Consider the following 288,358-nt stretch of genomic DNA (forward strand, 5'->3'; position numbering starts at 1 on the left):
GCATCTCCCCTATGGTCCCTTCCTGTCCTCTTTCTCTGCTTTTGGACTTCCATGAGCTGGGTGGGCAGCTTTCCCTCACTGAGCTCTTCATTCTGCCTTCAACTCGGGGCCAGAAGAATGGAGTAAGTCATCTAAGAATGGAGACCTCTGGACCCAAAAGCCCCAAATAAACTTTCCCTCCTCTGTGTTGTTCTTGTTGGGTATTTTGGTCATGGTGATGCAAAAGCTGACGAATCAGCAAGACACTGGGCATAGGGAAGACAAAAAGAGACAGAGGTTTCTGCTCTTAGGACATATTTCTCCTATACATGGTCAGTGTGATAGAAGAGTCTCTTGAGCCTATAAGGAAGTCGGGAATATTAATAGAGACCGTACAGTCGGTATCCATGTCGTGAAAACAGCTATGATGTCATCTCATGTAGTTGGGATGACTGACCATCAGTCCTCACTCGTATTTTTGATGTTTGTTCTTATTTGATAAGTAACTGCTTTCTGAAAGGCATTGACAGACTTGAAGGATTGAAATCATTTTATTATACTAGTTTTCAATTGTCCGTCTGTCAGCCCTCACACCATTTGTCCAGGGCACTTGCTGTGTACTATGAGCTCGGTTGGGCTAATAATGTAAAAAGAATTTGAACTTTCAACAGTCAATATCTGCTAGATAACAGCAGCTGGATGGATGAAGTCCAACTCTGGTGCCTTGAACATCCTCTCCCCTGCCAAACACTTTCATCCAATGGAGCACAATGCAGAATTCACTTCATATCCAAGAAGCTTTTCCTGACCAAGCAGATTTGGATTCAATACTCTTATCTCTCATGAAATGAAATATGTTTCTCCTAGTCATGTATGCATGTGTATACATATAAAAATTAGACATTAGCAAGAAATTGATATGAGCTTGCATATATACTGGCTGCCTCAGTTAATGACAGTATTTATTCATTCATCTTGACTCATTCTGAGTAGAAACAGTTCTATCTCAAATTATAAACATCTTACCCATTTCAGGGTGTGAAGGAGCTGGTAGTACCTCAACAAATACTTGTACACGATTATGACTTCCCAATCTCTGTTTTTTGGCAACCAACATAGAATCAACTGAAGTAATTTTACCATGTTTATAATTAAGCATGCAGAAAAGTGAAAGAACTGAACTATATATTTTATGATATTTCATACAGTAATGTAGACATCAAGGTCATTTTTCTATTTTCTAAGCAGTAATTCCATGAAGTCACAAAACACTTCTTCCTTTTTTTTTTTAATGAGAATGGTTTATTTTCCAATAGATAAGATAGGAAATTCATTGGCTTCAGGTTATGTGAGGTGAGGAAGTAAGGGGAGACTATCCTATTTAAAAGGATAAGAATGTGAATAACAAAAAATAGCTCAAGAGTCCAGGTTGTGGTTGGCACCACTTTTATCTAGTGTATGATAGCAGGACATAGGGTGGATTACAGTAGGTCTTTTTTCAGAAGGATTGAAAAAGCACATTCTTGTCACTTTCTACAGATTATTGGATGCTTTGTTTATTTTCTGCTTCTTTCTACTTTCTACTTATTTCTAATTTTCAAGACTTCTTTTTCTCCTCTGTTTCCCACAAGGTGGTGGTCAACATATAAGAAATTCCTAAAGATGGCAAATGTAGCTATTTTTCTAATTATAGTTATCAGAGTAGTTGTTGTTACCACTGTAAAGATACTGTTGTCCAGATACTTCATATTACCACAGAGGCTCCATTATTATCAAACTTGGGACTTCAGATACCTCTCCCTTTGAAATATTAAGTCAACTGAATTAGATCTTCAGCAACTATAGAGGAAATAAAAACAAAACAAAACAAAAATAACAATGACAACAAATCCATAATTGTAGAAGAGTGTTCCAGTGTCTTGCATTTGTATTTTCAGGCAGCATGAGTAAATTTCAGTTGCTTAAATTCAGTTTGCCTCCAGAGATGGTTAATACCTTAAGCATCTATGAGACTGGAGAGAGTTTGGCTCAGCAGGAAGGTTCCTTATGCCGCCTCCCTACTCTAATGTGGCAGTCCTTGGGTAACTGTTTTTTAAACACATAGACATCCACATCATTTCTCTGTCTTGTTTTTGTGGCATGAACATAATTTGAGACTTTACAGTTTTATCTAGTAATTAATTCAGTGTCTGGAAACATTTTTAACGAATGTTTTCCACAAAACTTTTTTAAAGAGAGAAATTCAATTGCTTTTTGAGGAGTGAATGTTGAATACACTTAGATCATCAGCCAAGATATATTTTCCAATAGCCAAACTAACATCTCCAGACAAACCTGCTGATGTCCAACACGTTAAAGGAAGGCATCACGTTCATTGACATTGTTTGTAAGTTGGGAAGCTGATTTTATAAGGATTGGATTTTTTAAGCACTCATATCTCAGAGAGTCCTTGGAACTAAATATAGTCATATCAGAACTGAAAGTGTGGCATTATTCAGAACACTTTATTACTAGATATAATTTCCCATGTACTTTGGCTTATTGAGGCAGAGGTGCTCTTAATATCACCACTTTTAATGAGAGAATAATACTGGTGACATTGTCATCTGACTTCTCATTACAAATCACCTACTTTTCAGCATTCACAGGTTGGCTGGGGTCTAGAGTCCTAAAGGCCAACCTGTGATTTTCCTCTATGTTCCTTAGTATAAACTCAGTGATCACTAACAGAAGCCTTGTTTGTGATTTTGGTTACAAGGGTGGCTTTGTACTGCCACCTCGAAGCTGGAGGAGGCATTGGAGTGGAGCAGAAACAGTCAAATCAGGGTGGAGCCTTGATGGACAGCACACAGAGTACAACGTTCTTCTGGAAGTGAAAGAAGGAGTTGAAGTTTAGCTGTAGTACAGAAGCACTAGAATCAAAGAGTTTGTTGACAAGGATCCAGAAATGACCCACTATTTTTATCATGAAGAGGGCTCAGTATGTGGATCAAAATTCCTGGTAAGATTATTTGGGGTGCAGAAATGGCTCCCAGTCCCATGAAGTGAAAATCATAAGAAGAATATAGATGATACATGTGGGTTTTTTTGGGCAATATAAAGCCCTTCCTTGGACAGGAGAGTATATTTCCTATTCCTGGAGGTTCTACAGAAAGAATAAATAAATAAGTCTTTGGAAATTTACACTTTTATCTTGAACATAGTGCTGATTTATCTTTATATTTGTTATCTTAGTATTGGCTGTGTGTTTTTGTTAAAGTATATGTACTACTAGGGAGAATTTGGTACATAAAAGAATTCCTTGAGTTATTTTAAGTGTGTTCAGAATTTAAAATGTATGATTAAGCAATTGAGTTTTTATCTGAAATATTGAAATGTGTAAAATAATTTGACTCTTTTCAAGTATTGGTTATAATTCGCATGAAGGCTTATGGAAAATTGGGTTTTTGCATTTGTAATTTTATTTTTATTTATTTATATTTTTACTGGTGCATTATAATTACACATAATAGTGGAATTTGTTGTTACATATCAATACATGAAGCACAACATAATTTTGTCAATTTCACATCCTGGTGCCTTCTCCCTCCCTGCCCCAAAACTTTTCTTTCTCTCTCATCCCTTTACTCTACTCTAGTGGTCTCCCTTCTGTTTTTATGAGATTTGTTCCTCCCTCCTTTTCTCTTTTTCTTTCCAGCATTTGTAATTTTAATAATTTGAAAATTAATTTTAAAAATCTGGTGACTAAAAGACTACAAGTAAGTCATGGTCTCTGTGTACCAAAAGGACAATTTTAAGAAAAAAACAAAACAAAACTAGTGACACTCTTCACAGATGCAGAAATGGAAGTCCTGTCCATCTAGAAAATGCTTTCTTCCTTCTCTTGGCCCTTGCTTGCCACCTTCTCTGGAAGCCACCCCACACACACTTGCATCAGGTACGTTTTCTCTTAGGTCATATTTACCTGCAGCACAATTCTCTAGAGTTTTTTTTGTAGTATATTATGCTTTGTTTTTATTTTTATCATTCATGTTACCCAGAATCTTCTTAAGGTTATATTCATGTTTCTATCCACCTCCAACCTACCAAAATTCACGTTCTGTTCTCAGCATTGCACTAGTCCTGCTTCATTGTTATGGGAGACCTTTTAAAGTGATATTGTTCTATAACTCAAGAAGCTTTACAGGCCAATTTGAGAGCTAAGCTTTCCCATGTGAAGCAGCAATGATTACCCATGTCCTACATTGCTCTTAGGAATTCTGTTCCAGTTTGGATTGGACCTCAGAAATCATCATCTTTAGGAAATCTCTAGAAGATTCCAGTGTTGCATTCAGGGTTGTCAATGGTTAGATTAAAGGGAGATGAATAGAATTGGGACAACTAATTAGAAGGCACTGAATGTTTTAAGTTAATATGCTAAATCCATGTTTAGAAGACAGATAGTGGATACAATAAAGGAAGGATTGTGGCTTGACTACAAACCCTGACCTTCCTTGCCCAACCCTCATTTACAAGCCTCCTTTGGTGACTGCAGGACCCTATAGGTAGGCCCTTGGTTTCTGGGAGTCTTGCTACAGAGAATGATGGCAGGCTTTCCCCTATGGTCTGGTCAAGGGTTTAGAGAATAGCAACAGGGAGCCTGGGGTGAGGTCCAGAAGTAGCAGATCCTGTGAAGAACTTGGCTCATAGAAATATGATGATCATTGTGCCAACTACAGCTCCATGGGATAGTACTGGGTTTTTCTGGCCTTCAGGAAACCAAGAAAGAGGTGAATAGGTGCAGATTATCATTATCTCCAAGAAGACCAGGGAACTCAGAAAGGCCTGGAAGGCTTTTTGCTTCTGTGCATGTGATTTTTAAGAGAGAGAGACCACTTTGCCCTTCATGTCATGCAAGTATACTGTAGTCTTTCTTTTCTCTACTGAACCACATTTCTAAGCAAATACAAGTTTCTTACAATATCACAAAATGGGGGAGATCAGTCATATAAAACACAAATAAGCCCAGAAAAAAAATGCTAAAGCTGACAACATGATTTTTTCAATGAAAAAATTGACTCCTAAGCAAAAGATGTGATGGTCACAGTTCAAACTCAACTTTGAAAACTAGAAATTTAAGAAGATGAAATATCTCAAAATAGAGCACAGTTATAAATAGATGTAGATAATTAGGGGGGAAAAGGCATTTTGGTGGGAATAAATCCACCATTAAGCATAAAACATTACATCATGATAGGGGAAATATCTGATAGCTTATTTTAAAAAATGTTAGGAAATATATGTCTAATTATGATTGCTAATTATTCATGAAATGGAAAGTATATAGTAGAATATGAAAATTAATAAGAGTAAGAATTGAACAATTAGTGAGAGTTAAATTAACAAAAGTAAAGAAAATTAAAAGAACTCAACTATTTGAACTACTTTAGCAATTATAAAGTAGGGCAAAAAATATATAATTAACTATATTAGCCATTGTGGTATATGCAAATGGCTGAATGTTCATTAAAGATGACTTTTTTCTGTATTATTACACACAATCTGTTATACGCTATATAATAATTACACTTAAAACAAGCAAATGCAGAAAGCTTGAATATAAATTTGAGAAGAGAACAATTTTAAAAAGGACAATGAAGCCAACAACAAATCTATAAAAAAATCTAAAAAGTTAAAGTAGGAAAGGTAATATATTACTATCACAATATCAGCTAATATCATAATAAATTGCAATAATAGTTTTGTACTTAAAGGTAAGCACTAGTGAAAACAAAGAGGGATACTGAGTAATGATAAGAACTCTCACATTCCCAAGCCATTATTGATCAAAAATAAAGCCACTCAATAAGCAATCCAATAACTATGCAAAATCTGTATCTGATAAGAACATGTTCATAACAGGTAACTTTAATATCTTTTTGGAAAATGGACAGATCTAGTAGACACAATAAATTGGCCTTAGGGAAACTGAACAATAATAAATGAATGTGCCAATCAGCTTTCTGTTGCTTTGAAAAAACATCTGAGAAAATCAATGGAAAAGGAGAAATGTTGTGTTTTGGCTCATGGCTTCAGAGATTTCAGTCCATGATTGGTTGGTTCTGTTGATTTGGGGCCTATGATTAGGCAGTACATCATGATGGAGGTGGGGGAGTAAAGCTCCTTACCTCATCACAGCTGGAAAGAAGAAAAGAAGAAGGGACTGGAGTCCCAATATCAACTTCAAGAGAACACATTCTCAGTGACCTGACTTCTTCCAGTGGTCCCATCTTCCAAAATAGTGCCACAGGCTGTTGACCAAGACTTTAGTATATGGGCCTTTGGGGGAGCATTTCAAATCCAACCCCTAACAATCAACAGACAAAATCACAGCTGCACACAGAAGTTTACATTTCACAAATTGAGGTGATACATTTTTGGTATGACTTTCACACAAAAACATGTTCATTATTTAGCCATAAAAAATAACTTCATAAATGGAGATTTTTAAGATTACTTTCTTTCGGTTAGGAGGACCCTAATAACATTTTACTACATGAATATTAAGAAACACACTCTCATAAAATCTTTGAATCAAAGGCTGAATAAAAAGGAAAATCACAAGCTCTCTAGAAAGCAATAAGGAGAAAGCACCACACCAAAATGGGATGGGGTGCATCTAAACTCAGGGAGAGACATCGCTCAGCTTCATGTATTTGGATATTAAGGAATGACTGCTAACAATTTTAAAACTAAGGAATTAGAATACAAAAAGCAAAGTAAGCCCAAAGCAACTAGGAAGAGAAAGTCAATAAGGATCAAAACCAAATTTAATGAAATAAAAAATGCAACAACAAAAATTCAGAAGGGATGATTAACCCCAAATTTGCTTGTTTCAAAAGATCAGTAAAGTTGAATTTTGTATCATCTTGATTCATGAAAAAGGAGAAATTTAAAAAAGCAAAAAGAAACACGCTTTGGCATTGCAGTGATTATATCTAGTCAGTTTAAAAAAAGAAATTATAAAAATGAAATGAAGTAGAGTATATTTCCTGGCTTAAGAAGCAGTAAACACTGACTAAGGGAAGATAATTAAAAAAGAGAAGACAGGAATTCTGCTATCAATGAATGAATCTTTCAGACTTTTCTAGCTTACAATATCTTATGATGATTCACTGACTTTTGCTGTACTTTAGTTTAAAGCATCTTAAAAACTTGAAAAATGGAGAGTTGATTTATTTGTATACAATAGTGACATTCAGTATAATTGTTCTTGGTAAGCTACATATTCAAGCCCTTGATAGCTTCAGAAACCAGTAATGAAAAGTTATTTTAATGTCACCTACAATCCACACTCCAGAAATTTCCTTTCAGTGTGTGTTTATGTTTGAAAATCTTGCTTACGTGGGAGATAAGACTAATATCAGTCCATATAAATATACAAAGCAGAAAAATAAGATGTATTTTTGCAATATAAAGGGTCTAATACATAGGATTTCTTTTATTTTGAAAATAGTGATAGCAAAATAACTTGGAACTGGATAAACACGCATTTTGTCACAGTTCAGTAAAGCAATGGTTGTTATAAATATTTGTGATTTTTGTTCTAAAATTGGCATTTATTTACCTAAATGTTCATATGAAAAATAAGATGTTCCCTTGAAAAAATAAGACTGCCTTTGTATAACTTAAAGATGGACTTTTCTTAATTGGCAGGTTTCTGATTACTGATTACTAATTTAGTCTTTGTGCTTATGGGAGGTCCTTTGAGATTTTGTTGACTTTTTATTTTCTTGAGTTGGCTTTGATAATTTTTGTGTGCTTAATTGCTGGTGTTGCAGTTTTTAAAATTTCTGTAAAGTTGACACTACTTATTTTAGTTACTTGTTCTCGTTCATTTTCTCATTTGTTCTAGCTAGACATATGACAATTTTTTAATGCTTTCAAAGAACAAACTTAAGAATTTATTAATTCTATTGTTTTTCTATTTTTTCTTTTTTCGCTAATATTTATTATTTCCTTTACCCTACTGACTTTGGGTTTAGCTTGCTCTTCTTTTTCTATCTCCTCAAGTAGTATAGTGAAATTGTTGATTGAAGGTATTTTTTATTTTCTAAATTAGGCATTTATAGCTATAAATTCTCTCCTGCATATTGCTTTCTACATATTACATAAGTTTTGTTATACTGAGTTTTCATTTTAATTGTTCAAAGTACATTCCAGGTTCTAGTGATTGATTTTTTCTTTGACCCATTGGTTACTTAAGTATATGTTGTTTAATTTCTACAAGTTTGTAAATTTTCTAGTTTCCCTTCAGTTATTGATTAGTTATTGATTCCTAGTTTCATTCCACTGTGCTTAGAGAAGATATTAGTCCTTATTTTTGTCTTTTAAAATTTCTTGACAATTGTTTGATGGCCTAACAGGTTTTATATCTTGGAAATATTTTATTTGTACTTGTTGCCAAGAATGTATACATATTCAGTTTGGTGAAGTGTTCTGTACTTGTTTTATCTAGTTGGTTTATAGTGTTTTTCATGTTGTTTACTTTCTTATTAATCTTCTTTCTAGTTAGTCTATACACTGTGGCAAGTTTTGTGTTATAGTCTTAACTATCATTATAAAATTGCTTATTTCTCCCTTCAGTTCTTCAATATTTGCTTCATGTTCTTGGTTCTCTGTTGTTTGCTGCATGCATGTATAAATAACTTCTTAATAAATCGATCCTTTCATTAATATTAAATGTCTGTCTTTGTCTCTTGTAACAATTTTTACTGAATATTAATTTTTCTGATAATAGTATGGTTATAGAATCCATTTGGTACTATTTTGAATGACTATCGTTTCTATCTTTCCCTTTTCAACTTGTTTCTATTTGGGGTCTAACGGTAATCTTCTATAAGCAGCATGTAGTCAAGTTGTGTGTTATCTATTTTGCCAATTTCTGTTTTTTAATTTGTAGTTTTAAACCATTTACACTAAAACTGATCACTGGTAATGATGAACTTTCTTGTGTTATTGTGTTTTTTAATATATCTAAACATCTTTTATTGTTAATTTTCTTAAATTCCTCCTATATTATCTTGTCTTGCATTTGATTTTTTTTCTAATATGCCATTTTGATTCTTTTTTCATTTCATTTTTGCCTAGGTTTTAGTTATTTTCTTAGTGATTACAAGGGGACATTAGTTAACATTTTAAAATTATATTAGAATTGATACAAAATTAGCTTCAATAGCATTTATTGACTCTACTGTCATCCCTTTTTATGTTGCTATTGTTATTAATTTTATCTTTATATATTATTTGCATTTGTCTCAATTCATATAGGAAACCAAAAGATTAATTACAAACCAAATATATAATATATTATACTTATTGTAATTATTATATTATACTTATATAGTTATCTTGATCAATGATCATTATTTCTTCATATGGTTTTGAGTTACCATCTAATGCCCCTTAGGTTCAGCCTGAAGAATATCCTTTAGCATTTCTTGTAGGGCAGGTTTGCTGGTGACAAGAACGCTTACTTTTTGCTTATCTTGAAATGTTTTAATTTTGCCTTCATTTTTGAAGGATAGTTTTCTTAGCTATGAAAGTCTTGGCCTTCAGCTTCAATTTCAGATCATTAAATATATCTGCCTTTTGGCTTTCATAGTTTCTGTTGGAAATTGTCATCTCATTAAGAGTCCTTTGTATATGGCAAGTTGCTTCTCTTACCATTTTCAGAGTTTTGTCTTTGCTATGGCTTGCAAAAGTTTGAACATCATGCTAAGTGAAATAAACCAGACTCAGAAAGTTAAGGGGAGAATGTCTTATCTCATATGCTATATCAAAATAATGAAGAAAGTGGGTAGTGAGTATCTCATGGAAATAGAAGAGCAGTCAGTGGAGCAGAGGGAGGAGATTGAGTGGGAAGGAAGAAAGATGGGACAAGGGAAGGACAGGGGAATGAAATTGACTAAACTTTCCTATGTACATATATGAATGCACTACAGTGAATTTCACTTTTATGTATAATGTAGCAAATGCATTAATTAAAAAAACTATAAATAAAGAGAAGAAAGTCTGGTAGAATAGAGAAAAGGGAACAGGGAGCTAGAGGAAGAGAGAGAAAGGGGAAGTACTAGGGACTGAAGTGAAGCAAATTAATTTTCATGCTTGTATAACAATGTCAAAATGAACCTAAATGTTATGTACAACTATAATGCACTAATAAAAAAATTTAAAATGTTTAATTATAATGTATTTTTGGGACCTCTTTGAGTTTTTCCCTATTTCAAGATGAATTTCTTCCATGTGTTGACTAACATCTTTGATCTAATTTGAGAAGTTTTTGGCCAAGATATCTTCAAATAAATTTGTGGCCCCTTTCTCTCTCTCTCTGTCTTCCTTTTAGGACTTCCATAATGGGTATGTTGGTATACTTAACAGTGTGCCCTATGACCCTCAGGCTGTTTCTTCATTCTTCTTTCTGCTCTGCAGACTGGGTAATGTTAATGAAGCTGTCTTTAAATTCACTGAATAATCCTCTGTCTGCTTGAATTTACTTTAACACTCTTTGATTTTTTTTCTCATTTTATTCTCAAATCCAATTTTTTAAAATTTCTATATCATTCTTTTAAAATAATTTCTGTCTCTTTATTGATATTCTTTGCTTGTTCATATGTTGCTTTCTCGATTTTCCCTTTAAATTTTTTTTGTTTGTGATTTCTTTAAATTTTTTAAGAATATTTGAGACAGGTAATTTAAAGTCTTTGTCTAGTAAGTCCAGTATTTGAGACGATTTCTATTAATTTCCTTTTTGCCTGTGAACAGGCCCACTTTCCTGTCTCTTTATATGCTTTATAATTTTGTGTTGAGAACTGGGCAATTTGAATATGGTAATGTGGTAACTCTTTGAATAAGATTATACCCCTTGTCCATGATTGCTGTTGCTGTTCAATGACAGTCAGAACATCTGTTTGTTTACTGAATTTCTCAAATTATTTTTGAAAAGCTTACATTACTTCTCATGTGTGGTCTGTGGAGTACCTGTTATCTTTGCAGCCGGTCAATGATCTGACAGTGATTTCCTTAAATACCTGGATCCAAGAAGAAAATTTAAAAAAATACATCTGTCTTTTAAAAAATCCCCTCTGTTTTATGCAGTAGGACAAGCCAATTTCGCCAGTTTAAGTTGAAGTAGCATCCATTCTCTTTGTTGGTCTTTTTATTTATTTACTCTGTTGCATTTTTAAAAATTTGTTCTTTTTAGATATACCTGGCAGAAGAGTGCATTTTGACATATTACACGTACTTGGAGTATAACATATTCTAACTAGGATCCCATTTGTGTGGTTGTATATGATATGAAGTTTCCCTGGTCATGTATTAATATATGATCATAGAAAAGATTATTCCTGATTCATTCTTGGATCTTGAATCCAGGTATTTAAAGAAATCACTGTCAGATCATTGACCGGCTGCAGAGACAACAGGTACTCCACAGACCACACATGAGAAGGAATGTAAGCTTTCCAAAAATAATTTGGAAATAAAAAATAATTTGCCCCCTTGTTCTGTGTCAGCATCTGCATATCAGACACATTGGACCTTTTGATTTGGGGGATTGGTTTATTTCACTTTGCATGACAGTCTCCAGTACCAGATATTTACCAACAAATGCCATAATTACATTCTTCTTTATGGCTGAGTAATATATTAATTGTGTGTGTGTGTGTGTGTGTGTGCACACGCAACATTTTCTTTGTCCATTCATCTGCCAAAGGACATGTAGGGTGGCTCTATAGCTTAGCTATTGTGAATTGAGCTTCTATAACATTGATGTGGCTGTGTCACTATAGTGTGATGATTTTAAGTCCTTTGGGTATAAACTGAGGAGTGGGAAAACTGAATTAAATGGTGATTCCATTCTAAGTTTTCTGAGGAATCTCCATACTGCTTTCCATAGTGGTTACACCAATATGCAGTCTCACCAGCAACATATAAGTGTATCTTTCCCCCCACATCCTCACCCATATGTATTATTACTTGTATTCTGACTGAGGGGAGATGGAATCTCAGTGTGGTTTTAATTTGCATTCCTCTAATTGCTAGAGATGTTGAATATTTTTCATAAATTTGTTAACTGATCATTTTTCTTTTTTTTGAGGTGTCTATTCAGTTCCTTAGCCTATTTATGATTGATTTATTTTTTGGGGGGTGTTTTTTGAGTTTTTTATATGTCCTGGAGATTAATATTCATTCTGAGGTGGCAAAGATTTTCTCCCATTCTGTAGGTTCTGTCTTCACATTCTTGATTATTTCTTTTGCTGTAAAGAAGCTTTTTAGTTTGATATCATCCCATTTACTGATTATTGGTTTTACTTCTTGTGCTTTAGGAGTCTTGTTGAGGAAGTTAGTTCCTAAGCCAACATGATGGAGAATTGTGCTATGATTTCTTCTAGTAGGCACAAGGACTCTGGTATAATGCCTAGGTCCTTGGTTCACTTTGAGTTGAGTTTTGTGCAGGGTGAGAGAGAGGGGTTGAATTTCAGTTTGCTACAAATGGATTTCCAGTTTTCCCAGCACCATGTGTTGAAGAGGATATCTTTTCTCCAATGTATGTTTATGGCACCTTTGTCTAGTATGAGGTAACTGTATTTATGTCGGTTTCTTTTTGTGTCTTCTATTCTGTACCATTGTTCTGTGTATCTATTTTGATCCCAATACCATGCCATTTTTGTTATTATAGTTTTGTAGTATAATTTAAGTTCTGGTGTTGTGATGCCTCCTGCTTCAATTTTTTTCCTAAAGGTTGTTTTGGCTATTCTGGTCCTCTTATTTTTCCAAATTTCATGACTGCTGTTCTATGAAGAATATCATTGGAATTTTAATAGAATTGCATTAAATCTGTATAGTGCTTCTGATAGTATGGGCATTTTTGTCTGGTCCTTTTATGTTCAAAGCAAGTGATCAAAATGCATAATTCCTATTTTGAGAGCAACAAGGTCCCTATTGCCCAATCTGTCTGCAGTTAGCCCCACTATGGGTACCATCCTCATCCTAACTCCACAGGGCTTGGGGATACACAGTGCTAGTCAAAAAAGAAGTTACCAGAATTTAGTGAAATTTATCGGCCTCTTTCTTCATTAAGTACTTCCCTAGGGGCTGAAAATATTTGTCTAGTTTCCAGAGTTTGGAAATTACTGCTTCAGATATGTTTTGCCAGTTCAGTAGTGCTTTTTTTTTTTAAATTTTGTATTTTGTTTTTATTGCTGGGTTTTTGGGAGAAGGTCAGAGTCTTGGAGCTTCCTATTTCACTGTGTTTTGTGATAAATTTTCTAGTATATTACTTTTATTCTTTTCTTTAGAGAAGAATCCACAGCAATGTTTAGACTCTTAGCCTAGGTATAAATGACTCATATACTAATTTTCCTATTTTGTTGCTATGGATTAGGGAGTAACAAGTGGAAAGCTGGAAAATATATCAGGATTTTACTCAGCAAATGTGGATAAACTAGTCCACTGTTCTCCAGAACCTCCAGAGGACTGTAGGGAAATAGGGCAATTCTTAAGACTATCGTGAGAAGGCAAGCAGTATATTCTATTTTATTTAGCCCTATTAAATGACTTAGTGAGTAAAGAAACACTGTACTATTTAAGAGCATTACATGTTATGGGAAAGAGGAAAAATTAAACAGTGATTATTGAGAGAAACAACTTCATAATCATGAGTAATATATTCAAGATAAATTTCAAATATGAACAAAATGCTATTATAAAATATTTCTTAGAACAATCCAAGCAAGTTATCTTAGAAGCTTGGGAAATGACAGGTGATAACATATTCAGTATGAAGCTTTTCTATCCTGCAGAAATACTGCTCTCTCCTATATCAGCAAGCTTCTTGACAGGAGGAGTAATAACACACAAATGAAACTGTGAGTGTCTCCACTGAAGTATACCCACTTTCTGAACTTCCACTGTCTGTAAATAACAACAACAACAACAACAACAACAGGTTAATTTTGTACTTATCAAAAATTGCCAAATTTTTAGTAGAAGAAATGTTGACATATACATTTTTACTTTGTGATACTTATAAGTTTTCATGACATAAACTGCTATTTTTTTGGTTATTAACAGGGCTTACCCAGATCAATTCTTGATCTAGGCCTACTAGAAATGGGTTTAGGGAGATCAATTCAATTTAATAGAAAATATATTTTTTCCTAAAAGAGGAAAACATTGAGAGATAATTTAATCAAATTCTCATATTTTATAATGAAACTCTAGAATACCAAACAAATAAGGATCCAGTTTTAAGTTTTGTTGAGTAAGAACATGCTAATTTTTTCATCATTCTAAATTTAATCACAAAGTAAGCCATATATTTTCATATATAAAACACTAACTTTTATAAAATTTCTAATAATTTTGAAATCATGTCTCAATTGAGTTCTTTCTTCTCAATTAATATATATAAGTTTGAATATTAAAATTTCATTGTACATCCACAATAATGTAGTAGATTATGATTTGAAAGCCATGCCAGTAATAAGAATAATAGAAAACAAAAATTGTTGGCACATGACAGGTCAGTTTTGGAGCTCTAGAAATAACAGAGTCTTGTTGTATATAAACAACTTGATAATATTGTCAGGTTTCCATTATGTTGTCAGCATTTCAGAGGAAAGAAATTTTGATGAAAGCCATATTGCATAAAAAAATAGCTTCTTTATTCATTATCTCTTTGGAAGAGCAAATATTTTTCTTAAGGAAATATTTTTTTTCCAGGTAATTATCCATCTGACAAAAGCATCTTGATTAATTCTATGACTTGAAATATTTTATGCATCTTGATAAATATTATACTGAATACAAATAGTCTTATATATTATAATAAAAACTTTATTTCTGATACTTGCAAACTGTTTTCTACTGAGTTTTGTGCTACTTGGAATGCTTCAAAATTTAAAGAAAATTTGTAGATGTGTATAGTGTATCTATAATATTATGCACACATGTATGTGTATAATTTATATTCGCTTTATATAAAATGAAGGGGAATGTTATAGTTGATTAATGAAAAATACAATTATTCTATGATGTTGACAACTTTCTAAACATCTCACTGGGCAACATGGTGGATCTTGTTCAACCACTATGTGGCATGAACATCTGCTTACATGCCATATTGATTTTGATAATGGTAACCATAAAGGGAAAAATCATTTAAATAGGATACTATGCATCTCAGTTTGGATGCTAATTTTCTAGCTATTGCAAAATGTATTTTATTTTCTTTTTTAGGCATGCCAGGCAATAAGCAGATCCAGCATTAACAGATTTGTAGAGCTTGTCAAAGTTCATTGCATTTCTCAGAAATTCTACTTTTGCTTTTTTGTTCTTGACTGATTTTTATGATTCCCAGAGCTACTTTCGGTGCTTTCAAATTTTGTTTTGGTTCCGTCATCCTTGAAACCTTTTCTTCTCCTTTTCTCTCATTGATTTACAGTTTCTTTCTTTGTTTTAATTTTTCTTTTCAGTTGGAGATGAATACAATACCATTATTTTTTAAAAATGTTTATGTGTTGCTGAGGATTGAACCCAGTGCCTCACACATGCAAGGCGAGCACTTAAACACTGAGCTACAACTCCAGCCCTGATTTGCAGTTTCTTAAGGAATTCCTATGGCTTTCCCTTTTCAGCATGTCCATATCCAAGATGGTAGCCATGGGCCAGCCACAGCAACCTCAGCAGTAACTCTGCTCTGGAATGTGCACAGCTGCAGGAATCTGGCTGCTAAAAGGAAGGGATTTTGCAGTTGCTCCATTATGTGATCCAGTGAACACACAAAATATTTCAGTCAGGAATTAATACTGCTTTAAGGAAAACTTAGAAAACAGGTGAGACAAGATGATCCAATCTAATTAAAACCATTGGAGTTTTCTTCCTTTTTTAAAAAAATAATTTACTTCCTAACATATCATGATATGACTTTCTCCAGCTCGAATGTGACATAAGGGTGTATTTTCAATTTATATGCACTGTGAGGTGCCAAAAGCTCACTAAGGGAGTCTGTAGAATATTTTTTTCCTCAGAGTTTCCTGGGCTCAATATGGAGAAATTTTTCTGGAGGAGAACTGGAGATCCTAATTGAACTATAGGGTCTCTTCTATGACTTTTATCAAAAGTCAAGTGGGTTTCACTGAAAGTCAAATCACAATCGGAACTCAGGACTAGTTTCCATGAATGGATGTAAAGTAAAATCTGCTCTGTCTTTGCTCCTCTTTCTCTTTTTGTTTCAGCTGTCTTTTCTTTGTTTACTGTTTTTGTTCCTTCTTCTATTTCCTTTTGCTTCCGTTTCTCATCTTAACAATTTAGAGAATATAGCCTGTTTGTTTTTTTATCTTTTCCCCATTTTTGGACCCTCTGACCCTTTTCTCCAAAAATTTGTGTTACATTTATGTACTCATTGCTTTTGGAAACTGACTACAGTTTTTGACATAATGTGTTGAATGTTACTGAAGGAATATGCCAAAGATGTGGTTAAAAAGGAAAATAATTCTCTATGAAAGAATCTGGTAGTGCTCATGGACCATAAAATGATAATATTTGTGAAGTCCTTTCAAAAAGGCACCTCAAGGTCAGAGTTAGGATCTGGAACTAAGAAAGAGTAGGTGAAGGAGGAATTGACACCATTCCACCTCATCTGTCCTCCAGGCAGGAGGCATGCTACTGTGACAGCCTAGAAGGGCTTCACAAAGAGTAAGGGAGGGGCTGGGGTGTGTGACTTCACAGCAGGGCATGCAAGGTAGAGAGCTCCTGGGATTGCCCAGAGTTGAGGACATGATAGCTTTGAATTGATGCCACTGTGAAGTAAGGGTCTTGAGCAAGAGCTAGTCTTAATAAATAAGCTATTTGATTTGGTTTGTGTCTTATCTGCGTGGAGCAAGCAGCTTATTTTGATTCCTCTCAGTGTTGTTTGTCAGAGGCCGGAAAGTGTTTTGAATTCATTGTTCAGCCTGCTGGACTTGCCATGCATGCCTCTCACTTTGCTCTATCACTGTTGTTTACCAACATGCATTTCTTTTCCACTAGACTGAAAAATTTATGACTCATTAGTTTTTAGCATGATAGATAAATTTCCTGGTAGCAGTTTTAAGTCAAAATTTGAAGTGAAATGGATCATATAATAACAAAACAAAAATCAACTTGACCTCCCCCAGCCCATAATGCAATCTCCTCCAGCCCACCCCCATTCCTCTGCTTTTTAACCCCCCCATCTCCTCCTCCACCCTGCCTGCACCCCACAGTTCACAGTGTCACACAGATGACCTGCAGCACTTGGGCTTTCTTCTGGCAGCTGGATGGACTGGCAGGATTTAATAGTAAAAATAAAATTTTTGCTATGGATGTGAATGAACCACAAGTGATCGTTTTTTGCAAGGATGCATTTTATCTGAGGCTGCTGCTTTTATTGTTGCAGGCCAGCTGTGGAAGAGTCAGCTGACTTCTGCTGATCTTAAAGGCTAATGCAGGTGTATTTGTGTTAGCCTTTCTGAAATCTGCATGCCTTTGCACAAACTCAGGTTTTTGTAAACTGTGCTAACTCTTATCATTTATTCAAAAACAACTATGGAAAGACTCAGTCAGTTCATTAATGACATTGATCAAATATTTATTTTTCAGGGCACTGTATCTAGTCCTTGAAAATTAACTACAAAGACAATTTATGGTTCCTAAATTCCAGACATTCCAGATTTTATATTCTAAGGCAAAGAAAATATATACAGTTATGCAACACATAGAGGCATTTTGGTTAGTGAGAGATCTAATATATGATGGCGGCCTCAGACAATTATAATGGAATGAAAAAATTTCTATCACCTAGTATTTTTGTACCTTTTCTATGTTTAGATATGTTTAAGCATATAAATATTTGTCATTGTGTTACAATACATACAGTATTCAGTACAGAAATATGCTGTACAGGTTTGTAACCTAGAAGCAATAGGCTCTAACATATAGCCTACTGTATAAAATTTGAATAGATAGACTATACCTTTTAGGTTTGTGTAAATATACTCCATGATATTTGCATAAATATGAAACTGCCCAATATTTCATTTCTTATAACATATCCTGGTCCTTAAGCAATGTATATCTATAAGCAAAATAGGTTAGTAGCTTAGAGTTAGGTACTGAGATTTATTTTTCAAAAGTAAATGTGACTTATTTTTTTCTTGGCAAACTGGGACCTGTCCTGAGTAGCATAACCACAGTGCTGAGTGGGTCTAGAAACTTATGATATGAAGAGCAGGTGAGAAAATTAGGGATGTTAGCCTGGGGAAGAGAAGACATAATGGGGAAAAGATAGCTGTCTTTAAACATTTGAAAAGCTGTCAGATGGGAAAAGGATTAGACTGATTCTGAGAAACTCCAGAGGGCATGAATAGGGGTGGAAGTTTTAAGGAAGCAGGTTTAAGTTGAAAGAAATTTCTAACAATTTGAGCTATAGCTAAAACAAATGATGTGTTCTAAAACACCGTAGGGTGTGTTTAAGGAATTTCTGCACCAATTAATCCATAGGCGTTTGGATTAGTTGTCCTCCAAGGGAACTTTTAACTCCAACGTTCTATGGTTCTTGGATATAAAAACTCCACTTTACATGAAGAGTTAGTTTGGTTTGGCTCCATCCATCACAAAAGCACACTTACAGATATCCCAAGTTGCAAACTTGAACATAGTTTACAAGGACCTTAGAGGCTGACCTCTGCCAGCATTTTTGTCTTCATCCAATACAGGTTGTGCATCCTCAATCCCCCAATACAAGATCTGAAATGCTATAAAAATACCCAATTTTTTGAGCACTAATATGACAAAGACAAGTAGAAAGTTCCATATTGTGAAATACTTCATGCACAAAATTACTAAAAATATCATAAAAATTATCTTCAGGATATGTGTAAAATCTATACATACAGTATCAATAACTTTCATGTTTTGTTGTGGGTTCTGCTGTAGTTTGTTCCCCAAAGGTTTGTCTGCAGAAAGCCTGGTCTCAGTGTGGCTGTGTTGAGATGGTGGAGTATTTAAGAAGTGGGGCCTGGTGGAGGGTGGTTAGGTCCTTGGGGGTACTGTGCTCAGAAGAGATTAATGTGGCTCTTGAGGGACCCCAGTTAGTTCCCTTGAGAGAGCGAGTTGTTCTAAAAGAACAAGTCTGACCCATGAATCTCTGTGTCCTTGTCTTGCTTTGTGATCTCTCCCTCTCTCACCCGTGCTCCTGCCATTGTGCTAGCGAAGTGCAATGCAGCCAACACGGTTCTCACCAGAGCTGCAAAGATGGGCCATCCAGTCTTGGACTTTTAGCTTCAAAAACCATGAGCTACATAAATCTCTTTATTTTAAGAAGAATTCAACCTCAGATATTTTGATATAGCAACAGAAAATGTACTAATATACTCATTACACTCAAGATGCAAATATCCCAGAATCGTAAAAACTCTGAAATGCAAAACACTTCTAGGCTCAATCATTTGGGGATAAGGAATAATAATCAGCTTGCAATATTCTTCCTCACTCTCCACTTGCATACTTTCTGGTGGGTCTAGTCGTCGTCTTCTCCTTCTCCTTCTCCTTCTCCTTCTTCTTTTTTTTTGGTCTCAGGGCTAGCACACTGGCTAGTCCCTCTGCCTAAAAGTTCTTCCTTCCACTTTTCCCTCAGCTAACTCTCTCTCTTAATGTAGCTGACTCTCTTTCTGCAGGAAGTCATTCCTGACCTTAGCTTTCCCCGTGAAGGGGCTGTGTGGCATTGAATGCTTCCCGTTGCATACTTTTCTCTCATTTTTTTCTTTATCTGTCTTTCGTACAGGACTTGAAGTTCTATGAGGGTGGGAAGATGTCATGGTTCTTGACTGTACAATCAGTGACTTAGCACACTTCTGAGCACAAGGTTTCTTGATTAGAAATATTTGCTAGATAAAGTTACTCTGGTACATTTTTAAAGGTATGTATAGATACTGGATTTACATTAACATTTTTCAGAACTTATGTGGCGTGTGTGATGTCCAGAATGTTTCTCCAAGGGTAAAATGAGCTAGAAAGATTCAGGAATTGGAAATCTTTTGAAAAATATTTTAAAGATTTTTGCATCTTTACCATGTTGAGAGATTTCTTCTCCATGGCAATGTCTTTAGAGCTCTTGGAACAGTTCTCCACACATAGCACCACAATTCTCTGTCTAACAGAAATAAAATCATTAGAGTTTTGCACAGAGTGAGCCTTGGAGGAAAGGAAATGCTAATAGCAAGGCCCAATGAAGAGATGGTAAAGAGGAAAGGCAACAGTGGCTTTGCACACAGTAATGCTTGGTTTACTTCTTCTCAGCTGAAGTGAGAATTTAAGATTAATGCCCCTTAATCCCCACCCCAAACTCTGCTGACCCCATCAGCTAAACACACAGGAAAAAACGTTTGGCTGGAGCCTCCAGGAGGGAAATTTATAGTATTTTATTGCAACCCAGTGATACTTGCCCTTTTTGTGGTCTGAAAAGCTGTTCTTTACTATCCTGCTGGTTTTGCCTAAGAAAAGTTAGCTTTCTGTTTCAAAGAGATTTTATCAATCTCTTGGCAGGTGTTCACACCAGTTGGCATGAAAGATCACTGGTCACTTTTCATGGTGGTGCTTGGATCCATGTTTATCATTCATGATTCATTAGAAGCGGTTTTCCCTGAGCTTCTTTGGTAGTTGTCACAGTGCAGGGGATTGAAATCAGGGTCAAGAGAGCTAGGCAAGCTCTCTCTACCACTGAGCTACATGCTCAGTCCCTGGTAGTTTTAAGACCATATTGAAATGAAGAGGGTTTTTGTTTGTTTGTTTGTTTGTTTGTTTGTTTTGTGTGTATGTGTGTGCGTTTGTGGGACCATAAGAAATAATTTGCTTCCTGCTGTCTACCCATCCTCTTTTTGTTTTTACTCTAAGACAATAACCTTGATTTTGGCTAACCAACTATCCTCATAAAATTATGAGCCCTTTATTAGGCAATTAAATGGACTAAAGACATGGCCCAGATTCACATACAATATTATTAAGGTTAACAGATGCTGCTAGAAGTTATTCTTGCCCAGGGAAGATAGTTATTGTTGGGAGTCTCCCCCCAACAATCCCACTCTAAAGACTACCTTCCCCATCCCCCTAGAAGAGCCATCCAGTGGTGAGCCCTACTGACTCACATGATCCTTACCCACCAATCAGAAAGCACCCTGTGCCAACTGTCAAACCCTTAAATCGTTAAACTGTCATAACTGTCAAACTGCCCCCTCCCCCTGCTCTATAAATATGCAGAGTTGTTCCTCAATAAACCGGCATTTTCTCTAATGACGAGTTTTATTAGTTCTTTCACTTATGAACCTGTTCACATCAAATGCTACCATCCTTGGAATCAGCATGGAATTATTGCTCTAGTAGTGAAAAAGAAGAGTAAAGCATATGAGCAACTGTGGTGTGTATAGTCCAGGGCGTATGGGTGATCCAGTAGTCATAGGGAATGGAATGTAAGTTGTTCTTTTCCAGAACTGAAGGTGTGTTTCTGATGAGTCATCTTTATTCTCCTCTGGCCGTGTTCAAGTTGACAAATATTTCCAGGAAAAAAATGTAGAGGAATCCTAACTTGAGTAAGGATCTGACATCAAGAATATAAGGGGGGTTAAAAGTACAAACTTATGGGGTCTGTGGAGCTCATTGCACTCTCTGGGGACAAAAGAGTCGGATTTGTGCTGTTACTCCCATTAGTAAGACACTCAGGTCAATAGAACCAACAGATGTGCATGTGTGTGTTTGTATGAGCACGTGCATGTATGAGGGTCTAAGTCATGAAATAGAACAATAATTTGTGTTTTATTTTAAAGCAGCAGGTAAAACATTGAAGGGGAGCTACCAGAGGAAGTATTGTTGAGAAAGTGCCCTTTGGTTGGTAGTTGATAACAATTCTATTCTACAGAGCAAGTCAGATTGACTATTGGAATCTAAGGACTTAGATCAGCAACCCCTTGGATCTGATAACGTAAAAAAATGCAACAACATTCTATAAGAGGGGTAGATAGATAAAAATTGACCAGTAAGAAGATTATCAAAATAATTGTCCTTGCAAGAAAAAGATAAACCTGGCTTCCATCCGTGGAATCAATGCCTTTGCTGGTAAACTCTTCCCTGGTGGGACCTCAGCTACTAGGAGACACTGTGGCTGCCCTGATCGCAGGGTGGCCCTTTCCACATGTGTGCCTTCATGCATTTCTCCTAAAGGCCACAGTGGCAGGGATCCCTGTCCCTTGCTGCCTGTGACTATGAAATTCTAATCTCTGGGACTGTTAGAGTCACATGTGATAAGTCTTAAATTTGAAAAGGAAAAAACAAACCATTCACAATCAACCAATCTGCAGCAAACAGAGCTGCGATAGAACATGTGCGATACCACTGGCCTCTGTCTTTCTTTCTTTCATTAAAAAAAGGCTTCATCCTCCACAACTACAACTTCCTTGGAAGCCTTGCATGTCTGTAGCTCTGCTGCATTGCTAATCCTCGCAAAGGAACAGGAAGGTCAATTGAGACTGATCATAGTCATGCAGGGAAACTTGGCACCAAATTGAGAAAAAAATCCTTCAATCCTGTGACCAGCTGAGTCTATTACCATGTAGGATCTGTCCACATGGAGCCTTTCTATGACCCTCAAGGACAGCTGCATAGCCCTGGAAGAATGCCTTGTGCTGGTGGAAGAGCCTTTTAAATCTCATTCTACAGCTTAAGATCTGTTTCATTTTTTAAAAAAAGAAAATCTTTGCTATTGGTCTTCCATTACTGAATGAAAATAAGAACATATGCGAGGAAACTATAATGTAGAATAAGAAGTCTGTCTGTTTGGGGGCAAGTTACATTTTCAAACCCTGTAAGATTTCTCCCAGAGGGTGACTCCCACCTCAAGATCCCCCTCCTGATTTTGATGACTTCAAGCACATCAGAAGGAAGAACATTTGGGACATCCAAGAAGGGATGTGTGAGAATGGGGGAATTTTCCACGAAAGCACAGCTTTCTATAACTCACCCGTGAGGCCTGAACATTTGGGAATCAGCAACATACATGTTTGAAACAGTGAGAACAAGACCAAAAGAGCTGTTGAGAAAAGGCTGACAAGTCCATGTATTTTACAGAATGAAGCAAAAGTCCTCTGTGGTAATCCTACCTGAGGCAAAAAATAGAAAAGCAGATTTAGGCTTCTTTATTGTATTAAGCCAAATGTACCCTCTGTCTTCCAAGAAAGAAATTTAAAAAATTTCATCAGGAAATTGGAGTACTGATGTTACTTATGATCCAGAATATGTGGGTACTTTTTGATTTATTTTCTCAATATTTAAATGTAAATAATTTCATGTATGGTCTATCTACCTCAATAGGCACCATACTGATTAAGAAGGTAAAATCACAATTCTTTCTCCCTTCTTAGAGGGTGTTGATGATCCCTGTCACAGGGAGCATCCAGGGTCTCTCCTCCTGGGGTGGTCCTGCCCCCTACTACCCCCAGAGGGCCTCTGGGATCAGGGAGGTGACCTGGCCAATCAGTCAAGGCCAAGAACAGAGTAGGAATGAGCCTGTTTCCTTCTCATCCTTCCTATTGGTAGTTCCCTACTGTTAACAATAGAGACATTATTAGAGTTATCTCTTGTGCCTCCCATCTCCACATTGTCTCTGTTTCAGGCTCTACCTCTGTTAAATTTCCTCAGTGTCCTTTTTCTCCAAGTTTAGACCCTGGCTCTTGTTGCTTTCCCCTCGATCCTGTGCTTGGTTGTGATGTTTCTAGTGCTGAGTCACAAGCCTCCTCTGACTTAGATTGTCTGATAGAGATCCAAAGCCTCAGGTACACCACGCCAACTTGGAAGACCTACAGTGCCTCAAAGTCAGTGTATCCAGCATCAAACTCATTCCCATATTTGTCTATCCATAACCTGCCCTGTGGCAGATCCAACCATGAACATCCTCAAGGGTAAAGCAGTTCGAGCACTGCTTTAGAAGCATGGGCTTTAAGAAGGGAAATTTTAAACTTTTTAAGCTATTATAAACTTTGGCAAGTTACAGAAGTTTTCAAAACTTTAATTTATTCATCACCAAGAGGGAAAATAACATTGCTATCTTGAAGTGCCATTGCAAGAATTAGAGGTGATAATATTTGAAAAGTATATAAAACTACATGGTATATAATTGAGATCAATAAATATTGGTTATGAAAGTGATGTGTTAAATTATATGAAAATGACTATTCCTTAGTGAATCAGGGATGATTTCCTAGAAGATGAAAAGCAGTCACCAAGCTGGGATGAGGGAAGTGCACTCCATTCCCCCATTTGTGGAGGCATGAGGAGTTAGCATGAACAGCATGGAGCATAATGCCAAGAGTTTGTGGGGATGGACAGTGGGGATGTGGGGATGGAGAGGTAGAATGTGTACAGGCATCACATCATGATGTACCCTGTGTTAAGCTAGAGTTTCAATTTTATCCTGGAAGCTATGGGGAGCCACTAAAGGAATTTAGGCAGGGGAATGACATGATCAGATTTGTGTTTTAGAAATAACACATTGGCAACTGTGTGGAGTAGGGATTGGAGTCCTGCCAGGCTGGAGCAGTTAGGAGGCAGCTGCAGTAATACAGGCAAGAAGTGATGGGGGCCTGGATTAAGGTAATGGCTTTGGGGATAGAGAGCATGGCATGGGTATGAGTGGATATTAAGAAGGTAGAATCTGTAGGACTTGGTAACTTGATTTGAAGGCTAAATGAGAGAAAAAAAAAGAATCTGGGATGTTTGCCAAATTTCTGCTGTGGGCAAGTGCACCGATAGATGTAGCATCATGCAGTGAGATATAAAAGACTGAAAGAAAAACATCTTGATGATATATACCCAGTTTGGGACTGAATGAATTTATTTTGAATGTATTTAAAGAGACATGTCTAATGAGGTCTGGGCTTTTCTTCCAGATATGAGGAACCAAATGATGTAGTGTTGTGTCAGGAGAGTCAAAGGCAAAGATCTGGAGGACATGGAAATTTAAGGGAAGGAAAAAGATGAAACAATGATATCACGGTACCAGATTGACAGATCATGGTACTCCAAATCAGGAATGCTCAATTGATGTCACAGAAGGAGAAGGACAGGGGCTTCCCATAGTCAAAATTCACAAAGAACAAGTTAGAGGAGAAGAGAAAACCGACCACTGGGTAGGGGAGCATGGAGGACGTTAGTGTCATTGGTGAGAGCAATGTTGCTGTAATGGTGGGAAGAATGGTGGATCGTGGCACATTGGAAGGAACATGGAAAATAAGAGTGAATATTCAATACACTATGCTGCTTTAAGATTCTTCACTATGAAAAAGGGAGAAGAGAAGAGAATGGAGTTTGGAAAGGGATTTCAATTTGAAGCAAGTGAATCACAAATTTTTATTAATTTGTTTTTGAAATATAAATTTGGGGGGACACTGTGTGTGTGCTTGATTGTGTGTGCGCGCACGCGTGCGTGTCTACTGAGAGTGGACTTCAGGAGAAGCAGGAGGATGGAAGACAGATTAAGGGAGAATAAGTGAAAGAACACCATCTTTGAGATAGAAGAAGAAGGATTTCAGAGCACAAGTGGTGGCAGGTGCCCCTGGGAGAAGGGTCACCTCCTTCATTTAGTCAATAAAATGAGAAAAGATCAGTGAAAGCATCAGTATATATATATATATATATATATATATATTCTTTTTTAATTGGTTGTTCACAACATTACAAAGCTCTTGACATATCATATTTCATACATTAGATTCAAGTGGGTTATGAACTCCCATTTTTATCAGTATATTTTAATGGAAGGAGGAAAGATTTTTGCTTGATATAGTATATTTGTTTCTGTTGAATAGGGGACAAATTTACTTGTTGAAAATATGAAGTATGTAGGCTTGAGGATAGACAGTATTTTTTTTTTATAATTGTTGGTCGTTCAAAACATTACATCTAATTTGATATATTTCACAGTTTGATTCAAAAGGGCAATCGGTTAGCGCGCGGTACTTATTAGACAGTATTTTATATAGCTCTTTAGAGGAATGGAAGAGGAAATCGTTAACGTTTACCAAGTGCTTACTGTGCTTCAACCAGTGTTTTAATTACTTTAAATATATTCACTATTTTAATCCTCATAATAACTCTGTAATCCACATAAAACAACCTCCCTTAGTTTACAGATGAGGAAACTAAGGCACAGGATGAAGTATTTTGCTAGAGGCAGGTTTGAACCCAACATTTTGTATCTATAACCCGTTCTTTTATGAATTAGTGTATCTATGAAGCACCAAAATTTCACCAACTTCTTCAACAAATGTCAGTCAAATATTTTGCATGTGTCAAGCACTGATTTGAGTTTGCAAATCAGTGGTGATTCTTGTGTTCATATATTTTTTAAACAAAAACCTACTGGTAAGAAATGGAATAATTACACCAAAAAGTTTGCAGTAGATGATAAGCAGTATAGAGAAAAGAGAAAACACAGAGCAGGTTCGGGGGCTGAGGAAGGCACAAATATAAGTAGTGCTAGGATTCACCTGAATGGTAAGGTATGAGCAAAGACTTGAAGGAGGGATGAGATATCACAAGAAATAGAGCCCTGTGGATATCTGACAGAAGAGCTGTGGGGTCTAAGGCAGGACCGTGCTCTACAAATTGAAGGAACAAGGAGGGTCATATGGCAGGTGGTGAAGGGGAGACATAGGAGGTGAGGTCACAGAAGATCCTGGGGAAAGTGCAAGGCACTTTGACTTTAGGAGAAATGGGGAGCACTGAAGAGTTTTGAGCAAAGAAGTGACAGGAACATTCTTTTCATTTTTTCTTTTTTAAAAAAATTATTTATTTTTAGTTTTTTTTATCATACATAGATGGGATATAATTTCTCATTTTTCTGAGTATACATATTGTAGAATCACATTGGTCATACAGTCACATACATACATACAGTAATAATGTCTGTTTCATTCTGCTCTCTTTCTTATCCCCACATCCCCTGCCTTCCCCTCCTTTCACCAGAAGAATCCATTTTGATATAAATATGCAAGCATGGACTATATCTTATTCTAGTTAGAGTCTCATTCTTATGAACGTACATGGTGGTGGGATTCACTGTGTTGTTTTCATGTCTGTACACGGGAAAGTTATGTCAGATTCGTTCCACTGTCTTTCCTTTGCATATCCTCCCTTCCCTCCCTTCCCCATTGTCTAATCTATTGCACTTCTGTTCTTCCCCTTACCCCCGTCCCCTACTATGGATTAACTTTCACTTATCAGATAAAATCTTTGTTTTGGGGGGACTGGCTTACATTACTTAGCAAAGGTAGTCTTCAGATCCATCCATTTACCAGCAAATGTCATAAAGTCATTCTTCTTTATGGCTGAACAATTCCCCATTGTGTATATAAACCACATTTTCTTTATCCATTCATCTATTGAAGGACATTTAGGTTGGTTCCATAGCTACTGTGAATTGAGCAGCTATAAACATTGACATGGCTGTGTACATATTGAAAAGACAACTCTGTTGATGTATTGTGAACAAATAGACCAAAGAGAGAGCAACAGAAAAAGCAAGGAGACGAGATAGGAGACCATGGGCATGATCAAAGTGAGGAGGCCAGGGCTGGGTCCAAAATGGTGAGATTAGTAGTATTAGAGAAGTGGTTGGATTCTGAATAAGCTTCTAAGGTATAGCCAAGAGAATTTCCTGATGCATTGCAGGCAAAGTGCAGAAAAAGAGAAGACAAGGGTAACTTTTTATGTGTGTGACCGCTCTACCTTGTGAGGATACAAAAAGGAAACTGCCATTTACGAATCGGGAAGTGGGACCTCACCCGACACCAACAAATCTTTAGGCTCTTGATCTTGGACATTCCAGCCTCCAGAATTGGTTGAAATAAATTTCTGTTAAGTCACCTTGTCTCTGGTATTTTGTTATAACAACAGGAGAGGACTAAAACCATCAGTTTTTATTAGGAATGGGGTGAGTATAATGGAGTAGGAAGAAATGAAGGATTACAAAGAGGTGTGAGAACACGTTTTAGGATTATGGATATGTTCGTTATCTTGATCATGGTAATGGTTTCATGAAGGTATGCTCTATTAATCAGTTTTGTACTACTATCACAAAACATTTAAGGTAACCAATTGTTTATTTAGAAAAAACATTTAGCTCATGGTCTTTGAGGTTCAAGGGCATGGCACTGGCTTTGGCTCAGTTCTGGTGAGGGTGGTCGATGGTGGAACGTCCTGTCAGGAGCATCAGTTGGAGTGAGCACCCACATCTCAAACAAGAGCTGGAGGTGGGGAGGGGTGGAGAGAACAGGACAGCACAATCCCTTTCAAGGGAATGTTGCCAGTTACCTAAGGACTTCCTACTAGACCCCTTGCAGTTATCAATAAAGCTGAAAAGTAAGGGGTCATTGCTTCCACTTCCCTTCCATAAACTCTCAGTTACCTTCTAGACTTGGCCATTGCCTGGAGCTCTTCCTATTCTGAAATTTCAAATGTAATACCTTGGTTTTCTCACATAACTTGTCATTTCAATTTACTCACCTTCCTTTGGTCAAGACTCCTAAGCTTCGCCACTTTCAGACCCAAGAACTAGGCTTTTTGTAATTTTCTAGTTTTGTAATTTTATTTCTTCCTGATCCCACTCATGGATCTTCACTGTCTCTACAGCCACGTGGGAGGACACAGATACTCCATGGAGATGCCAGTCCTATACTCCTATATGTCTCAAAGTAATGTCTGTAGACATTATTGCCTTCTTTAAGTTTTAATTTTCTTTCCTATGAATATTAGACTCCTTAGTCTGTTACTTTGAGCAATTGTATGACTTCCCAATGTCTTGTGCATTATTTTACTTCAAAATATCTTATCCCTAGTCTTTTCTTTGGATTGACTTTGTAAGTGTCCTATTTTTGATCTATCAATCTCTCCAATATTCTTAACAATGTTTTTGGAAGATACAAGGATTTAATTTGGATGAAAACCAAATTATAGATTTGTTTTAAACTTTGTGACTTTTTTGGTCTTATTGATGATATATTTGCCTAACCCAATAACACTAAGATTTTTCTTCTTTGTTTTCCTCTGGAAGTTTTATAAGTTTTAACTTTCCTTTCAGGCCTTGGATTCATTTGTACACCTTGTGTGGTAAGTGTTAAGGTGTTTTTAAATATTTTAATTTTATTTTTTATTTTTTGCACTTTTAAGCACAGTTTGTTGAAAACATAATTATCTCTTAAGTGAACTGCCTTAAGAACCTTTGTTGAAAATTAATTGATTATATTTTTTGGAGAAAAATTGATAATTTGTCTTCCTTGGGACCTATCTGTCATGATTATTATGTCCTATAATAAGCTTCAAAGTACTTAGGAAAGTATCCAACTTTGTTGCTATTTCTTAAAAGTAGTTTTGACTATCTTAGGTCACTCACATTTTCATTTAGAGTCAGCTTGCCTATTTCTGCAAAATCCCTCTGGGATTTTGATTGAAGTATTTGAACCAGGGATCAACTTAGGGGAAATTATCTCTTTAGAATTGTTTCTTAGGAATCTTGAAAAATGTATTTCTCTATTTAGTTGATGCTTTGTTTTGTTTTGCAAAACATGTTATATTATGTTGCATGTTGGCTTCAGACTCCTCTGAGTTTTTCCCCTGCCTCAGTCTCCTAAGAGCTGGGATACAGGCATGGGCTTTTCTCATCAATGCCTTGTAGATTTTAATAAGCAGGTCGTCAACATATTTTGTTCAATTTATCACTGAGAAATTAATATTTTTTCTTTCGAGTTATGTCTTTATTAATGAACTTTATTTTTAGATCAGTTTTGGATTTTGAGCAGAGAGTTCAGAGAATTCCCAAATATCCTCCATATATAGTATTCTATTACTAACATCTTATATTAGTATATGTAATTATTAATGGAAGGCCACCATTTATTTAGATTTCTTTATATTTTACCTGGTTTGTCTCTTCTGTTCCAGTATCCCATCCAGAATACCACATTACCGTTGGCTATCATAGCTCTGTAAGTTCTGCTTGGTTGACGTTCCTCAGAATTTCCTTGTTTTGTGGATCTTAATAGTTTTGAGAAGTAATCATAAGATACATTATGGGATGCCCCTCTGTTGGAATTTGCATGATATTTTTCTCATATTTAGTATAGGGAATAAAGACCACAGAAACAGACACAATTTTCACCACATCATATCAAGAGCACATACTATTAACATGACTTGTGGATGTTGACGTTGACATTGATATTGGTTAAAGTAGTATTGTCAGGTTTCCCACTGGAAATTGGTTTTTATATCCCCTTTTCATACTCTACTCTCCGGAAAGAAGTCACTATACATAGCCCATCCTTAAAAGTGGCAAGTTGTGCTGGTTCCATTCCAAGTTTTCCATACTGCTTTCCAGATTGGTTGCACCCATTTGCAATCCCACCAGCAATGTATGAATGTACCTTTTCCCCGACATCCTCCCCAACACTTATTGTTGCTTGTATTCCTAATAGCTACCATTATGACTAGAGTGAGATGAAATATTAGAGTAGTTTTAATTTGCATTTCTCTAATTGTTAGAGATGTTGTACGTTTTTTCATAAATTTGTTGATTAATTGTAAATCATCTGAAAAGTATCTGTTCAGTTCCTTGATCTATTTATTGATTAGATTATTTGTTATTTTGGTGTTAAGTTTTTTGAGTTCTTTATATATCCTAGAGATTAGTGCTCTATTTGATGTGCATGTGGTAAAAATTTGCTCCCATTCTGTAGGCTCTTTCTTCGCTTCACTGATTGTTTCTTTTGCTGAGAAGAAGCTTTTTAGTTTGAATCCATCACATTTATTCTTGATGTATTTCTTGTGTTATAGGGGTCTTGTTAAGGAAGTTGGGACCTAATATGACATGATGAAGATTTAGGCTTTTTTCTTCTATTAGGTGCAGGGTCTCTGGACTGATTCCTAGGTCCTTGATCCACTTTGAGTTGAGTTTTGTGCATGGTGAGAGATAGGGGCTTGATTTCATTTTGCTACATATGAATTTCCAGTTTTCCAAGCACCATTTATTGAAGAGGCTATTTTTTCCCACTATATGTTTTTGGTGCCTTTGTCTAATATGAGATAACTGTATTTATGTGGGTTTGTCTCTGTGCCTCTATTCTATACCATTAGTCTACAAGTCTATTTTAGTGCCCAATACCATGTCGTTTTTGTTACTATTGCTCTGTAGTATAGTTTAAGGTCTGGTATAGTGATGCCACCTGCTTCACTCTTCTTGCTAAGGATTGCTTTGGCTATTCTGTGTCTCTTATTTTTCCAGATGAATTTCATGATTGCTTTTGATTTTGATTGGAATTGCATTAAATCTGTATAGTGATTTTGGTATTATGGTCATTTTGATAATATTAATTCTGCCTATTCAAGAACAAGGGAGACCTTTCCATTTTCTAAGGTCTTCTTTAATTTCTTTCTTAGCATTCTGTAATTTTTGTTGTAGAGGTCTTTCACCTCTTCATTAAGTTGATTCTCAAATTTTTTTTTGTTTGTTTGTTAAGGAAGTTGGGACCTAATATGATATGATGAAGATTTGGGCCTTTTTCTTCTATTAGGTGCAGGGTAAATGGGATAGTTTTCCTTGTTTTCCTTTCAGAGGATTTGTCATTGACATACAGACATGCCTTTGATTTATTGGTGTTGATTTTATATCCTGCTACTTTGCTGAATTCATTTACTAATTCTAGAAGTTTTCTGGTGGAATTTTTTGGATCCTGTAAGTATAAAATCATGTTGACAGCAAATAGTGATAGTCTGAGTTATTCTTTTCCTATCCATATCCACTTAATTTCTTTCATCTAATTGCTCTGGCTAGACTCTCAAGAACTATGTTTAATAGAAGTGGTGAAAGAGGGCATCTCCGTCTTGTTCCAATTTTTAGAAGGAATGCTTTCAATTTTTCTCCATTTAGAATGATGTTGGCCTTGGGCTTAGCATAGATAGGTTTTACAATGTTAAGATATGGTTTTTCTACTGTTTTGAACATGAAGGGGTGCTGTATTTTATCAACCACCATTTGACCCAGCTATCCCACTCCTCAGTCTATACCCAAAGGACTTAAAAACAGCTTACATCAGTGACACAGCCACATCAATGTTTGTAGCAGCAAGATCACAATAGCTAAATTGTGGATCCAACCTAGATGCCCTTCAATGCATGAATAAGTAAAGAAACTGTGGTATATATACACAATGGAATATTAGTCAGCATTAAAAGATAATAAAATCATGGCATTTGCAGGTAAATGGAGTTGGGGAATATCATGCTAAATGAAGTAAGCCAATCCCCCAAAACCAATGAATGTTTTCTCTGATATGTGGATGCTGACCCATAATGTGGGTTGTTGGAAGAGCATGGGAAGAATGGAGGAACTTGAGATAGGGCAAAGGGAGGAGTGGGGAGGGAGAATGGGGGTAAGAAAGATGGTGGAATGATATAGATATCATTACCCTAAGTACATGCATGAAGACATGAATGGTGTGACTCTACTTTGTGTGCAACCAGACACATGAAAAAAAGATGTTCTATATGTGTGCGGTAAATTGAAATGCATTATGTTGTTATGTATAACAAATTATAATAAATAAATAAATTTTGAAAAATAGCAAAAAAATAAAAGTGGCAAGTTAGGTTTCCCTTGTTTTAGGGTAAAGTATATAATTTATTTGGAATTGTTCTGCAAGGGAGATTTGTTTATTTTTCATCTAAGACTTTATTCCTCAATCATATCAATATGCATTTAAGGATTTATTTTAGTTTTTACACTATGTAAAAATACTAATTAGTTAATTTTGCTGGTGAAAATGTTACAACTTTCAGATCTTCTTTGATTCATTTTATCAATATAACTGTTATTGTGTCTTTAATTTCAAAATCGAATGTTGATATCTGGTATAAGTGAAAGTCACTTAATTTTGAATATTAACATTACATCCTAAGAACTTGCTATAATCTAGAAGTTACGTGTGGGGTTTTGCTTTTGTTCTTACTTTGTCAAATCTTCAGCATTTTCTACATAGAAAAAAGGAAAGTCTTATTTCTTCCTTCCTAATCTATATACCTTCTATTTCCTTTTTTGTCTTATTGCTCTAGCTAGGGCTTCCAATATAATGTTGAGTAGGAGTGGTGGGAGGGGGAATCCTTAACTTGTTTCTGATCTTAGAGACAAAACATCTAGTTTCTAAGATTAAGTAAGATATCATCCTGTAGGATTTTGCAGGTACTCTTCACCAAATTGAGGAAGTTCCCCTCCATTTTCAGTTTGCCTGGAGATTTTATTCTAATGACCAATAGATTTTATCAATTTTTTTCCTGCATCTACTTTTTAAAAGAACTATTATGTGATATTGAGAATGTTTGAACATTCTATTATTTTATCTATTATTATTATTTTGTTTATTCTACTTAGTTGTACATGACAGCAGAATGCATTTCAATTCATTGTACACAAATGGAGTGAAACATTTCAATTCTCTGGCTGTACATGATGTAGAGACACAAATTTGTGCAATCATACATGTACCTAGGGTAATGTTGTCCATCTCATGCCACCATCTTTCCTACCCCATAACCCCTCCCTACACTCCTCTTTGCCCTACCCAAAGATCTTCCATTTTTCCCATGCCTCTCCTCCCCATTGCAGATCAGAGAAAACATTCGACCTTTGGACTTTTGGGATTGGCTTACTTTGCTGCTCTGTCCATTTACCTTCAAATGCCATAAATTAATTCTCATTTAATGTTGAGTGATATTCCATTGTGTATATATATATATATACCACAGTTTCTTTAACTATTCATGCATTGATGGGCATCTAGGTTGGTTCCCCAGTTTAGCTATTGTGAATTCCACTGCTATAAACATTGGTGTGCCTATGTCACTATAGCATGCTGATTTTAAGATCTTTGGGCATAGACCAAAGAGTGGAATAGCTGGGTCAAATGGTGGATCCATTCCAAGTTTTCTGAGGAATCGCCATAATGCTTTCCAGAATGGTTGCACCAATTTGCAATTCCACCAGCAATGTATGAGTGTACCTTTTTTCCCACATCCTCGCCAACATTAATTATTGCTTGTATTCTTGATAAATGCCATTCTGACTGGGCTAAGATAAAATCTTAGAGTAATTTTGATTTGCATTTCTCTAATTACTAAAGATGTTGAACACTTTTTCATATATTTATTGCTTGTATATCTTGTTCTGAGAAGTGTCTGTTCAGTTCCTTATCCCATTTATTAATTGGGTTGTTTGGTATTAATTTTTTTGAGTTCTTTATATATCCTAGAGATTAGTCCTCTGTCTGATATGCATGTGGTAATAATTTGCTCCCATACTGTAGGCTTTCTCTTCACCTTAATGATTCTTTCTTTTGCTGAAACAAAGCTTTTTAGCTTGAATCCATCACATTTATTGATTCCTGATTTTATTTCTTCTGCTTTAGGAGTCTTGTTGAGGAGGGGCCTAATCCGACATAATGAAGATTTTGGCCTACTTTTTCAAAGAGATATCAAGAAAAGAAAACTTCAGACCAATATCCCTGATGAAAATAGACACAAAAATTCTCAATAAAATCCTGGCCAACATAAAAAACATATTTAAAAGATGGTGCACCATGATCAAGTTGGGTTTATCTTAGGGATGCAAGGTTGATTCAACATACAGAAACCAATAAATGTAATATATCACATCAATAGACTTAAGGACAAGAATCATATGATTATCTCAATAGGTGATGAAAAAGCATTCAATAAAATACAGCCTCTCTTCATGTTCAAAACACTAGAAAAACTAGTAATAGTAGGATCATACATCAACATTGTAAAAGCTATCTATGCCAAGTCGAAAGCCAACATCATTCTAACTGGAGGGAAATCGGAAGCATGCCCTCTAAAAACTGGAACAAGACAGGGATGCCCTTTTTTACCACTTCTATACAACATAGTCCTTGAAATTCTAGCCAGAGCAATCAGACATACAAAAGAAATTAAAGGGATACGTATAGGAAAAGAAGAACTCAAACTATCACTATTTGCTAACGACATGATTCTATATTTAGAAGATCCAAAAAATTCTATCAGAAAACTTCTAGAACTAATAAGTGAATTTAGTAAAGTATCACTATATAAAATCAATACCCACAAATCAAATGCATTTCTATACATAAGTATTGAATCTACTGAAAGGGAAATTAGGAAAAATACCTCATTCAAAAAAAAAAAAACACTTGGGAATCAATCTAACAAAAGAGGTAAAAGACCTCTACAATGAAAACTACAGAACACTAAAGAAAGAAATTGAAGAAGACCTTAGAAGATGGAAAGATCTCCTGTGCTCTTTGATAGGCAGAATTAATATTGTCAAAATGGTCACACTACCAAAACTGCTATACAGATTTAATGCAATTCCTATTAAAATCCCAATGACATTTTTCATAGAACTAGAAAAAGCAATCATGAAATTCATTTGGATAAGCAAGAGACCCAGAATAGCCAAAGCAATCCTTAGCAAGAAAAGTGAAGCAGGATGCATCACAATACCAGACCTTAAACTATATTACAGAGCAATAGTAACCCAAACAGCATGGTATTGGCACCAAAATAAACATGTAGACCAATGGTACAGAATAGAAGATATAGAGACCACCCACACAAATACAGTTACCTCATACTAGACAAAGGCGCCTAAAACATACATTAGAGAAAGGATAGCTTCTTCAACAAATGGTGCTGAGAATACTGGAAATCCATATGTAGCAAGATGAGATTAAACCTCTATCTCTCACCATGCACAAAACTCAACTCAAAGTGGATCAAGGACCTAGGAATAAGACTAGAGTTTCTGCATCTATTGATATAATTTTTCTTTTTTAGTCTCTTAACATGAGGTATTATGTTAATTTATTTTTGAATGCTGGCGCAGCCTTGCATACCTAGAACAAGTTGGTTTAATTTATTTTTATGTTACTGAAAATGAATGTCATCACATATTTCCTCTTATGTCCTACCTGAATCACTAGCAAGTTCATTATTTCCTACTTTAGAGGCTCACACAAAACATTTCTTCTTTATTACAATACTTATCCTTATATATTGTTTTGATATGCTTTAAATTCTATAACTACCACTGTGAGTATCTGAGAAATGAGTAGTTTGTTTTTAAAAATTCTTTCTTTGTAAATGTAGCCCCCCAAATGTTACTATTTCATGATAATTATCCTCTTATTTTTTCCACCTCTAGTGCTTAGTATTCTGCTTGACTCATGTGCAAACTTATAATAAAAGATTGTTGAAAACAAAACAAACAAAAAATAATCAAATCCCAGATATACAGCATATTCCAAAGTCCAACAGCAGAATGCTGAAATATTTTATAACATAAATCTCGTGCTGATGATGACACATAGAAAGGAATCCTCATTTATTTTCAGTGACATTTTAAATTAATAAGCTGGTTGTCTTTATCAGTAATGCAGCTACAGATTCCTGACCTTTGGATCTCTCCAGACTAGGAAGGGCAGAGAAGGCAGTATTGGGGTTTTATCACTTGTCTGGCCCAAGGGAGATAGAGATTAGATGTGTGTACTACTCTATAAACATGCTAATTTGCACAAGATTTTCAGGTTGCTTCCACCACCTTGAGGTCAGCTTTGAGGTCATCTTTGAGGTCAGCTTCTCTTGTCCAATTTCTGACCTGTTCTCTATTTTCTTAGATGGAAAGGTCTAAATAAGGGGATATATGGTTGTGTAATTTTTGGAGGCTGGAGAATCCTAAAATAAGCAGCACCATTGCAAGCCTACAAAAATGAGTCAGGGAGGGGAAAATGAACAAAACTAATCTCTTTAAAAAGTTTCTATAAAATTATGATAAAAAGAAGTGACAATGTTAGGCCTCCTTTAGTTTCATTTTTTGTGAGTCAAAAGTATAGGAGACCTTCTGATCCTTTCTACTCTCAAATGAAGATGCCTATAATAAAACATTTATCTCAACCAAGGGTGATGGCCATGTTTCCAAAACATCCTTTACTGTCTGAGTGTGCAACCCATTCAGATCTTGCTGTTATCATTGGGAAGGTTTATAGCCCTGAAAAAGTCATGTAAAAAACTGTGCTGTATAGGGTAACTAGAGCCACAATGATTTCTGATGTTTCAAAATAACTAGAAGAGTCCTAAAGTTCTCAACACATAGAAATAATAAATGCTTGAAGAGATGAAACTGGTAATTACTCCAATTGGATCATTTGCACATTGTATACAAGTATCAAATTATCATACTGTGCTCCATAAATATGCACAGATACCATGTCAAGCAACTTTAAAACTAAATTTAAAGGTTCATATTTGGGCAGTTTATGTGTTTAAATTTACCTCAATAAAATGAATGATTCATTAAAAAAAACGAGCTTCATAAAATCAAGCACATGCACTCCCGGGCTGTTGTCAATATTTATCAGTTTCTTGGTGATAACTTTCTCTCCAGTGTAGCAGAACAAATTTGAAAACTGGTTTGCTAATTGCAGTGAATTGCTGAACAGGGCTATTTTTGTCTTAAGAAACCACTACCCTTGCTGGATGAGCCAGGCTGTTTCTTCCTGAAAAACTACTGTTATCTTTTTATCCTGGTTCTCTTCTGCCCTCTTTGGGTAAACTACATTCTAACCATATTTATTGGTATTCTCACTTGAACATTTAAGATTTACCAAAGTTTTAAATTATGGATGAACTCAATACATAATTACTGATAATGCAAGTATATGGGAATATTGCTGCAGGTATTTTTACTTTTCATTATCTCAACCCCCATGAGATGAAGGATAAGAAATTGAAGATTAATGAGATGATTTTTAAGGCCACACATTTATTTGTAAAGGTAAAACCTAGACTTCCGATCTCCTAAACTAGGATCATTCCAATAGACTACAGGGTATTGGACAGTTAATATGTGCCAGCCATTGTGCAAAAGACTTTGTATATACTAATTCATAATTGTGAAATAATATTATGGCACTTTTACATATGAAGGGAGTGAGGCTTGGAGAGAGAAAGCCAGTTACTCTAGGTGATATGGTAATTAATGAACTGTAGAACTGGTTTATATCTAGGCATAAATGAGCTCAGCCTTTGAGCCATGTTGTAATGCCTATGTAGCTTGGTCAGAGCTGGTTTTCCATTACCAAGGTCACTGCAGTTGGTTACAAAGGCAATGCCTGCACAAAGGCACCTGGCTTTTGATATTAGCAAAGCTATGATCAGCCCAAGCTTTGCTGGATGGATTCTTGGACTGTGGCAAGAGGCAGTCATCAGGGAGAAAAAAACTGAAATTAAATTATAACTTGAATTGAGGACTCTCTCTTACCTGACTTGTTGCAGGGTTCCTTTTCTGCTTCACTCAAAGATACCATTTGTGTCAAATATGAGCCTATCTGGATCACTCACACAGAGGTCCATAACCCTTAATGTCTTATCCAACACACCTGTGAAATGGGCCTGGGTTACAACCAGGTCTCAAGAGTCCAGGAATTCCAAGGTTAGTTTATAACTTTTTTCATGGGGCAAAATGTATTTTCACTGGAAATAGTGTTGCCTCTTTATTTTAGGCAGGTAGAACTCAATACCTTGTCTTGAGATTATGTGCTTTTATGAAGAAACTTTAGAGCTCATTGAAAATGTTATCAGCTACCAACTTGCTACTGATAAAAAAAAAAGACAACTATCCTATTAACTAAGCAGTTAAAGTATCAGGCTACAAACTGAACTTTTCTATTCCTGATATTTGATGTTTCTGTTGAAACTCAATTCAGTGCTTAAGATGATCCTTGGAAAGTCCATAAAACTTCAAAGATCTATAAAAAGTCAGCTTAACTACCTCAAATATGCCAGCACCCCAGCATTTGTACTTCAGCTTTCCCATGTGTTTACCGAGAAAGAAAACTCAAACCATCCACGGCAGAGAGATCGGAAGCAGAGTGGCTATGTGAACTGGGGAGTTCTGAGCTTCTAATCCCGTCTGTGGAATCAGTGGGTGACTGGATTATCCTGAAGTTAGCCTTGGGTTTGTTTTCAGTCAAAGCCATGAGCCCTGAGGACTACTTTGGATAGAGAATAACTGAAACAAGTGTTATTTGCATGGAGAGGATAATGATGAGCCCAACTGGTTTGAAGTCAAGAAAAGCCAGACAATGAAGGGATGAGAATGGGGCCAATGATAGCACAGAGAAAGCGGAAGGGAGAAGGTGGAGAAGGGTAGATTGGTACCATCAACACACAACCTAACGTGTGTATGAATCCCATCAATTCACTCAATCGGTCTGTGTTAATAATTATAATAATAATTTTTAAAAAGTAAGAATCAGGGAACTCAGTAGCTGACTTGGCTATCCTGTATTTGCATCATGCCATTCAATTTCACACCTACGGCAGGAATGGAAAATGCTACCCATGCAGGAATGTCAGCTGCTGTGCAAACTGTTACTGGGAATTTATTGATGTGGGTGTGTTGAAGGTTTTACCTGTTGCTTCGGCATGTTTGATGAAGGTATGCAGGGTAGAACTCCTGTCTCGCTTCCAGATGAAGATCAATCGAACTTTAAACATTTTTTTTTCTTTTCCCCTTTACAGGTTCTCTGGAGCTGTAGAACACTTTCAGAGACTTTCATTCTGGCTCAATAGTTCCAGGTCCCTTGGCCTGACTTAGAAAAATACATCAGTTTGTGTCCGACTCACAAAATGGAGACCCAAAAGGAAAAATAAATTCCTTGTGAGGTCATCCCTCCAGTCTGAACACTATCTGGTAGACTCCTTGAGCCACTAAAATGGCAAAGATCTTGGCTGTCTGTCCCGCCGTGTTGGAGAATATGCAGTAGACAAGGAAAGTAGCCAGGAGTAGTGGTGCCTGAGAACACGGAGCCTGAGCAAGAAAACAGAAGACCCAGTGACGCAGCCTATTGGTTACATTTGCTAATATATGGGCAGAGAAGAGCAATTGCCCTGTGTGTGCATGGGGGTGGGGATGGGGGTGGGGTGGGGTGTGTGTAGGAGAGATGAAAACCTTCCAGAGAAAAATAAAACATGGACTCATTTCTTTACAGATGTTGAATTACAGACGAGTTTCAGGGGAAAAAAAAATTGCAAGAAATGTGGCTATTTGCTTTTTTGTGTTTGGAAAAGTCCAATAAAAAGTTAAAGGAGTTGAATAAGTAAAGGCAGAGCTGCCATGTTTGTAAGCTATATTTGGGAGAGAGATTTGGGTGTGAGTGTGGATCTGTGACATCGAGCCTGGTTCCCTAGTGCTCACACTTCCTCAGTCTGCATTTGCAGCCAGCTGTCTGATGACTGACCTTTATAGAAATAAGTCCAAGCTGGGGGAATTTCAGTAGTTTCCTCCCAAGCTTGGCTGGGGGCATCCTTCTTTTGACAGTGCTGTTTTTTTCAAGCAAAATGTCTATCTGAAAGAAAGTAAGAGGTCTAGCAACTCCTGAGTTCCAGTCTGTGCTTCTGAGATTTGTTTTCCAATAAGCTTCTTTTCAGGCATTTGAGAATATTAAAAACATATCATAACGATTATTTGATTTGTTTTTTTCATTTTTTCCCCCTAAAAGCAATGTGGTACATTTGTACTTCTCTCTGGATAAAATCACAGGAAATTATTTTATATTGCTTGACAGATTGCATTGCTAACCCTTATCATATGTAGTATGTGTGTCAGAAATGCATTGAATACATGCACACTTATTGGTCTCACTGTAACCTCTTCAAATATGCTCAAAGCTGATGTAAGCATCAAAATTTCTCTGTTCTCCGAAGAGCAATAGATATTGAGTTACTGGTTGTTAGTTCAATGGATACAGTTTAAACACATACTTTAAATAAAAGTACACATAAAACAGAACCCATTTTGGGTCACCTTTGATCTATAAGAGGTATCAAAAGGAAAAAAAAAGGAATGCATTTTACTGGAAACAAACCTATTCTCTATCAAGTTGGTTGGCAATTCACTTATTTTTATGAAAGATAAACATTTTACACATCCCTTGGGATGAACAGCATTTCCATAAAGGTATTTCAATTCAAGTGTTTTTTCTTAAAACTCTGGCTTGCTACAACCCTTCATGCCTGCACAATTTTCCTCTATCCTATTTAGGTGAAGGCCTAATAGAGGCTAAGATTTGTGGGAGAACATTGATAATTCATGAACTAAGATTCCGTGGAGCCAGGCACGGTGGCGCCAACCTGTAATCTCAGCGGCTTGGGAGGCTGAGGCAGGAGGACAGTGAGTTCAAAGCCAGCCTTAGCAGCTTAGCAAGACCCTAAGCGACTTAGGGAGACATGGTCTCAAAAATAAAATTAGAGGGCTGGGGATGTGGCTCAAGCGGTAGCGCGCTCGCCTGGCATGTGTGCGGCCCGGGTTTGGTCCTCAGCACCACATACCAACAAAGATGTTGTGTCCGCCGAGAACTAAAAAATAAATATTAAAAATTCTCTCTCTCTCTCTCTCTCTCCCCTCTCTCACTCTCTCTTAAGAAAAATTAGAAAATAATAATTAAAAAAAAAGATTCTGTGGACACTGCCTTTTAGGATGAAATCTTTGTTGGTCTGAGTTAATTTTAAATAACACAGGAATATAATATGGAAGGGTTGGCTGGGCCTAGCTTTCTAATTTTTCTTTGCTGAGAATATCCATAGAAATTGATATCTTTAAGATGGAGAAAAGAATAATTCCTAATATTACATAGTCTTCTGAATACTTTCCTGGGAGTACAAACATTTCTCTTCCCATACTTCATGGTGAGAGTTAAACTGATTCAGTCATCATTCCAAAAAATTATGTGATCTATAAATATTTTAAAATTATACGAATCTAAGATTTTACATATCTATAGCTAAAATTATATGTCTAATGCTAAAACCATTTATTCATATTCATACATACATAAATCTGAAAGAAATGGTCTATTATTAAGAAAAATATTTTGATTGTCATTTTGGGAGAAAAGTCAGGCTCCCTGACAGTTTATTAAAAAGAGAGTCATGCAGAGAGGGAATTGAAGGTGAGTTGAAATAAGCAAGCACATTTTTAAGAACACATAATTTTATTATACAAATATCTAAGTAGTTTCTTTTGTCCTGATGTAAAGTTTGTGGTCCATTAAAGCTTCAGTAACTATGGCTTTTTACTCAATGGAAATCAAATAAAAAGGGGCTCAGCTCATGGAGACTTAGAGCCCAAAGTGCGGAGAAAAAACATTTCTTGTCCAAACTGCCAGATAAGCATCAGTTTGTGGATCATGATTATGTTTAGTCACTTTAATGTATATAGACAGGTTTCCATATGCAGGAGAAAAAGAAACTACCTTCCATGAAAATGAATTTTTCTGAGAGAGTTCTTAAATTCATGAATGTAATCACATTGACCTTTCGCTGGGGTACTTAGAATGCGGTTATGCATCTGTGTTAAATTAGATTTGAGAATTTTTTGCTACTATAACAGGTTTTAAAATATAGGATGCTAGCATTTTTTATTTCAAGCTGATTTTAGACATTAGTTCAGGGTTTTTATTGCCACCAATATTTCACTCAATTGTTTTTTTAATCCCTTCTGTGCAGTTAGATGTAATTGTTTTCATTAAATGTGATAGAAATAATGTTTTAAATAGCTTTATGAAATTGGTCATAAAGCGAGTCCTTGTTTGTGGAAAATATGTCATATAAATATATATGGAGAAAAAAAAATTTAATTTGCAACACACTGAGTCCATGGAGAAGTCTGTGTAAATGTAATGCTGCAACATTTAGTTACAGCTTCTTTCCAATAAATTATGTTAGATTTATAGATTTCTGTGGTAGGATGGGAAGGTTGCTGTGTAGATATTAAATCATATTTCTGTTCAGAAGGCTTCTTAATTAATTAGATTTTAGAAATATGCCAGATTGATGGAATTTCTAATCTATGTTACTGGAGAAGTATTTAAAAAATAGATTCAAAATCAATTACATAAATTGAAGTACTGAATTGAATTGATCAATTGGATGACAGTACAAGTAAATACAAACAAAGCACAATACTTGAGTTACTAAATAATTGAATTTATAAAGGGCTCCTGGTGACTGTTCAGACATTTTGTTCTAGTGTGCAATCATATTTTGAGCAGCACTCAGTGGGCAGTGGATACTATTTATTGAACTGATGATCCATTGTTCACATTGCCTGTGTTCCTTTGCAGTGGTTCTCTGTGTATTAGAACTTCTGAGGGGAAGACTCATTACTAAGGATACTGACTTCGTTGGTCTGAGGCAAGATTTTCTTAGTACATTTTTTCTAAAACTCCCCAGGAGAATCTAACAGGCCACCATGGCCTTAACCTGAGTGGTCTCAGTGGGAGTGAAGGACGGGGCTCTAAACTAAGCACTGAAAGACATGAAATTCAGAAGATCCTGTAAGGGTATTATCATCCTAAGAACAAAGGAGAAAAACGTCACTGGAGAGGACCAGACATAGTATTTTATAATGAAATATCACTCAGAGGAGGAAATGGAGACCTGGAAATGGAGACCCATATTGAGCTTATAAGAAACAGTAGGTATTTTCTCCCCCACCCAACAGATGTAACTGCCAAAGAATGCCGTGGACAAGAACTTTGATGATGCTTATTTAATGTCTAAAGTTTAGATAAGAACATTACCGAGGTGTACACTAAATTTGGCAAACCAAAATCTATCTAAGATTATAAACTTTGTCATAGGTAGTATTTTTTTCTGTTATGCTTTCCTGCACTGAAGTCATAAAATATCTGATTCGAGATAGTCTAATATTATCACTACTAAACTAGGGAGGTGGTAGAGGTTTGTTTGCTCTCCATTTGGGCCAACATTAGGAATCATCATAAAGTGGCTGTCACTTAGTGAGGATTTGGTTAGATCTGGGCACTGTGCCAAGTGCCACCATACTGGCTTAAACAAAAAAAGGACATTTATGAGCTTCCATAACACTCATGTCCCCTAAGCTTATCACTTTGACCAGGGAAAGAGTGAGTTGATGGGCTTACACTTGGGGAGTTGAAGCGACAGGCAGAGCTAAGCATGGGGAAGTAGATCTTCAGGTGGATATCAAGGGCAATTGTCAGAAGAAGGAGTCTCATGGAGGATCAGAGAGTCACTTGACCAAGTGAGAACCTCTCCAGTGTGGCCAGCTGCCCTTGGGAGGAAGCATGGATGATGGAAATGCAAAGTCAAGGCGACTCTGTGGGTCCAGGGATGCCTCTCATCATAATGGTGAGATCACAGAGCCTGGGAGGAGGGGAAAGCCAGCAGCCTCTTTGCTAGAGTCTGGTTCTTTGAAGGCCCCTCAGAAGCCCATGTGTTAAAGGCTTAATTTTGTGCTTTGTGCTTTTTGGAAGTGGTGGAACTCTTTTTGCAACTTGTCACATTTGAGCAGCTGAGCTCTATGGATGCTCTCATGATGTGACTGCTTCACCACAGGCCCCAGAGCAACAGGGCCAATCCATCATGGACTGGAACCTCCAAATTGTGAGCCCAAATAAACCATTTTCTTGGCATCAGTTGATGATCTCAGGTATTCATTATGATAATGGAAAGCTGACTAACAGACTCTCTCCCGGATCCCATTCCTCATCTCTCCAATCACAAACCCATATTTTCAAAGGGAATTCTATGAGGCACACAGATGTAAAGACTTGATTATCAGTAAACAAATTTATTATTAAGAGTTACTTCTCTTACAACAGAATTAAATAATTGGTTCAATTATGGTCCCCTTTGCTACCACCTCTAAGAGGCATAACTGGCAGTAGGTTACTATTTGAAATATCTTCAACCTTTCAACAAATACTCTAGCATTATTCAGTCAAGAAGAAGGAAGAAGGGCATTTGTGTGTGTGTGTGTGACAATCTTATAATATATTCTGGAAATGCTTGCTTTGTGCAGACAGAGCCTGTAAATATAGGCTTAAGGATTGGTTCTGTGCTCCCTGGTATGTTTCTTACTTTGAAACAATTGGGTGTCTTCTGTTCCTCCTTCCAGCTGGTTTTCAGATGTCAAACTTTCCCTTATCCTAGTCTGTGTATCATATGTTTCATCTTTCCATTGCCTCTGGAATAGTTGCATGTGTTAAACTGCTCACCAGAGTTTTTTCTACTTTTTGGACTTTTTTTAAAAAATAAACTCATGTTAGCTATAAATTCAAATTTCAATCATAGACCGATTTATAATCCACAGTTCCTCACCTTGTGTGCTATTGCTCTATTTCCTTATCAATTAAAAGACTGAAAATTCTGCTCATTCTTGTTCTGACTTACTTTCTTGTTTCCACCTTGTCTGCAAATTTATGCACTTGTTTGTGATTATAGTTACTTTCTATGCCATTGTCTTTGTTTATCTAATTATTTAGCATTGATTATTTGTTTAATGACAATCAGATGTTTATACAGATTAAAAACATGAGTGTGGTTGGGAGAAGACTAAGGATGCCAGGGTATTGCTTCCCAGTACCATGGAACTTAGTCTTATCAGAGAAGAAAATTTTGAAATAGGAGAAAGAAATGTCTGGGCCTCTTCGGAAGAGATCCATGAAGCCTAAAGGATCCAGGCTCCTTGATGTACTTGTATTTGATGAAAAGAATCAAGTACAAGAGAAAACAAGAACTAGCCAGGCTTTGAACTTCAGTGAAACACACACATACACACACACACACACACACACACACACACCCACACACACCCACCCACCAAAGATGGAAAGACTGAGAGAATCTAGTAAAAGAGCTACTAGGCCTTCTCCCAAGGAAAGTAGGATCTATCCAGTAAATAGCACCTCTTGATAATAATCCTTGTATCTTCATCTTTTCAACCTTTTTAAAAACTTCATCTTAGAGTAAGGGAAGGCATATGAGAAAAAGGGCATGTGAGGAGATGACTTCAACCTCCTACCCACAGGTAACCACTTTCAGTACAGAGCCATGGAGAGGAGAGAATAAATAGAGACCTGATCACATTGTTGTATCTTGTACATTTATTTGTGGTGCTGGAGAGTAAACCCAGGGCCTTGTGCATGCAAGGCAAGCACTCTATCAACTGAGCTATATCCCCAGCCCACCCCCTCCTTTAATATATATATATATATATATATATATATACTTCTTTGCCGATCTGATGAAGAAGCCCAAGGCTTCTTTCGCAGAAATGTATTTTTAAATTCATAAAATAAATGAAAGAAAATTAAATTGGAAGTCAATTCTATGGAAATGCAGACTTGAACCGGTCAATCTTTTGGCAGAGGGGGTTTCCAGGGGCCCCGTTTAAGAGTCAATGTCAGATAGTACAGGACTTCAATCAGCGTCTCTGCAGGAAATAGGGGACACAGTCAAGTCAGGATCATTAGAGGATTTCATAAGCAGTTATTTACAACGTGTGGGCAGAGTGTAGGACAGCCTTGCAGAGGAGTGATGTACATGTTTCCAGAAATAAAGGGAGGAAGGCAGGGCATTACCTGCCAGGGGGAGAGAGAGGAGACACAGCCCAGGGACTGGACCAGCCACAAGTGACCTAAGGAGAGAAGGAGCCAGAAGCATACGTGTCCTGACCTCGCTGCCTCCTCCCTCCGAGATGCCATTTGTGAAGCAGAGACATGGCATTTAAAAAACATTAACCAATTGAGATTCCAATTGTCATATCCAAGAGTCAGAGAGAGCCTCCACCTGTTGACGACCAGGCTGTCCAATGCACTGATTTTGTGTTCTGTTGTCCAGGGGCACCATCAAAAAGTAGCTTAAGAAGTAGTAAATTACCGTGCACAGACGATGTTGGCAAAGATGTCTCTTTCCTGCTACCTAACCTTATTTTCATATTTAAGAAATACTTTAAACTATTCATGCAATTAGCACAATTGATTCCCCCCTCCCGTCTTTATTAAAATAATAATTCTGTGATTGATTTAAAGGAAAAACACTCGTGATGAATTCCCCAGGTCCCCTTATTTTTTTGCAGTTTCCCTCTCAGCATGCTATCAGTCTGTGCTAAAGGAGAAACACTTTACAAGTTTAATCTTGAGAAATGGTTAAACTCACCAAATTCTTTGGGTGCAGTTTTGTAGTCTTTGAAAATAAAGGTGGAGTTCTAGGAAACTATTTGAAAGTCATTTGTATTTGTCATTCTACAAATTATCCGAAACTAAAAAAAAAAAAAAAAAAAAAAAAAGAAAGAAAGAAAGAAAAAAGAAAGAGTACAATGATTATCTACCCATGGAGATCTGTTGAGAATGTGTACTCAATGTTCTTTTACAGTTTTCCCTTTTAAAATAATAGAGGATTAATGAAAATCTGAGCCTGCACGTCATTGGCCCAGAAAGAAGAGGCATGTGGCCAGCCACCTTGGTACAAAGGTAAAGAAGCTACAGAAAGGGAAATCTTTGTCTCTGGGAGCTCAGCCAGCACCACTGTTAAAAGATTTGCATACGGGGGTAGCAGGAGTTCCCAGAACTCATTCCTGTGTGGGGTGTTCGCCTCTTCAGTTTCTACTGCAGGCTGATTCTGACTCTGTTTGGGTATGTCTCCATGTGTCATAACGTTTTAAAATACACAAAGTTCAAGAAATGTTGCTTCCTTAAAAGCAAGCTTGGTGATTCCATATGAAATACTGAGCTCTTTTCCATGGGGATTTTTTGTTGTTGTTGTTGTTGTCATCATTGGTTTTGTTGGATTTTGAACTGCAAAGTAGTTCTGAACTTGATCTCTCCAAGCCAAGGGTGGATTGAAGATTCTCTGTAAAAACTGGCTTTCCTAAATACCCAAATTCCAACAAAGGTATCCTCTTTGTTTATTCTCCTTTTCCTGGAGATCTTAATGTGGTAGGTGACTTGATGACTAGAGAAGGTGTTTACAGATGGGGATATTTGCAAATTGTTCTTTTTTGCTCCAGCTGTGATTCTCTGCAGAAAAATTTTCATGTTTTTAATGAATTCTCAGAGGCCGAAGGGAGATGAAAAGAGAGGAACAGCTGAATGTTTCTGCTAGTGTTTTGACCAGAACAGCCCTAAAACATTGTTTATTAACATGGGGGAGAACGGTTTGTGTAAGGTTAACGTTGGAATCACTTAGCCTGGTCACTCCTTCTTGTAGAGCATCTGCATGAATTAGGAAAAGCTGCCAGGTTTCCATCTGTTAGCAATACAACCCCGGCCACAAACACAACTGTCGTGACAACCACACCGAGTTAGTCTTTCAAATAAAACTTGTTAAAAGCTACTGCCTCCAGCCTCCACCCACTGCAGTTAACTGTATTAAATCACCCCCTAACTAGTATTTATTTTCTTAGGCGTTCCTGACTTGTGCAGCTGTGGGCATGCCAGCCTTTGATTTAAAATAACCCCACCAGGATGAGCATTTACAGTCCCTGAAGGTCAGGATGTGTTCAAAATGATGTCTGAGAACTACAGCCCACCTGAACTTTCTCAGGCTGCAGGGCCTGCACCTGGGGCCCCCTGAGTGTCCCCTGTGTGCCCTGGCCTTTGAGTCTGGGAACTGATGGATCAGCAGATTTCTTCCAGATGATGGCGAACCATGAACACAACTTTGGAGAAGGGCTTTATTTAAAGGGGTGGAAAACTCACCTTTGAGCCAGTATTCCTCCCCAGCTCCCCAGTTAGCACGTTTTGATAAACTTGGGTGGCAAAGAAAGTTTGGGTTCATTTCAACTCACCTGTGAGTGGACAAAAGAATCGAAGCTATAACTAAGTCCAGTGGCACTGGCTTTTCTGTGGCATGCTTTTTATTTTTATTTATTTATTTATTTATTGTAATTTATATGTTTAGAATCTTAAGAGACCAAATGGACCAGTGACCCCTGGTATCACACTTTTATCCAAAAGCAACTTAATGTCCTCAGTATACTCTCTTACTTTTAGATCTGTCTCTAGTAGAGAGATAGCTTTCTATGTATGGGTCAGGGTAGGCCTTAAAAATGGCACTCAGTTAACAACAAATGGTGAGGAGAGGAAATTGAAATGGTGTTGAAACACATTGTATATTTAAGTACTCTTTGTACATTTTGGAACTGAAAAGGAGGAGACCTCTTTCAGATTGTTGGGAGAACACTCTGAGCCCATTGCTTATACCTGAACAAAGTGGTTAGAAACAAATCTGTAGGAAAATATTTAGGCTCAAAACAAAAGGCAACTCCTGGCTTTTTAATACCAAATTCTTTCTGCACACTGAAGTAATATAGAAATTGAGGAAGCCTATAGTGCCTGCTATACACTGGTCATTCAGCAGTGCTTGTTGAGTGGATGGGGGAATAAATAAATGAGAAATGATGGAGATGTTGATGCTAGCAATAAATTACAAATTTTAAAAGAGAGTGAGATCATGACTTGCCTACAAATATATATAATTAGCATGAGTCAAAAATTTTAAGTATGATTGACAAAAAAAAATCCATAAGATATAATTACAGCCAGTTCACAAATAAGCAGTTCATTTATAGTCTGATAAGGAAAGCTGAAATGAATTTAAAAATGACTATAAACTGGCAAAACTGGTCCTTATCTACAAGGTGATGTGAATTGCCTTCCATGAAACATGTCATTCATTTCTAGGTTCAAGAATAATTTGCATAGCTACCAATTTTCTAGAATTTAACTTGTATCTCTGCAAAGTTGGAAAGTAGCCTAGTCAAAGAAAAATGTGCATGCCCTATACAAGGTAATAATCTCTGTAATATCAACATTCCAATGAAGAATAATATCCAACAATGCCTTGGACCCATTTCAAATCTCCCATAATTCTTCCCTATAGTAGCTAACACACATATAGTACATATTTTCCACCAGACATTGTTTTGGGTTACAAGCTTTACACAGTCATTTATCTGATCTTCACTATAACTGACCTGAGGTTACAGAACAAGTAAACAATTGGCCAGGACTTGGACCCAGTTTGTCCAAGCCCACCATCTTCAGGCTCTTACTGACTCTGCAAAACTGTCTGAGGTTGGATGTGATCAATGTGTATCAACCAGCTGAGGACAGAAACTAGTTTCTACTGTTACTATTTGCCTTTCATTAGCATAGGAAGTCATGGGGGAAGAGTAGGGCAGTTGAGGTCATACTGGATTCTCCCTGAGCCTTTGACAATAGAAATGGGTACATTGTCTTCAGTCATTTGCCTCATCAAATCTACACTCAGGCACAGCATGTTTAATCTCACTGTGATTTGCAAGTCCACAAGCAATAGTTATGACTGAATGACTTCATTTGAGCAGGTTGAGTAAAATTGAGTAATTACAGCTAGATAGATGTCATTACAACTCCAAGGAGTAAGAGGACTTGGGCTAAATGTTGGTTCCGATGTGTTTGCTTTGGGCATACCCAGTGTTCGGGTCTGTTCCAGTCATCCAGGCCTACCATGAGGCTGCTAGTAGGCTCTGCTCCTGTACATGGAATCCACAGGAGACCATGTTAGTACTGTAAAATGGAGTGTGGCAAATAGTTAGTTGTGAATTCCCCGACTGGCAAAAATTCTGTTCTATTCATTTTCTCCCCTGGTTTTACTGCTTTCTGTTAAAAAAGAAAGTCCAGGAAATATTTTGTACTGTCATAGAAGATCTGTGTTCTGGGAGCTTAAGACTTCACCATCTTTGGCCTTCTTCTGTCTCTTAACCTCATACGCCTTGGCCCTGGGGAGATTATTCTTGGGATGGGGCAGGGGGTCACCTATGAATTGTGTCTTTTGTGTTTGCAAAGCTCCAGGAATAATATCTACAAAGCTCACCTTCTTATTTGGTTTCTGCCTTCACTGAGCATACTCTATACTTCAATGGTCCCCAAGAGAAAGAAATTATGTCAGGTTCTCCTTCATTGAGTGTAGGGTCAACTGTGCTTTGGACAAAGCCAGAGTAAAGTAAGTCATGTAAAGCATTTATGGTTTGGGGAGAATGTGACCTTGGGGGCTCAGTTTTTGTTTAGAAATGAGCTGTGTTCCTTCATAGAAGCACAGGTTGATCAGGAGTTGGTAGTGTATGATGATATAATGATGATAACAAATATTTTCAACTCTATCACTTTTTGGTTTTTCATTTGTAATTTCTCTGAAGATTTCTTCTTCTTCTTCTCTCTCTCTCTTTTTTTTTTTTTTTAGTACAGTGAGTTAAACTCAGGGGTGCTTAACTACTGAGCCACATCCCCAGACCTTTTTTGAATTTTATTTAGAAACAGGGTCTCTATGATTTGCTTAGCACTTCACTGTTGCTGAGGCTGCCTTTGAATTTGCAATCCTCCTGCCTCAGCCTCCAAATCTGCTGGGATTACAGGCATACATTACTGTGCCCAGCCCTAAAAACTTCTTTATAAGAGATTTGTGAAGGCGTGTTTACTGTGTCACATTTTCCCATAAGGGGAATTGTCAGACAGGAAGCTCTATGCCAGCAGGAATGGATAGATAATGGTTGATTTATTGATTTACCCAGTGTTGTGCAGAAGCCAGAGCTGACTGTGCATATTGTAGGTGCTCAGAAATTCACCATAGTGGGGAAATTTATACCATGGTAATTGGTAAATGCCATAGATCAAGACTTTCTTGTACCTGCCTCTGAGAATGCCAGTTAGTTATTAAATATTTACCAGCAAACCACTTAGCATATTCCAAGTACCTAGAATGGAGCTTGGAATATAATTGGTGCCCAAGAAATATTTGTTGAGGAAATAGATAAATAAATTTGACATTTATAGGAACTTATGTAATTTCATTTTGGAAAAATAAATAATATCTTTAGGGTATCAGCTTAAAATATTATTTTATTTTTATTTTTTGCTGAGGATTGAACCCAGTGTCTCACACATGTGAGGCAAGCACTCTACCACTGAGCCACAACCCCAGCTCTTAAAATTTTATCTTGAATTTCCTTAATGATACAATGTGTTGTTGGGTAGGCAATATGCAAGCTGCTTTTCATATTTGACTTATTTTCTAAACACCTTATACAAAGGAAGAATAACTCACAGAGGAGTTGGAGGTTCATAGTAGCAAAGTGTCACTTCACTATTAAGGGGCAGCATCTGCATTCAAATCCAAGCCTGTTTGATTTTAAAGCTGTAGCCTGGCCAGGAGGGCACACAGCCACTTCTTAATTTTAAGGGTACCCATGTAGTGCAATAGAACACAGGCAGTGTTAGGACCATGAACTGCAGGAGCTATTTCAAGAGCTCCACAGCCCTTATTTCTTGAAGAGGAAAATCAGTGAATTGCCAGCTCAACACACCCTTTCCTTAGTCCTTTTGGGATTGCATATCAGTAGACCTTGATGGTCATGATGCATTTTGGACTCAGAGCAGCAAAATCCAGCTTGCTGGTTTCACTTGGGACATTTTTGAACAATGGATAGCAAACACATTGGCTGAGTACAAAAGATGCAAGAATATAAACTAGCCAGTGTTATGTGTGACTGCAGTCCCAGGTGCCCAGAGTGAAATGCTATTTATGAATATTAGTATTTTACTTGCTACAGAGACTTCCATAGGCAACCAAGTCTGCCTCTGTGGTTTGACATTTTGGATGATTGTTGGGCGATAGGAGGGGGCATGAGAGAAGCGGGTCTTGCCTCTTTGGATATCTTCAGTGAAAAGCCTGAGATGATAAAGGTATTTAAAGGTACTTCCATCTGCTACCTGCTGCACCTAGCTTATTCTGCTGTTAGGGATAAAAAGGCAGCTGCTCACTTGTCTGTTGTCTCTTCACTAATTCTCCTTCTGGGTCTCTTTACTTGCCCACTTGCTGGGACTAAATTTCAGTCTGGACATGGAAAAGGAAATAATTGGGAACCATACGATGCCATGGAACAAGGGCCTGTTGTGCAAGGGCCCGTTGTGCCAGGCTCACCTTCTATAAGAAATAGACGAATAACACAGCTGTTGCTGGGCAAACGAAAATGCTGTGGAGGAATACAATAATGAGAATCGTGCCTATTCAGTTGTATTGAGTGCATCTGAGCTAAAATTAGGACTGCAGGCAATCAAGGGCCATATTGTTATAGTCTCCTTTGAATAACACTCAGGAGCTGCAGTGAAGTAACCTAGGAGGGCCACTTCCCTGCAATTTCAGTGCCTTCCTAAGAAGGATGTCTGCTCCTGCTATCTCTAAAGGTGCTTATTTCTCAAACTTTGTTTCTCAGGTTCCTGGATTTGTGGTTCATTCTGTAGCTTCTACCCCTTGCTCCAGGTGAGTTCCCTCCCAGGGGGACCAGCCAGGTAAAGCAGGGCAGGTGCTTCCACTCTGCTGAGGATGAGGAAGCATCAGGAACAACTCCTGATGGGTAATTTGTGCTGTTCTGTGAGAGTGCGGAAGGCATGGCTGTTTTAGTCCCACGAGCCAGAATCTGGGATATATTTCCAATATATCTTATAGAAAGTTAAAGCCGTAACTATGCAAAGTGCTCTTACAAATAATTAAATTCACATCTATATGTCTGTGAGAACTAAATGCCTGGGATCCATGGAAGGACAAGGGGGACAGACTGGGACTGGCTTGCATAGCAGTTTGTGGGGCCCGTTCAGGCATTTTGACTTCATTCTAAGTGCAGGGTCAGTGAAGGGTTCTGGAGGGGCTCTAGAAATGCATGTGACATGGTGAGAGTTGCATTTCCAAAGCCTTTCCTGTGGAGAACAGGTTGAAGAGGCTGGGGATGATGAGCTTTGCCAGGGAAATCAGGAGGATCCAGGAAAAGATCATGAGAGCTGGGAAAAGCCTGGGAGTTGTGGCCTTGAAAGAAAGGAAATGGAATCAATTCATTTTTTGAAAGGAACCGACAGAGATGGCTTGGAAATGGGGATCAGGGAAAAGGAGGTCGCAAGGCTGACTTGTGAGTTTCTGCCTGGATCAGGCAATACTGCAGCCACGGGACCACTGACAACTGACAGGCCTGGGAGAGGCCAGCATTGTTGCCTGGACTGCGGGGAGGAAACAGGAGGAAGCAAGAGTTCCGTGTGCTCCATGTTGGTTTTGAAGTTCCCGTGTGGTCACTTGGTGCTGTGACCTGAGATGGGAGGACTCAGCTTCAGGTATATGTTTGATATTTATCTGGTAGAGTTTAGGGGGCATACAGAGACTGAACCTTATAGAAACTTCAGAATTAAGAAGATGACAAAGTTGTAAACAACCCAGAAAAGGATCATCCAGAGAGACAGGAGGAAAACCAGAAAATTATTGCATCAAAGAAAGGGGGAAAGAACATCATATATCAAACATTCTCAATGATGCAGAGAATGGGCCGACTGTGTCTGTTGGGTCCAGCCCCATGGAGCCTATATGTAACCCTAGCAAGAATTGTTAAGTCATAGCAGTGAGTAGGCTGAGCAGTGAGAGGAAGCTGGGAAGAGAGGACAAGGAATAGACAGGATTTTAGCTTAACTGTGTGGAAGAAAGGGCATGAGAGAGAGAAAGCTGTAGCAAGAGGAGGGAAGAGTTGCTGTTTGAAAGTGAGGGGGTAAATATTGAGGACACGAAAGAGTCAATGAGTGAAAGAAGTTAGGGGAGTGGAGCAGACAGACCCCAAGGCACAAGTGTGTTCTGGTTATGTCTGGAAGAGAAATGGCTTCCCTTGAGAAAGGGATTCTGGGTCCGCCTGCAGACAAGTAGGAATCGTCTGAATGGTGTCTGGAGATGGTGGGAGCTCCCTTTGGCTGGATTCAGGATTTTCTCAAAACAGGTGACTGGTGCTGATGAGAGGGGAGAAGGACTGAACAATCCTCGTGCAGAATGAACAAAAGTCATGGTAGAAAATCTTCTCAAATCAATGGCTGTCCTGACTCTGCTACAGACTTTTGCCTGCATGGAGTTAAAAGGTAACTGTATTGAATAGAAGTGGTGAGAGAGGGCATCCCTGTCTTGTTCCAGATTTTAGAGGGAATGCCTTTAACTTTTGTCCATTCAGAATGATGCTAGCCTGAGGCTTAGCATAGATAGCTTTTACAATGTCAAGGTAAGTTCCTGTTATCCCTAGTTTTTCTAATGTTTTGAATATAAAGGGATGCTGTACTTTGTCGAATGCTTTCTCTGCGTCTATCGAGATGATCATATGGTTCTTATCTTTAAGTCTATTGATGTGGTGAATAACATTTATTGATTTCCGTATATTGAACCATCCTTGCATCCCAGATGCCCTTCAATAGATGAATGGATAAAAAAAAATGTGGCATCTATACACAATGGAGTACTATGCAGCAATAAAAAATGACAAAAATCATAGAATTTGCAGGGAAATGGATGGCACTAGAGCAGATTATGCTTAGTGAAGCTAGTCATTCCCTAAAAAACAAATACCAAATGTCTTCTTTGATATAATGAGAGCAATTATGAACAGAGCAGGGAGGAAGAGCAGGAAGAAAAGATTAACATTAAACAGAGACATGAGATGGGAGGGAAAGGGAGAGAAAAGGGAAATTGCATGGAAATGAAGGGAGACCCTCATTGCTATACTAAATTACATATAAGAGGTTGTGAGGGGAATGGGAAAATAAACAAGGAGAGATATGAATTACAGTAGATGGGGTAGAGAGAGAAGATGGGAGGGGAGGAGAGCGGGGATAGTAGGGGATAGGAAAGGTAGCAGAATACAACAATTACTAATTGGGCATTATGTAAAATTGTGGATGTGTAACCGACGTGATTCTGCAATCTGCATTTGGGGTAAAATTGGGAGTTCATAACCCACTTCAATCTAATGTATGAAATATGATATGTCAAGAGCTTTGTAATGTTGTGAACAACCAATAAAAAAATTAAATTAAAAAAAAAAGGTAACTGTAGCTAGGACCCAAAACCAGGTAAGGTAGGGTCTTAGTCAGTTAGAGCTGACAAACAAAATACCGTAGACTGGGTGGTCAAAAAAGAAACACTTATTTCTCATGGTTTTGGAGGCTGGATGTCTGAGAACAAGTCTTCATGGCTTGCAGATATGCTCCTCTTCTGCCGTGTTCTCAAGTGGGCTTTTCTCCAGGCAAAAACAAAGACAAGTTTCCTTGGTGTATCTTTTCATAAAGACACCAGTCAGACTAGATCAGAGACCCCCGACCCCCTCACCTGCCGTGACCTCACTTAACCTTACTCTCCTTACAGGTCTTATCTCCAAGTACAGTTACCTTCCTAGGTACTGGAGGTTAGGGCTCTAGCACATGGAGTTTGGGGAACACAGTACAGTTTATCATAGGTAGATAAAGATGAATTATTCACTTTAGAAACTGGCAGTGCCTTACTTGGTATCTTTAAAGATTTTTTTTTAAGGATTCTGAGTTCTTGCTTTTTAAAAATGTCATTTTATTACATTCTGAAGTCTAAATGTACAGTTTTTACTTTTTAGAAAAACTTATTTCTTACCTGTTGAAGTACCAAATACTTCATATAAATTTTCCATACTTTGTCTTGATCCAAAAAGAATGTTTGAGTCTAAATGGCAAGTGAAATTCATCTGATTCTTTTCTCAGGAGACAGAGAGATGTGACATTGTTTTTTCTGTTTTCTTAAGAATCCTTTGGAGTAGCTTTGCTCTAAAACAGTTTCAAAATAAGCCAAATTAATTTTTTGCAACAATCAGTTTTGTAGTAAAACTAGAATTAAAAAGTATAGATTTTTCTTTATTTCTTTTTTTTTACTGTAAAAGTGAGATCATTTTACCATTATTTTTTGAAAAAAAATTTCAAAATACCTACTTCTCTTAGAAAATTCTGACAAAGTAAATGGAATGAATTGTTTAAAGTTTAAATTTGGCCAATTTCTCTCCTTTTTAAAACTTATCACATTTTTTTATAATACATCACCCACTTTACTCTTTCCTAGCTCATTATACTCAGAGGTGAAAGTACTTATGGCTTATTAGGATATCTGATGTCTCAATTCAAATTATGTTTATCTGTGAGTTGCAAAAATCTGAAAAACTGTACATTAAACAGGACAGGGACATTTTTATTTTTCATGTAAATCCACTGAGAGCAGGTTGCCTCAGGGAGGTGCCTTCACAGCCAATGGGAATCCAAGCCTTTTCCAAATCTCTGCCCTAAGATGCCTTAGTTAAAAACAACAACAACAAAAACATAAACCAACAACAACAACAACAAAAACCACCTCCTCATAGTCCAAGGAGGCTACAAGAACTCCAGTCATTTCATCTGAGACCTGGTCCTGACCAAAAGTGTGAATGAGGGAGTTTAAGAAAAAAAAAAAAAGTCCCAGTCTTTCTTTTTAAGGAATGGAAGTTCTACCCACTTACATACATATCTCACAGGGCAGAATTTATAAGTAGAATTTCTGGAGCCTGGAGAGTATGATTCTTTAGTATACTGCAATGCCATCCAGAATAAATCCAGAGATCTGTTGCTAAGGAAGAGAGGAAGAAGAGGTGCATGGTGTTTCCAAAGATCACCAAGTTCTCTGCATACCTTGTGTATTCTGTGATTGTTCGACAGGACATTCATATAAGGTGACTGACTCCCTTGCTCAGGGCAGACGGAGGCCTAGACCTCACAAGGACAATAACGATAGCGATAAACACATAAGCATTGCTTTGCAGTTTGCAAAGCCTTTGCAAAACCACTGTCTTCCTTGGTCCTTGCAATGATGTTCAGAGGTAAACATTATCTCCGTGACTCAGATACTCATGATTATTCTGTAAATTATCTAAAATAGTATAATCCGTAAGGTAAGTCTCACATTCCAGAATTTGATTTAAAATCCCTGTGCTGGCTGCACAGCCTTGGCATTCCCAATGACAACTTAGTATTCTGTCTGGCTGCTCCTGCAGGGACATGGGGATCATCCTGGACCCTTCCCTTTGCCTCACCCTCCTGTGTCCACACTTTGCAAATCCCATGATTTTCTTCTGCTAATATCCCTTGAATCTCTTTATACCCTCCTTCTCTACTTACTACTACCCTTGGATTGTTGTTTTGCACATTTTTCCTTTTCCTTTTTTTAAATCCTCAGACTCCCTTCCAGTCTCTTGAAAATGCAAATCCAGGCACATCACTTACCTTCTCAAGACTCTTGCATGGCTCCTCTTGTCTTCGCAGTGGAACCCCACCTTTCCCAGCCTGGACTCTCCCACTTTTGCCCTATCTCTTACGGATACCTTTTCTCACATGCTTGGGTTTCCAGCAGTTTTGAGCAGTGTTGATTTTCCTGACCAATCCCCTCCCTCTGGGTCTCTGGCCTTCCTGCTTCTTCAGCCTAGACGTCCCCGTTTCCCTGACGGGCTCCTGGCTGTCCTTCAGAGCCCACTCCAGTCCTTTCCTTAGTGAGAAGCTCCGACCTTCTGCAGCCTGGCCATGGGCCTTGACTTCCAGCTCACCTGTGTTACACTTTCTATTCCTCGTCCACCTCCCTAGCCAACAGTTGGCCCTGGAGGGTGACATACTAAGCATGTTGCTCTATCTTGACACTGGCCCTGGAGGGACTGGCTCTTCCAGGCCAGCCAGTGTGTAGGGCTGTCAGGACTCAACTTTGCACTCCCCTTCACAAGCCACGGCTCATTCCCTCCCCCTCCTTATGGGACTTCTGGACTGTGGGTCACATTTCCCTTCCTCAGTCACCTCAGGGCCAATAACTAGGGACAGTGTTTTGCCCACATCCTGCTGAAATTATTATAACTAGCCAATCCTAAACCTGCTTCCTGCCTGGTCTGTTCCTTCCTGCTGAAACTACAATAAAGTCTCTTGTCCATATTTCCCCCTCATTCTTTCTGCCTCTTGACTGACCCTGGTGCTTCCTTCCTCTTGTGTGGCCCCCAAAGTGTCTTGCGCCCCTTCCTCATGAGAACATATTATCTCTCTCTTTTTTTTTTTTTTTTTTGTACCAGGGATTGAACCCAGAGGCGCTTAACTACTGAGCCACATCCCTAGACATCCTCCTGGCCCTGCTTTTTAAATTTAGAGACAAGGTCTCCTGGGTTACTTAGAGCCTCACTAAGTTGCTGAGGCTGGCTTTGAACTCATAATCCCCCTGCTTCAGCCTCCTGAGCCACTGGGATTATGGCTGCGTGCCACTGTGCCTAAAACATTATCTTTTTAATGGCACTCATCTTCTGGGCTTTTGGCCCCTCAAACCTGAAGAGTAATAAAGCCTTCTTTTAGAAACAGGTAAGGTAAGGGCTTTGTTTCATTCCCTACCACCCCCCTGCTCTGGGTCCTCAAAGTGCATTCTATATGAGAACTGTTCATATATTATTAGATACAGTCATTAAGTCACCAATGGAAGAAAGAAAAGGAAGTTTAGTTTGGGAGAATACAGGAAGGATTCCTAAAGTATTTGAACAGTGCATGAAGGAGAAGCAGGACTCAGCAGGCACATATAAGTGGGAAGGACATTCTAGTAGGGTCCAGAGCTGTTGCCTCTGCCTGGAAGGCTGCTGTCCCACCCACCCTTTCCTAATTGTCCACATATCTTTGACACTTTAAAACACTTCATGTTACCATGAACTTCCCTCAGTCATACAAACTAGGTAAAAACACCCAACTATGTGCAGCTTCATAGTACTTGATGACTCATCTTTTAGCACCAAGAACAATTTATGATTTTATATTTGCTTGTGTAAGCTGGAGGCCAGAGGTGGTTAGCCCATGAGGGCAAGGGTTATGTCTATCTTTGTTTAGTATTGTATCTCCATCCTGAGTGACATGCTTCTTTCAACAAATGTTCAATAAATATTTGTTTTGTGGATGGATACATGAAATCAGGACATGGAGCTTGTTCTGGGGGTGCCTCCTGTCTATCGTACCCACTGGGACATACTAAGTTACACCCAGGAAAGGCAACCTGGGCTGGGTGGGGTACCTCTGCTCAGTATTTCAGTTCTGCAGCCACTGCTTTGGAAATGACCACCTTAGAGATAGAAAACAAGATACTCAGTGAGTGAAAACGAAGGAACAAGATAAACACGTGGGAAGGCCTCCGAAGTAGGAAAGTGTGTTCTGGAATATGATTTGACAACTCTGATCCCAAGCGAGGAAGTGGAGATTGACCCCTTATTCCTCTTGTCCAGCCTCAGCTCCACTGCTGTGACTGAGCCTAAATGTGCACAAGCTCATTTGGGCTCCCTAATGGCATCACCTAGTTCCAAGGTTCAGTCATCTGTGTTTTTTAAGCTCACAGCAATTTCTCTTTAGTGCCCCCACCCCTTTTCTTTAGCCAGGAAAGGCACACAGAAGAAAAATGTGGATCATTCTAGAAAAGTAAAGGCAGAATGCACAGTCGCTTTCCTTTGGCTTATTAGTGGAGCTGACTGGTGATGTCTGTTAGTAGATTGAAGTACAGGCATGCCTGCTGTTCTACAACACTCTTTTGTTATCAGGTTTTAAAATTGGACAGGAAAACTTATGATTCTGGTTTTTCTATTTGTGATTTGAGAAAATACTAAAAAAAAAGAAAACTTAAAAGGGCAGAATCTTGAATTCTTAAATCTCTGATCTCACACAGAGAGTATATCTACATCACCCCCGCTCTCCTTGAACAAAGAAAGGCCAGCGTGTCACAGCTCCTCTTGGGGAACAATTCCGTGTTATCTCTTCACTGGAATGGACTTAATAACCGGGGGACTGAGAGCCATTGAGATTTGATGACCCTTTAGTGGCCTCAAGTTATAGGACAAAAACTACTGAGGAAATGTCTTCTGAGGACTTTGCTTTGGTGTTTTCCGTAAATGACTCCACTTTAAATTGCGGGGATTGTGTAGCCTCCTACAATTACGGGTGTTCTAATTTCCTGGGACTAATTTTAGAGGGTGGAAGGTTTTAATCATGGAAAGGAATTGTTTCCATTGTTCAGACGAACTTCGGAAGCAGAGTTGAAAGCCGGTGCCCGAGCAAGCCCCCAGAAAATTCCACAGGGGCCATCCACTTGACTAAACCAGGCAACCCTCCAGGGAGCCAAGGCTTCTATGATTCTCCCACTGAACTCTTGCCTCTCACTGAGAGAGAGAGAGAGAGAGAGAGAGAGAGAGAGAGAGAGAGAGAGAGAGAGAGGGAGGGAGGGAGGGAGGGAGGGAGGGAGGGAGGGAGGGAGAGAGAGAGAGAGAGAGAGAGAGAGAGAGAGAGAGAAGTTGCAGACTCTTAAGAATTTAGTGAAGAATGAGTTTCCTCCCCCAAGGAGCTTTAGAGAGTGACACCTTCATGGGACAGGGTAGAAGGAAGGCTGAGAGGGATCTGCTCTTTGCACAGAGATTATCTTTTCTCTCCCCGGCCTGCTCTTCTGCCCAGGATGAGAGACACGCAGAGCTGGGAGCAAAGTGACCCTCCTTCCTGTTAAAGGCATTAAAGAATTTTCCTTTACACACCTACCTGCCCAGCAATGTGGCCTCCTCATGCTTGATTTGCTTGTGTCTCTTCTGCTGGTGTACCCCTCTACCTCTCATGGGCATAATGGAGTTTCAGATGTGGGGTCTATGCAAAAATAGTGTTTAGTTAATGTCACTACTTACTAAAGGTTCAACACACCTTTAGCACATCGGGTGGTGGGCGGAGCCAGACTGCCCATGTTTGTGGCTCCTTTCCATGCTTGAATTGCAGAGTTCCGTGGCCCCTTGACCTCATTTCATTTGGAAATTCATTTGGAAAATCCTCAGCTGCCTTCTTGCCAGTAGAGCACCCCATTTATGCTGTGAGATCTCCAAGGAATACTACAGCATCAAAAAAAAAAAAACATAATAAATGTCAGTACATACAAGTTAAGAAGAAAACTTCTGCAAGGGGAAAAGGGGGGGGTGTCAGAAAACATAATTAGCAAAATTTGCCATGATTGAAAAATAGGGAAATATAAACATTATTGATTATATGTATTTTTACTAGGTATATGTGTGTGTATACAATGCATAATAACATATTATTATTATGTATATGTACATATATAATATGCATAATTGCTATATATTACTATAACATTGATGTAATATAATACATATACATGTATAGATATTATACACATACATGTATATGTTAAAGCAAAATTATGTGTATTATAGATACATATATGTATACATATGTGTATTTACTATAAATATATGTATGCATATGAACATAATAAACACATATATATCATCAATAGTGTTTATTCCTAATAATTGTGTTAGTGGTCTATTTCCTTCTTTTTGTCTTTAATTTTTCTATGAGAAAAATTGAAAAAGAAGGCATATAAAATCATTTGGCCCATGCTGGTTCAGGGTGTTCATTCTGTTAAGATGACCCTGGTCATAGGATCTGGGCTTTTGAAGAAATAATAGAGGTTTCCAGTTCAGGCTCCCATCTAATTCAAGCATGTTTCCTGTGTACCACTGGAGAGCATGGTTCCACCCTACCTGAGCAGTCCCAGTTGAAGAGTGGTCACTACCTCACTAGGTCACCGTCCCTTCTTGAGCACCCCTATATTTAGAAAGAATATAAAATAGAAGTGGAAGAGGAAGTGTGGAGGGAGAGGTATAAAACATGGATGATTATTTGCATTTGACATTCTGGGGATCTCTGGGTACTTGGTCTGGATTCCCATCTGCACAGCACAGAACTGGGCAAGCCCTTCTTTGGCTGGACGCCCTTTCCACTATGAAAGCCAAAGCATGTTTCCCCTTTACTTTACTGTTCTACACATCCTCAGTTCCTTGAATTCTTCATTAGATGGGATTGCTTTTAGCCCCATACCATTTGAGCTAGCAAATTGTAGTAGTCAAATGCTCCTTTAGAAGGGCATTTCCCATGCAAATGAAAACTACACTGAGACTTCATCGGACTTTAGTCAGAATGGCAGTGATCAAGAATCTGAACAACAATAAATGATGGCGAGGTTGTGGGGGGAAAGAAATATTTATACATTGTTGGTGGGGCTGCAAGACTAGTACAACCACTCTTGAAAGTAGATTGGAGAATACTCAAAAGACTAGGGATGAAACCACCATACGACCCAGCTATCCCACTCAATGGTATTTTCCACAAAGATTTCAATTTGGCAGACTACAGTGATACAACTACATAAATGTTTATAGCGGCACAATTTACAATAGCTAAATTATGGAATCAACCCAGATGTTCATCAGCAGATGAATGGATTAAGAAATTGTGGTATATGTATATACTGGAGTTTTACTCAGCCATAAAACAGAATGAAATTGTGGCATTTGTGGGTAAATGAATGAAAATGGAGAATATAATGCTAAGTGAAATCAGCCAAACTCTGAAACTCAGAGGTTGAATTTTCTTCTCATATGCAGAAGCTAGAGTAAAATAAAGAGAAGGAAGAGGGAAAGATATAGGACAGCATAAAGAACCAATCAAATATTAATTAATAGGTGAGTGAAAGGAAGTCTAGTAGAGTAGAGGGAAGGAGAACGGGGCTGGGGGCAGGAGGAAAGGGAAGGAAAGGGGGATCATGAACAGAAATTGATTTCCATGCATATATGAGTTTGTTGGGACAAACCCAACTACTATGTATAATAATAAAGCTCTTTTTTTTTAAATGCTTTTCCTGCACTCTGGAGGGCATCCTGAGGTGGATGTGAGCATGCACTGCATCTCTGCCTGGTACAACTGCTCCTTCTTCCCATCAGGTGCCATTGCGTAAAGGTTTGCAGTTCAAGGCAACAACGCTAGCATTGTCACTGATTATGTCACACAGATAATATATACAAAGTTTGTCATCATCTCAAACCCATGCTCCAATACCTAAAACTCATCAGGTGAGGGAGTTACAACTGAGGGAGCTGGGGCCAGGCTTTGTGTCTGTGCTCCAGGTACAGAATTGCAGGGTATCAGGAAAAAGAGCCCCCACGCAGGATGGTGGGTCCCCGGAGAGTAGCCAGTAGGAAGGAGACCCTCCACAATAGAACTGAGGGTAGTGAGGTCTATCATATCTGTTAGGAGGTCTCTTTGGGGCCCAGTACCCTGGGGTAGGTACACACCTGGAGGAAGGAGAAACGCTCCACTCCTAGTGGTTCACACATCTCTGCAGAGGGAAGGCAACCTGGGAAACACAGCCCGTCTGATTGGGAGGCCTGCAAGGGAGGGCATTGTTGTGGTGTGTTGGGTTTAAGGCAAAGAGGAGGAGAGGACAGAGGTGGGCACAGGGCAGCTAGGGGCACTGCCACTGTCTAGAGAGGCACAGGTATTCTGGAGCCCTGCAGAGACATGAACATGGCAGTTGCTTGAGTCTAAGGCAAGGACTGAAAGGCATTTCTCAGGACTGTAAGAGCCTCCTGCCATATCTGGTGGGCGGGAGAAGTGGTGGTATAGTCCAAGGCCATAAGACACTTGGCTTGGGCAGAGGCCACCCTTTGCTGTGTGGCTATTTGTCTTCTAAATGATGGTCTGGAAGGAGCTCCAGATAGTGCCAGGATCAAAGCCACCCTGGAGATAATACAAGTAGTAGGCTACAGTGTTTTTGAAGTAGATATCTCTGTGATTTCCAGTCCAGAGAGAAGCTGGAAGGAAGATGTTGAAGAGGGAAAGATGAGGTTCTGCCAAAGTCCATGAGAACATCCGAGTCTGTAGATGGGACTGAGAGGCATGGATAACCAGGTCTGGGAGTCTCCAGGTATTTTCTTACGCCCGGTAGCCATCTGGACATTGGAAAAAAACTGAAGCTTTGTGGAGAGAAATAAGGCAGAAGAAAATAGCTGCTTGATTCTGTGACTTCTTGAGCTGAGCCATGTCCAGGATGAACCTGTGTGTGTGTGGACTGGGTGGATCCTGGAGCTCTTAGTCATTCTATTCACTTCCTGCTCTCAGTAGTCCCTGGATTCCCATGGCAGAGCCCCACCCAGCCCCCCAAGCACCCTGAAAGAGAAAGTCATTTGAAGTCTAGAAGACTGAAACTGTTTGGTGGCCAGATCAGACCACACAAGATATTTAAACCTTGGTTAAACCTTTACAGGTTTGAGACTACATCATTTTTACAACTTTAATTTTCGACTTAGTCTTGTGGTTTCCATATCATTTAAATGGAACTTCCATCATGCTATGAAGTGGGGGAGAATTTCAGGTGAGATGTTCCTGGTTCATATTTCAAAGCATAAATCCATATCCATAAAATTAGGCAACAGGTAGGGTCACCCAAAGATATCTACTTCATGAGGCTATGACAATGTAGGGACCCCGGGGGGAACTCGCTTGATTTATCGACGTATTTCTTTCTTGATGAGGATATACAGACCTGATGAACAAGCTTATTTTACAAATCTATCAGGTTGGGATCTGTTTTAAGATATGTGGAACATTTCTATTGGGACTTCTTTGGGGAAAGATTGTTGATTAATAAGCCTGGGACTTTCTTTTTCTCTCCTCCCTTTTATTTCGTGACTACCTTAACACCGATTTTACTATTATTTTTGTGTTTACGGGATCGTGACCCTCTTAATGAGATTTAAATGAAAAGTTCTGAAACACCCCATCTAGGCTTCATATTGAGCCCACATGGTTGGCTAGGGCAGGTACCACACCAGCAGGGATCCCTCGCTGTCCCAGCTGCAGCAGCCTCCTAATTGCCTGTGACATGGTGCTGCCTTTTGATCTTGACCATGTTCTCCTAATTATTTAATCTTTGACAACACGAAAACATGTTTAACCACATACCATGAATAAAGATCCAGCATGACTTTTCTCCTGAGGCCTAGTTTAGGCTGCGTATTCTGTATGCCAACAGCTGCTAAGTGGAAAAAAAATATATATATTTCCTGTGCTGGATTGAAGGGGTACTTGGTGATGGGGTGGCCTGGGGGAGGGAACATCTCTTCAGTCTCCCCCACTCTAGACTTCTGAAGGTATGTTTGCTGTAAGTTCTGAAGTACTCCTAGAGCTATCAAATTCTCAGTGGCGCTGTTCTTGGGTCGACATTGACTGACAGTTTTTCCTGGCCCTGGGAAGACAGGCCGTGGGGGCTAATTGTTAAACAGACAAAAGAAATGAAAACTTGATTCTGGTGTTTTATACTTGTGGCCTTCTTTTCTATTTAGGAATATTTGTATTTTTGTTTTATTTCGCTTATGCGTCTATTTCCTTCCATTGACTAACCTGCTTGCTTACTAGTTCATCTGTTATCCATACTTAATAAATATTTGCTGAATGAATAAATGAGTAAATTAACTATGTTACGAATGAATGCATACTAAATTGCATTTGTCATCGGGGGACTTAACCATCATTGTACAGAGAGGTATCCCACCAAAACACTCAGAATAAACACATCTTCTCTTAACTGCAGCAACATATACTCACATAAAAATTTCTGTCCTGAATCTCAACAGTACAGTACAACTTTCTATAACCGATAAAGGCACTCATAACTTTCTTTCGGGAGTTGCATAATTTTCTTTAATTCACCAATAGCCAAAGTTTAAGCTTTCCTGAATACTTCATTACATTTATTTCGCATGTGCTAATAGTGTTTATTTCAGCTTTTGAACTGTTGTTATTTCCTGGCAGAATTGTTTGCAAAAGTAACAGGTTACTTATGTGTTTTGTTTAATACCTATGCAGACAGGTTGGGAAGATGGTCATCCAGTGTTGATGGGGCCCTATGTGGAATTCAAATCAAGCCACTTAGCATGGTTCCACAATCTAAAACATGTTGGAATCCTCACCAGTGGTTTGGCATTCACATACCCTAGGGGTTGCAAACTTTTTTTCTGTAAGGGGCAAGGTAATAAATATATTACAGTTTGTTTCTCTTTGGGTCTCTGTCACCACTCCTCCATTCTGGCGTTGTAGCATAAATCAGACCTAGACGACATACATGTGCACAAATGGGCATGCCTATGCTCTGGGAAGTCTAAAATCTGAATTTCTTGCAATTTTCCATGTCACAAGTAATTCTTCTTTTGATTTGTTTCCCCAGATCTTTTAAAGATGTAAAAAAAAAAAACATTCCTAGCTTATGGGCTGTATTTTGCTGGGACCCTGTAATGCATACAAAATGCACACTTACTGTTCTAGGCGGAACCAATCTAGAGCCTGAGATGAGATGGATCAGGATAATGACAGCACTCCTACTGGCAGAAATTATCTAGCATGAATGAACAGCATTGTTGATTACCCTTTCAATCGATTTCAAACGAATTTTTGATGGTTCTTAAGGCTGCTCCAGGCTTTAGCACTTTGCCTTTGCTTGTGTTATCCTCTGATCCTCCACGTTTTTTTTTTATAGGCTACAAGTCAAAACTCTGAAGTCCTGGTGTCTTCTCTGTGGAAGACATATTGTTGCCAGTAATTTGCTATGTCACATGACATTGTGACTCTTGTGCCTATTTTGCTTGTAGGGAGGAGTTGCTTTTGGATTGGAGAACATTATCCTGTGGCATCTCTATTAGTCCATTTTCCATCACTATAAAAAATGCCTGAGTTTGGGACTTTTATAAAGGAGGCAAGGGAGTTCTGGAAGTTCAAGGGCATGGCACCTGGATCTGCTTGCCTTTGGTGAGAACCTCATGGTAGATGGCATCGCAATAGTAGAAATTCGTGTAAGAGGGTGAGACAGGGAGACAGAGTGTGGGAAAGGGCTCTTTGATAACAGCTCACTCTCTAAAGAACCAACTCAGAGTCCATGAGAACCACCTTAATCCCTTCTGAGGCAGAACCCAATGACCCAACCAACTTTCACTAGGTCCCACCCCATAAAGGTCTCACCCCCCTCCCTACATTGCCACACTGAGGATAACATTTCTGCAGCACACAAACCCTCGGGGTATATACTCAAACAATATCCAAACCATAACAGCATTTGCAACACTGAAAGATCAAAGCCCGGCTGTTGGAGAGGAGACTGAAACAGGCCAGTCCAGCTAGGATTCTCTTTGTCCTCTTCAGATGTCTTCAATGTCATAGAGTTCACCTGCACACTTTCCTGTCTTTTCCAGTCTTGGTGCAGGTTGTTGGATATACAATTTGTAGTAATAAGGGATAGGAAAGGGTAACAGAGGTTTAGTTTAGTGTTGTTTTCCCCTTCACATAACAGCATTTTTTTCTGATAGTAATGACTGAATCAAGCAATTCAGGTATTCCCCAGGATTTTTCCATTAGACTAGCTAAAAGTCTGGATGTCATACCTGGCTAGGTTTCTGAGAGAGCAATCCTTGAGACTTTAGCCCTTAATTTTTTTTTTTCGATTTTACTTTTGAAAATGAAATGAAATGTAGGGAAAATACGACTTTGAATCATCAGAAACCAACTTCATCACATGGCATTTTAATTTCATAGTATTTTTCTGGAACTCATTCCTGAATTGGGCCAAGAAGTGGGATAAACCTAAGGAAAGATTTATCCGCATCCCCCCCGCCCTTTAGAAAGCCCCCTGTCCCAGCTCCCATTTGTTACACAGAGCCACACTGTCTGATACTTATCTTTGCAAAATAAGAACAATGCATTCACATATAGATGGAAAGTTATTTTCTGAGAAATTCAAGGAGCTAAATCAGCTGTCAATAAGCTTTTGGAAGGAAAGTACAGGATTGCTAGGAATGTGAGTGTCATGGAGCATTTCTAGTAATATTTCAGTCACTATTTGCAACACCTGTCCTAAACTAAATAAAACATGAGAGAGCGCATGGGGAGAAACTTCATTCCTTTCACACCCTGTGTGTGATCACGGGAATACGGACACACACATCTTCATATCGTTACGGACACATGTGTCAAATTGATCATACTCCAAAAAGTATATGATCAAAACGTTCTCAAGTAATTTTAGTCCTTGACATAATCCACTTCTCAGTTTCAGGACCTTTTAAAACTGTTTCCATGAATGCCGATTGAAAGTCACCCATGTGTGCAGAATGAAGAATGGAATGAGAAACATCACACGGCCTCAGAATGCAGAAGGGGCTCTCATTTCAAAACAAAGCCAATATTTGGGTTTTCCTTGGCTGCACAACTGTACTTTTGCACAAGTGTCATTGCAGGCGCAGAGCTCTTTGATTCAAAGGTTTAGAGCCGGGGTCAGGGTCTGTGCCGATTTTATGGTTCGATTGTCAAAAATTTGTAAGCTATAAGGAAAAGATCATTCTAACTCCTTTACGCAATTTTTATACATAGTTATTTATTCTCGTCATGGCAGAAAAATGTACTTCATAGTAATCATTTATTCTACACGGGCATCATGTAGAACCGTGCACATAAGTAGATCCAGTCCCACGCAGATCCAGCTTCCATAACCCGAAGGAGACACACAACAATGCTGGGAGACAAAAAGCACAAGGAGGCACAGGATGGCTCTCCTGCTGTGATAGACCTCCATTCTAGTGAATCACTTTCTTCATCTTTTCCTCTTACACCCTTTCTCTATGTAAAGTTTGTAGGAAATAAAGTCCAAGCCACATTTCAAAGACGTGTTTTTTTTTTGTTTGTTTGTTTGTTTGTTTGTACTGGGGATTGAACTCAGGGGCACTCAACCACTGAGCCACATTCCCAGCCCTATTCTGTATTTTATTTAGAGACAGGGTCTCACTGAGTTGCTTAGCAGCCTTGCTTTTGCTGAGGCTGGCTTTGAGCTCTCCATCCTCCTGCCTCAGCCCCCAGAGCCGCTGGGATTACAGGTGTGGGCACGGAACCTAAGAAGTGTGTTTTGTTTTGCTTTGGTATTTTTGGTGCTGGAGATGAAACCCAGGGCTTCCTGCCTACTAAGCATGTGTGGAGCTACCACCTCTCCAGTCCCAAGAAATGAATAGTAAGGAAAGTTACAAAACAATGATGAGGACTGACAAATGCACATTTTCTGTGAATTGCTGTGAGGGAGGAGTTATTGAGTGTGGAGGGTAGACTCACATGATGTGGGAAGGTAAATCTGCCTTGGGATATAATCAGACAGAAGTACTTGATGATGGAGAAAAAACTGAGTCCCAAACATCACTGTTCTCGGGACCGGACAGGTAAACTGACTGTGAGAAGGGATCAAATCCCACACACAGTGGGCAGGCAGGCTTGCGGCAATCCAGAGAACATTTTCCCGGCTCCAGGGACTGGAATTCAATATTTAAAGAATGAATGAATGTACAGACCTTATGAAAATCAAGGACTATGAGTTTGCAAGTCCTGAGCCAAGGGCTCCTTGTGGGCAGGGTGTATCCCAGCAAAAGAATAGCACAAACCCAAAGCACAGACAGAATGTTTGAACTCCGTGTGGGGAACAAAGGACTATAAATAGCGCTGAGTTCTTGAGTCACTGATGAATCTTGGCAAAGATTTTTCAAGATCACAATCAGAGAAGGAGAGCATTCACATCAGCAAGGGGAGGAGGACAGGCTGACAGTACGAGTGCTTCAGAAAGGTGGGCAATTCCTTGTTTATCCATTCGTTTACTCATTCATTTATATTTTCTAAAACTATAAGGTGGTTTTGAGTCCTATGTTGCCTGCTTTTATTATGTAGAATTCTTGAAAGTCAAGGAGTCATTTTTCCAGGAGGATGTGGAAAGAGAATAAAAATGGCAAAGATGATGTTCGGGTCATCTGCACCATGTCACACTGGGTTCACGCCTTGCTTTTCTGAGGGCATTTGAGAAGAGAGTCCTTAATTTATTTCTTTATTATTTTTTATTTTTATTGTTGCAGCATCTACGGGCTGGTGGCGCTCTGGGGACACAGTGTTGGCATATCTGTCTCAGAAAAGAAGAGACCTTTCTTACCCTGCATTCGGTAAGGAGCAAGGCAGCTCAGTCTGTGATGGAGGCCACGGTGGCGTTTCGGATGTCAGGTGGGGGACTGCTCTGATGGCTCCTGGAGATACGGTTGCCACCTGCCAGGACTTGACAGGCTAAAGGATGAGGAAAAAAAGGGGAAACGGATGTGTAAGGTATTTCTTTTTTACATAAAGAAAGAAAATTGTGTGGGTTCATCCTCTCCACACCAAGCCTGAATCATGCCATGTGTCTGATAAAGGTTCCCTGGATGCTGCACAGAGGGATGGGACAACCATGAGCCACAAAGGAGACCAGGACCCAATCTTGGAGAACCCTGGCCCCTCAGGGAAGATGTCATTTGTGATGGGAATGGCTTCACAGCTGCAGCACCGCAGGCTGGAATGGCATCTCCTGACTTTGATCTCCCTCTACTGACATTCTCTTCTTTTCCTGCTCTTTCCTTCTCTTTTATCCCCCAGTTTTCTTTCCACTTCCTGCTGCTTCCTAGGAGCCTCTGGAGACTGGACACAGAGTCCTCACGAGGGATTTTTTTTTTCCCACCCTGTTCCTCTGATTCTCTCAACCCAGGTCTGGAGACCACCTTGAGGGGTGACAGGGCAATTCAATTTCCAATCCCCTTCCATTCTTGGTCTTTCAGTAGAGACTACCAACAAGGCACCAATTAGGGGAAACAAGGGGCCAAAGGGAAACAGAAGTTTGCTACTGTATTGCCTGTGTGTGTGTTTTTTAATTTAGTTTGAACTTCAACCTGGCCTGTGCTCCTTTGGGAGCTTTTAAAAAGAAATAAACTTCGACTCATTACCATCAGATACAATGATGGAGGAAATGGGCTGGAAAAATCCTGAATCTTTTCTGAGCCCTATTTTGCGCTCACAAAGGGAAGGGCAAATTCTTGACTGCTGTGCTATTCAGCTATTATGTTTAACAATCTAATTAGAAAGGCTGGGTAGCCTATTCCCATTGTAAAAGCTAAGACAGTACACACAAGCAAATCCAATTAGACAGCTGTCCTTTACAGATCTGAGCTGCCCTCCGGCCAGGTTCTAATGAAGGACCCGCCACCCCCACCCCTCCCTGCAGCCCCCAGGAGATGAGTTTTGTCCATAAACTGGGCCAGATGACAGTGGCGGCACATTCCCGGCTGCCCACCCTGTGACAGGCATCTGCAGTAACCTGCTTGCTGGCACGCAGTAGGAAGCCTTCCCAGGGGCTGTGGTCCGGCCATGGTCTAATGCTCCCTTGGCCCACCAGACCTCAGCTCCTGCCCAACTCTAAGCCCTGTTCTCCTGCACCATGATGCCTGCCCTGTTCAAGCAGGTCAGAGTCATGCTAACAGGTGGCAATAAATCAGAACCGTTGCTTTCCCTTTTATGAATGTTACTTTCTGTACGCCAGGGACTTATATAACTTGAAACAGACCAAAAGCTATACATTGAGCAGCATGCTTGCCCTGCCTTCGTTTTTCACTACGTATGGCTTAAATTAAGGCACCCCGTGTTGAGCAGATTGCTTCTGCAACTTAGTCATCTGTTTAGTGTTTGGCATGTCCCACAAGGCAGTTATGGTTATTCACAAGTCTATTAATTAAAAGGAGAACTGGTAGAGAGACGACTAAATAGGCTGATGGACCATGCAACCACTTCAAATAAGACATAGTGTGCATTCATACTCTGTGAGTTCCCTCTCTGGTTGATGTGCCCTTGGTAGTAATTGTTAAAACTCAGGTGTGAAAAGCAAAATGCTTGTGTCATCACGACACCCAAAGGAGAAGTTGAAGGTCAAGTACGGGAACATTGTGTTTAAATGGACAGAATTGAGATGGTGTCAAGGCTTCCATTTTTTAAGGTGCCATCTTTGACCCATTGAAAAATATCCACTTGTGTTGAAAGTGGGTCTTATCAGAACAGAAAATACAAAGGATTTTAAATTCTGGGAGGCGAATAAAACATGCTGTCTATCACTTATAGGTCCCGATGGAGATGACCTCCATGTTTCTCAGTGTCTCAGAGACGAAAGTGCTGCACACATCATCTTATTTATTCCCAAAGTTATGTCACAGGAAACTATGGAATGAATTTGTTTTGTCCATGAGAAACATGTATACTTACCTCCAAATCACTGTGCCATTTTATACTCATTTTATACTCCTGGCAGATTTGAGAATTATTAAATTGTAATAATCACTTGCTTATAAATTATCAATCTCAAGAAGCCTTTTAACCAGGAATAATTAGATTTTGAATCTATCCTGATAAAGTGAGTGTTGGAAAATTTGGCAATCATTTTGTGAAAATAGTGGTTTGTTTTTGCAAAGATGTTCTAGATGGGATTGTTCCTGGAAAGACTAGGTAAAGTGAGTGCAGATTGGCTAATAGGTATATAAGATGAGCATCCTAGCAGATCAGACTGTTATTACCATTAGACAGAAACAAGGACTGTTTCTATGGTTTGAGAAGTCCAGGGGTTCAGGAGCAAGTTGTAAACACTATTCTCACAAAAGGCAGACAGAAGAGGGAAAACCATTGGAGGAAACTGAGGGTTGGTTTTACTACCAAATTGATGACAATTCAGTGGCAATCGGTTGATTATATGTACTTGGCTCACTTGGTTCAATAAATGTTTATTGAGTACCTATTTTATGGAAGGAAGGAATGTATACAAACTTATCTGTGGCTTCTAGAAGTTTATAATCTAACTGGGGATCGAGATATTTGACCTTGAAAATGTAGCCAATTATTTTAGACTAACCAGCTATACATTCACTGCAAATGGAAAGTATGTTATATAATGTTTGATATGGCATGAAAATGCACAATATTTTTTTAAGGGTTTAAAGTCATTTCTTTTTTAAACAAACGGAGTGATGAGCAGTGTATTTATCAAGTTTGCAATAGCATAGATTTTTTAAAAAATATTTTATATTTTAGTTGTAGATGGACACAATGCCTTTATTTTATTTATTTGTATGTCATGCTGAGAATCAAACCCAGTGCCTCATACATGTGAGGCAAGTTATCCACCACTGAGCTACAATCCCACCCACAGCATGGATTTTAAGGTATAGTTTTATGCTGGATGAATTAATAAGGGTCTAAGAATAGTCTGAGAAGTTGAAATGATTATTTTAATACTGCCAAAAGTAATGGAAATCAAAACAAAGACCTAAAACTTAGATCCTAAAGTATAAATCCTAAATTACCAAATGAGGCAAATGTGACTTAGTAGCCTGTTTTAAAATGAATGCTAGATAAATGAATAAAGAGTAAAGGAGATGAAAATGAGTGTTTTCTGAGCAGCTACTTCTGTGCCCAGCATATGAACAAGTGCTCTACTTGGGTCTTCTCACTTCTCCTTACAGCAATGCTAGTGCCATTATTAAGCATCATGATCCGTGACCATTTTATATACATGGTATTCACATTTCTGGATCATCTTGCCTTGTGGATATCATTTTTACAGATAGAGGTAACTGAGGTACAGGAGGGTAGGTGAGTTGCTCCAGGTTCTACAGGTAGCTAATGATAGGAAGTGAGATTTTCCTTAAAGTTTCTGTTTTTTTTTTTTTTTTAATCCATACTACCCTTTTGTTCCAGTGTGGCTACATAGACACACATTGCCCAGCATAAGGAAAATAACTGTTCTGTTCTGTTGGGAGAAGGGTGGATCTTGGTAGTAAACACCTGGAGGGGGTATGGCATGGCTCAGTTTTCTACCTCAGTTCTTCTATCACTGTGGTTTGAATATGGTGAATTTGACTCCCAAAGCTTCATGCGCTGGGAGCTTGGTCTTCAGGTTGGTGATGCTGAAAAAGGATGAACATTTAGGAGGTAGGACCCAGCAGTAGTGATTAAGTCATGTGTGCATTGCTCACAGACTGGATCACTGCTGGTTTCTCAGAGTGTGTTAGTTTCCTGGAGAATTCGCTGTCATAAAAGAGTAAGCCTGGTCCCTCCATATTCTCTTGCTTCTTCTCCTGCCACGAGAGCTTTCTCTCTCATACATTCTGCCACCACGTGATGCCATCTGCTGTCATGCCCTCACCAGAGCCAAGCAGATATCCGTGTCATGATCTTGGACCTCCAGAACTGTGAATCAACCTCTTTTATTAATCAAGTATACAGCCTCAGATGTATTGCTAATAGTAACACAAAATGAACAGCCTCAGAAATATTCAGTAACCAAAGCTATACCTGTTGATTCATGTCTAGTGTAACTTACATTGGTTTCTAAAAGGAAAATTGAGGGGAAGGAAAATATGACAATCTCTATTGATGTTTCTCAAGAAAACGTGATACCTGGGATCCCCTGACATGGGAACTGATAAGCCTGCTGTCACCTATACCTTTTGGTAGTTAAGCATCTGATAGGCAAACTGACTTATGGTTCTCCACTCTGGCTACACATTAGAAATCATTGGGAGACCAATTGGTACTGGGTGTTGGTTTTAAAGTTCATGGTGTTGAGAACCATCGTCATGTGGTATAAAGAGAATTTAGGTGGCAGATCTGTGTGTGTATTTGGGGTGGGGACAGGAATGGAAATCCTGTTTATGGGACATCTATCAGTTGTTGCAATCCCTGCTATGTTACATGGGAGTTTACAAACTCAAGGATTCCCCTCTCTTCATGGGTCACTGGAGAAGCAAGTATATTGGGTGCTTCTCTCTGGACTCTTGCTTCTTTTGTGGTCCCAGGTGGGAGAAGCAGCAGCAAAATAGCAGGGATTTGGGGTAAAGAGTTCCTCCTGGACCCTGGATACAATGAGATTGGCCTGAGTAATAATAATAAGAGTTTAGATGGAGTGTCTCCCAAAAGCTCACATGTGAGACAATGCCAGAAGGTTTGGAGGAAAAATGATGGGTTCTAGCCTTAGCCTGATCAGTGAATTAATCCCTGAAGGGATTAATCGAGTTGTAATTGGAGGCAGGTGGGGTGTGGCTGGAGGAAGTGGTTCATGGGGGATAGGGCCATGAGGTCTATATTTTGTATCTGGAGAGTGGGGTCTCTCTCTGCTTCCTGACCACCATGTAAGCTGCTTCCCTGGGCCCCGAGCAGTGGAGCCGGTTGTCCATGGACTGAGACCTCTGAAACTGTGAGCCACCAAATAAGCCTTTTCTCCTCCATGATTGTTCTGGTCAGATCCTTTACTCACAGTGGTGAAAAAGCTGACTAAAACAGAGTTTTTAGAGGCAGTGGCCGAGGCCAGTGATTTATGTGTTGTTTGCAGTACCTTCAGTCATCCCAGAGGGTGGGTTCTACTGTTAACTCTGGGGAGCACCACCTTTGAGACTAATCCTCCAGGCTGTTTCCGCTGTCCGTCCTGCAGCCTATCATAGGGAGCTAGGCCTTCTTTCCCCATGCAACTCCCTAAAGTTAGGGAACAATCTCTGCTCCAGAGGTAAATGGAGGTGTTCGGGAAAGCATGCTCTCATGCCACCCTCTCTTAGGTGGACACGCATGCTAAGAAGTTTCCCTCAAGGGTGGAGCCTTCTGGTCTCAGTGCCAAGTGCTGTCACAGAGATGCCCTGCCACTCTGAGCCGGGCAGCTGTGGGATGCTGGGCTGGCATTTGGGCCACTATGTAGCACCTTAGAGCAGGAGTGAGGCCGTGCAAGATTCTCCTCCATGTCTAGGAGCCCCACATGGCTCAGAGAGCAGAAACTCAGGACTACATAAGTTTAGCTAGGACATCTCGTCCTTTGAGGTGCATATGTTCGAGTTTTCTACGATTTTGATTTTATAACTCAGCACTTTTGCTTGGGGGGGACTTTGTTTAGCCTACAGGGATCAGAAGCAAACATTCTTCAGGAGCTGAGGGTTCATCTTTGTTTTTCAGTTTTAATATCCTTCTCTTGCGGGCCCAGCCTTTCTCTCCTGTGCTCACACCCACCAGAGGCTTGCAGGCAGAAAGCCAATAGCGCTCTCTTGGGTAACTCTGTCTGCTTCCAAACTAATCTTTCTCCAATTTAGACACATTTATTGTAGTCTCTTGAATAGTTGATCTCTTTTAATTAATCTTGAGGGTAATCTCCATTCCAACTGCCTTATGTTGATAATAATGTAGCATTTTAAAATAAACTAATTTGCACATGGAGACATAGCTAAAAAATCCACCAGTTATAATGAGTGTATATATATTATATATATATATATAATATATATACACACACACACAGATATACTGTACATACACTTCCACATTTATATGCAGCACCTTCTGGAAAATGCTACTTCCAGGCTCCATCCAAACCTTGTCCACTCATGTCAAAGAATGACAGAATGGCTAAACATCTTCAAGCCCCACATTCTTAATCTGTGCCTGGAGACAGCTACACAGACACAGTATTTAAATGCTGGCTCTTGTTATACAAATTGTTTGCATGAAAATGATCACAAAAATCACTTTATTGTATATAGGAAAGAAAAATATCTTTAGTTTGGAAAGGCTTAATAGAATAAAAGTGACTTTCTAGTTCTCATTGTTCAAACAGGAGCTTTCCATTTTAGATGTCGTTGTAGAAATAATTTCAAGATATGCAAGTGGGTGCAGCCAACTAATTATGTTATAATGTATTTGATAAGTAGATCATTTCCACAGTGTAATTTGGAAATGACTTGCAAAAATGCCTATTAGAATTGGGAGAAAATCCTATTGTGAAGACTGTTTATGGTCCACATAGTCCTTATCATAACTGATGACATGTAAAGAGAAATCCTTGTATGTCCTTCAGAGGCTGCCCTTGAGTCTCTGTTCCTGTGGTCATGTGGGCGTGGGAGGCTATGAGCCATATTCAGCACCCCTCCCAGAAAGTCCTTGAATGTGTCTCTCACCAGGACTGAGTTTTCTGGAGAGCCACTCCCATTAACATGAAATGAAATTATGTTGAAGCAGTGAAGGAAGAAGAGGCATCTAAAATAATGTCCTCGTAAAAAGGCCAAGAGGACAGGCCCTTATCTCAGGTATGCACATGGACACATGTTATCTCCTGCAGTGGGCAACTGGATGTTCAGGCCTTGGGATTAAGGACTAAAAAGAATTTATTCTTAATCATGCCAGAAAATGACAGGGATTTTTCTTGCCTCATGAAATAAAGTTAATTTTCTGAACTAAGAAATAATGAACAGGAATAAAAAACTGGCAGGCAGACTGTGGGGCTCAGACAGGTGCCTCGCTTGAATCTGGAGAGCAGCGAAGAAGCATCTGCTCATGGAGGAGAAAGTAAATTGCCATTTGTTACACCAACCTTCTTATTAAAAGACTGGAGTAGGGACATGATTAGGCTGGGGTGGGGAATGCATGTGGATAAAATAGCAATTGATTGGAGATGTGCTTTAATATTCTTTTGCTTAAGATCTGAGGGTAGCATTGAGGATGATGTTAACCCTTTAAGAGCCACCTAAACAGAGACACAAAGGGCATTTTCTCTAAAGATGAATTGGTTACCCTTTGAAAACCAGTCACCCCAAACAATTCCTTGGTTTTTTTTAGGAGGCCATGATATACTTAGTCCACACTGCCTTAAAGGGGTTCATATCTGGAAGGAAACTTCATGTAGTTGCATGTGGCTCTTAGGATGGTGCTTTCCAGTGGATCAGGTCAAATCTTGTATCAGTAATGTTGCTGTATAACGGCAGCTGAAACATAGCCAAGTGTGGAGTAGCTTCTTGATTAATATTGACTGAATGCTTGGGTAATTTAATAAATGATGTTCAGGTACATCAATCTCCTTTTGACCTAGACTTCTACACAGAAACTTGAAAACATATCTCGCTGGACACTTGGGTAGATTTGTTTCAATCTTCCATTACTGTGTTAATCAGTTTTCAGTCACTATGACAAAATACCCGAGATTAAAAGGTCTTAAGAAGAGAAGTTTTGGCTTACGGTTTCAGAGGTTTCAGTCCATGGTCAGTTGTCTCCATTACTTTTGGGCCTGTGGTGGCACAGGGCATCGTGTTGGGGAGTGCATGGCAGAGGAAGGCTGCTCACCTCACAGTGAGCAGGAAGCAAAGAGAGGAAGGGGACTGAAGTCCCAATATCCCTCACAAGGACAAGCCTCCAGTGATCTAACTTCTTTCCACTAGGCCCCCCCTGTTAATGGTTCCACCACCTCCCAATTGTACCACAGGATGATGACCAATCCTTTAACATGGAACTTTGGGGGACACTTAAGATCAAATAATAATAGCCATTTCTCCCCTTTTCTTTAACTTCTTACCAGTGATCAGGCCTTTAGATAATTCAGGGAGGCACTGAGCTTCGCAAATCCTGATTGCTGAGATTTGCAAACCTGATGTGAGCAGTCTCTTCATATTCCAGTTCCAGTCATCATTATGTCTAAGACATTCTGAAACCCCAGAGGAGCAGTTGTGCTAGGAAAACTAGGACTAGCTAAGGAGAGAGTGGAGAAAGGCTGTAGATAATCCCATAATATTGTTTGGTCTCAGCTCAGGGATGACAGTGGAGCAATGTCTCTGGGATGTGCCCAGTGGTTCCTGAATTCTGAGTCCTGCCATCTACGTTGGAGCAGTGTGTCTCCACTTTTAATGTGCTTGTGCATCATCCAAGGAGTTTGTTAACATGTGGATGCTCTTCTACCCACTCCCTGATTGTGCGTTTCTGACAATTACCTGCGTGGTAATAGTGTTGCTGAATCTCAGACAACACCAAGGGCCTGTGGAACAAGTGGAGGACAAAGCCAGTCTCCCTTGAGTTCTGACATCAGTGCATAATCCCAGCACATTTCATGGGCTGCGTGGTGGTGAAGGCTTTGGGACTGACACTCATCATGACCACCTGCAATGTGGCTCTTTGAGGACCCTTACTTCTCAATGAAACTTATACATGCATAGATGCATAATTGTCTAATTGTTTACTGGACCTGCCAACACTATTCTTGTCAGTGCACACACATGCACACGTGTGCACACACACACACAGACACATACACGCACATTAGAAAGCTCCAGCCTGTTAATTAAGCCAAAATATCCACTTTTTGCAGGTAGGACCCACTTTCATAGGGCAGGTTTGGCTTCTTGAAGAAAAACCTCCATTTTAAAAGAGACAAGCAACTTAGGAAGACGTTGAATAGGATGCCACAGGAGAATATCCAGTCTGTTAAAAATACAAGTACATGCAAGATCTTTGCTTCAGTAAATGATGCATCGTTAACATTACTTTTGGTCAAACTATTCTAGTTAGGAAACTTTGTGGAAAAAACAAGGAAGCAAACAAACAATGAAAGACACAGAATAGGAGGATTCCCTTCCCTTTCAAATGAGTACCACTCAGCATGGTCAGCAGGGATGCCCTGCCTGCACTGAGGGACAGGCTTACTGGGAACTCAGGCTGCAGGGACGCCATCTCCAGACGTGGGAGACTCTATCTCTTTCATGTCATGTGAAGATAAAAAGCAAGAATGTTAAGAAGTGTGAGACAGAATTTCTACTCAAGAGCCCATAACCCTCCACCCAGAGCCCATTTCTTCTGGGCTAGAATCCCCAGTGTCCTGAGTACTGTGTTGCCCAGAGTCGGTTTTCCTTCCTAGGCCTCTGATTACCCACAGGTCTCCCCATTCTTCTTCCTTCAGCAGGAAAATCATTTTAGCAACATTTTAAAGTAGATTTCAAGACATTGCCTAAGCTTTCAGGTGCGCAAAAATCAGTAAAGAATGTGTATGGAACACTCACCCTCTCAGGATGTGATAAAAGGTGGATTTGGCCTTCTGATGTTAATGAAGGAAACTGCAGTGTTGCTGAAAGAAGAGTGGGTTCCTAGCTCAGAATCAAGGTGCTAGCATCCCCAACCACCATGCAGAGAGGGCTTCCAGGTAGGAGTGGGGGCTCCTTTAAACCTACAATATTGATTTTCCAAAGCACAGGCTCACAGGCCAACCTATTTGGCTTTCAAATGTCATTACAATGAAACATCACTTGAAAACCTCCATGATTTTGACAAAACTGGAACAAGTGATATGAAATAAAAGGTCAGAAAAACTGTGTATGACAGAGCTTAGCTGGCCTGGTGTAGATTTCTTCAAAGACCTCCTTTTGCTTACCACTAAAGCCAAGATGATGTGTCAAAGTTGTTTAAGACAACGATCAGTTTTAATGAATACGACCTTAGCTTTCCAAGGTGTTTAGGTCTGGGAACACTTAAAGTACATCTGTTATTATTTTGATTGTGCTGAATTTCTTATTTTATATGGTTTTACTTCAAGGGGAACTGTTTAAGGGAATGTAGAGGTAAGCTCTTGTCACCATATTCTCATTGAATGTTTCAGGTTTATTTATTTCTCTAGTTCTTACTGACTGGTATTTCTTGCATTTATAAACCAGCCTTCTAGTAGTAATTCTCCTTTGGCATTTTGCTTTCAAATTTGTGATTGAAACTAATGCAAATTGTCTCTTGATGGCATAATTAGTAGTAGATTTATCATTCCATCAAACTCTCAATTTTGAACAAAATCCATGTGGTTTTTACACTCATTCCTTTATGGAGCGAATTCAGAGACCTGGCCCTGTCACCTGGGATCTTATAGGTCGAAAGTAATAAAAGGGAAACAAAATCAATTTACATAGATGGTAAACCTGTAACTGTAGAATAAGTGAAGTCAGTCCATCCATTCATGCACCCATCTATCCATTCATTCACCTACCCATCTTTATAAAGTGGTCCACAGAACAGAAAATACTTGGGTATTGTAATATGTAACAAAACTTCTTATAGCCTCAAGTGTCTTTGATCTGATTTGGCCAGATCAAATGGTTATCTGTAACAATAACCAGATGGGTTCTTTTACTAGGTATTGCATAATGGAACTAGTTGAATGATTAGCCAGGAGAACAAAATCGCATAACTATAATGGTAACTTGAGTTTTGTTAGGGGTTCTGAAGTTCACAGTTATTTGTTTAGACTCACCAACCAATTGTGAAAACCCTCAGCCAAGTTTGGTTAAGGAATTGGACTTCTGATTTGGTGAAGGTTCTGCTTTCTGGGTGGTCTAATTTATGCTCAAATTGTTTTTATCCCACTGGGATGTTTCTCTTTGGGTTTCAAAACCCTCACCACTTTTTGCAGATGATCTTTAATTTCTTTAAGTTCCCTTGAATTCCAAATCTTTATCAATAATGTACCTCTGGAAATGGTTCTTCTATGATGCAATAAATACTTGATGCCGATGTTGCATTACCTGGCAACCGAGTCTTAGCTGGCCTCTTCTTTCTGGGCTCTGTGTCTAGAGTGAGCAGGCTTGGCTTCACTGTGTTTGCTTTCTGTGCCCTCTTTCTGGGAAGAAGGAGAAGGTGGTCTATTTTTTTTCCTGTTCTCATTCACTTTTTGATTATAAAGTCATTTCTTTGAGTGAGGTCTGAGCTGAAGAGGATTCCCTGTCAGATAAACTCAGTGTTAGAGCACGGTCCATGGAATACTGTTAAATAGCCTTAATGATACAAGGAGTTTGGGTGGTCATTGTTTCAGAGTTTTCATCTGTTTAAGAGCTGTACTGCAAAGTTCTTGCTATAGTTTGGATCTGGAATTTCCCCAAAGGTCCATGCATGAAAGGCTTAGTCCTTAACCTGGAGCTGTTGAGAGGTGGTAGAAACTATAGAGGTCTTCAGGTCATTGGGGGTGTGTCCTTGAAGTGGATTGTGGGACCCCCGTCTCTTTCTCTTTCTTGTCTCAGCCAGGAGGTGAGTGACTTACTCCACCATACCTTCTACACCAGGATGTACTGCCTCACCACAGGCCTAAAAGCAACGGGATCAACTGAATCTAAACTGAAACCCCCACAAGTGTCAGCCAAAATAAACTTTTTCTCGTCATAGGCTAATTTCTCAGAGATTTGTTATAGTAATGCCAAGTGGACTGACATGTTTTCTTAGTTCTGCTCAAAGTCCAGCCTCCTGAGTCCCGCCTGTTCTTAGCCTGGGTCTTTTCCCTTTGTTTTCAGGAAGTGCATTTCATCTAAGCATGGCTGGTTTCTGCAGTCTGGTCAGGCTGGGCTCAGCTGGTCCATGGACAGTGACTGCCCATACCAGTTCTCTTCTAGCTAAAAATTCTTTTCTCTTGTCTTTCTCCTGTCTAGAGACTTTTCTCTGTGGATCCATTCCTTTAAGGTTTAAAAAAGTCATGGATGATTCTCTCATGTAATATTCACTAGAGGGATATATGTTTATTTAGATACTTATAATGGGAGCTGGAATCTAACTCCTCCAGGTGTTTTAGGTATAATAGTTTCATTTTGGTTTAAGATGCTTCTCAAAATGCTGTTTTTGAGCAGTCTGGGGGAAATCTGAAATATATAATCATGTCTGAATGTATCAAATGTCCTTGTTTACTTTCATTTAAAAATTATGGCATGGGACTGGGATTGTGGCTCAGGGATAGAGCGCTCGCCTAGCACAGGTGGGACCCAGGTTCGATCCTCAGCACCACATAAAAAATAAAATGCATTGTGTTGTGTCCATCTACACCAAAAAAATAAATATTAAAAAAATTATGGCAGAAAAGCCAACTTAGTCAAGCAAGCAAGCAAACAAACAAACAAATGAAAATCTGAACTCAAAAGCTCCACTGTGTTTATGACTCAGGGTAAATTTCTCAAACTTGCCAGACCTCTGATTCCCATACAATAAATGGAAATTACACCACTTGATACCGTTTAATGAAGTGCTGTTGGATTAAAAAGCACTTTAATACTATTTAACAATGTGAACACACTCTTAATTTTATTATTTGTTAAAGCATGCAATTAAACTTTTCTTTATGGTTGGCCATAATCTACCTGCTAAATTTTTACCCACCTCTTTATTTATAATTTTGAAAGTAGTTGTCTATTTTATTAAGTGTGTGTTATCTAGGCTAATGCTTCATTTAAAAATATGTGCTTTCTAGTCTTTTCATTTTGATCGAGTTTATTCAGGGACTAAGTGGTCAATTATAAAATACTATCCTAGTCTCTAAGTTTGTTCTTTCTAAAATTTTCTGAGAAAGCATGACCTTATCCAGGTTCAAACATTAAGGAAAAAAAAAAAAGCAAAAGCAAAAGCAAACCAATATAGCTTCTTGATAAAAGCTGTCCCTTCCTTCCTGTGACACATTGTTGTTGCCTGTATATAATTGTTATTTAAATATAACTGAGTCTTTCAAAAGAGCTATATGCTTGGTCCCCAAATAATCGGCTCTATCGAAAAATTTTCTGACTCAACATGTATGCTTCCCCATATAATTACAATTTAAAAGTGCAGTTTTCAGTGGCAGAAAACTTCAAAAACATCCTTTACAAAACCAGATTCTATATGACACAAAACCCTGGCAGGTATACAGTGCTTCCAGATTATAATGTCCTTTCACTTAATCATCTTAACATCCCTGAGAAGGTAGATTTCGATTTTAAATACCCATTTGATAATACTCAGACAAACTTGAGATTTGTAGAAAGTTACTCAAGGTCACAGAACTAAGTGGAAGGAAACCACCGGTACTAACCCAAATATCCAACCTTCAGTCCTAGCTTTCCTTTTATTACAACCCCAAAGAGAGACAGTTTATGAAATTTCTTTATAGTTTATTATAGAGAATTCTGCAAGACTAGCCTGATTTCTAGGCATATGTTAAGTTATTCTAAATTATACAGAGGCCAACAAATTATAGCTTAATCTTTTTAAGGCCTGTATCAGATTCTGGAAGACTGCTGTCTGACCGCGTCTATGGAGGCTTTAGTTCTGGCCACTCTTTATAGAAGCTTAAGACACTGAATTACGTATTTTAGTGTTACAGGAAAAGGTTTGTTCCGGAGAATCTGTTCATTTTAACAACTAAGGATTAGAATCTGGTAATTTATGCTTTGGTGCTTCAAAGGTTTATTTTCTGTTCTCATTTACTCCCTCTCACAGCGCGCCACCTGAGTGCTTGGGAGAACACATGGCTGTTTTGGAAGGTTTGGTTTGGCACTTTCTGCATAGACATTGCGCTGACTGTAGCAAGTACATAATCCACAGCAGATTGAATGCAGTTATTTTTTTTGGTCATAAAGGGCCAAATGTTTTTGAATCTATGATGATTGTTATTAGATCTGTATTTGATGTCATTAAACCAGAATCCTTACCAGGCATCATCATGGTTCATAAGAACACATCCTTCTATTAAATTCCCCTACGCACAAACTTTTGGACAAGACTGTTAGGGTGTGTGATTTCCATGAGGATGTTTCTAAGTCTTCCACAATTACATTTCCTCGGAGCTGTGTAGCCATCCAAAATAACTATTTCTTTTCTATGTGGATGGCCACTGTGGGAAGAGGATGTGCTGACACTAGAATATAATTATTCTCCCCGGCTACCTCCAGTGTGGTCAGTCAGCCTTCTTTAGATTTCTAGTGCATATTCTGCAGTCTGTGGTATTTTATTTCTGAATGGACCAGCATTTGTTTTTGTTGAATTATACAATTCATTTTTTCATTACACATTCAAATACGTTTCTTATTTTCCAGCTTATTGTCTTCATTCACAACATTTCAAAAGATTTTTTTTTTCCCCTCTCAAATCCCAACTTCTACTTCTTCCCTCTCTCTCATTTGGACCTTTCCATGTCAAATAGATGGGATTTTACATGTGCAAACAGAAATACATCCATGTCTTTGTAACCATTCAATCAGAAGTCAACAAACCTACTTGCAGTTGAGAATTGCTTTGAAACAGTCAGATGCAGGCTGGGGTGGAGAGGGGGTACTTTCCAATTACTGTTTCTCATCAGCCTGACCACCCTATGCCATTAAGCCACTGTAATCCTCTTGCTAATTTGATTTCCTGCACATAAACAACCTTGGCTGTTCTTTGAAGTTCTCGAGATAGGTATGAGGAGTTTCAAATTGCAATAATTCAACTCCAAGCAGAAGGCTAATTCATCTTTTTCTTTTTTTTTTTAATAAATCAGTAAAACAGAAGTTAATTAAAGTATAAACAATGGGCAGCATTGTGGCTGAGAGTCTCCAAAAAGGAACCTTTGAAATTCTTTGTGTAATGGATATTACCTGATTACACTCAGAGAAGGGTGGGGTTTAGGAAAGGATCAAGTTACAGAGCCCTTTCTCCTCTTCTAGATCCTTAAAAAAAAAGAAAAGGAAAAAAAGACACAAAACCAACAACAACAGATGCTTTTATTTTTTGAGTCACAGAGGAATTGGGTGACAGCTTTTTAAGCCCAGGCTGCTCTGGACACTAGGGGCTTCCTTCCCCTGGGAAAGGCCCTGACATTGCAGGCCCTTGTTAGGGCTGGCTCTGTGGGGGGCCGAGTGGGGGTGGTGGAAGAGGGGTTTCCACAGCAGCTCTGCAGCTCTGCAGAGGGGATGTCACCACCATGTGATGAACAAAAAGTCAGGTGATACAGAGGACACAGGTTTTCAGTTTTTCATCCCTAAGGGGTAGATAGAACTATGCCAGTAGCACAGAGAGGAGCAGCCCCCACCTCACTTCCAAACTGTAGGCTTTTCTGAGAGAGGTGCAGGGGAGGAGAATGTGGCCAAAATAGCCCAAACTCCAGACTTCTCGGTAGGGATCCTCTTGTTTTTGATCTTCAAGTGAATACAAAGAAAGATGTGGTAGGAAGTAAGACAAAATTTTCGACCATCCTGGGGAGGAGGATTCAGCTCCTCTGTCTGCAGAAGTAGATCCTTTCCTACATAGAACCTGGTCACTGCACTCAGGCTTTCTTTACAGGTCAGATGGAAAAACATGATGAAATATTTTGCTTCAGAAGCAAAGTCCAAGGAAGAATGAAATGTCACTCAGGTAATGCACTCACGGGTGGTACCTGCTGACTTTCTATAGCACAGATCACTTGCCTAGGTGTGTCTAGCTGTCCACGTGTGTGTATGTGTGTGCATGTATTTGCATGTATTTCTACATAGGTGCACCTGTTGAGGGGGCACGCTATGTGGTGCTAGAGTAGGTGTGTGTGTGAGGCATAGGTGGTCCTTCCTTGTGAAAGTACATTCTAAGGTCCTGAGATGTCTCCCTCCACAACAACCCATTACAGTGCATCCAAAAATTCTTAATTTCACTTTTCCCCAATGAAAGTTTTATCAACCAATGATCTAATTTTACAGATAACCAGATTCTCTTTTAACAGGCCAGCACTCCTCTCAAGTGGCTCTAAGCCCTCTCTATCTTAGAATCAGTCTAATGAAAGCTTTCTTTAGAACATCAAACCAAAAATGTCGGCTTCATGGGGGAAACATTCAGCAGAGTTTTTAAAGCATAGAGGTGTGATAGGGATGTGGACATAGGATAAGGGCTCTTGGCAAAACAAGGGGCTACAATTTGTAATAAATGGGAGAAGAGTGAAACAGAGGGACTCAAGAAACATGTCATTTATTTACTGGTTTTGTCAAGGTTGACCCTGGATATTGGGCAGCTGAACCAAGGAAGAGTTCTCAGACTGATGGCTAGCAGAAGAAAATCTCTACCACTCTGGCAGGAAAAGGTGCTTTCCTGTGGACCTTCCACTACTCTGAAGAGTGTGTAATGGAGTCGATAAAACTCTCTCCAGAGTTGCTGAAGCAACCAGGGCTCCCTCCAGCAGTGTGTGTCCATGCCTTCAAGCAAGGCTGTCCCAGAAAGGATTCTTCACAAAGCCAGTAGACCCCAGGACTTGAGGGCCCCTGGCCACCCTCCAGAGTCACCTGTGTGTGACTATCTTCCTCCAAGACTAAGGATCCTAGGCAATTTGTGTTTAAAGTGACTTTTTAAATATTCTAAACTTTATAAACTTATGGATCTAAAAGTTTATCTCCCAGCAAGTTTTTTTTCTTCTTCTTAATGACTCATCCTTGTTTGCAGAAGTTACTGCAGGCAGAAGATGGTAGAACCACATGTATCAAAGGCCTAGTATATCCCAAGTATGTTAGAAGTATCATTTCATTTAATGATCCTAACAACTCTGTCAGGTTAAGTATCACCAGCTCCATCATATAGATGAGGGAAATGAACTTTAGAGCTATTAATCGTTAAAGCCAGTGTCAAACACAGGTTTGCAAAACTTCCTGGCTGCTTTCCTTCCTACTCTGCTCTGCTGCCTAGCTAAGAATTAATGCCTAAAATATAATGCACACACATCTAATCTAAATGTTGGCCATGCTTTAGCAAACATGGGCCATTCTTGACTATATACATATATATGAATGAAGTAAATCCACTCTTCTCACCCCCTTTTTCTCAATCTACAAACTGAGAACTGAGACTCACTTAGAACCATATGGAATCATAGAAATATAACTGAGCAGTGCATCTCAGTTTATCACCTGGTGGCACAAATAGTCCGTTTACTATTCAGTAACTCTAAGCAAAACTTGCAGTCTCTCACTTATTTCTTCTTGGGTAAAGATGAAATGTAGGATACCCCCGTCTCCCTCAGGAGGAGTTAATAAGCTGAAAGTATGGCTGTGGAGACAGACTACCTTTTGTTCATGCTTTTGTTTTTTTGTTCTGAAGGATGGACCCTTACAAGTAATCAATCTTTAATAAAGAAAAGTTTGTCTTCAACGATTAGGTGCTGTCTATAGGCCTAGAAATGAGGCTGATCTTGGCTCTGTAACAATTGCCCAGGCAAAGGGATGCCAAATGCACAGGAAGTGCTTGTGAACAAGCCCACTCTGGCCCCATTCTTCCTAGAGTTTACATTCTAGAAGGAAGGACAAGAGACAAGCACATAACTAAACGAGTGAACAATAATAAAACATGAAGATGCTGGGAAAAGGGACAACTCTGTGTGTGTGTGTGTGTGTGTGTGTGTGTGTGTGTGTGTGTGTGTTGGGGGATTATACCAGTGTTGTGGTGGACAGTGCATTTTGGAGTAAGCCTGCCACCTCCACATCTGAGCACTGCCATTTAACTTGTTATATATGATCTCAGTTTTCTCATGTGTAAAATAGTGATGATGCTGATAACTGATTCATAGAGTAGCTTTAAGAATTGAATGAGTTAATAGATAAATTTCTTAGGGCACTGCTTAGCATAAAGTGAGTGCTACAAACATTTAGCTAAGGAGACCTAAGGATGAGAAGTTGGCCTCATGGCAGGTGGAGGGAGGGAGGTCACAGGTAACAAGAAAGGGATTCCTGGAGTGGAAATGTGGACTATTTGAAAAAGTAACTTTTTTTTTACAGTTTTTTAAAACTTACTTATTTAAGTAGCAACATTTTTATCATATTGAAAGATAGTTACAATTTTTAAAAACAATTTTTCCTATCTACATAAAAGTCCTATGCATTATTTAGTGATATTTCTTAACTACTCATTCTTGAAAATTATTGAACTATAACATCAATAAGATTTAGGGGCCGGATGTTTCTTAAAGTAAATGGCCTAGGATTTTAGCTTTGAGAATTAATTATCTTATTTTATCTTTTCCCTTTCTCTGTTCACATGGCTCTAAGTTGTTCTTTTTTTTGTTGTTGTTGTTTCTTTTTGCATCTTTTAGCATGTCTTACTGTAGAACATGAATCCCTTCTCATATTCTGTTTTTAATGTGCTGAGAGATGGGAAAGCATGTAACTCCATTTGTGTTGAGTGTCAGGAGTCTGTAGAATCTGAGTGAGTGTGGGAGAGACTGGCATCACCACTTAGCATCACTTCTGCTGTTTTTCCTGCTGAGAACTTATTTTGGGGTTCTTTTTTAGTTTTGGATCCATTTGAAATAGATGGAACCATATAAAATAGAGGCTTTCCTGTAATTGGAACATTATTGTGTAAATTCAATGCTATATGGAGCTTTTGGGACTCCAGCCGGAATGGTTACTCTCCCTTACTGAATAAGCAGAGCTTTGAATTAGGAAAGTTGCACTTCCCTCTTGAGAATCTAAGAGTTTTAGAGCCAAATGTAATTGAGAGGCATCCAATTCCATCTCTTTCATTTCCATATGAGAAATTCAAGGTTAAAAGAAGGGCAGGTGACTTACTCAAGGCCACATGATGTAGCATCAAAGTGCCAATATGACCATGAACTTCAGTTTCTGGGATTTTCTGACTCACTGGAACTGCTTGATCAGCAATCTCCCATAAGAGTTGGATCTGAAAACCTTTTGCCTCTGCCCCAGAAGAATGAGCCCTGGTACTTGTAAGAATAGGTCCCTTGAGCTCATGGCCGGCCCATAGCCTTTGAGCCACCTCCTCTATCCCACCTTCCCAGTGTCTGAAACAGAAGATAAAACAAAAGAAGGAAAAACAGTCTGTGGGTTTGGAGTTTAAATAAACAGGGAGGTTAACCAAAAAGCTGGTTTCAATAGATCAGAGGCAAAAGGGATTCCTACAGCTGGAGGCAATTAAATAAAACTAAAAAAAAAGGATTCTCACACTCAAACGACTAGACAAATTCTAGAGACGGAGGAGGAGTTTGTTGAAGTGGACCAAACCTGACATTAGCTCAAGACAGAGAGGAGCAGAACTTTTGGAATGAAAAGTTTTTTTTTTTTTTTTAAATGGTTGCCCCTTTAGTTATTAAAATTATAATAGTTCTCAGAGGAGATATTAACTCTCTTAATAGGCTCAAATTATGCCAAAACAGAGCAGTATAGAGTTGGAAGGGACATTAAGATCAGTGGAATGCTGGTAAATATTACACAACTAGCTCTCCAAAAGTTTTAAAGAGAAAAAGCCCTGATGTGTGGTATTTGAAAATTTCCATGGTACAAATATGTTACCATGACTGATTTTAATCTGCCAACATGAAGTCATTACTCCTCTGATTGTGAAGTTGGGAAGAGATCAGCTATTGTGTAAGGTACAAGCCAGCTCAGATCTCCAGTGCTGATCATGTGAGAATGACAGAAAATGGTCGTGTACCCCTGTAGAGAGGGAAAAATGGAATATAAATGTATGCATATTGCATGACTTGAATTCTTTCTATGTATCTATTCATCCATCCATCCATCCTACACCTATCTTCCATTCTCCATCATCCATTGTCCATCCTTCATCATTCATCTTTCTGCCTTTCATCCATTCACTCTACTCACCCACCTACTTTCCTTCCTGTCTATTTTCTTACTTCTTTTCCTTCTTAATTTAAAATTAAGTGTGGAACCAGATAATCACTAAGGTCGTTTCCGGTTCTAACATTTTGGGATCCTACTCATGATACTTTTTTTTCAAATAAGCACTCGATTCCTGGCTTAACAGAGCAAGTTTAGTTTACTTTTAAAGCTGCCTAACTGAACCTATCACCTCTCAACATCTTAGGTATTTATTTGATATTACCTGTTTTCCCCAGAAAATGAATTCCTTGAGGATAGGGGCTTTCTTTTGGTCACTTCTGTGTCCCAGCATCTCAACAAGACCTGGTGCATGATAAATGCCCATGAGGTGGCATGTGTTGAATGAATGACATAATCCAGACTCTTCTATTCTTAAGGAAATTGAGGCTTTAAGCAATAAAGTGATTTCCTTGAAGTCATGTAGCAGAACTAAATGTAGAACCTAAACCTTGTGATTCAGTTCTCTTTCTCAAATTATTCTTTGGCTTATTTCACAAAGTCTGGGGCCTAAAAGAGGTACACATATGTTTCTAGATTGCAAATTGCAATTTGCTGGGATTAAGTGGAATCAAGAGAGTTGAGTGATCAGCTTGCTCAGCTCCACACACTGTCATACCTTCGCTTTATCATAATTTTTTTCCTCTTCTAATTTTTATGCCTGTGGGAAAGGTGGGCAACCCTAACCTACTTATGTAATCAGAATAATTTGTGTTCTATGCACATCTTGGATTAGAAGGAAACCTGGGAGCATTTTTTAAAATTATTGTTTTCTACTTGAAGACCCCTTCTCTTTAGTCCCCATTGTCATCAGAAGACCTGCTTTTTTGGTTCCAGCCCCAATTCACTTCAGCAAATCTTGGTACCAGGCACTACTTTAAGTACTGCCTTTAGTTTAGGAGACACAGAAATGAGAAATAAAGGTACTTTGTCTTTAGGAGTCAACAGTCTCCTGGGGGAACTAATCAAAAAAACAAAAAACAAGAATAAGAATAATATCAGTTTAATGAAGGCAAGGGCACATGTAAGGACAAAGAAAATGCTTAATGTTCTGAAGCTTTGAAATTTAATGGAGAACTCAATATAGATGATTGAATTTTTTTAAAGGGCTATTTGGATAGCTAATGTTCTGACTTCTTAATAGTTTTTGCAACTCTAAGATGAAGATTTGGGGGAAAACTAAAGGTGTACCCACATGTGCAAGGTTCTTCCAAAGAGTGAGTCCTATTGGCGTGCCTCTTCATTATTCTCCTTCCAGAGTCTATTAGGTGGTAGACCAGATAGCCCTGGATATCAGGTGCTACCTGATGAGTCATAAGTACTACCTTAGGGGCTGTATGGAGAAATGGACGCCTTAATTTAAATTAACAATGATCCTGGAAAATGGCAGTAGCTCATTAAAATATCTCAACTTGATTAAAAAAATGCCAAATGGAAATCCAACTGACTCAATCATTAACACTATTTAGTCACCACTAAATTATTTTAAGCATGGAGTTATAAAAAGTGACTAGTTTTACAAATTATTGAGGATCTTCAGGTCCAGGGCTTTAAATAAATGAGAGATGGCATAAAAACAATTTTGCTCTGGGTCAACACAGATTTTAATTAGACATTAGAGTCAAGCATGAAACATCTTGGGAGACTTTCACTAAGTAGCTTCCTTTCTTGATGGCCTTTAGTCCTTTGAACTTGTAATGCAAATCCACAAACCAAGATGATGAAATTAAGAGGAGTTTGGTGCTTTGGGAATCTCAGGTAGTGGTGCAGGAGGAAAATTGTTTTTGTCTCAGTTCATTGGTAATGGATGGAAGTTACACCCACTGGGATGGGTGCCCCTGTGTTACCTGTTGATGATGGAAAGGGAACACACAAACATTGACTTATCTGACTTAATGAATGTTATCATGTGGAAAAGGTAAATCAACAACGGCCAAGATCAAACATACCAATCTCCTTTTGAACACACAATGCCCTCATTTATATAAATCTTAGGCACTTGACTTTTCGCCCATTTGAGCGCATGCGCTGCTGGCAGAGCTGAGAGGTGTTCCATCTTCCGGGCTGGTGTCAGCATCTCAGAAACTTTTAAGAAGAAGGAGACTGACTGAAGAGCCAGCAAAGCTGAAATTCCAGTGGTTTCCTAATTAATGTGTTAATTGAGAACTAGAGAAGAGGAGGGTTATTTGAAGTGTTTGGTTCCTGCCCTCCCTCCCCTCCTCCCCAGCTCCCCAGCATCATTTCACAGAAAGGTTAGAAGTGGCCTGCTGGTGACCCCAGGCAAGGAACAGATTGTGATCTGCTTAATTAGGCTCCTCTGTCTTATTCTTACACCTCCAGTTTTAGCATTGTTTTCCCCTGCGGGTATGTTTCTGTGTGAAGCTGTGAACGGTTTTAAAGAGAGGGTTTTCAGAGTTGCTGGCTAGGTTTTCAACTTTCAAACATCTCCCAGTAGTGGGTTCCCTCTGAACTCAGCGCTGCCCTTCCTTCTTCCTCCTTCATGTTCTCTCCCTTGTCTGCCCTCCTTGCTGAGGTGTTGGGCCGGGAGAATGGGACTCAGGTCAACTGAGAGAAGCCACTCAGTGGTGGCCCAGTGCCCTCTGGCTTTATTAATTCAGGAAGAGTGTCCCTGTTTCTGTTTTGTTCTCCTCACCCTCACCGCCCACCTGAACACCTGCCTACCTGCCCACCCTCTCACTCTCCTACCCTCCCACCATCTAACCCTCCACACGTTTTCCAAACCTGCCACTCTCACAAGCATAGCAATTGCAACTCTTTTTGGGTTATTGTGATCTGAGCAGAAGATGCTTCTGTTTTTCATTTTGCTTGACTTGGCTTTGCCCCTCACACCAGGGTCCTTAGGATATCTCTGGATGCCCTTTATTGCTTTGTTCTGCAAAGCAGGTACTGACTGCACTGAGAGTTTTATTGTAAGACCCCAGACAGGCATTTGAATAAGTTTCTTTTTTAAAAAAAAACCTCTGTTGGCAAATTATGAAGCCTTAATCTCCTAAGGTTTTAATAAACACTGAGCTTGACTTGTGATAACTGTGGCACGCTCAGTTGCTTTCCTCTTCTATACAAGAAATGTGATGCATTTTAGAAAGTAAGATGGTGACTTTTGGCTAGTTTTCTGTGTTTCTGTGGCATGTTCTCAAAAAAAGTGCATGTATGCATTCATGTGTGTACATATTCATTTGTGTGTAGACATGTGCATATGTGCCTGCATATGTTTGTGAATGTATGTGTGTGTACACTCATGATACTAGTTTGGGTTTGATACATCTGTAATTCCTATTTCCTTATACTTCTCTGACCCTCAATTCACTGCAATTGTGGGTGATGGTTTTGAAATACTTTAAAACAAACAAAAGAACTTTAATGCCTCAGGATCTGGGAGGAACTGAAAAGCTATCTATAGACCTTCATGACAGTTCACAGTCATATTTGAATTATCCTTAAATTCCTGGGAGAAGTGGGGGTACAGGGGGTGGTCAGCAGTTTACCTACTAAAGACCTTCAGTAGAATTCACCTGCTCAGTGCCTCTCAAAGGCTTTGAGGCCTAAAAGTAGATTCACTAAGTTTATTATCCTTACATTAAAATATGGATCTGGCATCAAATTCCATTGATTCCAATTCCATAGGTGTGGTGCATGGCCCCAGAATCTTATAAACCACCTCTAAATTCTGAAGCCACATTGCTCTGAGAAACTGAAAAAAAAGTGTCACTTTATGTTCACCTTATAAAAATTTGAACACATTTAAAGTGAGACTTCATGTATGGGTTTTCTTTATGCATTATTCAGAATCGTTCCATTTGAAAAACAGACACAGACACATACACATATATATCTTTACAAGAAACTGTTGATTCAAATCATGATAATAACACTTACTAGTCTGCCTTGGAGCCTGAACATAACCTATCTCGGGACCTGTGAATGTACAATGTAGCTCTGTAAGCTGCCGTGCTACTCATAACTTGTCATATTTCCCTGACTGGATGGTTAAAATTGTGGTAGATCTACCTGATAGCGAGGGGCCTCAACAACTGATATGGGGACAATTTTCAAGTGGAAACATTATCATTTCTTTGCTGGTAGATATTAGTACCCTTCATCCAGGATAAGCAGGACCCCTGCCTATCTTGTATTCACCTCCCTTTTCCCTTCAAACTGCTGTGCTCTCAGGCTTTGCAGTGTTTACACATAGAGGACACTTTTTCCGGACACTTGTGCATCTCTGTGTCCACCTGCCAGTTCTTTCCCAGATTGGAAGTGGCAGTTTAGACTAAGCATCCTTCCTTCTCTTTACTCCATTTCCCTGCTACCACCCCAGAGAGGTGCCAGCTCTACTTCCTTTGCACCCCATAATAGACCTCAGATGGTGTGGGCTCATATCTCTGCCATCCTGGGCTTCTCAATTCTCCGAACATAGTGTCTCTGAGGCTGGGTTTCTCTCCCCAGCAGCTACCATGGGTTGGCCAATTCATGTGTGTTTAATGACCATTCATTAGAATAATCATTTATTGATGGCATTTGGAATGCACCAGGGTTCAGAGTCTTTCTTCTGCATAAATACCTCAACTCTCAGTTGTCCTTGGTCAGTTGGAACTGCTATAACAAGGTATCATGGATATAGCCATATAGCGTAGACAACAAGTTTTTAGTCTCATGGATCTGAAGGCTGGAAATCTGAGATCAGGGTGTCAGTATGGTCAGGTTCTGACAAGGGCTCTCTTCCAGGTTGCAGACTACTGTCCTCTGATTGTTTTTTCCATAGTGGAAAGAGAACCAGTGCTCTCTCTGATTAGTTTTATAAGGACACTAATGTTATCCACAAGAGCTCCAAGTTCCCTAAGGACTTGCCTCCTAACATATCACAGTGGCCATGAGGGTTTCAACATATGAATTTTGAGCAGGCCAGGGATTCTTTATTTTTTAATCCATAAAATCAAAACTGAACTCACAAACGTTCTAAGTTTACAGAGTTGTCAATGAAGCAGAAAGCATAAATAACTCAGAGCTATTATTCCTCAACTAGCCCTGTAGCCAGAATGAGTGGGAGGTGTCACTAGTGACAGCCAGTAAGGTTGAGTTAAATGACGTGGAGTCTCAGTTTTGGACAGCACATAACTAGCTCTGTAGGGACCCAGGCTGTTCAAGTGACTTGCTGTTATTGTCCAATTAGATGAACAAAGTCTTCCAGGAGTCCTTTCTGAGTTTGTTCCCTAGTGTCTAGCATTCATAATGCCATTCAACTATTTATGGAAGAAAGAAGTATGGTTGAATACTGAGGGTGTGTGTATGGCTGTGTGTGTGTGTGCAAGAGAGGGAGTGCATATGTACATTCATATTTATACATACACACAAAAATATAATATTTTTCTCTATATACAAATTTTAAGGGAACAGCTATTTCTATTTTTAAAATCTTTTTTTTTAAGTAATGACCTATTTTTTAACCCAATATTGTACTTTGGGGATACTTAAGGAAGAAGATCATTCTTGCTTTCTAGCAGTCATGGTTTAGGGAGATAACCTGAATCTAAGTCAATTTTTCCTTAGTTTTTAAGGCAAGAACAATGAATTAGAAGCATTTCTGTGCAAATAATATATTCCTGAAATCATCCTCTTGTGGAATAATGATCCCTAGTGTGATATGTTTCAGAAGGATTTTAGTTTAACTAGAAATCCTCACATTTAAGTTATGAGAACATTCTATTATGTAGCCTTTGGAGATCATTAATGATAACAAGAGCACTACAGACTGCTCATTTCTTTTAGCACAAAAAAATTAGAAAATTTCTCTAGATAAAGCATCCTTCATCTTTCCCTAATATCTGATCATCTCTTATAGTTTAGGTAATGAGTTAGCAAGTCTCCCATGTACCACCAAACAGATGGTGCACTGCACTGACCAGGGAGCATCATCATACAGACATCTACGAGAACAGCACCTCTGGCACTTGTTCATCGTGTGTTCTGCACCATCATGACTGTTGTTTGTTTGGCTTTCTTTTTGGCATCTATCCCTTGTGTGGAGCACAGTCCACAGGCCATCTATGGACTTTTAAAAAAGTGCCAAGTCTATGACCTCACTTCTAGTTGGCTCTTATCTCCTTGCCCCAAGCTAAAGTCCAGGAATAATCAATCAACGGACTACTTGGGACCTCCAGGTGGAGTTTAGGGTCACCTGCGTATTGGTCACTTTCCACTTTTCCCATACGATGATTTGAACGTGTTCTTCTAATGTTCACGTTAGAAATTTAATCCTCAAGTTTACATGTTGATGGTATGTGGAGGTGGGGCTTCAGGGAGGTGATTAGGAGGAGGTCTTGGGGATTCCTGTGATGGGACTAGTGGCTTTATCAGAAGAGGAAGAGACCTGAGTTTGCACACTCCCATCTCCTTATCACGTGGTGCCCTCCACCATGTTGTTAAGCAGCAAGAAGGCCCTCACCAGATTCTAACCATGCTCTTGGACTTCCCAATCTCTAGAATGGTAGGAAAGAAATCTTTTCTTTATACATTAGCCAGTCTCACACATTCTGTTATAGTAACATCATGGTCAGATTTTGGTCAAAGAGAAGCACTGGCTGGTGAGCAGCGAGAGTTTTGGGCATTCATTTCTACAGATTTTTCCTGTCAGGTTATGATTTTGGAAAGTAAGTGCATTTTTTAAGCTCCAAGACGACTGCCCCTTTCCCAGGGCTATTGCTCTTGGAGGTTTACGCCACCTCCCCCCTGATGTCCTAGGTGGCAGAGGCTTCCCATTGCCATTTTCTCTGGGTCCTCCTATCTCTTTCTGCTTTCCTGAAACTCTTTCAGTCTCCCCATGGAGATTGTTGTATATTTTGTTCTGGAGCCATGACTGATAGAATCTGCTATTTTATTTTGCTTCCTCTTATCCACTTACATCCTTGATGTGGATCTCACCAAAATCAGATCATATATCATCATTTCCCTTTGGCCATCCTATGGTCCATGACTAGTTCTGTAGCCAAATTAAACCTCCTTATTCCACACTCACACTGGAAGATTTTAGCATATTCATTACTAAAGTCTCCTAAGGTGAGAGCAATCACTGTGGGAAGAACCTCCTCATCGCTTGTTATTAATTGATACACTCCATGAATGAAGAGGTTGTGTATACCCATCTTTGTGTTCTCAATGTCACTGGGAAGAACTTTTTTAAAGGTTGCTCAATATATTTTCATGGTACTCAGTGACATTTGGGAATAACATTAGCAAATGTGGTGCATCTGACATCACACATTACCATGGGGCACTTTTCTTCTTTCATATGAATCTTTAAAAAATGTTGATTCGAATGGATTTTACTATGTATAGTTATCTGTACCTGTTTTCATTCAACAATATGTAACTTGAGAACTGTGTTAGTATGGGAGTATTAGTCTCCTTATTAGTATTATAATCACTGTTTTTCTTAAGTATGGTAGTAGTTTGTGTGTGTGTTTGTATAAAATTTCTGAAAATGTATCTTTAATAATAAAAATTTCAGCACATAGAAAGCTTTGAAAATAACCTAAGGATTTCTCACCCAGATTTAACTGTAAGAATTTTGTTAATTTTTATTCAAATCATTTTTTTAAATGAAAGAAAAGAAAGTTGAAAATTTCTTTGTCTTTATCTTTTATCTCACTCTTTCCTTCTTTCTCCCTCTCCAAAAAATGCTCATTATTCCAAATATAGTGATATCCTCACTCATGAGTTGAAAGCTCCTAATACCTTAATATGCATGTACCTTAAAGTTTAAAATGATCACTAACTCTATTGTAAACCATCTTAACATTTTAAAGCTTTGTATTAATTGAAAAAGAAAAGTTATGTAATCTGAATAATCAATTCCCATATACACTTAACTCATGTTTGCCAGTTTTTAATGTTCTGTCACATTTTTAAAAATTATGATTTGTTATATATGACAATGGAATGCATTACAATTCATATTACATATATGGAGCACGATTTTTCATATCTCTGATTGTATACAAAGGATATTCACACTATTCGTATCTTCATACATGTACGTTGGATAATCATGCCCATCACATTCCACCATCATTTCTAACCCCATGCCTCCTCCCTTCCCCTCCTACCCCTTTGTGCTATCTAGAGTTTGTCTATTCCTCCCATGCTCCCCCTCCCTACCCCACTATGAAAGAGCTTGATGCTGGTTGTTTTAATGAATCGTAATAATAGTCATTATTTATCAGGTGGTTAGTATATGCCCAATACTGTTAAAACACTTCATGAACTAGATTCTTTTTAATGCCATATTTGTTCAGATATAATTTATATATGGTACAATTTACCCCATTTAGTTTTATAATTATATGAATTTTGATCACACAAATATAAAATAACTATAGATAGATAGTACTACTGTCAAGATACAGAATGTTACCTTGTTCTCCTAATTTTTTAAACAAATAGAGAAATTAATTTTAATATATTTTCACTTAACCCAATGGATTACCAACATAGTTTGCAAATAAAATAATTGTTAGTAAGGTATTTCATGCTTGTTTTCTTTGTCCTAGTAATTCTTTGGAATCTAATGTCTATTTAACACATAGCACACCTCAATTCAGACTAGACATATTTCAATACTCAGTGGCCTAGACACATTTCACATACTAGACACATTTCAAATATTCATGTGACCAATGGCTGCCATATTGGCTCCTTTCTCCATCTTTCACCTTTTGGTGACACATACGCTGTAGGTTGCATGGTAAGTCCCCTTGTTATGTGGTTTCTTGTTGAGTTCCATTAGAAAGGGACACCAAAGAGATAAACTTAGAATACACAAGAGTAGAGTGAGGTGTTTTATTCCTCCCTGTAACACTCTATTAGACCGTGAGTTGGTTTCTACATGCTTTGGTGGGAATAACTTCAAGGTCACTTTCTCCTACAAGTTCTTCATAATGGCTTTCTCTTATTTCACCTCCTACCTTTCTAAGTTTACAGAAGGAAAGATGCTTCACAAAATTTGTTAGTTACCCTCAACCTTGCCCTTACCTTTATAAATACCTTATTAAACAATTTTTACTCCAGTTGATCTTTTCCACCCTTGAATCTTGAATAATGGATTTTAAATTATAAGAGAGTAAGAGAGTAAAATATACCTACCTCATCTCATATCACAGACTATATATATATATACACACACACACATACCAGATTTATTATATATTAAAATGTAATGCATAAAATGCTAAAAATTTTAAAGAACATATTTGTGTAACTTTGTGAAGAGAAATGGAAAACAAAAAAAATATGAAATAAACAACAACCTGAAAAATTAGATGATATTGTAGTTAAAATTTTTATGTGTAAAACTTTATCAAAAAGAGTTGAAAGAGACATGAATTATATTACAGGTCATTTTTTTTTTGTCACAGAACTATTCTCCACTTCAGCCTTCAAAGTTCTTATTTAAATATTTTCTACTACCACCAAGATCTGTACCTGCAGCAGCTCCACCTGGGGGGTGCCCTAGGCTTCAGGGCTCACCAGCAATGGCATAGGCTCTATGAATTGCTTTGGCCCCTGTCCAGGTCCCCTGTGTTCTGACTGCCAGTGATGGCCAGGTGTGGGTACCACGCTCCAGCACCATTCATTTTCAGGGCTAGTTGATTCAGCAGATGAGTTGTTTTTGTCACATTTTTATCATATATAATATATATATATATATATATATATATATATATATATATAATACACACACACACACACACACACACACATATATAGTCACACACATATGCTGCCCCATTATATGTCATATTTTTAAAAACTTTTTGAAAGTGGGTTATATACATTATGTGTCTTGATATCTTAATATGTCAGTATTTCTTTTCTTTTTTAAAACAAGAATAAGTATATTATCAAATTTAGTAAAATCGACATGGATACAATATTGTGTCTGTATCAATTTTATCATTTGTCTCAATTATTTCTTTTATAAGAACACTTTCTAATATGCAGTGTATCCCAAGATCATGAACTTCATTCTCACATCTCTTCATCTCCTTTATTGTGAATATTCTTCAGGTATTTGTGGTCATTTATTGTTCTGGCATTATTTAAAGCATGAGGGTCAGTTCTGATATCAGATATTTATAAATTAGAAATATTTTAATTTCCTCTGATAACATTCAGTATTTTGGCTGCAGTTTTAATTTGGCAATATGTATTTGAGAGATGTCTATAGGACAACAGAATAAAATAGACATTATTATTGCTGTGTGTGTATACGTGACTGCATGACCAATATGATTCTGCAACCTGTACACTCAGAAAAATGAGAAATTATATCCCATCTGATTCAAATGTATTATATGTCAAGATCATTGTACTGTCATGTGTAACTAATTAAAACAAATTTAAAAAGAAAGATACAATAAATCAAATAAAAAATTCAGTATTCCAATCTATTGGAAGTATCCAATAGATTAGACTATGTAGAAAACAGAAATAAAAAAATATTGAATTTTTAGTCTTTATTAGTTTAATAGCCTCTTTTTCTGAAATATAGTAATATTTTATATATACCTTTTGAAAATCTCTTTAATAATAAAGACTTCCTGCTAAGAGAGTGCAATACAAAATGTGTAATACCACGTATTAAAATTATCAAAAGATCAGTCTACATATCACTATTGCTATCTATCCACTTAGTATCCATACATCTGTCTACCTACCTACCTATATTTATATACCAAGTCTTTTTTTTTTATTTGTGTTTTATTCCTTAATGTTCTTATGGACTAATTAAATTTACATTATTCCTCTTTTTATTTATATTTGTCCAAACTTTTTCCCTCCCATTTTTGAGTCTTTTCCTTTAAGATCTTAATATGCATGTGGCTTAAATTCTTATTATCTCAATTTTGTGTAGTAGTCTTTTTACTTTTAAAAAAATATATATTTATTTATTTTTATGTGGTGCTGGATGGAACCCAGTGCTTCATGTGTGGAAGGCAAGCACTCTACTGCTGAGCCACCCCAGTCCCTTGACTGACTTTTTTTTTTCTTTCTCATTTCTGTTTTATTTTTAAATTTTAATTTGTTATATGACAACAGAATGCAATACAATCATATTACACATATAGAGCACAATTTTTCATATCAATTTAGTCGTTTTCAGAATGAAATAACATAGTTTACATTTCTAATATTTTCTTCTATGGAACGTACTTCAATCTGTAACACCTCTGACCCATGTTCACCAATCAGCTCATCCAACTTACCTACTAGTTAGCTAGGGAATGGAGCTCAGGGTGCAGGGTACTGTTTCTTCCTTTCCTCCTCTTGGCATCTAGCTTCCCCAAATTAGGGCCATTTTGTTCCCTTTTCCATGGGAAAGAGGGATTACAATAGTGGATAGGTACAATTCTTGGGTTCAGCATACAAAAACCTATTGTAGTCTCTATCTTACTTTCTTAATTATCAAGTTTTTAAAAATTGATTTTAGTAATAAAAATAATATTTGATTGTCAATTCCCAACTCTTTTGTCTTATTTGTTAAATAGTCCAGTGCTTAGTGTAAGATGTGCATGTAATTTATTGACCCTCCTAAACTTCACTTCATAGTCATTGTCTGAACTAGCATGATTGAGACTTTAGGTTTGATCCCCAGCGCTAAATTGCAAACAATAACATCAACAACAAAAAACCCCAATAAAAAGCCATTGTTATTGTTATGATTACATTTATATTTGTTAATTATTTTAACTTAATTTGATATGTATATATGATTGTCATTGCTTTATTATGATTAATCTGTTTATTTTTGCTTCTTGAATCTTAATTCTTTCTTCAGTATTCTATTGTTTTAGTTAGCTTTTTTATTGCTTTGACCAAAAGACCTGACAAGAACAATAGCAGAGGACAAAAAGTTTATTTGGTGCTCAGTTCATAGAGGCTGACTCGATGATGCTCTGTGCCTGAGTGTGGGAGAACACCATGGTGAGATGGTGTAGTGGAGGAAGTCAGCTCAGAAGACGGCAAACAGAAAGTAGAGAGAAAGCTACTCATCAGAGACAAAATATAAAGACCAAACGGATGTTGCCATTGACCTACCTTCTCCAGTCACACCCACTTGCCTACAGTTACCACCCAGTTAATTCCTATCAGGGGATTAATGCATTGATTAGGTTAAGGCTCTCATAACCCAATCATTTTACTTTGAAACTTTCTTGATTGTCTCTCACATGAGCTTCTGGGGACACCTCATATTTAAACCATAACATATAGCTTATTTAAATGCATTTTTTTTTGGCAGTGCTAGGATTGAGCACAGGGCCTCACACGTGCTAGACAAGTGCTCTACATCCTCAGCCCCAAGAACCAGAAATTCTATCCATTAATTTTTGTACCCTTGGTGCAAAAGTCAGTAAAATAAAAAAGATATATGGTACCCTGGCGTTAGTATAAACATGATTTAACCTCCCAGATCTCATGATAAGACCGAACTTTGAGCACTGTTGCTCTTGAACATTATAGAGTGCTATTAAAATACTATAAGTTTAATAACAAGGTCTACTACTTTGTTTCCCCTTCAGTTCTCATACCAGCAAGGAGTTCTCCAGAGTTCTCTAGGTAGTTTAGTTGGTCGAGTGTTTTTCTACTGAATTGGAAGGCCTTTAGTGTCCTTGTGACTTACTAGAGGCAGTGGAAAAAGAGAATACATGATTACTGTTATACTCCCTCCAAGAGGAAATAAGGACTTTCCTTCCACCCAAACCTCTGGAACAGTCTAATTGGTCATAAAGGCTCCAAATTTATTTAAATGGGAAGGATTTGACACTTGTTTAGCATAAACTTCTGAATTTTATCAGACTTTGCAAGATCTATTGAAATATACTAAGAGACCAGTGCACCAAGCACTATTGAAAAAGGGTGTCATGAAATTAGATTTAGAGGTTTGACTTGGTGCATTGTTGGAGTATCTATTTATTCAGAAAATAGATCCTATTCACCTTTTATATATATGATAAATACAAATGAGCAGTATCATTCTTGCCATCGGGTAGGATGATATTCTTGTCATACTGTTCAGTAGATATACTAATAAATACCAACACCAATGAAGTAAGACTTTACAGAAACTATGGAAGTAAATATAAGACATAGAGTAGACTCAGAGATGAGAGTGTTGAGTTTCACCTGGAAGAAGATGGCATCCAGCAAACCTCAAAGAGGAGCAAACACTTCCAACTGAACCTTAATATATGACTAGATATTTTCCAGGCTGGAGAGGAATTACAAGCAGAGTAACATCTTGAGAGAATGCAAGAGTGTAAAACTAGGTTTTAATGGAATATTGGTATGGCTGGAGTATCCGCCATCTAGGGAAGTACAGGGAAGTAAGAAAGACATGCAAAGCAGGCAGAGGCCAAGGAATTGATATGGAACGCAGGGAATGCAGTCTGTCCTAAAATGGATGAGGAACCACTTGAATGTTTTAGGTTGAAGGTGAAATAATGAGGTGATGTTTTAGGAAAGTCACCAAGACCATGAGGATCTTGGTGGTAGAGGGACAACTCTTGAACTAGGGTCTGAGCTAGGAACCATCACAATTGGCCAAGACTTGTGATGGAAGTTGTGGGAAGTAAAGAAAACAGAAGAGGTGCTTTAAAGATTGAGAAATCTGTGTTTCCCTAATTGTAAGTGATTGCTGTAGTTTGGTCGTTGAGTGTCTCTGGAAAGCCTACTTGTTAAGGGACTAGTCTCCAGGGTAGCACTGGAGGGAGGTGCTGTGGACCTTTAGGGAATAAGGACTTCCAGATTGGCCCTAGGTCATGGGGGTGTATACCCTGGAAAGTAATTGGGGGGACTCCATTTCTTCCCCTTTTCCTTGGGTTAAGGTGTGAATAGTTTTCTCCAACACGTGCTCTAGTCATAAGGTGCTATCCTTGCCTCAGCACCAAAGTAATGGGATCACCCAGTTTTGGACTAGAACATCCAGCACTAAAGCCAAAATAACCCTTTTTTATTTATAAGTCATTTTTTTCAGATATTTCATTATAGTAATGATAAACTAATACAGGGATATCAAGCATTTTTCATGTTCATTGACCATTTGTACATTTTTTTGAGAAATGTTTGTTATTCAGGTCTTTTGCCTATTTTAAAATCAATTATTTATATTGTTTCTATTGAGTTATTTGAATTTCTTTATATTCTCTATAGTAAACTTGTAATTCTTGTCAGGTTCAATTATTTCCTTCCAATCTGTGGAAACAAGTTCTCATCTTCTATTGTACAGTGGGGTGACCTTAGTTATCAATAATAATTCAAAATAGCTAAAATAACTAAACATTCAAAATTTCGAATGTTCTTAATGCAAAAGATGATAAATGTTGGAAGTGATGGATATGTTAATTGTGCTATGATTTGATCAGTAATAATTTATGTATCAAAATATCATACTATACCCCCATAAACAGGTACATATATTATTTGTCAAAAATAAATTTATAAAAGTAAGTTACAAAAGGTTTGGGGGCACATGGCTGTTTGATCATTTCATTATAAATGTGGCAAAATGCATCATTAGTGTAATTAAAATTATGAAATCATTCATGCACAACTAATTTTGTGACACCACATGTACTGTTTTTGACTCATTGACAGCCTGAGTTGGAGCTGAACCTATTAGGGTTTTGTGGCTGGAACAAATCAGTTTCTGTCTACATAACTGCCTATATTGTTGGGGTGATTTCTGGTACCTTTGGATGGAGAAATAAAGGACAGACTTTAATCTTTGTTGCTTATGTCCTATGTGCAAAATTCTTAATCTCTATCCCTGATCTTTATAATGCTCTCTATAGTACATGCCAAGAAATGTAACAAGAGGCCTTTTTGGTCTAGGAATTTTATTTCTTGTATTATGTCATACTAGAACCTATAATCACAAAATATCTTTCAAATTACTGACTTTGGAATTAAGAATTCACTGAAATGTTGAAATACAAGTTCCACTCACATAAAGCAAACATTCTTGTGAAAGGCACTTGGAATTTATTTCTTACATTTGTTTCTAACTTTTGAATTGTAACCTCAGGTGTATTAAATAATATGCATACATCACTATATAATATAATTGATATAGACTTCAATTTCTTGGAAACACTTAGTGCCATAGGCATCTGAGAAGTGGTTTCCTGGCTGTTCCATTCTTAATTTTCCATCAAAGTTTCTGTCCTTGGTCATTTTACTCTGTGCATTGAGGCTAAGGTTTCATGGACTGATCACAAAATTGTCTGGATGTTTGCTTCTTTTCAGTTCCATCAAAACATGTGACACATGGAGAAATCCTCTAATTTCTGTATCACTCTGCCTGTGGAAGCAGCCAGGCATTTTTAGGCCATGTTTCTTTTCTTATTACAACAAATGTTTACCTTTATATGCTGTTCCAAGGATGTGAATTAGTCGTCAAGTTCTATACATAAAACTGCTTTCTTGTCTTAAAAAATTATTTTATTCACTTTATAAAAAAATCAGATGTGGTGAAATCCTTGCTTCCCCCAGTGAGTAATGTTTTTATTAGACATTTTGCTTCCTGACAATAAAAAAATTAGATGTTGCTAGAAAGAGTCACAATTCATTCATTCGTCACGTCTTCATAGTGTGACTACTCTGGGTAGTGCTATGTGAAGTTTTGGCAAGTTTTAATAAAATCATGCTCTCTTACCTTTAAGGATCTTCATGTCTAATACAATAAAAAGACATCTCTGTACTGACCTGGAATGTGATGAGTGTCAAAAGTGTCACAAAAGAGGTAGAATAACAGAAGTGGAATCAGGTTAGGACTAGCTTTAAAATGAAGAGCACAAGCCGCATCAAGACAAGTTACGTTACATGTATGGTTGACTACTTCAATTATATTTGAGAAGGGCTACAGGATGATTACCATTTGTTTTAGGGGTCAGGTTTTTCACCATTGTGACCTAAACAACCGACTAGAACATTTGTAGAGGAGGAAAAGTTTATTTGGAGACTCAAGGTTTCAGAGGTCTCGGTCCGTAGACAGCTGGATCTATTCCTTTGGGCTTGAGGTGAGGCTGAACATGATGGAAAAAGGGTGTGGCAGAGAAAAGCAGCTCACCTGATGATCAGGAAGGAGAGAGAGAGAGAGAGAGAGAGAGAGAGAGAGAGAGAGAGAGAGAGAGAGAGACTGACTCCATACTCCATATACAAAATATGTACCCCATAGCCATGCCCCTAATAAACCACTTCCTCTATTCACACCCCACCTGCCTCCAGTTAAATCCCAGAAGGGATCAATTCACTGATTAAGTTAAGGCTATAACCCAATCATTTCTCCTCCAAATCTTGCATTGCCTTACTCATGAGCTTTAGAGGGATACCACATCGAAACCAAAATACCATTTGATAAGTATAGGCATCGGCTCATTTCAGAAGGCATTAGGAATATTGTACATGCAAATATTGTTAATACTAAGAGTAATATGGGTAACATTATTAATAATGGATAGCTCTTATCTACCAGGTACTTGCAGGATACTTTATAGAAGTACCACATTTGATCTGAGAAATAAAATCATGTGTTAGAGAAACAGCAGAGCATTGTGGTTCATGAAAAGGATGTGGAATCAGACATCCTAGATCCAAATCCTGGTTTATCCAAATGACTCATGTGACCACATGCAATTCACTGCTCCAAATCTTGTATTTTTTTCCTCCCATAGCAGAACAGACCTTACTGAGAGGATAATTATGAGAAAAAATAAATTAGTTTACTTAGTACAGTAAATTAGCATCAGAAATGTATGTTATTATTTTTTAACAGATGGGAAATCCTAGTTTAGAGAGTTTACATAACTTTTCAAATACAGTTGATGCAGTACCTAAAGCTGAGATTTAACCCAGGTCGGTACTCTCCAAAGCCTGCATTGTTTTTTATTTTGTTGTATTAGAAATAAAAGTAGATTTCACTTCAACCTTTAGATTGCAAAGTTAATAAATTCAGTTTCTAATATGGTTAGGAATAATACTTTATCTTTACTTCAGTTGCATAATTTTATGTGGTTTAAAAGTTTGCAAGTGTAAATCATCCCATTAACTGACATCAGGTTGGGTTTTGGAAACTTTGTGTCATGACCACAATGTGTAGGAGCTGATGCACTCACACATATAGAGTCCCCTTCCTGGCAGCTGTGACAGTGGTGCTGTCATTGGTTTTATTAATTTTGGAACTGTTTGAAAAATGTGATAGAATACCTTCATAGTGAAACTAATATTTAAATAATGCTGACACAGCCTCAAAAAAAACCCAAAAGTCTCTAATGATGCTGTCATCATTAAAATGAGCATATTAATAAGTGAGAATTTGAAAGCTAAGGCAGAATGGCAAGGTTTGCACCATGAGGGATATGCCTCAAGCTGAAAAATTCACAAAACTGCATTCATGCCAAATATGCCTCATTTTTCTTTGGATTTTGTTCTTTCATTTGAATGTACAACCTCATGGCATCAACCCAGGCATCAAAAGGGCACTCTTGTTCATTGCTGGTGGGACTGCAAATTGGTGCAGCCAATTTGGAAAGCAGTATGGAGATTTCTTGGAAAGCTGGGAATGGAACCACCATTTGACCCAGCCATTCCCCTTCTCGGTCTATTCCCTAAAGACCTAATAAGAGCATGCTACAGGGACACTGCTACATCGACGTTCATAGCAGCACAATTTACGATAGCAAGATTGTGGAATCAGCCTAGATGCCCTTCAATAGATGAATGGATAAAAAAAAATGTGGCATTTATACACAATGGAGTATTACTCTGCATTAAAAAATGACAAAATCATAGAATTTGGAGGGAAATGGATGGCATTAGAGCAGATTATGCTAAGTGAAGCTAGTCAATCTTTAAAAAACAAATACCAAATGACCCCTTTGATATAAGGGGAGTAAACAAGGACAGGGTAGGGACTAAGAGCTTGAGAAGAAGATTTACATTAAACAGGGATGAGAGGTGGGAGGGAAAGGGAGTGAGAAGGGAAATCGCATGGAAATGGAAAGCAATCCTCAGGGTTATAAAAAATGATATATAAGAGGAAAGGAGGGGTAAGACAAGATAATACAAATGGAAGAAATGATTTACAGTAGAAGGGGTAGAGAGAGAAAAGGGGAGGGGAGGGGAGGGGAGGGGGGACAGTAGAGAATAGAACTGACAGCAGAATACATCAGACACTAGAAAGTCAATATGTCAATCAATGGAAGGGTAACTGATGCGATACAGCAATCTGTATACGGGGTAAAGTTGGGAGTTCATAACCCGCTTGAATCAAACTGTGAAATATAATGTATTAAGAACTATGTAATGTTTTGAACGACCAACAATTAAAAAAAATCTTAAGATTTAAAGAAGAGAATCACATGTGTACGTCATCATGTCCTCTCACAATATTCCTCCATGATAGAAGGTGTGTCAGGTAATTACTGTGACAAAATATTTGAGAGGATCAACTTAAAATGAAGTAAGGTTTATTCTGGCTCACAGTTTCAGAGGTTTCAGTCTATGATTGGTTATTCTGTTGCTTTGGGCCTGGGGTGGCAGCATTGTGGTGTGGGTGTGTGGCAGAGGAGGACTGTTCACCGGCTGTGAAGAGAGAGAGGAGAGAGAGAGAGAGAGAGAGAGAGAGAGAGAGAGAGAGAAATGGAGGTGAGTGGGGCTTGGGTCACAATGTACCCTCCAAGGGTATGCACCTAGTGATCTAACTTCCTCCACTAGGTGCTAGTTCTTAAAGGTTCCACTATCTCCTACTAGTGTCACAGGCTGATAACCAAGCCTTTAACACATGGCCCTTTGGGGGACATTCAAGATCCAGACTTAGGAAGGTATAAACTGAATTTTCAGACTTTTTTATAGTTCACTCATGAATATATTAAGTGAGGATACATGCAATTCAATCAACTAATAGGATAAATAAAGTTCTATATTACACTTTTACCATATAAAAATGTAATATAGAACTTTATTTCTGATTACATAAAGTATAAAAGATGATACTTCACATAGAAACATTATTTAAAAATACAGAACATGGTCTCCTTTGTGCCCTTTATCTTTTATGTAAGGCAGAAGAAAGATCATGGTTGGACACTGCTATTTATAGCCTCCGAATCCAAATCAACTCTAAGTGTTCACATTCTATCTTGAATTTTAAGTTTTAAATTTAATTGATTTCTTATCTTCTTCCTTTTGATAGCATTGGGTTTATTTCCCTGTCTGTCTAGGGTCCTATAGAAGCTTAAATTATTTGTTCGAAATATTTCTCTTTACTAATATGAGCATTTAATTTCATAAAATTTCTTCTCAGTGCTGTTTTAAGTATGTCCCATGAATTTTGATGCACTATATTCTTATTTTCATTCAGTTTGGTAAACTTATTTTTTAAAGTTTCACTTAAGACTTCCTCTGTGACTTGTGAGTTTTTAGAAATGTATGTTGTTTAATTTCCAAATATCTGGGGCTTTTTCCTGTTATTATTTCCAATTTGATGACATTATTTATAGTCATAAAACACCCTTGTATGACTTGACTTCCTTTAAATTTTGAAGTTTATTTAATGGCCCAGTTGATGGTCTCTTGTAGTATGTGAGTTGATGGTCTCTTGTGGTCTGTGAGTGTTGGTAAAGAATGTGTCTGGATGAGGTGTTCTATAAACATCGATGATATTCTGTTGGTTGGTATGATTTTTTTGAGTTCATTTAGATTTTGGTAGTTTTTTTTTTTAACCTCAAGTTGTTTTATCAACTGTTGAGAGAGGTATATTGAAGTCTCCAATTTTCAATGTGAGTTTTTTAATGTCTCTCATCAGTTTTATTGGTTTTTGCTTCATGTATTTCATAGCCTTATTTTTTGGTTTACACATGTTTAGAATAGCTCTGTTTTGGTGGATTGATACATTTGTACTTATGTAATTTTCTTCTCTGACTCTTAACTGTCTTTTCTATGTAGCCTACTTTATGTGATATTAGTATAGCCACTCCTGATTTCTTTTGATTAATAGTTGCATAATAGAGTTTTTATCCATTCTTTTACTTTCAGGCTATTCTTATTATATTTGGATAGAATTTATTGTAGAAAAAATATAGTTTGGTTGTGTTTTCAAGTCTGTTCTCCTAATCTTTGTCATTGAATTGATGTATTTGGACCATTTACATTTAATGTGACATTAATATGTTAGGGCTTAAGTCTGGTATTTTATTATTTTTTCCACTATGTTCCTTCTGTTCTAACTTGTTTTTTTTTTCTTTTTCTTGCCTGCCTGTGGGTCACTGCAACATTTTTTATAATACCATTATGATTTTTCCATAGTGCTTCACAGACTATTGGTGTTAACATTTTAACAGTTCAAATTAAATATAGAAATCCTTACTTCTGCAGGGGGCAGGGGGCAGGGGGTTAGCAATGATGGTGGAATATGATAGACATCATTATCCAAAGTACATGTATGAAGACACGAATTGGTGTGAACATACTTTATATAGAGAGATATGAAAAATTGTGCTCTTTATGCATAATAAGAATGGTAATGCATTCCACTCTGATGTATTTAAAAAAATAAAATCAATTAAATATTAACAAAAGAAATTCTTACATCTCTTTACATTCCTTTGCCTTCTTCTACTTGTCATAAATATTTTCTATACAACATTTCAGAACCACATCAGAAGGTTTATCATAACCTTCAACATTATTTAGAAACTTCGAAGTTGGAAGAAATGTATTTGCCCATATTTTTGCTCTTTCTTATTCTTTCCTCCTATTTATTTATTTATTTATTTGGTACTGGGGATTAAACCCAGGGGTGCTTCACCACTGAGCTATATCCCCAGCATTTGAGACAGGGCTCCACTAAGTACCTTAGGGCCTCACTAAATTACTGAGGTTGGCCTTGAATTTGTGACCCTCCTGTCCAGCCTCCTGAGTCACCAGGATTAAAGGTGTGGGCCACCATGTGTGGTGTCTTTCCTCCTTTTTCTTTTTGGTGGTGCTGAGAATTGAACCCAGGGCCTTATGCATCTAGGCAAGCACTATACCAACTGAGCTATATCCCAAACCCCTTTCCTCCTTTTTAATGTTCTGAAATCCCTTCTTTTATCATTTCTTACTTATTGATAAAAGTGTCTTTAGTCTTAAAGTTCGATCGGCAGGTAGCAAATTCTATTAGTTTTTTTTTTTTCACCTAAAAGTCCCTTGGTTTCCGTTCATTCCTGAAGATGATATTTTTCACTGGATTGATTATTCAGGACAATTAGAAAGATGGGTTACTGCCTTCTGACCTCCATAGTTTACAATGAGAAGAAATGTGCTATCATTGAAGTTACATTTTCCTTAAGGAAAAAATGGTGTTTTTTGATTTTTAAAACACTTTTCCCCTTTTCTTCATTTGTCAGAAACTGAATATGCTATGTCTTGGGGTAGATTTCTTTGGATTTATCCTTTTGGGAATTCTCTTAGTTTCTTTAAATGTAAGTTATAGTTTTTTGCCAAGTTGGGGAAGTTTCAACCATTTTATCTTTGAATACTTATCAGCTTCTCTCTCTCTTTCTTCCACCTTTTCAAGATTCCAATAAGAATGTTAGATCTTTTGTTATAGGTTCTTATGTCCCTCAGGCTCTGTTCATTTTTTTTTTCATTTTTTCCTATCATTAATATTAGATAAATTATGTTGTTATACCTTTTAGGTTAATGATGTTTCCTTCTGTTCCTCTCATTCTTGTGTCTAGTTTTTCTGCAATAACAACCAGTGTGGGGATAGTTGTCCCATATCTCCATGCTCAAGTGGGACTTGGGTTTTCGGGAATTTAAGCAATTATGTTGACATATCAGCTACTGTTTTGCTGTGAATAATAACATTCTTTGTCTCTGATCCAAGAATCTCATATCTTCTGTGGTATCCATGAAATCACATCAGACCAACTTCTTAGCTTATAGGTAAATCTCTGGTCCCTCAGTTTTGATCCCTCAGGTCCACTCTTGCTTCCTCATCTGAGTTCTCTGGGAATGCAGCCCACAATTAGAAGAGTAAAATTTGTACTTTGCTTTCCTTTTAATACAGGAAGAATTAAATTAGCCCATTTGACTCCGAGCAGAAAAATTCCTTCTTCATTCAAAAGCATACATTTTATGGTTCTGCCTATGTAACATTATCAGAAATTCTTCCCAATTATAGCAGTTTAGTATTTCACCAGTTCATCATCCATGCCCACAGCCCCAAAGACTAAATTGGTCATTTGGTAATTTATTTCATTATAATATTATCTCCATCTAACTATCCCAGAGAAACCTCTTGCAGATACAGTCTAATGGTATACACTTTGTTTGATCAAGTCAAAAAATAAGTGAAAATTAAAGAAAAGTGATAAAAAGGAAAAACTCTGCATTTGAGAGATGATGGAATTCTAGAAAATAACAAATAAATGAAGTGAAATCAAAGTGGAACATACTCATTTGAAAGTTATTACTTTAGACACAATGTAGGCAATGCTTTTATTTGATTTAAATTTCTATTTTGCATCCCAAGGCTGAACCTTCTATGTGCTTATCTAAGATGACAGATTGTTCACCTGCATATGACTCAGTCCTAACTGGGATCATCTAAATTAATGTCTCCAAACATTGCATTCAATATTAAATGCATGACACATGGCCATAATAAAATGTAAGAACTGAGCTCTCCAAACCATGGTGCAAGGTTTGCATGGAACACTTAGCTGATGTTTTGTGAAGAATGTTTTGGGTATGTGGTAGAGTGTGTGTTGTCTGGAAAGGAGATCCTGGAAGAAATATGAAAGCAAAAGAAGCTAATGACACCCTGGAGTAAGGTTTAAAATGGTTGGAAAATATTAACAAATTGGCAAAAATATTCCTTTCCCAGTGTTAAGTCTTCCAGCCCCCACCCCCCCACACACACACTTTTCACACATGCTAAAAGGTTAAAAGTGAGAAATGTTATCTTCTAAATAACTTAAATACAAGCTATGTGTCCTTCTAGAACCCCAGACAAGGTAGTGATGAACACAGGCCTGGAGTGTAAAAAGTTTTAGTTAAGTGTTTCCAACTCAGTTATTTCCTTCTTTGAGTGATATTTGATATAATGGCTAATTCCTAAAGGTAGAATGCTATGGAGAAAGAGATGTATTTTCTTATTTTTCTACTTGCTGCTCCCTTTGTTCTTGATGTCCCTTGTCATCCCACTTTCTAAATACATTCTCCTATGCTGTTTTCCTTTTTTTCCCATAGTTTGCTAACTATGCCTTTTAAATGTCCCCTTTTCTTTAATTTTCTTTCTTTTTCCTCCAGTTTTTGTTTTTGTTTGCCTGATTTTCTGGGCAGTAAGCCCAGTCTGGTTTCTATTGCTTTGTGTCTACTATATATTCTTTTCAAAATAAGTCCTTCCTTTATGATTATTATTCTCATTCATTTATTTTCTCATCAAAGAATTGACTGGTATATAAAAGGGACCTCCCAGCCATTCTTTCAGGGAAAATATTTCCCTCTCTGTTTTTACAAAATGTTTTCATGATGTTGGAAGATGGGGCTGACTGCCTTCCTTACCCCCTTTGCTTGACCAGGGCTCACTTTACTCTCCTTTTTCTTACTGAGTCACATGGTAATTGTGTGCATCTCTCTGGGTGTTTGTATGCATGGGTGTAGTGTTATTTCAAAGGAGAATGTCCTGTGAGCATTTGTGTGTCTGTGGGTTTGTGTGACAGCAGTGTATAATGCAGAGTAGATGCACACTAGAATGCTTGGCTGCACTTTGGCATGTTTATTTTGAAATGTCATTTCCAATCAAATCTAACATTTATAACCAGCCTCCCTTCATGGTTTTCTGGGCCACAGTTTAAAGGCCCAAGAATAAACATGTGAGCTGTAAATGGAAGATTATGGCAGCAACCAAGACAGATCGCCATCTCATCAGCTGCTTAAAAATTAAAATTTCTTCTGTGGTTAGACTTGCTTACAGCTATGTCTATGGCTGTGAAGAAAGCAGATCTTTTAGTAGAATGAACAGGCTACAGGACATAAGATGTTAAAATCACTCAAACTGCCTTGTCTGTCAGTAAAAGACAGCTATAGAGAATACCAAGTTGAGCCAAAATGCTTTAAAAAAAAATTCTCCCAAACCCCTAGTGATTCTAGAATCTAAAAAGATTACATTTTCTAGTGGGATATGCACTATAGAGACATGGGAATCCAGATTCATATATTCATGTGTAAGCATGCAATTTTAAATATGTCTAGTTGCAAAAGAAGTGTAACATATGTTTTGGTTTTCTATTTGAATGTAGACTGTTTTTCACAAGTGACTGTACCAAACTTGCTGACACATTCTCCGGATATCGTTGAGTAAAATTGCACAGTGTCAGGTGTAATTTGCCAGTGTCTTCAATCGGTATGAATTTAATACATCTTTCAAATTTAAGAAGCCAGCAGAAGCTGTCAACTGGCCAAATGAAGAATGTCCCACTGAGTTGGGTTAATATTGTCAAATGAATGCAGTGCAACGTTACTACATTGATGATGGTGTATTGTGATTCCATCAGAGGCTTTCATTACTACCCACTCTGGCACTTTCTTGGCTTATTACAGAATATATGGATCCCTACCCTGTTTTCCTACAGATTGAGGGAGCTCACAAACTAATCAAGTGGATTGTTGAGCATGGAACTCTGGCTTTTATTGATATCTTAAGTTTGAGTTTCTCACCCAAATTAGACAATTGTCTGAATCCTCTCATAAATAATCAGATAGAAATTTATATCTTTAACAATGAAGATATAAATTGTTGTTGGAGTTGGGATGGTGGCAAGAGTGAAGCATGCTGTGCTCACAGACCCATCATCATGGTCCCATGCTTTGGTCTTCGAGACCAGAGAGGAGCAGCTGCTGACCTCGAAAGGTGGATCAGTGCCCATGTCTATAGGTTGGATTAGTTTCCTTGTCTTTGCAAGTTGGGCCTATGGGGTTTCAAAGCCAGTTGCCTTTAATAGACAGAGCACTAAAGGGCACAGCCCATGAAGGAGTTACTAGGTATTGCTTACCTCTGCTCCTCTAGCTTTGCTTATATATAGGAAGCAAGATGGAGATGTACTAAGATTGATGTGCACAGCTCCAACAAGGGACAGACTACAGCCCATGGTAATTACAAGATGTCAATATCTTTGTTTAGCAAGTGCTTAGTTTGTTAAGTGATTGTTTAAAAAATGTTGTTTCCATGTATTAAGCCTGAATTGTCCTTAGATGAATAGCAGGAAATTATGTCTGTCTTCTCTTAAATATAATGTCTATGGTTTACCCAAACAAAATGAAAGGAAAAATTGAAGCTTTATCTGTGTGAGTTAAGTCCCTAACTTATTTGATCAGAAGGTCACCAGAGAAAAATCTTGGTGCATAGGATTGAAGCCTAAATTATCTGAAGAACTGATTTAATTCCCCCTTTACTTTCTTTCTAAATTGGTATAACCTTTATGACATGAATTTTACACAGTAAATTAAAAAGGAAACATTATTTAGCAAATAATACAAAATTGACAGTAAAAGCTGCATTATAATTGTCTGAAAGAGATACTGACAGGAATTAATAGTCTTCCATCAAAATCTCAACTGTTACCAATCAGACATCTAGCTGATGTTTCTTTTCCCATAAAATTTGGACTCATTGATTTCTGTAGTGTCTACAAGGCAATAATTTCACAGTTTATAAAGAGGCCACATTTCATATTGCCAATGTGCTTCTAGATAATTTTTAGTGTGTTTTTGTGGCACTTATGAATACACTAGTACTTTTCCTCCCATGCTTGCTTCAAATACACAATTAACCAGGGTTATCTAATGATAAGTATTTGACAATCCTCTGGTTATGGTAAATTTCACACATGCTGACATTACTTTGAGGAAACTGATTTGTTTCCCCACTCCCATCCCAGGAGAATGTTCTTACTATCTGAGTAATATCCAGCAGATGATTTTGAGATATGGGTCAGCTGGTAAGCACATGTGAGATTATAATGAAAATTGGCCTGAAACATCTCAAATTCACAAATACACCATACCATACATGGTATTTGATTTATCAGAAATCTTAATAAACACTTCCATCATAATTCTCTTCAAAGTACTCTTGGCACAGCTTGGATTTCTTACTTCTTGTGGTCTTTATAACTCTTCATGCACAAGCTGTGATATAGCAGCAGTTTACTGAGAGCAGCTAGTCACTTTGGTAACACAGAATACCATGCCTGGATTGGTATTAATAGCCTGCGGAATATTCATGGTCAAATAATGGATTCACTCCCTGATTAATGGCTTCAACAAAAGAAATTTCCCCATTGACTGGCTTAAGATCTTTCTTTTCTTAATTTGTATTTTTATTAGGGCATGATAGTTTTATATGATTGTAGGGTTCATTTTGGTATATTCATAAACACATATAACATAATTTGCTCCATTTCAATCCCCAGTACTAACCCCTATCCTTCCTCTCCTTCCTCTATTCTATTGATATTCCATCTATTAATATAATTTTGACATTGGTGCATTATATTTACGCAGTAAAGTGTAATTTACTGTGGTATTAAATTGGTTAATTTTATTCTGCAGTTTCTTCTCTTTCCCATTCCTCCTCCCTCCCCTTGATTTCCTCCTTCTACTTCCCCATTTCCTTCCATTTTGTTGAGATCCTCTTTTCAAAATATTTCATATTTCTCCCTAGCTTCCACATATGAGAAGAAGCATTCGACCCTTGACTTTCTGAATCTGGCTTATTTCACTTAGCATGATATTCTCCAGTTCTATCCATTTACCAGCAAATAACATAATTTCATTCTTCTTTATGGTTGATTTGAACTCCTTCATGTATATATACTATATTTTCTTTATCCATTTGTCTGTTGAGGGACACCTAGTCTGATTCCCTAATTCAGCTATTGTGAATTGCACTGTTATAAACATTGGTAGGTATGTATCATCAGAATATGCTCTTCAAGGAGCAAGTGAAAGAAGTCCTATACATTAGAGAGTAAAGAGAAGGAGAGGTGGACTTCTAGCACTTTTGCAGTGTGTGAAGTCCACTGTATTCCCTTTATTAGTATCTAAGACTTATTTATCAATTGATTTACATGTTGGGAGCATTGGCAGGTACTCTTTATTCAAAGTAGAAAGTATAAAAAGCAGGTGTCCTTTTTCCTCAAAGAAAAAGAACAGGTGGAGCTCTTTGTGTGGAAACTGGAAAATTTGAGTTTATCTGACTCAGAAAGATCCTGGCTCATAGTGAGAAACAAAGTAAATCATGCATCATGCATACCTAAGATCAGTCCTCATTTATGGACATAAGAAATTATGTAGACTGGTGGTAACTGCAGGCAAGTAGTGTGTGGAGCCATAGGAGATAGATCACTAGGGGCATGACATTGGGTTTGTATTTTGTCCCTGGTGAGCAGAGCTCTCTCTGCTTCCTGGTTGCCATGTCTTGAGTGCTTTTTTCTGCTAGACCCTTCTGTTGTGATGTTCTGCCTCACCTTGGGCCCAGAGCTATGGAGTCAGCCATCTATAGACTGAGATCTCTGAAGCCTTGAGCCAAAATAAACCTTTTCTCTTACCCGTTACTCTTGTCAGGTCTTTTGGTCACAGTGGTGAAAAAGCTGATAAAAGACCCACTAAATAATTTCTTAATGTTTTCTTTCACACTATGTGACCATACCCTACTAATCTTTTTCCTCCATCAGAGACTATGACAAAGCATTATGAAATCTACCTGTCTTTAGGAGTGTGCCTGAATGATGACAGGAGAATGATCTGGGGTTCTGCCTATGGAACAGGGTGGAACCTCTGTCAGACTTTATCCGTTAGTGACTGGATGGAGAAATAGAGTTGTACTTTGTTAAGGCACTGAGAATTCAGGGTTTTTCTGTTATGATAGTGTTAGGAATTAGATATGAGGTGTTTCCCAAAAGCTTGTGTGTGAGACAATACAAGAAAGTTTATGGGTGAAGTGATTAGATTTTTAGAGTTTTCACCTATTAGTGCATTAGTCCCATGATAGGGATTAACTGGGTAGCAACTCTAGGAAGGTAGGTTATGGCTGGAAGAGGTGGGTCACTGGGCATGTCCTTGGGTTATATATCTTGGCCCTGGTAAACAAGAGCTCTCTTTGCTTCCTGATAGTCATATGGACTTTCTTCCACCACACCTGTCCGCCATACTGTTTTTGCCTTACCTCAAGCCCAGAGCCATGGTGTTGGCCACCTATGGACTGAGACCTCTGAAACTGTGAGTTCCAAATTAAGTTTTCCTCCTCAGTGATGGGTCTTTTGGTCACACTGACAAAAAAAAAAAAAACTGACTAAGACAGGTAGAAATTATTCCTTTTACTTACATGTAAGACTTTAAAAATTTGTTTGAAATGTTGTATACAGTTAGGCATTTTAGTAGGCTTCCACTGTTAAAATAGTATTGATCCATGTTGTTTTGCACATACCCTTGGTCATTTCTATAGGAAATTTTGGGCTTATGAGAAGCTGTCAATATTCACTGTCTTCCAGAAAGAATAATATAATGATTTTACAGCACTTTGCCAGCACACTTTACAACAATTTACCCAAAATACCCCCAATATCCTGTCTTGACTAAGCTTGAAATGCAGCCTGTATGTGCTGTCTCACTTTGCTACCTTGCATTTGCTGCTAAACCTATTACCATCTATCTTCCACCCCATTAAGCAAATGAAAATGTACTTCTTAATAGTCTCTAATGACTTCTTAGTTATCAAAACAAATGGACACATTTAATTTCTTGTCTTGCCTTACTTCTTTACAGCTTTTCAGAAATGTAATGGAGACTTTTTTCCCTTGTTATTCTCCTCATTCTTGGCTTCAGGTTTTGTCTGTTTTGTGTTGTGCCCACCGCGCCGTCCCCCCTCCCCCCGCCACATTATTATGATGGAGATCCCACCTTTGTGATATTTTTTGTTCGGTCTTTAGCCTTTGTGCACATCTGCTCTAACTCTGCTGCAGGGTTCCCAAAGCTATCTTTTGTGTGCCAATGTCTTTCCTGTCATGTGATTAGCTTGGACTCTCACGGGCACTTCATCCAGCAGTTATAGGATACACTTCACCTGATCACTGTACAGAAACTTCCTGAATCAGTCGAACCTCTACCCACAGCCATTGCTTTCTTCTTCATTCTTTATGTGAGTCAGAATGTCTGCATCTCACTTATTCCTTTAGGGTGCTGGAATCATTCAATCCTCTTATTTTCCAAGGACTTGCTTCTAACATATATAGTAGACATGGGATGTTGCTTCTGAAATTAGGTTACAAAAGATTCCAGCTCTCATCTTGTTGGTGTATATTCCGTGCTCTTCCCTGTGCGTTCGTTTATGGGGAGGGACATATGGTATGGAGCTAAGGGTGGCCTCTGACCCAAAGCCAGAAGGAAATGAATCCCTGGACCTAGCCGGCTGTGAGGACAGGAATTCTGCCTACAATCATCAAGATAGGAGCTGAATGGCAAAGCACTTGCATAGCATTGGATCCTCAGCACCACATACAAATTAACAAATAAAATAAAGGCATTCTATTCGTTTACAACTACAAAAAAAAAAAAAGAAAGAAAAAGGCAAGCAGGAAGCCAATATTACTCCAGTCAAACCCCAAGACTGCTGTGACTCTAGATGGCCACATGATCACAGCCTCATGAGAAACTCTGAGTCAGAGAACTCTGCTAGCCAGACCCTCTTTCCTGACAATTAGAAGTCAACAAATGAGTGGTATTTTAGGGTGTTAAGTTTTAGGGCACTAATGTGTTTCCTAGTGATAGATAGCTAATAGAAGGAAGAAGAAACAGACACAGATATTATTATATCAAAATTAGAAATTCGTGAACTTATTAATGAGGGAAATTCTTAGTGATCATCTCTAAATACCTCTTACTATGGATGTGTTAAAATAGTGTGTTTTAGCTCATATGCTTTTGATGTTTCAACAAGATATTTTCCTCCATATTTTATTCATTCCTGGTATATTTAACTTCATGAAAATTATGAACACATATCAAAATGATTAAGAGATCACATAAATACTGATTAATCATTGGAATACCTAGTTTAAATTAAATCTCACTTATTCAGCAGGCAGAATAAATAATCAAATCAATGTCCCTCGGCCTTCCCTTATATCAGCATTTCCTGCCATAACAAAAATATTCCAAATTCCTTGAAAGCATGCATGATATTTGTTCTTTGATGAAAATTTGTTATAAATTTACATACCCGACAATATGGCAAGTGGCTGTAGTTCCCAGCACATGGGCTAACTGGGTGTGTATGTGACTTAATTTAAGTAGCTGTCTTGTTAAATTCATTGTGTTAATCCTTTCACCCTCTCCCTCTGTATTTTACATTATCTTCAGGGTGAGATAAAATGCTTTAATTCTAAGGGTAGAACAACATTACTTCTGAGCCATTTTTCAGTCACAGGTCAATAATCTTGATAGGTGGTGGATATAGATATTCTTGCAGCTCAGAGAATCACCAAGGTACTAAATGCCACCCATAGGACAAAGACAGACATCATTAACAAGGGCAAGTACCACAGCACATTTTATTGTGAGGTATGGCTGCATGATGAAGTTTGGTGCTCTGACAGCCATAAATCACATTCACAGATTAAACTCATTTTCTATGGCCTAAAGGAGCTTTTCTAGATTCAGTCATTAAATTTTTAGTTTAACCATTTTCATATGTGGAAAAAATGGTGTTTTCTACAGAGATGTAATGGTGATCCCTACTCCGGAGAAATTTACTGCATTATATTGCCGGGGCTTAATAGAGATTTAGGTTTCATGTGGGGAATATACTGGAGATAAAATTTAATGGTGCATTGAACCACTAAGGTGGATTGTCATCATAAGTCACACAAAAAAACCTGTAAGTGATGAGACTCACTATCTTCTCACTGAAAGAAAAATAGGAAAAACTAAATTTGAATTAATGCCTTGTACCATAAATTTTTATTTCCTTGTACTTTTGCCTGTCACCAAGTATCACAGATCATTTCACTCTGAGAAGTGTTGACTTTAAGTCGATATTGAACACTAAAAATGGCAATAGTTAAATAATGTCTTATTAGCATAAGATTTAAAAAGATGATTTTTACTCTTTGTATTTTACAACACACACACACACACACACACACACACACACACACACACACACACGCAGGAGATGATTTAGTGGTTCCCCCCGCCCGGAGAATTTGGTCTTCTAGATGAATCTCTAGATGTTCTGTACATCTCCATAGAAATGTATTTTTTTTCTTTGCTCATTTTGGCACTGAACATGGATTAACTTTTCTATATAACACATTTTTCCTCTGTACTTTGTGTATCTATTTCCTCCATCAGAAATTTTAGAGCCAGGTTATATGCCCTGGAATATCTTCCAGGCAAATGTTTAGAGAAGAGCCATCACGTAGGTCTTTTTCGATGTTGAAAATATCCTACATTTGTGCTCTCTATATGGTGGCTGTGAGTCATATGTCAGTGCTAGTTAACTGAAATGTGTCTAGTGTAACTGGGAACTAATTTTTAATGTCACTGAATTTTAATCATTTAAAATGTATATTGTCACAAGTGATTACCATGTTGGTTAGAGTAGGCTAAGAAACCAAGTGATAATACATGCTTTATTTTTAATGTATTGTTCTTTTCAGTTAAAATTGAGGATGTGAACTGATAATGACATATTATTATTTTATTTTTTTAGTACCAGCGATTGAACCTAGGGATGCTTAACCACCAACCCACATCCCCAGCCCCCCTTTTTTATATTTTATTAGAGACAGGGTCTCACTGAGTTACTCAGAGGCTTGCTAAGTTACTGAGGCTGGGTTTGAACTTTCGATCCTCCTGCCTCAGCCTCCTGAGTTGCTAGGATTAGAAGCATGTCTCATCCCACCTGGTGGCATTTTCTTTAATTTTGTTTCATTTTATGAAGTACTTTATTATGTGCGAAGTCAATTTTCATCAACATCGATGCTTACCTATTTCTTTTACTTGTATTTATTTCTGAGCTCTCATTGGTTACCCAGGCTAATAGGAAACTATCTCTGACCCTCTGGTGACCTGAACATGCTTTTTCTTAGAACTCCCATCTGGAGCCCCAAGATTCTCTCAGCCATGTGCCTTAGGTAATTGGACTGTTTGCTGTGATCTACCTCTGTCACATCAGATATGGACAGGTTTTGATGGCAAATATGTTAACAAAAGGGCCTTTCTGTCTTCCTCTCTTGTCTTTTCCCAAAATCCTTTTAGGGATTTTGCATTAAATGGAGTAGAAATTTCTTCAAATAGAATAAACACTTTATATTATAAGGTCCATGGTATTTGTATAGATTATCTAAAAACCAAACACCAAATTTTTATAGATAAAAGACACTGTTGAAAGCACTTTACTTGGGAATATTCAGGTATTATAACAATTACGTAAATTTTTTTAGAACATTTCTGCCTGATTGGATTAAGATCAAATTTATTAAAATATGTCTGAAGCAATTAAGTACATTGTGATATTATTTAAAGTACAAAACACCCACCATTGATAAAAATTTCTATCAACATTTCACATCTGCAGTTAACTTGAAGCACATGCTGTAAGACATGGCCTATTGTTTTAAATTTGGATGTGACAACATGTTTTGATGTTTTCCTTTTAATTGTAACATCATGTAATGCAGCTTTTTAAAAGTACATGTGTGGTAAATGTCAAAGCCTGAGTTAAAATTTTATTTCCAAAATTCTTTGTAGCATTTCCAGTGATCCTATCTTTTTCCATATACACCACAGGAATCAACAGATTTGGATAGCTGAGAATGAAGTTATGAATTCCATATCATTGTTAATGGACACACACATATACACGCACATTTTGTTTGTGATTTTCATAGATTAGATGATGAATAAAATTTGTCTATTTATTTATTTATTTTAATAGCTAGAACTTTTCTAAGTCATAAGGGGTCACCAGCAGCAATCTGGTATTTCAACGATGCTCCTCTGATTAATAAATGAGATGAACTCTGATAAAATGAACTCTGATAAGAGATGGGAAACATTTACTATTCAAGAACAAGTATGAGAATTGAGAGAATCATCAACCTCATTTTTTTAAATTTTTGGTCCCAAACTGATTGTGAATGGCAGCAGAAGATAAACAAACATTTACAAAAGTCATTGATTAAGAAAAGTATTTATCCTAAGACTTATCTAAGTAAAAAATGACCAAAATATAATGACTTTTTAGGGATAGGATGGAGAGCCTTGTTAGGAAGTATGAAAGTACAAAGATTTTATAAAAATACCTTTTTAAGTTTATCAATGTAAATATCTCCACATAATTTGTAATCTAATAGCAGAGGCAGAAACAGGATAAAGGAGACACGTGGATATCAGCTCTGGACCTGTGACCACCCTTGTTTACCAGCTTTTTCTATCACCATTTGTTGGTGATAGATAAGCCAGGCATGCTGGAGTACCTTTCCTTATAGCGTCTCGTGTTCCCATCCTCCCTCTTCCTTTCCTTTCTTTGTTCCTTCATCTCTTATGAAACTCTTCTCATGCAGTGTTTTGGTTTAGATATTAGGTGTCCCCCAAAGGCTCATGTGTAAGACAATGTAAGAAAGTTCAGAAGTGAAAGGATTGGGTTCTGAGAGCCTTAATCTCATTGGTGTATTAATCTTTGAACAGGGATTGACTGGGTTAATTACAAACAGGAAGGGTTTGGTTGGAGAAGGTGGGTCATTGGGGGCATGCTTTGGGGTTTTATATTTGCTTGCGATGAGGGGATTCCCTTTCTCTACTTCCTGGTGGTCATGCCCTAAACTGCTCTCCTCTACCACACACTTCGGCCATGATGTTCTTCCATACCTTCAGCCCAGAGCAATAGAACCAGAATGCCATGGACTGAGCTCTCTGGAACTGTGAATGCCAAATAAATTTTTCCCCCTCTAAAATTGTTCTTTTGTCAGGTCTTTTGGTCATAGCAGTGAAAAAGCTGAATAAAACATGCAGTTACTTATTAGGTATTGAGGCTCTGTTTCTCTCTTGCACATTCTTCCATTTGGGCCATCGGAGGACAGGGCTAAGACCAGTACCATGGTTCCAAGAGCTTTGTATGAGTTCCCAGGGGACAAATATGGTCATATCATCAGGCAAGAAGAAAAGAGAATATTGAAGACAATGCTTAGGGGCGAAAGCAAAGTCAAGACCCCCAAATTCATTGCAACTCCAAAGGTTTGGGGTATATAAAACCATGTGCTGTATAGCAATGTTTGGGTCAATAATGAACTCTATGTACTATGGTTCCCGTCAGAAGCAGATGAAACATCCAAGGACCCTATAGCCAGCTACCAGAATCAAAAGCCAAGAAATCCTCTTTACTTTATAAGGTACTCAATCTCATGTGTGATGTTATGGAAACAGAAAATGGACTAAAATATGAAATGTGATGATGATCCAACCTAAAGTTTAAGAACCATTATCTAAGGGAAATGTTAGAGCTTAGATGCAACAACTTCCATGTTGTAACTGAGTCAAACTCCTAGAGCACAAAACTTGCCTTTCCTTGGTCTATGACCTTGGATGGGTGAGAAGAGAGAATAAATGTTTTTGAATGGTTTGAAAAAAATTTACTTTTTCCCTTTGTAACCATTATAAGCTACTATGGATCAACTTCTGCTTCATATAGAAAGGAGATCTGTCTGAATATTCCTCACCCACTTTAGCTCTGCACACCTGGCATGGTATTTAGCTCAACAAAAGCACTTACGAATGCTTCACATATTTGCATTCTGTAAGCATGTGTATATGTATGTTCTTAAACACAATTTAATGATACAAAAACACTATACCAAACTATACAAAAATGGACAGGTTTTATCTGAAAGATGTGAAAGTAGTAGACATCAGAAAATAAATTCTTGAAATATAGCCTAAAAAAATGTCATATATCCTAGTCTTTGGTAAATGGGAACACCTTGAAAGTTGTGTCTGTTCATTTTCAAAGAAGTACTTTTAGAAGAATGAGAGGGGCACAAGAGTCAGAATTTGAAGAGCTTGAGTTAACCCAGTGCCACGGTTTAGGAGAGATTTGCAAACTAGTAGATTGAGTTCTCCAAGCTTCAGTTTTCTTATCTGTATAAATAAAGCTAATATTATCCACTTATTGAACTGTTAGGAAGACCAAGCTTAACACATGGCACAACATGGGTTATGTATTGTTTGATAAATGTTTTCTTCCTCTTCCATCCACAGCATATAGTGCCCAAGAACACACCCCCAAAGACCCACTCCCTTCAACCAGATCTTACCTCCTACAGTTTCTACCACCTACTAATAATGTTATCAGCTATAATCCCATCAAAGGATTAATCCATTGATGAGGTCAGAGCCTTCATTTCCTAAAAGTTGTCCTCTGAAAATTGTTACACTGGAGACCATACCTTCAACACATGAGCATTTGGAGATCCAAACCAAAATAGCTGAAAAGGTATGTATATGGGTGGATGGAAAGATGAATGATAGGAGGTGGGGTGAATGGATGGAAATATCAAAGAATAGATAGATGGGAGAGTGAGTAGTTAAATGGACAGATAGATAGAAGTATAGATATATATGTAGAAGGATGAATGGACGGATGCAAGCATGCATATATGGATGCATGGACAGCCAGATAGATTAATTTTACCTATGTTCTTTTATATCTCTGGCTTTTCCCATATGTAGTTCCCTCTGCCTAGAAGAAGATTTTCTTCTATCTTCCACTCTGATTCCTCCAGTTACCTCTTCTCAATTCTTTAAGATTCAACTAAAATGTCCTCTCTTCCAGAAAGCTCTCCCTGGCTTCATTTACCTGAGTAGGTATCCTGATTTTTGCTCCTACATTTCTAATGCATCCCTCCACATTAGACTTTACTACTTCACTGTCCTGGACTGTAAGTCTGGTTCAACTCATCAGGTTCTGAGCTCTCTGAGAGCAGCACCTGATGTTGATGCTGTGTGTCTAGCACTGGTCCTATAGCCTGTCCTGAAACAGGAGTGCAAGCAATTTTTAAGAAAATTTGAATAAAAGTAAAATTGATAAAGAGCCTGACTGGGGATATGCCTCAGTGGTAGTGAAATTGCCTTGCATATACCAGGACCTAGGTTTAATCCAAGCACCAAAAAAGGAGGGGGGGAGAAAGTCCTTTGGCAGGCATAGAGGCACATATTTGGACTCCTAGATACTCATGAACTGTGGCAGGAGATTGCTTAAACCCATGAGTTCAAGGCCAGCCTAGGCCACATACTGAAACTATGCCTCAAAAGAAGAAAGAAAGAGAGAAAGAAAAAAAGAAAGAAAGAAACCTTGTGCCTCTATTCCTAGAGAAAGATACAGCAGGTAGAAGATACATTGGATGAACTGAATGAGGAGTTCTTCCAGCTCACTACTCAAGCCTTGCAACTCCAGAAGAAGGAGGACAAGTCAGACCAATTGCCTCCAGAGGAAGGCAAAACCTTTGTGGTAAGCCCAGTGGAGGAACATCTCAGCTCCTGAGATATTCATGGTGGGGCCCTCAGGGTCAAGGCCCCTTCCACAAATAGGATAGCTAGTTCTGACCAGAATATCCAGCAGCCTTAGTCATGTGCTGTGTAGTGTGGCAAATAGAAGGCTAAAGCAAGAAGACTAAGAACAGGAGCAAAGACAAGGAAGATAATGCCATCAGCTTAAGGTATATGTCTCAAGAAAATTCACAGCTGGAAAGATTGTAAAGGAAGCAATAAAAATAGCTGTTGTAGATATTGCTTAATAGCACCTGCTCCTGGAACTAGAAGCTTTCAATAAGATACGTATTCCATTCAGATGCCCCTATCCTGGTTGGGGGTCTCTGAACATATAGATGTAGGGAAGGCTCCAGGGAAATAAGATGAGAGATGCACATAATCATGCAGTGAGTCTGTATTGAGCACAACATAATTTTTTTCTGAGCAAAGGAGGCAGTTCCTCACTAAACTCCCCTCCCTTGCCTACAGACATCTTGGAAGCCATCTTCACCACAGAGGGAGGAAACACAGATCCCCACCTTTACTCTTGGCCACATTCAGGGTCAGAAGATAGTGACTCAGTGAGGACAAAAGGACAGAAGGGCTTCATTCTTACAGAAACTTTCACTATAAAAATCCTTGGAATTACTGCCAGGAGCGGTGGTGCATGCCTGGAATCCCAGAGGCTTGGGAGGCTAAGGCAGGAGGATCACAAGTTCATAGCCAGCCTCAGCAATAGCGAGTTGCTTAGCAACTCAGTGAGACCCTGGCTCTAAATAAAATACAAAATAGGGCTGGGGATATGGCTCAGTGGTCAAGTGCCCCTGAGTTAAATCCCTGGTACCAAAAATAGATAGATAGATAGATAGATAGATAGATAGATAGATAGATAGATAGATAGATAGATAGATAGATAGATGATAGATAGAAGATAGATAGATAGATATCCCTGGACCTGAGAAAGGAACAGGCTAAGCTGAGGGACTATAACATACAGTGAGGTTTAATTATTTAGTAACATTTCCAAATTATTAAACACAAAGATTACAATATCCCTAAAATGTTACTCAGGGCACTATATAATTAACTGTTGTACTCTCACATGGCAAAAAAAAACAAAACAAAACAACAACAACAAAAAAACCAAACTGGGGACATTATCTCTCTATGAGGTAATTGTAGTCCCTGGAGGAATCTCTGGGCACCTTCCCAAGTGAGGGAAATGTTGGTGCCCAGAGAGCATCATTGTGATGAAGGGTCATAGCTCAGGACAGAAGAAACAGAGGATTCTCTGGTTACCTTTCCTCATCCCACTCCTGTCCTGTCTAGATGGCTCCCAGCATCCTTCCTGGTGAAGAAGACAGATTTCACCCCATGGAGGTGAGCAGCTCAGGCAGAGAAAGGCCTTGTTCCTGGGCCCTGAAGAATGAGCAGGCCCTGGTGCTAGAAGCCAGGAGAGTCCACTTGGCTCAGCAGATTGAGGAACTGGAGTGGGCACTGTCCCTGCTCCTCCAGGCAGCCAACAGTGGCTCCAGTGTAGTAGGGAGCCAGCTTCCAGTGCCAGCCTGGAGGGCCCTGAGTCACATGGGACACTTAGGAGGACATCTTCAGGAGCTGCCTTCTCCACCAAAAATGTGACTGGGGCCTGGTAGGAAGAAATAAGCACCTAAGGCTAGGGCCTGTACTGGTTTATGATGTGCTCCCATAGAGGACACCTGAATTACTGTCAGAACCTGAACCTTGGGATGTGATGAGTTCTTCTTTGGTCCTTTGGGGAAAAATAAAGTTACATGGGTTGAGGAAATCAATGCTTGCTTTAATCATCTTCTCCCTCATGCACTGGTCAATATGTCGTATTGTCCAGGCGAATATCCCTAAAATGTTACTCAGAGTGCTTGTTACCAGGGTAGAAAGTTCTGGGTGTGGTGCTATGAGAATATAGGTACAGCACAGCACACCCATGCCCCACCCTCCATCTCACCTCTCTGCTGGAGTCTCCAAACTCGCATAGAAGCCCAAGTAGCCATTCTTCCTTCACAGCTCAAGCCAACCTCCTAAACAACAGAGGGGCAGGTGATATCAAAAAGGCCAGATCTCCTGAATACCACAGAGCCTCCAGTGCCAGAGGAGACTCCCTAAGCACAGGCAGGGCCTAAAGTTAGACCACTTCTCTCTGCCCCTAGACACCCTCACTTTTCTCATGCACCTAAGTTCCCTCCTGGAACTTCCTTTCCTCTGCTGCCTGGTCCCAGGTAGAGCCACTTCTTTCTTTCCTTTCCTTCCTTTCCTTCCTTCCTTCCTTCCTTCATTCCTTCCTTCCTTCCTTCCTTTCTTCATTCCTTCCTTCCTTCCTTCCTTTCTCTTTCTTTCTTTCTCTCTCTCTCTCTCTCTCTCTCTCTCTCTCTCTCTCTCTCTCTCTTTCCCCCCCCCCTCTCACACACACACACAGAGACACACACACGGGGTGGGGGTGGGGCTTGTGCCTAACATGCTCCTCCCACCCTTGTCCTGATTGCTTCTTTCTGTTTCCACCTGTGAGTCCCAGTTCAGTGATTTATGCCATGTGGACCCTAGCCTCAGCTCCTCAGAAAAGAGCATGTGCATCATTCACCTACAATCATACCCAGACCCATTTGAAAACCCACACTCATGCAAACTTACAGACACACACACACACACACACACACACATACTCACCCAAATGTTCATACATTCCCATATGCTATCTCATGTATGCAACTGGAGACTACACAGATACACATCCACATACATACAAAAATACAACAGGGTTGTATATATACACCAACAGCTCACTATTTAACAAGTACTGGGTATCATGTGACCACAAAATTCTTTGTGAATCTGGTTGTCATAGATATAACTTCTACAAAAAGATTACACAGTCACACTGGAGGCCACACCAGTACACAGGAACTCCCCAGAAGACAATGTAGAAGGAAGAGTCAACCTTGTGAACAAACTCAACAGAGGGAGGCACTCAGAACGGCGAGGCATCAAACTAGCCAGAACCCTTAAGAACAGTCAAGAAGGGGCTGAGCTGACCCAGACTTCAGATATGGACAGAGCATGTTGGCTACAACAGGGAGAAAGAGCTTTACAACTCGTGAGGTTAATGGAAAGGGCAAGAAGAGAGCCACATGCACAGTCTTGGCCAGAAGAGGTCACCTGGCTCTATTAGGAAGAGGAGCCCACAGGGAATGAGTAGAAATATGTATTGAAGTGATCCCCACTGCTGTGGGTCTGTCACCAGACCTTTATGAAAGAGGGAGGGATCTTGTGAAGTATACCTGCCTGGAGCAGACTGTTGCTGGGCTGTGGGCCCTAAAGGCATGCTCTATCTATGAGATCCTACAATTCAGAGCTCCTTGCCACAAAGAAGTGGACACACTTCCATTGGAGTCTACAGCCCTCTAGGTCATGCCCAGAGGGTGAGGGGTTGAGGAGCTCTGTGGACCACCAATAGCTCTCCACCTTTTTGGTTGATGTGACAATTTGAACTCTAGTACCTTGAAAGAAAATAAATGTCCATCAGTGCTCTCTATGAAGGTATTTAATTCTGTTCTTTTAGTAACTGCAAGGCCTGGCCTAGGCAGAACAACCATCACCCCAACTTCAGGTAGGAAAAAAAAAAAAGCCCTGAGGATTCTGTCTACTGGCTGCCCTGGGTCCCAATGCAGCTCCTTCTGCATTCAAACTACTGCCCAGTAGCCTCAGGTAGATGATGCTGACCTCAGGTGGCCTAGAAATCTCATCCCCACCACCATTAAGTCTTAAAGCACAACCCAAAAACATGTCCATCTATCCTCACTGCTAGATAAATAAATACATAGTTAAGCCCACAGGCTGAAAGTAAAAAGGATGAAAATTGATACACCATGAAAATGGAGCCTGAAAATAAGCAGAAGTAGATACTATCATATCCAAAATTAATCAGAAGCCAAAATTAATCAGAAAAGACAAAGAAGGGAATTCCATATTGACAAGGTGAACAATCCAACAAGAAGATATAACAATAGTGAATATTTATACCCCAAATATTGGTGTACCTAATTACATAAAAAAGACACTACTCAACTTAAAGACTGGGCTAGATCCCAGTGCAATAATACTGGATGATTTCAACATACCTCTTTCACCATTAGACAGGTCATCCAGTCATAAATTCAGACCTATAAAATATTATAAATGAAATGGACTTAACAGACATCTTGAAATGTCTATTTGTTTCATCCTAAAACAGTCAAATTTATTTTCTTCTTAGGTACTCGTGGAACTTCCTCCAAAAAAGACCATATTTTAGGTCACAAAGCTACTCTTAGCAAATAGAATTTTTTTAAAAGTATCATTCTTGCATCTTACCTGATCATAATAAAAAGAAAGTAGAAATTCACTATTTAAAAAAAAAACCTACAGAAACTACATAAACATGTGGAGATTGAATAATACACTTTTCAATGATGAATGGTATTAAAAAAAAATAAAGAGAGAAATTTTTAAATTCTTAGAATTAAATGATAATGGTGATGCTACATAACAAAATCTGGAACACTCTGAGGTGGTTTCTTAGAGGAAAGTTTATGGCTATGAATGCCTACATGAGAAAATCAGAAAGACCCAAGTAAACAACTTAATAATGCATCTCAAAGCCCTTGAAAAAGGATAAGCCAATTCCAAAACAGGTAGAAGACAGGAAATAATTAAGATCAAAGTTGAAGTCAACAAAGTAGAGAATTAAAAAAAAAATCAAAGAAATGAAGAATTGGTTCTTTGAAAAGCAAGGTTAATAAAGCCTTAGTCAGACTAAAGAAGAAGGTTAATAAGCAAAATTACATAATACTGTCATGTATATATAAAAAGAAAAAATAAATTTAAAAAAGAATGAACAAAAAAAGTCATTAGGATTCCAGCACAGTGACACATACCTGTGACTCCAGTGACCTTTGAAGCTGAAATGAGGGGATTACTTCCTTCATAAGTTTGCAATACACTGTCTCAAAATAAAAAGGACACGGGATATAACTCAGTGATAAAGCTCTACAAGAAGAAGGAGGAGGAGGGGGAGGAGGAGGAGGAGGAGGAGGGGGAGAAGGGGGAGGAAGAGGAGGAGGAGGGGGAGGAGGAGGGGGAGGAGGAAGAGGAAAGCAAGACACCAGGAGGACAGTGATACTGTTTGCCTTGAGATGTGCACTGTGGTAACTCCCAGTAGGAAGACTGTGCTTGGGGCCTGAGGCCTGGGTCTCAGAAGGGAGGACAGATGTGGATATAGAAGTCACAGCATCAAGACAATTTGCATATGGAGGAGCTGAGATCCTAAAGGCATTTAGCAAATGATTTTCATTTTCAATTGTAGATGGATACAATATATTTATGTTTATTTATTTTTATGTGGCGCTGAGGATTGAAACCCAGTGCCTCACACATGCTAGGCAAGTTCTCTGCCACTCAGGTAGAATCCCAGCCCCTAAGCATACAATTTTGAAAATCTGAGGAGGGCAAAATTCCTCTCGAGAGGCTAGGAACACAACCCTGGTGGTTCCATGCAAAGATGATCCATCCTGTTGGTTAGTGAGGATGGAAGATATTTCAATATAAGCATATGCTGAAATAAGAAACTAAATGAAAGTTGTGAGAGGGAAAGAAGTAGTAATTAAGCATGAAGTAAGAGACCAAAGGAGCAAGGAATGAATGGGATCCAGAGCCAGAGCAAAGGAACACAACTTGGGAAAAAGAAGGTCCAATCCAATTAAAGCAGATCAAGGTAACTAGGGAAGATATAAAGAGATTTAGGAGGAAAAAAGAAGTCAAGGAGCCTCACTGGATCTCCTTTCTTCTTAGTAAAGGAAGTTTCAAGGGATTTCCTAAGAGTGAGGAAACCAGATCAGGAAAAGGTGTGGGGACTTCAGAGACTCAGAGGACACCATGGTATCATGGTTTTACCACAACTCCTTCCCTGCCCCCTCAATCCAATACCCTCCCTCTTTGCTTTATTCTCTGTCTCCTCTTTCATCCATCTACCTCTGTTTCTCTAGCAAAACAAACAAAAATAAATACCCTGCCAATAGCACACAAGTCTCTATATTTACAGAAACTCAGAGCTTGACTTGGCTTTTCAATTTCAAAGTTCCAGTTCTAAGTAAATAGACAAGACAGCACTGGAAGAGAGTTGGACAAATAACCAACAAATGTTCCCACCCCCAAAAGCTCAAGGGATGCTATTTGAGGACTCCCTGGCCCCCACCTCTCTTAAGCCAAGTTACACACACCCTGGCAGGGTGCACTGGGCTAGTCTGGCCTGGAGTTAGGCAAATAGATCTCTTAAAATCTCTACCCAGTAGTCAACATCTGGTGAGAGTGATTATCATTCGTCAAATACCATGAGTAAGAATGAATTTGCAGCTGTGATCAGAGCTAAAGAAGTACCACCACAGGGACCTGAAGTCAGGTGTGGTGGGGAATGGGGAAGGCTGATGGTTTCTGGGGAAAAAGCTGTGGAACTTGGATCTGAAGGCTGAAGGGGGTCAAAGACCCTGGCCTGGGTCTGACTGTGGTAGGGTCAATCCTTGGGGAAATAAGCCTATCTCAGGCAGAAAGAAAGGTCATGATCCTCATAGGACCTGAGGGTGAGATGGAGCTGGAGAAGTAGAGGCTGCAAGGCTTGCTCAGCCCCAAGAGCTCAGATTGGAACCTTCTAGCAAGAGGAAGCCAGAAAGAGGGGCTGTGCTGGCATTTGAAAGGAGACAGATAGGGTCAGATACGAAAAAGATCACTCCACTTCATATGTCTCAACATTTTACTTTTAGTATCTCACTTTGGTTTTGCCTTCTTAATTGAACAAGTACCTGAGGAAAAAAAATAGCTTTGATCATAAAGTTAGAAATACTGAGGTGCTACAAGAAATCAAACATGTACTCAAAAGTGGGTGGGTAGCTGGGTTCGGTGGTGCATGCCTGTAATCCCAGCAGCTCAGGAGGCTGAGAAAAGAGGATCGAGTTCAAAGCTAGCTTCAACAAAAGTAAGCAACTCAGGAAGGCCTTGTCTCCAAATAAAATATAAAATAGAGTTGGGGATGTGGCTATTTATATACCTAACACAAGTCTGGTCTTCGCCCTGATTAGAGGACTCAGGGGCACAATCTATGGATTGGCTAATTTTAAAATTCAGATGGGCAAAGGAAAGGGCTATAATTAAAATGGAAACAATTACATTCAATTAAAGGTGAATATTATATTCTGAAAATGAACCACAGGACTTTCTATATCTCACAATAACGAGTGCCATACTGTTTAATTTACTATCTATTTTATTTTTTCTCTTCTCTCACTAGAAAATAAGCTACATAGTTTGAGTCTGTTTTGTTAATTCTTACATACCCAGCACCTAAAGACACTGTCTAGGATTTAATATACACTCAATAGATATAAGAGAGAGTAAAAGAGAAAGAACACAGGATGGCAAATCAGTGGGGAGGAACAAAGGAGTCTTTACCTCCAGGGGCAGGACCACCGAGCTAATTTTGTGGAATACATCTTAGTTTAGTGAGGACAGGATCTGCATCCAAAGAGCTGGGTTGGAAAATAGTTTTCCTACTTAATAGAATGACCCCTTTAAATAATTATTTAACATTTGATCTTCTAACTCGTGTGTAAATTAGATATGAGAACTTGCCCACCTCATAGAGTCATTGTAAAGGCTTAGCTGTGTTTAAAATAGCACTGTGTAAACTATAGAGCATGAAACAAATATCGCTCACCTCTATACTGTGAATGTGCCCCAGAATCAGAAGAAGACTTGACCAAATGGCTTCTGGGTGCCCATCACCACATAGAGAAGATGAGAGAATGATGGGTGCTATGATCCTTTCCAGCCAAGCCTGCTAGGGTCGAACATCTACAGAGACTTAAGGGTCAGGCTGCATCTGTCATCCAATTTCCTGGCTGGCTTAGAGTCCACTGTATCAGAATACAGTATAGAAGGCACCATCCCTGGAAGAAACTAGAATCAAGGGCTTTGCAGACAAATGGATTTCAAATTTGGTTTCTCCTTGTACTTAAACCATATTTTATACAAGCAGCAATGCAGTAGGAGTGTTTACACAAGCATATCCACACACATATGAGTAAATGGTTACATCACAATTAGGACATAACTAGGCAAGGGAAATGTTTCAGCTCCCATATAATCTCATGGGACCATCAACATTTATGCAGTCTGCTGTTAATGAAAACATCATAATGCAGTGTATGACTGTGCCTATTGCACTAAGATGTTGAAATTTTAGTTAAAAAGTATATATGAAAGCACCATTTATAACATAACTGGCCAGTGATGACTACAGAATAAACTGGCAGCAGATGGGTCTGATTTTAAAGTAACCAGCAAATCTGCATCCATGTTAGGCACTTTGGGGGTACAAAGGAAGGAGATGACTCTCAGCTCTGGCTGGAGTGAATTGCTGGCTTTCCAGTAGAAAAGATGCCTACAAGGGAAACAACAGATCAACATGCAGCCACTCAGAAAACTCCTGCTGCCAGATTGCAATTACCCATCTCTACCACCAGATGACACCTGTGCTCACAGAAGGCTGGGGAGCTTTGCATTGTTCTGCAGAAGTGAGGATGCTGGGCAGTGTATGGTTTAAAATGCAAAGTTGCAGAATACCTATGGGTTATAAGAGCAAAGCACAGAGTAATAAAAAGAAGCTGAGGGCTGAGGTTATGGCTCAGGGGTAGAGTGCTCACCTATATGTGTGAGGCCCTGAGTTCACTCCTCAGTACCACATACAAATAAATAAAATAAAGGTATTGTGTCAACCTACAACTAAAACAAAATAAGTTGAATCAGGCTAGTTCTCTCTGTTTAAGGAGCCTAAAATCCAAAGAAGGAGGAAACAGGCAACAGATTACTGAACCAGACCAATTTTTGTGAAAATGTGGGACCGTGCTAGCCAGATAGAAGTAAAAACGGAGAGCTTTTGGGAGGTTCATAATGCTTTGGAGCGTGATTGGATTTCAAGAATATGAAGTGCAAAGGCAGGGCAGAGATAGAGAAGAAATACTCCACAACAGGCAGGATTGTTTCCTTATTAGGGAACAAAGGAAAATGGGAAATCATCATGAACAGGGAATTAGGAGTCACCTTATATGAGGTACCAAGGACAAAACAAAGGAGGTTATCTTGGGTGCAGCAGCAGAAACATCCTGGAAGTTCTCAGGCAAGGCAGTTGACTACTGAAAACTATATTTTGGGGGGCTGGGGTTGTGGCTCAGCGGTAGAGTGCTCACCTAGCACATGCAGGGCACTGGGTTCGATCCTCAGCACCACATAAAAATAAAAGTATTGTGTTGAACTACAACTAAAACAAAATTTTTTAAAAAATATATAAAAAGAAAAAAAAGAAAACAATATTTTGGGAAAATAACCCTAGGTATGAACTAGGGCTCAGCCTGGTGTAGGGAATGGTAGTAAATTGATTTTCTTTTAGAGAAGTGAACCCTCACTGCCAAAACTGACAAATCCCTGACAGTCAGTGCCATGCACACAGCAGGTGTAGGACAAAGAGAGCTATTAGCTACCAAGAGCCTGCTCCCTTCCAGAATAATCTGCCCAAGGACTCCATTCCCCCATTTTTTCATGATCTTGCAGTTAGATGGAGCCATGTGTGTGGATTTGGGCCACTAAGTATGGGCCCCATGACCAGTCCATGGCAGTCTCCTTAAAAAACAAACAAACAAAAAAACCCACCCCTGCTTTCTCTTCCTCCTTCCCCAGGTTGAATGTTGACACAATGGGAGAGGCCACATGGGGAAACCTCCCTGTGCCTGCTTCCTGAACAACTGTGAGGAAATCCCCTCCCTTCCACCATCTCCTGCCTCCCCTGGACTTCACATGAGAAATCAACATTCGTCATGTTATGTCATTCAAACATTGGGGTTTATTAAGGACAGTAACTGTTTTTACCTAATACAAGAGTTTTTTTTTTTTTTAATTGACTCACAATTGTACCTATTTATGAAGTATAGTGTAGATGCATACCCATCACCTTAAATACATCATTTCTTTGTGTTGGGAATATTCAAAATGTTTCCATTAGCTAAATGAAAGATACAATTAATTGCTGTCAACTGCAGTTACCCTACTGTGCTCCACAACATTAGCCATCATTCCTCCTATCCAACTGTACATACCTACATGAGCTCACATTCTCCATCTCCTCCCCCCAAATGCAAGATTTTAATAAATCTGTTTAACTAATGTCAATTTAACCGAACTCTGAAGTCCTGGGAGTTTTTCATTGTTTTTGTTGTGGTGCTAGGGAAGGAACCAGAGCCCATCTGGATTTTATACATTCTTATGGATTGCTAGAATCAGAGGCTGAAATTTTAGTCCTCCTGAGAGTCCTATAATGCTTCTCATTTTAATAAAGTATGAACTTGAAAAGCACCAAAGTCCCTACTACCTCCATGGGATTACTGATGCTGGATTGGGGCATACCACCTTCCCAGAACCTGGATATGTTCACTAACCTGGAAGGTCTCCAAAATTCATCACTTACGAATATTTTTATGGAGGTTGCATCATGTAAGCTTGACTGATTATTAGCTCAACTTCTCTTCTCTCTCCTCTCCCAAGAGGCTGGGCAGTGTACATAAGGCTAAAAGTTCAGGACTTTAATCAAGTCTTGGCCATTCTGATAGCCAGTTCTCATCCTGAAGCTCTCCAGAAGCCCATTGAGAGTTACCTCATTCCAAAAAATATTTTTTTTTTAACTGATAGTAGAGGAACACTTGAATATCCTCATGCCAGGAAAATTCCTTGGAAGAAAAATTCCTAGGAAGGAAGGAAGAAAGGTAGGAAGGAAAAGGAAAAGAAAAGAAAAAAAGGAGAAAATGGGGGTAATGGATATATTTATTATCTTAATTGTTGTGATGATTTTTTAAACATAAAAAATATTAAAACTCATCAAATTACAGCTTCAGTATGTGTAGTTTTTTTTTTCCTTCTACTTTGCCTTAAAAAGCCAAAGCAAAGGAGGACATAGACTGCGTAAAAGGAGAAGAGAAAGAGAGAGGAGGAGTAGGAGAAAACCGATTAAGAGGAAGAAGAGGAAGGAGTAGTGGTACTAATTTAAAGTTGGAAATGTATTGAAGGAAATAGATATTAAAGCTAGTACAGAATTTAACATTCTGTTAGATCAGAAAAGAGAGGAGATGATGACCAAAGTAGTGTTCATCTTCTCTCCCTGTATTAATAAATAGAGTTGATATCCTAATGTAACTGACAACACCTGTCTCTTTCCTGAACATGTGTAACACTTACGCAATAAACACTTACTGAGTATCTACTTTGTGCTAGTTCTATCTTAAGCATTGGGAACATGGTGATGAGGACAGAAAAGATTCCTGCAGCCATAGAGTTACTTTATATTTAGGGGAGGGAAAAATTGAAGAAGTTTTCTAAAAATAAATAAATAAATAAATAAAGTAATAGATAATTTAAGACACTGATGGATTCCAAAGAAAATGAAGTAGGGAAATGTATAGAGAATAATTGGGAGAGGGGAAAGGGTTAATTTATATTTTGAGTCAGGGAAGCCTATTTGGAGGAACAGTAATAAAGATGAATAGTGACAAGACCCAGCAGTACTATAGAATTTTTTTAAAATGTCGTGCTGGAAATTGAACCAAGGGATCTCATGATTGCCAGGCAAGTGCTCTTCCACTGAGCTATATCTCCAGCCCAGGGTTGAGAATATAAGGTAGATTGAAAAATAATTACAAATGCTCTTGGTAAGGAATTAGGCATATTTAATAAAAGAAAATGAGGTTAGAAGAAGGAAGAATAGTAGATGGGAAAGATAGCAAAGTAGATAGGTACTAGAGCATATAAGGCTGTATAAGCCACTTTGGTGAATTTGAATTTTATTATTATTGCAATGGGACATCACTGGAGAATCTTGAGCAGGGAAGTAGCATGATATATGTCTTTCAAAGATCCTTCTTCCTGATAAAATGGAGCCTAAGAGAAGGGTAAGAATGAAAATAGGAAGATGAATTAGAAATTAGGCCACACCACAAAGATTGGTCAAAAGTAAATGTGGGGATTGATGTTAGAGAACCAATTCTCACATTTTGGTGGGAAGTAGGTTGTGGTGTAAGGGAAATGGAAAAATTAAGAATAACTTTATTGCTTTGGATTATCCAGGTGGAAAATGATGTAGTTTACTGAAATCAGAAGAAGTATGAAGGCGATCATGTTTGGTTGTGGTGTGGTTTGTATATAAGGTGTCCCCTAAAAGCTCCTGTATTAGTGCAGGAATGTTGTGAGGTACAAGGATTGGATTGTGAGAGCTTGAACTTTCTGATGGTCCATCCTAGTGTGAATGGCCTGAATGGTAACTGTAGGAAGGTGGGGTTTGGCTAAAGGAGGTAGGTCACTGGGAAAGTACCCTCTAGGGGTTCATCTTCCCTGTGACTTCATTCCTACTTTCCTCTCTCTACTTCCTTTCCTACATGTCTTCCACTACTCCCTTCAACTATGTTTTGCTGCCTCACTTGGGCCCAGAGGAATAGACTAGACCTCTGAGACCATGAGCCCAAATAAACTTTTCCTCCTCTCTGTCGTTCCTATTGGGTATTTTGGTCACAGCAATGAAAGTCAAACACAGTGTGTAACTTAATATTTTCTGAATATATCTAACTGAGGTGTCTATTGAACCCTCAAACAGAAATGTCACTAGGGCATTTGAAATATTAGCACTGAAGACAAAAACTGCTTTTCACCAGCACAGTGTTCTTTTCAGTGTACTTACCTTTTTGGTCTTTGTCAGAAAAAGGATTGAAGGCCTTTGTCTTTTTCATACAATGCCTTTCTCCCAACATTAAAACTTTATATTTAAAGAGAATGACCATCTAGATAGAAAAAAGGAATGGAGATAGCCTGCAATTATTTTGGTGGGAGGATCTATAGAATTTCATGCACAGCTAGAAACAAAGAAAAGGAGGAATTAAGGACATCTCTCAAAGCCATACTGTTAAGTACTTTGGGGAATATAGGGTTATGTTAATTTGCATTTTTGTTCCCAATTTTTCATCCCTTTGTATATCCACACCCTTTCCCATATCATTATAATGCTCTCACATCATGGGTAGACATACTGTGACTAGCTGGGGTATTAGGAGATGTGATTCCAGCAAAAGCTTCTTAAAAGCTCTTAAATAGTTGAGCTTTGGCTTTTCTGCATCTGCTATCATCATGAGCAGGACATTCCTGGGCTGACCCACTAGAGCACAGGAGACACATAAAGTAGAAAGAAGTCGCCCTGCCAGCCCAGTCCCAAGCCAACCTAAAGTGTCTTACAACCAGCCAAACCCCAGTAATTTTTTTTCTTTGTTAAATATATAAATACTTAAATTTCAGATATACCTATTTTTTTATATTTTTATTTCTTTTTATGTGGTACTGAGGATTGAACCCAGTGCCTCACATGTGCGAGGTGGGTGCTCTACCAATGAGCTACAGCCCCAGCCCAGATATATTTTTAAAGGAGATATAAATATAAAAATATATACATTTTTGAAGGACATAAATATATTATTAAATGTATATTGATCTGATCTAGGAGAGAAAAATAAAAATTACAAAACTTGAACACTAGAGTTCCTAAATTCAAAACCAGAATTTGACCCTTACTGGTCAAATGATGAATTACTTTTGTTATTCAACATCTCAGAACCTCAGTTTCATTATCATACTGTGGGAATAACAATGGAAACTGTTAAGGGCACTCACCCATACCATTTTTCTCCTGCCTTCTTATCTTTTACATGGGAAACTGGATCCAAAACTCTGTGGCTAATTTCTCAAGTTCCTTTTTCACAAATGCCAAGAGAAGGAACTAAGTGAACTAGTTTCCTGTGTAAGGGGGTTTACAAATTTATGTCTAAAAGCAATTTTGAATATAAGTCCCAGGGCAGGGAGTGACTCCAGTGACCACTTGCCTAGTATGCAAGGCCCTAGATTTAATTCTCGGCTATACACACATACAAATAAATAAATAGATGATAGATAGATAGATAGATAGATAGACAGACAGATAGATAGATAAATATAAAAATAAATAAAAAACACCTTAGGTGTTTTGAGATGTGAGTACAACCACCTAGCCAAGCTAGCCAATCCCACTTCTCCCAGTCATGTGAATCACCTAGCCAACCCCTCTTTTTTCCCAGTCATATCAGCAATGAACACCTATTTGTTGTTGTGTCACTGAGGTTTTTGTGGTTCTGGCAATAGATAACTGATACAAGGGGAAATAGGCTAGGAAGGGAGGAAGAATTAGTCTTTTGGACATGATGAGTTTATGATGGCCAATGGCATTTGGCTATGGAATTCAAATACATAGCTCAAAATATAAATATGGGCAAGGTAACCCAAGGGTTATGTAGGGAGGGAAAAGAGGAAATGATAAATTCGTGAACTCTGAGGAAGACCTATGTTTGAAGAAATCCTCTGAGATTAAGAAGGAATGCTCAGAGATAGCTAAGGAGAACGAGGAAGATGGATGCTAGGAAAACTCCTTTTAAGGAGGCACCAGTTAGCCATGACAAAGCCCTAGAGAGGTAAATTGGATATCACACATATCTTAATACTCATTTTATAAATGAAGAAATTGAGATGGGATGGTTTGCTATGCATGATCACACAAAATAGTGAACAGCAGTAAGGGTTGCTGGAACCTAGGTCTAGGTCTTTTAATTCTTCTTTTTTTTTTTTCAGTGTTGCTGAACCTTTATTTTATTCATTTATTTATACGCAGTGCTAAGAATTGAACCTATGCCTCACACATAGGAGGCAAGTGCTCTACCGCTGACCATGTCCTGTCTTTTAATTCTTGAGTCAGGGTTTTATCATTTTTATTATATTGTCTTCCTTGACACCCATAAATATATTATTAAAATATATTATTAAATGATTTAAAGTATTTTTACATATAAAATATTAAAGCAAAATGATAAAATTTTTACATTTAGGATTAAGTGACCATTAAAAATAAAGAAATATATAACTGGGATCTTTCTGAGAAAGTAATTGTTATATTATTGCATATTTCCTTCTATTATGCATCACTTCTTTTCTGTACCTGATAAATGTATATTTTTATGTTAAGTGATTTTCCTATATACATTATGAATCAAAACAATTAATTTTCCTCTCATGCCGAGTACCATGAATTAATAATGATAATGTTGAAATACATTACAGAATAAACTTCAAGAGCTTGAAAAATAAATAGCAGCTGTTTGTGCAGAAACTAAAGAAACAGAGATGAAAATATATCAGGAGAATGCTGTCATAAAGAATTCCAGACTTCCATGTGGAGGCCTGGAATCTCAAATCCTTGTATAAAGAGAATGTGAAGCTTAAGTTTGATAGCAACATAGTCCAAGAACATTTTGAGGAACGCTCGATAAAATATAAGATTCACTATGCAAAATTAAAAGTACATATTGCCTTTCTAGTGTCTGATGTATTCTGCTGTCAGTCCTATTCTCTACTATCCCCCCTCCCCTCCCCTCCCCTCCCCTTTTCTCTCTACCCCTTCTACTGTAAATCATTTCTTCCATTTGTATTATCTTGTCTTACCCCTCCATTACATATTTCTTGATATATCATATTTCACATTTTGATTCAAGTGGGTTATGCACTCCCATATTGCCCCTTATACAGATTGCAGATTCACATCAGTTTCACTTCCATTGCTTTACATATTGCCATCCTAGTGTCTGTTGTATTCTGCTGCCTTTCCTATCCTCTACTATCCCCCCTCCCCTCCCCTCCCCTCCCCTCTTCTCTCTCTACCCCCACTACTGCAATTCATTCCTCCCCCTTGTATTATATATGTGAATCAATGGAAGGGTAACTGATGTGATACAGCAATCTGTATACGGGGTAAAGTTGGGAGTTCATAACCCGCTTGAATCAAACTGTGAAATATGATGTATTAAGAACTGTGTAAGGTTTTGAACGACCAACAATAAAAAAAAAAAAAAAAAAAAAAAAAAAAAAAATAAAATAAAATTTAATACAGTTTTATAGAAAAAAAAAAAAAATAAATCATTTGTTGTTAATTTGTAGAAATCAATTCTTTTTTAAAATTGAGGTTAAATTCATGCAATATAATATACACTATTTTAAGGTGTATTCTTCACTGGAATTTAATGCTTTTAAAATGTTCTGTGATTTTTTTTACCTATATCTAGTTCCCTGTTTTTTGTTTTGTTTTTGTTTTATAACAATAAAAGGAAGTCCTACAATCAAAAAAAAAAAAAAAAAAAAAAATTAAAAGTACAAAAAGACAGTTTAGGGGAGATAGAAGTCCAATGGTCATGTATAATTAAACTATGTGAAAAATGAGATCTAGTTAAAAAACGAAAGACAATGAAAGTGGAACTTATGCAAGATCTCCAAAATCCAGGAGGGAACTAAATGACACAAGTACAGGTTTGAATTGTTACTAATCAAAACTTTTTCTTTTATCCTAATCCTAAATATATATTAAATAGTACATTTATCATTAACTTAATAAAATGCTATTTTACTACATTCAGAAACTATTTTTAAGAATTTTTAAGAACACAATTTTTAAGAACATAGATAAGTATATAAGTTATACAACTATCTCAAATGCGCAAATGCATAAAGGAAATATTTACAAAAACATTGTGGATTTCTAAAAATATATAGTAAAACAAAATCACAGTGAACAATTAATCCATTTGTTGCAAAAAGTATAATTCAGAAAAAGGTTGAGGCTCTAGTTTCTATGCTAATGCATCTAGAACAATTTAAATCAATTTGGTATGATTAATGCGGTTATGCAAAGAATCTGAATTAAGAATTGCACCTTAAGCATCTTTGTATTTCTCTTACTGTTCTTAAAAGAATAGTCAATAAAAAGTACAAACTTAAAATACCATTTTTTTTCTTTTGCTATTAAGTATACTTTGCATTATTGCCAGGCAAATGCCACCATAAATTCCACTTTCCTTTGTCTTAATTTGTTTTTACTTCTGAGTTTTCAAAGTAAGGTAGCTTTGTTTGAATAACAGTTATGTATCTAGTATACCTATAGAAGTATTGATCTAATTCTATGTATCATAATTAAAATTTAATTTATCCAGTTTTCTTAAAATATAGCAATACTGAAAGTTGAGGATTTATATGGACTATGCTTTTCTAACTTGTATATTTTACATTTAGTAAATATACAGGAAAACATTTCAAAGCTAAAGAATAAATTATAACTGAAAAAGAATCTATTATTGAAAAAACTTGTTTTCTTGAAGAATAAAAGAGGAGACATGAAAAATTAACAAAAGAAATAGAGGTAAGTTTAACTATTGAAATTTCAATGTTTTATAAGATTATTTTCTTAAGTATCTGCTATCTTCATGTTTCCATAATTTACTCTCAATTATCAAAACAGCAAGAGGACCAAAAATTATAAAATTCAGTAGATAAATACATATTATTAATAGATAGATAGACCCCTCATTCAAGGGGTTTAAATATGTGGATATATTGAAGAATAGGAAATAGTACTATTTAAATTTGGCCTAGAATTCCTTCAGGTTTCATTGCACCAACAGCTTGATACCTGTTTAATGGCAAGACAGCAGAGGCTATAGTCATAGAAGATGACAATTCCTAGTCACCAGACACTCCTCGAAAAAAGGTGAAAAACAATGGAAATTATCCTTCTCTGATTACATATTTATAATTCTCAAGAGCCAAGTTTAAAAAAAGTAATATGCAAAAACAAAACTGAGACAAAATTCTCATCACTTACAGACTTTTATAGTCAGTTATTATTTATATGAATGGAGAACCAATATGGAAAAGAACACACTTTTAATAGTAAAAATGCTTTCCACCATGACAGCTTTAATATGGAAACTAAGCAGATTCATATTTTCACTTGATTATGACTAATCTGACACAATACAAAAAGCATCTGAAGTATTAAAGATAAAATCCTTACCTTACATGTTCTCAATAAAGAGATACCATGGAAGTACACTATAACAATAGAGAAGACAAGACTCAACTCTTAAATTTTTTACTGAACCTGGTAAGGTGTAGAACACCTGAAGTTTTAAACACTATTGGTGTTATGTATACATTGTTAAAAGCATTTTGGAAAGGAATTTGAGATTACCTAGTACTTTTCTTATGCTGACATGTTTTATCAAGGCACAATTGTCATAAGTCCACAAATTGTAAATGTTTTGACTTTTTATTTTTATATGTTCTTTTTAGTTACACATGACAGTAGAATCCATTTTGATATATTTAGACAAGCATGGAATATGTCCTATTCTAATTAGGATCCTGGTCTTGTGCATGTACACGATGATGAGATTCACTATGGTGTGTCCATATCTGTACATAGGAAAGTTACATCAGATTCATTCCAGTGTCTTTTCCATTCCCATCTCTCCCTCCCTTCACTTCTTCCCCTTTGTCTAATGCAATGCACTTCTTTCTTCCCCATCCCATTATTGTAGGTTAGCATCCACATATCAGAACATTCAACCTTAGGTTTTTTGGAATTGGCTTATTTCACTTAGCATGATACTCTCCAGATCTATCCATTTTAACACCTTTGGGTAAAAGTTGAAGAGTGGACTAACTAGATCAAATAGTAGTTCCATTCCTAGTTTTTTAAGGACTCTTCGTACTGTTTTCCAGAGTGGCTGCACTAATTGGAGTCTCACCAACAATGTATGAGTGTAGCCTGTTTTACGTATCCCACTAACATTTATCCTTACTTGTAGTATTGATAATTCCCATTCTGTTTGGAGTGATGTGAAATCTCAGCATAGTATTTGCTTGTTTGTTTTTGAATTTCAAAGTGTATTTTGACATTTTTTTTCTATTTGATTTTCATTTCTCTAATCGCTAGGGATGTTGAACATTTTTTCATATATTTGTTAACCATTCATATTTCTTCTTTTTCTCTGGAACATTCCATAGTAGACACAGTTAATGTTCTGCCCAGATCCTCTCAGATCTAGTTTTCTCCTTCCCAAGCAGCCCTATTGAGGCATGCTTTTACCTCCAATTGTTCTGTTCTGAGACTTTCCTTGGAAGGTTTGCTATCCTCAAAAGGATTTTGCTTGATTCTGCAGTTTGGCTTTGCCCTTTTATCTTTAATAATAAACCACTTACTCAGGAATCTCAATCTGAGTCCACTTCCAGGAATCCCAAACTAAGTCACCTTGTGGAAATAATCACACAATGCAATCTTCATTTTCTTTTCTTTCTTTCTTTTTTTTTTTTTTTAGATTTCAGCCAGTTCTAATTTTTTTTACATATTTGAAGAAGTAATTCAAAAGACAATGTTAATCAACTTTTTTAAGTCACACAATAATAATAGAGAAAGTAATGGATTGTTTGCAAAATTCAATTGGATGTGGGGCCAACTGCAATAAACTTCAAAAAAAAATCTAAGTCTGTGGAACCTGGACTTTAAAAAAAGCAATTGGAATTAACACTGCTCTTACATTCATGGCTCAAGGAAGCTGTCATGTTTTGTTTCTTTGTATGGCAGATATAACAATATTGGTAGAAACAATGTAACTTTTCACACAGATAAACATCAAGAGACCAATCTGTATACACAAACTAAAAATTGAAAATGGATCCATTCAGATCTTACATAACTGAATCATATAACAAATGTGAATTTGTTGACAACTTCCCAGAGACAGAACAGTATTAAAAATCGGTCATCTTCATCATTCTCCAAAATTATTCCTCATTTATTTCCCCATCCTCATCACAATCAGCTTCATCAAGCATTTCTTGCAGTTCATCATCTGTTGAATTCTCCCTGAGCTCCTTAGCTGCTCTCCTGATATTACTTAGTGTTATCCTCCCGGTATCATCATGATCAAATAATTTGAAAGCCTTCAATATTTCTTCTTTTACATCTTTCTCACTCCTTTTTACACTGATAATGGCAAAAAAAGTTTTCAAAACTAATGGTGCCAATTCCTTCTTTGTCCATTTCAGCTATCATTTGTTTAACTACTTCTTTCTTTTGTTCAAATCCTAAGGCCCATGATACAATCTTCAATTCTTTCACATCTATGGTCCCAGAGCAATCAGCATCAAATAAGTCAAAGGCCTTTTTATTTTCTTGCTTCTACATTTCATTCAATTCATTTTTTGCTGCTCTTTTCTCTGAACATGTCGCCCCTCCTGCCTTACCACCCGCTCCACACCCACATTGCTAGGGTCACCTGCAATCTTCATTTTCAAGACATGACTATTGTTCTATCCCTCCTTCTCCCTCACCCCAGATCAATTCCACTCACACCAGCAGCCAAAATTAAAAAGAAAAAGAAAAAAGGACAACATGATAAGAAACAAATGAAGGAATAAGTTAGGAAAAACTTCAGTACCTTGGAAATCTAATCATAGTTCCTCTCCACTTGCAGAAATTTGATATAATTTATTCACTTGTTAAAACAAACATGCCAAAAGACCCAAATTTTATTATATGCATTTAGGCCACCTCTCAAAGTACATATTACCTATCAAAATAATCACTATTTTGTATTATGAATCTTTTTTAGTTTAATACCCTTAGAATCTACCAGGTTGCTACAAACAACACATTTAATAAATAAATCTTGCCTCTGTAAGTCAAAGGTGAAAACTTGGAATATTTTTTCAACTGTGTTGCGGTCACATGACATTAAACAATTTACTAGAAGACTCAAACAACCAGACAAAAAGTTCATATTTGAGGAAAATCTTCTGGCTGCTTTCAGTTCCAACTAGAAGACAAAGACAGGGACAGGGACACAAGCAAATCATGTGCATATCCACAGATCTTATGTCATCATCTAATCATCCTAATTCTCACAAACCATTCTGTCCTATCTTTTCTATGTTTAAAAATTAGCAGTTCCCCCTTTCATCATTCGGTGTTGCAGCTCAAGAACACTAGAGTAACCACTTGATAACATATCAAGAGCTATGAACTCAGAAAATGACAACGAAAAGTGGAACTACAGGACAAAATATCATAGTACGACTATGCAGTTGTCACCATTTATCACCACAATTACAAGTTATAGTAACTTTCAAAGCATTTATTATTTGGCTGGGATATAACTCAATGGTAGTGTACTTGCTTCCCATGGTGCAACCCTGGGTTCAATCCGTAGCACCATAGAGGTAGGGAGGGGAGAGTACCTATTGTCAATACCAAACACTACCTTCCTGAAATCTTTATGTCAAAACTTAATATTAGTAATAATTTATCAAAAACAACAATGATGTGAAAATCATTTTATTTTTTGTGAACATCAATATAACTTTTTTTTACATTTGAACTGACATTGATGTTGCTAGCCCTCAAAATTTGTAGCTTATAAATAATTTTACACTGCTACACAATGTTACACACATGCAGAAGTAGGGGACAGACATAGGAGAAGATTTTTCTTTTTGTTCTATAGCCTCAAAAAGTTCACTCACATGAATTAGGTTTAAAAACAGAAAATTGATGATGAAAACTCTTAAAACATTTCACATGTTATAAGTCCTCTGTGTAAGGTATATGCAGACACCTTGAGGTCAGCTCATCCGATAACGGGTAAGGACCATATGTAGTATTGGACAACCTGAGGCAGGCACGGTCCCTAAGCCACATGCTTGTTGTTTAAACAGAGAGGGGGAGATGTTGAGAGCCACAGCCCAAGGGGCCCCAGCAAACTTCTAGCTGCCAACTGATTGGCTCCTCTGCGGTGATGCTCACTGGGCTGTTTCCCCGCCCTTTAAGACCACAGAGCTGCTCATTGGGGGACTTTTTTTGGCTCTGCCCACACGACCCAGCCAATCAGCCTCAAGAGCAGGAGGAGTGGGAGAGGTGGAGAGGCTTGTGGGAAGCTGGTGGTGGAAGTTGGGCTCTGAGGATTTTCCTGAGAAGCTGTGTGGTGAGGTGTGTGTGTTCTAAAAATAAAGTTCCTTTGGTTTGACAAGTGGCTCCTGAATTCTGCCCAGCCAGACTGCGGCATTTGGTCATCGTAATGTGTTGACTATATACATAAATGCACCAAATAAGTTCCGCATTGTAAAAATAATAGAGCCATTGAATATGAACCTATTCATGGGATTTGACACCTCAATTTGTAGTAGGTATAATCCTAAGTTAACTTACTTTCCTTATATAAGACAAATTGCCTTAATAAATTTGTCTAAGATTGCCTTTCTATGTATTTATCATAATGCTCCACAATATGTGCTGAGAATATGGTAACATTCAGAATAATGGTGTTAAAGCTTGGCATGAGAGAACAGAGCTAAAATATTCCTGCTGATAATTTGAAAATAAATTTCTCAATGGTTAGGCCTTTCCTAGAGAGTGAAAGGAAGTTGATATTTCTATTTTTAACCTTAGTTTAAAAGTCTATAAATCCCACAATTTTCATAGTTTATAGGGATGCCATTCTCCTTGAATTGCCCAAAAGGTTAATTAAAATAGTTTCCTTAAAATCATAAACTTGCTGATTTGTCTTAAGGAGGTGGTTACTGATTTACTTTTAGTTGTATTTGACAATTTCAGATCATCTTGTTATCAATGGAAGCATTACTTATGGAAGAATGCAATATTAAGTGGCAGGTTTTATTTTTTTACTGAAATACAATGGATATAAGAAAGGAGGCCCCTACACATGAACCCAGTAGCATCATCTCATTTGAAGAAAGACTGCTCTCCAATTCTTTGCTCAAACCAAACTCCCAGTTCAAGAAGTACCCTGCACACCTGCAACTGGTACAACTCTAGGTAACTACATTTCCCAGAGACAGCATGACATCATCTAGTGTATGTTCTCAGTATTCCCTTCCCTTTTTTTTCTTTCACCTCTCTCTTCCTATTCACATTCCATTGTCTTGTTTCTCAAAATCCTCACTCTTAGGTAACTGTCATTATTCTCCTCAGGCAGTTGGTTGATAAAGAATTAACCGGTGGCATGCTGGAGCCAAACTGTACCAGCTTGTGAGAGATAATTGTTCAATATTCAGGGATTTTACAAACAAACTTTCAACTTTTGGTAGCTAGTAATCAGCCTTGGAAGACATGTTTATACCCAGGAAATTGGCATTGTTAACCCTCCCTACTGGCCTGTGAGGAGCTGGTTTATCTGCACACTACTGAGTATTAAACTTCCCAGGGGATCTTGAAGTCTTAGTGGGTACTCCTGAAAACCTTAAAGATTCAAAACGAACTTCCATCTCTGAGATTTCTCTAAGAGGAAATATTTTCTAACAGGGGTAAGTGATAAAAATAATAGAGACATTGCCAAGGGTTACCACATAGACAAAACCCTATATCATCTTGATCAAAGTTGGCTCTACAGATATATACCACTAGGAGATATGGCAGGAAAAGGTCAGAAAGGCAATGCCTTTCTGGGTCAAGAAGGATTCCCAAAGATACAGGTACATGTAACCATTATATAAAACAATTCTGAAACACTGACTTGCTGAAACAGACTGTTTCCAAGTTACTGACCAAAACTAAGAAATGAAGCATGCTTTCAAAGAGAGGACCATGCTTCTTACACTACCACAAAGAATGTGGAGGTAATTCAGTCTATGCACTAAAAAATGAAATTTATTGAATGCCAATTAAATAATCTAATGATTTCTAAAACTGAAAATAGGTCTTAATATTCTACTGAGATCTTCCAAAGTCAAAACTTCTGGACTAGAGGCTAAAGAAAGGCCAACCTTTGTTACCTAAGTTGCATTGAACTGCACTTATTCATACTCCCAGAATATTTTCTTTAAAAGAGGGAATGGATCAATGGTGCTTAATATAAATTAGTCATCTTTTCCATGTATGTCATTCTATGCTTCTCCAAGAATTGATTGTGTGCTAACTCTGTACCAGTCACTGTTATGGCTGTACACAAGAACATTTAAGCTGTAGTCCCACATTGTGTTTCAAATTTAACAAATATTATAAAAAAGAAGTTGAGCTGTACGGTTCACTGATACTGCTCTGATTCACAATCAAAGTATTAAATAATTGATTACAGCATATGATTATCTCATAACATTTCAAAAATAGACAGTGAAAGAAGTACTGCTGAAAGCCTTCATAGAGATTCTACCAGTAATATACAAAGAATTCACTTTCTAATTTGCTCACTAGAATTAGAAAATGACATTTGAAACTTATAACCTTTTACCTTTAGTTGGATCTTTCTTTTTTTTTTTTTTTTGATCCAATCCATTTATCTGTGGCTTTTAACTGGGGAGTTGAGAACAGATGCATTCAGGGTTATTATAGATATGTGTTTGTAGTTTTATAATATTTGTTTGTTTTCTACATTTAATTCTGTCTTAATATTCATTTACTTGGTTGCTCTTCTCATGGTCTTCATCTATTTAGGAGCTTTGGGAGTTCTTTTTGGGTACATCTAGTGCAGTTTCTTTTTGAGTATATTTGTAGTGCTACTTTGGTGATCATAAATTCTTTTAGCTTATCCCTGTCAGGTAAAGCTTTTCTTTCTGCATCAACTTTGAAAGAGCTTTGCTGGATTTAAAAATCTTAACTGATAAATTTTTTCTTTAAGAGCTTTCTTTGATTATCTCATTCTGGGCCTTGCTCTTCTTTAGGATCTGAGTTCAGAAGCCAGAAGTGAGCCTTAGTGGCTTCCTCCTAAATGAGACCTGATGGTTTTTTCTCTCACAGCTTTTAGTACTCTTTCCTTCTTTTCTATGTTAGGAATATTTTAATTATCATGTGTAAAGAAAGAGAAAGTTGAAACTGAGAAAATTTTAAAAAGAAATAAAATCTTATAAATATTTATAGCTACCATATATTTTGTCTTCTCTTTTTGATTCTGGTAAATTAAGAAAAAAACACAAATCAAAAGTTTCCAACCCATACTAGGTGAAATCGCAGAAGAGAAAAAGCAGACCATACAGCAAATACCTTTCTGATACCTGTGGCTACCAAAACCACTAAGAACATTTTCATTGAAATTTATTGTATGAAAATTTATATTAAAGGAAGTAATGAATATTAAATAATCTGATTTATGTTAAATTTTTTAAAATTAAATTAATTTATTTACATTTATTAGATTAATTTAAATAAAATTTAATAAATTTTTAAATATAAATTATGTTACAATTTAATATAAATTAAATTTATTAAATGAAAACAATGCTAATTAAATTTTAAGTGCTACATCAAAAAATAAATTTAAATTAAATGAAACAAAACTAACAAAGTTAATAAAATGAATGTAAATTAAATGTAATAAAAATTAATTTATGTTTAATTATAATATAATTTATATTTAAATATAGATCTCATATTAAATTTTATTAAATTAATTTTAATAAAAATGTTCTTTAAAGGCTCTATAACTACTGGTTTCAGAGAAGCAATTACACATAATCTGCTTTCTCTCCTCTCCGACTTTGCCCAACTCAAGCTGGAAACTCTTGATTCATGTTTTATCTTAATTTACAAAAATGAAAAAGATTAATTTTAAATACTTTTTGTCAACCCAGAGAAGTGTTTAGATAAACAGTCCAGATTTTAATGATACATTTTTACAAATTAACTTTTCATTGGAAATGATTGATGTATGTAGTAAGTCTTTTGGTTTGACTCAAACTTAACGTGTAAAAACTATTTTCATTATGGACATATTTAACACCTAGAAAATTGAATTTAACCTGAAGTTACTTTTTAGACAATTGAAAATAGTTAAATTGATAGGTTCATAATATTTTGATTAAAATAATCTTAAAATTAATCCACTAAATTTCAGGTTTGGGCCCTACAACTGTAATTTTCTTTTAGTAGTTGTACAATGTTTTCTTTGATAAAGAATTCACATCATATTTTCTTTTCATATACTCAAACTTTGGAGATATATCTTTATCATATGGGTTGGATTTTTCTTCTTTTCTGATATTTAAATGTATCATTTTTATTTTAATACAATTAAACTCAACAAATATTATAAAAAAGAGATTGAGCTATATAAGTTCACTGATACTGCTCTGATTCACAATCAAATTATTTAAGAATTGATTACTGCATATGATTAACTCATAACATCAGAACAAATTTTAATAAACCAAAAATGCTACAGAAACAAAGAACAATTACAAGTGCTACATCAAGAAAACAAAAACAAAAATAGAAACAAAAACAAAAAAATAGGTAGCTCTATATATCAGGGTTTTTTTCTTTATCTTTTTGCTATCAATATATGACTTTTTTCCAAAAGGAAAAAGTACCTTGAGTTTATGGATTTTGTAAAGTACTAAATTATCTCTGGCTTGAATATTATCTATTGCCTTCAAAGGTCCTTTAGTACAACTCTAGGGCTGTTGTCAAGGGGTATTGGCAATTGTGTACAGGTCAAATGAAGATGCCCAGGTCCACCAGGTGCAACCAAGTCCAGCTGGGTTAATAAGAGTCACAGCTTCCAAATGGGGAGCCAAGAATGGCTGAATTCTGTTCCATATTTAAAACTTCCTGGTACTTTTACACCTGGCTTTCTCCTTCCTGGTGAGATTAAAAGTTTCATGGTATGATCAGACATTTTTCTTTGTAGAATAGCTGGATAAGATTCTCTTTCCAGAAACTGAACCAAAAGTCCTGAAAAAGAACTTTTAAGCCTAGTTTGCTCAGCTGGTCTCAAAGGTATGTTGGGGTAACTTTTGGATCTTCCCATTCAAAATACAAATCCTTGTTCTCTTTTCCATAATGCAGGTCTGGAGTTTCTGGTGGACATCAAGGACATCCTAGGTGTATGAAACTAGAGACATTCTAGCATGAAGAGCTCTTCTCTCCATGTCTTTCTGCTGGATAATTTGAGTGAGTTTCTCAACCTCATCTTTTGACAGCTGATCTATCTGTCTTGTTAAAGACATATTCTTTGAATTCTGAAGTTTAATATCAAGTATTCGTTCTTTGACTCTTTTCACAAAATTTTCCATTTTGGCTTTACAGATGGCATGGTTTTCACTCCCATTTTCTGTATTAAGGCTTTTCACTTTTGTTTCTGGAAAACTATCAGCATACTCTGTTTGAATATCCTGTCTCTCTTCATGCCCCTGGGCTTTTATCTGTTCAATGGTTTTCTGCAAATTCTTAATTTCCTTGTCTTTTTGAAAAAACAGTTGAGTATGTGCAGCCTTCATCTGCTCATACTGGTATTTAAATTTATCCATTTCCTCCTTCTGCTCCTGTAGTGAATGAAGTAGTTGCATGTGACTCTTGTTTTGATCTTCAATGACCTTTTGATGATGTGTAACTTCCTCTTCCAGATGATTCTTGATGATATTCAGTTGAGATACCTCAGATTCTAGTTCTGTGATATTATCAAGGGTTTTAGGCTCAGCCACAGCTACAACTCGATTCTGCTGTTCCCTAATTCTTTCCAATTCTTCTTGCAGATAAGTGTTTTCTTCTTTCATGGAGCTGAAACTTCTGTCTTTTGCCTCTATGGTCTGCCTTAAAGTTTCATTTTGTTTTAAGGCCTGAGAACACTTATCTAAATCCTTTTGCAGTGCTGAATTTTCTTGTTTGAGTTGGTCAATAAAAACTTCTTTCTCATTTAGAAGTTGCATCAATTGCTTCTCTTCTTCTAAAAGAGATGCCAACATTTCCTTAGTTTCTTTTTGATCAGTAGCCATTTGCTCAATATTCTTTTTGAGTCCTGCTTGACTGAGTTGCACTACACGCTCCTGTTCCAGCTGTAAGGCAGAGGTATTCCAATTACATACATTTGAGAGTTCCTGAATTGTCTGCCTGTAACTGTTTGCTTCTTCCAACAGTCTCTTTTTGGCCTGACACAGTTCTACTTCTATCTCTACTTTCTCTCTTTTCAGCGTCTCCATAATAGTGTCTTTTTCTAGAGAAATTTGGTTGTTACCAGCAATAGATTCTTCCAACTGATGCCTTACATCTTCACATGCTGAAATCAACTTGTCATTTTCCATTTTGAAATCAAAAGCAACTTTTTTTAAATTTTCATTGAGCTGTTCTACTTCTGCAAGATTTTGCTTCAAGTTTGTAATTTCGACTTCCCTTTCTTTAAGCAAGTCATCCTTAAAATTTCTGTTAGAGTCTTCCTTAACAGCATGTCTTAACTTGTTCCGAACTCTACATAATTCCTCCTCCTTTTGGCTAATATGATCCTTAAGTTCCAGGTTTTCCTGCTGGATGTTTAAACTACTTTTCTGTGACTGACTTAGCTGACCTACTAAATCTTTGACTTTATCTTCAAGCTTCTGCTTGGTTAAATGCAAATCACGGAGGCTCAGTGCACTCTCAGTTAACTTTTCTTTCTGTACATGCAACTCTTTAGTCATGTCCATATTATCCTCCTCAAGTTGTTGAACTCTCTCTTTTTCATCCTCTAGATCTTGTTTCAACTTCTGGATTAGACCATCTCCTTCATTTTGCTGTTTTGATAGCTTATCTATTATCAAATTCATGTGCTTTGTATCTTCCTGGTGCTCGTTTTTCAGTTCTTCTAACTGAGCTATCAGCATTTCCTTTTCATTAATACTCTCATTCAGTTCTTGCTCCTTAGCCTCCAAGTTCAGTGTTAACTCATGTATTTGTACATTTAAATTCATGTCATTTGAAGCCTTACTTTTAAGGACTTCACATTCCCAGCTAAGTTTGCAAAGTGATATCTGAAGTTCTTCCTTTTCCTGACTCAATAATGACTTCTCTTGTTCTAAAACTTGCATGTGCATTTGAAGTTTCAGATTGTCTTCAGCAAGACTGGTATCCTGCCTTAAACTACTCAGTTTCATTCTTTCATTATGAGTATCAGACAGGGCTTGTTGTAGTCTGAACACTTCTCCCACTGATGAACTCTGTGGAGGAATTGTTCCCTTTTCTGCCACAGGATCACTCTCCTCCATCACAGAAGGCTGCAATTTACTGCATTCCAGTTTCAAGTTTTCACACTCTTCAATTATTTGTTGCTTTTCCACACTGACGTGCTCTTTTTCTCCCTTCAGGACATCTCTGTCGTGTTCTGCAGAAGATAATTTTTTCTTTATGTCTTTTATTGTATCCTCAAGTTCTCTGATTCTTTTTATGGACTCTAGTTTTTCACTTTGTAGAACCTGAATCATGTTTTGCATCTCCCAGACATGAGACTCATCACTTACTGTAACTCTTGAGTCACCTTGGCGTAACAGCTTTTCAAGTTCTGCAATCCGTCCTTCATAGTCATTTGACTCCTGTTGATGCTGGTGATTTAACTCCGCCAATTTCTGTTGATGTGCATTCTGCAAAATGGACATTTCATGTTGGTGATGATCCATGTCCTGACTTCGGTTTTGTTCCAGGACCTTAATAGTATGTTTTAGTTTGCAGATTTCACTGAGTTCATTACCAAATGAACAAGGTGCTTTGGTTGCTGGTACACCACCCACTCCTGAAGGTACTGATTGAGCAGCTGAGTGCGTGCTCAACAACTGATTCTGTACTGCCATCTGCCTTGCTTGAAAATGGCTGATTTCTACCTGTTTCTGTTGCAGCTGATTTTCATAACTTGTAGATTGAAGGTTTATTTGAAACTGTGATGCTTCATCCTTTCTTTCCAGATCAGTACAATACTTTTCAAGTCTTGTATTCTCGGATCTCCACCTTGATTCTGTGGCTTCAATTTTCTTTCTCCGACAACGAAGTGAACCGGCTTCCACAGCTTTGGAGACCTCCACAGGCATATCTATAGTGCAGCTAGAGACTTGGCCAGGGGGGGAAGCCAAGCTGCCTCCCTCCTGACCCAAGGACTGGCCCAAGCCGAAGCCTAGGCCTCTAAACCACGAAGACATTGCTAGAGCTTCAGAGAGCCCTCAGCTCTGCTCCAAAAACCACTGTATGGCCAACCACCTTCCAGCTGAATGTCCTGGAACTTTGGTGAGGTCAATTATGACAAAAGCATTCAGAATTCCGGACAGCGCAGGGTTCCTGCCACCCCTGGTGCTCTGCCTTAAACAGAGACCTATAATATAATTATATCCCACCTATGTCAAAATAAGGCTAAATCATAAACACATGCAAAAGAAAGCAATTAAATGAAAGTACATAAATATGTATTTTTCTAATCCATCCACAAAGTGAGAATAGACACATACACACACACACACATACACACACACACACACACACACACACACACACTTGTACACCTCAAAACTTACAGAATAAAAAGAAATTATAAAGAAATAAAATACAATAATTACCCAACCCCAGGAATATGGTTCATTTGTCCCATAGCTAATATGGAAAATGTGTATTATATGGTATATACTATGTAATTGCTTACACACATTATAATTTACACACATCATAAGTTCAAGAACTCCAAACTCTCTGAAAGTTCACGCATTCTTTGAATCTGAATGAAAAATATACCGCTCTTCAATAGGTAAGGCACTAGAGTGACACAAATAAAATAAGAAAGTCAAGTATAAATACACATGGAAAAAAGAATTTATAAAAATACATATAACCAACAGTATGAACTCATTGAATGGGTTAAGAGACAAAATAGATTATGAAACATCATGAATAATATATCTAATTATGTTTTGAAAAAGTAGCTATGGTTGTTTCAGGAAGCTAGAAATATTTAGCCATGTCCAAATCAAGCACTGTTTTCTCTGGGTTAATAATTCCCAGTTCTTCTCTCATAACTTATGTGGCTTAAGATCACGCACTTCCACCATCCTACTCACATCTCTTTGGATATATTCTGCCTTGACATAATCCTATAAAAGATGAATAATAACAAGTAATAGTTGAAGAATAGCTGGATTGGCTGCTTATAAGAGGCCCAATCTATTTTGTAGTGGGGAGGCCATTTTGTAGTAATGCAGCCTAAATTAAGAAGTGCTTTTTAGTATAATCATATTGTATTGCTCACTCATTTTAAACTTAAGTCTCCTAATCTCACAGATTACATTGGCATACACAGGTTACATTCCAGCATATGCTGGAACATGAAACTCTGTCATTTCATAAAATATTCCTTACTTGCTCATCCTGAAACTTATGGAATAGTAAATAGAATATGACATTTGAGAATAAAAATTTGGTTTAGTATAGTGAATATTTTATGTTGAAACTAAATATGGTCTACATAGGAGAATAAATTTTGAGGATATTCTCTTTATCTTATATGTTCTTTCTACAACATCTTCGAAAACAGAGAGTATATTCTTCAAAAAGAATTATATTCAGGAGGCTGAGTCAGTAGGAGTCCATGTTCCAGAAAAAAGTAAAAAGGAAAATGAAAATGGGAATGTAGCTTACTAGTAGAGGATTCTTGGGTTCAATCATTAGTACTACAAACCACCACCGGCACAACAAAAAACAGCAACAACAACAAAAAAGCGTAATTCTAAGAGTTTGTATTTATTGAGACTTTACTGTGAGCCACAGTAACATTGTGAAGTAGATCAAAATGTATTTCAGAGATTATTTTAGATTATTAGATGAACAAATAATTTAGATTATTTTAGGAACTGATTATTTGCTATAATTCTTACATAAAGAATTTTTTAAAAAATTATTCTTTTATTTTTTTATTTGTTCTAAGTAGTTATACATGACAGAAGAATGCATTTTGAACATCACACATAAGTGGAGTATAACTTCTCCTTCTTCTGGTTGTACATTATGTAGAATTATATCAGTCAAGTAATCATATATGTACATATGGTAATAATGTCGGATTCATTCTACTATCCTTCCTACCTAACCTCACTCCCTTCTGTCTGATCCAAAGTTTCTCTATGCTTCCCTACCCTACTCCCTTACTGTGGGTTAGCATCCACATATCAGAAAACATGCAGCTTTTGGTTCTTTGGAATTGGTTTATTTCACTTACTATAATATTGTCCCGCTCCATCTATTTACTAGCAAATTCCATAATTTCATTCTTGATTAAGGCTGAATAATATTCCATTGTGTATATATACCACATTGTCTTTATCCATTCATTTACTGAAGGACATCTAGATTGTTTCCACAATGTATCTATTGTGAATTGTGATGCTATAAGCATTGATATGGCTGTGTCCCTGTAGTATGCTGTTTTTAAGTCCTTTGGCTATAGACTGAGGAGTGGGATAGCTGTGTCAAATGGTGGTTCCATGCCCAGCTTGCCAAGGAATCCCAATATTGCTTTCCAAATTGGCTGCTCCAATTTGCTGTCCCACCAGCAATGTATCAGTGTAAATATTTCCCCAATCCTCACCAACACTTATTGTTGTTTGTATTCTTAATAGCTGCCATTCTGACTGGAGTGAGACAAAATCGTAGAGACTCATGCTATGTAGCAGGCAATCTTAAGAGATGGGTCCTGAGACATTTACAAATTCCCCAAACCAGAAATACCATTATAGCATGGAATTCCTCCCATAAAGTGCAGCCAAGTATTACTCAAACCTTTTAATTAACTCCTTAAGACATATAATTCTGTGAATTGAGAGCTAGACTCATTAATAAAGCTAATAATAAAATTATGTCTGGAAAATTTATTGAATGTTTGTGAGTTTTCTCTCCTTACCTCCTCACAGAATGCATGACAAAATTAATCATATGCATCCAAACCACTTATCCATGTGGCATTCCAACTTCATAATTCATCCTAAATTTCTATTATTCTGAATAAGCACAGATTTCTTCACTTTTTCTTCAGCTGTGGGCTGATACTATTTGCTGGTTAGATTTAGAATGTTTTTTCTGTTAACTTGTTTTGCTTTTTCCCTGATTCTTTGTTTAGAGGGGGCATTTTCCAAAAGAGATAGAGACTTTCCTGTTTCACAACAGGTACAGGGATGGAAACATGAGGAAAGAACTATAAAGTCAGGCTGAGATGAGGATACTTGCTGCTGAACAGGCTCAAGCCCAGGTTAAATGAAAACTCTGCAAACCATGTGTACATTCACAAAGTTCTAATTATTACATTACGTGGACCACTGGAGTTCCTTGAAAGTAATCAAAACTGCATATGTAAATTCTCTAAATGTCTAAGGTGTTATAATAAATTTTAAAATATGCTAATATAATCTGCAAATATATAGCCTTTCTAAAGGGGGGTGGGAAGGAGAATAAATTGGTGAGAATTAGTGAGCCCTGTGAAAGGGGCTGGGTTATTTGCTTTACAATTTAGAGACATGATATCATTTATTTAATTCTTCCAACAACTTTTTTTGTTTTGCTTTTGTTCTGTTCTGTTTTTGTTTTACTGCTATTCATCCAACTAAGGCCTTGCTCAGCCCAAGTGTGTACTCTACTGCTAAGCTCTACCCCAATCCTCTCCCAATAAATTTAGGACTTAGCTATATGATTCCTACTTTTATTTATTTTTATTTATATATGACAGTGGAATGCATTGCAATTCTTATTACACATATAGAGCACAAATTTTTCATATCTCTGGTTGTATACAAAGTATATTCACACCAATTTATGTCTTCATAAATATACTTTGGATAATGATGTCCGTTGCATCCCACCATCATTTCTAACTCCATGCCCCATCCCTTCCCCTCTAATTCCTCTGTCCTATCTAGAGTGCCTCTATCCCCCCCACTATGAATCCTATCCCACTATGAATCAGCTTCCTTATATCAAAGAAAACATTCAACTAACTTCACTTAGCATTATCTTCTCTAACTCCATCCATTTAACTGCAAATGCCATGATTTTATTCTCTTTTATTGATGAGTAAAATTCCATTGTGTATATAGGGCACTTTTTTTAATCCATTCATCCACAGAAGGGCATCTAGGTTGGCTCCACAGCTTAACTATTGTGAATTGTGCTCCTATAAACATTGATGTGGCTGTGTTCCTGTAGTATGCTGATTTTAAGTCTTTGAGGTATAAATCAAGGAGAGGGATAGCTGGGTCAAATGGTGGTTTCATTTCCAGATTTCCAAGGAATCTCCATACTGCTTTCAAAATTGACTGTACCAATTTGCAATACCACCAGCAATATATGAGTGTACCTTTTCCTCCACATCCTCACCAATACTTGTTGTTGTTGTCTTCATAATAGCTGGCATTCTGACTGGAGTGAGATGATATCTTAGAGTAGTTTTGATTTGTAATTTCTCTAATTGCGAGGATGATGAACATTTTTTCATGTATTTGTTGACTGATAGTATATCCTCTTCTGAGAAGTGTCTCTTCAGGTCCTTGGCCCATTTGTTGATTGGGTTATTTGCTTTTTTGGTGTTTAGCTTTTTGAGTTCTTTATATACCCTAGAGATTAGTGCTCTATTTGATGTGTGAGGGGTAAAAGTTTGCTCCTCGGATGTAAGCTCGTGGTTCACCTCGCAAATCATTTCTTTTGCTGAGAGGAAACTTTTTAGCTTGATTCCATCCCATTTATTGATTCTTGGTTTTAATTCTTGTACTATAGGAGTTTTATTAGGGAAGTTGGGGCCTAATCCCACGTGATGAAGATCATGGGCTACATTTTCTTCTATTAGACATAGAATTTCTGGTTTAGTTCCTAGGTCGTGATCTACCTTGAGTTGAGTTTTGTGCATGGTGAGAGAGACGGGTTTCATTTCATTTTGTTGCATATGGATTTCCAGTTTTCCCAGCACCATTAGTTGAAGATGCTATCTTTTCTCCAATGCCTGTTTTTAGCCACTTTGTCTAATATAATTTTAGTTTTAGGGGTTAGTCTCTGTGTCCTCTATTCTACTCGTCTGTTTTAGTGCTGTTTTTGTTACTATTGCTCTTGTAGTATAGTTTCAGGTCTGGTATAGTGATGCCACCTGCTTCACTCTTCCTGCTAAGAGTTGCTTTAGCTATTCTGGGTCTCTTATTTTTCCAGATGAATTTCATGATTGCTTTTTCTATTTCTATGGGGAATGCCATTGGGATTTTGATCAGAATTGCATTAAATATCTAGTGCTTTTGGTAATATGATCATTTTGATAATATTAATTCTGCCTATCCAAGAGCAAGGTAGATCTTTCCATCTTCTAAGGTCTTCTTTCAGTTCTTTCTATAGGGTTCTATAGTTTTCATTGTATACATCTTTCATCTCTTTTGGTAAGTTGATTCCCAGGTATTTTACTTTTTTGAGGTTATTGTAAATGGGGTAGTTTTTCTCATTTCCTTCTCAGAAAATTTGTCATTGATATACAGAAATGCCTTTGATTTATTGGTATTGATTTTATATCATGCTACTTTGGTGAATTCATTCACTAGTTCTAGTAGTTTTCTGGTAGAGTTTTCTGGGTCTTCTAGGTATAGAATCATATCATCAGCAAATAGTGCTAATTTAAGTCCTCTTTTCATATTTTTTTCCTTTAATTTCTTTCATCTAATTGCTCTGGCCAGCTTTTCAAGAACTATATTGAATAGAAGTGGTGAAAGGGGGCATCCCTGTTCCAGTTTTTAGAGGGAATGCCTTCAATTTTTCTCCATTTAGGATGCTGTTGGTATGGGGCTTAGCATAGATAGCCCTTACAATGTTGAGATATATTCCTGTTATCCCTTGTTTTTCTAGTGTTTTGAACATGAAAGGGTGCTGTATTTTTCAAATCCTTTTTCTGCATCTATTGAGATGATCATATGATTCTTATCTTTGAATATGTTGAAGTGATGAATTATATTTACTGATTTCTGTGTGTGGAACCAACTTCCATCCCTGGGATGAATCCCACTTGATCATGGTGCAAATCTTTTTGATATGTTTTTGTATTCAATTTGCCAGAATTTTATTGAAAATTTTTGCATCTATGTTCATTAGAGATACTGGTCTGAAGTTTTCTAATACTCTACAATTTCCAATACTCTACAATTTATTTCAGGAAATAGAGAAACAGGCCACTCTTCCAAACGCATTCCATGAAGCCAATATCACCCTGATCCCCAAACCAGGCAAAGACACATCAAAGAAAGAAAACTTCAGAGAGAGCATGTTTTGAAATAAATTCTTTCTTCAGTCAGGAGAAAAGGTGCAAGAGTGAATTGGTAATACTTTTAGGTAAACTGCAACTTGTTTCTTTTGAAAATATTTTCTTATTTATTTTTATTTATAAATTACAGTGGAATGCATTACAATTCTTAGTACATATATACAGCTCAATTTTTCATTTCTCTGGTTGTACACATAGTACAATACAACTTTTAAAATGCGATGGAAGAATGGGAAAAAATCATATTTGGGTTACTGGAATTTCTGTAGCAATGTAGACTATAAGGCTATAGTTTCAAACACATAAACCTTAGCATATTAAAACTTATGAAAGGTCTTAGGCTTCATTGAAATTGACTCTATTTTACTCCCATCTCAAATATACTTTAAATAAAACAAAGGAAAACTTATATTCTTTAAGCTCCTCTTCAAGCTTATTATGTACATTTACCAATTATATGAAAAAATCAGATGCCAACTGGTTACAAAAGGCAAGTGAAACTAAGGTTAATTTTTTATCTATAACTTCCATGTAGAAATCCACATAGAAATATAATTATATTTTAAATCTAAAAATCTACCTATGCATCTATATATTTACACATATAGACATCAAAGAACACATCAGATGTCCACTGATTTACAGATAGTGAAGTCTGTAATATTATATTGGAAATAACACTTCTTTCACTCAATTGCTTGGACCAGCTTTTTCACAACATACTTTAAAAGATGGTATGAGGAATGTGGAAAATACAAGTGTCATGGTTTAGACATGAGGTGTTCTCCAAAAGCTCATGTATAAGGCAATGCAAGAATCACCAGAGTGAAATGATTAAATTGTGAGAGTTATAACCTAATCAATGCATTAATTAACTGATGTGAATTAACTAGATGGTCACTAAAAGCAAGTATCATGTTGCTGGAAGAGATAGGTCACTGGCAGCATGTCTTTGGGGTTTAGATTTTGTCCCTAGTGAGTGGAGCTTTCTTCTCTGCCTCTTTGCTGCTATGTCCTAAGCTGCTTTCCTGTATCATGCCCTTTGGCCATGGTGTTCTGCCTCACCTTGAGCCCAAAGCTATGTAGTCAGCCAACCACAGACTGAACCTCTGAAACTGGGAACCAAGTTAAACTTTTGCTCCTGTATGTTGTTCTTGTGAGGTCTTTTGTTCACAGTGATGGAAAAGGTGACTAAAACAACAAGGAAGGAAACTTTGGTAAAACAGCTAGTTCTAAATTAAAACTGAAAACTCAAGGAAGGCCAAAGTGTGGAAGGGTACTTTATGGGTACAGCAGTGGGCTTACATGGAGAGCCAGGTTAGTGGAATAGGCTCTGCTCATGTTCAAGGCCCACTATGGGATTTTCTCATCTATTCTGTTCTTTTGTCTTTGGCTTCTGCATGAACCTAAATAAACACAACCTTTATCTAGAGGGGTATGTTCATCATATGGCATGGGCCCAGTTATTAGTTTCAGAGAGAAACCAAGTGTTGAAATTGACTGTGGACATGGTGGTCTTCACAGCCTTTGAGGCAGATTGTTTGCTCAGGGGGAGGAGCTGGCTGCAGGGAGGAGGCATTTGCCTCTCCTGCTGAATTTATATTCTCCAAACAACTCTGTTCAGCTTTCCTATAGCAAAGGAAATCTCCTTCCATATGATTTCCATCATATGACTATCTCGGCCCTTCTCCATGAAAGCCCCTCAGATGTTTGAAACAGGTACAAAACCATCCATCTTGTAGCCCAATTTATCCCTCTACACCTTGCTTTTATGCACCTATATACCACTGCCTCCTTCAATAGGTGTCTCCTCACAATCCTTTTATTTTATTAGAGTATAAAAATAATCAATGACTAATGTATAAAATCCAAACATGTAATACTCTTAACTTCTTGAAGTTTGTTTTATCTATCTTAATTCCTCTCGTAGATTACTGATTGTAAAGTGGATTAGTGTGGTCTAGAAGTGTGTGGTCCAGCTGGAAAATTGAATGTGTCACATAGACAATATCAGGAGAACAAAAAGTAGTTGTTTGAATTAAACTGGGTGAAAATGACATTGAGCTGGCTGATGATAGATAAGTGGAGGAATAAGGTAAGCCTGGCCACAGAAGATGCTCAATGAAGAAAAGAGGTAGAAAAAGATACATGTTGTTTAGAGAACGGTGTGAAGTCAGTCTGGCAAATGGGTTATATGAAGGAGACGAAAAAGATTAAACTATAGATCTAGTGGGGCAGGATTTATTTCTGTCCAAAAAGTTCTAGGAATACATGCCATTATTATATTTAAGGAAATGAATAGAATAAAATTTTTGTTGTTGCAATGTCATTCTGCTGGCAGGGTAGAAAAAGAATTGAAAGGAGCAAGCTGGGATCAAGAAGAGGTCACTTAGGAGGTTATCACAGAGACAGACATGGAGAAAGCTAGAGTGGCAGCAGTGTGGGAATGAAAGAAAGAAAAAATACTCAAGAGGAAGAATCACTATACCTGGTGTCTGATCCAATTTGAGGGGTGAAAATTTCTGGGAATCCAATGCCTGGGGCAATTTGAGTAACTTAAAGATACTCAGAGTGTTTAAAACAGAGGTTATTTCAGAAAAGAGCCAAGAAATAAGACTAGAGGTAGGACTGAGCCTGGTGCAGATCCATGAAAGAGGGGTAAAAGACTTAGAACTTCATTCCCAGGACAATGTGAAGGCTATGAAGAGTGATCAGCTGAGTTTCTAGATCAGGGCTCCATTTCCAAAGAGCTCATTCAGGCCACAGTGTGAACATGGAATTGGAAGAAGGGGTGAGATGAAGACAGAGATAAGTTAATAGTATTGCAATTATCCATATGAGAGAATACAGTAGCATGGATAGAAATGGTAACACAAGAGAGTGTTCTATTAGAAATATTCAGCATGAATTCCAAAATTTAGTAATTGATGTGATTATGATATTGTAACACAATATCAAGCATCCAGTACACATACATTCTGGGCCTGCAATGTGTTCCACAGTCTACAGGGCTTAGTCAGATCACAGGTGGTAAGGTCATTTGAAAAGGAAGAGAGTTAGTTTCTACTTGAGGTAGGAGTATCCAAGGATGGTGGGATATACAATTCTAAAGTTCAGGAGAAGTACTGAGCTAGAGATTTAGATTTGGGGATCATCTACATACATGTGGCAATTGAAACAATCAGAGTAGATGAGGTTCAGGGAAGACATCTATAGGCTGAGAGGGGAAAAAGATCTAGATCAAACACTGAAAAACAGAAATTAGTAAATTTTCCTATTGACCAGAATGGGCACTTAAATCTACAGATGATACCTATTGTTTCTAAATACTTACCTCCTAAAGAAGATTGTCAGTAATTTTTTCCCCAAATATTTTCACTATGGCTTACTGAGAATTTCAAATTTGTTCCTTCAACAATCATCCTGAAGTGGATCTACCATGAAACTAATAAAGCTTCAAACACAGGGTTCCTCACTTGCACTGGCCTCTTCTGAAGTATTTGGTGGGGACTTAATAATGTATTACCAAGTCTAATGTTTTTATAAGGTTTGCAAAAGTAAAATATGGCCATATCTCTGTACTATTGCATGTTTGGTTCCAAATCACTGCATACAAATACAGCAATAAGTTCAATCACATGATATTTTAGTTTCCCAGTACATATCAAACTTAGGTTTACACTATACTGTACTTTGATAACTGTGCTATGGCATTAAGTCTGAAAAAAAATGCACATGTCTTAATTTGGAAATACTTTATTGTTAATAAAATAAAAGGCTAATGATCATCTGGGCCTTCAGTGAGTCCTCATCTTTGTGCTCCTGGTGAGTTTTGCCTGGATGATGATCATTTTTGATCAGGGTGGTGAATGCTGAAGTTTGGGGTGCCTATGATAATTTATTAAAATAAGACAACAATGAAATTTTCCTCTCATGAAATACTTCTACGAAGCACACAATTCTGTTTTTAGTATTTTATCCACAGACCTTCTTTCAAAATTGGAGTCAGTCCTCTCAAACACTGTCACTGTTTTGTCAACACAATTTTTGAAATATTCTATGTCCTCTAACACAAAATTTCCACAATATTCATACCATCTTCACCAGGAGCAGATTCTATCTCAAGAAACAAGTTCCTTTTCTCAACCATTAGTAGATACTCCTCAACCAATAATGTTTTATCATCAGATAACAGCAATTCAATCACAACTTCAGGCTTCACATCTAACTCTGTCTTTTACTATTTCCACCAGGTACCTTCTCCATGGGAAGTCCTGAACCTCTCATAGTCATCCATGGGGGTTGGAATCAAGTTCTTCCAAATCAATGTCAATGTTGATATTTTGACCTCCACCCATGAATCATGGATGATCTTAATGACAGAATGATGAATCCTTTCCAGAGTGTTTTCAATTTACTTCCCCCAGAGTCATCAGCAGAATCACTATCTAGGGTATCTGTAGCCTGACAAAATTTATTTCTTAAATCTTGAAATTTGAAACTACTCCCTGACCCATGGGCCACAGAATAAATGTCATGTTATTGGCCTGAACACAATATTAACCTCTCCATCAAAGCTCTTGGGCATTTTCAATGAGCAGCAACACTTTGAAAGGAATTTTTTTTTGTAAGCAGTAGGTCTCAACAGTGGGCTTATGACATTCAGCAAACCACTGTTGTAAACAGATGCACTGTCATTCAAGCTTTGTTGTTAATAAAATCAAAGTAAAGCAAGCTTATTATTGCAACCAGCTGGGCTGCCTCTCCCAACAAAATTGTGGGAGCTAAGGACAGCACTGCAACTTCTTGCAGCCCAGCTTTATAGCCCAAAAAGTTACACAAAGAGGGTTACAGATAACAAAGGAGCATAACACAAATGCTGGTTTACATTTTTGCTGGCACTGACATCAGAATTTTTGAAGGTCATTAGAGCCTCAGAGAAGGTCATTATCTGGCCAGGGAAGGCCAGGATTTATGAGGCGTCACTAAGGTTTAGGAGAGGGTTGTTATCTGGTCAGGGAAAATGGGGAATGGGTGAGTTCAAGGCATGAGCAGGCATTCCAAGCAGGTTTACAACATCAAATTATGGCCAGGCTATACAGACATCCTAATATTTTTACAGAAAACAGAAATGAATCCTTCATAACATGTGATAAGCTGGCTTCTGATCTAAAGAGAGAATTAGGCTATGTATATCAGCTCATATTGTATCTTTTCACATCATCTGGTATTACGTCAGCCATTTATAGATCTGTTTTTCTTACTACACTGTTAACTGGGAAAAAAATACAGATTTATTCAGCTATAATTCACACAGCATACAATTCACCCATTTAAAGTGAATAAATGAATGATTTATAGTATTGTCACAGATTTGTACAACCATCACCACAAACAACTTCTGAACATTTTTATCACCCCCATTGGGAATCCTATGCCCATTTGCACTCACTTCCTTTACTCCACCCCAGACTTGAGCAACTACTAATTAAATTTCTATATAGGTCTTCCTATCTAAACATTCCAAGTAAATTGAATTATCCAAATGTGATATTTGGTGTACATGTAATCTTTTGAGGGCAGAAACCAAGACTGATTCTTAGAAGAAGGAGTTAATGATAAGGACATGTAACATAAAAAAAAAGAGAATTTGTTTGGAGTCAGACAGGTCTGAGTTAAAATAACAATTCAGTTTTTACTAGCTGTGTAACTCTGGGTAAATCGCTTGATCCCTCTGTTCATTGATCAATACAATGTGGATAACAATATCCTTCTTAAAAGATTGTTGTAAGGGTAAGGAAGAGGATATAAAAAGTTCCTGAAGAAGAGTTTGCTCAATAAACCGAAGTATTATTTGTACTTATTTGTACACCCATAGCACATGGCACAGTAGATCATAAGGTAGCTTTCTTTTGTTTCTCAGCCACTGTTCTTCCTCAGAAGAAAATTAATCTAGACAATACAGGGAAACAGTGAAGCCAATAAACAACGCTAGGATCTGAGATCAGAAGGAAGGCAGTTAGCCTTACTTCTGAAGATACTTAGAAAAATCAGCTCATCCATCTCAACTTCTAGTTTTCAGTTGCATATACTTATCATGTAGTATTCATTTCTGCTTTCCTTATGAGGGGACAGTAGAAGCCTGAATCACACCTGAAATTCTCCTTAAGACAGATGAGGAATACTATCTGAATCATGAGGAGAAAGAAGTATAGAACCCTTTCACAAAACACATGTTTATCCATAAGAAGGAAAATCCAATCATCATGACAATTAAGTTATATCTAGAAATATCCAAATAAATTACAAACCTTCACCTTCTAACAATTAGGGTCCCTCATAGAAAAGAAAGGTATTCACATACTAATTCAATTCCAAAACATAAACAGGAAACAAAGGGACAAAAGTCACAATAATAAGTTTGTTTGCATCAGACATCTAGTAGAGGATATATATAATTTAATTATGAGCCAGAAAAAAACTGAGTAGTATACCTTCAAATAAAAAGGGTATACAAGTAATTCAGTCCCTATGGGAAAAAAACACGACAGGATGCTTAAAGAAGAAAATATCTAATTTACAAAGGATAATAGTATAAGTTATAGGAGTTTTCTATAGGAATTAATTTAAAAAAATAGGAGTAAGATGGCCGCTGCGTACAGGGGTTGCTGAAGTGCTGAGTGTGGGGCTCTGAGCAGCGAGCGGCTTTAATCAAGATTTCACGCAGCTTGTTAGAGCTCCTATCACCATTAATCTGTAGTGGACCACCTTGCCAAGCAGCAGAAAAAACAAAGAGATTGAAAGAGAGACACTTTTCTACTCAGAGCCGCGGGCGCTCTGCGCCCATCTGCTGCCTCTTTCACTTCGCTACCGGCAGAGAAGCTGAATATTTAATCAGCAGCAGATTGTAAGTATCTGACAAAGAAAGCTCAATACACCACCTTTTTTTTTTTTTTTGAATATTTTCTATACAAGGAGAGTTAGTGGATTGGGATTGTTGGCTGGGCTGTGGTTTCGGGGCTGAAAATCCACTCTGCAGGAGCCGCCATTTGCTTCCTGCATGCTGTCTTAATGGCTCTGTCTACATGGTCCAGCTGCCGCACCTAGAGACAGGAACTGGGCTGCGTGCCAAGTCCTAGCCTCTGAAGGCGGGACCACGACCCCGAACGCAGCGGTTGCTTGTTCCCTGCTGCACATTTGGGCAGAAACTGTTCTGGGGTTGTTCGGCAGTCCCCTGCAAGGGGACCCGCGCTCCGGAGGGAGGGGCCAGAGAGCCGCAGCGGCAGCCGCTTGGACCCCGGGAGCCAGGCACCTAGCCGAGGAGCGACGGAGGTCCCGGCGTCGCTGCTAAGGCCGCGGACAAGCGCGGCGCCCGAGCACAGCCCAGAGGTGGAGGCGACAGCAGCAGGGTTTCAGTTCTAGAAAAATGGACTAGAAACAGAAGCAGCAGTTTGTATAATCCCAAGATCTTGCTTATGCCAGGAAACTCTAAGGGTAACATAAATATCATTGAGATGGTCTAACATGGCAGCAGGCACGGAGAGATCAAGTCCCTGACCTCTTCATCTGCGCGGACATAGGGAGCTATAAATTATCTAAAGCCTGCTTGCTCAAGATCACTAGGCAAAGCTGAGCTGACGTGGAGCTAAGGCGTACAGCCTGGGCCCCTCAGAAAACACACACTGAGCACGAATCAGCTGCATGCAAGCTCTGGGACGCCTGCTTCTTGTGTCTCAGCACTAACGATCCCACTGAAATAAATAGTCCCACCTGAACTCACAGAGGTAAAAACCAACTGAGCACCATAGCCGGACCCAGGGAATCAGGAGGGACGTGGGACCTGCAGCGCAGAACTCCCGGCTATTGCTTCCAACAGTGCTAACAACAGAGGTCCCTTGCACCAGATACCAGGGGAGTTGCTACCTGAGGGCAAACAAGTTCGCTGGGGCCCTCAGCCCCAAGCCATACAAACTTGGGGTCTGAGGGAGGCAAACAGAAAGGGTGTGGCCAGGCATCCATGAAAAAAGAGCTCCCAGGAGCAGCAGACCCAGCATGTAGCCAGTATTGTGGTAAGCGTCACAGGTGAGCGGGGCCTGGATTGAGGAACCACAAGAGAAGGCCCTAAGCACTCAGGATTGGAGACCTGCACAGTCTGGGAAGAAGAGCTGAGACACAGTGATTGGTTCCCACCTATCAAGAAGAGAAGCCTGGCCCAGTGGGCATAGCTCCACCTACTGGAAGAGAAGTTAATCGAGCTCTATGACTGCATTTATTATTATTATTTTTTAATAATTATTAGTAGTACTTTTTTTTATTTTTTATATTTTTTTAATTTTTACTTTTTTTACTTTTTGTTGTTGATTTAGTTGTTGTTCTTTAACTTTCTTATTAATGGTTTCAATTTTTTAATTCTTTTTATTCTATTATGGTTACTATTATTTTTTAAACTTTAAGTTCCATTTTTTATTATCACTATAATTTTTTTTGTTTGTTTTAAATTTTTAATTTTTCGTTTTTTCTTTCTTTCTTTTCACTTTTTTCTTCTGTCTTTTCATTTCTTTTCAATTTTCTTACTTCCCCTTTCCTGAATTCTACCTGCCTACACTCATTCTCTTTAGTGACTTCTTCCCTTCCCTTCTAATATCTCTCCTCCCAAGCATCAAATAAATTTATAAGAGTAAACAGTAACTCAGCAGTCAAACAGAACAAGAAGTAACATGAGCATAAAAAAGCAAGGATGAAAAGGAGTACAAACAATGAAGGAAAGCCTAAATATTCAGGAGGACTTAGAGTCATCAGAAAAATGGCCATATAAAGAACTCAAGGAACACCTTAGACAGATGGAATGGAACCTTAAAGATCACATTGAAAGTGAATTACAGAAACAGATAAAAGAAGAAGTTAAGCATCTTTATCAGGAAATAGAGATTATTAAAAAAAATTAAACAGTAATTCTAGAAATGAAGGAAACGATAAACCAAATTAAAAACTCATTCAAGAGTATCACCAACAGAGTGGAGCAAGTAGAAGCCAGAACGTCAGATACTGAAGACAAAATATATCATCTTGAAAGGAGTCTAGCCAACTCAGATAGGCTGGTAAAAAATCAAGAGAAAAACATCCAAGAGATTTGGGATAATATAAAAAAAAACAAATTTACGAGTCATCGGGATAGAAGAAGGCACAGAGATTAATACCAAGGGAATGAGTAACCTGCTGAATGAAATAATTACAGAAAACTTTCCAGAAATAAAAAAGGAAACAGATATACAAATTGTAGATGCATACAGGACACCGAGCACACAAAATCACAGTAGACCAATGCCAAGACACATTGTTATGAAGATATCCAACATACAGAACAAAGAGAAAATATTAAAAGCTACAAGAGAAAAGAGGCAGATTACATTTAGGGGTAAACCAATAAGGTTAACAACGGATTTTTCATCACAGACGCTGAAAGCGAGAAGATCCTGGAACAACGTATTTCAAACACTGAAAGACAATGGATGCCAACCAAGAATTTTGTATCCAGCAAAATTAAGCTTCAGGTATGACAACGAAATAAAAATCTTTCAGGATAAACAAAAGCTAAAAGAATTCGTAGCCAGAAAACCAGCATTGCAAAGCGTCTTGAGCAAAACATTACATGAGGAAGAAATCAACAACAATAACCAAAACCATCAGTGGGAAATGCCTCTATAAAGCCAGAGGGCGGGGGGAAAGTTAATCTAAGAGAAACAAACTAAAAGAAGATAAATAATCAAACATGGCTGGAAGTACAAACCATACATCAATAGTAACTCTAAACCTTAATGGCTTAAACTCTCCAGTAAAGCGACATAGGCTGGTAACATGGATTAAAAAAACAAATCCAACAATATGCTGCCTCCAGGAGACACATCTGATTGGAAAAGACATACACAGGCTGAAGGTGAAAGGTTGGGAAAAATATACCATGCACACGGTCCTTGCAAGCAGGCAGGGGTGGCCATCCTCATTTGGAATAAAATCGACTTCAAGACTAAATTAATCAAAAGGGATAAGGAAGGTCATTATATACTGTTAAAAGGAACCATTCACCAACAAGACATAACAATTATCAATATTTATGCACCAAATAATGGGGCTGTGACGTTCATGAAAGAAATTCTCCTCAAGTTCAAGAATCAAATAGACCACAATACAATAGTTATGGGTGACTTCAACACACCTCTCTCACCATTGGACAGATCTTCCAAACAAAAGTTGAATAAAGAAACTATAGAACTCAATATCACAATCAACAACCTAGACTTAACTGACATATATAGAATATATCATCCAACATCAAGTGGCTATACTTTTTTTTCAAAAGTACATGGATCCTCCTCAAAAATAGACCATATATTATGTCATAGGGCATCCCTCAGTAAACATACAGGGGTGGAGATAATACCATGCATTTTATCTGATCAAAATGCAATGAAAATGGAAATCAATGACAAAAGAAGGAAGGAAAAATCCTACATCACATGGAAAATGAACAATATGTTACTGAATGATCAATGGGTTACAGAAGACATAAAGGAGGAAATCAAAAAATTCTTAGAGATAAATGAAAATACAGACACAACATATCGGAATCTATGGGACACAATGAAAGCAGTTTTAAGAGGGAAATTCATCGCCTGGAGGTCATAACTCAAAAAAAGGAAAAACCAACAAATAAATGAGCTCACACTCCATCTCAAAGACCTAGAAAAGGAAGAGCAAAACAACAGCAAATGTAGCAGAAGGCAAGAAATAATTAAAATCAGAGCGGTAATCAACGAAATTGAAACAAAAGAAACTATTGAAAAAATTAACAAAACTAAAAGTTCGTTCTTTGAAAAAATAAATAAGATCGACAGACCCCTAGCCATGCTAACGAAGAGAAGAGAGAGAACTCAAATTACTAACATACGGGATGAAAAAGGCAATATTACAACAGACACAACAGAAATACAGAAGACAATTAGAAATTATTTTGAAAACCTATATTCCAATAAAATAGAGGATAGTGAAGACATTGATAAATTCCTTAAGTCATATGATTTGCCCAGACGAGTCAGGAGGATACCCACAACTTAAACAGACCAATATCAATAGATGAAATAGAAGAAGCAATCAAAAGACTTCCAACCAAGAAAAGCCCAGGACCGGATGGGTATACAGTGGAGTTTTACAAAACCTTTAAAGAAGAATTAATACCAATACTTTTCAAGTTATTTCAGGAAATAGAAAAAGAGGGAGCTCTGCCAAATTCATTCTATGAGGCCAACATCACCCTGATTCCGAAACCAGACAAAGACACCTCAAAGAAAGAAAACTACAGACCAATATCTCTAATGAACCTAGATGCAAAAATCCTCAATAAAATTCTGGCGAATCGGATACAAAGGAACATCAAAAGAATTGTACACCATGATCAAGTAGGATTCATCCCTGGTATGCAAGGCTGGTTCAATATACAGAAATCAATAAATGTTATTCACCACATCAATCGACTTAAAGATAAGAACCATATGATCATCTCAATAGACGCAGAAAAAGCATTCGACAAAGTACAGCATCCCTTTATGTTCAAAACACTAGAAAAACTAGGGATAACAGGAACTTACCTCGACATTGTAAAAGCTATTTATGCCAAGCCTCAGGCTAGCATCATTCTCAATGGAGAAAAATTGGAGGCATTCCCCCTAAAATCTGGAACAAGACAGGGATGCCCTCTATCACCACTTCTATTCAACATAGTTCTCGAAACACTGGCCAGAGCAATTAGACAGACGAAAGAAATTAAAGGCATAAAAATAGGAAAAGAAGAACTTAAATTATCACTATTTGCGGACGACATGATTCTATACCTAGAAGAACCAAAAGGGTCTACAAAAAAACTATTAGAACTAATAAATGAATTCAGCAAAGTGGCAGGATATAAAATTAACACGCATAAATCAAAGGCATTTCTGTATATCAGCGACAAAACTTCTGAAACGGAAATGAGGAAAAATACTCCATTCACAATATCCTCAAAAAAAATAAAATACTTGGGAATCAACCTAACAAAAGAGGTGAAAGATCTATACAATGAAAACTACAAAACCCTAAAGAGAGAAGTAGAAGATCTTAGAAGATGGAAAAATATACCCTATTCATGGATAGGCAGAACTAACATCATCAAAATGGCGATATTACCAAAAGTTCTCTATAGGTTTAATGCAATCCCAATCAAAATCCCAACAGCATTTCTTGTAGAAATAAAGCAACCATGAAATTCATATGGAAAAATAAAAGACCCAGAATAGCAAAAGCAATTCTAAGCAGGAAGCGTGAATCAGGCGGTATAGCGATACCAGATTTCAAACTATATTACAGAGCAATAGTAACAAAGACAGCATGGTACTGGTACCAAAACAGGCGGGTGGACCAATGGTACAGAATAGAGGACACAGAGACTAATCCACAAAGCTACAACTATCTTATATTTGATAAAGGAGCTAAAAGCATGCAATGGAGAAAGGATAGCATCTTCAAAATGGTGCTGGGAAAACTGGAAATCCATTTGCAACAAAATGAATCTGAATCCCCTCCTCTCGCCATGCACAAAAGTTAACTCAAAGTGGATCAAGGAGCTAGATATCAAATCAGAGACTCTGCGTCTGATAGAAGAAAAAGTTGGCTCCGATCTACATATCGTGGGGTCGGGTTCCAAATTCCTTAACAGGACACCCATAGCACAAGAGTTAATAACAAGAATCAATAAATGGGACTTACTTAAACTGAAAAGTTTTTTCTCAGCAAGAGAAAAAACAATAAGAGAGGTAAATAGGGAGCCTACATAATGGGAACAAATTTTTATTCCTCACACTTCAGATAGAGCCCTAATATCCAGAGTATACAAAGAACTCAAAAAATTAAACAATAAGAAAACAAATAACCCAATCAACAAATGGTCCAAAGACGTGAACAGACACTTCTCAGAGGAGGACATACAATCAATCAACAAATACATGAAAAAATGCTCACCTTCTCTAGCAGTCAGAGAAATGCAAATCAAAACCACCCTAAGATACCATCTCACTCCAGTAAGATTGGCAGCCGTTATGAACTCAAACAACAACAAGTGCTGGTGAGGATGTGGGGAAAACCGTACTCTTGTACATTGCTGGTGGGACTGCAAACTAGTGCAGCCAATTTGGAAAGCAGTATGGAGATTTCTGGGAAAGCTGGGAATGGAACCACCATTAGACCCAGCTATTGCCCTTCTCGGACTATTCCCTGAAGACCTTAAAAGAGCATACTACAGGGATACTGCCACATCGATGTTCATAGCGGCACAATTCACAATTGCTAGACTGTGGAACCAACCCAGATGCCCTTCAATAGATGAATGGATAAAAAAAATGTGGCATTTATACACCATGGAGTATTACGCAGCACTAAAAAATGACAAAATCATGGATTTTGCAGGGAAATGGATGGCAATAGAGCAGATTATGCTTAGTGAAGCTAGCCAATCCCTAAAAAACAAATACCAAATGTCTTCTTTGATATAAGGAGAACAACCAAGATCAGAGCAGGGAGGAAGATCAGGAAGGAAAGATCAACATTAAACAGATACACTAGGTGGGAGGGAAAGGGAGAGAAAAGGGAAATTGCATGGTAATGGAGGGAGACGCTCATTGTTATACAAAATCACACATAAGAGGTTGCGAGGGGAATGGGTAAATAAACAAGGAGAGAAATGAAATACAGTAGATGGGGTAGAGAGACAAGATGGGAGGGGAGGGGAGGGGGGATAGTAGAGGATAGGAAAGGGAGCAGAATACAACAGTTACTAATAGGGCATTATGTAAAAATGTGGATATGTAACAGATGTGATTCTGTAATCGGTATTTGGGGTAAAAACGGGAGTTCATAACCAACTTGAATCTAATGTATGAAACATGACATGTCAAAAGCTTTGTAATGTTTTGAACAACCAATAAAAAAAAATAAAATAAAATAAAATAAAAAAATAATAATCCTACAAATTATGGCAAGAATTTAAAAAATATTTATTCAGAAGAGATAATGTAGCAATTGACTATTACAGTAATTTGAATTAATAAATTCCAGCCCATTAAGTAGGCTGAAGAAATTTTCAAACATAGCCATGAGGCAGGATCCATTATTAGGACAGAAATAAGCTGAGCATTTCTATATGAAATGGATCTTGCTCTTTAATTTACCCTTTCCCACACTTTTCAAAAACTTTTCTGATAACAAAATTTAAGTTGACCTTCTAATCCAAAGAAAGAGGGCCAGTAAGTTTTTCCATTCACTTGTTTCTCACAAAATCAGACAGAAAAAGATAAACAGTAAATACATATCAGTTTTTAATATATCTACTTCCTTATGCTGGTGGTCTGCTCACATGTGTTCATGAACAAGTCACTCTAAAACCTCATGCCATCTCCTCTCCTCCCTTTGTGAAAAGAAATGCTCTGTCAAGGCAGAAAAACTTGAGACCTTGTTTCTGGTTTACCATATAAGCTAGCTATCACACTTCTGAGTATATCTCCAAAGGAAACCAAATCAGTGTATGAAGGTGATATCTGAACTCCCATGCTATTGCAGCACTGCCCACAATAGACAAGATACAGATCAACAGATGTGTGTCCAGCAGCAGATAAATGGGTTTAGAAAATCTGTTATATGTTATTATGTAATCTATAATTATGTATTGTTATTATGTGGAATATTATTCAGCCATAAAAATAATTAAATTCCATCATTTGGAGCAAAATGGATTAAACAGGAAGACATTATGCTAAGTGAAATAAACCGGATGCAGAAGGACAAATACTGCACATTCTCACTCTTAAGTAGAAGTAAAAAAAGCTGATCCCCAAGAAGTTGGTTAATCGGTACAACAATAGTTACCCAATGATAATAATCCCAATCCAGCTCCAGGACTTGGCCACCAAGGAGGGGAAGCAATGTTTACATTTTGACTCGGCTTCTATTTGCATAAGAAACTTTCTTATACTAAGACAGATGTTTAATACTGAGCATCTCTGAAAATGGTCCTTCAAGCTCTAACAAGCTTAGGAACTACATGGGGGGAAGAAAGAGGAAACTGAAGGGGCAAGATATTGGCATTCAGTATTACCCTAATCATACCTAGACTGAATCAACATCCAGAACCGAAACAACCAACAAGAAACTCACTGTAGAAAATGAACAGAATACAAATCTCCTCTCCTGTAAAATGATGGAATAGAAAAATTCTTATTCACAAGTTTCTGGGTCCTCTCTAACATTCACAATGACCTAGGTACTTATCCCATCATTGAGTGTCTACATCAACTTTCTGTTGCTGTCAAACCACACAAAATCAAAACTTAGGGCTTGGATTAGTTTTTATGCTTTTTAACATTTCCCAGGAGTTTTGTTTCAAATGCCAAAAGTCTGCTCCCCAGGCTAGTAATCATTAGAAACCTGCCCTATCTTTGGCTTTTCCATTGACTTGTTACTTGACCCAGATGAGTGGATATTTTTAAATTTTTCTAGTTTCTCTTTCTTGAGATAGGAATGATAATATAGTATCTATCATTTGCCTTTAAAGGGTATGGTAAATGTTCTTCAATCTTATGGATATTCTTCTGAACAAATATGAAAAGGCATTTCATATTCAAATATTATGACACACACTAATACGATATTGAAATAAAACATTAAAGTAATAGCTCCATGGCATTAGCTAACACAGGTGGTAGTCATGAATATACATACATTCTAACCATCAGGCACCATATAACAGCCCAAGTTCCTTTTCTTCTTTGGAATGAAGAAGCCAATGGTCCATTCAATGTATTCCTTAGTCATCAAAATATTTTATATTCCACCAAAAGACTGTTGCCTGTGACTCAGGTATTTTAAAAACTGATCAAGGTATCCTCTAGTATCTAACATCTCTATTTGCCTTAGATAGGTATATAAATCAGACTTGCTACTTATTATTATAAAGGTTAGTTTGATGTGAAATCTAAGTCAAAGGAGCAGAATTATGGAGAAATGGAAAGTATATTTAATCCATTCTACATGCATTGTCATGGGGCTCAATACACCAAGAATTGTTGTGGCCTTAAAAATACAAGGATCTCAGTAAAAGTGAGGTATGAGATAGGATGACCTCTGTGCTTACCTTGTTAAGACAGCTGTAAGGAATGACAGGAAGGATTTTAGAACTTAAACCCTCTCAAAAAACTTCAATTTCAATTTTGTCTGTTATATAATATTAAACAAATTATTTAATTGCTCTGAGGTTTCTTATGTATAAAATGGGAACAAAATTGCTTTTGTTGCAGTCATCAAATCAAATATTCATTTGTTTATATTGTTCATTTGTAGCTCTGCCTCTGAGTTTTCTTGAGGGTAGGGACTAGTCTTATTCATTTCTATACCTTGAATACCTAACACAGTGCTCAATACAAAAAAAAAAAACACTCTGTTAAATTGTATTGAATCAACTATACGTACTATTACAGCTCTTTGATAACACACTGCATAATATTTTTCTAAAGATAAAAATGCCTCTTATAAACTCAGATTATATGGCACATTAGATTACTGCTCAGTAAATCTTTACCATGACCTTCTCCTCAAGGAGAAATTCTCCTACCCCTTGAATATATGCTTGGCTATGTGCCTTGCTTTGGCTAATAGGATTTTAGTGGCCATGAGTAGAGGCTTGTCTTGGGATTGCTCTCTTAAGTTCCTGCCTTCCACCAAGAGAGGAGCATGCTACGGGGTAGCCCCTAGTCCTGAATGGTGGGAGATGCCAGGAGGCCTTCCTGAAGCCAGATTGGATCAGCCAATCTTCAACTGACTTAGATGTGTCAGGCAGAAATAGTACTCTATGCCACTGTTTTGGAGGGTTTGCTATACAACATTACTGAAGTACACTTGATTAATAAAGATGGTGTTTGATTAAAGAATGTGCATCATTTTCTATAGTATTACTTCTAAAACTGGACTATAATTTTAATCCAATGGGTCCATTTTTGAGGTCAACTCAGTAGATTACCTAATTATTGTAAATGTGTTATTTGTTTTTCAAGTAGTATAATGAAGCACCTCTAGGTGCATCTCCTTTATGATCAGCTGGTGATGAGACCACCAGTTCATACTGGAAAGTTTAGGTCCAAAAGTCACTATGGCAGACATTCACTTTTAGTAGAATCCCAGGAGCAAGTCATGATTTCTTTTTTCAAAAGGAAAACAATGACTTTATAAAGTGGTCTGAGCCTTGTTCTAAAATCCTAGGGACCCATACTGATTCTGTCATCTGGACTTGCTGCAGGCTCTATTCATATTCCTCATCCATTCTGGATACTCAAGCCCCTTGCTGTCCACTGGTTTAGAAAAGCTTAAATAGCATAGCCTCTTATACTGAAGTCTGGCCAACCCTGGAGTTTGTTTTCATTTGTCTTGCACTAGGCTCCACTGGAAACATTTTTGGATGATGATTAAATGAGTCAGAGAAGATCTAATTCAGTTCATCTTGCTTCAAAAAACAATGCAATCAAGCAACTGCACATAATCAACTGGAAACTTAAGAGAAATTTTTATATATAGATAGTTCTAGAACAAACTTCTCACTGTTTAAGTGAACACAAAATACAGGTTCAGGTGGTAAATATTAAAAAAAAAAAATCAGCCTAACTTTTCAACCTAGTGAACTTTGAACATTTTAAAAGACACAACTTTCAAAAATATCAATTCCAATGATCCTTTAAAAGTAAAGAAAAATGAATACTATAAGGAAGCCATTAGAACCCTGGGAGAAGGAAAAGCAAAGACAATACACTGAAAAGTGCCTTTGGCAAAGGTCAAACCAGCTTTGTCCTGTTTAACCTCTCAAGTAGATAAAAGAACTAGCTGTAAGAATCACAGCATTGTTCCAGTGCTAGAAAAGGAAAGTTTGGTAAAGGATACACAAAAAGAAACAACAGGAATTCAAGAGAATTTACCCTAGAAGTGACAGAAAAAAAAAAAGTCAATTCTAACACTTAGAACTCAGTTTTTGATAGAGTCCCAGGCCTTCCAACAGTTTTAGATAAACCTAACTTTTAAAATCAAAATATATCAAATGGCTAGCCTCTCCTTGACAGTCAAAATGTCACGTTCCATTCTGCATTTGATTTTAAAAGCAAAAATAAGCCTTTCTAATTTTCAGTTTTTGAAAACTCAGATTCATTGCTGAAAGTAAACCACCAAATTAAAAATTAATCGCCAAATAAGAAAGGATTCCTATTCACCCAATAGCGACCAAGAAAATGACATGCTGCCATTCATCCCTAAACCTTCGCATAGTTTCTTAATAATTAAGAACTCTGCTCATCACTAGGGAACTATTCCTTGCAAAGGCCAAAATCGCCATTGCCCCTAAATACCAAAGACAAGAGAGGGAACCCTTGTGCATTCCTAGAAGCTCACCCAGGCAGCTCGAGGGTCAGACGTCATGGCTCCATTCCCAGTATAGGGGCAGCCCAGGGGATGATCCATCCAAGTCCAGCGGTTCCAGGTCGCTCAGTCCTTTCCTCTGGTCCCGCAGCGCGCCACTGGCTAGCTGCCCCAACCGCTCTCCCAGCACAAGGAGAGCATGGCCTGGCCTCCAAGGCCGGGGACCTTGAGTACCGAAGCCCAAGGGAGGAGGCCCACAACCGCCACACACGAGGGCACCACGAGGGCGCTCCGAGGTCCGGTAGGACTCGACCCCCTCGGCAGTGGGCACGCGGGGGCTGGGCCACGTGCGGGAGACCACCTGCGAACCAAGAGGAATGGCTGAATGAGAAGGTCCTGGACGCGAAATGGCCCAGAACAATCGTTCGTGGGCCACGAGTAAAGGACCAATCGCAACCTGCGGCCAGGAATGCGGACAGCTGTCTCGCTTTCGGGTACCGCGCGCTAACCATTATGGGGGTCGAAGAGGACTGAGGGTGCGGGAGAGGAGGGCTGCCGAGCTGCTATGGCGGGAAGCCCCGGCTGACGCGGGAATTAGACAAGAGGACGCAGCTGGGCGGCCGGCGAGGCGCGGCCCCTACTGGGCCCCACCGCGTGGCCGAAGCGCTTATGGCGCGAGGCAGCAAATTCACTGGACCGCGGGCCGCTGAGGGCCCGGCCCCGCGCCCGCCCCTCCCCAAGAGGCTGCCTGGCCCGGAGCCAAGAAGCAATGGGCAGCCTGGACCAGGGTGCCCAGCTGGCCGCAGCCCGCACTCACCGATCCGCGGTCCCACCGCCGGCGCCGGAGCTACGCTTGGATCTCCAACGTCCTGCCTTGCCTTGGCCATCTCGAGCCTCCTTCCGCAACACACCGCCCACAGCTGCATGAGGTACTTCACCTCCGGCCCCGCCGCGGTCGCAGCCACGCCCCCTCCGGGGGCGGGGCCGACTGAAGCCGGAGGGGGGATCAGCATCTCCAACCAGAGACCACTCACAGGGCCGCTCCATGAAGATTGACGAGCGTCTGCGCCAATGGGGAAGCAGTAGGAGTGCGGAGCACCGGCGAAGGCGGGTGGGCGATTGCGCAGGAGGTGGCACTCATCCTTCGTCCTCAGCTTGGGAATGAGTCTTTGGCTGTATCTTCTTCCGAGTGGAAAGGTGAGGATGGCTTGGGTCGAGTTCTCAGCAAGTACCTTTATGTTTCCCCCGGTTGCCAGGTACCCAGTATAGTCCCTTGAGTTTCCATAAGACCCTAATCTTAGCTGAAATTTGAGGGCTCCTGGAAACAGATCTATCTGTAGGTTGTCAAACATCCTGCCCGGTTGAGGTTTCAATTAACCCTGACAGAATTATAGCCCTCTTGCCAGTTGGCTTTATACCCTGTCCAAATCTGGTAGCCTTCTGCCTTCAAAATCTTACCCTCTTTCCCTCTGCAGTCTCTTCTTCCTTTTATATTAGTCCCATTTCTAATTTCTGTCCGCCTTGCGTGAGAAAAGCCTCAGTACCTATTAAAATATATTCCTGAACCTACCAACCTAAGTAAGCCCTGGCATAGGGAAACATAGCCAGGTGGTACCAGGTGACTGATGCAAAACTAGACTTAAGAAAAAGGAGGAAAGAGGAAAGGCAAGGAAGTAAGAAAAACAAGTATGCTTTCCTAGGTCTGGAAGAAAATGAGTTTTTAAATATCTTACAGAAATGTTATATGTATTTTATATCCATGTGTCTTTTAAATTATTTACAAATAACATCACAATATGAAAAAGCACTCTTAGGAAAAGGATTTCAAATCCCAAGAAAGAATCCAAGAAAACCTAATTCATCTTATCTTGCTCTTGTCTTCACCAGAGGTGTGATAGGTATGATAAAGGTCCACATCTGTTCCAGCTAGTTACAAAGTAAAAGCTGGGGGCAATGCATAGTAATTGATAATTATAGCAAAATTCAAAGTATCAGAAGGACAGTGGAAGAAATCAAACACTTCCCTATGCCAATCTATTAATCTACAGCAGTTTCAAAGGAAAGATTTTTAAAGGTCTATTTTAAGATGACATATACTCAGTTTGTATATCATACCAACATGAAATGTACTGATAATTAACAAGGTAAGTAGGATTTTAATGAATGATTGCAATGTCCTAGTACTTGAAATATTGATACATGATAAATTGCAGTAGAATTCAAAGGTACATTGACATTCAAATAAAAATGATTTTACTTCCTTTCCTCTTCATTTACCCAGGAGAATAGCTGCCATGTCTGTGTTTAGGTCATTGATTGAAAAATATGAAGCCATGGGATACCCAGAGTGTGTTTTCAGAGTTGCTAGTTACATTTTTCTGGCCTCTCCTTTCCTCAGTAACCCTGCCTTACATGAATTGCTGCTAGGCTTAGTTGGCACCCCTATTAACCTTCAGTCACATGGTCCTGTTTTTTTTTTTTTCCTACAGGTCTTCTCCAATTAGATCATTAGTTCCCTGAAAGTAAGGTCCTTATTTTAAACTCCTCTTTCCTCCCCTCAAAATGGCTAGTTCAATACTAGACATGTAGTACATAGAATTCTACCCTTACTATTGTGTCCATAATAAAAGATTGTTTCAAATATAGTGCTCCTATGAACCAGTCCTCTACATAAAAATTACTTAGAGTATTCTTGTTAGGGGGCTAGTGCCTACCACTGAAGGGTGTCTCCCCCTTAGAGAGCTTGAAAAAGTATAACTGAATCAGAGTGTATTGGTTGTCTGTCCAGAAACTTGACTAAAGTGCTTATCAGGGGCGTATCTTTTCCCAAAACAGAAAGACTAGAGAGAGTCCCAGGCCTTCTGCAGCATCTTCATGGTGCCACACGTCTTAGGCTCCTTGTAGCCATTGGCTGTACTGCCCTTGTCATGGGGCTTTTGCCTTCAACCTCTGATGATGGCTATTCCTCTTCTAGGCATTTTGTCACATGCAGGTTAAATAGTGTGGGCGGTATTGGGAGAGAGGCAAAAAGCAAAAGATGAAAAATATTCATGCCAATTAAATCTGCCCATTTAACAGTCTTTCCTCTGTTTGCCTCTGATTATCAAGACCCATGTCACATGACCATCCCTGTCTGCAAAGGAATCAGAAATACTATTTTAAACAGGATTTTGTTTGTAAAACGGAGGAATGCAGATACTAGGTGTGGAAATATTAGCACCTGCTATAGTTACTGAATAAGTGAGTTTGTGATTGAGCTCTATTTATTTCATCAGGAAGAACTACTTTTTTAAAATGCCACTGAATTTTCAACGAAAAGACTAACCATCTGGGCTGGGATTGTGGCTCAGCGGTAGAGCGCTCGCCTAGCACAGGCGGGACCCGGGTTCGATCCTCAGTACCACATAAAAATAAAGACATTGTGCTGTGTCCATCTACACCTAAAAAATTAAAAAAAAAACTAACCATCTGATTTTAAAATGAGCAAAAGATCTGAACAGACAATTCAAAAAGTAAGTATGATGATATACAGACGACAAATAAGCATATGCTCAACAACACATATCATTTGGCAATTGCAAACTGGAACAATAAAATATAACATACCTACTAGGGACGAAAAAAAACAAAAAAGCCAAATGCAGGCAGTGATACAGAGCAATAGGAACACTCATTCATTGCCACTGGAAAAGATGCAATCACTTTGGAAAACAGTTTGACAGTTTCATATAAAGCCAGGTATAGTTTTACCATTGGACCCAGCAATCACATTTCTAAATATTTGCCCAATTGAGTTGAAAATGTTTTTCCCTTTTTATTCATTTGTTCTTTTCAGGGATACAAAAATGTAGAGTGTATTTTGCCATAGATACATGGAGTATAATTTATACTAGGATTTCATTGTACGTGATGTGGAGTTTCACTGGTCATGTATTCATATAGGAACATAGGACAGTGATGTCCAATTCATTCTAACATCTTTCCTTTTCCCATCACCCCCTCCTATTCCTATCCCCCCTTCCTTCCATTCTTTCCCCTTGTCTAATCCAATGAATTTAAATTCTTTACCCACCCCATTGTGTGTTAGCATCCATATATCAGAAAGAATAGTAGGCCTTTGCTTTTGGGTATTCTCTTATTTCACTTAGCATGATATTCTCCAGCTCCCACCACTCCCCGGGTCGAGGAGACTCCCCTCGAGGGGCGAGACCTCTCCAACCAAAGTGTTGGCGGGAGCTTCCACCGCACACCGGGTCGAAGAGAAGCCTCCAACTGAGGAGTCTGGGGGAGCTCTCACTGCACACCGAGTAGAGGGGACACCTCCCCTCGAGGGGTGAGAACCTTCCAACAGTTGGGGGGAGCTATCACCACACCCCAGGTTCGAGGGGACACCCCACTCTAGGGGCATGACCCCTCCAGCCGGGGTGTCGGGGGAAACTCCCACCACACCTGAGTCGAGGGTACTCCTCCCTCAAGGGGCGGGACCCCTCCAACCGGGGTGTAGGGGAAGCGCCCACTGCACACCAGGTTGAGAGGACTCCCCAAGTGAAGGAGACTCATCTCCAACCGGGGTGTCCGGTGGAGCTCCCACAGCATCCCGGGTCGAGGGCAGTCCCACAACGAGGGAAGTGATCCCTCCAACCGGGGTGTTGGGGGATCTCCCATCGTCCCCTGGGTTGGGGGGACTAACCCCTCGAGGGGCGAGACCCCTCCAACCGGGGTGTCGGGGGAGCTCCCACCGCACCCTGGGTCTAGAGGATACTCCCCTTAGGGGCAAGACACCTCCAGCCAGGATGTTGACACCCCCAGGTCGAGGGCAATTCCCCCTCCAGGGGCGAGATGCCTCCAACCGGGGTGTCAGGGGAGCTCCCACCACACCCTGAATCTAGGGTACTGCCCCCACTATGAGAGAGACACCTCCAACCAGGGTGTTGGGGGGAGATCCCACTTAACCCGGGGTCGAGGGGACTCACCTCTCGAGTGGTGAGACCCCTTTACTCGGGGTGTCGGGAGGAGCTCCCAGCACACCTTGGGTCAAGAGGACGCTTCTCCTCTACAAGGTAGACCCCTTCAATTGAGGTATCAGGGGGAGCTCGTACACCACCGCACCCCAGGTCAATGGGACTCCTCCCTCGAGGATGGAGAGACCTCTTACCCGTATGTCAAGGGGAGCTCCCACCACACCTCGCCTCTAGGGGACTCCTCCCTTGAAGATGGAGAACATTCCAATCGAGGTGTCAGGGGGACTCCCCACTTGAGGTTGGAGAGCACTCCAACCATGGTGTAGTGGAAAGCTCCCATCGCACCCGAGTCGAGGGGACTCCCCCTGCTCAAGGGTGAAGATTCCTCAAACTGAGATGTCAGGGGGATCTCCTACTGCACCTCGGGTCAAGGGGACACCTCCCTGAGGAGGGAGAGCCTTCCAACCGGGGTGTCTGGAGAGCTCACACTGCATCACAAGTCGAGGGGTCTCCATACCTTAGTTGGGAGAGCCCTCCAACCGGGGTGTCGGGGGAGCTCCCACTGCACGCGTGTTTAGGGTACTCCCCCATCGAGGGTGGAGGGCCCTCCAACTGGATTTCTGGGGGTACCTCCCAATGCACCCCTGGAGGGGACTCCCCCCTTGAGTAGCAAGACCCCTCCAACCTGGGTGTCGGGGGAAGCTCCCAACACATCCGGGGTCGAAGGGACTCCCCCCCCCAAGGGGAGAGACCCCTCCCAACGGGGTGTCGTGAGGAACTCCCACTGCATCTTGGGTCCAGGGGACACCCCCCTCTACCGGGTAGATCTCTCCAATTGGGTTTTTAGGGGGAGCTCATACACCACCAAACCCAGGTCTCCCCCTCGAGGTGGGAGACCCCTGCAACCAGCGTGTCGGGGAGACGTCCCACCACATATCGGGTCAAGGGGACTCCTCCCTCGAGTATGGAGAGACCTCCTACAGGTGTGTAGGGGCTGCTCCTACTGCACCTCGCCTCTAGGGGACTCCCCCCTTGAAGATGGAGAACATTCCAACTGGGGTGTGGGGAGGCAGCTCCCACCACACCCAGGGACGAGGGGACTCCTCCCTTAAGGGTGGAGAGCCCTCCAAACGGGGTGTCAGAGGGAGCTCCTACCACACCCCGCATCGAGGGGACTCCCCGATTGAGGGTGGAGAGCTCCCCAACCAGGTGTCGAGGGGACTCCCCCTTGGAGGGTGGAGAGCCCTCCAAACAGGGCGTGGGTGTGTGAGGAAGCTCTCACTGCACCCTGGGTCAACCCTGGGTCGAGCGGACTCCCCACTTGAGGGTGGATAGCCTTCCAAATGGGGTGTCAGGAGGAGCTCCAACCACACCCCGAGTAGAGGGAACTCCCTGCTCTTGGGTGGAGAGCCCTCCAGAGGAGTATCGGGGGCAGATCCCACCGCACCTCGGGGTCAAGGGGCTCCCCCCTCGAAATTGGAGAGCCCTCCAAATGGGGTGTCGGGGGAGCTCCTAACACACTCCAGTTCAAGGGGTCTCCCCCCCCCCCCGGGAGGAAGAGCCCTCCAAACAGGTGTCGTGTGAAGCTCCAATCACATCCCCGGTCGAGATGACTCCCCCCTCCAAGAGGGAGAGCCCTCCAATCAGGGTGTCTGGGGGAGCTCCCACTACACCATGAGTCGAGGCGGCTTCCCCTGAGGGCGGAGAGCCCTCCAACGGGGTGTTGGGGGGAGCTCCCACCACAACCTGGGTCGAGGGGACTCCTCCTCCGAGGATGGAATGCCCTCCAAACAAGGTGTCTGGGGGAGCTCCCACCACACCCCAGGTCGAGGCGACTCCCCCCCTTGAAAGGGGAGAGCCCTCCAAATGGGGTATCGTGGGGAGCTCACAACGCACCCCAAGTTGAGGGGACTCCCCACTCGAGAAAGGACACCCCTACATCCGAGGTTTCGGGGGAGCCCCAAAGGCATCAGGAGTCGAGGGTACTCCCCCCATGAGGGGGGAGACAACTGAGTTGTCTGAGGGGAGGAGCTCATATACCATTGCACCCTGCGTCCAGGGGACTCCTCCTTCGAGGGTTGAGAGACGTCCAACCCAGGTGTCATGGAGAGATCCCATCGGGATGTTGGGGGGGAGCTCCCACAACACCTGGGGTAGAGGGGACCCCGGCCGAGGGGTGAGAGCCCTCCAACATGGGTGTAGGTGGGAGCTCTCACCACACCCAGGGTCCAGGGGGCCTTCCCCCGAGGTTCGAGAGTTCTCCAACCAGGGTGTTGGAGTGAGCTCCAACCGCACCCCCAGTTGAGGGGACTCTCCCTCGGACAGGGGGGGAGAGCCCAAAAACTGGAGTGTCGGAAGGAGATCTCAATACACCCCGGATCGAGGGGACTCCCACCCCGAGGGGGGAGAGCCCTCCAACCGGGGTGACGGGGGGGGGGGAGCTCCCAATGTACCCCAGGTCAAGGGGACTCTTCCCTCGAGGAGCGAAACCCCTCCAACACGGGTGTCGGGGGAGCTCTCACCGCACCCCAGGTGGAGGGGACTCCCCCCTCAGGAGGAAGACCCCTGTAACCGGGGTGTCAGAGCTGCCCCCGCACTCTAAGTCGAGGGGAATCCCTCATTGATGGCGGAGATCCATCCCGGGATCATGGGGAGCTTCCACCGACACCTTGGGTTAAGGGGACACCCCCTAGAGAGGGGAGACACTTCCAACCCGGGTGTTGGGGTGAGCTCCCACCACACCCCTTTTCCAGGCATCTCCCACCTCTACAGGGGAGACCCCTCCAACTGGGGTATCTGGGAGCCCCCACTGCACTCCAGGTGAAGTGGACTCCCCCTTAAAGGGGGTAGACCACTCCAACCAAGGTGTCGGGGGCTATTCTTTCCACACCCCAGGTCGAGGGGACTCCCAGCTTGAGGGGCAAGACCCCTCCAACCCAGGTGTCTGAGGGAGCTCCCACTGCACCCTGGGATGAGGGGCCTCCTCCCCCCAGGGGCGAGACCCCTCAACCAGGGTGTCATTGGGAGCTCAGATGGCACCCCAGTCGAGGGGTCTCCACCCCCCCAGAAGCGAGAGAACTCAAACCGAGATGTCAGTGGAAGCTCCCACCACACCCCAGGTCTAAGGGGCTCCCACCCCAAGGACCAAGAGCCCTCCAACCAGGATGTTGGAGGGAATTCCAACCACACCCCGGGTCAAGGGGACTCCCCCCCAGGTGGGAGAGCCCTCCAATCGGTATGTTGGGGGGAGTTCCCAATACACCCTGGGTCAAGGGGACTCCCCCCCAGGGAGGAGAGCCCTCCAACTGGGGTGTTGATGGGAGCTCCCACTGCACCCAAGTAGAGGGGACTCCCCCACCGAGGGGCAAGAGCTATCCAACCAGGTGTAAGGGGGAGCTCCCAACGCACCCTGGGTCGAGAAGACTCCCCCTTCGAGGGGCAAGACTTCTCCAACCTGAATGTCAGAGGAATCTCCCAATGCACCCAGGTTGAGGGGACTCCCCCTCTCAAGGGGAGAGACCCCTCCAACCGGGGTGTCGTGAGTAGCTCCCACTGCACCCCTAGTGGAGGGGACAGCCCCCTCTATTGGGTAGACCCCTCCAATTGGGTTGTCAGGGGGAGCTCATACACCACCAAACCCAGGTAGAGGGGACTTTCCCCTGGAGGTGGGAAACCCCTGCAACCGGTGTGTTTGGGGGATGTCCCACTGCACATCGGGTCAAGGGGACTCCTACATCAAGGATGGAAAGACCTCCTACCGGTGTGTAAGGGGGTGCTCCAACTGCACCTCGCCTCTAGGGGACACCCCCATTGAAGATGGAGAGCCATCCAACCAGGGTGTGGGGGGAGCTCCCACTTCATCCTGGGTCGAGGGGACTCCCCCCTCAAGGGTGGAGAGCCTTCCAACCAAGGTGTCGATGGGAACTCCCATGGCACCCCGGGATAGAGGGGACTCCCCTTGCTCGAGGGTGGAGAGTCTTCCAACCCCGGTGTCTGGTGGAACTCCCACCACACCCGGGTCGAAGGGACTCCCCCCATGAGGGGGGAGAGTCCTCCAACCAGGGTGTAGGGGGAGCTCACACCACACTCCTGGTAGAGGGATCTCCACACCTGAGTTGTGAGAGCTCCCCCAACAGGGTGTTGGGGGAGCTCCCACCGCACCCTGTGTTGTGGAGACTCCCCCCTCGAGGGTGGAGAGACCTCCAAACGGGGTGTCAGGGTGAGCTCCCACCACACCCATGGTCGAGGGGACAGAGCCTTCCAAAAAGGGTGTGTGGGGAAGTTCCCACTGCACCCCAGGTCTAGGGGACTCCCCGCTGGAGGGTAGATAGCCCTCCAAATGGGGTGTCGGGGGGGAGCTCCCACTGCACCCAGGGTCGAAGGGACATCCCCCTGGAAATGCGTCAGGGGACTTCCTCCCAAGGGGGGAGAGCCCTCCACCCGGGGTGTCGGAGGTAGCTCTGAATGCACCCTGAATTGAGGGGACTCACTTTCCAAGGGGAGAGAGCCCCCCAACAGGGGTGTCATGGGTCTAGGGGACTCCCACCTCGAGGGGCAAGACCCTCCAACTGGTTGTCGAGAGGAGCTCATACTGCAGCTTGTATTGAGGGAACTCCCAGCCCGAGGAAGGGGGGAGCATCCACCCCTAGTCCAGTGGACTCCCCCCCAGGGGCTCTACCGCTCCAACCGGGGTGTCCGGGCGAGCACCCACCGCACCCCTGGTTGATGGGACTCGCCCCCAGGGGCGAGACTCCTCCAACTGAGGTGTCAGAGAGAGCACCCACCATACCCCAGGTTGAGGGGACTCCACCCCAAGGGGTAAGACCCCTTCAACCGAGGTGTCAGGGGAGCTCCCACCGCACACCGGGTCGAGGGGACTCACCCCTCGAGAAGCGAGAACACTCCAACCCATGTGTCTGGGGGAGTTCCCAATGCACCCCGGGCCGAGGAGACTCCCTCGTCGAGCGCCAAGACCCCTCAATCTGGGTTGTTGGCGGGAGCTCCCAACACACCTTGGGGCGATGGGACTCAGCTAGAGGGGCGAGAGCCCTCCAACCGGGGTGTCGGAGGGAGCTCCCAAAGCACCCCCGGTCGAGGTGACTCCCCCTTCGAGGGAAGAGACCGCTCCAACTGTGGTGTGGGGGAAGCTCCCAATGCACCCTGGGTCAAGGGGACTCCCCACTTGAGGGGCAAGACCCCTCCAACTGGAGTTTTGGAAGGAGCGCCCAACATACCCCGGGTCCAGGGGACTCTCCATGGAGGGGCGAGACCCCTCCAACTGGGTTATTTGGGGGAGGTCCCACCGTACCTTGGGTCTAGGGGACTCCCAGCTCAAGGGGGCGAGACCCTTCTAACTGGGTTGTCGGAGGGAGCTGCCACCGCACCCCGGTTCTATGGGAATCCCCCCCGAGGGGGAGATCCTTCCAACCAGGGTGTCGGGGGGAGTTCCCAATGCACCCTGGGTTAGAGGACCCCCCCCTCGAGGGGGGTAGAGCCCTCCAACAGGGATGTCGTAGGTGCTCCAACCCACCCCAAGTCGTGGGGACTCCCACCTTGAAGGGCGAGATCCGGCGGGAGCTCCCACCGCAACCCCGCTAGAGGGGACTTCCCCACCAAGGGGCGAGACCAATCCAACTGGTTTGTCAGGGGGAGCTCCCACCACACCCCAGTTAGAGTGGACTCCCCCATTGAGGGGTGAGACCTCTCTAACCAGGTTGTCAGGGGGTGCTCCCAATGCACCCCAGGTCGAGGGGAATCCCCCTCTGAAGGGGGAGATCCCTCCAACTGGGGTGTCGTGGGGAGCTCCCAATGCACCCCAGGTTGAGGGGACTCCTCTCGATGCCCAAGAACCCTCCAACTGGGGTATTGGGTGGAGCTCCTAATGCACCCCGGGTGGAGGGACTCCTCCCTAGAGGGGTGAGACCCCTCCAATTGGGGTGGCGGGTGGAGCTCCCAATTCACTCCAGTGGAGGGAATTTGCCCCCCAAGGGGCTAGAGCCCTCCAACCGGGGTATCGGGGGAGCGCCCACCACACCCTTTGTCGAGGGGACTCTCCCACTGAGTGGTGAGACCCCTCAAACCAGGGTGTCATGAGGAGCTCCCACCGCACCCCTGGTCATAAAGTCTCCTCCCCCAAGGGAAGAGAGCCCTCCAACCCCTGTGTCTAGGGGAGCTCACATGGCATCCCGGGTGTACGGGGGACTCCTCCCCCTACGGGTGAGACTCCTACAACTGGGGTATTGTGGGGAGCTCCCACCGCATCCTTGGTCAAGAAGACTCCCTCCCCTGGGGGGGCTAGAGCCCTCCAACTGGGGTGTGGGGGAGCTCCCACCACACACCTGGTCAAGGGGTCTCCCCCCGGCCGAGGGGGAAGAGCACTCCAATCTGGGTGTCCAGAGGGAGCTCCCAACACGCACACTGGATGGAGGGGACTCCCCCACTTTGGTTCAGACCCCTCCAATTGGGTGTCGATAGAAGCTGCCAACGCACTCGGTCCAGGGGACCCCCCCCCGTGGGTTCAGACCCCTCCAACTGGGGTTTAGGGGGTAGCTGCCAATGCACCCCTGGTTGAGGGGACTCCCCCAACCCCAGGGGCGAGAGCGGTCTAACCGAGGTGTCGGGCGGAGCTCTCACCACATCCCGGGTTGAGGGTACTCCCACTTCCAGGGGCAAGACCCATCCAATCCAGGTGTTGGGGGAGCCCAAAGCGCACCCTGGGTGGAGGGACTCGCCAACCAAGGGGGGAGAGCACTCCAACCTGGATATCCGGGGGAGCTCCCAACACATCCCAGGTCTAGGGGACGCCTCCCTGGTGGGTTCAAATCCCTCCAACTGGGGTGTCAGTGGGAGCTCCGGACACACACCGGGTCGAGTGGACTCCCCCCTCGAGGGGCAAGACTCATGCAACCTGGGTGTTGGGGGGAGCTCCTAACGTACCCTGGGTCAAGAGAATCCTCCCCCCCGAGGGGCCAGACTCCTTCAATCAGGGTGGCGGGGGGAGCTCAAAGTGCACCCCGGTTCGAGGGACTCTCCCCCCAAGAGGTGAGACCCCTCCAACCCGGGTGTGGGGGAGCATCCACCACACCCCATGTCAAGGGGACTCCCCCTCTAGGGGGGAGAACCCTCCAACCTGGATTTCTGTGGGAGCTCTTATACCATTGCATGCTGGGTCAAGGGGATTTCTCCCAGAGGGTAGAGAGCCCTCCAACAGGGTATGGGGGGGGCGAGCTCCACTGCACCCAGGTCAAGGGACCCCCCCCCTTGAGGGTGGAGAGCCTTCTAAACCCGGTGTCAGGGGAAGCTCCCACTGCACCAGGGGACGAGGGAACTCCCCCCTCGAGGGTGGAGAGTCCTCCAAATGGGTTGTCAGGAGGAGCTCACAAAGCACCCCAAGTGGAGGGGACTCCCACTCCAAGGGGCAAGACCCCACCAACTGGGATGTCAGGGGGAGCTCCCACCGCACCCTGGGTGGAGGATACTCTAAGCAAGTGTGGCGAAAACCCTCCAACCAGGCTGTCGGTGGGAGCTCTCCCCGACACCCCGGTTGGAGCGGTCTTGCCCCTCGAGGGGGGTGTCCCCTAGACCCCCAATGCACCCCGGATAGAAGGGACTACCCACTCTCGGGGAGAAGAACCCTCCAGCCTGGGTATCGGGGGAGCCCCGAATGCACCCGGAGTAGAGGGGACTACCCACTTTTGGAGAAAGAATCCTCCATCTGGGATGTTGGTGGGAGCCCCCTCCGCACCCCGGAGAGAGGGGCCTCACCTCTCCCTGGGGGAGACACTTCCAGGCGCGTGTCCGGGGGAACCTGCATACCACCTCACCAGGGTAGAGGGAACTCCCCTCTGCCTTTCACCAACTGCACTGGGCTCCCCAGATTTGTTTCTCCTTTCGTTTGCAGGAAAATTTGGAATTTTCACGTTTCACTTGGTTTTGCCCTATTGGGATGAATGGAGTTCAGCCTAGATATCAAACACGGTTTGTGCTAGCTCCAGAAACTTCACAAAGACAATGAATTCTCAGTGAAACCAGAAAATTTTAAATGTTCCTGCCAGCAAACTGTTTGAAATAAAAGACCCAATCTTTTGGAATCGAGTAAGTTTATGTAAAGAATAAATCCTGCACAGAACCAAAAAAAAAAAAATCAATATCTAACCCTACACCTAACCTAGCCCTAATCCTCCATTTCCATTCACCCCTGTAGAGCAAAATGATGTCATACCTGAAAATTCAAACATTTCCTGCCAGTGAATGGTTGAACATAGAAGAACTAAACATGGAAAGCTAAGTAAGAGTAGCTAGAGAAAAAACCCTGCCCAGTATCAAAGAAATAGGAATAAACCTAACCCTTACCATGCTGCTAAATTTAAACCTAACCCTAACCCTATGCCAAACACTAACCTAATTCAGAATCATTGAACCTAAAAGACCCCAAATTAGGAAGCCTAGTACAGCTTCCTAAATATTGAACCCTGCCCAGTGTCAAAGATATCAGACCAATCCTAACCTTAGCCCTTATCCAAAAGCTAACCCTAAGCCTAAACCTAACCCTCACCTATTCTACAGCCAATAAACCTAAAAGACCCAAACTCAGAAAGCCTAGTGGGGTTGAGTAAAGATGAATCCTGCTTAGTATCAAAGAAATCTTACCAAAAACATTTTGGAACTATGTCAGTACATGCATATTCTATTGCTTGCTCTGAAATCTCTCAAAGATAAATCTGGAGGTTTTTTTGTACTAAAGCTGAGGGCTACGTCAACAAAGAACAAACCAGAGTGTGCACACTGACAAATAATTCAGTGAGTGTAAATTTCAGGAAGCTACCAAAAACCCTTCTTGGTTTCCACTTATATTTCCTTTCATTTCTAGAGAGCAACATGAACTATTCCTGCCAGTGAACCCTTGAATATAATGAACCAAACATGAGGAACCTTGAAAGGCTAAATAAAGGATGAATCCTGCACAGTTTCAGAGAAATCCGACCAAAACTTTTAGAGCTATTTCAGTACATGTATATTCTCCTGTTTGCTCCTAAAAAACTCAGAGAAAAAGCTGTTTGTTTCTACTTCAGCTTAGGGCTTGTTCAACAGAGAACAAAGGATTGTGTGTACACAGAGAAGTAATTGAGTGAGTGAAGCTTCAAGCAGCTAGCACAAACCCTATTTGATTTACACTTTCATTTCCATTCATACCTATAGAAAAATATGAAGTGAAACCAGAAAATTTAAAATGTCTCTGCCAGCGAACTGTTAAACCTATAAGACCCAAACATTTGGACTTGAGTAAGTTTATGTAAAGAATGAATCCTACACAGAATCAAAAAAATCTGACAATATCTAACCCTAAACCTAACCATAACCGTAATCCTCAATTTCCATTCATCTCCCTTGGGCCAAATGAAGTCATACCTAAAAATTCAAAGTGTTCCTGCCCACTCGAACCTAGAAGACCCAAACTTGGGGAGCCTATTAAGGCTGAATACAGATGAATTCTACTAAGCTTCAAAGAAATCCAACCAAAACTAACACTACTCATAAAGCTAAGGCTAACCCTAATACTAATGTTAATACTAACCCTAATCTGTTAGAGAACCATTGAACATAGAAGACCACACCTGGGAAGCCCTTGTGGTGCTTGGTAAAGGAAGAATCTTGCCCAGTATGGAAGAATTTTAAACAAAAATATTTTGGAGCTATTTTAGTATATGGATATTTCTGTGCTTTCTCCTAAAATGCTGACAGATACGGATGTTTGTTTCTACTTAAGCTTAGGGCAAATTCAATAATGAACAAACCAGAGAATGCACGCTGAGAACTAATTGAGTGAATGAAGTTTCAAGCAGCTAGCACAAACACTGATTTCCACCTCTATTTCCATTTATCCCTATTGGGAAAAATGAAGTGAAACCTGAAATTTCAAACTGTTTCTTCCAGCAAGCTGTTGAACCTTTAAAAAATCAAATTTGTATAGTAAGATTAAGTAAAGAATCAATCCTGCCCAGTATCAAAGAAATCTGAGCAAAAAAATTTTGGAGTTACTACAGTATATAGGTATTCTCCCGCTTGGTCCTAAAAGACTCACAGATGAAGATTTTTCTTTCTACATAATCTGAGGGCTACTGTAACACTGAGAAAATCAGAGAATGCACACTGAGAACTATTGGGTGAGTGAAGTGTTAAGCAGTTAGCACAAACCCTATTTCATTTCCACCTCCATTTCCATTCGTATCCCTATAGGGCAAAATGAAGTTAAACCTGAAAATTTAAACTGTTTCTTACATTGAACCATTGAGCTTTAAAGACACAAACTTGTGGTTAAGAATGAATCCTGCACAGTATCAAAGAAATTTGACCAAACCTAACCCTAACCCTAACCCTAATGCTAACTTGTTAGACAACCATTTAACTTAGAAGACCCAAACTTGGGGAGCCTAGTAAGGCTAAGAAAAGGATAAAAACCTACCCAGTATCAAAGAAATCTGACCAAAATATTTTCAGATTTATTTCAGTACCTCAGTATTCTCCTATTGCTCCTAAAACACTCACAAATAAAGCTGTTTCTTTTAACTTCAACGTAGGACTACTTCAAAAAGTAACAAATCAGAGAGTGCAGAATTAATTGAGTGTGTGAACTTGCAAGCAGCTAGTAAAAACCCTGTTTTCATATCCATTTCCATTTCCATTCCTCCCTGTAGGGCAAAATGAAGTTACAGATGTTCCCATGTCTATTAAAAAGTAAAATGGGCCAGCCTATACTAGCAAGACATTTCAAGTGGTTTGCAATTATTGGCATATACAGCACTTGACTGGAATATCCTACAACCCCTTATACTCAAGGCATTATAAAAAGAACACAAAAGAAATTAAAGACCATGCATTTAAAAAAAAAACAGAGGGGAGAAAGTATACCAAGTCCCCTTGCAATGCTTGAATAAAAAAAAATCTTATTTAATTTAAACTTCCATTCAATTTCAAAATTTTCTATGGAAACATCAGCCCATAAGTATTGGGCCCCCATCACAGGGCCCTCCTGTCTACCTGTGGTCTCATGAAAGGATCTCATAATAAATACATGGGATGACCCAGGGCTCTTCATATGCAAGGGTTCAGGATTTGCATATGTTAACAGGAGCATCACCACATCTTGGTGCCTACCAGAAAGTCAAGCTCTGGACCCCAAGAACCACCAACCAAGAAGATGAAGGAACTAACTCTGGAGGAGAACCCTTGCAGGCAAAGGACTCAACAACGCAAATGGACCTCAAGTAAAGTTACCTGGGGTGATATTATTTGTTGACTAAGTCACAGATAGGCTCCTTTGCCTGGTAGCAATCTCATCCTTGGGCCTATAAGGGTGGTCCTCTGTGCAGTGCTCACTGTTAACAGTGAAGCCCCCTCAGATAATGATAGCATCCCAAGCCATACCTTATTCCCTTGATAAGAGGAATTTCTCTGGTGAAGAACATCTATGTACCTGGGTGAGTGCAGCTCCCTGGAATGTAGCTGATGTGCCCAAAAACCATATTGGCTATTGAACCATTTTGGCTACTGCAGCCATTACCAACCATTATGCAGAAAATCAATATGGCATGATAGATATCACGCCAATATTGCTAGCTGCTAGACCCATCAAAAGGGCAGCAACCAGCTGGATGAATCAAACAATATTGAGTCCAGACCCTCACCATGAATTTGCCTTTATGCCAAATTATACTCATACCCACTATGCACAAGAGTTTGTTACATAACCCTTTGCTCTGCTAATAATCAATGATACTGATGGCATAAATATCACTCATACAGAGATCCTTTGTGCAGTCAATACATCCTGCTGGCTCACAAATTGTATAACCCCTCCTGTGAAACCAAAAATACATTTATCCTCAGAGTGCCCCAGCAATCTGGCTTCCAGTGAACCTGTCCAGAGTGGAGGAGCCCATGGGACATGGAGATAAAGAATCTTCTGAATGAGATCCTGAATTGGACTAGGCATGCAATTAGCCTCATCATCGATGGAATTATTTCCTTTGTAGATTCCATCGGTGCCACAGCCACTGGCACTGCTTCTCTCACTCAGAGTATCCAGACTGCTCAGATTGTAAGCAATTTTTCTACTGCCATGGCAAAAGCCTTTGCTGTTCAAAATGACTTAAATAAATTCTACCAAGCTGCTAATTTAGTCATTTGGCAAGAACTAGATCTCCACCAGGAACAACTAGATATTCTGTTATGTTGCAAAGGCTCACTTGTGACCCTGAATTTTGTAGTATTTGTGTCACCCAATATTTTGTATCTGAAAATGTAATCTTACACTTCTCCAGTTTTTCTCAGTATATTAAGGGCACTTGGAATACTACGTTATAACTATGCATAAACTCACTAAGGCAATTTTCAAAACCAATGAGACTAATGTATCTATCTTGACAACCTCTTCTTTCTTCCAGGTATTGATTGAACATTGGAAAGACATGATAGCCAAATTAACTAATCCTTAAAATGCTATTACCCTGGACTTACTGTTTATAATAGTGATAATTTTTTCTTGTGTTGTGAGATAATTATGTAACCTTATAAATGACACTGAACAAAAACCATCAATGAGGGCAGATGTCCTTGCAGCACAGTCAGATGGGGGAGATATGGGGACAAGTGCTTGGAGTACTGCATACGTGGCATATGTTAAGGGTGTCTGAGTGGCAAAACACCCTCCTTGTGCTAGATGCGTGAGTGGCAAACCACTTACCCCATAGGCACAGCCCTGTATGTGAGGCCATGTGTTGCAGTACCTGCACTTGCTCCACAGTTCATTCCTCATTTGGTTGCTGCAAGCACAGGCAGCAGGAAATTGTATTTGTGGCTGCCTACAATCTGCTTAGCCTGAGTATATATGCAATAAAATCAGTCCTGCTTTCTTCTTGGTCTCCGGAGGTCTTGATTAGTGGCTCTGCAGTCACACTCTCCTCTACCCTGTTCTGTGGACCTCCTTGCTGGACAAGAGAGAACCCACACAACATAAATGGCAATATAATATATTGTGACTAAGTGGGGTGATTCCCGGAATAAAGAGTTAGTTTAATGTTTGAAAATCAAACAGTATAAGCCACTATGTTAACAGAATAGGATGATTACCTTAATAGATGAAGACAAAGCATTTGGCAATTTTAAGGTATCATGATACCATTCTTTGCCCTCTGGTTAAAGAAGATTACTACCTGTATCTAATAAGGGGTGTTTTGGCCATGTACATTATGGCCAAGTTTGTTTACTCCAGAAAATCAATATTCATATACATTATAAAAAAACGGGCTTTGAAAATCACATAAGGCTATCTCCATAACAGCTGAAAAAATGTTTTATAGAAAAGAATCAGGTATATTCAAAATATTCAGAGTAAATATCAGAGGGTCAAAGCCCAAAAGCTTCCTTTAAGATCTTTAAGAAAAAAGCTTCATTAGCATCACTTCTTTCAGCATTTCATTTTACTTTTTAGGAGATGCAGTATGTCACAGGAAAGAAACCAAACATGGAATTAAGAAAGAAACAACCAACTCAATATTCACAGATATTAGGACGAAATAATGAACTTTCAGGAACATATCAGGTAAGACACTTAGCAAATACAATTAGACCCTTAGTGAAAGAAATATGCAAATCAAACACTTAAGAATTTATTTAATTTATGAATATATTGAAACCAAAAACCTCATTTCCATTCCTAATTTTATTTTTAGTTTCTTGACATCCCCCAACAAAATAAAGGAAAAGATACAAAAATATATTTAAATTCATATACACACATGCACATACATATGCTCACTATCATACTTTGATTTATATCAGGAAGTGATTATTAAAAAAGAAATTTTCTAAATGTTTTGGCTAGCTTTTTAGTTTTCATATTATAGTAGATCCAATTCATCAATTTTAATTTAACACCAGTATCATTTTATTCTATAACCAAAAGGTGATCTTTGGTTTTTACACATTTTGAATTTTAACTATTTATAAACCTGGGCTCAATTTTATTTTGACATTTTCATATTGGTGAAATGTAGTACATATTTGTTCAGAATTTCACAACAAAACTGCTTAAATGAAACACAAAAATGACAGCTCCATTTTAAAAATTATGTATATCAAAATTTAATATATAAAATGCAATATTAGAGTAAAATTATTTTACTTTCTCAGATTAACCAAAGATAAATGACACTCATGTTACTTTTAATGTGCACAGAGATGCCAAAAAGGACACTTGAAATCACTTTAGCCCATTAAATGTAACATTAATCCCCAATGAAATTGAAGTTTAAATTGTATAATGCATCTCAACCTGAAATCTCCATTCTTAATTAGTAATTTATTCCTTTAACTTCCTATCAGGTTGGACTTGCACATCTTCTTCCCTGGGTTAAAATTTTTCACTTACTGGTTTCTAGCGTCAAAATTCAGGCTACTAATGCACAACCTTGGTATTCTGCTAAGTGTGTATACCATAAGTCTTCAGGAACAATAAAGATTTATGTTTTATTGATTGCTTAGCATATTCAGTTCAATAATATTTATCAGGAATGTTCTATTTGGACAAAATTTTGGTATTTACTATGGGTTAGGAAGAAATGCTTAATAATGAATTATTAAGTCTAAGTTTGTTTTTTCCAGAGGATCAATAACTTTTATGGTACAATCCAGTAGCAGAAATTATGTCTTTTCAACAGAAGTCTCAGCACAAGTGTTTTCTGCTTCCACTATTTTTTTTGTGTGAGAATACCACATACAACTCTATCTCTAGCTGAGTGTTCTATTGGACATTACATTGAATATTTACAAACATATATGTCATTAATAAGGAAGAAAAAATTATGAGATTTATATGAAAATCAATAGTTACAGCAAGCTAGCAAACACTTTTAAATGAGGAAAACATCTCAAGAAAATTTCAATTTAATCCAATATGAGCTTTAGTTTGCAGTTATTTGTGCCAAAATTGTTGAAGGTTCTTACTCCTGGACAAAAAAGGCCTAACCTTAGTCAATTTGAAAGGCTTTACCTAACAGGCCTTAGTGAAGAAAGCTATCATTTCCAAGGCATATTTGTTACAGAGCCAATGAAATTATTACCATCCTGGGGGGAAATGCAACCTAGGACTCAGAGTCTTTCCTTGGAAATCCTATTGAGATCTCTTAATTGGGGGAAGAAGAGTACTTGAAGATTTGTCTCTACCAGGCCTCTACTTTTCCATTACTACTCTCTAACACACCAACCCCCCACCCCACACACATCCACACACTCCTAAACTGCAAGATCTAATTGCTCAGCCTCTCTGGACAGAAGAGTGATTCATAAGTCTTAGTGATCTATCTGACCCTTGACTCAAGACATTTCTTGGGGAAAAATTAGAACAGTGGTGGAATTAGCTCTTAAATGATTGAAATCTTGACTGTAGGTTCAATACAACGGAACCTGCGAGCACAGCGCCTACAAGATCAGCTCAGCCCTAGAATGCACTTTTTGAACCATTCTTGTCTACAAAAGAGAGAGAATAGCAACATCTCATATTAAGTATAGTAACTGAAAATTTTGGATTTCCTAGGTCAAAACAGGCAATAAATTATAGTAATACCAAAACTAATTAGAACTGAAAATGACGAACCTGCAAAACAATTAACGACGGTGATTGGACGTATGAATCATTTTAAACATTAGTTAAGTATGGTCTATATAAAGATAGATAATAAATCTTATGACCTCAAAGTGCACATATTTTCTGTAGAAACTCAATCAATCACCTAAGGCTTGAATATTTATATAAAAACTGTTTTGTGCACCTGGTGTGGTGGTGCATGTCTGTAATTCCAGAGGCTCAGGGAGGCTTAGGCAGGAGAATTGCAAGTTCAAAGCAAGCCTCAGCAAAAGGCAAAGTGATAAGCAATTCAGTGAGACCCTGTCTCTAAACAAAATACAAAATAGGGCTGGGGATTTGCCTTAGCACTGGAGTGCCCCTGAGCTCAATGCCCGGCACCCAAAAACAAACAAAAAACTGTGCTGTAATTCCAACAACAACAACAACAACAAAAAAACAATTTTTCCACTTCTATCAAACAGTATGGTTATTTAGAACCAAATATTTTAAAATTATGTTTTAACTGATACACAAAAACATTTTTAAAAAGTACATATTAATGAGGTGCCACATAATGTTTCAGTACCTGTAATGGACTCATACTTATGAGTTGTAATTTTTTAAAAATTTTTCCTTCATCTATTGACAGAAGATTGCTTCATATGAACTTGGAGAAAAAAATAGACCATCATCTACCTATTAGATATATTCTCTTAACCAGGATCTGACACAAAATTCCCAATATTCCAACAACACATGTACTTAACACCAAACAAGCAAAATATAATCAAATTAACTCTTTACAGGCCAAGTTAATAATTGGTTACATGAAATAAGCATTTTGGAGTACAACTTTAAGTTCAGGAAACTTCATTCCCCACTGGTGCCAAGAATCACTGTAAGAATACTCTGTTTCTCCTGATGAAGATTTGCCAATTTCTGCCTTCATAATAATTTCTATATAATTGAAAATGCCTTATATTCTTTAAAATTATTTCATGTCTCGAGCATGAAGGCCAACATTTGAACTTTCTCCTTTTCTTTAAATCCACAAATTAATAATTTGTCTTCTATCAGCTATTTATATAATACATTATGTATATGTGTTTCCATGTATATGGAGCTGTAACCATATCAGACAGTGAGTATTTGTGTACACTTTGCCCTTCCTGTTAAACATGAATGAACTCCAAACATTTATGAACTACTTCGAACCAAGTGAGACAAATGAAGTTTTACAAGATACCGGCACTTTATGTTCCCAGTTTTAAAAATAAACCAAGTGAAAAATACTTAATAAAAATAATTGGAACAGAGAAAGCTTTAGAAGTTCTATCATTAGTTCTAGTGACTTACACTCAAACTTAGACAGACACCATCAAACAAGCAAAACAAAAATAACTGTTGCTAATGGTCATATCTGTAAAATGAAATCCAAATTACAACTGGAGAAAAATGGCCATCTGAAGCCAATTTAAAGATATGCCAATAATGTGCACTAAATTTTGTGTATATCTAGGCAGGTGAGTAACATTTCAAAGCTTTGCAAGAGTGTATGGTTAGTGAGAAAAGCAAAAGGTGCTTTTATTCCACAGTATCTGATTAAACAAAACAAAGCAATTTACAAAAACAAAGCAATTTTACAAAAGAAAAGTACCAAATGATACTTTAAAATAAATAGTTCATCATTTTGATGAATATATACATGTTGAGTCTACTTCTTAGGGATTTAACTATCTAAAAGTGCATGTCACTATCCAGAGGTGCAGGAGCAAGTTCACATGAATAAAACTGTGTAGCTTCACTAGCTTCAGCTTCAGTCAATGGCTCCAGGTGAACAAGCTTATTTTGGGTTGTTTCTGGGTACAGGCTGCTATCCAAAAGCTCATCGACTTCTATGAGTTTATCTACAGAGGACATAACTTCTGATGATGATGTTGTACTCCCCTGTTCAACAGCAGAAGCAGGATTGCCATCAAGGAATGCAAGAAATGAAAAGGCAGTGTACTGGATAAGCTGCCTATTTGGTTTAGACTTAGATTTTCTTCTTTCTTCTGAAACTGATTGAACTACATTGTTCTTGGTCGCTTCTAATCCTTTATTCTCAGATTTTGTATTATTGATGTAATCTGTGGGATTCATCTGCACATAACTAGTGAAAAGATCAACCAGGAGATCTGGGTATATGTTAAACTGTCTTCCTGACAGCATAGCTTGGAAGTCCTCTAAACTACAATAAATACTGTCAAGATAATTCAACAGTTCAACATTTCCCAAAAGATTAATGTTATCATTCAAAATGGAATCCATCATGGTCACAGGATCTTCTATGGACAGACAGGATGAACCGTTTAGCTGGACAGCACTAGACATGAGAGGGTTGATGCCACCACTGCCTGAACCTAGGGATTTTCTGGCTGGTTCACTCAGATCTCCACTCTGAATGACAGGTGCATACTCATCATCATTGTCATCTTCAACCATGACAATATCAGGATACTGGCTACAGTTGGAGGGATCAGATATAACATCCTCATTAGTTTCTGGAATAACTAGGATATTTTCTTCATCCACATTATCATCAGTAACATCATAAATAATGATGTCATCTGAAATCCACTCTCCTGTCTTTAAACTTTCAGTCCTACTGTGTGGAACTTTATGATAAAGATTATCAACTGGTTCTTTATGTGCTGAAATAAATTCTTCTGGGTTCCATTAATGTTCAGAAGTAGAGGCCTTTTGCGCTTTAAACTCACAAGTTTGTTATTCTGAACCAATGTAACAATAAATTGGACAATCTTTCAAATAACTTGTTGCTGCTGTGCATGCTTTGTTTTTAATTCAGACACCTTGTTCCAAAGGGACTCATTCTCAATTTTTAATTCTGAAAGTCTGGACTCAGTTGTTTCCTGTTTTACTTGAACCTTCTGAGCACTACTTATAATTTTTATTAAATCTTCTTGGCGAATTTTATTTTCTTCTGGTTTTGAAAATGAAAACTTCCTTTTAATGTCCTCCAACAAGTCATCCCAGCTTTGTTTAAAGAAAGGATGCTGAAATTCAAGAGGACCATCTCTTTCCTGCTTTATTATTCCAGAGTCAATATGTACTACTTTATGAAAACCATACTCTCTCCTTTGTGCCCTGTTGAAGTCGCTCTAAAAGAATCATTTCTCCGGCATGGCAGGAACCACTTCATTTGGGAGCCTTCAGCAGCTTGCAGAAATGTCCGTGTCTACTGGAAAATCTGAAAACTTTTTTCCTCCAATTTGTCTTGACTTGGCAGGACAAAGGGTCACTTTCATCAGTCACACTTTGCCCCAAATTTTGTTCTCCTAGGTTCAAGTGTTCTCTTGAACTGGAAATCCAACAGTGTTTGCACCAGCTGCTTGAAACTTTATATATTCAATTAGTTCTCAGGGTGCACTCTCTCCTTTGTGCCCTGCTGAAGTCTTTCTAAGCAGAGGTGTTTCTCCGGAATGGTAGGAACAACTTCATTTGGGAGCATTCAGCAGCTTCTCATGCTCTTCCTCCCTACCCCATTTTGAGTCACCCCTCCCCAAGGCAGAGAAGACATTCCACACTTGGGGGGGGATTGGCTAACTTCACTTAGTATTATCTGCACTAATGCCATCCATTTCCCTGCAAATACCATAATCATATTATTTTTTAGTTCTAATATTCCATTGTGTATAAATGCCACATTTTTTTTTATCCATTCATCCAGTGAAGGAAATCTAGGTTGGCTCCACAGTCTATCTATTGTGAATTGTGCTGCTGTAAAAATGGATATGGCTGTGTCCCTGTAGTATGCTGTTTTTAAGTCCTTTGGGTATAGACTGAGAAGAGGAATATCTGGGTCAAATGGTGGTTCCATTCCCAGCTTCCCAAGGAATCTCCATACTGCTTTCCATATTGGCTGCATCAATTTGCAGTCCCACCAGCAATATATGAGTGTACCTCCCCCGCCCTCCCCCTCCCCCCTCTCCCCCCCCTCCCGCATTCTCCCCAGCACTTATTGTTGGCTGCCATTCTTACTGGAGTGAGATGGTCTCTTAGAGTAGTTTTAATTTGCATTTCTCTGATTGCTAGAGATGGTGAGCATTTTTTTTGTATATTTGTTGATTGATGGTATATCCTCTTCTGAGAAGTGTCTATTCGGGTCCTTGGCCCATTTGTTATTTGTTATCCTTGGGTTATTTGTTTGTTTGTTTTTTGGTGTTTAATTTTTTGGAGTTCTTTGTATACCCAAGAGATTAGAATTCTATTTGATGTGTGAGGGGTAAAAATTTGTTCCCAGGATGTAGGCTCCCTATTCACCTCACACATTATTTCTCTTGCTGAGAAAAAAACTTTTTAGCTTAAATTCGTCCCATTTGTTGATACTTGGTTTTAATTCTTGTGCTATAGGTGTCTTATTAAGGAACTTGAGGCCTAACCCCAGTGATGGAAATTAGGGCCAGCTCTTTCTTCTATTAGATGCAGAGTCACTGGTTTGATTCCTAGATCTCTGGTCTATTTTGAGTTAATTTTTGTGCATACTGAGAGTTAGGGATTCAATTTCATTTGTTCCATATGGATTTCCAGTTGTCCAAGCACCATTTGTTGAAGATGCTATCCTTTCTCCATTGCATGCTTCTAGCACCTTTGTCTAATATAAGGTAGTTGTAATTTTGTGGGTTGGTCTATCAGCCTTGGTGCCAGTACCATGCTGTTTTTGTTACTATTGCTCTGAAGTATAGTAACCATTGGGTATAGTGATACCACCTGTTTCACTCTTCCTGCTTAGAATTGCTTTAGCTATTCTGGGTCTCTTATTTTTCCAGATGAATTTCATAATTTCTTTTTCTATTTCTGTGAGGAATGCCATTGGGATTTGACCAGAATTGCATTGAATCTGTAAAGTCCTTTTGGAAATATGGCCATTTTAATAATATTAATTCTGCCTATCCATGAGCAAGGTAGACTGCCAGATTGTATTTGAAAGAAAACAACAAGAACAATAACATTTTGCTCTCTCCAGAAACTTATCTCGTAGGCAAAGTCATGCATGGACTGAAAGCAAAAGGATACAGCAGGGGTTGGGGTGGGGGGTGTTGGGAGGGATGACTAACATTCATATGGATCTTGTTAACAAGAAGAGGTTTCTATCCTCATATCAGATAAAGTTAATTTGAAGAGAATTACAGATTTATTACAGAATAAAGAAGGCCATTTCATGCTGGGGTTGTACTCAATGTTAGAGTGCTTGCCTTGCAGGGATGAAGTGAGGCACTGTCTTTGATCCTCAACACCATATTTTAAAAATAAATAAAATGAAGGTATTTTTAAAAGAAGCCATCTTTATGTCCCATTTACTGTTTATGGGACATATAAATCATCAAGACATAACAATCTTAAGTATGCATGCCCCCAAACAATGAGGCATCTACATACGTCAAACAAGCCTTCACAATTTCAAGTTTCCAGTAGATTAAAATACAATAATACTGGGTGACCCTTAAATTGTTGTCTCACCACTCAATAGATCTTCCAAACAAAAAATTTTAAAAAAGCTATACAACTAAAACATACAATTAATTATTTAGACTTAGCAGACATATATGGGATATTTCATTCATCAATAAATAAATACACTTTTTTCTGAGGAGCACATTGATCCTCATTTAAAATAGACTATGTCTTAGGTAACAAATAAATGCTTCCAAATACTAAATATAGAGATAATACCTTCCATTTTACCAGAACATAGTGGGATAAAATTAGAAATAAAGATAAAGTTAAAAATATATTTATTATAACACCTGGAAACTAAGTAATACACTGTTTAGTTACCAATGGATAATAGAAAATAGCAGGGAAGTGATTTTAAAAAATACTTGAGATAAGTGAAAATAGTGACAAAATATAATTGGACACTATATTTTGTTCTAAGAGGAAACTACATTGCATTGAGCTCATTCACTGAAAGAAAAGAAAGTCATCATATAAATTGCCTAGCATTACATCTCAAACCTCTAAAAAATAAGAACAAAATAACACAAAAAAACAGAAGACAGAAAATAATTAAAATCAGAACCAAAATTAATGAAACAAAAAATATTCAAATAATCAATGAAACAAAATTTTGTACTTTGAAAAAATAAAGTTGATAAATGTTTAGCCAAGCTAACAAAGAAAAAAAGAAATAAAATACAAATTATGAAAAATTGTGACAAAAAAGGAAAATCACCATGAATATCAGTGAAATATCGATGATAATCAGAAACTACTTTGAAAATCTATACTAAAAAGAAAAACTATGATATTGATAACTTTCTAGACATATGATCTACCCAAATTGAAGTAGGAAGACAGAAAATTTCAACAGATCAATTTCAAGCAATGAAATTGAAGATGTCATAAAAAGCCTACCAACAAAGAGAATCCCAGGACAAGGCCAATACTCAGCCAAGTTCTACCAGTCTTTCCAAGAACTTACACCAATATTGCTCAAACTCTCCCATAAAATAGAAAAGGAGGGAACCTTCCAAACTCATTCTGTAAAGCTAGTATGACCCTGATACCAAAACCAGCAAAGACATCTCAAGGAAAAGAAACTTCAGACTAATATTCCTGATGAATATACATGCAGAAATTCTTGATAAAGTACTGGCAAATTGTATACAAAAACATATTAAAAGGATATTGCACCATGATCAAGAAGGGTTTATCCTAGAAATGCAGGGTTGTTTCAACATACAAAAACCAATCATAAAATTCACCGCATGAATACACTTAAAGAGTGCAACCAAATCACATTGATACAAGGTGTTATCTGTGCTATGTGCCATTAAACACATATTTGATTTATGAATCTTCTGTTCCAGGCATTTTTACCAGTCATGATATTTACTCTCACACTTATTCACTTATTAAAGTGAATTTCCCATTCAAAAGTCCAAAAAAAGAAAGAAGCAGTTATTATAATAGTGTGTGTGATGGATATAACTGGAATTGGATATATTTTAACTGAGTTTTGAAATGTTTGTAGAATTTTGAAAATTAATCCATACCTAAAATCTGACATGCAATTACCTAAAGTCTGGATACTATTTTATCTCCATTTCCTCCTTAGAAAGGATATCAACTATAGCTTTTATTAAGAAACTGAGCATAGAAATTTCATATGCACATAGAAATTTATCAGGAAATGAGATTTTAGCAAATGGAGTGCTGATGAATCTACAAGGACATAATTATGAAAATATTAGCCAATAAAATACATGGATTTTGTTTGCTCATGGAATTAAAGTGCCAAATCCTGCTCTCTTAGATCCTACCATATTGATTCTGTTTGAAATTGATACTCTTCTAAAAATCTAGCATATTTTCTGCTGGCTCATGCTGCAATATTTTCATGTTTGTTTTATAATACTCTATTCCTTTCAGAACACTTCATGTCCACTCTCCAGAAAAACTTTCTATAAATTCAAGTTGCCTGAGATAATTAATAGAAGATACCTGGCTCTTGCTTGATGTTCATTTGTATTTCCCTATCCATAAGCATCTTCACAGAATATGTATGCTTTTCACCTGCATGGAAAATGAACTTGTTCCTGCTACTAAAATTTTTAAGTGTAGAGCAATATTTATTGCATCCATAATGCATGTTATGGATTACTGTGTTTGCATAATGTGTCATTTGTAAATGGAGCAGAGAATTCTAGTTCTCTACTTTTGATCTGGGCATACTGTGTTGTATTTATCAAAATCCCTAGTACTTAGTTATGATGATAAGATTCAGTTTTCTACACAGGAAAATGTGTAGATGTAACATGTTCCACTGCCAGGCATAGCCAAACAAATACCTGTACTACTAATTTCTTTTTGTTTTTGTAGCCAGAGTTTCTCTTAAAGCACTACATTTATGATGACAAAGTTTGTGGAGACAAGTGCATGGAGTACTGGATACATGGCATACATTAAGGCTGTCTGAGTGGCAAACCATTCCCCCATGCTAGGCATGTGAATGGCAAACCTCTTACCCTGTAAACACATCCCTGGGTGTGAGACCACGTGTTGTAGTCCCTGAGCTTGCTCCATGGCTAACTTCTTGATTGGTCACTGCAGGGACAGTTGGCCAGCAATTGTATTGGTGGTTCTTGTAATCTGCTTAGCTACTGCCTGAGTATATATACATGGTAACTGCACAATAAAATTAGACCTGCTTCCTGCTTGGTCTCTGGAGGTCTTGATTAGCAACTCTGCAGCCACACTCTCCTCTATCCAGTTCCAAGGACCTCCTCACTGAACAAGAGAAAGCCTATGAAAAATTTATCTTCTATCTCAGTCCATGAATCATGAATTATAACATGGAGGACAATTGTAAGATCCACCTTTGCTTCTACTCTGAATTTTTACTTAAGAAAGATTCCTCTTGATCATTGTTATTTCCTGGGCTGCTCTAATAAAACCATAGTGCAACGTTTTGTTTTGTCTTGTCTTTGAGAGGCAAATAATCTGAACTGATACATAATTAGATGATTATGATAGATTTAAATGTATCTCTTCCTACACTATTTTTCTGTTTTATGTTGTGTTTCATTTGTAAACACATGGATATGGATAGGTGTATGTGTTTTGCATTTGTCAGATTATGATCTATAACATCTTGAACATGTATTGATTTTATTGAAGTTGAATGAAGATAATCTCACTTTCCAAGCCTTTCTATAGGACCATCAGGAAATGCCAATGCCCCAGAGTTTGCTGGAAATTACAGATTAAATACTCAAACTTTTACTTAATGTATAAGATTGTCCTCCATAATTTGCAAAATTTCCTTTTGAAATGATTCTGTTGGCCCTGATCTATCCACCAGCATCACTGAACAATGCTTCAGTCTCAGAGGAGTGGTTTGTCTACTGTTAAACTCAGTATTGACCAATACTATTTCATTTCCCATAAGAATCCAAATATTATCTCCTCACATTAGCCACCACAGTTAAACAATGTTTGTGAGTGCTTGTGTATGTGTCATTTTTCCTTTACATTTTACTAAGAGCCTCACATTTTCCATCTAACAAAACAATTAGTATCTATCTGCTCCTAAATATATAACCTTTATATGATTTTACATTCATCGCTATATAACCTATTTAAAAGAGTATATTTTTCCAATGTTCCTTCATGTCTGGGATCCACTTTCATCTTCATTAAAAGGAAAAAGAATATTAGAAATTGTATGCCATCATTTATTTTCTAAATTCCTGTAGGAGAATTATAATAAAAAGAAATCGTAATTGTTAAAGAAAATTAGCCTAGACCCACCACTATGTCTTTGACATAAATATGATGTGTAGATGGTCTAAGCCCAAAGTCAGAAAAGAGACATGAATCATCTAAATCTTCTCTTTACTCTCAGTTTGGGCCCTCAGGAACTGTATATCAAAATATCCCTTTCTCCCTTCTTCCCTTCTTCAGTAGTTTCTCTTGCTCTTTTTCTCCATATCTTCTACCCTCCTCTGCAACTAACTTAAAATTTTCTCTTCTCCCCTTTCCAAAGGCAATTTCTGGTTATCGTAGAAGTTTCTGGTCACCCAAAAAGCTGCCAACACATACCCATTGATTTTTTTTTTACACACTGGGAGGTGAAAGTTTTTTGAGATATTTTTTCTTTTTCTTTTGTTTTGTTATGGGCCCCTGAGACTCTGTGTCATGTAAGAAATGTTTCTCCTATGGGAACATACTGTCTCTGTACCCATCAAGAGTCACTTAGCATAGAATGTTTAGCAACACAAAATGACAATTCTTATACAATGGAATTGTTCTCTTTTTGGTTCTCATTGTTTTGGACAATGTACCCTGTCAGAGAATGATTGTCTAAACATCAGTAACTACTCTTTAACTTGTACTCAACTAAGGTCATTTTGACCCATTTTCTCCTTCTGCTTATGATTTTAGATCTCATGATGTTTGTTTATGGTTTTGAATCATAGTAACAACCACTTATAATTAATGTGATTTTGACTATAAATGTGTACCCTAACTCTTGGAGGGGCTCAAAGGGTGTAGACTTGCAGCCTGCCCCTTGGCTTGCCAGCTAGTGGATCCAGATGATTGGCTGGTGAAGAAAAATGGTTCTGTCTCTTGCTTTAAGAGCTACTTGGTGATTGATTGCAATCTCACCATAGCATTTTGAAGGTCCCAGCAAGATGATGGGGCTTTGACTCCATGGGAATCTTGGATCCTCTGAAGGAGAGAAAGACACCCTCCCTTTTTAGTTGTGGGAGCTTTCTGCTTTACAAGGGTTGGGATCCGCAGTGACCAATGATGAGCCCACCCATGAAAGAATTTATGATGTGGCTCACGCCTGTAATTCCAGAGTCTTATGTGGCTCATACCTGTAAATCCAGAAGCTTTGAAGAAAGACAAAACTGCATGTGTTGGAAGGTATCTTTGTTCCTTCCATTTGACTTGATTGTAATTCCTTAGTAGTTCTGAGCACCTGATTGTAAATCTTTCAAGATGTATCAGGAGCTCTCCTCTGGGGGTGTATCAAGTGCTTGATTGTAAATCTTTCAAAGAATATCAAGTGCTTTATTGTAATGCCCAAGGTACATCAAGTGACCAGAAACCTCACAAGGCTCAGGTTAAGAATCAGTGAACTGCAATAAATAGACCATGACAGCAGTCTGGAGACTGGGATCCAGTAGAGGAAGGAGAGAGTGTTTGTCTTGATTTTTTCTTATCTTGTTTGTTGTTTGTCCCTTATTTGTTTGTTTGTGTTAATCTCTACCTTGGTTTGTTTCTAATGTGTTTTTTCAAATTGCTCTAGGAAGAAACTTTCCTTTTCTTTTGACAGATCTGACCCATCAGCCACTTGGTGACCCACCACCCTCAAACTCAAGTCACACTCAGTGCCCTGTTGAATTCTTTTTTTTTAACCTTACTTTTATTTCTGCCTGTTGTTTTAATTGTTAGCCTTGTCATGGAAAGGGGGAATGTAAATTTTTAAGATTTCCAAAGTCATCAGAAATGTCAACACAATATTTAGTTAAGTTACTTAATGTCATTTGACTTTTGTAAAATATCTTTTTATTGGCATGATCTCTTTATATTAGCTTACATTGATCAAGCCTACCTGTATAGAAAGTTAGGAAGATCTGTAGGCCTTAAACTGACTAAAAACTTCTGACTCTGGAAGTTTCTCTTGATAGGTATCAGGCATTTCTTTATAAGAATATCTCTTGTTATGTCATAAGAATCTCTGTTGTCACCTCCAGTCTTATTTATTCTAGGAGGACTAATGCAAGTGTACATCTTAAGTTACATCAAAATAACTATTGTTTTTTTACATGTCCAGGAATGGCTATGTTTTGACTTTTAACTATTTTTGCTAGGTGTTTAAAATCAAGCTGATCAAATTGACCTTGCTTCTACCCATTGTTAACAATCACCTGAGTTCCCTTGGGGGGGCTCACTCTGGGGGAACTTGTGAGCAACACTTTAGCTTCACTAGTGCCATCTTTGTTAGGATGGGTCAAGGTTTCACTGGCATGTGGCTTCCTTGGAATCATCAGAGATGTCTCCCCTTTCCAATGACCCTCCTCATGATCCTCCTCTTTTGCAGTATGTCCACTGATTGGCTGTCTTTTTAGGGTCCAGTACTAAAAAATTGCTAAAGCTGAACATCTAAGTTGATGTGTTTTAGATATTAAAATTTCTATCACTAATTTGAACTTTCAAATCCCACATCTGATACCAAAATTAGAGAGAGGTGATATGTATTTAACAAAAAAAGAAAATTTTCTACGTCTAGTGATACAGAATTATTCAATCTCACCAATGGTGAGAATGGCAGTACCACAGAACGTGGAGCTCAAAAACATTAGCTTGACCATAAAATTCAGAATTGATTTTAATAGTCCCTTATATGAATATGGTAAAATTTTGTTATAAGTACTGAATTTATGTGTACATAAAACAGACAAAGAAGTATAAAAATTATAATTAGAAAAAAGAATGTAAATTTTCAAGAATTTTAAAAGTAGAAATACCATGAGAGCTGGACAGAGTAAAGCATAAAATGTTAATTTTTAAATTTCTAATGTCAGGATTTAATTTATAGTTAGAATGAAACTTAACACTATACCTATTTCAGTATTTTAAATCAGTATTCTAAACTACAGGGGAGATTTTAAGTATTTTTTTTAAAGAGAGAGAAAGAATTTTTTAATATTTATTTTTTAGTTTTCAGTGGACACAAGATCTTTATTTTACTTTTATGTGGTGCCGAGGATTGAACTCAGCACCCTGCACATGCCAGGTGGGCACTGTACAGCTTGAGCCACATCCCCAGCCCCAGATTTTAAGTATTAATAAACTAGTGTCCATGAAACATTTGAAGTCCAACAAAACTAATCTCAGATTCACTTTTTTTAAGTTGTTGATGGGCTTTTATTAAAATTTCATATGTGGTGCTAAGGATAAAACCCAGTGCCACACACATGCTAAGCAAGTGCTCTACCACTAAGCCATAATCCCAGCCCCTCAGATTCATTTTTCTGATATGTTTAATAATTATTAAATTTTATGATTTAGATATAGTATAATTCAATTTTTGCACAAATATAAAAAGAATATAGAAAAATTTTAATTTGGAAAAAACAATAGAACATGAAAAAGAGCAATTTCCAGATTTTAGAAATGTTGGTTGTGAAGAAGAAACAAGTAAGGAGTTAATAAGGAGGCTTTTTCAAGGTGACAGAATAGAGGATGTTGCTTTCCTGGCTTTCTTTGAAGTGAAACCAAGAAAGCAGACAGGGAGCTTCTTAGCAAGGTGGGTGAAAAACAACAACAAAAAAGTAGGGGACTTTACTGGAATTCAAAACTGGACATTCAAAGCAGATCAGGAGCTCAGGATATTGGATATAGTGAAAAAGAAGGAGGAAGAGGAGGAGGAGGAGGAAGAGGAGGAGGAGGAGGAGGAGAAATCCCCAGCCACACAGCCACTGCCACAGTGGTCCTTCTGTGAGCATAGTAAAGAGATAAGAGAATTAAAGGAAAAAGCATTTTGGAGAGGTCCAAGGCATGTCTGGGTACAGAGCATTTAGAGATCAAGGACATTGCCTGGGAAACCTGAAAGATAAACTGCACAGTATCCATGTGAGGAAAAAGAAGTTGCCATGTCTCCAATGAAGCAGGTGGAGAAAAAGGAAACAAAAAATTTTCAGCAGCCATATGGGAACTGGCAGCAGAGGGAGCCAATTTCTGGGAAAAAAACTGAGTGTGGCCCAAAATATAGACACAGTAAACACACATTGCACAACATAGTGTGCTTTAATGACCAGGAAAAAAATCAAACTTGGAGGGAGGCTTACACAGGGAACAACTGAATATGGAAACCCAGTGGGTTCTACCCCATATCCTCTTCCAATCTGGCATTGCTTGAAGGGAAGGGGTGGGAGAAATTGTTTGGAGACTAAACCTGAGACCAGAAAATGTGGGTCTGAAGTTGGTGTAAGAGACTGAGAACTGTGTCCCACACCACATGAGTGAAACCCAAAGGAGATTGCTGAGGTACATTCTTCCAGCATGAATCATCAAGTACTGAGATGCAATGATTTAAAATCTCAAGATTTTTAAAATTTTTATTTCATATATATTTTTATCCTGTTTTCCTTGATTGTTTTATTCTGCTAACAGCCAAGCTCTCTTGTTCTCCCTTTCACTCTTCCTTTAATTTTTTACTCCTCCTTTTCTCCTCCTCCATCATAATCATCACATCCTATATCACTTCTGTTCTCACCCTGCCCACCATTTGAAATTATAAACTGTTTTTGTAAAATTGCTATTTTTATGTAGACAATAACATATCATTTCTGTTTATTGTGATAATTAACATCGTAGGTGTGATAGTAAAAATTATTTGGCTTGCTGTATATTATTTGCATTGGTTGTTATTATTTGTCCCCCCCAAACAGTGGGGTCCCTGGAAACCTTCAGGGACACTATAAGATCACAAGATAAAGACTCCACTGCCTCATATCTATACCTTTAGATGGGTAGACACACAAAAAACATGAAAAAAGGGAATAAATTTCCCCAAACAAACAAAGATACTCCAATAATAGAATTAATTGACACCACAGTGGAAGAAATATCAAAGAAAGAGTTTAGAATGTACTTAAACTGTCTTCAAAGTAATAAAAAGTATAAGAAATTAAATCAGAGAGAAAACACAGGAAGTGAAAGATCACTTTAATAATGAGGAAGAGATTCTGAAAAAAATGTAAGCAGAAATCCTCAAAATGAAGAAAAAATAAACAAAATTAAATATTCAATAGAAAGTATCACCAACAGACTAGACCACTTGGAAGACAGAACCTTAGGCAATGAAGACAAAATATATAATCTTGAAAATCGTGTTGACCACAGAGAGATGTTAAGAAACCATGAACAGAATTTCCAAGAACTATGGGATAACATGAAAAGATCAAATTTAAGATTTTATTGGGATAGATGAAAGCATGGAGATATAAACCAAAGGAATGCACAATCTTTTCTATGAAAAAATATCAGGAAAATTCTAAAACCTAAGAATGAAATGGAAAATCAAATACAAGAGGCATATAGAATCCCAAATGTACAAAATTACAACAGACCCACACCAAGGCACATTATAATGAAAATGCCAAACATTCAGAATAAGGATAGAATTTTGAAGGCCACAAGAGGAAAATATCAGATATAGGGGGAAAACATTACAGATCTCAGTTGATTTCTAACTCACACTCTGGAATAACATATATATCAAGCTCTGAAAGAAAATGGATACCAACCAAGAATCCAGTATCCTGCAAAATTGAGCTTCATATTTGAAGATGAAATAAAAGCCTTCCATGATAAATAAAAATTAAAAGAATTTGCAACTAGAAATCCTGAATTACAGAACATTCTCAACAAATTATTTGAAGCTAAGGTGAAAAAATAGTGAAAAGCAGCAAAGGGAGCAAGTACACTAAAGGAATAATCAATCAAATGAGAAACTATTTCAAATTAAAAACTAAAAATAAACCAAAATGACTGGGAATACACATCATATCTCAGTAATAACCTTGAGAATTAATGGTCTAAACTCATCCATCAAAAGGCATAGACTGGCATACTGGATTAAAAAACAAGACCCTAAAATATGCTGTCTCCAAGAGACTCACATCATGGGCAAACACATCCATAGACTGAAGGTGGAAGGGTGGAAAAAAACATATCACTCACGGACAGATCACATAAGCAAGCAGGACTTTCTATCCTCATATCTGATAAAGTGCATTTTAAGCTAATTAGAAGGGACAAAAAATTCAGTTCATACTGTTTAGGGGAATCATATACCAATAAGGCATAACAATAATAAATATTTATGTTCTAAACAATGGAGCATCTATGTTACATCAAACAAACCCTTTTCAATTTCAAGAATCAAATAGACCACAACACAATAATATTGGGTATATTCAACATGCCTCTGTCAGCACTGGATAGATTCCCCCAAACAAAACTAAATAAAAAAGATATAGAACTAAAAATTATAATTTATAATTTAGACTTAACAGACATTTATAGAATATTCTACCAATTAATGACTGAATACATTTTCTTCCCAGCAACTCACAGATCCTTCTCTTATATAAATCATGTTATGTAAGTTATCTCATATGTTGGCATACAATTGTGATGTTACATTAGTATATTTTTAGCATCAGTAGGGTTGTTTTCATAGCTCCCTTTCCACTGATATTAATTTTTGAGTGCTTGCTTTTTTCCTTGATTAGACCTTTTTTTATAAAATTTTAGATGTATTATTTCTTCTCTATTTCATACATTTCTGCTCCTACTCTAATTTTTTACTTCCTATTACATAATATGAAAGTAACTTGATTGTTATTCTAGCTACTTTTTGATACAAGTTCTTTAAGTTATAAATGTTTATCTGAATTCTGTTTCATCACAGAAATCCTAATATTTTAAGCTTTTATTATCACTTAATTTAAAACACTTTTATTTACTTTTCTTGTGCTTTCTTCCTTGACCTCTAAGGTATTTATAAGTGTTCCATTTAATTTTGAAATAGTTGACATGTAGGGGCTGGGTTCTATATATCTTAAGGATATTGATTTCTATGTAATAAATCATGAAGGAAACACAGTCTGAATTATTTCAATTTTAAAAAAGTAATAGATATGCTTTTTATATTGATTTTACTGAATATGTACATGTCAAAACTGATCAAATTTCCTACTTCATATATACGCATTTTATTGTATTTCAATTTTACCCCAATAAAATTATGGCGGGAAAAATGCACAAAACTGGGTAATGAACAAAAAAGAAAAGAAAGGTTATGACTGGCCAAAATAAAAGTTAATAAGATAATGCAACTGCATTTATCTACATACATTTACACAGGTTCATATTGATAAATATTTAGTGTCATTGAAATAAACACAGAGAATAGTGAATGTTGTGGTCCTTATTTGTGTTTCCCCCAAATTCCCAAATTCTTATGTTGAAATCCTGATCACCAAGTAGGATGGTATTGGGAGTTGGAGACTTTTGGAGCTGGTAAGCAATGAGCACTGTCCTCAGAGATGAGATTATTGTTCTTTTGATAGAAGCAAATGCAAGATTCTTATACCTTCTACCATGTAAATACATGGCTGTACTGTGTCACTTATGAAACAAAATGTTCACCCTTACCAGAACTAACCTCTCAGCATCTTGAATTTGAACTTCTTAGCCTATAGAATGCTAATAAATGTTCATAGTTTGTAAGACAGCTGGTTTTATATTTATAATAGAAGCTATGACATGCTAAAATAATTAGAGAGATGATATTAAATATACTTCATCCTCCTCCATAAAACGAAATACCATCTTCTAAGAAATAAAAGAGTATGGGAGACTGTGATTGTGGCCATCATAGTCATATGACCCCATTGAAAAAAATGAAGACAAATACAACACTTGCTTAACATCAGAAGAGGTATGGCATGAGTAGACAGACTCCTTTCTGGCTTTCTCTATAGTGTGGAACAGATGAAAATTTCTCAAAATAAAATTCAGAATGAGTAGAGATAAAGGCATCAAAAAGAGCTGGTGAACAGCTTGGGCACTACAGAGAAGGTTTGTTTGACTTACTTGAGACACTTTTAATTGCTTCTTTAGTGAAGGGCAAATTATAATATTAATTTATTCTGGAAAATAATCAGAGTATATTATAATCTTTGTTTTTTCAAAAATGTCTTATTTAATAAAGAACACTGGGCAATTTTACTAATTATGGTAAAAATTACAATTTTTTAATGAAGGGTAAGAAGACCTTTGGTAAAAAATATATAATGAAACATCAAAAATGTGTTTAAGGCTTGTGAAGAATAATAATAAAGAGTAGACAGAGAGACAAGGGGCAGAGGCAGGGAAAGTAGCAGAGTGGCTCTTTGTCCATGTGGCTACATTTATTTATTTATTTATTTATTTATTTATTTTTAATTTTTTATTTTTTTTATTGGTTGTTCACAACATTGCAAAGCTCTTGACATATCATATTTCATACATTAGATTGAAGTGGGTTATGAACTCCCAATTTTACCCCAAATGCAGATTGCAGAATCACGTCGGTTATACATCCACAATTTTACATAATGCCCAATTAGTAATTGTTGTATTCTGCTACCTTTCCTATCCCCTACTATCCCCCCTCCCCTCCCCTCCCCTCCCTTCTTCTCTCTCTACCCCATCTACTGTAATTCATTACTCTCCTTGTTTATTTTCCCATTCCCCTCACAACCTCTTATATGTAATTTTGTATAGCAATGAGGGTCTCCCTTCATTTCCATGCAATTTCCCTTTTCTCTCCCTTTCCCTCCCATCTCATGACTCTGTTAAATGTTAGTATTTTCTTCCTGCTCTTCCTCCTTGCTCTGTTCATAGTTGCTCTCATTATATCAAAGAAGACATTTGGTATTTGTTTTTTAGGGATTGACTAGCTTCACTAAGCATAATCTGCTCTAGTGCCATCCATTTTCCTGCAAATTCTATGATTTTGTCATTTTTTATTGCTGCATAGTACTCCATTGTGTATAGATGCCACATTTTTTTAAATCCATTCATCTATTGAAGGGCATGTGGGTTGGTTCCACAGTCTAGCTATTGTGAATTGTGCTGCTATGAACATCGATATGGCAGCATCCCTGTAGCATGCTCTTTTAAGGTCTTCAGGGAATAGTCCGAGAAGGGCAATAGCAGGGTCAAGTGGTGGTTCCATTCCCAGCTTTCCCAGGAATCTCCAAACTGCTTTCCAAATTGGCCGCACCAATTTGCAGTCCCACCAGCAATGTACAAGAGTACCCTTTTCTCCACATCCTCGCCAGCACTTGTTGTTGTTTGACTTCATAGTGGCTGCCAATCTTACTGGAGTGAGATGGTATCTTAGGGTGGTTTTGATTTGCATTTCTCTGACTGCTAGAGATGGTGAGCATTTTTTCATGTACTTGTTGATTGATTGTATGTCCTCCTCTGAGAAGTGTCTGTTCAGATCCTTGGCCCATTTGTTGATTGGGTTATTTGTTATCTTATTGTCTAATTTTTTGAGTTCTTTGTATACTCTGGATATTAAGGCTCTATCTGAAGTGTGAGGAGTAAAAATTTGTTCCCAGGATGTAGGCTCCCTATTTACCTCTCTTATTGTTTCTCTTGCTGAGAAAAAACTTTTTAGTTTAAGTAAGTCCCATTTGTTGATTCTTGTTATTAACTCTTGTGCTATGGGTGTCCTATTAAGGAATTTGGAGCCCGACCCCACAATATGTAGATCAGAGCCAACTTTTTCTTCTATCAGACGCAGAGTCTCTGATTTGATATCAAGCTCCTTGATCCATTTAGAGTTAACTTTTGTGCATGGCGAGAGGAAGGGATTCAGTTTCATTTTTTTGCATATGGATTTCCAGTTTTCCCAACACCATTTGTTGAAGATGCTATCCTTCCTCCATTGCATGCTTTTAGCTCCTTTATCAAATATAAGATAGTTGTAGCTTTGTGGATTAGTCTCTGTGTCCTCTTTTCTATACCATTGGTCCACTCACCTGTTTTGGTACCAGTACCATGCTGTTTTTGTCACTATTGCTCTGTAATATAGTTTGAAATCTGGTATCGCTATACCGCCTGATTCACACTTCCTGCTTAAAATTGCTTTTGCTATTCTGGGTCTTTTATTTTTCCATATGAATTTCATGATTGCTTTATCTATTTCTTCAAGAAATGCCATTGGGATTTTGATTGGCATTGCATTAAACCTATAGAGAACTTTTAGTAATATCGCCATTTTGATAATGTTAGTTCTGCCTATCCATGAACAGGGTATATTTTTCCATCTTCTAAGATCTTCTTCTTCTTCTTCTCTTTTTAGGGTTCTGTAGTTTTCATTGTATAAATCTTTCACCTCTTTTGTTAGGTTGATTCCCAAGTATTTTATTTTTTTGGAGGATATTGTGAATGGAGTGTTTTTCCTCATTTCCGTTTCAGAAGTTTTGTCGCTGATATACAGAAATGCCTTTGATTTATTCGTGTTGATTTTATATCCTGCCACTTTGCTGAATTCATTTATTAGTTCTAGTAGTTTCTTTGTAGACCCTTTTGTGTCTTCTAAGTATAGAATCATGTCATCTGCAAATAGTGATAATTTAAGTTCTTCTTTTCCTATTTTTATGCCTTTAATTTCTTTCGTCTGTCTAATTGCTCTGGCCAGTGTTTCGAGAACTATGTTGAATAGAAGTGGTGATAGAGGGCATCCCTGTCTTGTTCCAGATTTTAGAGGGAATGCCTTCAACTTTTGTCCATTCAGAATGATGCTAGCCTGAGGCTTAGCATAGATAGCTTTTACAATGTCAAGGTACGTTCCTGTTATCCCTAGTTTTTCAAGTGTTTTGAACATAAAGGGATGCTGTACTTTGTCGAATGCTTTCTCTGCGTCTATTGAGATGATCATATGGTTCTTATCTTTAAGTCTATTGATGTGGTGAATAACATTTATTGATTTCCGTATATTGAACCAGCCTTGCATACCAGGGATGAATCCTACTTGATCATGGTGTACAATTTTTTTGATGTGTTTTTGTATTCGATTCGCTAGAATTTTATTGAGGATTTTTGCATCTAGGTTCATCAGAGATATTGGTCTGTAGTTTTCGTTCTTTGAGTTGTCTTTGTCTGGTTTCGGAATCAGGGTGATGTTGGCCTCATAGAATGAATTTGGAAGAGCTCCCTCTTTTTCTATTTCCTGAAATAACTTGAAAAGTATTGGTATTAATTCTTCTTTAAAGGTTTTGTAAAACTCCGCTGTATACCCATCCGGTCCTGGGCTTTTCTTGGTTGGTAGTCTTTTGATGGCTTCTTCAATTTCATCCATTGATATTGGTCTGTTCAAATTGTGTGTATCCTCCTGACTCAGTCTGGGCAAATCATATGACTTAAGAAATTTATCGATGTCTTCACTATCTTCTATTTTATTGGAATATAGGTTTTCAAAATAATTTCTAATTGTCTTCTGTATTTCTGTAGCATCTGTTGTGATATTGCCTTTTTCATCCTGTATGTTAGTAATTTGAGTTCTCTCTCTTCTTCTCTTTGTTAGCATGGCTAAAGGTCTGTCGATCTTATTTATTTTTTCAAAGAACGAACTTTTAGTTTTGTTAATTTTTTCAATAGTTTCTTTTGTTTCAATTTCATTAATTTCCGCTCTGATTTTAATTATTTCTTGCCTTCTGCTACATTTGCTGTTGTTTTGCTCTTCCTTTTCTAGGGCTTTGAGATGAAGTGTGAGCTCATTTATTTGTTGGTTTTTCCTTTTTTTGAGGAATGACCACCAGGCGATGAATTTTCCTCTTAAAACTGCTTTCATTGTGTCCCATAGATTCCGATATGTTGTGTCTGTATTTTCATTTATCTCTAAGAATTTTTTGATTTCCTCCTTTATGTCTTCTGTAACCCATTGATCATTCAGTAACATATTGTTCATTTTCCATGTGATGTAAGATTTTTCCTTCCTTCTTTTATCATTGATTTCCAGTTTCATTCCATTATGATCAGATAAAATGCATGGTATTTTCTCCACCCCTTTATATTTACTGAGGGTTGCCCTGTGGCATAATATATGGTCTATTTTTGAGAAGGATCCATGTGCTGCTGAGAAAAAAGTATATCCATTTGATGATGGTTGATATATTTTATATATGTCAGTTAAGTCTAGGTTATTGATTGTGGTATTGAGTTCTATAGTTTCCTTATTCAACTTTTGTTTGGAGGATCTGTCCAACGGTGAGAGAGGTGTGTTGAAGTCACCCATAATTATTGTGTTGTGGTCTATTTGATTCTTGAACTTGAGGAGAATTTGTTTTATGAATGTCGCAGCGCCATTATTAGGTGCATAAATATTGATAATTGTTATGTCTTGTTGGTGAATGGTTCCTTTTAACAGTATATAACGTCCTTCTTTATCCCTTTTGATTAACTTAGTCTTGAAGTCGATTTTATTCGATATGAGGATGGCCACCCCTGCTTGCTTACGAGGACCGTGTGCGTGGTATATTTTTTCCCATCCTTTCACCTTCAGCCTGTGTATGTCTTTTCCAATCAGATGTATCTCCTGGAGGCAGCATATTGTTGGATTCGTTTTTTTAATCCATGATATCAGCCTATGTCGCTTTATTGGAGAGTTTAAGCCATTAACATTCAGAGTTACTATTGATATATGGTTTGTACTTCCATCCATGTTTGATTATTTATCCTTTTTTTAAAAAAAAATTTAGTTTGTTTCTCCATGATTATTTTTCCCCTCGCCCTCTGTGTTTACCGAGGCACTTCCCTCTGATGGTTTTGGTTATTGTTTTTCATTTCTTCCTCGTGTAGTGTTTTGCTCAAAATGCTTTGCAATGCTGGTTTTCTGGCTGCAAATTCTTTTAACTTTTGTTTATCATGAAAGATTTTTATTTCGTTGTCATACCTGAAGCTTAATTTTGCTGGATACAGAATTCTTGGTTGGCATCCATTGTCTTTCAGTGTTTGAAATACATTGTTCCATGACCTTCTTGCTTTCAGTGTCTGTGATGAAAAATCCGTTGTTAACTTTATTGGTTTACCCCTAAATGTAATCTGTCTCCTTTTTCTTGTAGCTTTTAATATTTTCTCTTTGTTCTGTATGTTGGATATCTTCATAACAATGTGTCTTGGCGTTGGTCTACTGTGATTTTGTGTGCTCGGTGTCCTGTATGCATCTTCAATTTGTATATCTGTTTCCTTTTTTATTTCTGGAAAGTTTTCTGTAATTATTTCAATCAGCAGGTTACTCATTCCCTTGGTTTGAATCTCTGTACCTTCTTCTATCCCGATGACTCATAAGTTTGGCTTTTTTATGTTATCCCATAACTCTTGGATGTTTTTCTCGTGATTTTTTACCAGCCTTTCCGAGTTGGCTAGACTCTTTTCAAGATGAAATATTTTGTCTTCATTATCTGACGTTCTGGCTTCTACTTGCTCCACTCTGTTAGTGATACTCTCAATTGAGTTTTTAATTTGGTTTATAGTTTCCTTCATTTCTAAGTTTATGGTTTGATTCTTTTTTATAATCTCTATCTACTGATAAAGGTGCTTAACTTCTTCTTTTATCTGTTTGTGTAATACATTCTCAATGTGTTCTTTCGCTGCTTGAATTTGCTGTCTCGTATCCTCTTTAAGATTCCATTCCATCTGTCTAAGGTATTCCTTGAGTTCTTTATATGACCATTTTTCTGATGACTCTAAGTCCTCCTGAATATTTAGGCTGTCCTGCATTGTTTGTACTCCTTTTCTTGCTTGCTTTTTGAAGCTGCTCATGTTACTTCTTGTTCTGTTTGACTGCTGAGTTACTGTTTACTCCTATAAATTTATTTGATGCTTGGGAGGAAAGGTATTAGAAGGGAAGGGAAAAAGACACTAAAGAGAATGGGATTAAGCAGGTAGAATTCAAGGAAGGGGGGATAAGATAATTGAAAAGAAATGAAAAGACAAAAGAAGAAAAATAATAGGAAATAAAAAAAAATTTTTTAAATAATAAAAAAATTAAAATTGGAAGAAAAAAATTTTAAAAAATTGTAAAAAAAAATTAAAAAAACAAGAAAGAAAACTGAAAATGAAAGAAAACCCCAAATCAAAATTAAAAAAAAAAAAACACCAACAAAAAAAAACTAATAAATGCAGTCTTAGAGTTTGATTAACTTCTCTTCCAGTAGGTGGCGCTGTGACCACCAGGCCAAGTTTCTCCTATTAATACGCGGAAACCAATCACTGTGCAGCAGCTCCTCCTCCCAGACTGGGCGAGTCTCCAATCCTGGGTGCCTAGGGCGAGCTCTTGTGTCTAGTCACTTCCCTACTTTTCCTCTAGCCAGGCCCCTCTCACGGGTGCCGCTCACCACAATACTGGGTACACGCCAGGTCTGCTGCTCCCGGGAGCCCTGTTGTCATGAATAACTGGGCACACTCTTCCAGTTTGCCATTCCCTCAGACCCTAAGTTTGTAGAGCTTGGGGCTGAGAATCCTCAGCGAATTTTACTGCCCCTCTGGTAGCCACACCCCCGGTAGCTGGTGCAAGAGACCTCAGCTGTCAGCACTGGTGGGAGCTGTAGTCCCGCGCCACCTCTAATTCCCTAGGTCTGGCTACCGTGCTCACGGGAGAGCTGGGAGGGGCCCTTACAGGAGAGCTGAGATTGGCCCTTAAGGTTTCCCCGATGTGTGGAGAGGGAAGGCTAGGGAATTACACACCTGTAGCCCCAGGTTTCAATGAAGTTATCTCCTCCGCCGCAGTCTGATGACATCAGTTGTCTGCCATGGTGGTATCTCTTGCAAATGGCGACAGTTCGTTTCCCTTTGCTGGGTGACCAATGCAACGGGTGGGTCCTTACTGTCTCTCCCAAGCCCCGTTTCAAACCTGTGGCCACTACCTATGAAGGCTCGGTTGGCATTTACCTCCGTAGGATCAGAAGGGCTGACCGGTTGTTTCAGCTGGATGGATTAGTGCTGAGTCACAGCTGTTTGTGTGCGGGAAGCAGGGGAACGGGAGCTTGAATTCAGCTGATCCAGGTTCAGTGTGTGTTCTGAGAGGCCCAAACAGCTCACCCCAGATCCATGTCAGTTCAGCATTGCCTAGTGATCCTGAGCAAACAGAATTAGGCTGTTTACGACTCCCTATGCCTGCACAGCTGAAGAGGTCAGAGACTTGATCTCTCCGCGCCCGCCGCCATGTTGGAGTCCCCACATTTCCGCTACATTTATTTATAACAATAGGTTACATTAGGTCATTAGTACCATAACCACACTATTGTTTAGAGTATCAGTAAGTTTGCTTATTCTACAATTACACTTAATAGTTCCAATATGCAAAATTAGGAGCTTTGGGCAGTTCTCAAGAAGGTCCATTGTATGAAGTTACTGTTAGGCGACCAGCTCCAGGAGTTACGTGCCTAAGATTAAGGTCAAAGCTGAAAAGATTCTAGCATGGAAGGCATTACCATAGCAACTGGGCATCCTATGCCTTTGCACAGAAACTCCAGGCACCAAGCATGCCACAGCCATGAAGTCATCAGGGACCCCAGTCCCAAACGACAGAACCCCTACAAAAGTTGGCATTATAAAATTCCTTTCATGAGCATTTACCCTCAATTGCATTGATGGTGGCAGGAATGCACCATTTAATGTAAATTATAGTCTTTTGCAATATTTATAAATCGGATCTCATAAATTACTGTATTGTTTTGCATGTTTTGAAAGCAACCAAAGTTTTGTTTCCATTGTGTTACCCCCAAAATTGTAAACCTGACATTTTGTGTATTCCCATCCAAAGGGACTCTCTCAATTAGCTACTAACTTATCCAGTTTGCCATCTTTCATTTCCCAAGGCTACAAAAGTGTTCTCGTGTTAGGGCCACAGGCCACATCATATCAAACATTATTTTTTTCATATGATAACTCATCTTCAGTTGAGAAATTCCAAACATTGTCTATCTGTCTTCATGACAGATAGACAATCTGTAAAATACCATATAATCAGACAATATTTTTTAAAAATTAAACATATATATAAAAATATTAAAACACAATATCTTTCATATAAGGAGGAAAATTCCAAGCTTAAAAAAAAGGGTAAAAGGATTAAAGGGACAGAATGACAGTAATAGGATTCAGCAGTTACATATAAATCACAGATTTTGTGTTATCATTTAAGTAGCTGGGATCATATATTACTTATCACAAAGTTAAATGTGAGAAGTATTTTGTATCGTCTTCATCCTAATTAGGAATTAAGATCTGTGGCTGTTGGAACACAGTAAAGACAAATCTAGTCTCAATTCTTTTCTGGAAATATCATTTCAAAAGAGAATGGGATAAAAAATATTTCTGTTTCTCAACGACTACTATACAGACACTGTATCTACATGCGTTCAAGAGATGTTACTTGCATGATGTGTGAGAACATACTTTCAGTTATGAGTGATATGGAGTTTATTCATAGAAAAGAAGTATGGTGAAATTCATCATTTCAGGTACATTTATTATGTAAGGCTGCTAGAAACATGAAGCCCACATGGCAAAATATTTACTATTACATAGTGGGAAATATTTGTAGCTTCTGCAATATAAATATGTGTGATCACAGAAGATCTTATGACATCAATTTTACAATTCAAGTAATGGGATTTAGATATTAGAAAACCATTCTAGATCCTTGTTTCATTTTTCATTTTATAGAGCTAAGTTTAAAATGAGTAAAAATGTAGGCAGTCTATAATATAAGAATAGATAGTTTTCGATGAGTACAGCATTTCTAGAATAACAAAAATATAATTAGAGTAAGGAGGATATGACCCAACTATTGATATGCTTCTGTCTTTAATATTTGTTGTGGGAAGTCACCAGAGAAAGAAGAAAGAAAATACAGATAATGCCTTATTTTTTTCAAACATTTAATAAATTTGTTATTTGTAAAACAATAAATTGTATTCTAAACCTAAAAATTTAGAAAGACTACATTAGCAATCAATATACATATAAAAGTACTCCATTGTGTCACAGGGCTGAATATTGAGTAAATAGCATTCAATGTATACATGTATGACTCTCCTCAGAAAGATGGATTGGTCTTAGTTTTTCCTTAGTCAAAGTCTTACAAATTCCAAATTAATAAATTTTATTGTGTTTCAGAACTGCCAAAACTAAAGTGTTGATTTATTTAGGCATTTGTTTGCTATTTATATATGTATAGGGGGTAAGTCATGGAGGTACTGGTGCTTTTGTTTCTGAAGATTAAACCAACAATGTACTGTTAGTAGTAGGGTGTGCAAAATTATCTTTTGGTTCTAGTCTAAATTTAAATTACAGCTTTTTTAATGTACTCTTTTGAGAATATGGGATAAAGACACTAAGACTTTAAATCAAGGTGGTTGTTTTTGCTGAAGATTATTTAATGATAATCAAGAAGTTCATTTACATAGTCTGAGAGATAATTTTAAAATTCCATGTTCTGACCCTTTCTTTCTTGAAGAAAATTGGTGTATAATTTCTGGATAATTCAAAGAGAAGTTACAACCTTTCCAGATAATTTTGGAACAAACAGTTCTGCTTATCAAACTTCTAAATTAATCTTTCTAAATTCACTTGTTTCTAAAACAGGCCTTAAGCCAAAATCTGAAACCCAGGGGACTATCAAGAACCACACAACCTAGTCCAAGAAGGGTTTCAAAGTGTCTTAGAATTGTTTTTCACCTTATAGGAAACAATACAATTATATCAGGACAAGTCCACACTTTACAAGGTAAACTTAAAGTTTGTCTTGAAGGTAGATAATGGCTATTCTCAGCTGATATCATTATCACCTACTCCTTACTATATATAACAGAAACTGGAGAATAAGAAGTTCATAGCCATAAAAATAACCATCAACCTATTGATATAAAAACAGAGATTGGAGAGTTTTTTTAAAAGTTTCTAAGAAAAAGTTTTTTGGTACCTGGGATTGAACCTAGGGATACTGAGCTACATACCAATCCCTTTTTATTTTTTATTTTGAAACAGGATATCCCTAAGTTGATGAGGTTGGCCTTGAACTTACAATACTTCTGACTCATATCCATGAACTACTTGCTTGGCTATACTGCTATGTGGTGCAGACATCCCTCCAACCCTCCAAAAACTTTCTGAGCCTACTTCTTCCTCCCAATAGTTATCTCTCTTTTCTCTATCCCTCCTTCCTGTGTGCTTCCCTTCTCTGCCACCTCCTTTGACTTTTGTCATTCTCTCATCTCTTTCTACTTTTCACCTTCTCTTCCCTTCTCTCCCCTTCTTTCCCCCTTCCTTCTTCTGCCCTTCTTTCCAGCCCCTTCCATTTCTCTCTCTCTCTCTGCTGCAAAGGTGGTGCCAGCCGCTCACCTTCATGCTTCAGGCTGGGCCTCTTGTCCCCAGGTCGGCATTCTTGGGAAGGCCTCATGCTGAAGTCCACACAAGATGGGCTGGATGGATTCCAGGAATTCCATGGCAGGTGAGGAGGCTGAGCCACAACAAAGAGACTCCGCACCTCTGCATTCTCAGGACCGCCGTTGTGGCTGGAGCAAACAGAGGACATGAGGTTACAAGGGATTCTGGCCCTGGACAAGTATGGGATTGGATGGGCAGAGAAGCCAAAATTACCCAGGTCACTGTTGCTGCCCTGCCCATCTACTCCCCACTGGGAAAACCTGGGTCTGCTGAATGGATGCATCCAGGGCTTGCCAGTACCTGGGCAGGTATGAATAATTAATAAAGCGCTACATACAGAAGGTATTTAAGGGCCAACTGGGCTCTCATCCTGCTGACCCACAGTGCAGTCTCTGCAATCAGGTCTGCTTCTCAGCACTCTGTGAGGACTCCAGCTTTGGTTCCCCATCATGGATGAGAGAAACACTTGCAGAGGCTCCCTCCCAAGGGAAGCCCCATGTAAGTGTTCTTTTTGGGATTGGGGTCTCTGATGACTTCATGGCTGTGGCATGCTTAGCTGCTGGGAAAGTTTTTGTGAAAAGGTACAGAATGCCTACCTGCTAGAAAAACTTCTGTGTAAAGACACAGGATGCCTAGCTGCTGTAGCAATGCCCTGCATGAGGAGGCTGTATGCTACATCTTATCAGCCTAGACCTTGATCTCAGGCACACAGATCCTGGAATAAAGAAACTCTCTTATTAGACAACCACAATGTTTTACCAAGCTCTGCTGCACCTGAACCTGTCCACAAAACAGTAACTTTAAACAATGGACTTTCTTGAGAGTTCACAAAACTCCTAATATGGCATATTGTAAATGAGGAATGTATAAACTGAATATGTCACTGAGGAATAAGCTGCATAATGTTGCTAACTCTGTAACCTGCCTAATGACACAATAATGTACTACTGATGCCAGTGACCTAATTAACATATTGATATAAATAAAGCTGGCAGGTTGGACAAGGATCCACTCTGACTTTTCTGTCATTCTGCCATCCTGCAATCCTGCCACTTTGCCTCTGCACCTTGCTTCTGTCTCCTTTTCCTTTCTTTACACCCCATGCAATAGGATCAGCTGAATGTAGTCCAGTCAGAAGGATGCTTTTCTATGCACAGAACACCTACTCTGGGATTATGACCAGAGAAACCTAGCCAAGGAATTGGGCATTTCCAAGTCCAGGATCCAGGTGTGATTTCAGAACCAGAGGACTCGATAGGTAAGGCAGAGTGAAGGGAGTTCTGCCAAGGACTTGGGACAAGATCAGGGCCATGCAAGGCCTTCAGCCGGCACAAACCCCCAATTAGGCACCCCAAGAAAGAAAAGAAGGAAGCACACAGCCGTCTCAGAGACTCAAACCAGAATCATGTTGCAAGCCTTTGAAGGCACCCAATTTCCTGAGATTGAGGTCAGGGGGAAGCTGGCAGGAGAGATGGGCCTCCCAGAGGGCTGAGTCTTGGTATGGTTCCAGAAACACAGGGCTCAGCACCCAGGCCCCAGCATAGCTGGAACCATGAGGTATACCCCACAGGGGGAAAGGGGAAGCCCAACTGTGGCCCTGGGGAACTGGGGGCGCTGGTGGTTCCTGCATGGAAGCTAGCAGCCCCCTTCACTGTTCCCCTGGACCTGCTCTCAGATTCTTGGCCACCACTGACCTGACTCCTCACCAATCCCTGGTGCCTTCTGGACTCCAGGATCTCGCTTGGGGCTACATGGACCAGGCAACTATAGGACTGGATATCCAGTCCTCTGGGCCTGAGCCACCAGGACACATTCCTGGCCTCCATCTGCTACCTTCCAGGCTACTCTCCCCAGGTCCCAGTCCAACAAAGGAGCTGCACCATCAATAGACTCCCTGCTGGCCAAAGGGCAAGGAGGACATGCAGGCCAGGCTCTGGAACTGAGGCTCATGGGGCCTGGGGCTGGGTGCCCCAAGGATGGGATGAAATATGTACACCCACTAAAGTGGTCCTTCAGGACCCCTGGACACCCAGAAAACCCTGGACTTTCTGATGCCTGTGATGCTTGCTTTGCTGCTCCAGTCATCTGCACAACTTCATCAGGTAACACCTCCAATCCCTGCTGAAACCTCAGGCTTCTTTAATCAGCTCCTCTCAAGCCCAGACTTTCAGGAACATTTAGGAACCCTTCTAGATCAGAACGAACACAAGGAGCACCCACCAACACCCTAACTACCCCTATGAGAAGACAATTCCAGGCTCTCCTCAACCTATTACAAAACTCACCTGGGCCTCAGGAGTAGCATGTGTTGCAGGTACCTGCACCACACCCTCTACTAACACCCTTCAGGCCTCTCCTTGTCTTGCATGTCACTTCAGAGGGATGCACAGGCCAGGAATAGATGAAAGCATCTGTTTTAGTCAGCTTTTTCACTGCTGTGACTAAAATGACCTGGCCGGCACAATTGTATAGGAGGAAAGTTTTATTTGGAGCTCACAGTTTCACAGAAGACTGGCTCCATTCCACTGGGCTTCGGGTGAAGCAAAACTTCATGGCAGAAGAGTATGCAAAGGAAGCAGGTCACATGGTGATCGGGAAGCAGACAGAAGTCTACACTTGCCAGATACAAATATGTACCTCAAAGCCACATGCCCAATGCCCCACCTTCTCCAGTGACACTCTACCACTAATTATCACTCAGTTAATCCCTATCAGGGTACTAATTCACTGATTAGGTTAAGACTTTCACAATCAAATCATTTCTCTTCTGAATTTCTTGCATTGCCTCACAGGTGAGCTTTTGGGACATCCACATCCAAACCATAACCCTATCCATCCTGAGGAGCAAGGCCATGGAGAAAGGCAGCTAGCTGCAACAATCCCAAAACCAATGTATGCAACCTTCTCTGGGACTTTTCTGTGGGACCTCTTGCCCTCATGGGGACACACATAGAAGACACCAACCTCTACTCATTGGCTCTGCAAATACGGGTTCCTTGATAAAACCCTCTGAGTTAGAAACAGAGGCAGGGGAGAAGGATGCTGGGCATGAGAGAGATGGGTCTATGGTTCCCAAAGTTCCAGAGGATCTGCTCCCTTACCCCTCGCTATTTTGGCTGTATAGTCCAGCAACGCTAGCCAGGGAACTGCTCTCCTCTTTCTCAGTCAGGCATCAAATATATGCCCCACAGGTTCACAGCTCCATCCTGCAAGGACACCTCCCAATTTCCAGGGCTCTGATACCTTCCTGCACTTCTCACCTGCCACCCCCAGCTTCGTGGAAAGAAAAGAGACCTAGGGGTAAGCCAGTAGCCTTTGGTTGCATAGAAATGACTTTGGAGGGGAGGGGGACTCTCTCACTCGACCTTGTCAGCTGCCTGCCTTCCCTTCATTCCCACAATTCCCAGAGATGTGCATGGGTGCCAGGGGAATCAGGCTGATGCTCCACTTCCATCCCTGCCGCCCCAGGAACCCTGGGTCAAGATGTTGGCCTGCCACCTAGGCGCTCTATTAGCTGGCTCTGGCAAAGCAAGTGCTCCTGCAAACCTGTCTCGCCACCTACGCAATTCTAGGGTGAAAGAATTTTGAGAAAATTGCACCTCTCTCCTCCACAAGGTGGTCTGCAACCTAGGCGCAGGGGTGGAGGGGGATTTTGATCCCAGAGGCGTTGTGGGTTGGAGAAGGGGGGCTTGGGCCAGGGTCAAGCCTGCTCGGGGATAAGTCAGCAGTACCATCTCCCCTGCCATGGAAGTCTGCCCAACCTAATGGGACCTGGGAGTCGATCTGCTTCTTCTGGCACCCAGTCCCCGCCTGCCGCCTAGCTGCAACTGGCCCTTTGCACAGGACCCTGGGAAGTCTGAAGGGCTACCTTCAGACTTCAGTTGCTGCCTCTGGAGCCTCTTGCCCCTGTGAGCCCCTGGCCCAGGATTCCTGACATTTTTTCTCTCACACGGATCTTGCAGCACCCACCTGGCTTTCCAGATGTATGCTGCCTGCTCACTTCCACGGGATCCCTCTTCAGCCACCAATTGGTCTTCCTGAACTGCTGCTCCCCGAAATTTCCCGGATCGTGGCCAGTGGGTGCCATCCTGGCCTTCCCATGCTCGTGCCCCGGTCTCCACTTCCTAATGTGGCCTTTCCTGCCATTAGGCAGCGTTTCCTTCTTTTCCACCACAAGAAACACAAAACACACACTGTTTGCTCACCAGTGCACCCACCAACTGCAGTGGCCTCTCCTTGAACTCCTCCTCTTTCCGTGGCAATCAACCTCAAGGAGATTCCCACCTGATTGTGGCTGCTTCACCTATTGGGAGCGCCCAGGAGACCATTGGTTGGGACAAAAGCGCTATAGGTACCAATCACTCTGGTTTTCTGCACAGACCAAAAGAACTCTGGAGCGACATTTCCACCTCCCTGTGCTCTCACAGTTCACTCCGTGCCCCATCACCTCATATCCATGAGCTACTTGCTTGGCTATGTGCCTGTGTGGCCCAGACTGCCATCTCCCTTGGAAGGGCTTTCTTAACCCACTTCCTCCTCCTTGTGGTTTTTTCTCTTTTCTCTTTCTCTCCTTCTTTTATGCTTCCCTTCTCTGCTGTCTCCTTTGGTTTTTTTCATTCTCTGTTTTTTTGTTCTTCCTTTCACCCTCCCTCCCCTTCACCCTCCTTTTCTTCTTCTGCCCTTCCTTCCAGCTTCCCCCACACTTCTCCTGCTGTCTTTTGTGCTTGGAAATCCCTAACATTTTCTGTAGGAGACCCACGCCTGTTGATAAGAAGGAGCTTGAAGTCTCTTCTTTGAGCACTCCCACTCCCCTCACCCCATCTGGATGAGTCTCTCTCTTTTTCCCAACATACCTATACCATCATTTTTCCTGTCCTTTGCACGAACTCTGAGAAAATTTCAGTTCTATTTCAACAGCCAAAGGGTGACATGTCCTTTGGGACTTGGTCTCTTTCTCCATGGTCTTATCTCATCCCCTGTGGGGCTGTTATGTTAATGGGGTTGCCCTGGGCCCCTATGGTGGTGCCCACTGCTGTTTTTCATGCTTTGGGTGTGGCATCCAGTTCCCATAGACATTTCCCAGGAGGTACTTGCCCTGACATTTACCCAAGTTTGGGTCCATGGAGTCTAGGAGTTCCAGGACAGGTGAAGAGGCTGTAAAATGTCCATGAGTCTCAGCAAAAATCCTCTCCATCCCTGCTATCTCGGCTACCCCTGGTGCTCAAACAACCAGAGGACTTGATGTCACCAGGCACCCAGTTGCACGACAAGTTTGGGTTTTAAAGAATTGAGATGCAATCTTTTCTATATTGCCTGTGCTGCTCTTCCAATCTCCCTCTCCTAAGGTCTTATGGGGAAACCCTCTTACTGTAATTTATTAAGGGCTTTCTCTCTGCTGCCATTCTTCTGCTGGTTTAGAGGGTCTTTCTCTTTCTAACACACTTCCTCCCTCTAATATGTCTGAACCTTTTGGGAGTTTTCCAGCCTGAATTTTTCAAATTTTGTCTCTCTCTCTGCTCATATGCAATCTTTTCCAACTGGAACTTTCTTTAAAATACATTTATATACTTGTATCTTTTTTACTTTTTTGTGGATGGAGATATCTCTGTTAGAAACCTCTCTTTCATCACTCAAAAATTCTTCTGAACATTGCTTCATTTAATTTCTTCTACATATTTTCATAAAAATGATCATCCAAAAAACAAATGTTGTTATCTATCTTTTCACATTGTTTTGGGGCTGATTTAGTGCTGAATCTTTTCACACTGGATGAACGTGTATTTAATCTTATAAACCTTCTAAGAGTCTCTGCCTGTTAAGAAATCTAATAAATTTCATTACTGAAGTTAATTCTATCCCTACCCCATCTTCCCAGCTGAATTGCCTGCTGTCTTATCTTGATTATAGTATCTCATGAGCATGTCTACAATTCTTCTTTGTTTTGGGAGAACATGGAAACTTCTTGCTTATCCTTTGTCATTTTCATCAGGGATTTTGATTCCTGCTTAAAATTTATGTGAGATTCACACAGTAATATTCTGGTTCTCAAAATAATTCTATACTTAAGTAAATATGCTTTAATTATAAATTTTACTGATATAAATAATGTATGCCAGATAATCTACAAATAATTAAAAAACACACAATACAGTTAATTGTAAATTCCTTATAGACAATTGACCCTTAACATAGGCCCTTGCTAATTTTTCACAAACTTTTTTCTCTTGATATCCCACAGTTCCAACTGATACATTTTGTTCCGATAGGGCTGATGGTGTTTTTGTTTTGTTTTTGTTTTTTTTTTACATTAAAGAGACAAAAGAAAAAATAGTGAAGAATCATAATTTTACTCATGACATGAGTAACTTCTTTGTTGAATTCAATGATGGTTTTAAATTCTTAAAGTGTGTATAAAATAGCAGATTCTGAATGTATCCCAGTCCAGAAATCTGTTCCTTTTGTGTAATTTTTAGCACTTAGAATGCAAAGTCCTATCCTATGTAATCCATTGCAATGTCTCTATTATTCTCCAGCCTTCATATGAAAACCACTCATATGTAGAGTCTTTCAGTTGTCCATAATGAGGGCAATGGTTCACTCTATGGATTTCATCTTTGGCAGGACTGAGAAAATTTCAGGAAGTGCTGAGTTGTGAAATTCTACCATTTCTGCTGACCTTATTTTGGCTCTTCAGAAATAAATTTGTGAATGGGTTTATCTTTAACAAGAGTAATAAGTTACTCTTAAGAGTTAATAGGAGTGGAATGGAAGAAAGTGTTGAATAGGTATATTCATTTCCAATTTAAGTTATCTTCAGAAATTTTACAAAACTACATTCTTTTTTGGTTTTTGTTTGTTTGTTTGTTTGAGCAAATTCTTTTCTGTAGGAAGAGGGATTTCAGGCTCTCTGTGACCCAGCAGCAACTACCCTGGAGTAATACATATTCCTGAGCATGAAGCTGGAACCAGTAGAGAAGGGACATGGTCTGTGATGCATAGGTAAGGGAATAGGGCACAGTGCTGCCATGTTTAGTTTACAGGATTTCATATCTGGAGTTTTAACACAAAAACAAGATGATTCAGATACATTCCCCATGGTGAGAATCCTGTCACTATAATTAAGATGATACAAATTTAAATCACATCTTGCCTCTCAATGAAAGGGACTTAAGTAAATTATTTAATCAGTTAGAGCCCCTTCTTCTGAAGGTCTAGTTTCTTGGACGGAGCAGATACTGGTTCTTCTAGTACAACAAACTGCATATGGTCATTGTGGGACTAACCAGCTTTGAATCCTGTAAGCCAATCTAATATATAATTTAGATAGATAGATGATAGATAGATAGATAGATAGATAGATATCTCCATCCATCATATTGGTTTGGTTTATCTGGAGAATCCTGACTAATACAATCAACAGCAGCATCATCACTATCATGTCAAGACCATCACTATCAACATCTACCACCCCCATGAGCCTATGTTTTAAAATAATCAAGATCCTTATCTAATCCTCATTTTCTCCCTCAGAAATCAGAACCTTCACATCCAGAGTTCAAGGAGAAATCATTTCTGCTCCCAAGCCCACTGGTTTAAGAGCAGTTGATTCAATAGAAGAGTGACTTTATTGAAAATCCATCTATCCCTGAGGCATCTGCTACAGCTCACCAACTTTCTCCCTGTATGTGGAGTAAAAGCCAAATTTCCTTACTTTAGATATTAAGAGGTAAGTTAGGATGCAGTTAGCTGGGATCTGACCTTGTTTGGGAACCCAGAGATAGAAATATATTGAGGCAGCTGGCCCATAGGTGGCCCCAGACAAACAGGTAGACCAGCATGGACAGTATCCATCTGGTATTATGATAGTGTGGTCAGGTAAATAAGCTGTCCTCCAGTCCTGCCTCTCCTATGTGGCCTTGGGCACCTCATTTCAACTCTCTGCCTTTATTTACTCATGAGGAGGTTGGACCAGATCTATGGGTGTTAAGTTGTGCTCTTTGAGCCCTTGGATACTATACAAGGAAACTTGGGTGCTGCTTGCAGGGCATCATGGGATTATAGGAACCCCTAAGCCCTATTTCCCTCAAGCCAAAAAGAGCTACTTCACTCTGACCCAAATTTCATTACTTGAAATTTTAATTACTGGATGATTATAAGATCCTAAAAAAATGAATTTATGCAGCTCCCAGAAAAGCAGGGCTGGAGACTCTCACTACTTCACTCTTTCACAAGGACATTAGGGGTTCCCACTACATGTCAGGCATTATGCCAGGTAATGTTGCTACAGAGGAGGGCAGACCAACCAGGTCCTTCTCCCATGTGCTTAGAGTGCTGTAGAAAGAGATGAACAATCTATAAACACAGATGGCTCTGGGTTCATGTCTAGAATAAAGCAGGACAGTGTAGGAGAGCACTGAGCAGTAGACAGATACCATTGAGGAAAACGCTGGAAGTGGTCCTTAAATAAATGAAAACAAAAGAAAGTATGTGGTGACCACAAGCAGACTCAGTGTGACTAAGTAAGGAAGGATGGAGCTCAGGGCATGGCACTAATGTCCTCTGAGCCCTTCCTGCTCTGAAGTTCATGACTTTTACATCAGCATTTCCATCAACAGCACACCTACCAGGATCACTGATGAGGAGGAAAATTCCTCAACAGTCCTTTAGATCTTTGGACCCGAGAGTCTTCTCCTATGAGTTTAGCCCCAACTGCCAGCCACTGGACTTGAATGAGTCATGTATGGGTAAATGAATAGGCTTCTGCATTTGTGATTGATACACAGATTCACTGTGAAAAGTGTATTAAGCCACATGGGCATAGGGCACCTCTCAAAGACACAGTCCTCACTGCACCCACAAAGATAACAATGCTGAACAGAGTTCCAGGAAAAAGGACATTAAACTCTATGTGGGAAAGATGAAGCCCCAGGCCTAGCCCACAGGGGAGTTATACAAATGATGGTTGGCTTGTGATGTGGGTAGTCTGGGGGCTGGTCTGTAACCTTTAAGTTCAGTCCTTAGGAATACGAGTTTGGATTTTTACCTCTCTGCCTCCACAAGGTCCCTTCATCTTGAAGGAAAAACATGGTGCTTATTTGATGCTTAAGGTACTGAAATGTGAATGGGGAATTATACCAAGCCCATGTGCACAGGCCCTGCTGGAGACTTCCCTGAGATCTCCTGCAGGCTATTGGGTGAACTCTCTCCTCAATTTCCTTGACAGACAGAAACTGAGACAGAAAAGTGGATCCCATAGCCGGCTTGTCCAACCCGATAGGCTGGAACCCCAGCATGTTGTTAGAGAAGGACCGGGGCAGGAAAACTAGACACAGAGCAGGCCCCACCCCTCTTGCTCTGATGCTCTCAGAGAGGTCACATTTCCTGGGTGCCTTGGGGGACATCCTGGGTCAGGTTACCCAGCTGGAATCATAGGCTCCTGTCTAAACAAACCAAGGTTCCTGTGCATTCTCTGGCCCAGCCTTTTCTACTGCTGTAGAATGCCACAGCCTAAACTCTTGATGGCCCTGGCCCCTCTGCTTGCTGCCATCAATGCAGGTGAGTTAAAAACCAGGAAGGTAAAATCCAAGCCTCCAGGCCTGGGAACACACTGTATGTAGGACGCAAACCTCCACCTGCTTCTATCAGCTTCTGCTCAGCTTCGTGCATTCTTCAGACTGATGCTTTCAGATGAGCACTCATGGGTCAGAGAGGTAAGTCTTGAGGCCATGGGTAGGTCAGCAACAAGACTCAGGCCTAGGTAAGAAGCAGCTATGGCCTTCAGTGTTGCTGGGGAAATTCCCTGAGGAAGCAGCAGGAGTGGGCACTGCTGGTAATATATGAATTTGTCTCATCTGCACTGTGTCTGAAGGCATTACTCTCTCCCCTGACCCAATGCAGAGCTGCCTGAATACAGCATGCTCCTTTTCAAGTCCTCAAGGACCACTCATTCCCTCTCTGGTCCCTTTGCCTTCTACTCTGTACTTTCCCTGGGAGCATGCAGCCTTGAAGGGTTTTTTTCTTGCCCTGATGGAGATTAAAGTTTCCCTAAAATTCTATGTCTGCACTGGATAGCAAGAAACCACACTCTGCTTCATATTAAAGGGTTACCTGTAGCTTATTTTATCAAACCAATGTGGGTGGGTGTGGGAGGATGTGTGTGTGTGTGTGTGTGTGTGTGTGTGTATGTATATATATGTGTGTGTGTATGTGTGTGTGTGTGTGTGTGTGTGTGCATACTCATACACACACATGCACGTTTGTGTACCCTTGTTCATTTATTTCCCACAATTCTCAGAGGTAGATATATTGGTCCATTTTACACATGACAAAATAACCTGAGAGAAACTGCTAACCTGCCCCAAGTCACACTAAAAGTGCTGGAAGAGCTGATTTGAGTTGGGTCTCTCTGCCCCCAGTGATTGTAGCCTGCCTGTTGAGGCCCAGAGCATCCAGGGCCCTGTGAGGAATTGCTGGTTGTTTTTGAAGTAAAGCTCAGCTGGCATTCCTTGGTCAGTCTCTGGCCTCAGAGGAGGTGGTTTGGGGGACTGAAGAAGGAGGAGAAGCCAATCTCAGGCCCTCTAAACTGTGGGGAGTCCAGACAGTATCCCAGCCCACCATACCAGCTCTCCCACTGGGGCCCATGTTGGCTTATCAGTTACTTGACCCCTCTACCCTGAGCATCCCTCCTTGTAAAATGAGAGGACTGAAAAGCCATGAGGTCAGATGCTAGCTTTGTTCTTCCATGGTGTTGACTGCAGGGCATTGAGCTCCTGGAAATTCTAGCACAGGATGGCAGCCAGGCCATTGTGGCTTCTTCACTGTGTCAGGTTTCCAGGGTCCTAGGGTTCTCCGCTGATACTGGCCCTTGTTACATGATCTCTCTGCTTTTCCCTTCCTGTACTTTATGGTGCTGTCACCCACACAGCCATCCTCAGCATGGCTACTGTACCCTACACACTTACCAAAGGCTCTTAGGACTTCGATTTGTCAGAAATTGAAGTTCTACACTGAAGTGACAACTCCAGTCCAGATGCCAGCTCAGAGGGACTCTCTGCAGAAGAATAGGGAGCAGGGTATTAATACCAACCCTGTTCTCCCCAGGGCTGGCCACCTTCTTCCCCTGTAGTGGGATCAACTGCCTCCTCCTATGCCTCCTCACTTGCTCTCCAGGCCAGAACTCCACAGCAAGGGACTGCGTGAGCTGCCCTGCAGGCTTCTCGTAAGGATCAGACACCTGTTCCCAGGAGGATGGAAGGGAGGGCATGGGGAGCCTGGCAGGTCCTCTTCATAATAGCCCCAAGTGGGAAGAGCTGGCAGAGAGACGATCGTTGCTGTCCCAGCCCTGAGTGTCCCAAGTATGGTGGAATGATCCCCCAGGGTCCACCCAGGACATAGACCTCAATAGAATGTAGGATGATAAGAAGGGTGTGCTGATCTTGCTCTGCTCCTCATCTGCTCTGCGACCTGGGTAAGTCTTCAACCGGAAAGCCCGGAAAGTAGGACTGGTATCCAGAGGCATGCTCCCAAGTGATTCCTTCTCCTGCTTCTGGGGCCCCTCCTCACCCTAGATGAAGGACGCCAGGCCTTAGCCCAGGATCCCACAATTCCAGCCCCTTCTCTCTGGGCCCCCAGGATGAACCCTAAATGGTCAGCCTTTTCTGGGGAACCTGTGCTGGCTAATGCCCTAAGGCAGGGCATTCCCATGAGCTGAATGGGATGGACCCTGTCCCCAAGCCCTTCACAATAACCATTGTGAATTTGGGAACACCCTCCTGTCTTCTTGTACTCATCCCAGTGGGGACAACAGAAAGTGGGCCAGGTGACAGTATACCCAGGCAATGGGAAGAGCCTTGCAGCCATATATGCTCACATCAAGGCCAAGTTGATCTGGGTTTAATAGCCTCCCTGGAATAGAAGGTAAGGCTCTCTTCAGGCTCTTGGCTTCCTTTGGCCTTTGCAGTTGTCTGGGTGACAGGACACCTCCATGGATGTGCTCCACAAGAACCTGTAGGTGGCATCTGAGACTCACAGACATCAAGAATAGCCAGGTGATTCAGAGTGTGGGGTGGGGTTGAAGCTCTGTCATTATTCCTCGGAGGAGGAGGGGAATGGAGATTATTGGAAAGAACCCAGAAAAGGCTAAATCTTCAGGTATCAAAACTAAACCTCATCATCCCTAATTTGTATAAGCCTAAAGCAGTGACCTTGTCCTTGGGGAGCAGCCCACACCTCCACTTACCCATCCAGGGACATGTATATTAGGTGTAACATGGAAACCACTTCAACACACCTGGAACGCTGCTGTGGCATCAATGAGATGATGACCATGCAAGTGTTGGGAGGTTCAGAGCCACTGTTTCCATGTGTCACGCAATGAAGGGAAGTGCCATGAGGACTGGAGCAGCAGAGATGTGAACATCCACGGTGGCCACCCCATGACTTGGCCATGGCCCTCACATACCATATGTCACCATTGTGTGGGGGTGGGATACAGAGGAGGGTCAGGAAGTCCTCTGAACCCTAATGCTAGCTGACCCTCAGAGCCAGGCCCTGGCAAGAGCTACAGGGGATGGAACTGCAGGTCCCTCATAGAGTCCTAGGAGGAGGTGAGGACCTCCCTTATCCACAAACTGAACGAACCACAGAAATAAATTCCTCCTCACTGTAACGCGAGGAGGTGATATTCTGTTAACAGATGAAACTGGAGGACAAAGAAGTTAAGGTCTACAAGGACACTCAGCAAAGCAGACACCTAAACTGAGGCAACAACCTGTAGCAGTATCCAGGTAGATGTGTGGTGCAGAATCCAGCTGCCCTCTCACCCTGGGGTTCCTTCTTGTCCCTCAGAAGTGCCCATTTAGAAAGAAGCCAAGTCCACAGCAGGCCAGCTGTGCCATCGTCCCTCTGGGTTACTTCCTCACAGGCAGAGGTGTGGGATGCCAGCCCTGCCACAAAGGTAAGTAGTACTGGGGTGGAGGACCTGGTGACATCTGGGAAGGACTAGAGAACAGGGTGGACTGGGAGAGTCTTCAGGGTTATGGATTTATATTTTTATGACAAAATATAAGTAAACTTTTAAAATGTTTATTTAGCTCAAGTTTTAGAAGCTGAAAATCCAACCTTGGGCAGCTCCATTTGTTCAATGGCATTACGGTGGAAGCACATGCAAGAGGCATCACATGGCAAACAGGAAAGCAGAGAGTGATTCAGTGGTCAGGTTCACCCTTTCGTTTTCTTTTTTTTTTCCTTTTGGAAATGGGATCTTTCTATGTTGCCAGAATGGTCTTCAATTCTTGATCTCAAGGAATCCTCCTGTCTCAGTCTCCCAAGGGATAGGAAGGTTCACATCTTTTTTTTTTGAGAGAGAGAGAGAGAGAGAGAGAGAGAGAGAGAGAGAGAGAGAGAGAGAGAGAGAATTTTAATATTTATTTTTTAGTTTTGCTCAGACACAACATCTTTGCTTGTGTCCTGAGGTGCTGAGGATCAAACCCAGGCCGCACGCATGCCAGGCGAGCACGCTACCGCTTGAGCCACATCCCCAGCCCCAGGTTCACATCTTTATAACAATTCTCTCTCCTAAAAACTGATTGAAGTCCCACAAGAACTACATTATTTCCTCCCAAGGGCAGAGCCCTTGATGACCTAAGTACTTTGCACTCAGGGATACCTCCTAAATACTAAACCAATACTCTCCTAAATACTCTGAGGACCAAGATGCTAACACATGAACCCTTGGGAGACACAACCATATCCAAACCATATCATGTCGCAGGGCTGGAACTGGACTGTATACTTCCAGAACTCAGGTGGTCTCTGAGGGGCAGAGTTCAGCTACCCCTGGCACCTACACATGGGTCTTAAAGCATGGAGACAGTCTCCTTTCCCACCTCCAGGACTTTAGTGAATGTAGAAATGACAATGATAATGCAGAAAGAAGGGAAGAGTGGTAGGGAGCAGGACATTAAGCATGGTTGAGTCCTGCTTCTGCTTCTTCCTATTTGCATGACTTTGGCAGAGTGTTTACAGACCTTAGTATGCAGATCTTACTTTTGCTTTGTAAAACTTATCCCCAAGAAGATCGTGTTTCTGTATGTTACTATAAAAGGAGTTGCATATTCCATCTCAGGTTTCAGTTGTTTGTCTAACAGTGATTTATGAATGCTGCCTTCTTTATTGACTTGTTATAATAGCTTTTGTGTAAATTTCTTAGGATTTTCTTTATACCCTATGATGTTATCTGTGAATAAAGATGATTTAACTTCTATCTTTTCAATTGGCACAATTTTAATACTTTTTTTCCTTACTACACTATCTTTAACTTCTAGTACTATTTTAAATATAAGTGGATAAACTTGCTTTTTTCTTGAGGGGAAAATATTCAGCCTATCACCATAATGTATGGTGTTAGATGTAGTTTATTATCAAAGACTTTAGTCAGATTAAGGAAGTTCCCTCCTATTTTTAATTTGCTGAGAATTCCTTCCATGAATGGGTATTTAACTGATTTGTGTGTGTGTGTGTGTGTGTGTGTGTGTGTGTGTGTGTTTCTGACTCTATTGAGGTGAGCATATTGAATTTAATCCCTTTTGTTCTGATGATGTTGAATCTTATGTTTTTATTGTTACTTTAACTGTGCAACTCCACATGGTCATGATCCTTTATCCTTTTTGTACCTGGAATTTGATTTGCTAATATATTTATTTGCTACTATTTTTATAAAATTTTTTGAATCTATGTTCATGATGAATATTGCTATAGCATTTTTATCTTAAGTTTTTTAATCTGGTCTTGGTATCAAAGTCTTGGTAGCTCATGAAATTAGCTCAAAGTCCTCCCAACTTCTCAATTTGCTGAAACAGCTTATGGCAATCTGGTATGGGTTTGCACTTGAATGTTGCATAAGGCTTAGCAATTTCCTGGTGGGCAGGCCTTTAATTATAAATTTAGTCTCTGTGATACATTTAAGTCTATTCAGATTTTCTCTCCTTTGACAGTTGGTAATGTAGCTCTTTAAAGGATCTGTTCATTTTATCTAAGATATAAAATTGATGGTCATAGAATTGCTCATCCTATATATTTGCTGAGCTTTCAGAGAGTCATCTGCACTAATAAGTCACTCTCTCTCTTCCTCCCTCACCTCCTCATCCTCATCCTCCTCCTTCTTCTCTTCTTCTTCTTCTTTTTTTCTTTCTCTCTACCCTTCTGTCTTTCTCTTGACATGGATGCTCCTTGTGTTTTCCTTTTTTCTTCATTAGTCTAGTTGGAGTATGTAACATCCATAGCCCAGTTGTGCTAGGGCAGTGGAGTAGGTTATGGGAAAGCCAAAGAAAGTGCCCAGAGACAGCGTGTGAGACATAACTTATTGGGGAAAGTTTACAAGAGATCAGTGACTGCCTCAGGAAGAGTTCAGTGGCGATAGACTGAAGAGACAGTACCTCTGCTCCTTACAGTGTGCCAAGCATTGCCTCCTTCCCCTCATGGTGTCTTGTCCAATGGTGGCCAGTTGGACTAGTGACATATATCCTTTCCATGGTGCCCTCAGTCTTGCCCTAGTCCCCACTCGGAGAGGGATTTTATATGTTAGACAGCAGAAGCAGTGATATTATTATTATTATTTTGTTGTTGTTGTTTGTTTTGCATATATGACCAGCATCCCAAGAAATAAATGTCCCAGTGAATATGCAAAAAATTAGCTTCCTACAGAAAACACTAACTTTCCCTAGTACCCAGCACACATAAGAGAAAGTCTGTGTCCTTCAAGATAATATGTATTTGGACCTTCCAGCCCAGACTGTTCTCATTGTTCCTTAACTTGGTTAGGTCTAGGGGAACAGAAAGCAAGCATGGTATTTTACTGTCAATTTTCTTTAGAGATGATACACCATATTATCAACATTACTCATGTTTTCAAAAAGCTAGCTTTTGGCTTAATGTATTCTCTTTATTTTTCTTTCCATTTTATCAATTCCTAGTATTCTTATATCCTTCCTTTTAGTTACTTTTAATTTTCTTTTTTCTGCCAAGGAAAGCAGGGAGGGAAGAAGGGATAGCAGAAGACGTCCCCAGCTGTCCCCTCTACCTCTGCAAAGCATTACTGTTTTGACCATTACTGAGCTTTGCCACCTGCCTTTCTCCCTGCAATGATACCACCCTTGGCCCTGGGAGGACCCTGCCACATACTGGGTAATGCTAATCCCTTAGAAGCCCCTCCATGGACCTAGCCTCCTTGCCCACACTCCATCAGCCTTCAGGTTCCCCCCATGATGAGGACTTGCAGCCCTGGTGGACACACCCCATGAGGCTTCTATGCACAGGCAACTTACCTCCAGACAGGAGCTGCCTGTGAGTTATATCTGAACAGAAGCTTCAAGAGCAGAAGGAAGATACCCTAGCCCAACAAGATCCTGCTCAGCAGGGAAATTCTGGGTTCCACCTTTGCCTTCCCAATGGGAATTGTGGCTGAAATTTTAACTTTGCTAACTGGGCACATCTCAGGGGCTGATGAAAGCTGCCAATCACAGGCTGGAATCATGTCTAAGGCGCCTGTGAAGGAGTGAAACCCATGAAAACCACACTCAAGAGTGAAGCCAGTCCCCATCAGGCCCATTTCTCTTCTCTAAGCTCAACTGGGAGAATCAGAGAGTGCACAGGAAGATCATTGTTAACCTAAATGATTCTACACAGAAACTTAGTAAGACAGAGGGTGATTTGGCTGGGAACCACTAGCACTAAGAATGGAAGAAATAGAAATAAAAAGTTTAGAGTAAAGCAGTAGAGCATAAACAGGTACACAGGAGATGTTTCCCATAGTGGGCAGAAGCACAAAATGCCCAGGCAGGGTGCGTCCCAGATCTGCTGAGAACCCAGGGCAGGAGATCAGAGCTGAGCTTGGCTCTCTGGAATACAGTGCTGAATAGGGAGGAGTCACTTCCTCTTGAGATCTCAGAGTTAAGAATGTGAGAGGCCAAGGACCTACTAGTCTCTCCTTCTGTCAGACACTAATTTCCCACCTTGAGCCTAGGAATTTCACTGCTTGAAAAGTAGGAAGGGCAGCAGTTTTCTCAAGCTGGGCTTATATAATCAGCCACAGCAGAAGTTGGAGAAGCAGCAAGACTTCAGGGCAGGAGAACATGAATTTTGTGTGAGCCCAGCAACCTGAAGCTGTTCCACTTCTAGGGTATGCCAGTGTGATCAATGAGAGTTCCAGTGTGCCCAGAACTGTGCAAAGTTTTGGCACATTTGAGCAATGTGTACTCGGTCCTCATAGCATGTCTAGGAGCACAGGTTATTATGACCTTAATTTTAAAAAGAAAAACTGGGAGATTAGAAGTTGGAGGATTCCCAGTCACAGCAGCTCCTGGACTGTGTAGTGAGGGAGGTAGTGGGAGCTCCCCAAAGTACACAGCACCAAGCTCAGAGCAGGGACACTAGACAGTATGTATGGCTAATAGTCACTGAGTCAAAAGAATAGGCCTTACTCTGAAGCTCACTCCCCTTCTGATAAAGAGGGGAAAAGGCAGATCCCTGCAGGCATAGATCCAGGGGAGATCAGGTAGGGCTAGAGCCTAGTAATATTTGCTGAATTTGTCTATTCTGGTTTCCTTCAGAGAGATAACTGCTCTCTTCACAGTGCTCAGCTTGTGTCTACAGTGTCCTGCAGGACACTTCTGTCCCCACAGAGCCACCCACCCCATTTCATGCCAGCCTGGCATATTTGGTTCCTGTCCATGCCAAGACAAAACTACAGACTGCATCCTGTGCCCAGCAGGCAGGGCCTGCACCCAGGCTGGGCTGACTCAACCAGATGCACAATGCACACCAGGGTGAGTATTGCCATTTGTCAATGGCAGTTCCCCCGTGGGAGCCAGAGACAACCCCAACTATTCTTGGAGGTTCATTTCAGGGAAATACCAGGTTTTTCCAAGCCTCTTGCCCTCTTTGGGCCAGACAAAGGTCATGTTTCCAGATAAGGGCTCAGCCTCAGCCAGCCTGGGACTCCAGGACCTGCCCCTCAAACACTCAGCCACATTTCAGGTCCCCACACCAAGGAAGTAGCACAAGAACCCACACCCTAACTTTGTCCATGGGCAAAGAGAGCTCATAGAGACCAGGTTACTGTGAAAAGTCACATAGAAGTCCAAGAGCTCGTTAGGATCTCATAATGAAACTCTGAAGGCTGGGCTCTGCCTTGTGGGCACCATGTTCCCATTCCCCAACGTCATAGGTATGTGTTCCCTGTGGGCTCCTCCAATCCCCATGCTTCCTCCCATGCCTGCCTACCTAGGACCTTCAGCAACCATACAGATCTCTCTGACCCACTGCAATGCAAGACTTGCCCCATGGAACAGGCCTGTACTGGAGGTGAGTGAGTGGAAATGTAGGGCCATGCCTCGGGATGGAGACCCAACACCATCTAGGGCAGGGGGTTAGGAAAACAGACCTTTCCCCAGGGTCTTTGTTCCCAAAAAGGAACAAGATCCACTTAACTGTGGGAATAAGCCCCCAATATGGGCCCATAACTAGCACTCTGAGCTCCAACCAACTGCACCTGTTATAGTAGCCTGGGGAGCTACTGATCCAGTTTCCCCTACCCCAATTCCATGCCTCAGCCCCCTGACCCTGTCACCTGCCAGAGGATATGGCTGGAGTTCATGCCTAGTCCAGAACTGTTTTTAGGAACTAGAGGCCCAGAATATCTCCCTATCCGCTGTCTAGCTGGACATTATTGTCCCATGGGCACCAAGGAGCCCACCCAATTCCAGTGCCCCCCAGGCACCTGGAGTAACCAGACTGGACTGACCACGAGTAAGGAGTGTATGCCCTGTCCTCGTGGCTGGTTCTGCATCAGTGGAGCCCAGGAGCCCTCAGGGACAAGCATGGCTGGATATTACTGCCCACAAGGTAGGGGGACAACCTCTGCCTTGGCATAGTCTCAGTTGAATGCTGGGAAATGATGCTTGGAGGGGATGCCATGGCCAGCCTGTCTCCTTCTCTGGAGAAGATATGGCAGGAAAGGCCTCTGTATAACTGGAGGGATTAAGACCAGATTTAAGAAGACCTTCCTGAGAGGAGAACTGGGAGAGGCAGGATCTCTGAGACTATTTCAGACTGAGGGGAGGTCATCAGCAGACTGAGGCTAAAGGAAACTGGTCAACCACTGTGAATCCTGATGGAGCATTTGGGTACATCTCAGCCCAAACAAAAGGCAGCCTCCTAAAGGATGGGGTCTGAGCTATGGTACCCTGCTCCCTGCCTTGTTCCCAATGGCATCCCCTAGGGAACTATCCTTAGAAAGCAGCTGAGGAGCTGCTGTGAAGGATGACATAGTCTAACCCTCTTTCCTCCTTCAACTCCCTCTTCTCTCTGAACCAGGCACAAAGTGGGGTACCCAGTTCCCCTGCCCAGCGGGCACCTACAACTCTCAAGCCAGCAGTGGCTGGCTACAGGATTGTGCATCCTGCCCCCCAGGGGCTTTCTGCCCCTGTGGGACTCCCAAGCCTCTGCCCTGCCCAAGGTAAGGAAAGCTGAGCCAAATGTAATGGTTGTGTTTGAAACCAAGTCACCATGGTGTAATGTGTCCCTGCTGAACCTGGCATTTTCCTGGACACTGAGGGGTTCACAGAGAAAGAAGATCCACGCTGAACTCAGGACCCAGATGCCTTGAGGAGACAGAACACAGGGAAAAAGCAATTCCAGGGCTTCAGTTGCTCAGGTGATGGGCACCATCACCATGGCCTAGATGTTGAACCAGAAAGAACTCTAGACTGGATAAACCAAGGAGGGCATCAGTGTGAGGTATATTTATCCAGCCTTAAAAGAGGTGCCAAATGCAGTATTTAAAAGTATTTCTTGACTCTGTCATTTGAGAGCATTATCAACAAAGGCATAAAGTTAAGAACAAAGTTCTTAACAACAGGAAAGACAGGCCAAGCATCAATATACTCCATGCCTTACCATATAAAAAGCCCTTACAAGTCAGTGAAAATAAGACAGGCAGAGGGGGTGGACTATGGAGGCAGAATCATCAGGAAAACATAAATTAAATAGATGAAGAGATAACTTTGATAAACAGCCTAGTTGGCCTTATTTTAATCTTCAGGTCCTACTACAGGGCTGAAGCAGGCTGGGACTTTCCCTGACCTATTGCAAGGAGTCTGGGGCAGAAAAACTTCCTGCCATGTATTGAGGCTCCTTCGGGAATGCTATGAATCTTTGGTACTCTCTCCTCTAGAGGAACCTTCCGCCAAGCTCCAGGTGGAACACAGGCTGCAGCCTGTGCCCTGTGCCCTGCTGGCTACCACTGTCCCGAGCCAGGCACCATCAAGCCTCAGCCATGTGATGCTGGAAGCTTCTCTGTAAGTGACCCTGGGACAAATACCATCTTCAGAGGGCTCTGAAGGCAGGAGGTGGGAGGCTCAGCCCTGATAAGCCTGACCTGAGTTCCAATCAAGGAGGAAGCACACAATTTGTGGAGGGCATGGAAGGAAGTGTAGTGAATATCCCCTCCAGGATGGGTTTAAAACTGGGAGGCCCCAGATGCTTCCTTTAAGGAAGAGGTGTGAAAATAAGCATAGAGCCTCCTCCCTGGGCCAGAAAGGGAATCCATTTCCTTTCAAGTGGAAGAATCCTGCACACAGGCTGTATGTAAATAAAACATTTATAGTAAAGGGAAGGGACTGGAGGAAGGACTTCAGTGTTCACAGGCATCTGAAGATAAAGTTGCCCATGATCAAGCCCACCCTACAGCAGGAAACTGGGGAAGAGGCATTTTATATGTATGCCCAGGAACAGGGCTGGTCCAGACCTACCCTGGACTCACCTATAGTCCAGCCCTGCTAAGTGGAGTCCAGGGGCTGGGGAGGACTTAGAAGTTTCTTGTGTGGGCTTGCACACAACTTCTGTACTTACTGCTGCCTTCTGCACAGTCATTGCCATGAGCCTGGCTAGGGGAAGCATCCCCATTTAGTGCTCATTGCAGGAAGTTACAGATGGTGAGGGCATCTGACTTCATTTAGCTAGTAGGTTAGCAATGAGCAGGAGTCTTGGAGATTCTTTTTCTAATCCAGAGAAACATGCTCTCCTTCCTCTACCCACATCTGCATTCATTTGTCTCATAATTCCAGTGACAACAGTGCAATTCAATGTGAAGGGGAAGGTGACACTTCATTAACTTTTCCTGGCTCTGCCATTGCCATCTCTACAGGTTTTTCTCATTAGGGAGAGTTTGAGGATTATTCAAGGAAGTAAACTGAGCTCAGGGCAGTGATACTGACACTGGGGAGCTGTGCAGAGCAAGTCATAAACTGCATTTTAATGAGTATGACTAGGATTTCACTCAGCAGAACTGAGGATAACTGTGTTGCTACCCACAGAGCCCAGAGTGTATTTAAGAGACAGGATCTTCCCTTGCTTCTCACTAATCAGTTTCCTTGCCCTTTCCATTTATTCGGAGCTTTGATCTGTGAAGATCCAAACATGTGCCAACCCAGGGATCCACAGAACACAGTTCCCCCTTTTCTAAATGAGGGGAGTCTACAGATGGCAGAGCAAGGGTACAAATCCAGTGGGGCTTTAGCACCATTTATTTATCCATCTCTCTGCCCAGTTTCCTCCTGAAGTGCCTGGGACTCTAATTCAGACACCAGGATTCCTGGCAGCCAGGAGGAGGTAGGAAGAGTGGGGAGCAGGGAACAGAACCTTCTATGTGCCCACTTCAGCTCTCCTGACTTACACGGAGTACTACTACTCCACTAGGAATTGAGGCACCTTCATACCAGGCCTCTTCCTCCAGGCACTATTAACACTTGGTCATGTCAGACATTTAGATCTCAACCTAAGTAATATTCAGAGAGAGACTCCAAAGAATACTGATAAATAGTTTTGAAACAACAGAGCACTGTAATGAGAATACACACATCATAATAAAATATGGGCATCTTCAAGGAAGCTAAGGCAGGGAGATGTTTTTAAAGGCAAAAAGGGAGAGATTTATGTGAGCTGTTTGAATATAAAAGTCATTGGTCTTGGAGAGCAGAGGAAGATTTTATTCATTGACTGGGGTGCCATGAAAGCCATCTTGCCTGAATTGTTAGTCTTAACAAGTGTTAAAAACAAAATTTGTTAAAGAAATTTTGCAATTATGGGATCACCCTTGGATGCTTACAAAACATGAGGAGAATGTTTATACATAATGACAGAATGTCTTTGAAACCTATAAAAAGTTCTTCTTAGACAGCCAGACAAGTACTGTACCCCTCATGCATTCCCAGCTATAATGTTCTGGTCTAATTATAACAATTTGTATTGTGGGGGCATTAAGTTTCACAGAGAGTCCCCTAGTTCTGCCACACTTCTGCTCTGAGGGAAGGGAGATGCACATTGAGCCTGAGGGTCCTGTCAGAAGCAGCCATGCTCAGCTTCACTCACGTCCTGATCACTGGCCTTGCACCAGGTCCCACCTAATGGTAGAGACCTGGAGATAGCATGGCCTTGTTTCCCATACCTTTTAGGGTCCAGCAGGTCTCCAGTGCCAGAAATGCCCAGGAGGAAAGCTCTGCAACCAGACAAACCTGGCTGACCCCATAGCATGTCCACCTGGCCACTACTGCCCAGCCCCAGGCCTGCTGTCCATCCCCTGCCCCATGGTAAGACCCTCCCCTGGATCACCACTGGACCTATGGGTTTATTGCATGATAAAGCCCTGGAACCCTTAGCCTTGAACTGGGGTTGGAAGGACAACATCCCTTCACATGACACAGGACAGAGTTAGCCCATTGTGTGGGAAGAAAAGAAGGTGGGAGAAGAAGGAAGGGGCTCTGGATGCTGGGAGAGCAAGTGCAGGAGGAGTTCCTATGAGGGGTCAGCCTCACCTCTATGACTCCCAGCCATGGCTGCCCTCCCAAGATACACACTCCTCTACAAGTGATGAGGGCTGCCCTGTTTTCTTTGTCCTGGTGCTCTCACAATTTGCTATGAAGCAACGGTAGCTACAAACTTCCTTGTGAGTTGAACCTTTCACAAACACTTTTAATCTAAGGAAGTCAGTCCCTCCGCTAGTGCTGTCTTGGGGATGCATTCTTGGGTAGGATGACTTGTCTTCTCCCCTTGTCATGTCTGGCCAATGGGGAGGGTGGGGTCAGTAGGACAGTGCTCCCTCCTCAGCAGAAGTCCACCTTGTTCAACCTACAGCCCCAACTCTGGTCTCCTTGACCTTGGCAGCTCCCTCTTACTACAGGGCACTTTTCGAGAGGCCCCTGGGGCTGCCCACATGGAGGACTGCCAGCTGTGCCACCCAGGGACCTTCTGTGGCAGAGCCGGCCTGGCCAAGCCCCAAGGACTGTGCCACCTAGGCCATCATTGTGGACCAGGCTCCAGTACTGCATCTCCGGTGAGTGCAGGCCCCTCAGAGCCTCCCACAACAGGGCAAAGTCCAGTGCCTGCCCACTAGTGCTTACTGCCTTATGGGAAACAGAGAAGGGTGAGTAGAACAATGGACACTAACTTTACCCAATAAACATGCAGTGACAATAAAGGACACATCTAATGTCCAGGTTCTACTGTGCAAAGCCCAAATACAAATATGTCATCAACTGAAAGAAAGCATTGCCCTAACATCAAGGGCACATGAAGCAATATCATTCTTGTGCCAGACACATCTACTAACCCTGGAAATCATACAAGGCATCACTATGGAAGAGTCCAACCCCACTGCAGTCTGGATACTTGCCACACACAGCAAGAGCCCAGAAAATTTCCATCCTGGGTTCAATAATTTCAATGTGGGGAAGAACCTGGAATGGGGGGAGTCATTTACGTAAAAGTGTTCAAAACACCAAATTATAATAGGTAAAACAAAACAACAACAAAACAGTGAGAAAACCTAGTAATAGAAAAATGTCTAGACAGAGAAATAATAAATCAACCTAGGGGGATATTTGGTAATAATGACAGGTAGCTATAATGTCTGATACATGTAAGAGGGGTATATGAAAGATATATTGAGTGATTGATTAATAGATGAATGATAATCACATATAAATAAAAAAATTAAAAAGGATCTCTTTATAAATAGAGTCTATACATGACAATGTTTTTAAATAAAATGATTTGGTGAAAAAAATAGATGAATGATAGACAATATAGATTGATAACCCCATAAATACATACATATATAGAGAGAACAATTAATTGATAAATTAATACAAATTAAATGGATACAGACAGATGATTGGCAGGTACATTGATTACTTGATAAATTTTAGATAGGTAGATGACAGTTTGAGGAGAAAAACAATCTAGTCAAGAACAAAGAAGAATTATGATTATCCGGGTGTTATAAAGATCACCATCCTGAAGACAACAATTTCAAGTGGCCTTGACTTTGTACTCCATGGTTTTATAGGCTGGTGGCTCTTTTTTACATTTTGTCATTAACAAACCCTCCTTTGATGATGTAAAAAATGACATTTTTTTTGGGGGGGGGTACCAGGGATTGAGCTCCGGGGCACTCAACCATTGAGCCACATCGCCAGCCCTATTTTGTATTTTATTTAGAGACAGGATCTCACTGAGTTGCTTAGTGCCTCCTTTTTGCTGAGGCTGGCTTTCAACTCATGATCCTCCTGCCTCAGCCTCCCAAGCTGCTGGGGTTACAGGCATGCACCATTGCACCCAGCTAAAAAGAACATTTTTAATGACATCACTTGATTATTAAGAATTATTCATTCAACAAAATTGTTTAAGAATAAATGTAAGAAAAAATAGGGCATATTTTCCATCTCTGAGCAGTTTAAGATAGGTAAAAGGGGACTGCTTTCACAACTGTTAAAAAGGCTAGTACATTTCATTCTTGAAAGTTACAGCTTGGCCAGTTCACATGCTTATATACCAGTGGGTATGTGTAGACAGCTCACTTCAAAAGTGCAGCTGGTGTGATACATATACACAATGTAATATTACCAGCCATAACAAAGAAAGAAATTATGGCATTTGCCAGTAAATGGATGAAACTGGAGACTATCATACTTAGTGAAATAAGCCAATCCCTAAAAAGCAAAGGCTGAATATTCTCTCTGATGTGCGGATGCTGACTCACAATGGAGGGAAGAGGGGGAGGAGTGGAGGTTCAAGGAATTGGAAGGGGGAATGGAAGGAAGGGAGGAGATGAGAATGGAAAAGACCATAGAATTAATCAGACATAACTTTCCAATGTTCATACACGAATACACAACCATTATAACTCCACATCATGTACAATCACAAGAATGGGAAATTATACTCCATGTATGTATGATATGTCAAAATACATTCTACTGGCTTGGCTAACTAAAAAGAACAAATTTTAAAAAGTGCAGCTGGCAATTTGCCTGACACCTGGTGTAGCAAGGCCTCCCCACTGCACATTAAGTGCCCTTATCCATCAGGACCCTACTTTGATTTTCTTCCCTGATAGATAAACTGATTAACTAATATAAAAGTTAGGTGATAGATTAACTGATAAAAATATAGATATATGAAAAGTGGACAGATTGATTAATTAATAGAGGATAGATGGAAGAAAGGCAGAGAGGTGCACTCACCACAATTAAAGCTGTGTATCAGAACTATGAGCTAAGAAACATGGAGTTGGGATTGTTTAGGTTATTAAACAACTTAAAAACTAAAACCGATTACATTTTTCTGGAAGTTAAGATCCCAGAGTGGGATCCCAGTATCTTTCTGGAGAGATACTGGAGTGCAGGAAAACAGATGTGCCTGGACTGAGCCACCCTAAGCTAAGCTAAGCTGAGCCAGCCATGGGAGGGAAGTCAGCCATGGTTGGAGGAAGCCTCTTGCTGTCAGCTTTTAAACCTCAATGGCCCCTCTTTCTTCAGGAGGGACTCCTCTTTGGTGACCTCTGCCCACCTGGCCACTTCTGCCCTGCTGGCACCAAGGATCCCAGGCAGTGGCCCTGCCCTGCAGGGACCTGGAATGCAAAGAGAGGGGCTTGGGACCAGAGCTGGTGTCTGCCCTGCCCACCCGGGCTATTCTGCACTGAGGCTGGTGAGGCAGCCCCCAGGGGTCCATGTGCACCAGGTGAGAGCACAAGTGGGAAGAACATCCAATAGCCCTGGGAACCACAACTCCTAAAAAGAACCTCCAGAGGACAGGCATGCTAAAGTGTGCCTTGGTCAGCATGGCCAGGTTTGGGCTAGGAAGAGGGAGGCAGGCTGGAGAATGACCAGGGTAGGGATGGGGCCTCACAAGGTAACCCTGTCACAAGTCATTTGCATCAACCCAGCCCCAACGCCCAAGTAGAGTGGGAGAAGAAGGGGAGAAGGATAGAGGTATCCTCGAAGCTGAATTCCCTGCTCACTCAGGGAAGAATTTGTATCCTCATAAGACACTTTGACCAGGCTCTGCAGAAAGCCTAATCATCCTCCAAGAGCCTCTAGGATGGGGGTCCTGTGCACCACAACTTCCTGTGGGCTTGGTAGTTCCTCCACCATTTTGCCACTCTAACCCACAGCCTCCCCTGATCACACAGGGGACACAAATTAAAGATGTGGGTTGAAATGGGCCCTAAATCATGAGTTCATAAAGATGCTGTACAACCAGCACTGGGCAGCAGAAACCTGAGCTGGATGAGGTGCCAGGCTCCAGTCCACAAAGCTCCAGTCCACAAAGCTCCAATCTGTTGCTTCTTCTGCCTGCAGGATTTTATTGCCCAGGAGGGGCAAGGACCCCAAGACCTCTGGGAGGACTTTGTGGACATCTTGGAGGCCCCCTAGTGGCCATATCCAAGCTGGACAAGGAGCACAGCAATGGCACAGGTACTTGGTAGCTCAGAAGGTGGCAGAGTGGCTTTGAAAACTTGCTACAGACCAAGGGGAATAGACTCTCAGATGAGCAGAGCCACTTCTTTTCCAGGGCAAGAGGGCTTCCCCAAGAAGACCTGTCCTCCTGGTCACTACTGCCTCTTGGGCTTGTCCAGTCCCTGGCAGGGTCAAGGCCAGATGCAGAGCTGTCTGCCATGTCTTGCAGGTAAGGAGAATGGGCAGCTGGGGTCTATCCTGGGGAAAGAAGCCAAGATTGTGTCCTGGGGTCAGAGAACATTGGCTTGCTAGAAACTGCTTCTTCTGCAGCTTCTGTTTGAAAGTTAAGGTGGGGAGGCTGGGGTTGTGGCTCAGTGGTAGAGCGCTCACCTAGTGCTTGTGAGGCCCGGGGTTCGATCCGCAGCACCACATGAAAATAGATGAATGAAGCAAACTGAAAAATAAATAAATAAATAAACATCTTTAAAAAAAAAAAAAAGGAAAGTTAAGGTGGGACCTTTGGATAGAACAGATCTGCTTTCCCCTTTGGAGAAATCAGTTCACTCAGGAGCTCTAAGCATCTATTCTCCTTGTAGATCTGAGGTGAACATTAAATAACATAGAGCCAGGAAGTAATAACAGACATTTACCTCTCTCCTGTAACCTCAGAGTTATGGGCATAACTTTGTGCAAATTATAGGATCCCAGTGTTTAAGAACTGTCATACTGCCATCTCTCTGCACCTGTCTCTCTAGCAGGAATATGACCTTCAGTCTCCACGCATTTCCCAGTACATACCCACACTGATGCACTGATGACACATCCTTAAACACACACACACACACACACACACACACACACACACACCTTGAAGACAAAGAACAGGACCATGTAACTGGGTCTTTTATCCTCCCATAATAACACTGGCCCCTTCTTCTTGAGTATATTCAAATAATTATGTGTGTCCACTCTCATTCTACAAACATCTGAGCATACCATCAGGAAATGACCTAAAGGTGTAAAGAAAAGTGACAATCTTGGCCAAGATGGGAGCAGATTTCAAAACAAATATCCAGAGACCCATGATCAGTTGCCTGTGCTGTCTTTTGCCTGGGTCTGGCACCTCCCAGCTACCCTGAGGAGGACCAAAAGCACAGGATGAACAACAAATCCTGACACCTCTTTCTCGTGCTTTCTTTGGATTCCTGTGCAGGGTCCTACCAAAATAGCCAATAATTCTTTCAAAGGGGCACCTCTGAGGATCCACCCACTAGTCCCAGGAGAGTCAGGGTTGCCCAGGAACCTGGGCTTGGAAGCTTCCTGCCATAGAAGGTTCAGTTACTCCAGTCTTTATGCTCCACTCCATTCTTCTGGAAAGTCCTACTGTAAAATTCTGTAAGGAGGGGGTGGCTGGGACCAGGGAAGGGCTGCACTTTGGTTAAACCTTCTTCTAACTATCTGGGCAGGAGCTGATGTGGCACACCCCAACGGAGATGGTATCCTGGTGATGGCAAGGGGGCCCTGCCCTCTAGGCCACTTCTGTCCTATGGGCACTGGGCTGCCCCTGCCCTGCCCTGTGGGTACTTTTTCAGATCGGTGAGTGCTGCTTCCTTAACCTAGGGCCAAACACAGTACCAGCTTCCTCCCAGACCTCCTTCCCATTGACCTGGTCCCCTAGTGACAGGGAACATGGGTCTCAGAAAGTAGAACCCTCCCTACCTTGGAAGGGTGGAAATCCCCTGGGAAGTCATTGTGGGTTGGAGAGAGAACAGTAAGAAAATTGTGGCCAACATGGGTTCCTGGGGGCTTATAATACTCAAAGAGAGCAAAGTGATGAAGAATCCATGTGCTTTCCTGAGTCCCATTTGAGACCAGATCCCATATCCCTCTTTAGAAAGCTTCAGCCCCCAAAAGGGGACAAGCTAGAGCAAAGGAACAGCCAAGGAGCCCATGGATATTAGAAGGCTATTAGATGTTCCAATTAGAGCTTCCGGGGGGTGGTTAGCAGCCCCAGAGAGCCTGAGATTGAATTAAGGACAGGCAGCCCCATAAGGCAGCACCTATCAGGATGTATCCACCCACAACCTACAGAGCCTCCAGGTTCCACTGATCACCTTCTTATCTCCCAGATTTCTTTTTGTCTACCCAGGATATTTCTCTCCATGGCCTCTGAGTGTCTGTCCTGCCCTCCAGGACATTTCTGTGCTGCTTCTGGCCTTGCTGCCCCTTCAGGACTCTGTGCCCCTGGCTACTTCTGTCTGGCAGGAATCTCCTCCCCAACCCCAACAGGTAGGGAGACTCTCAGAGCACGGCCCCTGCCCCAGTCAGACACCCTACAATAGGGCACCCTGAGGTCGGGACCCAGATGAGTAGGGGCAACTGCATTTGGGGTACTTGGAGGAAAGATGGAACATGTTTGAGTTGGTACTGGACATGACCTTGGCCAAGGTGTCCTGTGGTCTGATTATTACTCCTTCAGTCACCTCCAGCAACAATGTGGCTCATGTCCTCATACGCCGTATTCATATCTCCAACTGCTGAGCTCACTACAGTTCCACTCAAACCCACTGAGTTAGTCATATATTTGTTGGGAGGTAGGCAGAGAAGACAAGGAGGTTGGGGAACTTCCAGTCAATGGGTACAACACTGGTACTCCACAGGTCACGCAGGGACTAAGCTGAACATAGGCTTCGTCCTCCATAGGGTCCCTAATGGCACCTTGTGGGTAGGTGAGGTCCAAGGCAAAGGTTTCCCAGACCCTCTGCAACCCCCACAAGGTACAGGAAAGGCAGATGGTTCAGGTCTTGGAGGCTACAAGCTAGTGTCAGGCTCCCTCTAGACATGGCTGACCTCCTGAAGGAGGCTTCTGTATGGTGTCTCCATTGGGCAGGTAGCAGGTGGAGTCTCTGACTCTTCAGGAGGAGAAGAACCAGAGGTAGACAATACTGAACCTCAGCTTTTTCGGGGGCATCTGAACGTGTGACAGGGCAAATCTTTCCTTCTCTGCCATGTCCATTATTCAGAAAACATCAGAGACACAGGTCTAGCTCCCAGATGGAGGGTAAAGTTTTGGGGAATTGTGGGTGGGGATCTGGAGGGCAGGAGCCAGTTCCCTCCTCCCTTCATTGAGTTGCTAAGTCAGGACAATGGCCAGAAACAGAATCAGCCTTCAGTGGAGAACACGAAAGTAATGCCTCTCCATCTATTTATGGAAAAGTGAACACCCAAAGGGCCATCCTAGAGAGAATACCTGAAGGGATAGCAAAAAGGGTCTCAGCCTGTGAAGTGCCCAGGGCATTGCTGGCACCTCTACTGACATCTCAGGACTTCATCCTCAAAGACTCATCCGTTTCTCTGCCCACCTGCTGAGCAGAGATGTTCTGAGTCTACAGTGACATAACATGTGTAAAACACATGTCTTTGATCTATAAGGTTCTATATAAATGATAACTAGAAGTGTTATTTCTCTCCAAAAAACCTTAAAAATCTGATCCAGGTCCACAATGGATCCCACTGGCAGCACACAACTGCCCCAGGTTCTGGCATGCTCTGCTGTGACTGGGACTGCACCTCTCATGCAGCTTCCTTCCCCCTCAGGTCTCTCAGAGCATGGAGGCCCCTGTCCCCAAGGCCACTTCTGCCCCCAGGGAACCAGCGTTCCACAGCCCTGTCCTGCTGGCTCCTATAGCTCCCTACCTGGTCAGGCCTCCTGCTTCCCCTGCCCCGCTGGCTACTACTGTCCTGAAAATGTCACCAAATTCAGCAGTCACCCCTGTCCACCTGGTTTCTATTGCCCCCAAGGTAAGTACCTAGGCAGCCTGGTGAGGCTGGATAGTGGGGTGAGAGTTCAGAAGCTCTTAGCTCATCTCTGAAGCACTGTGCCTCCTGCCCAAGCCCCTGGAGGGGAGAGCACCTTCAGGAACCATTATGTAGGGCCTGCTCCTCTCAATTTTACTTCTCAGGCACCAAACATGCCACCCAGTTCCCCTGTCCTGGAGGTTACTACAACCCAGACCCGCTGACCCACAGCCTGTCCCCAGCTGATGCAGTACCAGGTTGAGTGCAGCACATAAGTTCCTCTTCCTATAAAAGGACCATCGGATTTTTCTCTAACCTTATGGGGTTGTACTACAAGCTTCTTGTTGGAACTATGGAATGCAAATCCTCACTGACCCTCACTGTGGGGTGAGCACAGGCCATTCACCACAGAATAGCATGGGGGTGGGGGAGGGTAGTAGCTAGATCAGCAGGTTCTGCAGAGGGAGGGATCTGGTGATATACTCCTCTTCCACAACCAGGCCTGGAGATCTAAATGCCACTACTTCCTAACCACTTGCTGTGGAGGGATACTGCCAGTTACTAGGATCCAGGTGTGCAGTAGTTCATCCTGCCCTAGAAGTGCCCAAATCCTTCTCATAGGCTGTGAGGTCTAGGCCCCATCCTGAGTCTTCTTATATTCTAATTTCAGTTCTGCAAGTAACTGAATATGACCTCACTCTCTTTGACTAAGAGAGTAACCGTGTCCCAAGCTTCAGTAGGAAGAGAAAAATATACAGAATACTTTTCAGGGCTCAATACAGGCTCAGCACAGGATTCATCTCAGATTCTTCAAAGGCTTAGGACAGGTTCATCACGAGTTCAGCATAAGATTAAATACAGGCTCTACATAGACCCAACACAGAGTTCAGCAAAGGTCTCAGAACAGACTCAGCACAGGACTTAGCATACAGCTTAATGCAGACTCTGCAGTCTTAGGACAGATTCAACACAGTCTTACAACAGGTTCATCATAGGCTCAGCACAGACGCAACATAATGCTCATCACAGGCTTTGCACAGGCCAAAAATAGAGCTCAGCAGAGTTAGTAGGACAGGAACAACACAGTGTTCTTTATGTGGCTCAGCATAGTCTCTGCACATCCTCAGTACAGATTGCCGCACATGGCTTAAAACACATTTGGCAAAGACTTAGCACAAAGGCCACCAAAAGAAAATGCTCAACAGAGGCTCAGCACAGCCCTCAGCGATCACTCAGAACAGGATCAAAATTGACACAGCACATGCTAAGGAAAGGATCAACACAGAATCATGGGACATGATCAGCACAAGCATAGTACAAGCTCAACACAGGCTCAGCATAGACTTGGCACTGAATCATCTCAGACTTGGCAGAAACTTTGAATAAGGTTCAGACAGTTTTATCTTGATGTGACTCTAAGTTCCAGCTATGAACTCAAACCACATCCTAAGCATCTTTAGGAACTGACACCCACAAGGACCACAGTCTGCATGGTCCTTTAATGAGTAAAATCAGCACCCTGCCTGGCTCCCTCTCACCCCCAGGCCTTTCCACATCCAGTGGGTCCTGCCAGGCTGGCTACTTTTGTACAGGAGGCTCTGCATTCCCAACTCCAGAGGATGGTGTGACAGGGGAACCTTGCCCCCCAGGATCTTTCTGCCGTGAGTATCTCTTTGGACCCCCATTTCAGTCTTAGCCACCCCTCTCTACCTTGTCTGCAAAAAGACCTGATTATTTGGTTCTCCTCAATCTCTTGGGTGGTGGGGAGGAAGCCAGAGGAAGGAAAGGTGCTCAATAGCAGTTGGGCCACAGGGAAGAATCTTTATAGAGGATCTGGTTAAAGGGCACTCTGGGCCTGTGTTATGGTTTGAGTATGTTGTTGTGAACAGATAAGAGCCAATGATGGTGTCATGATTATACCTAAGTCTAATCAACTCTCAGTGCCCTGAGCTCTAGCAAGTCTTCTGCAGCTTCAGGGGAAGGGACTGGGATCTCTCCATGTGCTGCAAAGGGGCCAAGGAGCCAGACCAGCAGGAGGTGGGCAGCAGTGGTTCCTGCAGGTCTATGGATCATGGTCATCCAATGGTCTGAGGTTGCATCAATTCCTGCTGTTCACAAGGAATCTTTGCTTCTGGAACTGTGCCCTTCCCATGCTTTCAGCTGCAGGGTCACACAGGCCCACACCCTGTCCCATCGGCACCTTCTCCAGCCTCCCCAAACGAACAGTGCCTTCCATGTGCCAGAACTGCCCGCTGGGATTCTACTGCAAGGAAGCTGGTCTCCAGGCCCCCAGCGGGCAGTGTCCAGCAGGTGAGAGTAGGAAAGGCATGGGTAACAGGAAGGGATGAGGCCAGTAAGGACCTAGGGACAGCTTTCTGGTACTGGGCTTCAGGGTCAGGGGTCAGGGCCCTAGAGGGTCCTGGTGGCAGAAGACACTGACCAAACACAAGACAGGACCAAAGATCTCAGCAAGGGTCAGTCTTTCCTCCTCAGTGTACCTCACTCCTACCAGATTATTATTGTGACTCTAGTACTGGGCCTGTCTAGGACTTCAGCCTATCCCCCATGTCCTCAAAGGTATTACTGTCCCCTGGGCACACAAAGCTGCCCAATTTGTACTTATGGCTCACGGAAGGGGCTGAAGAGTATCACAGAGTGCCAACTGTGCCCATCTGGGAAATTCTGGCACTGACTGGACTCATAACTCCCACAGGTACAGACACACCCAGGGTCCTTGGGGCAGAGAAGGCTATGGGCAACAATGGATTTGAATGGGGGATAGGTGGTAAGGATATGATTCAGGGAGAAGCTCCCTGGTCTGCACTGCTGACTTGCAAATGTCAGAGCAGACAGCGTATACACAGCAGAAGGTGTCTGAATGTTCATGGTTTCCAAAGACCTTTCTCTCGCCCAAACTCAAGTGATTGATGCCAGCATGATTCCCCACTCCCCATCCAGGGGGTCTGGCCTCAGTGCCTGGTTCTGGAAAGATCTCAAGGTGTTTCTGATGTCACCCAACATTGGGAACCCATGTAACTGTACCCCTACCTTGAGGCAGAAACATACCCCGGCTACTCTCTCCTACCCCCTTCCAGAATCTTAGAGTCTCTGTCTTCCTGGTTAACTGATTTGGGGGTTGGGGGAAGCTAGAGCACTTTCTTGGGATGTTTTGGTGGCTCCTGGGTGAAATAGCTGGGAATGTTTTGATCCCTAAGGAAAATGCAGGCCTTTGGGCCGACCCCAAATGGAACTGATTTTTGTTTCTGTGGACACAGAGGGTCATTGAGGGTCTCTGAGGTCTTTAAGATCACCTTAAAAAATTGGGCTTGACCCCAAAAATCTTTCTATGAGTTCAGTATTAATTGATACAGGAGGTGGGACCCTTCAGGACCAGCTGCCTCAGGGCTGCATGCTTGACTGGCCTTGGTTCAGGCAGACCAGAGCCCCAACAATGGTCTCCAGTGAGGAGAATGTGGACCACACTGACCAGACATTCCCTCCTTCAGGAGGCAGTACTACAGGGCACTTGTGGAAGTCAGGAGTCACCAGCAAGGATCCAACTAATGGGGCACAGGGCCTCCTCTGCCTATCTGGGCACTACTGTCTTAAGGTTACCTCCCATCCCAAGAGTCACTGAAAGTATGTCACGGTGAACTTGTCCCATCCATTCCAACATTCTGCTGTTCCCTGGCTCTGAGCCCTGTTCCCCACACTGGCCATAGCAGCCCTACCTTGCAGTCAGGCCAGGGTTGAGCTGTGCAACTGAGCATGGAACCCCCTACAAGGTTGTCCTACCCTGTTGTCCCCAAACCTCCTGAATGTGGACCTGGAAAACCCTCCTAATAGCTGACTTTATCCCTCTGCCTTTCCTCTGCCCCTTGTGCCTTGGCTACTTCATACCTAGTCAGCCTCTCCAAGCCTCATTACTCCTTCCCTCTTAGATCCCTGGTAGCTGGGCAGCAAGTGACACACACTCTTATTACCTTGTAACAACCCCACAACAGGCTCTGTGTTCTCTCTACTTACTCCCCACCTTTCATTTAGTTATTAAAGATGACCAAAGACTCCAGAGCTGAAAGGTCCTTCCTGTGAACACAGAGAGAACATTTCTATCCCTGTCTATGAGGAGGGAGGGTCCAGGGCACAGAAGTAGCAGGATGGCCTAGTTCTCTGAGTCTTGCTGATTCTGCAGGAGCACTGGTGCCAGCCCTCTTCCTACCTGGCAGTTAGTCTGTGGAAGTTACCAGAGCCCCAGAAGGATGTCAATAATACTCTAGAGGATAACTCTGCTCTGGGAATCAATCACCAACCCTGCCAGCACCCTGCCTCCAGGGTGGGCACACAGTTTGTCTCTTCCCTGCTCCCAGGTCTGGACAGGAGGCTGTGTGCACAGAAACAAGAATCAGTTCCATGTGGGGTCAGCCCAACTAGACAGCAAGGGAAGGAAACCCCTGAAGGTCAGCCAGGAAATGCCACATGAGACTTACAGAGCTCAGGCCATGCCAGAAACTTAAATACCTTGCAGACAAGGTCACAGAGAAGACTCCAGTGTCCAGTCTGTGACAGATTCACTTCCGACACCTCTTTACTCCCAATAGGGCTAGGCTGGAGGGCAGAAGAGGCCAAGAGTAGGAGGAGACATCTGTAATCCCAGTGGCTCAGGAGGCTGAGGCAGGAGGATCTTGAGTTCAAAGCCAGCCTCAGCAAAAGTGAGGCACTAAGCAACTCAGTGAGACAGTGTCTCTAAATAAATAAAAAAAAATAGGGCTAGGGATGGCTCAGCGGTCTAGTGTCCCAATCAATCCCTGGTACCAAGTAAAAAAGAAGGGGGTGGGGAGTAGGAGGACTGAGGAGAAAGCACGTGTTCCCACTGCTGCTCAAAGCCAGTCTGTCCTCAGGCCACATGATCTCCAGGGACTGTTCTCAACTAAGCCTTTTGTACTTGGTCCACATTTTGCAGCATCTGCTGTACTCGAGAACCGTCCCTGCCACCCCCATGGAGGGTATCTCTGAGGGATTCTGCCCACCTGAGCACCTCTGTCCATAGGAAAAGGCAGACCCCACACCATGTCTTCCAGGCTCCTCTACTTCCAGTATATGCACAGCAGAACACTGCATCTGTCCAGTGGCCACCACTGTGTCTAAGGGCTGAGACCACAGTTGTGTCCCAGAGGTTAATGAGCTGCCAGAAGCCCAGCTGTCTGATCTAAGGCCAAAGGGGTGGGCTGGAGGCTCTGGGCAGTTACTTGCCATTGAACCCACTTCCTTCAGGTTTTGCTTGAGTCTCTAGGTGCTTAAAGGCTTAGGCCCAGAGGCAATCATCCCTGCATTCACAGAGCACTCACATGCCTTGGGTAAGAGAACCCAGCAGAGAGGCCAGGCTATGTGGACACCTGAGCTCCCCAGCCTACCCCACCAGGGAATTCTTTGTCAGCCTCCCCTTTCTTACCTCCCCAGGCCCCCACCTGGGTCCTGCTCCTTCCACAGGTTTCTACTGCCCTAAAGGCACAGGCCTGGACTGGTAGCCCTACCCCACCCCCCAGATACTATGGCCCCCAGCCTGGGCTAATCAGCCTTCTGGGGCATCAAGCCTGTGATGGGGGCAGGGTCTGCCCCAAGACCAATTCAACGGAGACTGGTGAACAGAGCTGGGAGGGCTTCTTCTGTATCAGGGGCTCAACTCAGCCCAACCCAGTGCCCAGCACTGAAGGTATTCCTGAGGTCCCTGACTGAGCCAGAGTCTTCCACCCAATTACTGGTCAACCCAGAGAGACAGATTAATATCTTCTGTGTCCTAGGTCATGCTCCCGGCTATCATTGCTTGGTGTAGGACACCATAGCCCAGGGATGAACAAAGCTTGTGTCCCCTCCATCCCCTGCTCATGTTAGGTAGGAAACTAAGCATCCCCTGTGTTTCACAGGGTCCAGGGCTGACCCCAGCAAGCTCACTAGGAGTCATGGGTCAGAGATTCTCAGCCACCTTCAGGTTACTATAAGCTCTGCAATGTGCAAGAGGGTAGGTAGGCATCAAATCAGAGCATCAGAGATGGTCAATTGGTTAGGCTTCCAGGTGATTCTCATGGGAAGCCAAGGGATCATGGCTGTCATTTGAATCACCTGGGATCAAATCCCCTTTGAAATTCATTGACACAATTCTAGAAAACACATCCAGGCACACAGAGCTTCACATGTTTTCCATGGAGATCTTGGAACCCTGTGTCCAGAGATCGAAGGACAAACTCCTGCACTCCCAGCCAATCCCTATCTCTGGTAGATGAGGAAACTGAGGCTCAGGAGAAGGGATGGCCATGTCTGAGGGCACACAGACAGTCACCAAATTAGCCACCCAGGTTTCTGCCACTCTGCAACCTCCATAGGACCAAGGGTCACACTAGCCTCTGGCAGGAGGCAATCTCTCTCAATACACAGTTCATTCGCCAGCTCCAAAGGTGAGGTCCTGTTGAGCAACAGCAAAGAAACCAAGCTGTTCCTGACCTCAGTCACCTCCTGGCTTATTGGAGCATGGCCTATGCAGGGCGAGGGAGGGCAGAAGAGGAGTCACAGCCAGGCAGCTCAGAAACTGTCCTGGTTCATGAGTGTCACTAGAGGAAGTAAAACATGAGCCCACACAAGATTTCTGCATGGATCTCATAATAAGAGCAAGCATGGAAGCTTACTTATGAGCCCCCAACTTATGAGTCAGACACTGCCAGTCCTCTATAGCCTCCCAGCCTGAACATCCCAGGAAGGAACCCACACTCCCAGGCTCTCCTTCCAGTGCACACTTCCATCATCAGAAAAGCTTCTCTGACCTCTTCCTGTAGGTGCCAGCAGTATGGGTGTATATAAAGAAGGTGTGGCCTAGGGGGGGGACTTCCACAATGTCCTCACAACCAGTAGTAGCCCTATCACCTGAGCACAAGCCTGCATCAGGAAAGCAGGAGATAATACAGGGAGCACCTTCCTCCTCCTCCTCCTGCCCTTCCCAGTGGCCATGCTGACCTGGTTTCCAGAGGAGGCTGCCCTTGTCCTCAGGGACACTAATACCCCAAGGGATCAGCCGTGCCTCAGCCCTGCCCATTAAGCACCTTCAGCCCCCTGAACAAGCTTGGCTCACAGTTAGGGAAATCTCAGCTGGGACAAAAGGCCAGGGTGGGGAAGACCCTGTTTGGATTTGACCAAACCCCATGGTCTTCAAGGTCAAAGTTTACCATGATGTCTTAAGGTCAGAGCCACCAGTCCAGCTAGCCGCCTTCCTTCTTCAGGTCACTTCCACCAGTGGCATGTCCTGCCCCATGAACACATAACATAGTCTCATGTTCTGTTTTAGTTTGGACCTTATTTATAAGGTTTTCCTCACTAAAATGGGAGAATCCCAAAGCCAGGGAGCTTGTCTTTTGCTCACTGCTCTATAGCCACAGTATAGTTCCCACAAGCAAGTGTGAGATGCTGAACAAGTAATATACGCTGGGGCTGAAACATCCGGGAGCCCAACAGGCCCTATGCATGCAGTGGTGTAGGGAGGGAAGGACCCCCACCCCAGTAGGTCTTCAGAGGTAGAGGGGGGACTAGGTATCCTCTGAGGGTTATAGTCAAACCACAAAAAGACAATTAAGTAAAGAAGAAGGGATTGAAGAGATGGAAGGAAGAGATAGAGGAAGGGCAACATATGGATGGAGTAGTTTGAAGGGTGAATTCTTGGCTACAAATGAGACTATTGGATTCATGTTTGGAACTGACACACAAAAGGTTCAGCCTGTGGGGCCTGGGCATCCACCTTAGAAAATGTGCCATCAATGAGACACGAGCAATTCCAAAGTCAAGTGGGAGCTCAGCAGCTCCTTCCTCTGCCACCTGATAGGGGCCAAGGACCCTGGGGAGACTTAACAACTGTCCATGGGACTGTAAAAGCCCTATAAGCTTGGGGATGCTATAAATCACAGGAGGAGGGGGCTCCTTCAGCCCTGATCTGTGGGGTCTGCTTCCTTTTCAGGACTTTTTGCCCCCCTGGAACTGTCTCCCCAAAACCCTGCCCAGCAGGAACCCACAACACCCTGACTGCTCAAGGCCACTGTGAGCCTTGTTCCCAGGGGTGAGTGCTAAGAGGCATCCTGGGGACCCTTGAGTTTCTGGGCACAATATTTGCATTCCTGCCGTAGAAGATGGCTGAGTCAGGGATGGGCTCAGATCCTTTCCACCAAAGTTTCTTAAAACTATAAGAAGTCACCAGAGAATTTCCACAACTCCCCCTCAGCCATCATCTGTCTCTGTCTTGTGATCTCTTTCTTAAGTATCACTGAGTCATTCCTAATTTCAAGCCTGCAATTGTTTACCTACCATTTAAGCCATTCACCTCCTCTAACCCCAAACCCTCAGTTAGGGCAATGCACTGTGCAGGGCTCCATCCCCAAGAGGGAGATGACTCCAGAATCAGTGTGGAGAGTGACCCAGTTAGACCTCCAGCATACATCAGGCCACCCAGTACTCTGATATCTTCCTCCCCTCTCCTTTCTGTAGTTTCTTCTGCCTGGCCAACACCTCATCTGTGGCAGGGAATGAGTGTCCTGCTGGCCACTACTGCCCAGCCTCCACCACCTTTGCTTTTCAGTTCCCTTGCCCCAGGGGCACATACAAGCCACAGAGAGGGGGTGTCCAGCAGTCAGATTGCACTCCCTGTGAGGCAGGTAAGGGACAAGGACTCACCCCATCTCCTTCTTCCCACCTTGGCCACATTGGGCCACTGTACCTGTCCAGTGAGTTCAGGACTCAGGCCTGGCTAAGATGGGGAGGCCTGGGCCACAACCTGAGGGCACCTGAAGGGATCATCCCTGGGGGAGAGGCAACCCAAGCCCTTTGCCCCCAGCCCAGGGGCATCTTTTTATTCCTTCCAGGCTCCTACTGTCTCCTGCCTGGACTGGTGGCCCCATTAGGGCCCTGCAGAGCCGGTTTCTACTGCACTCACAGAGCATCTACCCCGAATCCCACTGATGGGATCACAGGAGACCTCTGCCCTCCAGGACATTTCTGTCCCCAGGGCAGATCCTGGCCAGCTCCATGCTCCCCTGGTGTGTCTCTGATGGGTGAGGTATACTCTCTGGGCCCTTAACAGGAGAGAGGAGCTAGAAGTGAGTCTAAGGAGGGGCACCAGAAATCCCTGCATTTCTCTTATGGAGCAGGGTTGATTCTATACACATGCAGCATGGGGTGTGAAGGTTAAAAGAGTACGTGGAAAGATCCAGAACTGGGCTGTCCCTCAGAGAAGATTACAGAGAAGCTGGACTGCGGAGATACTGTGGGGAGTTTGGGAGGGTTCCACTGAGCTTTTGCCCAAGAATACCAGGTGGGAAATCAGGGCTTATTAATATCACACACATATGAAGCTGAGGGTGCAGAGCAGGATGGTAGCTCTGCCATGGGTCTCCATCCAGGAGACCTCCTGTCCCAGCCTCAGTGTGTGTACTTGCAGGCTCCTTCCTGCCCATCCCCGGTGCTGCCTCTGTGGAAGACTGCCAGCCATGCCCAGCCGGCTGGTTCTGCTCCCGGGCTGGCTTGAGGTCCCCGGAGTCCTTGTGTGAAGGAGGCTGGTACTGCCCCAGGGCCTCTGTCTCCAGGCACAGTCCAGGTAAGAATGGGCCCTTCTCATCATTCCCAGTGGATCATCTTGGAGGGAGATGTGAGCCATGGGGTCTCCTTCACCTCAAATTCTCTGGCTCCTGGACTGTGGCAGAAGGGGTGAGGAATGCTGTGCAGTGGTGAAGCTCCTTCTGAACCCAGAGCTCAGTGTCTGCTCAGAAATGGATGTGGAGACTCCTGGGATAAGAAAGAATGAAAGAAAAAGCCAAGAAGCACTTAGAAAAATCAGTCAAGGATGGAGAATTCATGCTTTGGGGGAGGGAAAAAAGTACTCTAGTGTGAAAGATCCTGTCTAGGGAAACAGCCCACGCAGAGAAGGGGAAAAGGAGCCCAAGGACAATATTAATTCCAGCTCCCCTTAGCAGAGCCAGAACAACTCTTTCTTCTGGGTCCTGTTAAAAGAAAAACTTTAGACAAATTAACAGCATTTATTTGAGTAATTGATGATTCATAAATTGGGCAGCAGTTGAAACCAAAAGTGATTCCAACAATGCCACACAGCAGGATGAGTGACCATAGAGATTTGATTGGCTACATGTATAGTATCTGCCTTATTTGATCATGATGGGATGAGTTGGCAGCCTATGATTGGCTGAAACTGAATTCTTTGTGATTAGCTAAAACCTATTTGTTACAACGAAATAGACTTCTGAAAATTAGGTTGCAGCTCATTAAGTAGGAACTCAAAATTCAGACATCCTCAAACCTAGGACTCACTGAGCTCCCAACTCTCAGCACCAGAGGATGCAGCCCTGTGGGAAAGATCTCTAGGCCTCAGACAGCCTCCAAGCATCAGGTTCCATCAAACCTGTGGCTACTTCCAGGAAGGAAGCACTGGCCTCAGTAAGGACCCAGCTTATCCTCAGAGCACAGCCCCACGTAGTCAACATCTCCAGGGATGACATCATTAACTAGCCCAAAAGATAACAGGGAATTCTATAATATGCACTGTGCAGGGCTACATCCCAAAGAGGGTGATGACTCCAGAATCAGTATGGAGAGTGACCCAGTTAGACCTTCAGCATTTCATAGGTGCTAGCCTCTGATGCTCCCCATCTTCTCCAAAAGCAACTACCTGTGGGGCCAGTTAAAGCCTTTATTCAAAAAGGAACAATAAAAAAACAGTTCCTGAGCCTGGGGACCCTCTCTGCTACTAGAGCTCAGTGTGAAATGGGCACAGGACTCCTGGGAGGACAGCCCCTCCTATTCACAATCACTACAGACTCAGATCCTTCTATTAAGGCTAAGAGGATCCATGTGTTCTTTTTTTATTACATAATTGATTAATATATTTTGTGATAGTTTTAACCCTTTGCTTTTTAATACTGAGGAGGCTTTTTTTATATACAATATCTTGTTTTTTATTCATTTATTGTTTTATGTGGTGCTGAGGATCAAACCCAGCACCTCGAATGTGCTAGGCGAACGCTCTACCACTAGAGCCACTACCTCAGCCCTGACATGTTCTTAATACTTGGAACTGGAATTGCTCCCCTTCCAGAAAAAGAAAAAAGAACTGGGTTATAGAAGGACATGCTCACCTTCAGACACAAGGCAGGATGGCCAGGAGTGTCCCGGGTCACAGTGACCCCATTCCCTCACCCACACCAACACAAGAGGAGCAAGAAGGAGTTATACTGGGCTCTGGCTGAGGAGAAGCTGGGAACATCCCACAAAGGAACAGCCCCCTCTTCATTTTCTTTTCTAGATGCTATCTGTCCCCCTGGGCACTCATGCCCCGCAGGCAGTCTGGAGCCTTTACTCTGTTCCCCTGGACAGTATCAAGATGAACCTGGACAGAGCGTCTGCAAGACCTGCCCTGTTGGAAAGTGAGAGCTGCCACCTGGTCTGGGGCCCCTCTTCTCTGTCCATTAACATCTGGCTATTCTAAAGTTCTCTGAAGGCAAAAGGGGCTAATACACATGACAGGTATCCTCATGGATAGTGACTGATCATCATGGGCACCCCAGATTGCAACTGCCTGACAGCCCAGTGCCATCAGGACCCCAAAGCCAATGCAGGACCCTGGAAGGTTGCAGGTTCATGCAAAAGACTCAAAAAATGAAGCCTGTTGTCTGTTATCTATTTTCTCTGCCTTCTCATGGGCCTGTGAGAATTTTGCTTCTGTCCAAATACCCAGGTCCCAGAAGCTTACTTTCCCTGGGGAAACCTCACTTTCCAGAAAGCCTGGGGATGTGTATGGCACCAATTCCTTCATGCCTGACAACCTAACCACTGTGTCCACAGGTTCTGTCCCTTTGGGATCTAGGAGCAAAGAGCCAGGATCATGAGGCCAGTGGATTGTCCTGCTGGCTACTACTGCCCTCTGGGTAGCCAGAGTACCACCCAATACCCATGTCCCAGAGGCACCTTCAGAGAGAGGCCTGGGGCACGCAGTGCCAGGGATTGCAGGCCCTGTCCTGCAGGACAGTTCTGTGCTGATTCAGGTGACCAGAACTATCTCTCTGGACTTTGCCCTGTCCCTAACTGGTCAGTTTATCTCAGAGGCCCCCAGCTTGCTTGTGGAGGAGATTCTAGGTCCAACAGATATGCAGCCCCTTATAGCAGGCACTTTTACAGACCTGGATGGGCCAGGGATGGGAATGGATACAAGAGAGCTCACAGTAGGAAAGGTACCAGAAGAAGACAGAGTAAATATCAGGACCTGGCCCAGGCATGTGCTGAGCTCTGGCCAAAACTTTCATAGGTTCTGGACAAGGTACTCCAGGTGTTTGGGAGAGACATTGACCCCACAGTATAGGGAGAGGATGGGTAGAGGCTCAAAGATAATATAGGACTTTTGCAGGTAGCAATAGGGGAAAGAGATATGCACCAAGACAGTATCCAGTCAAGACCTGAAGGAAGCAGGGGTTTGGGCCTGTGCAAAAAACAAAGGACAGAACTTCAGGAGGCCTGCCAAGGATTAGGCCCAAGGCCGAGAGGGTAGGCATAGCAATGACCATATTGGAGAAGGGGGAGTAACATGCATTTTTCACTTTGTTGTTGGTTCCAATTTATATAAACCACCTAGAACAAAGTATGGCCAGGTGGTAAATGAACAGATTGGTGCTGCTGGAAAAGAGGGGAGCTTCATTTTCTTGCAAAGTCCCTGGACCCTGAGGGGCCCACAAATATATGGGTGTGTCACCCCAGAATCAAGTTGGGATCTCAAGTTATCAGTCTATCACCTATACCCAGGCCACACCCTATTCACTCCAACCATGCATCCTGGCCTGTATGCCCAAGTTCCATTTCAGTGTTCCATCCATTTTCTGGGCACAGTCCCATGGATGCAACCAGATATGCCTTTTAGCCTTAGAGGGACTGAGCTGCAAAACCAAGAAGGACATCAAAGCCAAGAAGGGACATAAAGTACAGCTCCAAAGCCTCATACCTTGAATTCCATGGAACTCTATTATTCCAGGAACTCTATTATTCCAGCCCAGGGCACCCTGCCCTTCTCATTTGAAGTCAGTTTTGCTGTCTTGGACAGAGTCTATCTCCACACATCTCAACAGGGGCTGTGAAACGCCTTCCAGATGGGCCATGCTCGGAAGGGTATTACTGTCCCCTTGGCCAGACCTCAGCCACCCTCACATCTTTCCAGTGCCTTCAAGGTTTCTACTGCCCTGAGGGATCTCCCCAGCCACAAACATGTGGTGTCAGAACCTTCCAGGCCCAGGAGGCATGGGGCTCCTGTGAGCCCTGCCTAGCAGAGTTTTATTGTGAAGCCTCAGGGTGCTAGTGGCCAGAGGTGTGGTGATCTATTTTTACATATGAATATATGACCAACTTACTGTGCTTGAGCAATGACATTTATAGAGGGGCAACATCCTTGTAATCAGCAGGGTACAAGTGGATAGAATGTTGGGGATTTAAACCAGAATAGGGCCTATTCCTCCCATACCTTTGGATGCTCTAGCACAATTGAGACACAAGTATAGACAGGGCAAGACAATCTGAGCCAAAGGACCCAAGACCTAGTTGGCCAAGGTATGACTTGGTTCCCCCAGGCTGTGGCATGCAGACTCAGCCCATGCGGGGGATGCTGGCCAGCATGGGTGTGGGTGAGTGCTGCATCCTGCAGAAGGAGGATTTATGCTCAAAGGTCAGCAGGTTTCCTGGGTCATACATCTCCTTACCAGATGGTCAGCCACAGTCAGCACAGACAGAAATCAGACAAATAATAAAGTATCTGATGGAGAGCCAGACCTAAGCATGTTCAACCAGGGATCCCTGGTCTCTGACTTAGGATATTCAGAGGGTGGGAGTCCTACTTCAACTCAGACTAATGCTGCCATTGCCCCTTATATCCTGTAGCCCGTGGCCCTAGCCTGTGCCTCCAAGGCTACTTCTGTCCCCCGGGTTCTCACTTGGCAACTGCCCACCCATGCCCTCCAGGGACATTTGGTCCCAAGCGAGGGGCTGCTACAGAACTGGACTGTGAGCCATGCCCAGCAGGTTTGTGGACTCTGCATCAACCAGGGGTATTCAGGGTGAGTGGGATGAAGGACGGGGAGAAAATGAGGAAAAGTGGAGTGGAATTCAGGCAAACAAATCCACAAGGGATGTGTCTGCTTTATAAGTAAGCACTCAGAGCTCAATAGCTGGGTCAAAGATGCCAGTACAGAGTCCCAAATATGGATCAGAATACACAGTGGACCCACAGTCTCCACTATCCTTAGGATAATCATAACCTCTTCATTCCCTGCATCCTGATCAGATGCTACTGGAGAGACAGAGCAGCCCCACATGTTCTGCTCTTCCTGCCCATTACTCTCTTGTCTATTTGCCCAGTCATCTCACCTGATGCTTATCTTAGGCCCTGAGGAAGAAGCCAGGAGGCGGGGGGTGGGGGGGGGTGGGGGGGGAGGTGGGGGGGTGGGGGGGTGGGAAGGTGGGGGGTGGGGGGCAGGAAGGAGGAGTACACTAAGAGGGGCAGGATCTCTGCTGGAGCAGGTGGGAGGTGGGAGTAGGGAGAGGTCTTTGTGTCACCTGCTCCACCTGGCTCTGCTTCTTCCAGGAATGTTCTGCTCTTCAGAAGGACTGTCCCAGCCATCAGGGCTCTGTCACTCTGCCCACTACTGTACAGGGGGGGCCATGTCTCCCACACCCATCAAACACAAGGTAGGTAATGCTGGGCCCCTGGCAGCCCAGAGGGGTGCGTATTTCCTGGCACACTCGAGTGTGTATGGGCTCAGGACCACAGAACTAGTCAGGGGCCCCTGCTTCCCACCAGGATTGCAGCTCCCTGAGGGCAGGATCCTCCTCACCTTCTAGTTCCCAGGGCCTGGCACAGGGTCTACAATAGCTCATCCCATTGATTTCAAGATGTGTACCTCTTTCACATTTAATACCCCTAAAATTAGCAACTCCATAGAATTCATGGTGTCTGACAGTCATAGCTAGCAGAGATCTTTCTCTTTTAAATAGTCTCTGTGATCATAGTTCTTCTTGGTATTTGGGGTTGATGACATGTGGTAATAAAACACACAACAATACAGAGTGTTTGCTCTGTGCTAGGTGCATTTCAGCATGTGCACACATGCACTCAGCATTCTCACAAGGGCCTGGAACAAGGTGGCCCCATCTTAAAGAAGAAACCAAGAGCTTGTGGAATAACTGGCTAGTCCAAGTTCCTTGGCAAAAAGCCAAGGGACCATCTTACCCTAGTGTAGGGAAAATCTGCTGGGAAGGTAGACATGCAAATAAAGGTAGCAGGAACAGATGGACAGATGTAAGTAGTGTTTCCTGATTTGTCACTGACCTGCTGTGTGACCTGAACATGTACAGTCCTTGCCTTCTCCAAGCCAGGTCTTTTAGAACACAGATGCCCTTTCCTCTGGAATTTCACATTAATGCTAGGAGACAGAGAGAGAGAGACGGTTAAAAGTAGGCAACTGAGTAGAACCCAAGATTCAACAAGTCAGAGCTCTCCCACAGGCCCTGTTCGTTCCTCAGCCACAGACCTCCGGGGCTCTGAAAAGTACATATCAGGGAGGAATTCTGCACAGGATCTTATTAGCAATACAACCTCTTTCATATGACCTGGTCCCTGTCCTCTCTCTGAGTCCCAACTGTGGCATGTGTAGCTGAGACCCCAGATCTGATGGTACATTCTCTCTTCCCACTGTACAGGTGGAGGCCACGGGACTTTCTGAGAATGACATCTGCCCCCCTGGCTTCTTTTGCCCCAAGGGAACGGGCTCCCCACTACCATGCCCCCGTGGGTTCTACTCCTCTGCTTCTGGTCTGAACAGCAAGGAACAATGCCAGTCATGCCCCTTAGGGCACTACTGCAGCCAGCCCGGGCTATCCCACCCCCTGGAGGCAGAGCTCTGCTACGCAGGGTAAGATAGAAGGGATGGTCTCAAGCTCCGGTCTGAACCGTCCAGAAACCCAAATCACAGATTAAATCCCCAAGGTCTCTCCCCAGCTCTGGATGTCTCTTCAGGCATGTTGGCTGGACATCCCACAACTTAGGTGGAGTACTGAGCTGGACACACCCTCACAGTCCCCAGTGCAGACTCTCTTCAGTCCAAGGCACACCCTAGGTTCTAGGGCAGGAGCCTCTGCCTCCACCATACAGGCCTAGGTCTTTTCCTCCTTGGCAACCATCCACTGCCTAGAAGCCTCCAAGATGCCTGCAGTGCTTTTGCCCCTTTTCGACTGAAAGGCTAGAGATACCATGGTCCTCAGGAGCTATAGTCAGGTCTTGGGTGAAAGAAGACCTTCCCTATCTGTTCAGGGGAGATAAGGACAAGGAGCATTTGCAGAGGGGAGCTGAGCTTGTCTGGAAGATGCTGGAAATTCCCAAAATTGTCTCCCTTAGCCCCTGCCTGTATTAAGGGAGGCCTCTATTGGGCCCCTACCATGCTCCTGCCACCTGCTGCTATCTCTAATCCCATAGCACCATGGAAATTAAATTGGGAAGAAGGAAAAGATTAGGGACATGACCCATTCACTGATCAGTGGTCTGTCCTGGCCTGGGTGGCTTCCACATTGGCTCTAGAACTGGCATTGTGGAGGAAGCCATCGATGTGAGAAGAATAGGGGAGAAAATTATTTCTATTCCAGGGGCCAAAGTGTTTTGAGGGCTTAGAGGAACTTCTGCCACATTTGACCCCTTTTGATCCCAGGGATGCTCAGCTGAGCCACCAACACTTGGTGTGTCCCCACTAGCTTTGCCCCAGGACAAGCCTGAGGCCTGGGGCTCCCAAGTCTAGCTGGGTTCCCACCAATATGGAAGAGGTCGAGTTATGGTTCTTCATGTTCTCAGGTATGTCTGTCTAGGAGGCAGCACCATCCCCTCACCCACTGATGGGAGTCATGGATACAGATGTCCCCCTGGTTTCTACTGTCCCCCAGGAGTCCACCATGAGTTGCCCTGCAAACCTGGTACCTTCAGCCCATTGCCTGGGGCTGATACCTGCTTGCCCTGCCCACAGGGCACCTACTGCCCCCAGGCTGCCACTGTGGAGCCCATCACCTGTCCCAAAGGTAATCCTGAGGCCAACCTTGCCCTGCTTCTCTAGGGCAGGACATATGAGCACTTCAGGTATCCCCAACTCCCTGAGCTCAGCTCTTTCTCCAAACCCTGTGCCTAACGTTGAGTGGCACCTCAGCCTCCCAAACCCTCTGGCTTATCCATAAAATGGAGTATATGTGCTGAAGAGGGAGGATATGGAATGCAGGTCAGGGAAGGAGCTGCACCACCTGTGGTCAGTACAGCCCTCCACGGCAGGTCTGTAATGAGAAATCCCTCAGCTATCCTCAGCACGTGAAAGGAGAAGTACCCTGTTGATGGCCAGGTGGCCTTTTATGTTACATTCTCCTGAGCACAGACCCCCACTCCTGTGGGCTCTGGGGGTAAGCAGACAAGGGTGTTCTGGAGGGAAGAACATGGGCCTTAGAGTTAAGACGTCTGGTCAGTCCCAGGCTGTCAGCAACATGGGGCCTGGGAACCACCAAGAACCATCCAGGGGTGCTGGGCCAACTCCTCTCAGTAAATACCCCAGTGAATACTCTGTAGAAGACCTGGCTTGATACTCTAGATCCCCTTTTGGGTACATGGGGACAGCTGCCTGTGGTGATACTTGTGTGTTCCAGGGCAAAACCTGGGATGATGGGGATAGAACTGCAGTGTCTCTAGCACCAGAAATTCTTACTTCTCAACTTTTCAGTGCCAGAGCCATCTGTACTGGGCATACTTGTCCTGAAGGACAACCCCAGCCTAGGGCTGATGGCCCTGCATACACACAGACCTTCACCTAGCCCACACTTCACAGGCCTGGACTCTGTACCAGTATCCCCCCACACCCTCTGTCTGTGACCTCTGCCCCCTCAGGGCTACCCTACCTTCTCTACTATAAGTGATGGGAGGTCATGAGATGGGTGGCAACTGTGGGGCCTGGACAATCCATGCTCACTCCTGCTTTGCCTGCAGGTCACTACTGCCCAACTGGGGCATCCTCTGCTCACCCCTGCCCAGAGGGAACCCTGAGCTCCCAGGAAGGTGTAGTGTCCCCCAGGGCCTGCCAGCCCTGCCCTGCAGGAAGATATTGCCCTGGGGAAGGAAATGGGCAGCCTGAGGGTAGGTAACAACACCCCAGCAGAGCTGGGCCCTGGCCACCAACTAGTTAGCCTGAGGTCGCCCTACTGCATGGCCTCCTCATAGTGGACAGAACAGGACATAGCAGAGCTTCTAGAGAGCCTGGTCCTTCAGGGACAACCAGACAGAGATGCCCCTGGGCTCAGAACAGTCTTCCAAAGACAAAAACAACACACAACTTAGGACAATCCCTGCCCTGAGTTCTTGGAGTCCCTAATGTCCTCTTCTCAGCAGAGCAGCATACAGGCCTGGGCCTGTCTGTCACCTCTTCTTTCCACTTCCTTCTCCTCCCTCCCTAGAACGACCCAGCCTCCTGCCAAGAGCAGGTTCTAGAGCCACAGCCGGGTCTCATCCATACAAGTTTGACACTGGACTGGTCACTGACCACTGGAGATCAGCCTACTCCCTGATGAATGGGATGACGGCAGGATCACCTTCCATGGTCACTATAGAGAGTAGGGCAGTCCCCAGCCAGGTTTAGCCTAATGCACTGCCAGCACCCACAATGTTCTCTCCTATCCTTCTCACATCGATGGCTTCCTCCACAATGCCAATTCTGGAGCCAATGTGGAAGCCATCCAGGCCAGGACAGACCACTGCTCAGTGAATGGGTCATGTCCCTAATCTTTTCCTTCTTCCCACTTTAATTTCCATGGTGCTATGGGATTAGAGATAGCAGCAGGTGGCAGAAGCATGGTAGGGGCCCAATAGAGGCCTCCCTTAGTAAGGCAGGGTCAGATAAAGGATGTGATGTTTCTATCCCTACCTTAAAATTCCACATTTTTCTCTACCCCAGGACCTTGCTCAGCTGGCTACTACTGTGAGGGGGGTGCCATCAGCCCCACACCCCAAGGAAATGTCACCTTTCCCTTTAATGGACCCTGCCCCCAAGGCCACTACTGCCCACAGGGTACTCTGTACCCAGTGCCCTGCCCCCAGGGGACCATGAGGAACAGACCAGGTAAGCTTTTGTCCTGTGCCAAACCTTCTTCTTCCTGGGGACCCTGAGTGGCATCTTCCACATGTGATGTTCAGACTCTACACCAGGCTGCCCCATAAACACTACCACATGACAAGGAGTAGCCACTGCCTAGTGTCTATGGGCGCTATGCCATGCCCAGGTATGACTGATAGGTCTCTTTTTCAGTGCAGGTGTTCCTCCACCCCCACAGGCTGTGTGCCATTGCAATTTAAGCAGTATCACTGGCCAACTGAGGCACAGATGCCCTAAAGAGGCCCTAACAACAGTGGCTCCAAGCAACAAATTAAGTCAGGCTCTGCTGTAGCTCCAGGGTGCAGCTGAGCCCCTCAAAAAACCTCCATCCTCTGGGGTCATAATCCAGATTGGGGCACACAGATCTCTGCCCATGCTACCCTCCCTGTGCAGGTGGCACTTCTGAGAGGAGCTGTGGGCCCTGCCCGGCTGGCTCCTTCTGCCCCAACCTGGGCTTCATCTCAGCCACCTGGTCCTGCATGACCAACTCGGACTGCCCCTCAGACTGCAGGGCCTTCAGCCCCATGGCTCTTCCCTGTCCTCAGGTACTTTCCCATGGGTTGTGGGAGGCAGCTCATTCCCTGGAGCTTAGGAGGAAAGGGAATACAGTCCTGGATTGAGACTGAAGCACAGCCCTCAGACTATAGGCATCAGGATAGCTCTTGGTGCCTCAAGAAGAGGACACAATCACCCCATCTCCCAGGCCCCAATTCTTTCCCAAACTACCCCTGGCCTCAGGGACACTCTGGGCTGCTAACACCTGGACCACACCTGACCTCAGCCTCAGAGAATTTACTTTGTATCCACTGTTCAGGGTCACTTCTGCCAATCAGGGGCTGCATGGCCTTCCCTGTGCCACCGTGGGCACTACCAGCCCTCCCTGGGCTCAGAAACCTGCCTCACCTGTCCACCAGGTTCTTACTGTCTGCATCCTGGCACCAAGGCACCGAGGCCCTGCCCAGCCCATGCCTACTGCCCAGCTGGTATGTACAGAAGCCCTTAGCTCCATACCTCTCCTGGACCCTCTACCCTCTTCCACACACTTTCTGCCTGCCAACCAGTTTTCATTCATTCCTTAATTCAAACCCCAGGATATGTCCACCTGTATTTGCCTCCAGCCTCCCCTGGCTCTGCCCAGGACTCCCTCAGGCTGCCCACCCCATTGCTGTTCTCTTCATCTGCTGACCCCATGCTCCAAGCCCTGCCTCTTCCATGAGAGCCCCAGGGGTTACCTAAACCAGAGATGTCAGATTATCCTAGTGCCAATCTGGATCAACAGAAAGAGATTGCCTATGTGCTATGGAAGGGCTCCAGGGAAGGGTCTGGATGCTGGGACAATGACCTAGCACATTCCACAGTGCTGCCCCAGGGACCTGCATTTGCTCTGCCTGAGTTTGAGTCCAGCTTCACTAAACATACTGTGCATGAGTTACATTCAGGCACACTAATGTGTGGATTTGTATATTCACACACTCATGCATGCACACACAATCATGTACTATCTTGTACCACCACACATGTGTACACATATGTGCACACACACACACACAAGTGCACATATAAGTATTTTGTTTGCAAAGCATGGCACACAAATACATGTCCATAAAATTCATTATCTTCCTCATGTCATAAGTAAACCTGGGGGTAATCCTCTTGCCAATCTTAGAAGTGTATTTCCTCACAATTGTGTGGCCCTCGGTGATGCACACATTTGTTCTTCCCCCTGAGGTATTGAAGGCACAAGAACCTCTTTTAATTAAGGGAACTTTTGCCCAAAATGTATAGAGTATCCTAGCCAGACAGTTGCTTGTAATTCCAGCTATTCAGGAGGCTGGGGTAGAAGGATTGCAAATTCAAGGCCAGTCTAGGCAACTTAGATGTTGTCTCAAAATAAAAAGCAAAAGGGGTGAAGGGTCTATTTCTATGGTAAAGTAACCACGGGTTTAGTCCCCAATACTGCAAAAGAAAAAATTTTTTAGAATATCCTAAGTCAAGGAAGTTGGCCCCATCATACCCAGGAGTCCATGTTGTACTAGGCATTCCCCATATCTTCATGTGGTGAAGCCTAGGGGTACCTCTGATCCGTCACAGCACAGCACACTCACACCAAGACAACAAACCCAGGGGCAGGGTGTGACCAGAGCAAGTTGGAGAACAGGCAACCAGCCTAGGCAATTCCCATCCAAATAGTTCCACCCCTGAAAAGAGGGGAGATGGCAAGAGGCAGCTAAAGAGTGAGACCTGCTTAGGTATGGACCAAGATTCAAACACAGAGGAAACTGTATAGTCTAAGACACTGTGGGCAAATAACAAGCTACTTAGCAGGAGGCATGACCTCCTCGCCCCCTATAGCTTTACTTCTATTTAAAGACCCTCCATCAGGGTTGCTCCTTTGTGATAGAAACTGGACTTGTCCTCTTTGTAAAGGACAATCATCCTAGTGTGGGAGACTGAAGTTACTTCCATATGGTTATCAGTCACGAAGAAATGGCACAAAAACCCCAGGACTGTTGGGGCAGCTGGATGCAAAGAGTGAAACAGATAAGCTCTTACCATGAGTTAGTCTAGGAGTAGAGGCTACATGTCCCAGAGTGAAAATATGGTCCAGCTCCCTAAGGGTATCTGTTGGCTCACTATCTCTCTCTCCTCTAGGTACCTGGTCCCCAACTCTTTGTCCCCCAGGAACTTTCACCCCCCAGGATGTGTCAGGCCTCCAGGAAAAGCATGATTGCTTCATCTGTCCCCCTGGTCACTACTGCAGGTCAGTTACCACCTACTGCCTTGTCAAGCTGCAACAACCCACAGCCTCCTGCTTGTTCTGTCCTGAGGCTATGCAACATAGGTGATTGAGAAGACCTGCAGCCCAAATTCAGGTGGCACTCAAAGTAGCCCCAGATCTGGTATCTGCAGTGAGCCAGATGAAACAAGAACATCAGGTCTCTGGACAGGGAAGCGTCCAAAATCTTGTTTAAGACAAATGCCACTGTTCTCTCAAGACCCAGTGGAGGTTGTCAATGAAAGAGTTGCTCCCATTTCATGCAGCAGTGATCTGCTTCAAAGCAGATCATCTTTCACTTAAAAGATGACAGCAGAGTTTCCTCCAGCTCTTTCCCATCATTGGGAAGTTCATCTAAAGTTTAACTTGCTCTATCCTGCTGCAGAACTGGAGATGAGATTCCTGGCTGCCTGGGAGATTAGCACAATCCTTTAGGGATGTAGCAGGACCCAGAATCCCAGAGAGTGAAGGAAGAAGGTGGGATACCTGCAGCTCACCTCCATTCCCATTTCCACCCTACAGCAGCTGGGTCACTGAACTCTCCAGGAAGGATTCCTCCTTCTGGTGGCAGCCTGAGTCCTGCTCTTGACCACTAAGCCAAACTCCACAACTTAGTGGAGAAAAGATATGCGGGAGTCTATGAGTTGGGGCAATGTGCAGAAGGAGGCTGCCTGCCTGCATTGGGCCCAGGTCTCAGCCTTCCCGGTTTTGTGCTCTTGCATCTTATCCATGTTATCTGTGGGCATACTGACATGCTCTCCTGGGGCACAGTGAAAGTACTTCACCTTGTGAATCACAGAGGGAGGCAGGAGGCTCCAGGCTCAACTTAGACCTTCCATCATAAACTTCTGACCCTTCTTCCCTCTCCTTACCTGTTAGAGGTGAACAGATATGGGGAAAGTGTCCTGCTGGTTATTTTTGCCCACCTGGGACCTCTGAAGTAATGGCATCAGGCTCTATGCAACTTCAGAACCCGTGTTCCCAGAGACAGCTCTGTGCAGAGTGGTGCCCAACAGATAATGACCTCTGCATGTTGCCTGGGGGTGTGAAAGACTCAGGACTCATCTAATTGTTGTATATATAACATGAATATACACTTATATGTGCATGTAACATGAACATGCTTCCCATACAATGCACATGATTACTGGTGTGATAAATACATAAAATAAGTAGAAGTAGGACTAATGTCCAGACTTCTCATTCCTGGCCAACAGGATCACACTCTGGCATAGCCCCCCACAGTCCTGATGTGCTGTGCTCCCCTGCCTTCCACAGGCCACAATGTGACCTCTTGTGTTTTAGGATTTTACTGCCCAGAAGGCAGTGAAGAACCCATCTCATGTCCCCCTCATACCCTGGCACCTGGCCCTGGAGCCCAACAGAAAGAAGATTGTAGGCCCTGCCCCCCTGGACGCTGGTGCAAAGCAGGTGAGGTTCTAGCAGCAGAGGGAACTCTGCCACATTTGGAAGATGCTGGTACCTTGGGAAGTCCTTGAAGGTCACATTTAGAGAGGAAGATTAGTACATCTCTCACTCTGCAGAGGCCCAGGCCACACAGCCCTGCCCCGCTGGCTACTACTGCCCAGGAGGGAGTGAGACGCTTCCAGGAGCTCCCCAGGCATGCCCTGAGCACACCTACTTAGCAGCAGAAGGAAGCCAGAACCAAGCAGAGTGTCTTCCCTGCCCTGCCGGGTACCACTGCCAACGGCCAGGTGAGAACCCACCTGTAGGATGAACAGGGACACCTGGGAGAAGAATGGAGAGAGCCTCAAAAAGTTCCCAGGGCCACCACTGCTTTGCCTGGTTCTTTTGCCCTCTGGTCTCTCTTCCTTCAAAGACCATCCATGTCCTCCTGGTCACTGGTGTCCAGGTGCAAGGGGTGCCTTCCTCTGCCCTCCTGGCACCTTTCGTTCAAAGCCAGGGGCATCTACTCCAGAAGACTGTGAGCTTTGTCCCCCTGGCTACTACTGCCCTGATCCTGAGCTGAGGGGCCGTGCCAATGTGTTTGCCAACCCCTGTCAGGCTGGGTCAGAGTGCCCAGCAGGTGAGTCTTCAGGATGTCCCAGCCCTGCCCCATCCTCCACATATCTGCCTTCTATCACCTACCCCTACTTAATATACTCAGCTCTGAGGCTCAGGTCAGGGGCCCAGCAATACCCTCTAAACTCAGGCCACAGGTGTGCATGGCTGCCTGCTCACCGCAGAGCTGCCTCCTGGGCCCCAGGCCAATCCAGTCTTTGGTTGGCATCTATGCCATCTGCATCTCCACAAGACCAAAGTGCCTTGAGCCCTGCTCCCTCCTCTGGATCAGGGATAGGCTGACTGACAATTTAATAGAGACAAAAGCCCAAAGCACACTGTTCTGTGCCTCACAGCTAGAAGCACAGGAAAGCTCCTCCCCTCCTCAGATGGAGCCAGAGGGTTTATACTCCAAAACCGCCCTGAGCCCTCCAGCCATACTACCTGCCATTCTTAGAGAGTGAGAGGAGCAGAACTGGGGAGGTGCAACTCAGACTGTGGCTCATGGGAGTCTTCTGAGGGCTTGCCTAAGTTACCCATGCCTGTGTTCCCTCCGTCTATATACCACCTCACCCTGGGAAAGGCATGCCCCCCACAACTCGCTCCAAAAACAAGGAATGCTTGTCCTTTGATCTCCTCTGTTCCTGTGTTCCAACTCCACAGGGAGTCTCCCTCCCTGATCACACAGTGACCTCTCACTCTTGAATCCCCTCCTCCCAAGCTGGTCCTCACACTGACCCTACCACCAAATGGCTCCACCCCCACTGCTTTCTGCCAGTTCAGACCTTGCATGTGGAACCTAGAGAACCTGGGGACCCTCCTGATTTTCCTTCCAGCTTGGGGTGTCTCCAGGCTTCTAAGAGTCACTGACAGGAACCTACTGTGTCCCAGAACTCTGGCCCCATCTCCCTCAGGTGCTATGGCTGAAGTCCCCTGCAGGGCTGGCTCCTACTGTGGGCCCCAGACAGGGGTGCCCCCACTTTGCCCAGGAGGTTTTGCCTGTACTGCCGGCTCCTCCACCTATACTGGCCCAGGACAGCGGTGAGTCCCTCCTCATCCCTATGAGACTGAGACTTTCTTCACATGAGTACCCTCCCCATCCATGTGAGTTTGAGCTTCTAACTCCTATCAAAAGCTATCTTCCCTGTGAGTTTGAGACCCCCAACTCTGGGTACCCTTCTCCATCCTGTGAGTCTTAGCCCTGCCCCATGAACAGTCACCCCCCTAAATTTCTCAAATGATTCCAACCAAATAACTGGGCCCATAGACCAGTCCTTGGTATCCCTTTGCTTTGGGTTCCCAGATAGAGCCCAGCCCTGCCTCTGCCCCAGAAAGGGAGGAATGGAAAAGTCAGTTACAGTGGGACACCCTGGCCAATCTCCTATGCCATCCTGTGTGGAGCAGTCACATTTATCAAATAGAAATACAGGACACACAATTGCATTTGAATTTCAGGCATTCAACAATAAATGTTTACTCTAACTGTGGCCCATACCATATCTGGGACATACTTATGCTAAAATATGGTCACCGTTTATCCAAAATTCAATGACTGACATTAGTATCAGATCTGATCAGTGTTGTTGTTTGTAAGTGACACCCCAATAATCAGGTCTGCCCCACTCAGCCCTTTTCCCAGACCTAGACACTGCCCAGGAGGGCACTTGGCCTGCAGAGGCTTAGTATACACAGGCCGCCCAGGCCCTATCTGGGTTTATGCTGGCCTCTCCCTCTGGCACAGTATAAGCCCAAAGCTGGGGATATGGGGCCCTGCTGGTGGGAGGAGAAGCCACAAACCCTTCAGCATAACCTGGACTCAGGGCTTGTTCTCTGTGCAGTTGCCTGTTTCCCTATTACTGTCCTCCTGGCAGCACCCACCCTCATTCGTGCCCTGGAGGCTTCGAGGCCCTAAACAGGAGTGACCTCAGGGTCTCTGCAGAGACTTGTTGCCGCCTGTGTGCACCAGGCACCTACCACAGCCAGGCCCTAGATGCACTTCCCTGTCAGCCCTGCCCACCTGGATTCAGTTGCCCCCAAGGTGAGTGTTTAGGAAGCCTAGATAGGGGCAGGAGTGGGAGGGCCCAGGCCTGAAGTGAGGTTAAGAGTCATCTTGGGAGCAGCAGGAGATGGGCCTGCAGCTTCCTTAGCTGGATTATAACCCTGACACAGACCCAAGAATGTGGGGAGCCTAGAGGTAAAGGAGGCTGCAGAGCAGCTGGAGCCATGTTAGGTTTACAAAGCCATAAAGCGCACTGTGCAAAGCCCCAGACACATGAGCTTGTAGGAGCCCATGGCCCACGTACTTTTGAGAATGGGACAAGGGGTGGGGATGTAGCTCAGTGGCAGAGCATTTACTTAGCAAGTGTGAGGTGCTGGATTTGATCCCCAGCACTGAAAAAGGAGACAGAGAGAATGGGGCAAGCATTGGCCCAATGTGTAGGCACTGCTGCTGCCCTGCTGCCTGGTTGAGATAGAAAAGAAGTGTGTGCTGTGTGCCTAGGAGACCAAGGGAAGTACAGGGAGGTGAAGGACTAAGCTCAGCAGGGTCCAGGGCCCTCTACTGCTCCAGGAATGCAGAATGGCCCCATCAGCTTCACTTCTGTCCCCTGTCCCCCAGGCAAGAGTGTCCCTCTCCTGGACTCTCCCACACCAGCCAGGGTCCATAGCTCAGAATTGTCCTTCCTTTCCCTACAGGCACAGAGAGTTACCACAGCCATCCCTGCCCAGTGGGTCACTACTGTCCTATGGGGACACACAACCCCAGGCCCTGCCCTGCAGGGACCTTTGGAAGCCACAGCCAGGCAAGGGCAGCTACGGAGTGCCAGCCATGTCCCTCTGGCACTTTCAGCACCTCGCCTGGCCAGACAGGATGCCTCCCCTGTGGGAGCGCTGCCATCTCTCCCCCTGGTGAGTCTCAGGCCAGTGCCTGCCCCCAATTATCCCCCTTATCTGTCCCTACAGGTACATGAGGTAAGGTCATAGGAAACAACCCACATGGCTGAATGGATAGCATCACAAATATGTAGCCTCAGTGGGCTCCCTTCATTCCTTCCCTGAGTTAAGGCTGAGCCTGATCTCTGTGGAGGGAGTGGGCAGGAGCCACAGGGTCCTTGAGCACTATTCTGAGTGCATCTAAATATGAACCAATGCAAGCCGCATTATAGTGCTATGAGATAAGCAGCACTAAGATCATCCATGTTTTGCAACTATGTAAACTGAGGCACGGAGAGGTTAAATAACTTGCCCATATTCAGACTATTCGTGGTTGATCAGGACTTGAATCTTGTGGGCATGACTTGCAAGTTCCTGCTCTGAAGCACTACACCTGGATGCCTTCAATCTGTAAGATCCAAGGTTCTTAGGAATCCTTCCATCGTGTCTTGTCTTCTGGTTATTATCCCGTATATGACTCCTCTAGACCCTGTGGCATCCCCTGCTCTTTGCCTGGAGATCAGGGGCTGAGAGAAGTGTATGCTCATAACTGTTCTGTCTGAATTACATTTCACTGGCTTGTCCCTAACAACCCAGTGCAGCCAGTTGCAGGTTTTAGTTATTAGGTGCTTATTTTTTTAATGATTTGGGCATGTGATTGTAATTTTTGTGGTGAGATCACCTTCAGGGAGCACTGAAAATTTTTTCAGGCCAAAATTATTGCAGCCATTTTCTGA

General features: G+C 40.7%; 1 protein-coding gene, 1 long non-coding RNA gene and 1 pseudogene across 2 annotated transcripts; all 3 read right to left on the bottom strand.

Moving 5' to 3' along the window:
* Positions 1-69,124: 69,124 nt before the first annotated feature.
* Positions 69,125-182,869, bottom strand: LOC144365031 (uncharacterized). Its single transcript, XR_013423288.1, has 3 exons — positions 182,762-182,869; positions 181,978-182,305; positions 69,125-70,856 (listed from the first exon to the last, which is right to left on the bottom strand). It is a non-coding gene; the product is annotated as an uncharacterized LOC144365031 (long non-coding RNA).
* Positions 154,089-157,354, bottom strand: LOC144378443 (thyroid receptor-interacting protein 11 pseudogene; annotated as a pseudogene).
* Positions 182,870-204,264: 21,395 nt separating the features above from the next.
* Positions 204,265-241,327, bottom strand: LOC144365106 (heat shock factor protein 2-like). The gene is given in 5 exon segments (XM_078015912.1): positions 204,265-205,217; positions 205,220-205,688; positions 229,910-230,192; positions 241,026-241,114; positions 241,223-241,327. Coding segments are annotated over 5 exon segments (1,899 nt in total).
* Positions 241,328-288,358: the final 47,031 nt, after the last annotated feature.

This window comes from Ictidomys tridecemlineatus, chromosome 6 (assembly GCF_052094955.1).
Source record: "Ictidomys tridecemlineatus isolate mIctTri1 chromosome 6, mIctTri1.hap1, whole genome shotgun sequence".
Lineage (NCBI taxonomy): Eukaryota > Metazoa > Chordata > Mammalia > Rodentia > Sciuridae > Ictidomys > Ictidomys tridecemlineatus.